This window comes from Cynocephalus volans, chromosome 9 (genome assembly GCF_027409185.1).
Source record: "Cynocephalus volans isolate mCynVol1 chromosome 9, mCynVol1.pri, whole genome shotgun sequence".
Taxonomy (NCBI): Eukaryota; Metazoa; Chordata; class Mammalia; order Dermoptera; family Cynocephalidae; genus Cynocephalus; species Cynocephalus volans.
The window spans coordinates 23049666-23297437 of NC_084468.1; the positions used below are offsets into that span (position 1 = coordinate 23049666).

At 37.0% G+C, this 247772-nt stretch overlaps 1 protein-coding gene across 2 annotated transcripts; it reads left to right on the forward strand.

The window, feature by feature from the left end:
- The first annotated feature begins 3806 nt into the window (after window positions 1–3806).
- TBC1D19 (TBC1 domain family member 19) lies at window positions 3807–157887 on the forward strand. Of its 2 annotated transcripts, XM_063108149.1 has the most exons (21): window positions 3807–3998; window positions 32120–32192; window positions 33152–33197; window positions 38792–38867; window positions 56858–56932; window positions 58092–58155; window positions 59184–59230; window positions 60340–60450; window positions 67622–67694; window positions 79783–79821; window positions 81289–81401; window positions 92736–92810; window positions 97212–97274; window positions 111826–111910; window positions 119647–119691; window positions 140338–140370; window positions 144156–144265; window positions 146577–146668; window positions 151603–151718; window positions 156438–156508; window positions 157515–157887. In XM_063108149.1, the coding sequence occupies exons 1-21, from the start codon at window positions 3900–3902 to the stop codon at window positions 157587–157589; spliced, it is 1581 nt and encodes a 526-aa protein (XP_062964219.1). In that variant the 5' UTR covers window positions 3807–3899; the 3' UTR covers window positions 157590–157887. The 2 variants fall into 2 exon arrangements, with proteins under 2 accessions (XP_062964219.1, XP_062964220.1); XM_063108150.1 differs by lacking the exon at window positions 92736–92810.
- The last annotated feature ends 89885 nt before the right edge of the window (window positions 157888–247772 follow it).

A 247772-nucleotide genomic window follows, 5' to 3' on the forward strand; every position in this document is an offset into this window, starting at 1 on the left:
GGCTTCTCACTGCTCAGAAGAGAAGGGCTTTGAGTAATCCTTTGCAGCTCCGTCACCCAGGGAACGAGGGGTGAAAAATCCATGGGGAGCAAAGCAACAGAGATGCTGAACCAATCTTGGGACTCTCCTCCAGACTTGGTAAAAGTATATATCCTACTATTTAAACTACCGTTAGTTGGATTTTCTCCTGTAAATTTTATATCTTGCATACAGTCAACACAGTTCCTGTGATTACTCTTGAAGTCAATAGCCCAGTCCTCCCTGTTCACATACAATTGTCCAAGGTCAGAGGCATGAAAGATGGGAATGTGGAGGACAGCATGGTCTGATACTCAGCCTGGACTTGGAAACGAGGCATGACCCCTTTGTAAAGACAGGTAGCAAGTAGAATCACAAGGGACTTTTTTTCATGAGGGCCTTTGTGAACCTTGGGATTTAAGGACCTTTGTGGTTTTGCTGCTTTGGTAGCACCAAGGAACAGCACCCTGGACAGTGGCTTTTGGAAATCAGTATCATCAAGGCAGGCAGAGCAGAAGCTTATGAACAGACTTTTTTTCCCCTGAGTACACACTTGCCACTTCCTGAGGACTCCCAGAAGTAAAAAGAAGAGACTTTGAAGAGGGGCCTGAGATCCTGTGCCAGCATATGGGGCAGACAATCCAGTGACAAGTAATTGACATCACTATGATCTCATTTGTTCCCAAAGAAAGTGAGGCTTGTGACATCTGTGATACATACAACACACATAATAATTTTTATTTATTCTAAGTAAATTCCTGGAAACATACAATTCTATTTATTCTGTAGACACAATGTGATAAAAGCCACATCTCCTTCTAAAACAACAGTTGAAAATACTTTTAATTTTAGATGGTAGTAGTTTTACAAGCCACACTCATGAATAAAGTAAGAATATGTTCCAGTGTACACTTGAAGTACACCTCAATTTTGTGTTAGGCTGGCAGAGTGTTTTTGACATGGTCCACATACTTGTCACATGGCACCACTAGTCAGTGATTTTCAAATGCACCACTGTGTCTCCCCAATGAAATTCAACACAGTATTATATGTAAAATAGATCAAAGCAGAGCAGGTCTGAAAAAGGCAGGGTTGAGCCCAGAGCCTTACACATGTTGGCCTAGAAGTACGTGTGTTCTAAATTTAAAAGAACTTTGAGGAGACTTCCCTCTGCATGTATTTTACTTTGGTCTCTGTTTACATTGTTGTAACCACTCAGATGGGATAAGACCCCCTCTCTCTAGTCATCTATAAAGCTGGATCATGTTTCACTCTGAAATGTCAGAAATAGAGGGTTTTCCCCATCTCCACTAACTCTGAATATGGTAAGGATTTCCAAGGCAAAGTTCCCCCTTGTGTGATTGAGATGGGACTTTGTGCCTTCAGTTTCTTGTGGGGAGATGACTTTAGAGTAATAAAATTTCCAGATACACGGGTGGGAGATTAAAGGGTTCTGTGTACCATAATAGCTCTTTGACTGAATCTTCTCTTTGAGACTGAGAACTCCTTGAGAGAAAAAAACATCTTACTCATCTTTGTATTCCTTGCCATTTCTAGCCTAGAGCAGATGTTCTGAAAAGTTTTGCTAAATCGAATTGGAAAAAAGGGGCAAAGGGCATTCTAGAATTAAATTATAACTCCAACACACCTGCTTCAATGTATGTAAGAAACATTTTTTAAAATATTAGGATTAGAAGTATTTTTTGCTTGGACATGCTTTCAGAATCAACTCGAAACTTCTTAATTGTTGCTTTAACTTGTTCTAAAAAATTACTTTAGTCCTCTGTGAAAAGAATTATGCTGGGCACTTTCACCTATGTTGCTATGTTTATTTAGTTACTTTCCATTTTCTTGTCAATAGTACTGGGCATTATATTTACTTAATTATTTAAGCTTTAATATTTAATTTATTAATATTTATTAATATTTTAATGCTAGGTACATTTACTCCTCATAATAGCCCCTCAGGCGGGTGTTTTACCCTTTTGTTACAGATAAGAAAGCTGAAACTCTGATGGGGAAAAAGAGTCATGCAGTTCCTAGGGCTCATACTAGAAGAGGAGCTAGAATGTCTTCTGACTGCATGCACTGTGCTTTTTCTTATGCTCTCCAGCTTCATCTTCTTTCTCTATTCTCTTTGACCCTTCTCAACCTAAGCATCCTTATCTCTTTAGTTACTAATCACCCCACCCCTTTCAATCTTAAAGGAACTGTCATAGTTTTCTTTTTCTTTTTTTTTTTTATTGAGGTGAGGTTTGTGGTAGAGATTCATGGATGGGTGGGATGTTGGAGTGAAGAGACTATAAAGAGTTGAGGAAATCTACTCATCTGCACGTTTGAGAAATTCTGAGTTGTGGAAGAGTGATTTTTAGAGAAACTACATGTTTTGTGGTTGTCATTAGCTGCCTTTAAGTGTTTTGTTTCTTTCCTGCCTGCCTCTTTCCAGATTTGGTTTAATAAACAGACATGACCAACTGGGTTAATTAGAATCTGTATTTATTATCACAGTATTCTGAACGGTGGTGTTATGAATGCCAGGATGTCTAGTCCCTTTGAATTCCTATTGTTTACCTGTTCCAGTCCTTTGCTATTCAGAATGTAGTCTTTACCAAATCACAATCTCCCGGGACTTGTCAGAAATTCAGATTACCAGGTCCCACCAGAGACCTACTGAATCAGAACCTGCATTTGATTTAACAATATCTCTTTTGATTCCTTAGCACGTTAGTATTTAATGTCATTAGTCTATAGTAACTTTTGCAGCAATCTTGGTCTGTTTTCTTGGAATAATACTTTTGCTTTGCTTAAAAACGTATTTGAAATTAATCCTTATTATTTTGGTGAGGTTATTCTAATGTGTTCATTATTCCTCAGGCCCTTTTGTGGTTGCATCGGCCTTTGGGGATGTCATTCAATTAGTTAAATCAGTTACTTCTAGTTCTTCTAAAGATCTTTTATATATTTTCTTGAAGGCAAGAACCATATTTTATTAGGCCTTTGTGCCCACACAATTCCTTGTATGTAAATGCTTGATACCTCGAAAGCTGAATGAATTAATAAATGATTGATTCAATGAATGAATAAATACATGGAAGAGAAGGAATCTAGATGGTAAATTCTTTGGAGACTGGAACAATGTTTTATTCATCCTCTAATTGCCAATGCTTAGTGGAAAACCTAACGATAATACTTCTTGGTTAATTTATAGCTGCTAGATGAGACGAAATTGTCTATTTATTCCCGGCATATGACTCCAAAGAATGGAAACGGAAGAAGATGAAACAAAACGGAGTTCTATGTGCAGTGCTCTGCACCTTCACGATTTTAACCCCGGCTAATCATCCCAACATCCTGTAAACTGGATATTATTTTACGGTGGCGGAAACTTGAGTTCTGAAATTTAAGCACCTCGCCCAAGTTCACACAGCTGGTGTCACGGCCCGACAATTCTTGAGTGTAATTTGCTGTGTCATTGCACCCTATTTCTGCACAGATTGAAAGGTGAAAGAGGAATGACCCTTTGTATGGTAAAATACAAAAATACACAACCTGTGGGTTTCCCTTGTGCATCAGAGGAGCTGTGGCTCTGGAGGAAAGAGCTTCTGTCCTCGCCTTTCAACGACAGACTAGGCAGAAACAATGGAACGTCCCCGCCCAGGTCCTTTTCTGCGGGCGGAACGCAGGTGCTGGGGCCTTCAAGCGCGGAGGGGACCAGAGAGGGACGGACACACGGCCCGGCAGTTGCCTGGTAACGCCCGCTGGAGGAGCCCCAGCGTAATAAGGTCCCAGAGAAGTGTCACTGGCCCTGAGTGGGACCCGGTAGCCTGTTCTCCCCGAACCGGCGGCCTGTCCCCGCGGCTTGGCGGGCTAGGGCAGGGGAAATGTTTCAGGAGGAGTCGGATTTGTCTCTCATTATTGCCCAGATAGTCCAGAAGCTCAAGGGCTCCAATTTGTACGCTCAGCTGGAACGGCAGGCCTGGGTAAGCGAGGCCGGCTGGGAAGGGATGGAGACGGGGGGCCGTGCTGAGGTCGTGTCTCCTTCTCCAGCGCCCGAGCCCAAGCCACAGTTCTCCTCTGGTCTCTCCAGCCCCGCTCTGGTGCAGGCTCCGCTTGCTCAGCCCCAGGCGGGGGGTAATAGATTCTTAAAAAAGGGTGGGGCGTGATGACGCCTTTCTTCCCGCCAGAGAAACGCCGAGGCCACTCACCTATTCCTGTAGTCATTTACAGGTTGTAATTTTTCAAGCTGCTGGACTCTGATGGTAGCTTGGACCACGCTTCTCCTCACTTTTCCCTCTTGTGGGTGGATTTGGGCCTCCAGGTGCTTATTTGCTTTCGTGTCAATGTATCGCTTTGTTGCACTTTACCCTCCCTGCAATCATTCCTGGTCTGTCAATAAATGAGTACTTTCTAACGTGCTAGGCACAGTGGATGCACAGATTGATCAGGAGATCTTTGCCTTTTTTGTGAATGTCATATAAATGGAACCATACAACATGTAAACTTTTGTGCCTGCTTTCTGTCATTTAGCGTAATTGCTTTTGAGAGTCATCCGTGTTGTTGGTATTTTGGTAGTTTCTTTTCCTTTTTATTGCTAAATAATACTTCGTTGTTTGGATGTACCACGGTTTGTTTATCCATTCATTGGTTGATGGGCATTTGGATTGTTTTCCAGTTTTAGAGATTGTGAATAAAGCTGATATATACATTCTGATATAGGTCTTTGCTTGGATATTTGTTTTATTGTTTATTTTTTGGATACATACCTAGGAGTGGAATTTCTGAGTTGTACGGTAAGTGTTTAATTCTATAAGAAACTGCCGAACTTTCTCAAGTGGCTGGAACATTTTGCATTCTCGCCACAATTGGTGAGAGTTCAGGTTGTTCCGCATCCTAGATGGTGCTTGATGTATGTCGTCAGTTTTCTATTTATTAGTTTTTATTAATTAATTACACTCCTCTAGAAGAAGCATAGTAGTATCTCATTGTAGCTTTAATTGCATTTCCTGAATGACTAATGATATTAAGCATTTGCTCATGTGCTCATCTTCTTCGGGTAAGAAGTCTGTTCAATTCCTTTGCCCATTGAAAAAACTTATGTTATCTTTGTATTGTTGAGTAGTAAGGATTTTTAACATATGATATGAGTCCTTTATCAATATGCATCTTGCACATATTTTCTCCCAGTCTGTAGCTTATCTATAATTTCATTTTCTTAACTGGGACTTTCAAAGAACAAAAAATTTTAATTTCGATGATGTAAATTTTGATTAATTTAAAAAATAATTTGTGTTTTTTTTGCCCTGCTTATAAATCTTTGCCCTAACCCAAAGTCTCAAAAAAGATTCTTCGATGTTTGTTTGTTCTAGAAGTTTTATAGTTTTAGCTTTAACATTTAGATCTGTGTTCTATTTTGAGTTAATTTTTGTATTTGCTGCAAGGAGGGGCTTTTGGGTTTTTTCTTGCATATGGATATCCAGTATTTCCGGTACCTATTTGTTGAAAAAATCTATTTTTTCTCCATAAATTTCCTTGGCACCTTTGTTGCAAATCAGTAACACACACACACACACACACACTCCTAGAAGAGTGTGTGTGTGTGTGTGTGTGTGTGTGTGTGTGTGTGTGTGTGTGTGTGTGTAGGTAAATTTGTAGTAAGCCTTGAATAAGCCTCTTTGTTTCTCTTTTTCAAAATTGTTTTGGCTATTCTAGGTCCTTTGCTTTGCCATTTAAATTTTAGAATCAACTTGTAAATTACTACACAACTTGCTGGGACTTGGATTTGGATTATGTTGAATCTATAGATCAATTTGGGGAGAACTGACATCTTAACAATATTTAGTTTTCTGGCCTGTGCTTCTGGCCTGTTACATAGTTTATCTCTTCATTTATTTGTATCATCTTTATTTTCTCTTGTCAGTGTTTTGTAGTTTCAGTATATAAGTCTTGCACACTTTTTGTTAATATTTTTCTCTAAGAATTTCATGTTCTTTGATGTTATTATAAGTGGTAATTTTTTTTCTCATTTAAATTTCCAATTCTTTATAGTTAGTATACAAAAACACAATTGATACTGGTATATTCAACATGTATCTTGACAGCTTGCTAAATGTACTTATTTGTGATAGTACCTTTCTTATAGATTACTTAGGATTTTCCAGGTATATATGTACCAGTCGTGAATAAAGACAGTGTTAAATTTTTCCTTTCCAATCTGTATGCCTTTTACTTCTTTATCTTGCCTTATTGTACTGGATGATGCCTCCAGTGTAGTGTTGTATAGATGCTTTTTTAAAGTCAGGTTAAAGAGAAGAAATTCTCTTCCTGGTTTTCTGAGAGTTTTGCCATGAATGGATGTACAATTTTGTTTAATACTTCCATTTGTGATTTTTTCCTTTTAGTATGTTGATATAGCGAATAACTGATTGGCGTTGAATGTTGCATGTTTTAGTCTGTTTGTGTTGCTTATAGCAGAATACACAGAACTGGGTGATTTATGAAGAAATTGAAATTTATTGCTTACAGTTTCTGAGGCTGAGAAGTCTAAAGTCCATCTGGTAGTGGCGACAGTGACCCAGGGGTCTCACATTGCAAGATGGTGGAAGCAGAGAGAGCAGAAAGAACAGAAAGACAGACTCTCCTCTTCTTTTAAAGCCCTTAGAACCACAGTCCTGACTACCATTTTTAATCCATTCACTACCCCATGGTCCTACAGTCCAATCAGCTCTTAAAGGCTCCACCTTTCAATTACCGTAATAGGATTTCCCATCCTCTTAACAGTCACAGTGGGGGCTAAGTTTCTAGTACATAAAACTTGGGAGACAATTCAAGCTTCAGTAGTTTTGGGTGGAAATAATTCAATCCACTACAGTTGTACCAGTTTGCATTTCTGAGATAAATTTCACTTGGTTATGATCCATTATCCTTCTTATGTATTTCTTGATTTAATTCACTAATATTTTGCTGAAGGTTTTGTGATTATATTTATGAAAGATATCAGTTTGTAGTTTTCTTGTAACAGTTTTGTCTGGTTTTGATATCAAGTTAATGCCAATCTTATTAAAAATGAGCTGGGAAGCATTTCCTCGTCTCCTATTTTCTGGAGGAATTTGTGTAGAATTAATATTATTTCCTCCTTAAATGTACAGTAGAATTCCCACTAAAGTCATTGGGACCTAGAGTTTTCTTTGTGGAAACATTTTAATAAAAAATTCGATTAAAAAATATATGCAGGGCTATTCAGGTTATCTTTTTTTTCTTATGTAAATATTGATATCTTTTATGTTTCAAGATATTGTTTCACCTAATCTACATTATCAAATTTATTGGCATAAAGTTATTTATATTATTCCCTTATTTTTCTTTCAGTGTCTGTAGGATTTGTAGTGATAGTCCCTTTTTTATTCCTAACACTGTAATTTGTGTTTTATCTTTTTTTCTTGATTAGTCTGGCCAGAGTTATCCATTTTACTGATCTTTTCAAAGAACTAACTTTTAGTTTTGTTTTTCTGTGTTCACTCTCTCTGATTTTTTCTCTTTATTATTTTTTTTCTGCTTTCTTTGGATTTAATTTGCATATTTCTAGTTCTTTAAGTGGAAATGTAGTTGATGGATTTGATACCTTTATTCTATTCTAATATAATGCTATAAATTCCCTCTGTATACTACTTTAGCTGGTTCCCATGAATTATGATGTAGTCTATTGTCATTTTCACTCAATACAGAATTTTTACAAAATTTTTCTGTGACTATATCTTTGACCCATGGATGATTTAGAAATGAATTGTTTAGTTTCCAAATTTTGGAGAATTTTACTAATATCTTTCTCTGAGTGATTTCTAGTTTAATTCCATTATGGTCAAGAACATAATGTATATGATTTTAGTTCTTTTAAATGTGCTGGAGTTTCTCTTATGACCCAGAATAAGTTCTCTCTTGTTGAATGTTTCATGTGTGCTTGAAAAGAATGTTCTTTCTGCTGTTGCTGTTCTAAAAATGTCAATTAGGTCAAGTAGATTGATAATTTTGTTCAAGTATTCTATATCCTTATTGAGTGTGGGGGCTTCAGTCAATATAGTCATGGGTAGCCAGGTTTTATTATTGTTGTCATTACTTTCAGTGTACCACAGGTTTCAAATACCTCTAGTGAGTGGTGGCCTGCTGTAACTTTGTGCTTAGAATAGGTCTTGGGGACTTCGGGTCAAGATGGAGGAATAGATGGTCCCCAGTGTCACTCTCTCCCACAAATCAACCAATTTACAACTATTAAAAAGCAAGGATAGTCAAGCTGGGGTTGCTAGAGCTCAGGGGAGAGGAGGAGAGACCTATGGAGTGCATGAAGGCAGGAGAAGCCAGAATGAGAGAAAGAAAGGACTGCTCCCACCATTTCAAATCCCAGCTGCTTCAGGGCTGGAGCTGGTGAGCCCATGGAGCAAGAGTTGGCAAAAGCTGCAGCTGTGCCCTTTGCATGAAGTTGCTTGGAGGTGGAAGGGGAGAAGAGGGCCTTGGTGGCCTGCAGGCCAGCAAGACCACTAACAGGGTCTCCATGGACCCACATAAGAGTGAGGAGCCACAACAATTGAAAAAAGGAGCCACTTAGAGGCCAGTGAGTCATCACAAAGGACCGGCGCAGAGCCCATCTCATGACAGGTGTTTGGAGCACAGGCAGTGGGGGAGGCAGGCCACGGGGGGAACATTGGGCACAGCAAGGACAACTGATCTGACCTCCAGTCAGCACAGGCCCACTCTGTGGAGACTGGTCAGGAATATAGAACTGCAGGGGGTGCAGTTTGCTGAAAAGACTCAGGTCCAGACCAGAGTTTCTACACAACCCAGGTGCACTGGATCTCACGAGACCAGGAAGTACCTATAAAGTCAACCATTAAAACTTGAGCTGCACAAAAAGTCTTCCCAGGGAATCAGCAGCAAAGCAGCAATTTAGCTCAAACACAGGGCTCAAGTGCCGGTCCCCACAGGAAGTTCCCCCATTTTAGAAGTAAGCAAAGGACAACAAACTAGTTCCAATGCAGAGTTTAAGTAGTGGGAACAGTGAATAATCCAACACAGAACTGAAAGGAAAAACAAAATACCCACAGACCAGAGACAAAGTTTGATATTTACTAGTAAAGGTGTCACTTCCCCAAATAACACCTATAAAACCTAGAAGGACCAGAAGCCCCCTGGTCCCCCAAGCCAGGGAGTGGGGAGGGCCGGGGGCCTCAGCCATGCCCCCCACAACATCCACAACCAGTCCAGCAATGACCACCCAGCTGCCACAGGAAACACCCCAGGCTCCAGAGCTGGGGCAGTGGGGGGCTGAGGGCTTCAGCCACACCCCCTGACATCTGGATTCAGCCCAGCAATGACCAAGCCGCCACTGGAAGTCCCCTGGTCTCCCCTGCAGTAATGAGGGGGGTGCCACGGGCCTCAATCACAACCCATTCCTCCTTCTCCCACCCTCTTTCCTTCTCCCTTCCCCTCTCCCCCTCTCCCCAACTGCTCTGCAACAACATATTAGAATGTAAAAACAGATGGAGCCAGGGACTGACCCCTCCTCCCACAACCAGGCAAGGAACATGCCAAAACACCACTTCCATGTGGGTGGCCCACCACAGCCACCACAATAGCCATGGCTTCCACAAAAGCAGCTAGATGCCACAACCACCAGGGCAGATGGCCTATTAGCCACTTAAGTGCATTGATACAGGGAGAGTCACCAGCGGAGACCAAGGAAAAGAAGAGGATGTCTCTCTCCACAACGCCCATTCCAGAGTGATAGAAGAAGCATCTGCTCTATGATAATAGTGGGGGACCCGAACACACCTCTTTCAGCACCAGACAGGTCATCCAGGCAACAGATCACCAAAGTAACCTGTTACTTTTCCAGAAGGAGAGAAAAAATCTAGGGTTATCAGAGGTGGGAGGGGGGAGGGGGAGGGGATCAAGAGAGATTGGATAAGGGGCATAAAGAATTAGTATGATTTGTAATGATATATATGCTAATAATATTGATTTGATCAACATACATCAATGTTGAACCCCCAAAATATGTATAATCAATTATGATTCAGTTAAAAACAAACAAACAAACAAAACCTGACACTGGAATGAAAAAATAAGTAAATTAAATAATAAGTAAATTAAAAGAATAGGTCTTGGGCTACTTGAGAATCAGTGTTTCTACTACATTCTCAGCTTTCATTAGTCTCTGTTAGTGCATCAGAGGGAGATCTCTCTCCATGCTCTTCTCCTCCCTCAATAGCAGTCTGCTGCTTGTCAGTCAGTCCTAGGCTCCTGGTAGGCACAGGGGTTCTCTATTTTCCTGTCTCAGTCCATGTGCCTTGGGGATGGGTCTTTCTCACTTTGGCATGTTTTTTCCCCTTCTCCCTTTGGCAGCCAAACTCTGCCTTGCATCTGTGATGGGCAGATGAGACATATTGGGCAAAAGAGACATACCTGCTTTTCTTCTAGTGCTAGTTTACTTCTTCTTTGTATTGGTGTGGGATCCTAGGCCCAGCAGAGTTTTCTTTCTTTCCTGTAAGGCAGAGGGATTTTGCATCTATCCTGCCCCCTGGAAGCAATGAATTACTGCTTTGTCTAAAATAGGGAGGGTTTCTGAGCCCTCCTCCAGTGGTTTAATGCCTTTGCCTCATGTGAGAGGAGAGTTTGGCCAAGGTAGCATGGTTTTATGCTTGTCCTGCACTGGCAGCCTATCTCTTCTTACACACCTGTGTCACAAAAGGGTGCTCTCTGCAATTTCCTGCTCTGTCCTCAATATTTTGTGTGGGCACCTGGAGGAGACCCATGGAAAGAGCATTCAAGTGAGTATAGATTCCCCTTTTGTTTTGGGCTTCGAGCTATTCCAAACTGATATGCTAGTCCACAGCTAGTCTATAATGGTTAACATTTTAGTTGATTTCTTCTTACTCTCTTGTATGGTAGCCTCCTTTTCCTCTTGTGCTCTGCCAAAGATAAAATAGTTTGGAGTCCCATCTGTCCTTTCAGGAGCTTGTGACTCTTTGGAATTTAGTTCACTCAGTTGTCTTACAGCTTCAGTTATCTGATGGGTTCAAAAGTTATGATTTTGTAGATTATACTGTTGTTGTTTTTTTCCTCAATGTTGGGCTGGGAGTGACATTATCTTGTAGTGGCTTTCTACAGTGGAGTTAGCAGAACTCCCATAATATGTGTTTAGAGATTGCAGCTATGTCATGAGTAAGATTGTATGTAATGTTCTTTTCTTGGTAATGTCTGTCAAGTTTTACATCAAGGTTTTGCTGGCCTCATAAAATGAATAGGGAAGAATTGCCTCCTTTATGTTCTATTTGCTGCAAGAGTGTTATGAGATTTGTTATATTTTAAAGTTTGAAAGAATTCTCCAGTGAAGCCTATGTCGGGGATTTTCTGTTTGGGAAGATTTTAAAAAAATAGATTTTATTTTTTAGAAAAGTCTTGGGTTTACTGAAAAATTGAGCATAAATTACAGAGTTCCCATATATCCCTTTCCCCTTGCTTGCACATAGTTTTCTTCTATTATTCACAACTTGCATTAGTGTGGAACATTTGTTACAGTTGAACTAATATTAGTTGAGCCAATATTGGCACTTTATTATTAACTAAAGTTCATAGTTTATATGAGGGTTCATTCATTCTTTGTTTGTACAGTTTTATGGATTTTGACAAATATATGTCATGATTCACTATTCCAGTATCATACATAATAATGTTTCACTGCCCTAAAAATCCCCTGTTCCCAACCTATTCATCTCTCCCTTCCTCTGAGACCCTGGCAACCACTGATCTTTTTACTGTCTCTATAGTTTTGCCTTTAAGAATGCCATTTGGTTGAAATTATACAGTATGTAGTATTTTCACTGGCTTCTTTCACTTAGCAATATGTATTTAATGTTCCTCTCTGTCTTTTCATGGCTTGATAATTTTTTTTCACAGAATAATATTTAATTGTATTGATGGTCCATAGTTTGTTTATATGTTCACCTATTGAAAGATATCTATCTCAATTGGTTGCTTCTAACTTTTGGCAGTTGTGAATAAAGCTGCTGTAATGTTCATGTGTAGGTTTTTGTGTGGACATAAGTATTTAACTCCTTTGGGTAAATACCAAGGAGCACGATGGCTGGATTATATGGTGAGACTATGGTTAACATTTGTAAGAAACTGACAGCCTGTTTTCCAGTGTGGTTTTACCATTTTGCATTCCCACCAGCAGAGAGTGAGAGTTCCTGTTAGCGTTTGGTGCTAACATCCTTGTCAGCATTTGGTGTTATCAGTGTTTTGGATTTTAGCCATTCTAATGTGTGTCATGATATCTCACTGTTTTAATTTGTGATTCCCTAATGACATATGATATTGAGTATCTTTTCATGTTTATTTGCCAACAGTATGTCTTCTTTGGTGAGATGTCTGTTTAGATCTTTTGCCCATTTTTTAATTAGGTTGTTTTTTTTTCTTGTTGTTGAATTTTAAATATTTGTTGTATGTTTTAGGTACAAGTCCTTTATCAGATATGTGTTTTGTAAATATTTTCTCCTATTCTATTGCTAGTCTTTTCATTCTCTTCAGTATCTTTCTCAGAGCAGAAGTTTTAAATTTTAATGGTGTCCATCTTACCAACTTTTTATTTATGGATTGTGCACTTAGTGTTGTGTCTAAAAAGTAATCGCCAAACCCAAGGTGACCTAGATTTTCTCCTATGTTATCTTCTGTATTGTTTTATGACCCATATGTAGTCAATTTTGCTAAATGTTCTATGTGACTTTATGAAGAATGTGTATACTGTCACTGTTGGGTCAGATTATCTATGTCACTGAGGTCAAGTTGGCAATTATGCTTTTCAGCTCTTCTGTAATCTTATTGAATTATTTTTTTGTTTGTTCCATCAGCTATTGACAGAAATATGTTAAAATCTCTCATTATGATTTCATACTGGTCTATTTTTCCTTTTAATTCTTTCAGATTTTTGCTTATATATTTTAAGGGTATTTTTATTGGTTGCATACAGATTTATACTGTGATGTCTTCCTGTTGGATTAACAACCCTTTATTATTATGAAATATCCCTCTATCTGTAGTAAGGTTTTTTTCCTTAAAGTCTGTTTTGTGTGGTGTTAGTATAGCTACACCAGCTGTCTTTTGGTTAGTAGTTGCATAGTATGGGTTTTTCCATTCTTTTATATTCACCCTCTCTGTGACCATATTTGAGGTATGTCTCTTGAAAGCGCCATATAGTTATAGTTGTTTTTTAAAATCCAGATTGAGAATTATAGTCTTTTAATTGTATTATTTAGTTTATATTTACACTTAATGAATTCACTGATATATTTGGTTTCATCTCTCATCTTAACATTTTTAAAAAAATTTGATCCCTCTTCTTCATATTCTTCATTTTCCCCCTTTTCCCTTTGGCAGCCAAACTCTGCCTTGCATCTGTGATGGGCAGATGAGACATATTGGGCAAAAGAGACATACCTGCTTTTCTTCTAGTTCTAATTCCTAACTTTTGGCAGTTGTGAATAAAGCTGCTGTAATGTTCATGTGTAGGTTTTTGTGTGGACATAAGTATTTAACTCCTTTGGGTAAATACCAAGGAGCACGATGGCTGGATTATATGGTGAGACTATGGTTAACATTTGTAAGAAACTGACAGCCTGTTTTCCAGTGTGGTCCTACCATTTTGCATTCCCACCACCAGTTTTGTCTATTTCTTGCATTCTTTGGGATTATTCAAATATTTTTAAATTGTATTTTCCTTTCCATTAACTTGTTTTATTATTTTTAGGTAGCTGATCCAGAGGTTACAGCATTTATTCTTGATTAATTATAGTCTTTTATAAATTATTACTTTCACTGTTTCCCTGTGATGTAATGCTAAAAATTAAAATAAGTTACTCATTTACGTCTTTTTCCTTTTGTGTTATTTTATCATGCATTTAAAATCTATGCATATTTTAAATCTCATGAGACATTGCTATTATTGTTTTGTAGTGTTACTATTCAGTCGATATTTATTCATTCTTAACCACATTTTTATCCTTTTTGTTCTTCATTATTCCCCTCTGCATTTCCATATTTACCTTGGGATTATTTTTGTTTTACCATGAGGACTCTTTTTAATATTTCTTTTAATTCAGGTTTCCTGGTGACAGATTCCTCAGTTTTTATTTGCCTGATGATGTCTTTATTTTATTTCATTTATTTATTTATTTATTTATTTATTTATTTATTTATTTATTTATTTATTTATTTAAAAGATGACCGGTAAGGGGATCTTGACCCTTGACTTGGTGTTGTCGGCACCACGCTCTCTGAAGTGAGCTAACCGGCCATCCCTATATGGGATCCAAACCCGTGGCCTTGGTATTATCAGCACCACACTCTCCCAAGTGAGCCAAGGGCCGGCCCTATTTCATCTTTATTTTTGAACAATTTTTTTTCTTCAGATAGATTTCTAGGTTGGCAGTAATTTTCTTTCAGCATGTGAGGTGTTATTTCATTGTCTTCTGTACTCTCTGTTTTCTATTGAGAAGTCAGCCATCAGTCTTTTTGTTGTCCACTGAACATATATCTCCCACCCCCACCTGGCTGCTTTTAACATTTCCTTTCTGCCTTTGATTTTTAGCAGACTGGTTAAGATGTGCCTTGGTATGGTGGTGGCGCTATTTGTATTATTATTATTACTATTATTATTTAATTCTGCTTTGGATTTGGGGGGCTTCTTAAATCTGGAGTTGATATCTTTCACCAGTTTTGGAAAATTTGGGGCCTTTGTCTGTCCAAATATGAGCATACTTCAAAAAGTTCTTTGAAAATTTTGTATTATCTTTTTAATTCAGATTTCCACTCAACTTTTTGAAGTACCCTCATATTTATTCTGTTGCATTTTTCTCTCTTCTGTCTTTCTGAAACTCCTATTTGCATGTTAGACCTTTTTACTGAGTCCCATGTATCTCTACTTAATACTCATTTTTCTAAATTTTCCATTATTTTTTCTCTGTGCTTCAGTTTGGATATTTTCTTTTGACCTTCCAAATCACTAATCCTGTTTTATGCTCTTTACATATCTGGTAAATTCATCTAATGAATTATTATTCACATGATGTATTTTTCAGTCCTAAAATTTCCAGATGGTTCTTTTTTATTGATTCCAATTTGCAGGTAAAATTCTTCATTTTTCATCTATTTAAAAAATTTTTTTCTCTACTTGTATTTTCTTATTTTTTAAATTTAATTTTATTTTGTCAATATACAATGTGGTTGATTATTGTGGCCAATTACCGAACCTCCTTCCCTCCACCTTCTCCATCCTCCCTCCCAACAATGTCCTTTCTGTTTGCTTGTCCTATCAATTTCAAGGAATTGTAATTGTTATGTCTTCTTCCCTCCCCCCACCCCTGGTTTTTTGTGTATTTATTTATTTATTTTTAGCTCCCACAAATAAGTGAGAACATGTGATATTTCCCTTTCTGTGCCTGACTTGTTTCACTTAATATAATTCTCTCTAGGTCCATCCATGTCATTACAAATGGCAGTATTTCATTCTTTTTTATAGCAGAGTAGTATTCCATTGTGTAGATGTACCACATTTTCCATATCCACTTATCTGATGATGGACATTTGGGCTGGCTCCAACTCTTAGCTATTGCAAAGAGTGCTGTGATGAACATTGGGAAACAGGTATACCTTCGACTTGATGATTTCCATTCCTCTGGGTATATTCCCAGCAGTGGGATAGCTGGGTCATATAGTAGATTTATCTGCAATTGTTTGAGGAACCTCCATATCATTTTCCATAGAGGCTGCACCATTTTGCAGTCCCACCAACAATGTATAAGAGTTCCTTTTTCTCCGCAACCTCACCAGCATTTATCATTCACAGTCTTTTGGATATTAGCCATCTTAACTGGGGTGAGATGGTATCTCAGTGTGGTTTTGATTTGCATTTCCCGAATGCTGAGTGATGTTGAGCATTTTTTCATATGTCTGTTGGCCATTTGTATATCTTCCTTAGAGAAATGCCTATTTAGCTCTTTTGCCCATTTTTTAATTGGGTTGTTTGTTTTTTTCTTGTAAAGTTGTTTGAGTTCCTTGTACATTCTGGATATTAATCCTTTGTCAGATGTATATTTTGCAAACATTTTCTCCCACTCTGTTGGTTGTCTTTTAACTCTGTTAATTGTTTCTTTTGCTGTGCAGAAGCTTTTTCATTTGATATAATCCCATTTGTTTATTTTTCCTTTGGTTGCCCATCCTTTTGGGGTCATACTCACGAAGTCTGTGTCCAGTCCTACTTCCTGAAGTGTTTCTCCTATGTTTTCTTTAAGAAGTTTTATTGTTTCGGGGTGTATATTTAATTCTTTAATCCATTTTGAGTTGACTTTAGTATATGGTGAAAGGTATGGGTCTAGTTTCATTCTACTGCATATGAATATCCAGTTATCCCAGCACCATTTGCTGAAGAGGCAGTCTCTTCCCCAGTGTATAGGTTTCGTGCCTTTGTCAAAGATCAGATGGCTGTAGGTGTGTGGTGTGTGGGTTGATTTGTGGATTCTCTATTCTATTCCATTGATCAGTGTGTCTGTTTTTATGCCAGTACCATGCTGTTTTGGTTATTATAGCTTTGTAGTATAGTTTAAGGTCAGGTAATGTTATTCCTCCAGCTTTAATTTTTTTTGCTCAGCATTGCTTTGGCTATGCGTGGTCTTTTGTTATTCCATATAAATGTATGGATAGTTCTTTCCATTTCTGATAAAAATGTCATCAAAAAGTTGGTTTTTTTGAAAAGATAAATAAAATTGACAAACCATTAGCATGGCTAACTAAAAAAAGAAGAGACAAGATCCAAATAACACAAATTAGAAATGAAAAAGGTGATATTACAACTGATACATCTGAAATACAAGGAATCATTCGAGACTATTATAAACAACTATATGCCAACAAATTTGAAAATCTGGAGGAAATGGATAAATTTCTGGACACACATAAGCTCCCGAAACTGAGCCAAGAAGACGCAGTAAATCTGAAGAGACCAATAACAATAAAGGAAATTGAAGCTGTTATCTGAAGGCTCCCAACAAGGAAAAGCCCAGGACCAGATGAATTCACAGCAGAATTTTAGCAAACATTCAAAGAGGAATTGACACCAGTTCTTTACAAACTATTCCAAAAGATTGAAACAGAGGCAGTTCTCCCAAACTCATTCTGTGAAGCAAACATCATCCTAATACAAAAATCAGGTAAAGATACAACTAAAAAAGAAAACTACAGGCTGATATCCTTGATGAATATAGATGCAAAAATCCTCAATAAAATATTTGCTAACAGAATACAGCAACACATACATAAAATTATTCACCACAATCAAGTGGGATTCATCCCAGGGATGCAAGGTTGGTTCAACATATGCAAATCAATAAATGTGATACACCATATTAATAAAATCACACACAAGGACCATATGGTCATCTCTATAGATGCTGAAAAAGCATTTGATAAAATTCAACGTTCATTCATGACAAAGACCCTCTATAAGTTAGGTATAGATGGAAATTATCTCAACATAATTAAAGCCATATATGATAAACCCACTGCCAATATCATCCTGAATGGGGAAAAGCTGAAAGCTTTTCCTTTAAGAACAGGAACTAGACAAGGATACCCACTCTCACCACTCCTATTCAACATAGTGTTGGAAGTACTAGCCAGAGCAATCAGAGAAGAGAAGGAAATAAAGGGCATCCAGATTGGAAAAGATGAAGTCAAACTGTCCCTGTTTGCAGATGACATGATCCTATATATCGAACAGTCTAAAGCCTCTACAAAAAACCTCTTGGAGTTGATAAATGATTTCAGCAAAGTAGCAGGATACATCAACACACAAAAATCAATAGCATTTCTATTCTCCAATAGTGAACATGCAGAAAGAGAAGTCAAGAAAGCTTGCCCATTTACAATAGCCACCAAAAAAATAAAATACTTAGGAATTGAGTTAACCAAGGATGTGAAAAATCTCTATAATGAGAACTACAAACCACTGCTGAGAGAAATTAGAGAGGATACAGGAAGATGGAAAGATATCGCATGCTCTTGGGTTGGAAGAATCAACATTGTGAAAATGTCCATACTACCGAAAGTGATATACAAATTTTTTCTCTAGTTTTCAAAATATATAACTCATAATTATTTTAAAGTCCTTGTCAGTTAACACCAATATCTGGATCACCTGTGGATCTCTTTCTATGGTGTTTTTTTCCCTTAGCTTTTGTTTGTGTAATTTTTGTCTGTTCCTGTAAATTTTTATTGAATGCCAGGCAGTGTGTACAAAAAGTAGTAGAGCATCTAGATGATACGTTCCTTTAGAGGATTACCCTCTCCTCCATTGAGAAGGTAGTCTTGTAACTAGTTACCTTAATCCAATTAGGGAATGTGCTGAGTTGAGTCTGGGTTTTAGTCTTTCAGGGTCAATCTTCCCCTGGTTCTTTCCTGACTCTCCGGGGTTTTCAACTAAGAATTTGATGTATTCTGTAGGTCCTTTCCTCCTTGGGTCCCAAACTCTAATCTTCTTGTTAGACTGCCAAAAAACTTTTCACTGGTTTCCTGCTTCCGTTTTTAGCCTTCCACCTCACAGTGTCTCAGTATTAAAAAATTTTCTTGAGGATAAAACTGGCCATGTGATTCAAACGTCTGTGCTGAAGTTTTGCTTATTTCTCTTTCTGCCCTTAGTATCCCTCCACCAGGCTTTGTTCAGAATTTGTCCTATTTTCAGCCTCTTGTCCATGCCCCAAATAGGCTAATAATTCCAGAGAAAACATGGCTACGTAGCCAGTTCACCATTCAAGATTCTCTCCTTTCTGTTACTGTAATTCTTGTTTTTTCAGCAGCTCTCTTCTTCTTTCAAATAGATGATTTTTGTATTGGTGGGGTGAGAAATGGGGTGCTCTACCAGTTGTTCTAGGCGGGGGTGCTGATCAGCCACTCCATCCAACTCGGAAATATACCTCCCATTTTGTAAGGATTGAACAAGATAATATGCCTGGCACATAGTATGTGCTTTGTAAAAAGAAGCTTGGTGTTCTTTGAAAGTCCAAATGAAGTACCAATTCTTTGCTTAAAACTCCCTCAGTACTTTGATTTTAGAAAAATGTCCAAAATCCTTGACCAGGCCTACAAAGCTTGGATGATCTGGCTTCTACCCACTCTCTTTCATGTGGCACTCTGCCCTTCACTCTCTACTCTTCTGCCATAGCTGCACAGGCTATTTCTTCTGCCTGAAACATTGGCTCCTCTTTACCTAACTCAATTCTACCCCTCTCCCCCCATTAAAATCAGAGTCTCCATGACCTCCCAGCTTAGATTGGGTACCTGTTTTTGGTGATGGATAGTACCTGGAACTTTCTTTTTTCTAATATTCATCACACCTGTATTTCAATGTCTGCCTTCCCCTCTAAAGTATGCACCTCCTGAAGACAGGAATAGGCTATGTCTCTCTTGTTCTGCTGCATTTCACACCTAGCATGACTGGCACAGATAGGTGCTCAACGTGTATTTATTACATGGAGTAAATCCCCACTAATGTTCACGCTAACAATGTATTTTGAGTACCTAATGTGTGCCAGATAGTTCACTAAGTGATAGAAGCTTACTAAAAGCATTGTTGCCCTTAAGGAATTCAAAGTCTGGTGTCTGATTCTGCTTTTCTTTGAAAATGTTTTTCCTTTAAGTGTTTCCTTTTATTCAAATTTGGGATCTAAAATTAATAGCTGTTTCCCAATTTATCAGAAAACTTATGGTTCTAGAAAATAAACAGTGATGGTACAACATTTTGTTTTCAAAGTTTTATATTTCACGGTTGCAAATCAGAGATTCAAAACCTGTGTATAATATAACTTCATTTTGTAATTATTGCCTCGAAGAAATATTTTTGTTCCTCTCTATTTTGAACCTACCAATGTTAATTAAATGTGGTTATCAATATAATTATTCAACAAGTATTTATTGAGATTTTACTGTGTGTCAAACACAATTCTAGGCCCAGGGGATACAACAGGGAATAAAATAAAGTTGTGCCTTCATGGAGTACAATAGTATTACGGATAAATACATTCAAGTTCATAATCCTTTTATCCAAAACTGGGGGCCAGATATGTTTAGGAATTCATATTTTTTTCAAATTTTAAAAAGGTAATTCATGGGTTTTCTGTATGTTATTTAATATCCCTATCAGGGTCTGGCAGTACCTTATAATTATATACTTTAATATTTCTGTAGCGAAATGTGTGAATTTTTACACTTAATGTGATAAATAAGGACTATAGGTAGTCTTATGTCAGTTCAGATCAGATCAGATTTTGCCATCAATTAAGTTCAAGTCAGGACAGATTTTGCCACCAATTCAGTTGCGAAAAAACTTGGTTTTCAAATCTTTTCAGGTTTCAGGATTTCTACTGTAAAGGATTATAACATCCTGTACATATAACATCAGGACATTAGTTACCTTGAAATAGCAGGAAGTTGGGCAAGGGAACAGAAAGCAAGATGAAGCAGAATAAGGAGATGACATGAGAAACTAAAAAACATATTTCACTGGTTCTTAAGATAAATAAAATACAAGATCTGTAATACAGATTCATACTTTAAAATAATATAATTATAGATCTTTTAAAAAGTGTAATCTTGGACTTGAAAAAAATATTCGATACCAACTTTGCTTTAGTTTATATCCATTAGCACAGGCATTTAATAGAAATCACATAACTCTTAAAAGGCAACTTTACAATCAGTTTTGATAATGCACTTTTAATAACTGGTTGTTTATTTGTTATCTGCCTTTTACAATTTAACCAGAAAGGCATTTCCCTGCCATCAGCTTTTTCTGTACTGCCTCCATTTTGTCTGTTTGGATACAACACTCAGAAAGTTCCAGAGCAGTGTTGGCCCTACTTAATTAGAAAAATAAAATCACATAGAATATTTCAAAGCCACATATAAGTGATTTTTAGATTTTTCTCCAACACTACTAGTTCTTCTGTGTTAGCACAGATAATTAAACATTGACTGTATTTTAGTGTATCCCTTTTATATATAGAAGTTTAATTATTTAAGAATGTGATGGAATTTTCTGTTCTTTATATACGGTTTATGTTTTTTGTTTTCTTTTTTTTATGCCCCTGATTTATTTCCTTTTTTTAAAAAAATGATTTATTTATTTATTATTATTATTATTTCACATTCTAAGATGTGGTGGAGCAGTTGGGGGGGAGGAGGAGAGAGGGTGGAAAGAGGAGGCAGGAGGAAGGGCTGTTGTGGTTGAGGCCTGTGGCACCCCCATCATTCCAGCAGGGGAGCCCAGGGGGCTTCCAGTGGTGGTTTGGTCATGGCTGGGCTTGGGGTGGGGTGACTGAGGCCTTTCACACAGCCCCCGCCCCTGGGATGTTTTTTGTTTTCTGAGTTTTCCTGAATTACTTTGTTATGAAGTCAACCTGCATCTTGAAATTGAATTTGCTCACTCATCTTCTAGACACCAGGTGATAGCCTAATTCCAAATTTGATGGTTAGCACCAGATCAGCACTGTTATTTTGTGTTATTATGCAGTATTTGTCTTTAAAATGGATGTTGTGTAAAACTCCAAATGTTATTTCCATTCCATTAAGTGTTTAATAAGTCTCATTGCTCAGATTGTCATTATGAATAATAGAATTGGGAAAGGAAAGAATCTGAAAGAAGACAGGCTCTAGAGAGAGAAGGAATAATACAACTAATAGGTTGTTATACGTTTAGAACCCCAGAGCATCTCAATACTAGTGTTCCTTATTAAAAATGTTATAAAATTATATCTACACCTATATTAAGCATATGTTGGTATTGAAAGGCCTGTGCCATGATTATAATTTAATGTCTTCTTTCTTTGATATCTTTTTAGGGTAGGATTTGGTATATACAAGGGAAACTCCAGATTGGATTACCACAGTTCATATATAAATTAATAATTTAGGGACTCTGACAGCATTTAGTGTGAACTAGGGAGTGGTATCATCCTCACCCATATCTACTTTGGCTACGGTCTGTCGTGTCCTTTAATCCTGGAAAATAAGAGAGTGGAGAAATGAATGATGGTGTATAGATGTTCACAAAAAAGAAGTTCTTGTCTCTGTAGAATATATACTTGAGAGATAAGATAAGTATTAAAATGTAGGTTTGCTTTGTGTAAGTGCAACTCTTCATGTTTTGTCTCAGTACTGGGTTGCTTAGAGAAGGTCATGTAGGGTTCTTGAATTAGGCCAGACTAAGTTGAAATGAGAGGGAGAAAATCGATTACTAAATGTCAACTGAAAACTGTTTCAGGCTGAAAGTATATCATGAAAGGAGGCTAGGAAGAATAGATGTGGGGAAGGGAGGAAAAGACAGCCAGTGCTGGCAGAGAAGTGGGTGGGCTTGGGGATGTCAGCAAAAGAAAGCCAGTGAGGGATCCATCCTAAGATGAGAGAAACCAAAGCAGGGCAGGAATTAAGCAACATAGAGTGTAAGGCATGGTCGATGTTCACAGAGCCAAAACTTCCAATCTGAAATTAAAACTTAATCCTGGCGACAATGTGTGTCCACTGGGACTGCTAGGATTACAGAAACAAGTCTGGTCTACAATTTTAGAAAAAACATAGTATTAGGAAGAAGAGGAGATACCTAATTCAACATGTTTTAATTGAGCCTCTCATCTGCGGTGGTGATGGGCTCTAGAGAGAAATTAGACAAAGTCCAATACAATTTAGCTAATAAGGAAAGGATGTCTGGGGATTGACGTGGGTAAGAGCATTATGTCTTCTTTTAATAGCACTTCTCTCTTAGCTTTTTGTTTATATCCTTCAATATACAGTGAGTTCCTCAAAGATGAGGGAAGATACCTTGTTTTTCTTTTTATACCCAGCAGTTGGCACATAGGAAGTGTTCAATTAATAACTGAAAGGAGAATGCAAAAAAAAAAAAAAAATAGGGTATAAGTATACTGAGAGGAAATGGATGGGCATTGGAGACATCTTGGATGGCACTCAAGGTGGGAAGATGGGAGTGAATTCCCAATATAGGGTCGGTGAGAAGGCTAAGCAAAAGGTTCCTGTTGTAGGGCGTTCCTAGAGAGAGAAGATTTTACGGGTTGGATGTGACTAGATTTTTAGAGGGTTGTAAATGCTTGAATGAGTTTGCCTTGATTCTTTAGGCAGTGAAGGGTCATTGAGATATTTTGAGGATGGCGAAGGCATAGAGTTGGTTTTTAGGAACATTAATTAGCACTGGTGATCAAGATAGATAGGAGTAGGAGACAGTGCTTCAACTTCAGCTTCAACTTTTTTTTCTTCCTGCATTCTATTGGTCTTTTTCTATTCCACAAACCGACAGTGCACAAGACCATTCCCATGCTTTTGCTCAGTTTATCCCCTCAGCTTGTATTGCTTTGCTCCCCCTTTCCAGTTTCTTTAATTAGAATTGTTACTTTTTCTATGGATGATTCCTCTGTTATAACGTATTTTCTTTCTTATTGTGGCTTTTTTATATTGGTTATCTTCCTTACTGGACTAAAACTCCCAGAAAATGAGGACAATGTCTTATTCCTCTAGTGCTTCCCATGAGGTCTTGCAGGCTGTAGGTCAGTCTCAGAAATCTTAGTGCATAGAAGAATGGACAAATGCGTTAATTAGAAGGACTTACTATGTGATAGCTCCTGTGCTGTATCTTGCGATACAGAGATGAAAGACACTTTTCCTCAAGAAGCATTATAGTCTAGTGCAGTGGTTCTCATAGTATGGGTTGTGGACCCCTGGTGGCCCCATTACCCTTTCAGGTCAAAATTATTTTATAATAATGCTAAGACTTGCTTTTTTTTTGGCCTTATTAATTGGGCAGACATTTACACTGGTGGTACAAAAGCAATGGTGATGGGTTTAACTGCTGGTTTCTCAGTACAAATCATGGAGCTGATATCAAACTCTACTAGTAGTCCTTGAATTCTTCACCACCACATACTCACAGTGAAAAAGGAAAGGTCAGTTGTATTTGTGTGTCCTTGATGAAACATTAAACAATTATTAACTTTATTAAATTTTATCTCTTGAATACACATCTTTTTAATATTCTGTTCGACAAATGGAAAGTACACATAAATCACTTCTGCTGCATACCAAAATAAGATGGTTATCTAGAAGAAAAGCACTTAGTGATTATTTGAGTTACAAGCTGAACTGCTTTTTTTGTTTGTTTGTTTAATGAAACACTTGAAAGAGTGACTAACCAAAAAAACCCCAAACTATTGTTACTCATACTTGGGTATTTGGCAAGTATTTTCTTTAAAATGAGCTAAGTAAACTCATTACTTCAAGGAGAGCTATTTTGTGTTGCCAATGATCAAATTAGAGCTTTAAATGAAAATTATATTTTGGAAAACTTGTATCTACTTGCACTTGATAGCTTTACAGTACTTAAAGACTTTTCTGATGATATTGGTGGTGATATTAATGAATGTTACTTTTTGATAGTGTTTAATGAAATGTTTCAACTGCATAACTTACTTAACCAATATATTTAAAAGACCAATGCATGATTTTACAAAATCATGTATATGTAAAAGATCAATTCAATGTGCAAGGTAGATCAATGCATTTTTATGTTATAGAGTATGAAAAGTTTATTGATGTTTCAGATTCCACATTGCAACCAATCTTTAGGAAACTACTACTTGTCAAATTTTGGTGTACTATCAAAGGAGAATGTCCCCAATTATCTGAAAAGGATAGTAAAATACTCCTCTCTTTTCCAGTTACATATATATGTGATGCTGGTTTTTTTTTTATGTACATCAAGCAAAATAACACAATGCCACAGATTGGATTCCATGGCAGATTTAAGAATCCAGCTGTCTTCTTTTAAGCCAGACATCAAAGAGATTTGCAAAAATGTAAAATTATGCCTCTTTTCTCACTAATTTTTGTTTCTGAAAATAGTTATTTTAAATAAAAATATTTAGGTTATTATTTAATATATGATTGGTTTATTATTGTTATTTTTAAATGAATTCAACAAATTTTTCATTGTGGTAAAATATGCATAACATAAAATTTACCATTTTAACCATTAAGTGTTCAGTTCATTGGCATTAAGTACATTCACGTTGTTGTGCACCCATCTCCACTACTCATCTCCACAACGTTTTCATCATTTCAAACTGACACTCTACCCATTAAACAACAGCTCCCTATTCTCCCCTCTCCCAGCTCCTGGCAACCACCATGCTACTGTCTCTGAATTTTACTGCTCTAGGTACCGTGTGCAAATGGAATCATACAGTATCGGTCTTTTCATGACTGGTTATTTCACTTAGCATGATGTCTTCAAAGTTCATCCATGTTATAGCATGTGTAGAATTTCCTTCTTTTTTAAAGGCTGAATAATATCCCACTGTATACCACATTTTGTTTGTCCATTCATCTGTCTGGAGACGTTTGGGCTGTTTCCACCTTTGGCCATTGTGAATAAGGCTGCTATGAACACTGGTATACAAATAAGTATTTGTTTGAGTCCCTACTTTCAATTCTTTGGGTGTATACCCAGAACTGAATTGCTGAATCAATTCTATGTTTAATTTTTTGAGGAACCATCATAATAATAAACAAATATTGTTTATCTTTTAATTTCTACTGCTGTAAATATTAATAGATATAATCTACATAAACAAAAGCACTCTAGGTTTCTCAATACTTTTTAAGAGTTTGAGGGTCCTGAGACTAAAATGTTTGAGAGTTAGTGGTCTAGTGGAATAAGTAAAATAGGTCAGTTAGGAAGCTGCAACAGTAGAGGACAAGTTAGACTGGACCTTGCTCAGAAAAGAATGGCCAGGGTGGTAAGAAGACTCTGTTATATGAAGAGAACTTGAAGACTCTGTTATATGAAGAGAACTTGAAGACTCTGTTATATGAAGAGAACTTGAAGGCCACATACATGAGCATGTGGCCTTGAGAAAAGATGCTTCAGGGAAGACACAATAGCTATCTTTGAATATTTAAAGGTCTCTTGCAGAAAAGGGATAAAGTTTATTCTGTGACCCCAGGGTAGGGTTGGGGGAGGGGTGGCAGCAGAAGCTAAGAAGAATTGATTTAGCTCAGAATCAGGAAGAACTTTCTAACAGAATAATTCAAAGATGGAATTAGCTGAGGTAGGGATGTAGACAGTTTCTAATCTAGAAAGCTAGTTTAGAGTTTCAAAGTTAGTTTTCTAAGACAGAAAATCTCTTGAAGAGAGGAGAAATGTATTAAATGGTTAGTTGACATAAAATAAGTATAGTCCCTTCTAACCCTGATATTCTGTGATTCTTCAAGCACAGAATGATGAAGTCCAGGATTAGCATGATGGCACAGTTGAGAAGTGGAGAGGACAGGGCATCTTTAGAGGGAATTAAAGGATCGTTGGAACTTTCTTTGTGGACCTTTCTATGCCCTGGTTTGTACTTGATGGAGTACAGCTTATCTCTCAGCTTCTTTGACTCAGCTGCTACTTCAGCCTCTTTGCTTCTCCAGTTTCCTTTACTCACCAAGATTAGAAATTTAAGATTGCTAGTGGCCATTGCTTTGGGTTAAGACTATTTTTGTAGGAATAGAATGAAACTGGGTTTTGGGGGTTTGGGGGTTGGATGGTGGCCATATGTTTTCGAGAGTACAAAAGGGTGGAGGATGTCAGAATCAACATAAATAAATGGGCGCAGCATGTATGCTGGACCATAACTAGGAATCTACCGTACACCATCTCCCTACATTATATTTGTGAACATATTCTTCACCAGCTTTTATAGTGAGCTAGAAGCACTTTGTTTAAAAGATAAGGCTTAACTTTTGTTGTAGATATTTTAAAAACCTTTACCTCCAGCCCCCACTCCCACCCCTTTCCTGCTAATCTTTTACAAATATTTTAGTGCATTGCCATATGGGCACATTTTATATTTTATAACACAACTTTAATTTATATTGGACTTCACACCTTAAAAATAACTTAAACATTTTTTTTGTTCTAGCCTCACAACAACTTAGTTCAGGTATTATTCGTTTATTTATTTTTTGTCTTGCAATTTTAAATTATTTCTTGAAACATAATTGATAATACGTATTTGTGGGGTACATAGTTGACTATCGGTACTTGTGTACAATATGTGATTATTAAATCAGGATAATTAGCATATTCATCATTATAATATGTAATCAATCTTTGTGTCCATTAATCAATTTCTTGCTGTCTCCCCACCTTCTTTCCTTTTCCCACCTCTAGTAACCACAGTTCTGTTTTGATTCTTCTGAAAGTTCAACGTATTATTGTGATTGTTTCTTTTTAGCTCTCACTTATTATCTATTACATAAAGAAGAAAACTGAGATGCAGAGAGGTTAAATGACTTGGCCAAGCTAGTAAATAAGGCTGAGAGATGATTCCAGATCTTTTGATGCCAAATTCCTACTCTAATTTAGTCCCAAGTGGTTTTTAAACTGCTCTGTTATATCCAAGGATTCTGAAAAGTTCTATTTATTTAAAAATATTTAATTTAAAAATTATATTAAGAAACAACACTTTCAAATGCATTAAATATCAAGGACTTAGCGCATCGTCCACTATTGTGCTTCCAAATTTACTTGTTTCTGGGTAGATCGCAGAAAAAAACCTGCTTCTTTTATCTCTCTTCATTTGTTTGGGACAGCTTACGAATATGTCATTGATGAGAAAGGATGCACCTCTGCACTGGTATATTTAAGTATTCAGGCTTGTGCATGTTTGCTCATGGTATGTTGTACAGGTGAGGATGCTACTGCAGCAGGTATGCTGTGCTTGGTGTTGGCCAAGCAAAGCACAAGTGCATCTGCTCAACGCAAGCCCCTGTCATGGGATGCCGCTAAGATGTTCAATGAATGAGCCAGTAACACATCATGTGGTAGTAAGACCATGTTATGCATAGTTTTAGCAGTTATACGATCAGAAGATCTTTGTCTCATTTTTGTATGTGTGATAAGTAATTTTAGGATTTATCTTCAAAATAAAAATTTCCAATTACTTCTCTTTGATTTCCTTATCAGTTTAATTTGGTAGTGTGCTGAGAGTGCCAGGAAGGCTATTACAATTATAAACACTTACCTCTGGGGATATAAAAATATAATATATAAAAATAATAAATATAAAAATATAAAAATAATTTCATCAAGTTTTATTTATTTATATCTTATTTATTTGGGGAGAAAATTGATTAAAAAGGATAGAACATGGTTTGGTCATTATAATTTTGTCAAGCATCAATTAATGCCAGGGTAGTACTTGGGATGCAATTTATAGTCTAGTCAAAAAAATAAATAGGTGGACCGAAAATTATAAGTGCTATAGCCAAGAAATATAATGCTCTATTTTGCTGAGGGGACTTAGGAAAGGAGGTGATGACTTGGAATCTAGTAGGTGTTTGCCAAGTTGGTGAGGGAGTACAACATCTGGGGAAACAACATGTATAAAAGCCTGGAGCCCTTGGAGGACTTGACAGTTGGGGGATCAGTGAATATAATTCATTATGACTAGAGATTAGGGTATGTGTGGAGAGGAGGTGTGAGAAAAGAAAGGATGTTGTTATCTTGGTGGAGCAGAAGCAGGAGATGGATTTGTAGAGATAAGTTTGGTCTACGTTATGAAGTGCCAAGTATGCCCTGCTGAAAAATTTAAACTTCTTGTGTATGCTGTGGAGAGCACAGCCAGGAGAGACTTATGTTTTAGGAAGAAAATGCTGCAGAATAGACTAGACAAGGGAGAAATTGATTCATTCATGTAATAAACATTTATTGAGCACCTGCTATGTGAAAGTAACTTTCTAAACACTTGGGATACAACAGTAAAAAAGACAAGTATGTCTGCCCTAGTGAGGCTTACCACTTCTAGTGTAATGAGTTAAACACTATGCCAATAAACACAGTGAATAAATTAATCTTACAATATGTTAGGAGGTAACAAATGCTAAGAAAGAAGAAAAAATAGAGTAAGGGGGTTTGGGAATGCCAGGTGGATGGTGGTTGCAATTTAAGTAAGGTGGCAAGATGTGTAGTTCAGAAGGTGTTACAGTAACAGAAATGAGAAATGATGAGGACTTAGACTAAATGTGGGACTTTAAAATGGAGAGAAGGATTAGATTGGGAGACATATTTTTTCTTTTTTGAACCTTTTTATTGTAAAATAAAATATAAACAGAAAATACACAAAACAAATCTATAATGTATTATAAGGGTAACGATTTTATAACAGTCACCCTGCAAAGAAGTGAAACGTTGCCAGCCATACCACACACCCTTTTAGACACCCCTTCATTTGCCCCATCCCAATCACAAACTCTTCCCTCCCTGACAACCGATGTTTATGATAATCATTTTCCTGCATTTTGTGATAGTTTTATTAAGCAAATGTATATCCCTAGACATTATAGCCTAGTCTTGACATTTAAAAATTTTTTTGATATGTCTTTTAAGTCTTTTTTAATCTACAGGTTTTCTCCTCTTCCTTTCTTTTTCTTTACAATCTGTCAGGTGCAGAGTTGGGCTATTTGACATTAGACTTTTCCACAGCCTGGATTTTTCTGATCGCAAACTCATGGTACAGATCAGCATGTTCCTTTGTCATTTGCATGCCTTATAAGTTGACAGCTGGACCTAGAGGCTTCATCAGACTCAGGTGACATCCCTGAGGCATGATAATAGGCAGTAGAGTGTTCTTTCATTGAGAAGCACATAATGTCTGGTTGTCTCTTTTGCTGTGTTAATAGTCGTTCCTGATCAATGCCTAGAGTTAGTAATTTAGTGGGGGTTGCAAAATTGTGATATTCTAATTATATGATATCTATTTTAGCTATTGGCTGGAATAACTTTTATAAAGAATTATTTCCCCTCATTTACTATTTGGTTACCCAGGGGTTCAGTTCCTATAGATTTACCAGTTTTAAACTAAATGAGTTAGTTCCCTATCATCCTCAATTTTGATTACTCTATCAACATTTTCTCCTCAGTGTGACCTTGTCTGGAAAGGGAGCCCTGATTGGTCAGTTTCAAGAATTCATAGGTGCTAAACTGCTTCAGTCTCTTCAGACCTCAACAGCTATACTGGATTAGGCAAAACCCTGCCCAGTTTTAGCTCCTATTCTAAAATTGGCTCATCATGTATTCGAGTGTACATTTGTTGGCTATTTTAGCATTCTCTTGTTTTCACATACATCAGATACCCCACTGCTTTCCTCTGCTTCCTGTAAAGATGCTAATACCATGTAGGTCTTGTGGATGTTGGTTTGTCTTCAACTGCTTGTATGAGGGTACTTCAAAAAGTTCCTGAAAAAATAGAATTGAAAGATAATGCGAATCTTTCCATGAACTTTTTGAAGTACCCTTGTATTTTGGGTTTGTAGGGGATGTCTTGTCACCCAGTTTTGTTGTAAGTATTTTCCATGGGATTTTGGTTTTGCTATCTAGTTGTTTGGTCAGTTTTCAATGTGTAAATCGGGGAGATTAAAAAAAAAATCTTACTGTCACTGCTGCCATCTTCTCAGAAAAGGGTTGAATCATGAAAAGTTAGGGTGGAATTGAGAATAAGTTTGGTATAGCCACAGTGGAAAATAAGTTCCTTAGAGAATTAAAAATAGATCTACCTTATGACCCAGCTATCCACTACTGGGTATATACCCAAAGGAAATGAAAACAATATTTCAAAAAGACAGTCTCACTCCCATGTTCATTGCAATGCTATTCACAATAGCCGAGAGATGGAATCCACCTAAATGCCCATCAATGGATGAATAGGTAAAACAACTGCAGTATATATACACAATGGAAAAAAACGATATCCTATCATTTGCAGCAACATGGATGGAACTGGAAGCCATCATGTTAAGTCAAGCAAGTAAGGCATAGAAAGACAAATATTGCATAATCTCACTCATATGTGGAATCTAAAAAAAAAAAAAAAAAAAGTGGTTCTCATAGAAGTAGAGAGTAGAATAATGGTTACCAGGGGCCAGGAAAGGGGATGGGGGGTCGGAGGGAGGAGAAGTGGTGGACTAACAGGTACAAAGTGTGCTATCTACCCTAAGTAAATCATTGTGTGGTATATGCACATATTGAAACAATACATTGTACCTCACAAAGATGTACAAGTAAATGTCTAAAAGAATTTTTTTTTAAAAAAACCTAACAAGCAAACAAAAAGGAGAATAACTTTGAAGTTTCTGACTTGGAAGTTCTGTGGATGCTAATTTTATTGATGAAGATTTAGAAATAGAACAAAAAGAACAAGGTAGTGAGTGGAAGATAAGACCAATTTTTGGTTTTTTAGGCATGAAATGCTTACGACGTGCCCTAATAGAAGTGCCTTCTCAAGAAATACACTTCTAGAATTTGATAAAAGAGCTAGGTGATGAAACATCAACACTTTGAGAGTAATCAAAGCCATTACAAGCAGGAAAATAATATTTTTGGTCAGAATTGTAGTGTGGAAAACCAGTAGAATAGAAAGCATGCACTTGAAGATGAGACATTAATAAGCATTTATGAACTAGTAGTTTTATGTATTTTCCATAAATATGCACAACAAATACATGCTTACATTGAGCAGCAATCGAAAGAGGAAAATACTATACAAAGATCTATTTGCATGGATGCAACTGGCTTTTTGGTCATTAGTTGTAGGTGCCACATACTCGTATGTTGGGTATAGTATTAAGGGAATAGATTTGTAAAATCTTAGTATTTTTTTCTCCTTGAGACCCTAGATAAAGAAGTTAAGTATTCATAAGCTGCAAGTTTTTATATTTTGAGTAGACTTCAGTGTATTATAACAGATCCTCTAGTTTAAGGGTAGGTGAGAAAGGAAGTCTTTCTTATGAGCTATTCTAGATAAATCTAAGGTGCTGTATCCTCAAAGAGTACTTTTTAAATAGTATACATATTTGGGCACTTCTTTTGTAAAATTTTATTAGTGTTAAATATCAACCCAAATGATTTACTTTTGACCTCTGTCTTTTCCTTTCTTCTTATTTTTCTTCTTTTTAAACAAATTAGGCCAGTCTTCAGAGACCTGAGATTAAACTTGAATCATTAAAAGAAGATATTAAGGAATTCTTTAAAATATCAGGTTTGTAATTTTTTCCCCTAATTCTTTAAGGCAAAATAAGAAAATGCTTTATTTATTCCTAATTCTTTAAGGCAAAATAAGTAATATTTTATCCCTTCCAATTACTGCCTTCCAATTACTCATTCAAAATTGTGAAAAACTGTGGCCGACTAGATTTCTTTTTTGGGAAGAATTGTAACTATTAGACATTTCAGTGGTGCAAAAATTCAAGAACATTGTGGGAATGACTGCTTTGCATTAATCAGTTTTAAATACTATTTGCCTTCATGGCCAAAACACATCCTGAATATATTAAGCAGTTCCTTAGTTAAGTAACTTGTCTTTTTACTTTGCAGTCGTAGCTTTTTTCCTTCTACAATTTTTTCACCTCTTTTCTATGCTTTCAAAGAAAACAAAAACAAAATCTTAATTTTTTATGTTGCAGAAGAGACGTTCCCTATCCTAACCTCTGCACATGGGAAGTGAGATGTAGTTAGTAAGCAGCTGAGCTAATTGGTCTGAGTGGTGGTAACTCACAATAATCTGCTTCTGGTGTCCAGGAGTTTACTGACTAGTTAATTGTAACTAATTATTTGTGATCTATCATTATCAGGTGCCTGGCTGTTTCTTGCCCTTCTCTTGGCACATTCCTCATAGCGTTAGTAGTACAATATCCAAAGATTTTGGCATTCACTGAGCACCTCGATAGTGAAGAAGAAAAGTTCTCCCATCTTGAGAAAATGGTACAATAGTTTTACTTAAAAATAATATCATGTTGATGACTTTGCCACTCAGTGTTAGCCAGGGGATGTGGTAAGTAGGAAATAATTCCTTAATAACACTCACACAGCGATTGGCAGTTGACAAAGTTCTTTCACAAATGAATATGATGCCAAAGTTTGGGTGAGATGAATTTAATTATGATATATGTTTATTTAAAAAAACTAATATGTTCATATATTTTATTCTTTTTTTAACAGGTTGGGAAAAGAAACTTCAAAATGCTGTTTATAGTGAACTGAGTGTGTGAGTTTTTCCCACCTATTTTGAGATACTGTTTTGTTTAGCTATATTTACTTTGCAGTAATAAAATCAGTATTGTTATGGATGAGTGTACTTCAAAAAGTTTGTGGAAAAGTAGAATTGAAAGATAATATGAATCTTTCATGAGCTTTTTGAAGACGTCTCATATATTTACTGTATTATTATTTCTCAGTAGTATTTATGTAGCATTTCAAGTAAGTTAATAAAATTAAAAATTACTACAGTGTTGCCTGAGAATTAATAATAAATAGGTGGGTTTTTTATTGCCAAAGATTTTATATTAACAATCCATTCATCCAGTGTAATTGAGGATTAAGATATTTCTCTTAAATTAATATTTTAGATAATTGAAGCTTACTAACTTTTTTATTGTTGCCATCTTGGATATTACACTTTTTTCGATCTTGATAAACTGACCAATCTAAACATAACTACTTGTTTTTGCAAAATTGGTGTCGTTATAAGAATATCAATGTTTTTGCTTATGTAGATTTACTATCAGGGTCTGTTAAGGTGTATAGAACTATTTGCTTTATAAAAAATGTAGATCCAGAATGTTAGCTTTTGCAGTTTGTTAAACATTCTGTTGTTCATCAATTATTTATTAAGTACCTACCATGTGCCAGTACTATGCTAGGCACTGGGGATATAGTATAGAATGATAAAGAAAATTTCTGCCCTCATGGAGTTCATAGTCAAAGAGAGTTCTTATGTCTGCTATTTTTATTTTTACTTCTGTAACTTTATCTAGGTCTCTAGCACTCCCTAGTTTCTAACACTCCTATTTCCAACTTGCTCCTTCTAATCTGCAGTTAACTGGGAAATGAGGTAACCCAGTTTACCAGAACTGTTTCTAAAATAAAGAGAATTAGAAGAAGGATTATGGATATATGTTTTAGATATACTTTTAAAAAAATTAGTATTTGCTTCTTTGCTTATCACTATCTTCCCAGTTGGCTTTTGAATACTTAAATAACATCAGATGTAAGTCCTCTCTATTAATTGAATTTGATTGTAGTAATGAACGAATTCCATGGGATTCCCCTTCTGGAGGAATTCCTGACCTGTGTGGGTCTGAGTGCTTGCTGCTATAAGATCACCAGTAATACCTGCCAGACACAACTTCAAGGAAAGGCTTTTTACTTCAGAAGACATCAACCAGGAGACAGAGGGTAAAGTCCCAACTGCCTCCCAGATCGACTGAGGGCTGGAGTTTATATAGGTAAATGTATCGGGCGAGACACGATGTCTGCTTTCGAAACAATCTTAGTTTATCATTAAGGGCTAGCTATAGAGGGAAAACAAAGTTCTATAGCGTATACACGAGTTGGAAGCAGGGGGTTCTACATTTACAACTGTGACCGTACCTTCAGTACTAATCACCAAAGGAATAGACGTTTATCATAACAAGGTTTTAAATTCACAATGTGTAGTAGATATGCCTATTGTCTGTAATTCAAAACACTGAATTCTCAATCCAAGGAGATGTTACCAATGATTGTTATTTTTGTGATCTAATGCATTCCTGAAAATTGTTCTGTGTGACAGACTGCCTTCTTATGTGATGGCAGAAACTGTTTTGTTCATGATCATATCTTCAGTGTCCTACACAACAGAACTTTAAATAAATATTCTTTTGAATAACTTGGGATAGTTTAAGGAGTCCAGTAATACTACCTTTCTTCCTCACTTGGAATCTGAACAAGTTGAGAAATAAGATAAAACAGAAAGGCAGATGGGAGCTCAAACTTACATTTTTTACTGATAACAACAGGATAGGAGGACATAGCTTAGTGGGAGAGCAAAATGAGTCCCTTAACTGAACTCCAGAATTAAGTAGTCTTAACCTGCCAATCAAATAGTGTTGGATCAGGGTGAGCATGTTCAGTTTAATCTTCCCAAATTTAAAAGTTGGGTAAGACATTAAAACTCTTCTGTGGTGTAATGAGTAAAGCCCTGGAGAAAGACCAAGAATGTTACAGTAATGGAACTCTTTCACATGGAAGGGAACATCGGGAGTGGGGAAGAAGTGTTTCCTCTAACATAAATTGAAAGAATAGAGTGGACTTAACATATTCTGTTGCATTTTTCATTGGCAGCAACCATTAGATGGATAAGTAAGGGAAGCAAAAAGTAAAGAAAGAATATTCATTAGGTAATATTAAATAATTGGAGCTAAAAAGTACACACACACTCTCTCTTATGCCTAATAGAGGTGTGGAACACATGAGCTATACAAATCATACTTGAAAATAGCTCACTAAATTTTACTTTTTTAAATAAGCATTCCAAAAATTTTATCAGATTCTTATTTAACAAATATAACAGAAAAATTTCTGTATCCTGTTATTTATATGTAATTTGTGACTAGCTCTTCCCACTTTAGATTGCATACTTAAATTATCTTTCCCATTCTTTTTAAACAGTTGCATATTTATTATTGTGTGAATAACTATCCAATATTATATTAATGATAATCTACATTGATTGAATGCTTATTTTGTGCCAGGTACCATGCTAGCACTTTATATTCATTTGCCTATTTGATGTAATCTTTATAACAACTCTGTGAAGTAGAATTTATTATTGTCACCATTTTACAGAAGAGAAAATTGAGGCTTAGACCACTGTCTTCATCTGTTTTGTGCTGCTATAACAGAATACTTGAGACTGGGTAATTTATTGACTGGAAGCTGGGAAGTCCAAGGTCCAGGTGCTGACATCTGATGAGAGCCTTCTTGCTGCATCATCACATGGCAGAAAGTGAGAGGGCAAGAAGGGGCCAAACTCACCATTTTATAAAGGCACCAATCTCACCAATGAGGGTGAAGCCCTCATGGCCTAATCACCTCGCAAAGGCCCCACATCTTAATACAGTTACAAGGCAATTAAATTTCAACATGAGTTTTGAGGAGGACAAACATTCAAACCATAGCAGACCACTTAAGTCATTTGCTGAAGATCGTGTAGCTAGTAAACGGTGGTGCTAGGGCTTGACCTCTAGCTGTCTGATTTCAAAGCCTGTGCGTTTACTACATCTCACATATGTCTATATCTTATCACTGGACTAGATTAAAACTGTTCTGGAATAAGAATTGTGTCTTATGTTTCTTTTAATATCTCTTATAGCATCAAATAAATGATATTGAGTCAACAGTTATTGAGCCACCTACCAATGCTAACATGTTAAATATTTGTTGAATTAAGGAAACTCAGTATAATTATTAATCTTAACCTTACTATAAAGATTTAACTAAGACAATCTCTACATACAAAATGAAAATGCACTGATTTCTTTCTGTGTCTTAGTATTCATTGTACTTTGTACAGAGCAATTTATGAAGACTCAAATGACCTATCTCTTTCTCTAAGGAACATAAATTAAAGAAGTAAATAAACCTTTTAAAAAAAACCTTACTATATATATCCATGTTATAAAAACATATGCCATAGTCTACTGTTATAGAAGGTATATGCAAATGTCTACCATACCACAGAGAGGTATGAGTGTTGAACAGTAAGTGGGCCTAAGGTGGAAGGATTTTAGATAATGGGTACCTTACACTAGAACACAAATTTGGTTAAGTCTTCATAGACATTCATGGCTTTCACTGGAAGAGTGCTCAGATAGTAGTCCTAGGTACTTTCAAAATGTCCTAATCATACAGTCCTTTGCCCTCTTAGTTTTAAGTGCTACTGTACATTTGCTATGTTTTAGGCACTGAGCCAGGTGCTGAGGGTAATGAGCAAGCTAGACAGTTGTTGCTTTCATGGAGCTTACATCCCAGTGGGGCACACACAGATTTTAAAGAGGCAATTACAGTACAGTATAATAAGTGCTATGGTAGGGGAAGTACAAGAAGCCCATAGAGCAGGCATTTAACTCAGATTTGGGGATTCTGTGGTGACTTAACAAAGGAAACAATATTCAGGCTGAGGTAGGAAAGCTGAGCTGAGTTAGGGGAAGGAGTAGAGAAGAAAAGCACTTTAGGCAGAAAGGAATGGGCTCAGAGGTTTAGAGGTGGAAAGGAATGTGGTGCAATGGAGGAATAAAAGTTCATATGGCTGGATGGTAGAGGGTGAAGGGGGTGTATTAGTCCATTTCTGTTGCTTATAACAAAATATTTGGAACTGGGTGATTTATAAAGAATACAAAATTTATTGCTTACAGTTTTGGAGGCTGTGAAGTCCAAAGTCCAGGGAACACATCTGGTGAGGGTCTTGATGGTGGCAACCCTGACCCAGGGGTCTCACATGGCAGAAATGGTGGAGCAGAGAGAGAGAGAGTTCCTCATGCACTCTCCTTTAAAAGCCCTCAGAACCACACCCATGACCAATGTCTTTTAATCCATTCGTTAGGCATGGCCCAGCAATCTAGTTACCTCTTCAAGGCCCCAACTTGCAATTACCATAGTAGGATTTCCTACCCTCTTAACTGTCACATTGGGGATCAAGATACTAATACATAAAACTTGGGGACACAATCCATATCAGTGGGCATGGCAAAGGGTGATGTTAGATATGTAGGCAGGAGTAAGCACCTTACTCAAGGCTTTGTAGACTGGATCCTAAAAGCATTTGGGTGTCACTTTCTAATTTTGAGCAAAGTAGTGACATGATCACATTTGCATTTTATCCAGTCAACATCATATCTAGTATGTGCCAGGCATTATGCTAGACACTGGAAATACAATCACTGGTGAATAAAGAAGACATCACTCCTGGCTAACAGCCAAGCAAGTTGCCAAATAGGTTGAAAATCGTCTGGAAGCACAGGAAACTGCTTAGGAACCTGCTAGATAGGTTCTCATCAAATATTTCTAAATAAATGATACGTATTACTATCTGATATTATTCTATTTATTATTTCTTTTCATAATTATTGACTGCCTTTCTTTACTAGAAAATGGGATATTGTCTACCATATTTTGGTACCTAGAATTGCTCTAATATTTATTGACTAAATGAATCTATATTCTTTATAAAAACAATACATTCTGATATAAAGTGTAGTGTTACTTGGAAAACAGAAGTAATTTATAATATATTAAAATTTTTAAATTTTGCTAAATTTGTGAGTTTGTATATCATGTATTAAAACATGGCTGTTACCAAAAATAGTATTTATATTATCATTTCGATTTTGTAAAAATATATATAATCACGTGAACAGGGAAGTTGGGAGAAATGAAATGAGTTGATATATTGGTAAGTTAATGGATTTTTTTTTACCTTTAATTTCTGTTAATGTTAAAATATTGTATGCCAAAGTTAATGGTTATGACAATTTTCATGTGAGCATTTACAGAGATAGGTAATTTAAGAATTACCTCAGTTTGTGAATACAGGTTATCATGCAATTTAACTTTTAACATGTAGTTAAAATTTTAATATAGAACTTCAATACTAGTAGGATAAAAATTAAAGTTTTATTGCACCTTGTATAAACACATTGAACTACTAACAAACATTCTATTTTATTTATGACATGGATTATAGAGGTAAGTAATTTCTAACCAGGAGAATTAATTATCAAGAGTAATGTATAATATTTAGCTGCCTCTTTTTGCTCCTAGGTTTCCTTTACCTAGTCATCCTGCTGCACCTCCTGAACATCTTAAAGAACCTTTGGTATACATGAGGAAAGCACAGGTTGGCTATTGTTCATTTTCATTTTATTTTTTCATGCTGAGTTATATATTACAGAGTAGAAGATCCTTATTAATGTCAGAAATATATATTATTCATTATATAAAAGACTGGATAAGAACCACTAATATGATGTTAATAGTATTTGCATACTGTTCCTTTTTATTTTCAGTAACAAAGGATTATACCTATTTAACTATAGTAATAATGGAAAAAATTGAGTAGAAGAAGAAAAAAATCACACACCATCCTAGCCTGAAATTTAAAATGTGCTTTAAGTATTACGTGATAATCTATTCCTCAGCCCTGTGATATTAAAGGAATGAAATGTGAATGAACTGACACCCTCTTCCCTATAAGTTTCGACTTTTGAAGCCATTGTTCTTGGTACTGTATATGAAATATATTTGTTCTCACAACAGGTTGTCACATGCTAATTCTGTTGTTACAGAACTCAAATGAATCTGCTATCAAAATGGGCTGGCAACCACTAAGAATCATTTTAAAAGGATAAAATAAAATAATTTAAGGAGAAAAACTATAAAAAGCTTTTAAAATAGAAACTCAATGCATTCTATCACATGCCCCTAACTTTCAACTGTCCTTCACCTCAGCACAGCCTAGATTACCTCCCTTTGGCTCAGTCTTGTTTGTAAGACTTCCTCACAGTGTTGGTAAGACTTCCTCACAGTGTTGGTAGGACTCTGTGACTGTCGCTGCTGAGGCATTTAATTAATATCACAGTGAGAGTTTACCTTCCTTCTCCACCATAGCCTCAGAAATAGATTTTTAAATCCTTTTTATAATGAAAAGTTTCACATACATCCTAAAGAATTCCCATGAACTCATCACTCAACTTCAATGATTAACATCATGGTTCTGCTGCTCTTGAAATTTTTCTGCTGCTTTGAGTTACTTTTTTCCACAGCAGTGGATGTTAAGCAAATTTTTGTTTTTCAACTTTTATTTTTATTTAAAAATCCTCAACATTAGATGGTGAAAGAAGGCAATATAAGCAAAAAACATGGAGATATTTGAGGAAATGTGTAATATATTTCTGTCTGTAGGTGATATTTTTTAGAGCTAGGTATCATAATATTTATTGATTTGTCATCAAGTGTAATAGTTAAATGATACAGGGTGAAAGAATTGTGTGGTCTTTTGTTGTAAAGATTTAAACTCGAGAAAATAAAACTAAGAAGGTTTGGGGTCTAAATTTTTTGGTAAAATTTGAAAATTTCTAAAAGATATAGAGAAAGTATTAGTTTTAGCATATTAGATATAAGAAAGAAAACACAATGGTTGGTTTTCTATCATGACTGCAGAGAAGAGACAGAGAAGAAATAATAAGTTCATTCTTAAAGCCTATTGCTAGTGTTTGAGAATATATGTGAAGGGTAAGGGTATGTATAAAATGTATGGTACTCCTCTCTTTTCTTTCTGGACTTACCCCCTGCATTAGGAATTGGCAAACTACGGCCCATGGGTCAAGTCTGGCCTGCTACCTGTTTTAAAAGGGTTGGCAAGTTAGGAATTTATCTGCACATTTTTAACTGGCTGAAAAATCAAAATAATAATATCTGTGACACCTGAAAATTATAGAAATTAATAAAATATGTTTTGTTGGAAAATAGTATTGCTCATTCATTTATATATTGTCTATGGTTGCTTTTGCAATACAATGACAGAATTACGTAGTTACAAAAGTGAACTTATGGCCTGCAAAGTTTAAAATATTTACTCTCTGCCCTTTTAAAGAAGGTTTGCCAACCCCTGCACTAAATTATTCATTTTTTGAGAGTGGACTGTGCTTTTTATCCTCAGCATCTATCATAATGCCTAGCCAGAGAACACTCTCAGTGAATGATTGTTGAACTAATTGATTCTTTAACCATGGTCATACTAATAACTTCCTCTACCAGTAAGTGTCTATTTCCATATGTTTGTTCTCCTTGAGACATCCAGTTTTTCAGCTCTCTGTTCTCTTGGGCAGTTCTCGTTTTTTTGCATGAAAGATCCTTAGTCTGGATCTTGTGATTGTCATTCCATTATGTTCTCTCTTGTACTTCATAATCTCTTGCCCCTTTAGGCGTCAGGCTTCCATTTTATCTGCCATTCTAGTCCTTTGCTTATTTATTAAGAATATTCAAATTATTTCATTCAAGCTTCCACAGCTTCCCTCTTCTTTGCTGCTGCATCTCTTTTTGTTCCAGTCCTCCATGATCAACTGTCTGATGTACATTTCTTCTGTAAGATCAGACTGTGAGTTTACTGTGTTCTTCCTAAAATGAGCATCTCTTCCTGATATTATTTCTGTTAATGGGTATGCATCATTATTATAGTAATTTAGACTTGAAATATCTTTGGCCTCAGTTTTTCATATCCAGATAGTCACTAAGTTATATCAGTTATTTCTTTTATAGTCTTATAGTCTTTCTTTTCATTACCAAAGCTATAACCATAGTGATCACAACAATGATGATGACAATGCTGATAATGATGACTATCCTTTATTGAGTGTTTACTTTGTTTCAGACATTGTGCTTTAATTCACATCCTTGTTTTAGTCTTACACCTCCCAACTTTCAGTCTCCCTCTCTCCATCTCCTTATGTAGTCTCAATACTATTAACTTTAATTACAAGCAGATGAACTCTTATAATGTATCTCACTGCCTTTTAACAAACCTTCAGTGACTCCCAACTGGCTACCAAATGAAGTTCCTACTTCAAAGCCCAGCATTTAAAAATTTTTACTATCTGTCCCCAGCTTCCCTTTCCGCATTGTAAATCTCTTCTGTCTTATAACTGTCCTATGTGCCTGTCCAAGTGAATCATTTTGCCTTTTCCTTTTGCATCATTAACACTTTTTATATTTTGTTTTTCTAACTTGGGAAGCCCTTTCTACCTGCTTTGCATTATGGAAATCCCATCTGTTTTGTGAGGGTTAGTTTAGATGGCATCTCTTCTTTGATGTTATTGTTGCCCTGTTGAAAGGATGTCTCCTCTCTTGAATTCTTATAGCTCTCTATCATTTTATGGCCCTTATCATGAATTGCATTCCATTTTAGTAATTTCTATATATATATTTCTAACTTTTGTTAAATGCCTCCTGAAAGAATTAACAGTTTAAAAACATTTTTACATACCTGTTGCGTCTAGTTCACTGAACTTTATGTAGCAGGAACTTGGTAAGTTTATGTTGGATTAACAGTAAAAGAGTTTGCTGTCTCTTCTACCAAGTATTACAATGGTGATTTAAAAGATATTTACTGAATGTCCTGAGTAGAAGACACTACGTTGTGGAGATTCAGAAATAAATTAGATACAGATCTGCCTTCAGGTAACTGCATGGCTTAGTAATTGAAATAAGATTTGGACGCAAGTCTCTGTAATACAAGGTAGAAAGTGCTCTGTCATATAAGGGAGGTGGCTAGGAAGTTTTGTAGGAGCACGGTGAAGGAGCAGTGTACAGATGGTTTCTTATTAGGGTAGTCTTTGCTCTTTACAATCAAAAAGAATTTTTAAAAATCCAGTTAGTGTTTTTTCCTCCTTTTTATTCAGTAAAATGTGGGCTAAAAAAATATTTATGATTTGTATCCTGGAGAGATTCCACTTCTTTTTTATTCTATGAAAGTTTTATGAGTTATTTTAACATCATTTAGCTCTTGCTTATGTATTCAGAGTTGGGATGTAAATCAGCTGTCTGCAGTTTTTGGCAAGCTAAATTGGTAGTTAATTTTCTGGGCTGATGGGGTTATAAGGCTTCTTATTCTGCATCAGCATTTTCCAGAGTATTTTCTGCTGAATATTAACCCCGAGAAATGTACCACAAAAAGGGTTCCATGGACAAATAAGTTTGGGAATTGAGGCACACTGCTTTTCTCTTGATAAATCACAATTTATTTTATTATTTTTAATAGATGATTTTTTTAGAAGAGTTTTGAGAAGCTAGTACAAAGAGTTGTCATAGATCCCATATCAGTTTCCCCTGTTATTAACATTTTACATTGGTATGGCACATTTGTTACAATTAATGAATCAATATTGATTGATACATCATTAGTTAAAGTCCATTCTTTATTCACATTTGTTTAGTTTTAACCTGATGTCCTTTTTCTGTTCCAGGATCCCACCTAGGATACCACATTACATTTGGTTGTCATGTCTCCTTTTGCTCCTTTTGGCCATGACAGTTTCTCAGACTTTTCTTGTTTTTGATGGCCTGTCAAGTTCAGGTATATTGTAGAAGATCCTTCTGTTGGAATTTATCTGATGTTTTTCTCATTAATAGACTGGGATTATGGGTTTATTTTTGAGGCAGATCGCAGATGTAAAGTTCCACTTACATTCATCACACCATATCATGGTGCATGCTGTCAACATGATTTCTCACTGTTGCTGTTGACCTTGAGCGCCTGGCTGAGGTAATATTTGTGAGGTTTCTCCACTGTAATGTTACTCTTTTTTTCCATCTTTCCATACTGCACACTTTGGAAAGAAGTCACTGTGTTTAGACCACACTTAAGGAGTGGGGAATTATGTTCCTCCTCCTTAAATATGTCCTTAAGGGAGGAATATCTATATAAATTATTTGGAATTCTTCTGCGTGGAAGAGTTGTCTTTTCTTCCCTACTTATTTATTTATTCAATCATTTATTTATATGAGTATAGACTCATGGATATTTATTTTATACTTTGTGTTTTAATCCAATACGCCTTTATTTTGTTGATCACAATTTATTTTGGCATGTTAAAGGCTCAGAGAAGTTCTGCAGTAAAGAAATCTGGTTTAATTTAATTTAATTTAATTTATTTTAATTTTTTTTAGAATTTTATTTTTTAATTTTTATTTATTTATTTATTTTTAACTTTTATTTTGTCGATATCCATTGTGGTTGATTATTGTTGCCCTTTACCAAAAACCTCCCTCCCTCCTCCCTCTCCTCCCTCCCCCTCAACAGTGTCCTTTCTGTTTGCTTGTCGTATCAACTTCAAGTAATTGTGGTTGTTATATCTTCTTCCCCCACTAGTTTGTTTTTGTGTGTGTGTGTGTGTGTGAATTTATATATTAATTTTTAGCTCCCACCAATAAGTGAGAACATGTGGTATCTCTCTTTCTGTGCCTGACTCGTTTCACTTAATATAATTCTCTCAAGGTCCATCCATGTTGTTGCAAATGGCAGTATTTCATTCATTTTTATAGCAGAGTAGTATTCCATTGTGTAGATGTACCACATTTTCCATATCCACTCATCTGATGATGGACATTTGGGCTGGTTCCAACTCTTAGCTATTGTAAAGAGTGCTGCAATGAACATTGGGGAACAGGTATACCTTTGACTTGATGATTTCCATTCCTCTGGGTGTATTCCCAACAGTGGGATAGCTGGGTCATATGGTAGATCTATCTGCAATTGTTTGAGGAACCTCCATACCATTTTCCATAGAGGCTGCACCATTTTGCAGTCCCACCAACAATGTATGAGAGTTCCTTTTTCTCCGCAACCTCACCAGCATTTATCGTTCAGAGTCTTTTGAATTTTAGCCATTCTAACTGGGGTTAGATGGTATCTCAGTGTGGTTTTGATTTGCATTTCCCGGATGCTGAGTGATGTTGAGCATTTTTTCATATGTCTGTTGGCCATTCGTATATCTTCCTTAGAGAAATGCCTACTTAGCTCTTTTGCCCATTTTTTAATTGGGTTGCTTGTTTTTTTCTTGTAAAGTTGTTTGAGTTCCTTATGTATTCTGGATATTAATCCTTTGTCAGATGTATATTTTGCAAACATTTTCTGCCACTCTGTTGGTTGTCTTTTAACTCTGTTAATTGTTTCTTTTGCTGTGCAGAAGCTTTTTCGTTTGATATAATCCCATTTGTTTATTTTTCCTTTGGTTGCCTGTGTGGTTTAATTGTATTTAGTCCAGTGTTATTCAAACTTACATGATCATGAAATGCTATTTTCATGTAAAGTAGTTTGAGAATTACTTTGCTATAGCTTATAGAGAAAACAATATTTGAAAAAACTGATACCAGTGTAATAAATATAAGTGCAATAATAAATATTGTATAAGTACAATAAATATGGTAATAAATATTGTGAAATAATACTAGTAAGCACACAGAACTGTAATTATGTAATTTAATATTCATGACAACCTTATGGGCTGAGTTACTCTTATGGTCTTAGACATGTCTACCTTTGTAAACTAATAGGTGGTAGAGCTGGGATTTGAACTTGGACAGTCTGGCTCCAGAAACTGTACTACCTGATGATAGTCAGTCTGTTTCTCTAGCCCAGAAATGCTCAAACTCAAGATTGAATTTACTCTGTTCTCTATCAATCCTGTAACCTTTGCAAAAATGAGAATTTTGTTAATTTTTACATTACTTCAGTTCTCACCCCTTCCCTAATTATTCTTTCTGCCTTCTGTGTTGTCACTCTATTTCTTAAAACTTCCAGGACTTTCAGGATAGAGCTGAAATTCCTTACTATGGCTTACTGTTACACCTCTTGCTGTGTAACAGAGATGAAAAAGGATTACTCAAAGCAACATGAATGTGATGTGAGCCCAAAGGGACTGCACCTCAGCAACTGCTCTGTTAGAAGGAGATACTCGGTAGCAGCCCCAAGTCAGTTTTTGCTTCAGTTTTTATTGAGAAAACAAGGAAATTACAGGAAAAGAACAGATGGCTAATCAGTCATAGTAAGAACATACAGAAATTGGCTGTGTAACAATCTTCATCCAAGCATGCATAATTCAAAATAGTTTAAACAATATACCATCAAAAGAGTCATAAATTTAAGCTGGGTGACATGCAAAAGAAACAATAAGACAATCACAAAAGTGCCTGACTTCTTGAGAAACTCACAGAAACAGCTCAAAGCAAAATATGGATCAACCCCCACGTACTAATTAATCTAGCAAAACGTCCTTGGAAATCTTAACTCACATGTTTTCTCATCATTTAAGCTTTGTTGTATTAAAGGTTATTGTCCTCAGGACAATCATTGTTTTGTTTCAGTTCTCTTGTTCACATTAAAGGCTTTAAATCTGTGTGAGTTTCCTTTTCACAAAATCTTTCAATGAACCCATTATATTAACAATCAGTGTATATAATCCCTAACCTTAATAGTGATTAGAATTGATTTGGTGGGCTCTTGCCCTCCTAACTTTAGGCTCTTGCCTCTTATCTGAAGACTTTTGTCTCATGCGTGTATTACTTAAAAACCCTATCTAATAATCAAATAGGAATCAAGATTTCTAACCCTCTACATTTCCCCCCTTTTAATTATTAAAAAAAAAAAATCAGAAGAAATCAAAGAATTGGAGACAACGGTGGAAACAAAGGCGTTTTGATGAAGAAGAGTCAGCATTACTTCAGCTCAATGAGTCTGTTAGAACACGGAACATAAAAGTTTAATCACTATAAAAAAAAACATAGAACACATAAGATACTAATTCCAGCAATAATCCAAATTCTTATGTTTAAATCAGAAAACCAATTGGTCGGGTTAAGTGAATGAGCCAAATCATTTAAATGATCAGTAGTAATTTGTTGAGCTTCTTTTTGAAGTTGTGTTATTTGTTGTTGAAGTTGAATTTTTAAGTTTTGAATATCTCCATGTAATTCAGAATGAAAGGCTCCATGTAACATTTTTTGTACATCTTCCCAAGAGGTGGAGGAATTAAAGGAAAGGGAAATGACACACGTGACGCTCTATCCTGTGTCACAATTAAGTTGATTTCAAGTCCAGAGAGCTTGTTGGTGTTCACCAATCCAAGATACAGCTGCCTCTAAGCCATCTAATCTTTGTAGAATTTCTTGGTCAATTTAAATTTGAGACAAAAGCTCAGAGTTTACATTTTGAAAATAATTATTTATTGTCTGTGCTGTTTGAATAGAATGAGTTAAAGTGACAATGGCAGTTGCTGCTGTGGCTGCAATTATAGAAGCAATGAGAATACCGAAAAACCTCTTAGGGTGAGGTTGTTCAAGAGCAGAAGTGACTTGTTCTAAAGCTGAATTTCCCACACATTGTCATGTAAGGTTAACAGGTAACCAAGCTTTAACTCTTTGTTTTAATATGAAAACATATGATATATTAAGAGTAATAATATTAAAGTGAGTGATGCAAGGAGTGAACCAAGTAAAATTAGCCAGAAGGATAGTATTAAATTCTGAAGTAAAGGAAAAAGAGAAATTTGTAGATAACATAGCAAGTATATAAGGACGAGAAGTACGAATCATAACTGAATTAACATGGTCTTGAGCTATCCAGTGTAGTCTCTAATTGATAATTTGAAATTGTCCTTGTTTTACTATGTGAGGGAAGAATGGGATAGCAAGATGCCAAATTGTCTTTTTAAGAGGGGAATAATAAGAATCATATTTTAATCTTAAAATTGGACCAGCCAAACCTGGATTCCATTTATAAAGGGATCCGGAATAATTAAAAGGAAGAGTGTAATTCCAAGTACTGTTGGAATGAAGTACTAATAAATTTCGAAGTCCCCAATTTTCTAATGTTAAATTATTAATTAATGTTTTTTTCTGTAAAATTGATGGAATGATAAGAAACCCAGTCCAGATCTCCACCATCTTCTGTGGAATTCCAGGGATGGGAACAGATAGGAATATTAGGTTTAGGATGATCTTTACCAGGTCAAAGAATTCCTGGAACTCCGGCAGTGGAAATAAACTACTGATGTTTTAATGCTAAAAGTCAATTTGGATTTTTTTATTATATAATTCACATACCATTGGGGAGAGAAAGGAATGCATAAATTATTATTTGTCCAATTGGGTGTGATACAAATGGGTAACTTGTTGGTGAGGAAATACCAATCATGTGTAAGTTTATGCCACCCTGCATTGTATCCTAATTTATAGCAGGATTGTCCACATTCTTTAAGAGGACTTGAGGGTGGAAGCCAGTTACCTCCCTTATAAGCAGTATCATTAGAAGAAAAAGGAGGCTCATGATCCTCTCAAGTTAATAAATCAAAAACAGGAGGGTTTACTATATGTGTCCAATAAACATGAGTACTTACAGTTGGAGAAAAAAGCATGAGAAACGTTATCAATACTAATGTTACCTCACATCTTGTTGAATTAATAGTTACGTGGAAAAGCATGGCCAGAAACAGGTTTTTTGGCATCTTTGGAGTTTTGGTGGTTTTTAGCCCACGTGGTGCCACATGATATTGGCGAATGGCCTTTGCTGGTATCAAAGGGGGCCTGTAGGAGAAAGAACAGAAGACCCTCTTCCCCATGTTAACAATTTAACAGGCCCTGATCATTTTTGCCTTTGTAGTGGTTGACCATGTAAAACCAATGGTTTAAGTCTTTCTTCAGTGGGAGTTATTAAAACAGAATGATTATTTTTACATAGAACTAATTTTTGTAATTATCTAAACATTTTTTAAAAAGGGGTCCATTCCAATAATGAATTAATGAATCTTGAATTACTTGTGAAGTACCAACTACATAAGCAGAATCAGCCACTGTATTGAGTGGTTGATGAGGAAAATGTTGTAGAGCTGTAATAGCAGCTGTTAGTTCAGCTTGTTGTGTGGAACTATGATGAAGGGTAAGGAAATGTTTCCAAGAACCCTGTTCACGTCAGGTAACAGATCCTTTACCTGACTTTCTAGAGCATCTATAAATATAGTTAAAGCATCAAGAATAGAAATAGGTGATAACTCCTACATTTGGAAGAAATTGGCATATTAACCCAGTAGGGATATGTGGGGTGTTTAGGACAATAGAATGAATAGGTTCCCCTGGAGTAATTAAAATGGCCAAAAAGTTTCTGTAAATCATTAAGGACTAATTGACTTTTAATAAATAAAACCTATTGTGATTTTTTTTATCTTTAAGAGGCCATCGTTTCAATTTGAATGATGGGAGAGTGGCAGTGACCATTAAAATAAATTGGAAGGGCAAGTGTCTATGTAAACATCCCATGTGTTAGTAAATTTTTTACCCATAAAGTAATAGGGAGATCCAGTATGAAAGACACAATAACTGCAATTTTTCTTTTAAGTCCTATACATTTTAAAGAATATTTGTTTTTGTGTGGGGTTCGTGTTCTTCCCAATCCAAATGCAGTCATGAAAGAGGAACAAGTTTTCCGGGAGGGAATCCAGTCTTTGGAAACAATTATAGTAATATCTGCTCCTGAAACAGTTAAACCTGTTATTGTTTGATTTATGGTGAGAGTGAGGGGGGGGGTCATCCATTATTATCTTTGTAACCCAACAAGTTTCAGTACTATCAAAACCATTTTCTTTTTTTAAATTTATATTTCTAGGGTAATAAATAGTATTAATATTAATTGAGCAATATGAATTTTTATGAAAATGACATGATATTCTAAACTAGTAACCATGATTTTAATTTGTTTAGTACAACCTGAATCAATAAGTTCTGGTATTATTTGAATACCTTGACTAGAATAACTAGATTTTCCTAAAATAAGTCTTGCTGAATCATTAGGCAAAGGCCCCCATAATTTTGTAAAAACAATTTTTGTATTTGTCCAGCTTCATCTAAAATTAAATCTTCTGTTATGGATGAATTGAGTCCTTTACCTTTTTTGATTTTTTAAAGCAGTTGATAACAAAAGTCGCAACATTCCAATTGCACCTGCATGACTTAGTGAAAGTTTATTCTCTGGGAACTGGCAAGTGCCCGAAGCATAACCTGTTCACCAAAATAATTGATGAATATGCTTAACTTATCTGGAGACAGCCCATCTTGAGAACTCAAGCCATTCTTCCCTCTAAGTCAAGAATGACATTTCTGGTGGTACCTAACACATCTTCCCTAGGGTGGGCCAGGCCCCAAGGAATTTGTATGTACACCAGTGGTCTAAAAGGTTATTAAGTACTTAATTAGTCATTGCAGGCAATAGGTAAAGAAGATCTCTATGAAGACCTCAACTTAATTTTTTTTATAGGGGACTACTGTAAACAATTTGTCATGATGGTCTTGTGAATGTGTCCAGACAACCCTCCTTTACAGGAAAGGATGTCCTGTGGGGGGGTGGGTAGTGGCTGACAGTATGCAATGGCAAGTTTCCAGCTGAATGTTATCTGCTTGTCTAGAGATAGCATCTTGAAATCTGTTAAAATCTGTGTAAAGTTTAGTAGGCCTTTATCCAATGGTGGCAAAAGAGCCAGTAGGGGTATTTGTTTGTGGAATTTTATTTTATGCTTATACAGCTGTACAGGTTGTTTGATCAAGCACTTGTTGAGGAAGTAAGGCCTGTGCCTGAGGGGACACATAAAGTAACCTTCCCTGAACAACATGTCTATGCCAATTTGAATATTGTTTTGTATATTTACTAAAGTTGTTATATTAATAGTCTCAATATTTTTGTAACTAAACAGTATATTGAACAGTTGTTAAGACAGTTTTTTTGAGTGTTTTCCAATCCCAAGGAGTCATATTGTAACGATTAGCTATAGATTCTAAAAATCCTTTAGTAAAAGTATTGTGGAAACCAATTTTATTATGTTTTTAAAAATTTTTTTTAAATAAGGAAAAGGGAAGATTTTCATACCTAGGATTAGGTCCAGTTCTCATAACAGGAAAAGCATGACAAGTATCGACTCCCATACTATGTCCCTCTTTAAGACATCGTTCCATCAAGGGAGTGAATGAATTGTCCACCTCTAAAAGTGGGGGTAGAAGTGGAAAATCAGGGGCAGGTGGAGGAGGAGGAGGTGGCGGAGATCGTACTTCCTCCTTTCAAGTAAGAAAAATACATTTTTGTTTTTTATTAAGGTCCTGCATAGGTCTTAGAGCAATTTAACATAAATTCCACACTGACAGGTGAGAAGCCTTCACAGGACCTATTGCATTTTTTAACCAATGACCAATTTGTTCCCAATCTCCTAAATCAAGGTTTCCTTCCTTTGGATACTAAGGACATTGTTATCTTGTAATTAATAACAACTTAACAAGCTGTCGTTCTGTTATTTTACAGCCAGCTGCTTTAAGGAGTCACTGGAGTTGTAATTTATGTTGAGTCTCCTCCTTAGTTAAAGAATTTCCCATATTTTAAAAGTGAAAATAAGAGAAAAGAAACCTTCGGGTGAAAGTCTAGCTAGACGCTGCTGCAGGCATGCAATGCTAATTGAAAAGCTGCCTGTGATTCCCTTACGGGAATGAATAAATGTCAGGCGTCCTTCTCCTCTCCAAGGCTTTGGCAGGTCAGTCTCTGATCCGTGGAGTCAAAAAATTCCTCACACGGGGCACCATTTGTTACAGCTTACAAGGCTATAAATGATCGTGCCCCTCTTTACTATTCCAGTCTCGTCTCTTGCCTTCTTACACTGTCCCTTCCCATCCTGCCATCACCATTCCCACTGTCATACACATACACATTTTCTCTTTCTCTCTAATCATACTTGACCTCCTTCACTTGTTCCAGCAGGACTTTTGCTTATGCTGTTGTTTCTTCCTGAAACTGCCTCCACACAATCCCATATATTTCTGGCTAACTTCTGCACATCATTTAGGTTGTCAAGTAAAATGATACTTTCTTTAGGAGGGCATTCTGACCCCCAGATCTCAGGTATTCAGGTATTTTTCCTGTGTCTCCCATTCTTCATATGGGAGGCACTCTGTACTTCCCTACCATAATACTTGGGTTGTCTATATCATCACATAGATCCTGTAGTCTCTGTGAAACAGGACTGGTGTCTTCACTTTTCATCACTGTTTATCTCCAACATCTGGCATAGTGCCTGGCATATGGTAGATGCTCTATAGATATTTTTTAAAATGACGAATGAATTGAATAAACAAAGAAAATGGAGAATGCACCCCTCTAGAAAATATTGAGACCCTTTTACCTAGTAATTCCACTTCTAGAACCTTTTGTAAAGGAAGGAATTAGAAATACAAAAATACATGTTCATGATAATAGTAAAAAATTTAAAATAATCTGAATGAACTAGCAATAGAACTTGCTTAAGTGAAACATGGTATTTCCAAAAGACAATGTTATATAGACATCAAAAATGTCATTTTTGAAGAAATACTCATATGATGAAATAGGAAAATGCATGCAATTTTATATGGAAAAAGCAAAATATAAAAACAATATAATTCTACTTTATATTGTTTGTATATGTAAATATAAAGTATTCTACAATACTTGTTTGTATATGTAAATATATGAGTATATCTCAGTTATACACATATGCATACATAGAAAAAATGAAAGAAGAAAACAAAGTATTAGTTATTTTTAGTTGATGGAATTTATGGATGTCTATCATTTTATTATTTACATAGTGTTCTGCGTTCCAAATTATCTATAATAAACATTATTTTTATAATCAGAGAAGAATTAGTGAAATATTTTTCCACTGGATATCTGGTTTACAATTATTTTGTTTTATCCTGTTTTTTTTTTTTTTGGTCAGGGTGAAGAATATTTTTTAATTTTATAGTTTCATAAGTTCTTTTTACATGCTACATGTTTAATATATGGTTTTTGAAGACAAGTTATTTACTTTCATTGTTATAAAAAAGTAGCAAGGCCATTATACCTATTTAAAAATTTTAATACAGTTGTGATTCTTGTAAAATCTTTTGTCTCTCATGGCTTAGAAATTACTGTGTTTATAAAACTCTTGAAAGCCTTTGAGTCAATATGTAGGTTCCTATTATTATGGAAACTGACTTGAAAGTGACAGTAATTTCATTTAGAGAGGATATGGGTTTGGGTAAAAGGTAAATGTCTTCCTATGTAAGCACTTTAAGTGTAAAAGCCATTTGTTTTCCTTTTAAGTAACATTTTAGGGCTTTGTATTTATTTTGTAAGTCTTTTGGGTAGAAACTATTACTTTATTTATTTATTTATTTTGGTGCTAAGTGTACATTGAAATTTTTATTTAAGTAATAGCACAAGAATAATGATGATTTTTTTCCCTGAGCATTTCTTTTTGAGACTTTGGGTTTATTTATTCACCTCCACAAATAGGACCTGAGAAAAACAAAGTATCTATAGAACTGGAGCTAGAGTGGACCTTCAAGTTTATCCACTTCAAATTCTGGCAAGTATTCACCTCTCATCCATCTCCTTTTGCTCGAGGATTTCTGGAAACAGGGAGCTCTTGATTTCACTGAGTTAAGCCATAGTTTGGTTAAATCTTTCTACTTGTTGGAAAGTTTCTTTTTTGTATTAAGTGGTCATTTGCTCCTTATAACTTTACTCACTGATTTTAGTTTTGTGCTTGGTACATAGAAGACGTTCAATATTTGTTAGTTAGTGTGTCAGTGAGTGAACAAGGGAATGAATGAATACCAACCACTTAATTAATGTTAGAGTTCTTGAGAGAACCTAAAGGATGACCCAGCTTGAAAGTAGCCACTAGCTGCTTCCTCTTGAATTTCCCCTCATTGTCAGGAAATTCTGTTCCTGATTTCTATGGAAGTAACTACTCTGACCATCCAAACCTTCTATAGACATGGCTTCTCTGACCATCTGACTGAGGTTCTTACAAGGGATACCTTGGAAAAGCCCTGTCCACCTTGCAACTGTGTTGTAGATATGGAACAAGGGATGGGGAAGACATGGCCAACCACTGCGGTCTCTTTTCTTTAATTATTTTTAGGTCTTTCAAGGAAGTGGTATGTATTCCATTGATAAGTAGAAGTTTTGCTATATCTAGCTTCCTGTTTCTTTGTTCATTCTTTCATGTTCTTTCTAAGTTTTTTGACATATGGACTGATGCTCTTATAAACTTTGCAACCTGTCACATGTAGTTTGTGTGTCTGTCTTGTCCTCCCACCTTCACTACAAAAGTGATGTGTTTCTTAATACAGGAATGCTGTTTGATTCATCTTTAGTGGTATGTGTTTAATAGGTGCCCCATAAATATCTGTTGAACCAATGTCTTCATTATTTGAAAATTCAGGTATTTAAACCTCATTTCTCTCTGTCCTAGCCATAAAAGTCCCACTTTTTCTGAATTGGACATCTATTTCCTCTTCCTTCGATTTTTAGTTATGTTCTTTCTTCTGTTCTGGATTATTTCTAAGTTCTTGCTTTAGTTGTGGAGCACAGGACAAATGATAATCAAATAAAGATTTAATTAGCATTTCTTTAGTTCTTAATGTTCTTTCTCATTCTGCTTTCATACGTTCTTTTTTAAAAGTTTCCTTATTTGTAAATAAGGGTAATGATACACATCTCATAGGATTAATAAAATAATATATGTAAACACATGTAAGTCGCATAGTTATGTATTTCCTCAACTCCTTCTATTGAAAATACTTTCTTTTGGTCTAATTTCTTTTCTGTGTAAATTTTTCTCTCAACTATTTTCTTTATATATTATATCTGATGTTAAATTTTAAGTTGATAAAATGAAATGCTTCATACAATGGGATATCTATTTAGGAGAGAGTTGATTAATCACTTTATAGACAACATTTGAATGAACTGTTTTTGCCAAAATAATTCTTTAAAGAATAAGTTAACAAATATATTTCAGAGTATCTTGTCAAGGTGTCATTCCAAAAGTCATCTTTCTATTTTGAATGACCTTCATATTTTAGTTTTTACTAGGTTTTATGCTGTATTAAAATTACGTATTACCATCTTAAAAATATGTATAGTATATATTGTGAGCCATGCATTGATTTCATTGTAACTTTAATTCTGTTTTATTGTCTGAGAGCAATTGTCTTTTTATCAATTCTAGAGCCATTTTCATGAGTGACTGAAAGTGTATTTGGAGAGTATTTGGAACCATAATTCAATAACTAGCAATTGGGTTCCTTTTGTAATCAGATAAATAATAAAAATTCAGGGACTGGATTTTTAATACTTATGCAAATTTTATTTTTATAATAATGACTTAATTGGAAGTGAAGTTTTTTGTTGTTTTTTTTTTAAATAAGCTTTTTCTTACCTGATTCCTTTACAATTCAGGATGGAGAAGGTGACAAAAGTCTTGTTAGAGAAAATGATATTTAAGCTGAGACCTGAAAGGTGAATAACATTTACCCACATAAATTGGGGATGAGGATATTAGGGGTGGATGGTAGGTTGTATAATTATAATTAATGTTTGATCATTAATAAGGTACCCATATAAGGGTACTAAGTAAGTCTTGAATCTAAGAGAACTAATTATACTAAACCAAGAGAACTGAAAATAAGAGCAAATGGAGTAAGTTTAAGGGCTACTTCATGCAATGTATTAAGAGTATTCTTTTATTCTTGAAAATCTATTTCTATATATTTAGTAAACTAAACTTTATACATTCACATAGCTGTATATTTCTTCTACAGATGAATTTTTTTCTGCTCACTCATTGCTCAGTCCATTGTATTAAAATTCTTTTAAGTGCTTGCAATAACCACCACACATCCTACACAATTATTGAAAATCAACGTTGTACCCCACATGTATGTATAATAAAAATAAAAATAAAAAAATAAAAATTGGAAAAAAAATTAGAGTAGAAATCTGTTTAATTATTGAACATCTATTATGTGCTAGACAAAATGTAATTTGTTCCATAATAGCTGAAGGACAGGGTGCTGTGAGAGCCTATAAGCAAAGGCACCTAATGCTATCTGGGGTGGGCGGGGCCAGGTGAGAATGATTAATGGAAGAAGATATTTAATGAAAGGTGAATAAGTTTTATTTAGATAAAGTAGGAATAAGGGTGTGGGGGTTGGAGTAGAGCATGGAGAGCATATTCCAGGTAAAGAGTAATGTATTTAAATATGTCTGTTAAAGAAGAAGCTGTGAGTAATGATAGCTATAGTAAAAGCTATCAATTATTCAATGATTATTATTACCATTATTATGCTGCTGTTCAAAGCAGTTAACATGTATTAACATTTTTAATCTTTATTACAAGCACATAAGGGACCTATTATTATTATTCCATTTTCATTGACTGATTATAACTATCCTTTATGGTATATGGTTCTCTCCTTTTCATAGAGTCTGAATTTTGGAACTTTGGTATTATTTTATTTTGGTTTTAGTTAGCCAGAAGTGGTCTCTAGGCATATTTTAGTGGAAATACAAAAAAAAAAAAAAAAAAAAAAATATATATATATATATATATATATATATATATATGTATATATAAAATGGTATTTTAGCTTGGCATTGAAAAGAATAGTATATTAAAATATGGTATATATTAGTAATCAAATCTATAATAATCAAACCTGTGACTGCTAAAATTAACTTCTAATTTCCAGTTTGCAAGAAATAGAGGAGACAGAGGAGATAATAATCAATATTGTGAAAAAATAGTAAGACAAATCCAGATTGTGACATTCTTAAAGATAACTGGCCTGAACTTAAAAAACAAAATGGATCCTGGATTTAAAAAAAAAATATGTAAGATATTTTGGGGACAACTGGAAAATTTTGAATATGAACTGTGTATTAGATGATATGAAATATTATTCATTTTCTTAGGTGTGATAATGGTATTGTGGTATGTAGGAGAAGGTTCTTATTCTAAGAATATGCATACAGATGTATATTTATTTAGGGGTAAAATGTCATGTTTGGAAAAATTGCAGTATAATAATTTTTGTAAAGTTTTTTTATGAGGTCGTTAGTGGGATTTATAAGCATCAAACATTTATAAAATGCTTAAATTTAATTTCTTTTTATTTCCTTCTAATTTTTCTTATATTTATCACCATGTGACTTGTTGACTTATTTTTTAATCCATCCTCATTCCCATCCTCAATAGAGTGTCACTTTGAGAACTGAGACCTTCTGTTATTCACTGCTTACTTCACATCACTAAGGATAGTATCTGGTACATAGTAGGCAGTAATCAATATTTTTTGAGTGAAGTTATGAATAAAGATAACCAATCTCAACTAGCCTTACCATGTCTATGTAACTCAAAATATCTTTAATATTTTTGACTAGTTTCAGTATTATAAACCAGAAACAATAATAGATTGTTCCTTATGTTTCAGGGAAGTTGGGAAAAAAGAATTTTGAAGAGTTTAAATAGTATGTGCACTGAACTGAGTATCCCATTGGCACGAAAGGTACTTTTAATATTTTTCTGTTTAAATATCTTATTGTGAATCAGGTACTAGAAAGTATCAAGAAGTTATATAACTGTTAGGCATGTTTATTCTTTTTTGCTGGTATGTCAGTTTGTTTTGAAACAAAAATTTGTAAGAGGCCAATTATGTTGGGTATATTTTATATAGATTTCTATTTTGTATGCTGTAATGATTATTGTAATAAACCAATATCTTTGAGGATAAATAGAAATATAGAATCTGTAGTATAGATTCTATGTCTATTTGGCTGTAAAGAATATGAGTACACCTTAAAGATTTCAATTACCTTTGGTCTCCTTTTTGGTTGATTCAGCACAATAGTCCTTTTCCTTGAATCAGAGGTGGAGTTCAGGCGTACTATGATCTTGTAATAGGCAATATGGTATCATCTTTCAGTATTAACATAGGGAATGGAAAGAATAATTTCTCATCACTCTGCAGAACAGGATTCCGTTTAGATCTAATACTCAACATTTATTTGTCACTCCGGGCTTTGATGGGAGAGAGATGGGAAAGGAGCGAAAAGACATTTGAGGGATATCCTAGAGTCCTTAAGTCTGAGAGAACAAGTTTCCCTTCATTCTTCCCACCTGCTATTCATTCCCTGCTGTTGGACAGGATATAGTGGATATACATTGAATAGGATCCAAGGACAATTCACTGAAGGCCCCAGAAGAATGGTGTAAAACAAAGGATAAATTTATATGAAAAACTGTCTACATGTGTAGTATTGTGTAATATACTGTCTTTCATGTAGGAAGATGATGCTACTGACTCACAGTCACACTCTCTTGGCCAGTCCCCCTTGTGATGCATTTCTGAGATTGCTGGATGGGGTAAGAGATGTAGTATGTGGCTGAGGAGCAGGTTTTCTTTGTGAAATTTACTGGCCAGTACAGATTATTTACCTTCTTTTCTTGGACTCATTAGCACCGTATTCTCAATGAGCCATTGAGACTAGATGTAATAGTTAAATGATAATAATTTAAGTGTAATTCCATAAAAAGTTCTCCATGTTTAATGAAATTATTTTTTCTTATGTTATCATGACTTACTTAAACAAGTTATTGATTGTTGTTTTTTTAGCTGCATTGCTAAACCTCAAAAAATGAAATAATGTAAAAATTCCCTTTTTTAGAGGCCAGTTGGAGAACAGAAAGAACTTCTCAATAAATGGAATGAAATGGGAACCGATGAGCCAGGTATATGAAGAACTTTTTTCAAAATGTAGTATTGGGAAAAGAATTGCCATCTTTAGTATGGATCCAAAGTGACATAATTAGTAATCCTTTTGGAAGGACAGAAACTTTCCTTTCCCACTAATTTCTTATCATTCGTTTTGTTTGTTTAAACTTCTGTTTACAGTTTATGAATTCCTAGAGTTGGTCTATGTTCTCCATTATTCTGAGGATATTTAAATCATTTACCCTTTATTAAAGCAGCATTTTAAAACATTTTTATAAAGGAGTAAATTAAATTTATTCAGTGGATTCCTGTGACTCTTGTCTTTTAATTAAGGTAAAAATATTTTGCAAATTTAATTACATTGAGATGTTAAAAATAGGTTAAATAGTAAAAAATAAGTTTCAAGACTTTAAAATGTTTTTAAGAATTTATTTTAGTTATTTTAATATTTAAAACCTAGTTGATTTTATAAACATATAATGAATAGCAAGTCTATTTACTATGAAAAATAGATGCCTGTAATTGTATAGATGGACATGTTCATAACCCCTCTCCTCCCCTCCTTTACCACTGCTAAAAAAAAAAAAATGTGGAGGATTACGCAAGCAATAAATGCTGGCATGGGGGAAGCAGTGTGTTATTGGAGTCCAAATGGAGAGCAGTTAAAGACAACTAGAGGAATTCACTAAGAATGCATTGTTTGTATTCTAAGTACTTTGAGAATTCTCATATAGAACCTTAACATTACATTGATTTTGTTTTGTCAATTCAGTTATACATAATTTATTATAATTTATGAATAGGAGACATTTAATTTCTTTTAGAATATGTCATCTAGGCTGTCAAAGGGAGAGCTGTCAAGGCTGTCTTTTCATTTTTGTGTTCCCAATACTTAACACAATGTGTGACAAATAATTGATACTCAGCAAATGTTTGAATTAATCTATGTGCACAGCAACATATGAAAGAATCATTAACATTTGTTATTAATAACACTTCATATAATATATTAACTCAGATTTTGTGTGAATCTATCTTATTGTAGATTTAAGCCATTTCAGACCTGTTTATGCACCTAAGGATTTTCTTGAGGTACGTTCTGTTGGATAAATATACATATATTAGTGAAGGAGTAATGTGAAAGAAATGACTATGCCTTCCTCAGATACAAGAGTGTATCTGTCATCATAATCTTCTCCACTGGATTCTTGATGATTTCTTTCAGAGTTTCAATTAAAATATTTTTTAAAATCATTATTATTTTTTTCAGAAAAATACATGGTAATTGTTACAAAAATAAGAAAAATACATAAGAATAAAATTTTAAACAAAGATTACCCACAATACCATCACACAGCAATAACCACTATTGTTACTATACTTTTTAAACTAATAATATATTGTGAACATTTTCTGTGTCATTATCTATATTAACTGAGGCATATTACATTGTATTTTATTATATGAATTGACCATAATTTATTTAAGTAATTCCCTGTAATAGGATATTTAAGTTGTTTCATATTTTTTCATTATAAACAGTACTTCATTAACATTCTTTCTGCACTACTTTGCAAAAATATTTAATTATTTCCTTAGAATCGTATTCCATGTTCATACATATAGAAGTGAGATTTTTAGATTATTAAGATATTTTTAGCTGCTTATTTTTGAAAATTATATAAATGGTCTTTTTTGTTAGCTCTGCTTCTGAAAAAATTTTTTTCCTTATGGGTTTGGTTTAAAAGAGATACCCTTCAGTGTTACTCAGCCATCTTTCTAAAAATCTTGTCAGTTTCTGTTTTAAAAGTGTTAGAGTTGGTTCTAAAATTTTCCCTAATAAATATTGCAATCAAGCAAATTTTTTTTTTTTCTATTACCTTCCCTGGTAAAATAGTATAATCAAGCAATTTTATTTTTTCTAACCATCAAAAAGTTTTTATTTCAAATTAAATTCTTAACCTTTAGAGTTTTACATATTAGATCATTAGTTGGAATATTAAAACCATTCTAATTAGAAGTATGTTTATGCTATTATATTTTAACATATCATATACTATTTTAGAATTTAATTAAAGTATATTCATAACCCCAAGTAGTTTTAAATTTTGTGGTGATACATCAGGAATATCACTGCCAATTTTCTAACTGTAAACATCCTATAAAGAAACTAACTGATTTTGTTGGATTTGTTTTTAAAGGTATTAATTAATCTTCGCAACCCAAATTATGAAAATGGTGATTCTCTTAGTTTCAGGACTCATTTGGGTTTAATCCAAGTTCCTCTGAGAGTAAAAGACATCCCTGAATTGGTAAGTACAGACATTTAAAAATAAATTAATATATTTTAGAAGACAACCATTAGAAAAATGTTTTAGTGCAGCACGTATCTGAAGCAATAGGGTAATCTACTCATCAAACAAATTAATAAAGCAACATTTCTTTTTTATTGCAAATATGTATATATAGAGAGAAAGCTGCTTTGCTGGTAGGACTAAAAATGAGCTTGTGTTGACCTATAAATGACTTTGCTTATTCTTCATTTTATTAAACAACAGATTTATGAGACAGCTTGTTGGGATTCAGGTGTCTGATGTATGGTTATGAAACTGCTTGAAACAAATTATGGGTTTTATAAAATTATTTTTAAGGAAGTATTTTCTTTAATCAAGCTTTATGGAGCTAGTAACACGGTGAGGCACTGAGGAAGGCAGGGAAGATAAGAATGAATTAGAGACAGTCTTTTTCTGGAGACCATCAGATTTTAGTGAGAAAGCTCATTTTAAATGAAAGGTGGGAGAGATTTCCTGATGGTGGAGTTAAGAAATTATCACTCTTTGTTCTCTTGTTAATCACTCCAAAGCAATGAGAAGCACAGAAATGTAAATACTGTCTTTGGTGGAACTAGGAGACCACTTACAACTCTGAGCTTTAATGTGTTAAGATAGAGAGCTGGTGATAAATACCTCAAACACTGGGGGAAACAGTCAAACCTAAATGCCTCTAGAAGATGGGAGGTATGGATGAAAAGTATGCTGGAAATCAGATTATTATCTTTCAGCCCTGAATTCACCTTTTTTTGCTCTGCTTTACTGTACTAGAACTGGACTCATAAACATTTCTCCTTTGCCAGCTGGCCTGTTAGGCATTGTCTATAGAAAGTTGTGGAGGGACACTACAAGGCCGTAACAGGAGGAGGGGGCTTCATTTCTGTCCTAGGTGCAAGTACCAGCAAATCAGCCTTCAGGGGGCCTGGTAGCTCCAGCCTGCTCCCTTCAGCAAGATTTCCCACCATCCCTGATCTGCATGTTCCTGTGGCAGCCACTCCCTCTACAGAGAGGTCCAAATCTAAGACTTATAGACTAGAAGGACCCTTTTCTGAGTTCTTAGTTCCTTCTTTGTTCACTCTTCTTCAGCCTAGAAGTTGGTTGTTTTCTGCATTTGCTACTTCTATTCTTCCCTCTTGACATTTCTGGCATGGTTTCTATTTCCTGACTAGACACTGATACAAGAGGCAAGATGGTTATCTCCATAGAACCTCGGCAAGTCTCCAGAATTGGAGACAACACATGTCATCAAAGGCTGTAGTGAGCCATAGAGCTGCACATGGAGATTATGTGAAAGTCTGTATCAGGAGGAGTTAGACCCCCAGATTCTCACCACCATGCATAGTCAGATGATTCTTCCTACCTCACAGGAGACCAGAGGTGTATTCACTAGAAATACAGAATTCAAAAGGCTGTGCATTCGGAGCCCTCAGACACAGATCAGGTATGACATATTGAAAACAGAGGGCTTAAGTGAAAGTCTGCTGAATGGTGACACTAATACTCCTGTCCCTACCACCACCACTATGACTTCCCTACTTTCTACCAACTCTAGAATACTGGAGAAATGTCTAACAGGGATTTGGAGAAACCTTACAAAAAAGACAGCTTGCTGGCTATAAAACTGCCCCACAGTGAAGCCCACCACACTCTACACCCAATCCTTGCAGGTGGAGTTTTCAGTCAGTTTTTATTGCTTCATTTCTAAATATGAATGACCAAACTAATATCTCCAGACATTTAAACTCTTCCAATTTGAAAGGCAGAGATAAAACTAAAGCAAAACAAAAACAAACCAAAAAACATAAAACAAGAAGTAGCCTATTTAGGGAATGACCACTAATAGATGTTTCAGGTTTGGATTTACATTCATATTCACAGGATACCATAGACTATGACCTGGCACCAGGTTCACTTAGATTCGTAGAATGATACAGGACAGAAAACATAGCATGTCAGTGCACCAAAATGCCACTATCAGGTAGATCATCACTGGAAGTCCTTACAACCATCCAGATGCTACTTCCTAGCCCCAAAAGGAATGTAGCGATTGGAAGTGACAAGGTTACATGGGCACAATATAGGGAAGTCCTAAACACAATAGGTAGCATTTCTTATAATACATGAACACAGCTTCCAGATCCTCTCAAGGGGCGCCACACAAAGCAAATAAGGCCTGTGTTTTCCGATAGTTTTTTACAGTCCACCTACAGTCCTCCATTTTAGATGTAGTTTACCAGTCAACTGTCAATATTTTTTCAATAAATAACATTGCTTAGTAATATAGTTGGCATTCCTCTTAGTATTTTCTTGTGATCTAGTACATTTTTAGAGCAACAGTGCTGGCCGAAGGTGAACCCAAGATTATCTTACGTGGACATGTTAACCATTTCTTCCCAAAAGAAAACTTTAAAGAAATAGTACAAGGGTACTTCAAAAAAATTCGTGGTAAAATAGAATTGAAAGATGATATGAATCTTTCCATGAACTTTTTGAAGTACCATCATATTCTCAGAGTAAGAGAAGATATTACTCATGAAACAAGAACAGAATTTTATCAAAACAAAACAGTGAATTAAAAAGAGCTTTCGGATCAAGAATATGATATGAAAAGAAAAAAAAAAGATCCGTAGTAGCCTTGAAAATAAAGCTGAGGAAATCTTTATCAGAAGATAGAGAAGAAAGCAAAAAGTGAAGGAAATGAAAAATGGGAGGAAAAAGATATTTTAAGTTAGAAGATTAATCCAGGAAAACTAATATCTAACTAGTAAGAGTTCCAGAAAGAGAAAACAGAGGCAATGTAATTTTAATTTTAATCCAAGACCTGAAAGATACGGATCTCCAGTATGAAAAGACCCACCAAGTACCTAGTTACATGAATGAAAGAGAATTCACATCCAGGCACCTGAAAAAGAGAAGACTGAAAACTTTTTACAGAAGAAAAACAGGGTGTATGCAAAGTGTTAGGAATCAGAGTGGCATCTGACTTCTCAACAGCAATATTGTAAGCCAGAGATTTTGAAGTAATGACTTTAAAAATATGATTTCAAACCTAGAATGTTGTATGTAACCAAGAGTCAGACAGATGTGAAGGTGGAATAGACATTTGCAGATGTATGATGTACATGATCTAAAACATTTACTCTTATTCAGGGAGCTCTTGGTAGAAGTGCTTCAAACAAGGTCATAAACAGCAAAATATGGGACCCAGAATACAGGATTCCAACCAAAGAGAAGGATTCTTTTCAGAAATGAGAGTAAAGTTCCAGGTCAAAGGTTGTGCAACAGAACTGGAGCACAACAATCCGACTCTGGAGCACAAGATTGGAAGGTTTCGGGAGGGATGCTTGCAAGAAAAACACCAAAAGTATAGATGATCTCACAGGCTTGAGCACATGTAAAATTATACAGAAGAGGTTCTTTTCAGAGTTGTTAAAGGGTGTAGGAAGAGGCAAATGATTAGAGAAAACTGTAGAAGTGAAAAAATGGTTTACTTGTGTGAAAAAAAATATAAGAAAGGAAACACTTTTCAATACTACATGGCTCACCAGTGAATAAAATTTACATAGTCATAATAATGCAGACTCTTATAATGCAGATTTCATCAAGAATTGATATATAATTATATTGGAAGAATGGAGGGAGGGAAAGAGACTGTCCATGAGCTAAAATCTTCATTTGCCATATAAAATCAATGTATGATATCTGAAACTGGTAGTTAAAAATAGCACTGTACACTTATTACTTGGAAATAATAATAAATACCAGAAAAAAAAGCTGAAAGTGATTGTCCCTGGGTAGTGGGCCAATTATGATTGTGTGTGTGAGGGTATGCTGGGGAGTAGCATATATAACTTGGTGGTGGTGGTGTAAGTCTTTTAGTTGATCTGACTCCTTACACTATTTGCTGCATGCAGAGGCAGCATCACATGATGGTTAACTGATGACACTCTGAAGCCAACCAACCTGGGTTTAAATTCTGGCTCTGCCACTTATTGGCTGTGTGATGCTGAGCAAGTTATTTGTCATCTTTGAGCCTTAGTTTTCTCATCTGTAAAATAGGGATAATAAAGATATATAAGTGTTGTGCATATCAAATAAGTTACGATATATGGTGTGGGTTGAATTGTGTTTGCCCCAAAAGATATGTTGAAGTCTGAACCTCCAGTACCTGTGAATGTGACCTTATTTAGAAATAGGGTCTTTGCCGCTGCAATTAAGATGAGGGCTTAATGAAGTAGGGAGGGCTCTAAAATCTAGTATGACTGGTGTCCTTATAAGAAGAGGAGAAGAGACACAGAAGAGAGACACACAGGGACACACATATGACAACGGAGGCAGAGATTAGAGTGATGCATCTACAAGCCAAGAAACACCAAGGAATGCTGGCAACACCAGAAGCTAAGAGAAGGGCATGGAACAATATCTCCCCTGGAGACTTCAGGAAGAGCAAGCCCTACTAATGCCTTGATTTTGGACTTCTAGCCTCCAGAACTATGAGAATAAATTTCTATTGTTAAAGCAACTTAGTTTGTGGGTTTTTCTTTATGACAGTCCAAGGAAACTAATACAATATATAAAGCATGTAGGCAGTACTTGGAACACTGAACAGTATCTATTAACCATTACTATTTCAACTCTGATAAATATTAATTTTTAGAAAGTAATTTTTAAAAAATGTTAGATTCTATTGTTAAAGGTTTGTACAAAGTGCTGTGACTGTACTGAAGGGGAAGTGGCAGATTCTTCTGGAGGTGGTAGGAAGTCTTCTCAGAGCTACTTCCATTTGAACTAGGTCTTGAACGAGTTTACTAGGTAAATAGCAAGGAAAGGATAATTTAGGAAAAGCTTGAGCATAGGACTCAAGCCCCTATTAGTCCCTATTGCATGGGACTAATAATCTCTGTTTGAAAGTATCTTAAGCTGGAGTGAATGCATTCTTAGCTATTGGAGTACCAAAAGCCTGTGGCTAATTTTCAAGGAATTGTGGCTGTACACTCTAAGAGTATGGTTAGTCCTTCTTTTCTAGAGTTATTAGGGATAGTTTTCCCTGCCTCCCCTGTATCACGTGACCTGGTGATATATTTATTCTTACTCCAAGATGCATGGTTTATCTGTGACCCTGGTCTATCTGTATGAATACTGAACTTGGTGTGGCTCAGTGAGTCCTGTGATGCTAGAATGAACAGCCCTTAAACCTAGTCACAATGTTATGTAGGCTCATCCATACTAAAGGGAAATTTTTTAAAACTGAGATTTATTAATTCAAGTGAAGTGACTAAATCCTGTTTACTAATTCAGTCATGTTGAGGCAGCAGGTTGGAACTAGAGCTCAGTAGAGTGGTTCAGTATTTATTGAACTCCTCTGCTGTCAGTCTCTATGCTAAGTACTAGGGGGTGCAAATGTGTATGAGAGATAGTTCTTGTCTTGCAAGAGCAGCAGGCTAGTGGAGAGATGGATAGTAAAAAGACATTTTCATTATAATGTGGTTATGTGCTTGGACAGAGGTTGATAAATAATAATATATGTGCTTAGAAAGTTGCTTGTATAAGCCTGGAATACCAAGGTAGGCTTCCTGGAAGGCATGATAACTGGGATGAGTTTTGAAATCAGAGATTAGGGCCCACATTTGCTGATGTTGAGTGAAAAGTAGTCCAGAACAGTGATGTAGAAAATGGATGTTCAGAATTCTATTTATGCTCCTTAATATGTCTAAGCTACGTAAAACTCTCCAGTTTGATTACAGAATCTAATATTGAAGTGGTTATTGGGCCTAAATCCCTTCTTTAGTATGAAAATCAAGGTTATTTTAAAAAATGAAATAACGTCATCATTATCAGTCTGATGATTTCAATGAAGGAAGAGCTTCCTAAAAAAACGGAAAATGGTGATTGAAAATGGAACAATAAAACTAAATTTTTGCCTCTTTAGTCATTAGAAATTTGTAACATAAGTTGTAGTGCTTTTTAAAGTGTAGATAAAATCAAGTTTAGTTAAAAACTGAAATATAATGGTAGTACTTAAAATCAATATGAAAATGAAATGTGTGTATGTGGGTGTAATGGTTGAACTGTCTTGTTAGGGACATTTGTAATTCATTAGCTTAAATAATAACAGATAATTAGGAAGGATTAAAACTAATTCCATTTTTTTTTTTACGGAAAGGAAGTATGGTTTTAGCAATTAGAATAGTAACAAAACACTGAGCCAAATATTAATAGAAATATTTAATTACATATGGAATAAAAATAATGTGAATAATATGAGGTTTTTATATATTTAAAAAACACCAGACAAACATGATTACTTTCCCTAAACATTACTAGATAAGTAGAGGAAGTCTGGAGAGTAAATCCAATTTAACTTTATTTTAGCAGAGTGCATGGTAGTACAATTTTACTTAAAAATCAATTTGTTCTGGATGTTTGCAGTGTTTAGTTGATTAAGAGCTGAGTAAATTATAGTACCATAGAAAGCACAGATACAGGATCATAAATCATATTGGTAATTTTAGACAATTATTTTAGCAGATAAAATTGATAAGTACTATATATACTGTGTATGAGAGAGAGAGAGTGTATTTGTTTCAGGAAAGGTTTGAGTGTTAGTAGTTCTTTACTCAAAAGGATAATTATCATTCCTTACTTTACTGATTAGTCTTATTACCTAAAAAGGCAAAATCAAGAACAATTTTTTAAAAAGTTATTTTTAAACAATGGCAGCACTCATGTTGATCAAAAGCCATTAAAATTAAAGGGAAAACTTAGGTAGGAAAAATTAGAGGGAAGAAAAATATTACTAACACTCTGCATTTGGAGAAAAATTTATTTACTTTCTTTTCCCATTATATATGTAAATTTTTCTTAAATGCTTATATCTTTGCTATTCAGGCTTATTTCACATGAAAATAATAAATATTATATAGTAATATCTGTAGTAAAAAGAATCATGGTTGTTATGCTCCTTAATTTTGGACTAATACATTATTATTTAGTTGTCTAGTAATATGCTTTTCTTTTTTAGATATTTGAACGAAACAAAGATTTATTTTACATTTTGGTTTTTACTTAAGCTGATGTTTAGGTGAAGAAGATCTTTTAATAATGTGCAGCAAAGTCTGAAATGTATGTTAATTCTATGTATGTTATTTTTCAGAAAGAATGCTTTGTAGAACTTGGCTTAAATACAGGACAACTGGGTATAGATGATTCTACACAAGTGCCTCCTGGTTAGTATTTCTCCCGTATGTATATAATTAATAATAAATGATAAATGAGAATAGGTTTAAGGTTTATTGTGCTATTTCCAAGTTAATCTAGTAACTTTTTTATATCTTCAAACTAAGCAAGCTTTTGCCTTTTCTTGGTTACTGTTAATTATTTAAAAGAATCCTGTATGTTGTAATTATCAGTTTGACTAGATTTTGTCTTTTTATTTGGAGATCTTTAAAATAATTTTGAAAGTCATTAGACATATATAAGTTATTTTGTTGTCAGAATCTTCATTGGCAACACTCATGTTTCCCTTTCCTGGCCATCACTATCTGTTTTTATTTTAGTATCACCAAGTTAAGTGAACACTGTCATCTAAATCAAGTAGATTTAGTCTTTAAAAATAGTGTCTTTTAAACCTTGATCATCCAGACAGTTTTCCTAACTTTTCTCTTTTTATGCACAAATTGAATGTACTTTTCATAAAAAGACCAAATTGGTATTTAGCTATAATAAAGAGGAAGTAAAAATTGACTTAGATTATAGGATACCTATGTTGTAGTGGGAAATAATACTAAACAGAGGTTAGGGGACTGTTCTAGTCTTTCCTCTGGCACTGGCTAGCTATATCAGCTGGGCAAGTCACTATATGTTTTTTGGACTTATTTCTTCCTCTATAGAATAATGCTATTTGTTATTACTATTTTAATAGTAACATTATATAATAATTACTATTATTATTACTATATAATAATAAATGGTTATTGAGCACATACTATGTGTTACATGTATATTATCTCATTTTAACCTCTCAGCAACTCTAGAAGGTATGTATTATTACTTTAAAAAACTTTATCACACACACACAAAAACCGGGGGGGGGGGGGGAAGAAGATATAACAACCACAATTATTTGAAGTTGATACGACAAGCAAACAGAAAGGACATTGTTGGGGGGGAGGGGGGAGGGAGAAGGGAGAGAGGTTTTGGTGATGGGGAGCAATAATCAGCTACAATGTATATCGACAAAATAAAATTAAAAAAAAAAAAAACTTTATTAATATGTAATGCATATAGAAATGTACATGTATCAGGAGGACAGCTCAATGAATTTTTACAAATTGAATACAACTATCAAAATACCACCTGAAACAATAGACAGACGCTCCCTTTCTACCCCTTTTTAATCTTTGTCCCCTAATTCAAAGACAACCACTATTCTGATTTCTAGCAGCATAGGTTAGTTTTCTCAATTCTTGAACTTCATACAAATGAAGCATATAGTGTGTCTCTTTGGCATTTGACTTCAGCGTTATTTATGTGAAATTCAGCCATATTGTTCTATATTGTTTTAGATCGTTTTCTTGCTTTACAGTGTTCCACTATGTGCATATATCACACTTTTATCTATCCATTTTACTGTTGATGAGTATTTGGGAAGTTTCACTTTTGGAGCTATTACAAATAAGGTTACTAAGAATATTCTAGTACACGTCTTGGTGAACATACAAAGGGTCTTCAAAAAGTTCATGGAAGGACTCATATTATATTTTAATTCAGTTTTTCTGTGAACTTTTTGAAGTACTGTTGTACCATTGTATGTATACTCTCCTGTTGACTATACACCTGGGAATGCAGTTTCTAGGTCCTAGGGTTATATGTTCAGCTTTAGTAGGTAACTGCCAAAGAGTTCTCAAAAGTTGTAGCACTAGTTTACACTTCCACCAACAATGTATAAGAGTCACAGTTGCTGCATATCCTCTCTAATGCTTGGTGCATTCCATCTTCTTTGTTTTAGTCATTCTGGTGGCATGTAGTTGTATTGCATTATGTTTTAAATTTTCTTATATGATGTGAGGTAGATGTATTACCCCCACTTTAAAGAAGTGGACATGTTAAGTAACTTGTGAAGGTCACAAAGCTAGTAAGTGGTGGAGACAGGATTCAAAACTAAGCAGTCTGCCTTCAAAGTCTGCTACACTATGCTGTCTCCCTCCTGCCACCTTAGATATTTGATAGCCTTTTCTTATTTTATAGGAAGATATCAGATAGCTTATAGAATAAGATACACTTCCATTCATGGACAGTGATAGTCATTTATAAGAAAAGGAATGGAAATACACTACCTTGAATTATATCTGTATTTTTCACTATTGAAATAATCTTTAAGAATTGTTTAAAATTATTCTAAATCTTATAATAGTTGCTTTAGAAAACTTAATATACAGTATTTCTTTATCCTAGAGTATAGATTTTTTTCTTTGATTCATTCATAATGTAACAAATGTGAGTCCAGACTGGTGAAGAAGGACCAGAGACTGGTGAATACATACATATATGACATAATTTCTACTCTTAAGGAAGATACAATGGCAAGTGACAGATTCAGTGTGGTATTTGCTATTATTATATATAAGGGGCAGTTGGAGCCAAGGAAAAAACACCTAAGCATGCCTGGAAGAGAGTGATAATCTCTAGTTGATGCAATTATTTTTGCTCTCTCTACTTTTCAAAGCAGGACTGCTAAAAATTGGGTTAAATTAGTGGTCATCTGATGAGATTGTTTTTAGCAGTATAGTACTTAGATTTTTGCTTGACTTGAGAATAGCTAGGCAACAGTATTACTTGGAAAGAAGAACGGGGTTATATATAACTGCTTTTGCCTAGAATTCACTGTTATTTTTATTTTTAAGTCTTTGTCTATGGCTTTGTTTAAATTGGAAATGTAATACTAAATATTTGAAAACGTTGCTAATCCTATGTTTGGTTACAGGCAAGTTTTATATTTAGGATTAAGTTTAAGTAAAACGTAAAGGAACTGTGTTCTTCTTATTCATCTTTAAAGACTGTTTTACCTATATTTTATCATTAGTGTTCTTCAATTATTATATTGGAAGCACATTCCTCATTTACTAACTTATCAGATTTTATGTAAAAGTCAGGAGAGAAGTCCTTACCATTGTACTATAGAATTCTTATTTAACAATAATAAAAAAGCATTAGGCATATCTATTATTCTTACAAACTCTCATGCATTTATTTTAAATGCACACACATTTATGTCTACTATGGAAACCATTTGTAAGACTGATGTTAACGGGGTGAGCAGGATCAGCATTCTTTCATAAAGTATATGATAAAGGGGGAGACATATGTCTGATGTTATTGTCTGTAGATATATAATAATGAATCTTATTAGATGGGGGTTCTGCTAAATAGACATTTTCTACAGCGTGTTATTTCTAAAACAAAAAAGCATCTTTAGTTGGCACAGCAATTCCTGAAGTATGTTCTATGGAGCACTCATTTTTTTTTTTTTTTTTTTGGGCATTTATTTATTTATTTATTTAATTTTTATTTTTTAATTTAATTTTATTTTGTCAATATACAATGTGGTTGATTATTGTGGTCCATTACCAAAACCTCCCTCCCTCTTCCCCTCTATCCCAACAATGTCCTTTCTGTTTGCTTGTCATATCAATTTCAAGGAATTGTAATTGTTGTGTCTTCTTCCCTCTGCCCCACCCCCCGTTGTTTGTGTATTTATTTTTAGTTCCCACAAATAAGTGAGAACATGTGATATTTCTCTTTCTGTGCCTGACTTGTTTCACTTAATATAATTCTCTCTAGGGCCATCCATGTTGTTGCAAATGGCAGTATTTCATTCTTTTTTATAGCTGAGTAGTATTCCATTGTGTAGATGTACCACATTTTCCGTATCCACTCATCTAATGATGGACATTTGGGCTGGTTCCAACTCTTGGCTATTGTATAGAGTGCTGCGATGAACATTGGGGAACAGGTATACCTTCGACTTGATGATTTCCATTCCTCTGGGTATATTCCCAGCAGTGGGATAGGTGGGTCATGTGGTAGATCTATCTGCAATTGTTTGAGGATCTTCTGTACCGTTTTTCATAGAGGCTGCACCACTTTGCAGTCCCACCAACAATGTATGAGAGTTCCTTTTTCTCCACAACCTCTCCAGCATTTATCATTCACAGTCTTTTGGTTATTAGCCATCCTAACTGGAGTGAGATGGTATTTCAGTGTGGTTTTGATTTGTATTTCCCGAATGCTGAGTGATGTTGAGCATTTTTTCATATGTCTGTTGGCCATTTGTATATCTTCCTTTGAGACATGCCTATTTAGTTCTTTTGCCCATTTTTTAATTGGTTTATTACTTTTTGTTGTTGTTGTAAAGTTGTTTCAGTTCCTTGTACATTCTGGATATTAATCTTTTGTCAGATGTATATTTTGCAAATATTTTCTCCCACTCTGTTGGTTGTCTTCTAACTCTGTTAATTATTTCTTTTGTTGTGCAGAAGCTTTTTCATTTGATATAATCCCATTTATTTTTCCTTTGGTTGCCCATGCTTTTGGGGTTTTATTCATGAAGTCTGTGCCCAGTCCTACTTCCTGAAATGTTTCTCCTGTGTTTTCTGTGAGAAGTTTTATTGTTTCAGGGTGTATATTTAATTCTTTAATACATTTTGAGTTGATTTTAGTACATGGTGAAAGGTATGGGTCTAGTTTCATTCTCCTGCATATTGATATCCAGTTATCCCAGCACCATTTGTTGAAGAGGCAGTCTCTTCCCCAACATGTGAACTTACTGCCTTTGTCAAAGATCAGATGGCTGTAGGTATGTGGGTTGATTTCTGGATTCTCTATTCTATTCCATTGATCAGTGTGTCTGTTTTTATTCCAGAACCATGCTGTATTGGTTATTATAGCTTTGTAGTATAATTTAAAGTCAGGTAGCGTTATGCCTCCAGCTTTATTTTTTTTTTGCTCAGAATTGCTTTGGCTATGCATGGTCTTTTGTTATTCCATATAAATGTCTGGATAGTTTTTTCTATTTCTGAGAAAATGTTATTAGAATTTTGATGGGGATTGCATTGAATTTGTATATCACTTTGGGTAGTATGGACATTTGCACAATGTTGATTCTTCCAACCCAAGAGCATGGGATATCTTTCCATCTTTTTGTGTCCTCTTTAATTTCTTTCAGCAGTAGTTTGTAGTTCTCATTATAGAGATTTTTCACATCCTTGGTTAACTCAATTCCTAAGTATTTTATTTTTTTGGTGGCTATTGTAAATGGGCAAGCTTTCTTGATTTCTCTTTCTGCATGTTCACTATTGGAGAATAGAAATGCTACTGATTTTTATGTTTTGATTTTGTATCCTGCTACTTTGTGAAATCATTTATCAACTCCAAGAGGTTTTTTTATAGAGGCTTTAGGCTGTTCAATATATAGGATCATGTCAACTTCATCTTTTCCAATCTGGATGCCCTTTATTTCCTTCTCTTCTCTGATTGCTCTGGCTAGTACTTCCAACACTATATTGAATAGCATTGGGGAGAGTGGGCATCCTTGTCTAGCTCCTGTTCAAGATGATATTGGCAGTGGGTTTATCATATATGGCTTTAATTATGTTGAGATGCTTTCCATCTATACCTAACTTGCAGAGGGTCTTTGTCATGAATGAATGTTGAATTTTATCAAATGCTTTTTTAGCATCTATAGAGATGATCATATGGTCCTTGTGTTTGATTTTATTGATATGGTGTATCACATTTATTGATTTGCGTATGTTGAACCAACCTTGCATGCCTGGGATGAATCCTACTTGATCATGGTGTATAATTTTACGTATGTGTTGCTGTATTCTGTTAGTATTTTATTGAGGATTTTTACATCTATATTCATCAAGGATATTGGCCTGTAGTTTTCTGTTTTTGTTGTATCTTTACCTGGTTTTGGTATCAGAGTGATGTTTGCTTCATAGAATGAGTTTGGGAGAATTGCCTCTGTTTCAATCTTTTGGAATAGTTTGCAGAGAATTGGTGTCAATTCCTCTTTGAATGTTTGGTAAAATTCTGCTGTGAATCCATCTGGTCCTGGGATTTTCTTTGTTGGGAGCCTCTGATAACAGCTTCAATCTCTTTTATTGTTATTGGTCTGTTCAGATTTTCTACGTCTTCTTGGCTCAGTTTTGGTAGTTTTTGTGTGTCCAGAAATTTATCCATTTCCTCCAGATTTTCAAATTTGTTGGCATATAGTTGTTTATAGTAGTCTCGAGTGATTCCTTGTATTTCAGATATATCAGTTGTAATATCACCATTTTCATTTCTAATTTTTGTTATTTGGATTTTCTCTCTTCTTTTTTTAGCTAGCCACTCTAATGGTTTGTCAATTTTATTTATCTTTTCAAAAAACCAACTTTTTGATCATTGATCTTTTGTATTGTTTTTTGGGTTTCAATATCATTAAGTTCTGCTCTGATCTTAATGATTTCCTTCCATCTGCTAACTTTGGATTTGGATTGTTCATGTTTTTCTAGTTCTTTAAGGTGAAGTGTTAGGTTGTTCACTTGCCATCTTTCCATTCTTCTGAAGTAAGCATGTAATTCGATAAATTTCCCCCTTAGAATTGCTTTTGCAGTGTCCCACAGGTTTTGGTATGATGTATCATTGTTTTCATTAGCTTCAAGAAATTTTTTGATTTCCTGTTTAATTTCTTCTTGGATCCATATGTCATTAAGTAGAATGCTGTTTAATTTCCATGTGTTTGTATAGTTTCCAGAATTTCATTTGTTATTGATTTCTAATTTTAATCCATTGTGGTCTGAAAAAATACATGGGATAATTTCAATTTTTTAAAATTTGTTGAGACTTTTTTTGTGACCTAACATGTGATCTATCCTGGAGAATGATCCATGTGCTGATGAGAAGAATGAATATTCTGAGGTTGTTGGATGGAATGTTCTGTAGATATCTGCCAAGTCCAATTGGTCTAGAGTATTGTTTAGATCTTTTGTTTCTCTGCTGATTCTTTGCCTAGATAATCTATCCAGTATTGACAGTGGGGTGTTCAGGTCCCCTGCTATTATGGTATTAGTGTCTGTTTCCTTCTTTAGTTCTAATAGAGTTTGCTTTATAAATCTGGCTGCTCTAACATTGGGTGCATATATATTTATGATTGTTGTGTCTTCTTGATGGATCAACCCTTTTCTCATTATGTAGTGTCCCTCATTATCTCTTTTTATGGTTTTTAGTTTAAACTCTATTTTATCAGATATAAGGATAGCTACTCCAGCTCGTTTTTCATTTCTGTTTGCATGGTAAATCTTTTTCCATCCTTTCATTCTTAGTCTATGTGAGTCTTTATAGGTGAGGTGGGTCTCTTGAAGGCAGCATATAGTTAGGTCCTGCTTTTTAATCCAGTCAGCCAGTCTGTGTCTTTTGGTTGGGGAATTTAAGCCTTTTCCATTAAGAGTTGTTATTGAAAAGTGTTGATTTACTCCTAGCATTTTATTGATTCTTGTTTGGATGTCTTAAGTGTCTTTAGTTCCTTTCTTTCTGATTTACTATTTGTCTTCTGTATTTGTTGGTTCCTTGGGTTGTCGATAAACTTTTTTTTTTCTCTTCATTGTTGGCATTTTAATTTTACTAGTGGGTTTTGATTTTTCTTGAGTTTTTATGGCAGGGTTAGTTGTTTTTCAGGTACCAAACCCAGTACTCCCTTGAGAATTTCTCATAAGGGTAGTCATGTGGTAGTAAACTCTTGCAGTTTTTGTTTGTCTGAGAAATATACTACTTGCCCTTCATTTTGGAAGGATCGCCTTGCGGGGTAGAGTATTCTTGGCTGTCAATCTCTGTCTTTTAGTATTTTGAATATATCATCCCATTCCTTTCTGGCTTTTAGGGTTTGTGATGAAATGTCTTGGAGAAGATCTTTTTGGGTTGAATATGTTTGGGGATCTTTAAGCTTCCTGAATCTGAAGATCTGTGTCTTTTCCTATACCTGGGAAGTTTTCTGCCACTATTTTGTTGAATATGTTTTCAATGTAATCTCCTTTTTCCTCCCCTTCTGGAATACCCATGACTCGGATATTTGAGTGTTTAAGGTTGTCTGATATCTCTCTTAGATTTTCTTCAATGTTTTTAATTCTTTTTTCTTTTTTTTTTTGTCTGCCTGTGTTATTTCAAACAGCCCATCTTCAAGGTCAGAAGTTCTCTCTTCTGCTTGTTCTAGCTTGGTGGTTAAACTCTCTGTTGTGTTTTTTATTTCATTGAATGAATTCTTCAGCTCGGCAAGCTCTGCTACATTCTTTTTCAGGGCATTGGTTTCCTTGTACATTTCTTCTTTCAGGTCCTGTATACTTTTCCTTGTTTCATCGTATTATCTAGCTGACTTTCCTTGTATCTCATTTAGTTTCCTTAGAATTATCACTTGAAATTCCTTGTCAAACATTTCAAGGGCTTCTTGTTCTATAGGATCTAGAGCTTGAGAGTTGTACTTTCTTGATTTTTCATATTTCTGGTATCTTTCCTTTGATGTTTAGTCATTGTGCCAGGGGATTTCACGGTCCACTGGTTCGACAGTATTGTCTGGCTAGGATGCTGCTGGGGCTGCCAATTTGGTACAGCTGCCTCAGTGTCTGCTCAGTTGCCCACTAGTGCCTCAAGTGTGTGGTTACCTCGGGTCTTGGGCCTCTCTGGGGAGGTGCCTCTCTGGTCAGTGCCCATTCAGCCGGGCTGGGGATGGAGTCAGGCAGTGGTGTCAAGGCCTACCTGCTGGGTTGCATACTGGCATTGCGGGGCACGTGTTCTCTGTAGATCTTGGGCTTCTCTGGCTGGGCACCTCTCTGATCAGCATGCCCTTGGCCAGGCTGGGGATGGAGTTGGGCAGCGGCGGCGAGGCCTACCTGCTGGGTCGCACGCTGGCACTGCAGGGTGCGTGGTCTCCACGGGTCTTGGGCTTCTCCGGGCACCTCTCTGATCGGCACACACTCCCTATGGAGCACTCATAAAGGGCCTTGTGAAAAAGAGGACCTTGTCCGATAAGGTTTGGGTATTACTTAAAGGCTATGAGAAGTCTTAAGTAGACTGTTTTAGCTTAGCATCTCCCAAACCATTTTACCAAAGAACTTTTGTTTCAGGCAAGATCTGTTAATATAGATTCATCTATTAACATTGCGGTCCTCAGAGTACTCTGAGAAACACAAAATCAGAGTATAGACTGGATATTCTGGTTCTAACTTCTTTGGGATTCTTATTCTTAGGCTTGAAAATAGCATTTAGAAAGCAAAATTATTGCTTTTTACATAATTGAATAATTGAATTCTGTAAAGAAGTCTTTTTGAATATTGCTTTTTTTTTTTTTTACTGCTCTGATAATAAAGGATTATCCAATAGTATCATCCAGTTTTATTGGGGAGCAAGAATTGGCTGATGATTTTTGTCTCTTTACTAAGCCTCAGCAGTCATAGCTAATTAAAAGGAACCTGTATTGTTATTTTATATGCAGTCTTTGGAATAAATATATTTGAATACTTTAATGATAAAAAATGGTTGTATATTAGCAGAAATCCCAGACCCTTTTCTTGGTCATTATAAAATCTGACCAACTAATTACTTCAGATACATTAGGAAAAGAATAAACTAAAAGAAAAGGGTACTGTGGTTCAAATATTTTATTTAGTAAAAAACAACTTTATTTTAAATTATTTTTACATCTAAAAAGTTATCAATACTGAAAATATGCCAAATATACATTAATTTTTCTTTGATTAAGAAAATTCTTCTGATTTTGCCTAGTGTTGCAATTTTATATGTCACAATTAGATTTTTAAAGTATTCCAGTTAATAGAAAACTGGCTACTTCTATTATTCATTGTTGAGAATTAAATGATGTAATTTAGTCTGCATTTAGATGTACTTGGATTACTCAAATTCTGTGCTGGTCTATTCATCTCTCTTCATCCTAGCAATCTTCGCCCCTTCCCCACTTCCTAAGAGAGCTGTATACACAAGAAATATTAATGAATGGAAAATAGGAGTACAGTACTGTTTTATATTTAGGTAGGCTGAAGCTGGACATCACAAAACAGACTTTCTAGAAAACTGTGTTAAAATCTTAGCCCAGGACAAGTCTCCCTCTCCTTTTATACCTCACACCAGAAGGCCACTGAGCCATACTTGATAAAAATGCCAAGTGCCTGAGCATGAGCATTCTTGTTAGAAGATAATCAAGTGCTAAGCTTGATAAAAATGCCAAGTGCCTGAGCATGAGCATTCTTGTTAGAAGATAATCAAGTGCTAAGACGCTACCAATTTGCCTGGGGACCTAGTCTCTGCTTACTGACACAGTCATATGTAAGTTCATGACCTTTAAAACTCAGTTAACTCATTCATTAGAAAAGGTTATCTCATTGCTGTTGTGGAATCTGACTAATCCAATTAGCAGCTCCTCCATTCTGAGGAGGTGGGGAGGAGGAAGAAAGGAAGTTGAGCGACAGATTTTCCCTGGGGTGGGGAAAGACCTGAAAGTTGTCCCCCTCATAGTTCATAATCTTTTTTTGTTCTTTTTTCTCTAATTTTTAAGTAACTTTTACAGAAATATACATACTGAAAAGTACACAAATCATAAGTATACAGATGGGTTAATTTTTATAGCATTGACACACTTTTGTAATCCCCAACCATATCAAGAAACAGAATGTTACCAGCATCCAGAAGCCCCTTTAGGCACACTTCCACACTCTGTCACCCCTGAATAGCAGCTCTCCTGATTTCTAACATGATAAGTTAGTTTTACGTATTTTTGTACTTTATAGAAACAGAACCGTACAGTATGTACTTCTTTAGCTTAATGTCATCTGTAAGATTCAAAGTGTTGTGTAGAATTATAAATCATTCGTTCTCATTGCTGTTTTCTAATCCACTATGAATATACCACTATTTTTCTAGTCTACTATTAATGGCCATTTGAGTTGTTTGTACTATTTTGTTATTATCGATAGTGCTGCTGTGAATATTCTTGTGCATGTCTCTTAGTGTGCATATGTACGCATTAAGGTACATACCTGAGAATGAATTACTAAATATCATAGGGTATGTATGTGTTCAGTGTTAGTAGATGTCGGGCTAGATCACAGATCCCTCTGCCCTATCCTGTGCAGGTGGCCTGAGTCAGGTAGTTGAAAAAAGATTCTGGCGGCAGATAACAGGATAGACATGCTTTATTCCGATGCGAACTCTGCTGGCCAGTGGTTCAGAGCTGCTGCCTTTTATACCGAAGCTACACAACAGGGCAGTGAGCAAAGGGGTACATGGGTGCACATGCGCACTAACACTACTCTTACATTACTTGAGGTGAGAGGGCCTGACTAAACTAACTCCGTTGTCCTCACAGTAGATATTGCCATTTTTCCAAAGTGGTTGTACCAGTTTACACTCCCATCAGTTTTGTATGAGAAGTTTATTTACTCCATATCTTTTGCATTTAGAATTCATTTTAGCTATTGTGGTGTGTGTTTCATAATGGTTTTAATTGCATTTCTCTGATGACGAATGTGATTGAGCAAGTTTTCATGTTTATTGATCATTTCTGTCACCTCTTTTGTGAAGAACCTGTTCAAGTCCTTTGCCTATTTGTGCCTGACAATTGTCTGTCTTTTTCTACAAAGAGTTCTTTGTATTTTCTAGATATGAGTCTTTTGCCAGATGTACATTTTGTAAATATATTCTTCTACTTTGTGACTTACCTTTTCAATCTCTTAGTGGTGTTTTTTTGATGAACAGATGTTTTTTATTTTAATATGGTCTAGTTTATAATTATTTTTCTATTATGATTGGTACTTCTTAAAAAAAGTAATCCTCCCCATATATAATCTTTTAAAATGGCATTTATATAGTGAGATTTTACCTATACAGTAGTAAGGCCTTTATTAGATATTGTTTAATGGTAGTCTGGAGTGGCAGTAGTTCTTTGTAAATGAAGCTGTCAACAAGTTTTGTGTTTTTCTTTTGGAAAAAAAGATGAATGGACAGAAACATTTTTGTTTTATGAGATTTTCTGTTTTATTTTAACAAAGAGAAAATTAATTTACATTTTTCTTCAGCTCCCTTTTAATTTCTACACACTTTAAACAAACTTGGAAAAAAGATTTTCTAAATATAAGATATTCTTATTGTTTTCTATAGAGCCATCCAGCTTTAAAAGTATCGATACCAGAAAAAACCTACCTAATGTTCTAAGTGTGGCCGATCATATTTGTGTCTAATAATTTTATTTTCTTTTAACATTCTTAGAGCTTTTTGAAAATGAGCATGTGCGTATTGGGCAAAAAGGTAAGCATTTAATTATAGTTGTTTTAATTTCTGAAAAACGAGACAGTTCTAGGTAAATATCTATCAAATATTGTCAATTGAAATGTAATGTCTGAAAAGCTAAAAACCTAACGAGGAGTAATATTTAACTATGCAGATAATATAATGAGAATCTTTATAAAGAGGGAAAATGCATTATTTTGGCTTTATCAATAAATGTCAGATAAAGAAGTACACAGCTGGTTCACCTAAAAGGAAATGCAGATGCACATTCCTCAGGGATGTTAGCTTAATCCATTCAGCAGGAGAATTTCATTTTAAAATCAAAGAACACGTTCTCTCTTGGATGCATCCACACACCTCTCATTAGAGTTAATGGGAATATGCTCTTGCATGAGGAAAAAACGTAACTGTAACATTTCCCGATGACTAAACAATGGTATGACCTAATAACCGAAGTGGCTCCAAGTATTCTGGGGAATAATTTTACCTCATCTTTTGAAGATTCTTTTCCTTGTTTTTATAAACACTGTTTTGTCTTTGAAATATGAAGTGCAGATTAGTCTTTGTGTCAGAATGAACCTTCTATGACTGTTATATTATCATGTACCAAACTTCCTAGTTTAATTTTTCGAAATCGTATTTATTTAAAAGAATTCATTTGTATAATTTGACACTTTCAATAAACGTAATTGCTTATTAAAGAATATATTTCATCTCTTTTTTATTTCATTGAGACCCTTTGTTTCTTCTGATCATGTCATTTTCATTTAGTATAAGTTTTTTTCTCTTTCCTTTTAAGAAGAAAATGTAAGAAAACTGTACTGTTAGAAAAACATCGCAGTTGTCTAGTATGTCCTTTTTTGGTTTTTTGTTTTGTTTTGTTTTGTTTTCTTCTGCTTTTATTTACAGTCTGTGTGGCAGATATTTTCCTTAAAGAAAATAAAAACAAAAACAAAAAGTTGATATATTAATTTTGTGAACTTGGCTGCTTAAGAATAATTTTGGCCTTCTTAAAAGGTTGCAAGATCTTCTTTGCTTTTCTTTAAAAAATTCCTCCTTTCTGTTGATTTTGACAGATAGCTAAGAGGCCATCTAACAGAATGATTACCTTACATTGTTAAAATTTTTAGCCTTTTTATGTATAAAAATTTTATGTAATTTACTATATACATTAAATTTAATATATTAAATTTATTAGTAGTGCATTTATTAGTAATTAGCTATAGTTAAAGCAAAGTGATTTCAAGGTGCCTATATTTTAAAGCTTTTACCAGGCCGTGTAGGAGGTGGAGGAGCTTAAGGCTTGAAACCTGGAGGGCTGGTAATAGGGCCGTATCCAAATCCAGAGGGTAAAAGAAGATATGATGTAATTATGTTAGATATAAAGATTAAATGTTAGCGTCCCAAAAGATTTATAATTAAAGATTTTAGTGATATTTCTTACATTATGAATTTTCTAATGAGGTTTTAATATATTTTTGACAGTTCTAGCAGAACAAGATAGCGCTGCTGCTCAGCAGTATGTCAGACAAGGAAGTCCCACAGCACTGAGAGCTGAATTGTGGGCTCTCATTTTGAACATTTCCAGTCAGCCTGAGGTAAGAAGAAAAGAGGATAGACCAAATTTGGGCTATTCATATTTATTTTTCAAAGACCAGTTATTCAAAACAGAAAAACTTTTGTTTCTTGGTCTATTATTTACCACCACCTCCCCCCGACCCCTTTTTGGTTTTCAAAAGCCCTGTAGTTCTGGCTCTGAGACAAGATTTAACTATAAGGATTTTTCAGAGTTCATGGAAAGGTTTGTATGATCTTCTAATTCCATTTTGCTATGCACTTTTTGAAGTACCTTTGTATAATTTAATCACTGTGTACTTAACAGAAAGTTTCATTATTAATAATTAATTAAGTAGTGACTTTATACTTACATTAAAACAGTAAGTAAAATTTTTCAGAAGCGTTGGCTGACCATTTAAATCAGCAATGATGTTTGGTAGAATTGGGATGTTAGAAAAGGGAGAAATAAAGAAAGGTAACTCAGTATAAGTAAATGAATTATTTGTCCCTACAGTTACCTTTGAAATATGTACTATTTTTATGGTTCTAAAAATTGACAGATTATGTGTGAATATTATTTTTGCAAATATAAGAACATTTTATTTTAGGAAATGTAAAGAAAATGAAGAGAAATCACCAGCAGACAGGTAATGGGTCCAATAAAGAAAAATTATGTAAGACATTGATTCTTCTTGAAACATTCTTAATGCGGATTTATTTTGTTTGTTTTTCTTAAGCCAGTTAATCACAGAAGTCATCCATTTAACAGTTTTTTTTTTTTTTTTTTTTGTCTTTTTCGTGACCGGCACTCAGCCAGTGAGTGCACCGGCCATTCCCATATAGGATCCGAACCCGCAGCGGGAGCGTTACCGCACTCCCAGCGCCGCACTCTCCCAAGTGCGCCACGGCTCGGCCCCATTTAACAGTTTTGATGAATAGCACACTAGTAGCTCCCTAGCCTAGTGGTTAAAAACATAGGTTTTGGAATCATATAGACCTGGTTTCAATGCGTAGCTCTCCCAACTTACCAGAAATATATCATGGAGCAAGTTACTTAAATTTTTTCAAACCTCTGTTAACCCGTTCTTAAATACAGGTAATAATATTTATATCACAGTATTGTTTTGAGAATTAAAATGAAATAATGTATGTGAGTCTTTCCACAGTGCCTGGCACATAAGTGGTCACTATTAATGGTAGTAGTCATAATAATTACATATAGTTATGTTATAAATTAATTATAATTAATAATAATGCAGTTTTAAAGAAAATCAAATATTGTGTCTGTTATAAAAAGTATACCTCTAACCTTTGCAAATTATGTATGCATGTGTGTATTGTGTAAATCTCCCTCTGAACAGCACTATGAAAAATAACTTGTTTCCTTTTTGAAAGAATAAACTAGTGATTTATTTTAGAACAGTTTTAGATCAAATGATATTGCCAATCTTTTGTGGTGACATTTTAGAAATAACAGTTTACAAAATAGGTTTGAGTGTATGCTGGCCATTTTTTATCAGCTCCCGTAGAATAAAATGTAACTTTTGTCTTGATCTGACTTTGTGAATGACCTGCCAACTTCACTATTCAGGACCTATATTAACAAATCCTGTCTCTTTGCAGAGGAATTACTGCCATTTCAAAGACAAGTTTAGAATGTTCCCAGAGATATTATTCTAACAATCTCAGATAATAATCCCAGATAATGATAAAGTAATAATCCTAGATAAGGAGTGTTTACTACAATTGTTCAAAAGCTGTTTTTACACTCGAATTTTGGAGCTAATAGCTATCTGAGTTTTCTATAATGCAAAGTAACAACTATATTTGATATCTGTAAATTGAAATTAATGTTTTTAGAAAAGCAACCTTGATTTTATTGATTAAAACACCTTTCATCATTTATACTTAATTTCAGCTGTAAAACAGTGACCTCAATGAGCTATAGCAGTTCCAAAACAATTGCTGTAGGTGATACATTGCGGGGGGGGGGGGGGGGGGGGGGCGGGGGACGGATTAGGAAGAATACTTGCTTCTTATCAAGAATACTTGATTTGAACTTTTTGTTTACTTTTTAATTACTTAATATAAGCTGCACATAATTGCAATCATAGTTGAGGAGTTAGAGACATAAATGGAATATTTCACATTTCATATCCATGAAGTTATTCTTTAAAATCTTATTTTAATAGAAAGACTTTGGATATAATACTTCAAGTTTCTAGTAATTCATTTATTTAGTACTTTCAATATTATTTATAATATTATTTCATTGTCTAATTTTGATTTTTTTCTTTTAAGAAAATGTGTGATAAGTTTAAAAGGATTTTCTTTATATATTTTCTTCTACAAATCTGTAGGTATGTAAAAATATGCATATTTAGTAAACATTTATTCATATTCTTAAATTTTTTGCTTAATTTCATTTTGCTAATTAAAGACAGAAAATTTTACTGTTTTGCTCTGAGTAATCACTGATAAACTAGCCAAGACTAGTATTAACATAAAAGATTTTCATTTGTGATTTCTTGATAAGATTCCCTGCAACCTTACCAAGGCCCACAACAGTGCCTGACCTTCCTAGGTTTTTCTGGTCAGCTCACCTAGCCTCCATAGATCCTGTTTCTGACCTTCACCTTCCTCAACCACTTCTCTTCAGAGTCTTAGCAAAAGGCCTCCCCTCCTGATACCTGCAGAAAACAGAAGACAGCATTAGAAACTCATTCAAATTCCTTCCACCAAACTTGTAAACTTAATTGTGTCAGCACCTGTTCTTTCCTCATCTGCTTTTATTTAAGTGGAAGAAATGTCTGCCTCTTACACCTCTTAGCAGTGTTTGACCTCATTGACTACCGCTTTCTTGAAATATCCCTTGGCTTTTGTGACACAGTGCTCTTTCTGGCATTCCTCGTTTGTGGAGGGTCGTCTTTGTCGTCTAAGTTAGGGTTCTTGATGATTGTCTGTCTCTTCTAATTTGTACGTTCCTTGGTAAATCTCAACAACTCCCATAGCTTCAGTTACCAATTACCTCAAATCTGTTTATCTTCTTAGATCTCTCTTTCCTGAGCTTCAGACATAACTGCCTTGTGGACCTAAGCACTTGTATATCTCATAAGCACCTCAAATTCAGGATATCTAAACTTTTCCTGGATTCCTTTTTCAGTATCAGTGTCCGTCAAGGTGCCCCAGTCAGAAACCCAGCGTCGGGGCTGACTGGTTAGCTCAGTTGGTTAGAGCACAGACATAATCCCAAGATCACGGGTTCGGTCCCCCATTCTGGCCAGCCACACACACACACAAAAAAAAAAAAAAAAAAAAGAAAGAATGAAAAGAAAAAAGAAACCTGGTTTCATCCCTAACTTTCTACGTGAATCTCATATTATATTACCCAATAGGTCCCTCTTGATTTAACTCTTAAATATACTTCAAATCCAACTATTTCTCTATAGCCATTCATACTACCACTCCATTTCAGAATACCATCATTTCTTGCTTGAATTAAAACAATTTCCTACCTGGTCTTGTACCTCCAACCTGCCTCCCTCCTACAAGTCCTTTGTCTACCTTGCTTTTTCTAAAACTGAAATCTGATATCTCAGCTCTTCTGCTTAAAAACTTTTAAAGATCCCTTATTTTAATCTCCTTATTTTTTCCCTGGTCTTTGCACATGTTTCATATATATAAAAAATTCCTTTCTTTTGCCTTTCCTTCACCTGACAAGCCCTTATAATTCAAGCCTGTTATGTCACTTTCTCCAGGAGAACTTCCCTGGCACCCATATTTGGGTTAGAACTTTCTTCATATGTATTCCCCTGTCCTCCCCCCATGTTTTTACCTATTATGTAACACATACAATACTGTACTGCAAATGCCCAATTATTTTTTTGTATCCTCAACAGATAAGACTATAATTTCTATAAAGGCAGATAAGTAGTATAACTTAGTACTTAACAGCCATGTGTTTAGCTTCAGATAGACCCGGGTTCAAGTTCTGACTCTGCCCTTTCTTATCTATATGCCAAATTACTTCTCCATTTTAAATTATTCTAAATCTTGGGCTCCTCTTCCATAAAAGGGGGATAAGAAAAGATATGTGTATATCTGCAAGTATACACATACATAAATAACATACACACATGTGTATTTGTGTGGTGTGTGTGTATACACCAACCATAGAATTGCAGTAGGTTGTTAATTCAGTTGTTAATATAAGTATATTAAAAATATTACCTATTCATCACTATATTGTTCTTTTATTCATTTATTCAGTATATATTTATTCAATACCTTCTTTGTGCCATGCCTGTTCTGGGTGCTGGAGCTAGGAGTACCATATCTAGCACATAAAATGTGTTCAGTAAATATTTGTTGAATAATTGAATCCTTATTTTTGAGAAGTCTGATGATATAAGTATTAGCAGATATTAAATAAACCTATTCTTATGGTCAATAAACTATTTCTTAAAGAAAGTCACTCAAGCCAATGAGATGAATAAACACTACCAGGGTAAAGACTTAACAGAGCAACTCTTTTTGTGTGATCGTAATACCTGGAAGAATGTACTTCATGTTTGCTAGCATTCTATTCCAGAAAATGATTTAGTAACTGAACTGATTATTTAAGATTCACAGACCCATGCAGATTACTGCCTCCACAATTTCCATTAACCTTTGGTGGGGACATATGACAATCATTTTTGGTGGACTGGGCAACTCCCTGTCCAGTTCCCCAAAATGATATACCCAACTCTTAGTATTAAATTTCAGACTTTCTACCTCATCCCTCTTCCATTCTTTCCCAACAGATGATCTTGTTTTTTATTTCATAGGGAAAAAAAATGGAATTTATTAATGTCTACCTTAATTTTCTTTCTCTTCAGCGAGAACTTATTTTTATCTTACCCCTGTCAGAGGAAGAAATGTACTTATTTTGTCCAAGACTCTACTTGTGCCTCCTTTTGTCATTTTGATAATTTTTCTTCACTCTCTTCCTGTTTACTTGTTCCTTCCCCTGGTATTATGCATTCTCAGGTCTTTTCTATCTAAGGAATAAAATCAAATCTTAAATCCCATGTCTTCCCTAGCTTTTTCCCTGTCCCTTTCCTTCCTTTCATAGCTACATTTCTGAAACAAAAGTCTGTGCTAGACTTAATTTCATTAATTAATTAATTACATTAATAAGATTAATTGTTTGATTTCATTAATTACTTGGTCTGCCACAGTTTGGCATACATCCCAACTGCATGACTACAGCCGCCCCAGCTAAACTCATCAAGGAACAGTGGACATATTTTAGTCCTTACATCTAATGTTGCCTACTCTGTCCTTGAAATGTTCTTGGTCTTTATTTTAGTTCACCCTGTTTTCTTTTTCCCTTTCCCCCCCTCTCTCTTTTTCCTTTCTTTAGTCCCTATTTGGGTTTCTCTGCTAGACCTTAAGTGCATGTATTTCCTAGAATTCCATTTGTTCTTCTTATCATTCTATTCATTTTCCCTGAACTGCCTCATCCACAAGTCATCTATTCCCTAATGGATTCAACTCTGTTTTCAACCCAAACTTTTGTGTAAGCTTAAAATTTTATTTCCAGTTGCCTAAAGAACTTTATTATATGTTTTAAAAATATATCAGGCTCAGGATATCTAAAAGAAAAGGCAGAACCCTTACCTCAGTGTGCTTGTGCTCCTCCAAGAGATGCTGTACTGTTTCTCTCTGCACTATACTATTATCTCCCTGAAATGCCTTCTCTGCCTTTTGTCTACTCATCTTTCAAGATGCAGCTTATTCCATCATCTTTTTTGAGAAGCCTTTCTAACATTATCCCCTTTACCCTGTCTCCTCCCAGCTCCATCACTGCCACAGTTAGATACTTCATTCTCTTTTCTCTTATCATAACCAGGGCATGAGAAAAAGCCTAAAGAGAGAAAAACATATGCAATACTTCTTACTCTATTTGATTTATTCACTCTACTTGATTTGTTTTTCTTCACCATCTTTAATGTCAGTATCTTGTACAGTGTCTAGAAATGGCAGGCTCATATAAATGTTTAATGAACAATTTACTATAAAATATTAGGAATGTTCTGTAAGTTCTTTTATTTCCTGAGAGTATATTTTCTCTTTTTTTAAGTTAGAAATGGTATAAATCTGCACAAAATACAAAAAAAAAAAAAAAAAAAGAAAGAAAGAAAGAAAAACAGAAACAACAACAACAAAACCCTGAGATTTAAATATTCTCTGATGCTAAAAATTTGGGCTACTTTGTTTTTCAGAGATTGCCTTTTATAATTGTAATTCATTACTCTTACAATATATATTGCCAGAACTTATACCAAATACTCCTTTAAAATATCCTGTTTTCTTATTGGTAATCAACTAATTTTTGTAAATGCTTATGTATTTTATAGTGTAGAATTAAGATATTAATATAAAACTTGTCCCTATCAACTATAACCATATGTTATAATTTTGACTCTCCTATCTATGTTTGTCTCTCATTTTATATGTATAAATTACACCAAAAACTATTGAATCCAAACAGCTTAGACTAGGAATTAGGAGGACTAGTTCAGTCACCAGCTAAGACAGTTAACTTTGCCAGATTTCATTTTTTTAATCTGAAAATAAGGAGAGTAGACTAGATATTTTCAAAGTTCCTGTATTTTTCAGATTCTGATTATTTTCTCTAGAATTAGAAAATAGATTATTCTAGAAAATAGATTTTTGTCAACAGCACTGTTATATGTCTAAAGTCATAGACTAATTTATTAACAGCATTTTGATAATGTCTTATCCTTCAGGAAACCATTCTTAGTAATTGACTTTGTGAGTGGGGCTCCTGCTGTTCTCAGGTAGCAACCAGTTCTATAACTGGTTCAATAAATACTTCTAGATCTTTAGGAACTATAAGTGGGTTGGAAAATGTAGTGTTTCATTTAATTCAACTTAATACTTGCTTTTATTTGTTCAAATACTCATAATTTAAAATCCACATACTTTATTTTAAATGAATGGACTGTGAGTATATGATTCTGTCCATAGATATATTGCACCATGGTTGATCCTAGTAAAGGACGGCTTAATCCAGATTCTGAGAACTCTATCTGAACTTATGCCTAACTCACTTGATAACAGAGGTCTTGATTTAGTCTCAAGTTCGCTGAGGTCAGGTAACTTGTCTGCCTGGTTTACTGCTTGTCCCTATCTTCTAGCCTTTCAATACATTTTATAAATAAAATGTTATACTAAAATTTTACTGTTTATTTAGCTGTATGATGTGGTATATAAGAGAATAATTAAAGGAAAATTGTGAAAAACCTGATTGCATAATTATTTGTTATGTATACATTATCTTTGTTACATGCAAATATCAATAAGTTCTTTTAATTTCCTTTGTATTTTAGTAGACACTAAAATCAATATAAAGGGATGTATTGGGAAAAGTCAATATATTTTAAGTATTTATTAAATTATGTGAAAGTATCAAAACAAATTATAAACTTAAAAGATGGAGTACTTTTCAAATATGATCTGTGATTTTGAAGTTTGTCTTGACAGATGGAGTGGTTGAGGCAACATGACAAAGTCTTCCTTCAATTAATTACTCAGCATTTCATATTTGTTGCTTTGTTACATATTTTAATATGTGTGAATAATACGTCTGAACCAATATGGCACATTAATTTATCAGAATACTGTACAATTATATTTATGGGCTAGTTGACCATTTTAAACAATAGGATCCAATAAAAATATTCTTCTGGATTAAAAAAAGGTATTCACAGCATTTGGAAGATATGTTTCTTTATGGAAGCATCCTATACTAAAATTAGAATTTTAATGACTACTCTTATTAGGATATTTATCAGTTTTCTAGCATTCGTCATGAAGGGCATCTGCTATTAATTTATATTTAAAAAGCATTACAAGTGCAATTACAAATAAATTATTGTTAAGCATAACAATTAAAATAAAATTCTCTGTGGGCATTTATAATTTGTAGGTAATAATGCAGATGTGAATGTGTGTTTGCAGTATGTACCCAAAGAAATATTTCCTTTAATTGATTTTTTACTTTAGTTTTTTATGTCAGTACAAATGTAATACAAAAATTTTAAGAATAATAAATTAAAATAATGATAAAGTAAAATCACTAAAACTGTTCTAAAGCAGTATTTTTTTCAGAGGTCTGCATGACCTACTTTATTTCTCTGTGCTTTTTTATAGGAGATATAAAAGTTCCTTAATAAATGTGAGATAGTTTAAGAAAAATTGGTCAATAATAATTCTCAACTGAAGAGTAGTCCTCTAACAGGGATGGTCATCCTCTTTGAACAAGCATGCAGCCCAGAGAATCACTGAGGGAAAAGGACATTGGCCTGACCAGCAAGTATCAGCTGACTCAACACTGACAGTGCTGGAGGGTGATGGGTGTCACAGCCACATGGCCTTCACATCGCATACATGAGCATATAGAGGAGAAAAAATGCAATTGTGTCAGTAGTTGTCAAATGGCATTGAGAAAACTTGGCAGCCATTTCTAATAAAATCTTTGAAATAAATGGAGCTTCTGAAACGTAAGACTATTTCTTAAAACTAACGGTATATTCAAACTACACAGAAATGCTGAAGCTCTTTTCATTAGAATTAGTAATAAGGCAGTGGTACTATCACCAGTATTATTAATCATAGTTTTTGAGGCCCTAGTAATGGTCTAAGACATAGAAATGAGTTAGTTTATGTTTTGGGAAAGACACACAATCATCTTCTTTTCAGATGATTATGACTGTATACCCAGAAAACCCAAGATATAAAAAAAAAATTACTAGAAGTAATGATGAGATTTTAATAAGACAGGGATATAAAATAAATATACAAAAATCAGTAGCTTTTCTCTGTACTATCAATAATGAATTAGAACTATAAAAGTGAAAAAAATACCTCATTCACAATAGTAAAAACATTTAAATATGTACAGAATAAATTTAGCAGGAAAGGGACAAGACCCATATGAGGAAAATTATAATTCTTTATAAAGGACATAGAGCAATAATGTCTAACCATTATATAGCAATCACACTGTGCCAGGCACTATTCTGAGCGTATTACATGTATTAATTCATTATTCCTTACATCAGGCCTACAAAGAAGGTCCTATTATTACCATCATTTTACTGAGGCCCAGAAAAGTGTTTGCCTAAGGTCACATAAAGATCTCAATCATATTTTTGGGTGGAAAACCTTAATATTGTAAAACTTGACAGTTTTTCCAAACAATATGTAAGAGAATCCCTTTTATTTTTAACTGGATGAAATCATCTTAAAGTTCTTGCAGAGATTAAATATCTAAGAATAGCCAAATAAGTTCTGGGAAGAAAAAAAAAAAAAAAAGAATGGTGAGACTTTAAATAGATTCAGGTCTAGCATTTTATTTCAATTGGAAATGCATGGTTTATTTAATGAATTATGCTGATAATTGTACATCCTTTTGAAGGAAAACAGGCCTTTTGATAATCAGATGCAAGAATAAACTCCAGGTGGATTATAAATAGTTAAGTGAAAGACTTAGCAATTTTAGACTTAGTTACTTTAGGAAGGCAGAATGGAAGGAGAAAAGATGATTGAATTTTTCTTTATTCAGCTTTATATTGTTTCACTTATTTTTTTATTTTTATTTTTATTTTATTTTATTTTATTTTTTTCGTGACCGGCGCTCAGCCAGGGAGTGCACCGGTCATTCCTATATAGGATCTGAACCCGCGGCGGGAGCGGTGCCGCGCTGCTAGCGCAGCACGCTACCGAGTGCGCCACGGGCTCAGCCCTGTTTCACTTATTTTAATGGTCATATATTAGTTTGTAATTTTGAGCTTACTTTATTTTTAAAAAGAGACAAAACTCTAAACTTAGCTTTTGCACTTCACTAACAAATATTAAGCATTGGCAAGAATTGGTATTTGAAGTAGTGCTGTTTCTGCCATTAAGAACCTTGCATTCTAGCCATGGAGATGGATTCAATAGATACAATGGAAGGTAGATAAAATAATAAAATAATATTGCATTAGTTTGAAAATCAAAACTTCATGAATGAAAACTAATTAAAGCTTCTTTATTAAAATTAAAATGACTAAAAATAGCCAGTAAATACCCACAGTATCTTTAGGCAAAAGAGCACTTTGCCTCAAACCAGAGAACTGTGTATTAAACATCTTTCAAGATTAAGAAATCATATTTCAGGAAACATAGAGTCAGTTATTATGTTGCTAAGGCAGCTATGTACAATAAATATTCCTCCTTGTCTCAGACGATCCTGTCCCACAACCCTTACTTTGAGGGAATGTCTTCAGGAAGAGTCAAATAGATTGGTGTGTACTATGGAGATAAGCAGCCTTCAGATAAGGGCAGAGACCAGGGCTAAAGTTTCTGAGAGATGAATGAATGGATTTGGAGGAATCTAGGGGTCAGCTATGCGGTGAGAAAGTATTCCATCTCCCTTTAGCAAAACTACTGCCCAATTGATCCCTACCTTCATCCTTAATACCCTAACCAACCAAGTTAACCTGGTACTTAACTTGATTACAGTCTCAAGTTCCTACTCCCTCTTTCTCTCCCTCCTTCCTTCTCATTTCTTCCTTTCCTTCCTTATTTTCTCCTTTCCATTTTTCCTTCTATTTCACATTCTCTATTAAATTAAACATTAGCCTAATCTCATCATTGTACAGAGTTATTCAATTTTATAGTATTATGGAACTTATTCTAATATTAAAAGCTGTCTTAATTTATATGCTGTGTGACTGCTTTTACTCCCAGGGCTGATTTATTATGCTTAAAGTTTTTATTTTGTAATAATTTAGGTTTTAGAAAGGCATTATAGAGTGGTCCTTCTGGGTTTTTGTATAGGTTCTGGGGCCAGGTTTACTGGGATCAAATCTTACTAGCTTTGTGACCTTGGGTAGCAAGTTACTTTTCTCTCTAGGCCTCAGTTTCCTCAAATGTAGTTGGGAATAATAACCACTGACCCATTTCATTTTGTTGGGATTAAATGAGTTAACTCGTGAAAAGTGGGTAAAACAGTGCCTGGTACCTAGTAAGTACTTAATAAATACTATATTTGCTATTAAAGTTAAATCGTGGTTAATAGATTTAGCAAATATTGGTTGAATACCAACCAGGTGCCAGACATTATCCTAAATGATGGGAGTAGGTATATTTATTGAACAACTGCTATTGATCAAGCATGGGATATATAATAGTGAATAAATGGAGTTTCTACCCTCTTTGTGTTTATAGTACTATTAATGATTATTATTTATTAAAATTTGAGACTGACTTTATAAACGTGATTGATTTTTAATTTTTGTTTGTTTTGCTTTTAAATTTAGGATATCTTGTATTATGAGCAGCTTAAGACCAATGTGATACAACATGACCTTTTGGTGGATAGTCTAATTTATAAAGTAAGTGAAAGTAAGCATAGTTTTTTTTCATTTCATTAATATACTTAAAAATTGAAAGTTTTCAATATGCAGGGCCTGCACAATGTACAATGATACATATTAACCTAGAAAAAATAATTTTGAGTGATCATTATACTCAAAATGATACCATTTTACAGATCATTTAAAGTTCAGGTTGGCCTTTAAAATTTGCAGTCTGCATTCAATGTTATCTTCTTTCCCTTTGAAGCTGTCATCATGATCTTCCCATTTTTTGATTAGCAAAATAAGTATTTCTTAGCACTATAAATACAAGTTTTCAACACATACCAAATAAAAAAGCAACTGAAAAGAAAATCAGACTATAATATTTTTATCCTATTTATCTCATGATTCTTTGAGGCCTAATTGTTCTCTTTGTATTCAAGTCATTTTGAGTTTTTAATTTATTTTAGTTTGTAGACATATGGCTAAGTATATCTCAAGTTTTATGATAGGGATACATTGAGGTTTTGCCTTTAAGCATCTGATAATCAAGTTGAAAGTTGAGTTATAGATGCTTTAAGCATAATATAGGATATGACTAATTCTGGATTAATAATTAGACTGTTTTAAAAACTTGGACTTTAAATTTAGAATTTGAAAGATAGAGGAGAATGTATATTATTATAGGTCTCAGAAATGGGGGAGAGACGCTTACACACTGAGGACCTGAAAATTTGTCTGGGTAGGACATATTGTAATAACTGCTAATATTTATGACTGCTTACTGTGTGCTATAATGTTCTAAACCCTTTACACAGATTATCATTTAATCAGGACAACTACTTTAAGAATAGCAGATACCAACACTTAGGCTATAAATGATAAATACATTTTTTTCCCTGGGAAAAGAAAACTTGAATTCTGCAAAATCACACATTAAAAATAACAGCTCATAGGAAAAATAGGGTTGGGGCAGAGCACTCAAAACTTTTGCAACTTTGTAACCAGAAGACTAACAAAAATAATAATTGATAGCTTGGGAGAAGAATCAAACAGCTCAGGCAGACTGCTCCCACAGGAGCTATTAAAAATATACTAAACTGATAAAATCGAAATGCTAAAATAATGCAGATGGAAGTGATGCTCTGGGCCACGGAGCTGCTGTTAACGTGGGCACAAGAAGAATTACAGCAACTGAGAAATATGCCAGGCTGGGAGTGTGCCTCTCTGGAGAGGGAGCCCCCTTGTCAACGTCTGTCTTTAATTTTCTTAAAATGCAATTATAGAGGCTAACGCCTGTGCAGCAGGTAAGCTGAAGGCTTTTTTCTTTCCTGCTAAAGGTTTAAATTCTACTCTTGCTATTCTAGCTCCCCTTGCTTAAGAAAAATTGCATCTGCACCAACATAATTTCCATGTTATACTGACATCATTCCCTTACCTACCAGCCACATATCAACACATGTGCTAGAGCAAAACAGAAAGTACTATTATTTTACCATTTTACAGATGAGGGAACTGAGGAAAAGGTTAAAGAAATGTTTAAATTCACATTAAGTAGCAAAGCCGAAATTTGAACCTAGCTAATCTGAATACAGAACCATATACTGTACCGTAAGCAGAAATAAGGAAGTTTAGAGTACAAAGTCCTTTGATGAAAAATCTTAAATCTCCAGAGGTTTTTACACTAGATTTGGATTGTAGGTCCTAATATTAACTTTGAGGTCAAATGATTATGCTCAGTGAATTATTTTAGTAACAGCTTAAGAGATCTCTTGGCCTTTAAGACCGTTAACCTCTTTTCTATTCAAATAAGAGGAAACTCACAAGTGAGAAAGCTCAAAAAAAAACCAGTGAGTGCTAGCATGAGAGTTTTTTGTTGCTAACATGAATTTTAGTTTGAGTCAATAAAGAAAATCTGTTTTGAGAAGGAAGTAAACAGTTTGTGCCCGAGGAGTCAAATATAAGTTTTGGTAGCATCAATCCTCATTCTGTGTACAACATGAATGTTTTTAGAGAGGTATCTGTCCCTTGTTGTTTTTGACTTCTGTTAGTTGGGCTCTGCTGATCTCGTTGGAGCAACTTCAAACATTATTAAAGTCAGCTCGTAAGGGAATGAGCATTTAAAGAAATTATTTAAAGTTTCATTACAGGCTCCATGGCACAGACTTGTTTTAAATTGAACTGGAAACTCTTGGCTATTGTAAATAGTGCTGCAATAAACACGGAAATACAGGTATCCCTTCGGCATGATGATTTCCATTCCTCTGGGTATATTCCCAGCAGTGGAAAAGCTGGGTCATATGGTCGATCTATCTGTAATTGTTTGAGAAACCTCTATACAATTTTCCATGAAGACTGCACCATTATATTGAGAAGTTAAAATAAAGTAAAATAAATAAGTAAATTGAACTGAATACAAAGTAGAATTACTGTAGTGGTTAAAGGAATGAAGGGAACAAGGCAATACTAAATACAGAACATCATTAAACCTTCCCTAAGCTAAATTGTTAAATGGTCCTGTCTGAATTGTTTTTTGTACAAATTTGCCTTGTATCTACACCTTCTACAGTTTTTCACCATTTACTATGAACTGACAATTTGTATCAGTGTTTCTTAACCTATCTTCATTATCACACCCCTGAGGAGAAAAATTTTCTCTTGAATAAGAAAAATTAAATACCAGAGAATAAGATTTTGTTGAATAGAGATGAGCTTTGGAGGTCCACATGCCGTGGTGATATGTGACATCTTTTGGCCTCCCGAGAACCAGTTTTTACCCAGTAGGAGGCAATGTCATTCCTGTTGAGAATGCATGACCTCTGTCTTTGCCTGTCTGTCTCCTGACTTAGAAGACTGGGCCCTTTCTTTCCTCTTAATCTGTGTTTTTAAGTTTTTCCAGACTTAGCACATATTCCCTGCCTCTGGAGTTATCCACGAGTTCCGTTCTCCCCTGACTGGTGCTTTCCTCATTAGCTTGGTTGAATTTTGTAGACTTTTTGAGCTGTGTTATCATGGGTTTCTACAATATTTCTTTGTACGTTTTCTCTTATTTTTACTGTGTATGTATTCTTGCCAGTGAGATTAGACTTCTTGAGGATAAATATTGTCTGTTGTTTTTGTTTGTTTGTTTGGGTTTTGATTTTTGTATTCTTCATCCCATTTAATCAGTCAGTACTTACTGAATCGAATATATATCAGTGCCCTTTAGATCTGGACTTTTTTGATACATGTAAGGTTCAAGATCTCTATTTAAATACATGTACTTATAAACAGATGAAGAATACAGTAAATAAAGGGGCTTTTGGTGAATTTTTAAAATAGTGTTCTGGATGCCTACTCTGTATCTGATACTATCCTAGGCATTTACCCTTATTTCCTGAAGTAGGTAGTGGTATCTGCATTTAGAGATATGGGGACCTATGCTTGGAGTTACTGACCAAAGTCATAGAGTTTGAAGTAGTGGAACTGGATTTCAAATCTTGGTCAAATCTGTTGGAATGTCCATGTTCTTTACACTGAAGCATACAAGTAGCAGGTTCCAACTCACTGTACGAAATGTTGAGAAATACTCTGGGGGAAATGCAAATGTTTTGGTTTATTTTTCAGAGCTTTTCTTTATTTATTTGTTATTGTGGAGGAGTACCTTTTAGTGATGCATTGCTTCATAGGAAAGTAAAATTAATTTTTGTTAATAATTTTATATTTTTATTTTCTGTTTATTCATCCAACATGTGTTGGGTACTTATTAGGTGCTAGGCACTGTGCTGGTGCTAAGTATATTAAAAATAGTTAAGACACTGGGCCTCAAAGAGCCTAAGGTCTTATAGGGAGAGCAGAAATGTTTAAACTAGTCTCAGGTGAGGAAGTAAGAATAGAGTTATATTTAAAGGAAGGAACTAATACTCTGTTCGGGGGAAGTCAATGAACTCCCCTTAAAATATGTGTTCACCAGGCAGGAAAATCAATGTTACTAGTCTACCGGTAAAAAGTGGTAACTTCCAACTGAATAATCACCAAAGGAATGGAAGATATTTGGTATTTTGAAGGAATGACAGGAATGTGGACTTGAACAGTGAGACTGAAACAGTAACCTAGGGCCAGCTTGTTATGGTTGCATCTGGATGTTGTGATTGCATCTGCTTTTCTTTTCTACCTTTACGATACCTAAATACTAGATTATAAGGAGATAAAATTGAAATAAATGAAAAAGAACTAATAATGGAACCTAAAAAAGTGTAAGGAATTTCAGGTTAGATAATGCGTCACATATATTAGTTAAGTAAATATATAGCAATGATAAAATCTAATTGAAAAGTTTATAATTGTACATAACATAATAAATCTATTATAATCTTGTTTCTAAGTATTATACATTTGCATTAGTACTATATACAGATTCATTTGGTTTTTTTCAGTACTCTCTACTTTTCATTATAGGATGTGAAGTTGACAGCAAGCAATGATGATTATTATTTTGTATTTGAAGATTATTTATATCAGGTAAGTTTAAAAATTTAAATATATAATGTTCTTGTTTTACTCTGTTATTAACTAAATCTAAAATCCAAGCCATGTTTATCAGATTAAAAGTTCTAAGTTTGGAATCAGGTTAACTTTTGTTCTTATTGTGGGATTAGGTGGGAGAACAAGAATTCCCAAATAAGTTTGGATTATTCTTTTTAGTCATACATGCTACAACCAGGAGGTATTGGCAAGTAAGTTTTCTATCTTTGTTGTCGGCACAGATTCTTAAATTGGAAGCTTCCTAAAATGTTTAGAGGAAGCATTTTGCTGTTATTTTTCTATTAAAGGAATTGAATAAATAATTAAATGTTTTGAAATCAATTTGGAGTGTTAATGATTACTCTTTGATCATTTCATATGTTGATATTGTGGATTCTTGGATCCTTACTTAGGTCTTTTTTACATCTACTAGGCATTTATCATAAATAGAAAATATGTGATATATATAGAATTGCCTAGGTGTTATTCTTTTCTAAAGATTACACATACATATTAATAATTTGATTTTGAGCAAAAGCCAATATAAATGTCATGGAAGAAAGAAACATCTAGATTCTACAAAGCAACTTGTGCTTGATTAAATGTAAATCAATCCCAGCTATGTAGACTAGTAGGTTTTTGTTTCATCATGGTGTTGGTGGTGTATATATGTTTTAGAGAGAAGATAAATAAGAATCTCTCAAGAAGATTTAATTAATTATACATTCTAAGAGCCGAAGTATAAAGACTTTATAAATTTTATTTATAAAATTAAAATTTAAAATAACATTAGAAACAATTTGAAGAGATTTCTGTGATTTCAAATGTGTAATTAAATTTTTTTATTTTAAAAATATTAATTTTAAAATTTCATTCCTTAATATAAAGTTAGTTATTAGTTAAAAGTTGGAAAATATGAAAATCTTCTTCTATAAGTTTATTTGCTTATGTAGCTAATATATGTCTAATTCTTAGTCCTCGGTAAATTTTTGAATATAAAATGCTAGTTTACTGATAACCTCTGTACTTCAGAAAGGTTGATTGGAAGTGATCACTCCTGGAATGATGGCATGTGGAGCTCCACAGAACCATCCCCAGCAGAAAAACCATAACTAGAGAAACCTATTTTTTAAAAAAAGCATTTAAAGTCTCTAGAAATTGGCCTAAGATTATACAACAAGTCAGCAAATGAAGAAACATTTATTCAAGAAAAGCTACTGAATCTTAGAAAAAACAATTTGTAGTATTTGAGTCATGACTCGTTTTTTTTCACCTCCCCCCACCCCCAGATGAGCATGAAAGAAGCTTCAGTTCAACTGAGTGTGACCAAGGAAGCAGGGCTCCCTCTCTCCTCCACCTTGTAGTCAAGGGTTACAAATGTAAAACACATATCAATAGCATGATCTGTCATTATCATCACTTGCTCTCGGATGCATATTCAACTTTCTTGCCCTTCTCTCTCTTTGTAGTAGAAATTGTCTGACAAAACCCTACCACTGATTAAATACAGCTCTCCACCAATTCTGTGGCTGCAGCATGCATTTGAACATGGCTAGACATGTATGTAATCACACTAACTGGCTCTACTTTAAATTCATGACCACTAACCTCAAGAAAATCCTCATTTCTGCATAGTCGAGAGTACTTCTGCTTCATTCATTCATCTTAGTCTTTTCATTCATCTACTCTCTGATATGACTTTTCCCGTTTTCTCTCTTCAGACCTCCATCTCTTTTCTCTCTCTCAGCTGATGACTTAGCTTCCTGTTTCTGAATAAAAAAATAAACAAATAAATAAAGGCCATGAGAAGAGAAGCCCACATATTCTCACCACCACACATACCCCTCCTACCTACGTCTACACTCATTTACTCAGCTTTCCCTGCCTGTTGTTATGGATAAACTTCTCTTGCTTTTATTTTAGATAAGGCCAATCTCTGAATTTGGACACTAAAACTTATCTTTCCTTACTACTCAAAGGCATTGTAGTTGTCAGTTTTCCTACTGCCAATTTTCCCATCTCTATTGGATCATTCCTCGTAGAATACAATATGCTATTATTCCTCCCATCATAAAGACAAAGCAAAATAAAATAAAACAAAAATCTTTATTGATCCCGTATCTCTTCCAGCTGCTGCTCCATTCCTGCTTCCTTATTGAGCAGAACTCCTTTTAAAAAATATGTAGATATTATATCTTTTCACACTCTCTTGAGTCCAATTAATCAGACTTTCTTGCCCAGCTGCTCCACCAAAGATCACTAGTGACTTCAAGTTGCTGAATCCAGCAGTCAATTCTCACCTCTCACCTTACTTTATCTGTTGACTTCTTGGTTTTCTTTCTTCACTTGGCTTCTAACATTATACTTTCTGGGGTTCCTCCTCCCTCTTTGTAGTAGAAATTATCTGACAAAACCCTACCACTGATTAAATACAGCTCTCCACCAATTCTGCAGCATGCATTTGAACATGGCTGGACATATAACCACACTAATTAGTCTTACTAGCTGGCATTCTCATTCACCTCTGCTAGTTTCTTCTTATTTCCCTGTCCTACCCTGGAGTACCCCAAGGATAAATCCTTGGATCTCTTTTTTTCTTATCCTATCCTTGCCCTTGGTGATCTCATCTGTTCTCATGACTTTAAATACTATATCTATACACTAACATCTCCCAATTTTTTTTAGTCTCTTTCTGTATCTCTCCTACTCCAGGCTTAGTTAGCTCTCTGCTCCCAGGGAGCTCTTCTTCTGCCCCAATCTTATTGCCCCAGATTCACTAATTAAAATAGCAAACTTCTTCCAATATACACTCATGCACATACACCTGTATTATCCTCCTTGTCTTGTCATAGCACTTTTCATAGCACTTAAAACCATATATTTTGCTGCTGTTTTTCATGTCTCCCCCCACAAAAACATGAGTACTATGAGGATATGGATTTTGTTTGTTTTGTTCATGGCTATATTCTCCATCTCTAGAACAGTGCCTGCCATATAGTAGGTTTTCAATAAATACTTGAAAGAAATAAAGGGAGGGATGGAGGGAAGCAGGGAGGGAGGGAGGGAGGGAAGGAAGGAAAAGAAGAAGCTACCAAAGGTAGAATCAGGAGGATTTTGGTGACTGGCTAAATAGGCAGGTTGATGCAGAATGGGAGAAAATATTTGCAAACTATTCATATGACAAAGGATTAATATCCAGAATATACAAGGAACTCAAACAATTCAGGTGTTAAAAAAAAAAAAAAAGCATATAACCCAATTGTAAAAATGGGCAAATGAGCTGAATAGACATTTCTCAAAAGAAGACATACAAATGGCCTGCAGGTATATGAAAAAATGTTCAACATCACTTATTATCAGAGAAATGCAAATCAAAACTGCAGTAAGATTCCATCTCACCCCAATTAGAATGGCTGTTATCAAAAAGAAAGTAAGTTCTGGTGAGGTTGCAAAGAAAGGGGAATTCTGTATAAGGATTATACAGCAATATATAATTATTGGTAGGAATGTAAATTACAGCAGCCTTTATGGAAAACAATATGGAGGTTTCTCTAAGAACTACAGATAGAACTACCATACAATCCAGAGATCCCAGTGCTGGGTATTTATCAAAAGGAAAGAAAATTAATATGTCAAAGGTATACCTGCACTTCCATGTTTATTGTAGCCCCATTCACAATAGCCAATATATGGAACTAACCTAAATGTCCATCAATGGACAGTTGGACAAAGAAAATGTATATATGCTCAGTGGAATACTACTCAGCCATAAAAAAGGATGAAATTCTGCCATTTGTAGCAACACGGATGAGCTTAGAGAAAATTATGTTAAGTGAAACAAGCCAGCACAGAAAGAGAAATACCACATGTTCTCACTCATATGTGTTAGCTAAAAAAAATTGATCTCATAGAAGTGGAGAGTAGAATAGTGGTTATTAGAGACTGATAGGGGTACAGAGGAGAGGGAATAGGGAGAGGGTGGTCAATGAATACCAAATTGTAGCTAGATAGGAAGAATAAGATCTAATGTTCTATAGCACTATAGGGAAACTAGTCAACAACAAATTATTGTATAACTTCAGGTTGCTAGTAGAGAGGATTTGGAATGTTTCCAACACAAAGAGGTGACAAATGTTTGAGGTGGTGGATATGCTAATTACCCTGATGTGATTATTGCATACTTGCACATAAATGTGCCCAAGTATCACATTGTACTCCATAGATATATACACTTATCATGGGTCAATTAAGAAAAAAAAAAAGAAAATCTTTAGAGACAGAAGTAGATTAGAGGTTACTAGACATTGAAGGGAAGGAATAATAGGAAATGATTGCTTAATGGGTACCGAGTTTATGCTTAGGATGACCAAAAAGTTTTGGAAATATATAAAGGTGATGGTCACACAGCATTGTGAATGTAATTAATTCCATGGAATTTTATATTTTAAAATGGTCACAATGGCAAATCTTACGTTATATATTTTTTACCACAATAAAAAAAAAAAAAGAAAGAAAAGAAAGGGGATAATAACCATTGAAACAAAAGAAATTTTAAAAAATTTGACAGTACTATATATACCTTTATGCAAATGAAGTTGACAAAATAAAAAATAAATATGCAGGTTGAGAGGGAAGAATCAAGGGTGATTAAGTTTTCAGGCTTTGAGAAATTACAAGCATAGTGACTCTGGGAATTAAGATTAGAAACACAGGAAGGATATACAGTTTGGAAGTTAGAGGACAGGAAAGGGAAAGATTTTAAAAGTTTATTTTTCTCCAGAAGAATGTAATGAGAACTGGGCTGGTTGGTTAGGTCACTGAGGTAGAAGGTTAGAGTGTGGTGCTAATAACACCAAGGTCAAGGGTTCAGATCCCCTCACTGGCCAGACACCAAAAAAATAAAAATTAAAAAGAATGTGATGAGAAGAGGATGAGATCCCCATGCCTAAGAAAGAAACTGGACCAGGGAAAGGTCCTTGTTTTTTATTTTTCTCCCAGTATTTTCTAATCACTGCAAGCAAGATTATCAGCACTATCTTTATCGTTTATTTATTGAGTACTTATGTGCCCCAATCTGCTCTAGAAACTTCTTATACTTATTTTTTTCATTTTTTTTATCGTGGTAAAATACATTTAATGTAAAATTTACCTCCTTAGCCATATTTAAGTGTACAGTTTGCAGGTATTTAAATACATTGATAATGTATGATCATCACCACCATCTATCTGCAGAACTCTTTGCATCTTGCAAAACTGCAAGTTTATACCCATTAGAGAATAACTTTTTGTTCTCCCCTCACCCCCACCACAGACCCTGGCAACCATGATTTACTTTGTGTTTCTGATTGTGACTACTGTAAGTACCGCATACAAGGGGAATCTTGCAGTATTTATCTTTTTGTGACTAGCTTATTTTATTTACCATAATGTCCTCAGGGTTCATCTGTGTTGTAGTATATGTCAGAATTTTCTTCCTTTTTAAGGCTGAAAAGGAAGAAATTCCACTGTGTGGATGTGTGTTTGTTTGTGTGTGTGTATGTGTGTGTATACCACTTTTTGCTTATCCATTCATCTGTCAATGGACACTTGGGTTGCTTTTAGCTATTTTGAATAATGCTGCTATGAACATGGGTGTACAAATGTCTCTTTGAGGCCCTGCTTTCAATTCCAGAGTTAGAATTGCCGAATAGTAAGGTAATTTTATTTTTAACTTTTTGATGAACCATTGCAGTATTTTCCACAGCAGCTGTACCATTTTATGGACTCAACAGCAATGTACAGGGTTCCAATTACTCCACCTCCTCATCAACAAATGTTACTTTCTGTTTTCTTGATGGTAGCCTTCCTACTGGGTGTGAGGTGGTATCTCATTGTAGTTTCAATTTGCCTTTCCCTATTGATTAGTGATGTTGAGCATCTTTTCAGGTGCTTATTAGCCATTTATATATCTTCGTAGGAGAATTATCTATTCAAGTCCTTTGTCCATTTTTGAATCAGGTTTTTTTGTTGTTGTTGTTGTTGACTTTTAAGAGATTTCTGTATATTCTGTATATTAATTCTTACCAGATTTGCAAATATTTTCACTCATTCCGTGCGTTGCCTTTTTACTTTGTTGATAGTGTCTTTTGATATACAAAATGTTTTAATTTTCATGAAATCCAATTCATCCGTTTGTTTTCTCATGTTGTCTGCACCTTTACTGTTATATCCAAGAAATCCTTGCCAAATCCAGTGTTGGGAAGCTTTTGCCCTATGTTTTCTTCTTAGAGTTCTATAGTTTTAGTCTTACTTTTAGGTCTTTGATCCATTTCGAATTAACTTTGAGATATGATGTTAGATAAAGGTTGAACTCCATTATTTTGCATGTGGATAAATAGTTTTCCCAGCATCATTTGTTGGAAGAGTGTCCTTTCTCCCATTAAGTGGTTCTGACACACTTGTAAATCATTTGATCATACAAGTATATGTGAGGTTTTACTTCTGGGCTCTGTTCTATTCCATTGGTCTAAATGTCTGCCTTTATGCCAGTACCTCATTGTTTTAAGTATTGTAGCATCACGGTAAGTTTTTAAATCGGAAGTTGGAGTCTTCCAGAGTTGTCTCTTTTTTTTTTTTCAAGATTGTTTTGGCTATTTGGGATCCCTTGAGATTCCATATAAATTTTAGGATGGGTTTTTCTATTTCTGCAAAAGATGTCATTCGAATTTTGGTAGAGATTGCATTGAATTTGTAGATCACTTTGGGTAGTATTGACATCTTAACAATATTAAGTCTTCAAATCTATGAACATGGTAAATCTTTTTTTATTTATTTCTTTAATTTCTTTTAGCAGTGTTTTATGGTTTTTATTGTACGAATTGTTTTTGATGCTATTGTACATGGATTTTTTTTCTTAATTTCCTTTTCAGATTATTCATTGTTAGTATAAAGAAATGCAACTGATTTTTTGTGTGTTGACTTTCTATCCTTCTACTTTGCTGAATTTATTTATTAGTTTTAACAGTCTTTTTGTGGAATATTTAGGGGATTTTAATATAGAATCATATCACCTGCAAACAGAGATAATTTTTCTTCTTCCTTTCCAATTTGGATTTCTTTTATTTCCTTTTCTTGCCTAATTACTCTGGCTATAACTTCCAATATTATGTTGAATAGAAGTGCTGAAAGCAGGCATCTTTCCCTGGTTCCTGATCTTAGATGAAATGCTTTCAGAATTTCACCATTGAGTATGAAGTTCTCTGTGGAGTTTTCGTGTATGTCTTTTATTATGTTGAGATAGTTTTCTTCTGTTTCTCATTTTTTGAATGTTTTTATCATGTAAGGGTGTTGAATTTTGTCATATGTTCTTTTTACATCAATTGACATGATCATGTGACAGTTTTTCCTTTGTTCTATCAATGTGGTATATTACATTGATGATATTTCTATGTTAAATCATTTTGCACTCCAAGGATAAATTCCACAAAGTCGTGATGTATAATCCTTTCAATATCCTACCAAAATTTTTCTTGGTTATGCATATTCATACCATCACCACCTGTGCCCACAAATTTTGTTTGCTAGTATTTTGTTGATGATTTTTGCATGAATGTTCATAAGAGATAATTGTCTATAGTTTCTTGTAGTGTCTTTGTCTGGCTTTGGTATCAGGGTAATGCTGGCCTTATAGAATGATTTAAGATGTGCTTTCTCTTCAGTTTTGTGGAAAAGTTTGAGAAGGATTGGTGTTAGTTCTTTAATTGTTTGTAGAATTCATCAGTAAAGTCATTAGGTCCAGGACATTTCTTCATTGGGAGATTTTTGATTACCAATTCAATTTCCTTACTAGTTATAGCTCTGTTCAGATTTTCCATTTTTTTTGTGACTTAGTCTTGGTAGGGTTTGTGTTTCTAGTAATTTGTCTACTTCATCTAGGGTATTTAGTTTGTTGGTGTGCATTATTTATAGTACTCTCATAATTCTTTTTATTTCTGTAGAGTCAGTGGCAATGTCCTTAGTTTCATTTATGATTTTAGTAATTTGAGTCTTCTGTCTCTTTTTTAGTTCATCTAGCTAAACATTTGTCATTTTTGTTGATCTTTCTGAAGAACTAACTTTTGGTTCCATTGATTTATCTCTATTGTTTTTCTGTTCTCTAACTCTGCTTTACTCTTTATTATTTCCTTCCTTCTGCTGAGTTTGGGTTAAGTTTCTTTTTCTAGTTCCTGAAGTTGAAAAGTTAGGTTGCTGATTTGAGATCTTTCTTATTTTTTAATGTAAGCATTTATAGCTATAAATATCCCCCTTAGCACTGCTCTTACTGTGTCCCATAAGTTTTGATGTTGTGTTTTTGTTTTTATTGTTCTCTAAGTATTTTCTAAAATCCCTTGTGATTTATTCTTTGGTCCATTGGTTGTTTAAAAATGTGTTGTTTAATGTCTACAAATTTGTGATTTTTTCAGGTGTCCTTCTGATATTGATTTCTAACTTCATCCCATTGTAGTCAGGGAAGATATTTTGCCTAATCTTTGTATGTCTCTTTTTAACATACTGAGACTTAATTTGTGGCCTAATGTATGACCTATTCTGGAAAATGTCCCATGTGCACTTGCAAAGAATGTGTATTATGTGGTTGTTGGGTAGAATGTTCTGTATATATTTATAAAATCTATTTGGTTTAATGTGTTATGTCCTTTGTTTCCTTATCTACCTTTCGTCTGGTTGTTCTATTCATTATTGAGAGTGGGGAACTGGAATCTTCAACTATTATTGTAGAACTGTCTATTTTTTCCTTCAATTCTGTCAGTTTTTGCTTCATATATTTTGAGGGTCTGTTATTAGCTGTGTAAATGTTTATTTTTTTGCTGTATTGAAATTTTTATTAATATATACTGTCCTTCTTTGTTTCTAGTAACCTTTTTGATTTAAAGTCTATTTTATGTGCTATGAGTATGGCTACCCTGCTCTCTTTTGTTACTATTTGCATGGAATATATTTTTTCATCCTTTTACTTTCAACCTATTTATGTCTTTAGATCTAAAATGAGTCTCTTATAGACAGCATATAGTTTGATCATTTTTAATCAGCCATTATTCAAATATTTTCTCTTTTGTTTTCTTTCTCTCTTCTCCTTCCAGGATGCCTACAGTGTATAAATTGGTTAGTTTGATGATGTGCCACATGTTTCTAAGACTCTATTCACTTTTATTCAGTGTTTTTCTTTCTGTTCTACAAACTCAATTATTTTCATTGCCCTGTCTTCAAGTTTGCTGATTCTTCTGCCTGCTTAAATCTGCCTTTGAATCTTTCTAGTGAATTTTTCACTTCAGTTATTGTATTTTCCAGCTCTAGAATTTCTTTTTGGTTTCTTCTCAGGTTTTCTATCTCTTTAACAATTTGTCCATTTTGTTTGTACATCATTTCTTGACTTTCTCTGCATCTTTCTATAATTCTTTGAGCATTTTTAAGACAGTTGTTTTAAAGTCTTTGTCTAGTAGATCCGCCATCAGGTCTTTTTCAGGGATAGTTTCTGTTGATTTGTGAGGGTACTTCAAAAAGTTTATATTGTGTTTCAATTCTATTTTTCCATGAACTTTTTGATTTCACTTGTATTTGTTTCCCTTTGAATGTGCCATACTTTTCAAGTTCTTTGTATTCCTTGTGATTATTTCGTTGAAAACTAGATATTTGAATCTAATAATGTTGTATCTCTAGAAATCAAATTCTACCCCTTCCCTGGTGTTTGCTGTTTTTTGCTGTTATTGTTTTTGTTTCTTTGATTATCATAGATTCTTGCTGTGCCAAGGATCAGCCTGAAGTATAAACTTAAGGGTCTGTTAAGGTGTTTTCTGATCCTGTGTCTTTCCCTGGGCATGCATGGTCACTTTCTAATTTTCTTCATAAATGCAGGGGTTTTTTTGTTTTTTTGTTTTGTTTTTTAATGTTTTAGTCTATTTATTGTCTGGCCCCAAAAGTGAGAAAAGAAGAAAATGAAAAGGAGGGGGGAGTACTGCATATTTAAATTCCTTGAAAGCCATTTCAGCCAGAGGTAGAGGGGTTTGCAACAATGGTGGGATATGCATTAACAGTGGCCCCTCTCTCCCATTCCCATCCTCTGCCTCTTTGTCTGCACCTCTCTGATCAGAAGCTGCAATCAGCAATCAGAGTATAGATAGCCAATGTTTGGAAAACAGGGTGCTTTTTTCCTACCCTGGGTCCTTCAGGCTGCATACATGCTGTTCCTGGAACATGTGCACAGGGGCTTGCACGCGAGGGGGGGGTGGTTAAATGCTACTATGCTAAGAGCTGAAATTGGCCAAAATTAACCATAATTTACCATGCATCCTTCCTCTGAAAGTTGCAGGACTTCAGTAGACTCCAGAGTTTCAAAACAATTACATCAGACAGATTTTGCCAGTACAATTGTTGTCTAGGTGAGAAAACAGATTCCTGGTGCTTTCTACTCCACCATCTTCCCAGAATCCACTGTACAACCAATTCTTACAGCAACTGTCTAAGCTAGCTTTACTCCCCTTTTACAGGTGAAGAAGCAGAGGATCAGAGCCCAAGCTCATAGAGAATCTTAAGCTAGTTCTATCCATTTTCAAAGCCCAATAAGCCATATTACCCTTTAATTTATGAAAATTTAAATCAGGGCAGAGTGTTTTAAAAAGGTGTTCTTGAAAATGTATTATTTGGAATTCTCCAAATTGATTTGGACAAAAATGCAGGAACACCACGAATGAAAATAAATGGATAATATTTGTACATTAAGTGTCCAGTTGATATCTGTCATTTTCTTATGTGCTTTTTATTATACAAATAGCTTATATCTCATAAATACACGTTCTAGGGATAAAAGAAAGCTTTAGGCCCACATAAATCTTTTGCAGGTGTAATTATACCTTAGACATTTTAGGTATAATTCTGCTATATTAAGAAAAGTTCAGACATACACATCCAGTTTCTTATAATTCTTCTAAAGTAGAAAACTACAATGTGTAACCTCACCCCACAAAAGTTTAACTTTTACTTAATTTATAAGTAATAAAAGTTAAATTTTCTAGTTAATTTGATTGAAAATGTCATCTTTATATAATCACAATATTTTCTAACAAATTTACAATTGAACTGTCATTTCCTTACTGATATAGAAATTAGAGTATCAGAAGTTAAAAACAAAAAACTCAAGTTAAAATAGGAATTAGCAGCTCTTGGCTTACATCTCAGGGATCCACACCAGTACGTATTGTATAACATACCTCCTCTGTCATTATCACCTTACAGTCACCAATAATCTCCTTAGAGCAGTCCTAGATATCTGCCTTCTCTAGGGACTCTAGCAGAATATGTTTAAGCACAGAACTTCTTCTAAAATTATTATGCTCCCATCAGTATGCTAAACTAAATGGTAGTTAATACAAACATTTCTTTAGGAATTGCTTTTCCTTTAGGCAATGGTAAAAAGATATTTGTAAATATATTTTCTTTTTGTGTTATTTTACTTTAATTTTACTAGTTATATCAGTTTATTATTGTTAGTTTATTATTGCTGCTGTAAGAAATTACCTCCAATTTAGTGGTTTAAAACAAATATATTCTCTTACAGTTCTGAAGTTTAGAAGTCTGAAATGGGTTTTACTGGGCTAAAATCAAAGTGTTGACAGGGCTATGTTACTTCTGGAGAAGAATCCATTCCCTCAGCTTTTCTAGCTTCTAGAGTGTGCCTGCATTGCTTGGCTTGTGTCCCCCTCCTCCATCTTCAAAGCCAGCAGATAGCATCTTTAGATCTCTCTCTGACTCTGTCTGCTGCCTCTTGCTTTCTTTTTTTTTTTTTTTTTCCTAAAAGATGACTGGTAAGGGGATCTTAACCCTTGACTTGGTGTTGTCAGCACCACGCTCAGCCAGTGAGCTAACCGGCCATCCCTATGTGGGATCCGAACCCGTGGCCTTGGTGTTATCAGCACCGCACTCTCCCGAGTGAGCCACGGGCTGGCCCTGCCTCTTGCTTTCATTTGTTAAGATCCTTGCGATCATATTTGGCCTAGCCAGATAATCCTAGATAATCTCCCCATTCAAAGATCTTTAATTTAATCACATTTGTGAAATCCCTTTTGTCATGTAAGGTAATGAAAACTATTAGAACTAATAAGATATTTCAGTTAAATGTTTGTTTACCAAATAAAATATAAAAATTCTTTACTCTTGAATTTTTTGTATGTGTAGTCCCCTAACAGGTCTCCCTTCTTCTGTCCTTGACTCTCATGGCCATTTCTCTTCACAGTGACTAGAGTGATCCTTATAAAATATGTTTGATCATTTCATCCCTCTGCTCAAAACCCTTCGATGGCTCCCCATTTCACTCCCAGTAAAAGCCAACATCTGGACAATGGCCTGCAATGCCTTGCATAACTTGTCCTCTTTTTATTTCTTTGGCATATTTCTTCCAGCTATCTCATCCTGTTCCAGCCACACTGGCATCCATGCTGTTCCTCCAAAACCCCAGGCATGCTCCTATCTTAGCAACTTTGCAATTGTTGGCTCTTCTGCCTGGAACGATCTTCCCCAGATATCCATATGCTAAGTTTCTTAACTCCTTTCAAGTCTTTTATCATATGTCACCTTCTCAATGAAGCCTACCCTAATCCCCACTTTGAAAATGGCAACCACTCTTTCCCTGTTCCCTTTTACTTTGTTCCAATAGCACTTACCACCTAATATACTATACAATGTAATTATTTATTGTGTTTGCTATTTATTACTCTCCTCCCCACCATAATTAAGGTCCACAAGGGAGGCATTTTTCTGTTTCCTGTGTTGTATCGCAGCCATAAAGTACCTAGACCAGTGCTTGGTGCTTAGTAGGAGCAAAAGAAGAGAATTAGGAAACTGCTTTAAAAAAAAAAAAAAATCTGAGGAAGTCTTCCAGAATGGAGCACAGAAAGATAAAAATAATTGAAAGGCATGGTAGGTTAAATAAGTGTAGGTTAATCTTCTCTCTCATAGGAGTCAGGTAAAAGTAAATAGAGAAAATATGGGAGAGACATTATTCAAAAAGATAATGGTTGAGAATTTCCCAGAAATGGAGATAAATAAAATTTCAAGTTAAAGTAACATGACAGTTGAGCCATATAAATAAAATAACCCCAAATTAAATATATTGGGGGGAGGGGTACAGAATATAGAAGAAAATTAATAGCAATAGTAGTAGTAGTAATTGCAGCTAACATTTTAATAACACCATGTGCTAGGGAAATGTTCCAAGCACTTCATGTATATTAATTAATCCCCACAATACACTTTGATGGAGGTATTATTATTGTATACATTATTACATGTGAGGAAATAGACACCAGGAAGTCTAGTAACTTGCCCGATGTCGCCCAGCTAATAAATAGTGGGGCTGTAATTTAAACTCTAGCACCTAGCTCCAAAATAAATTTCAGAGAGGTTAATGATTTACCACAAAATGAATTTATCAAAATGCTAAATGAAATTTTCTTTTTGTCAAGATGGGCTAGATTATGCTATGATAACATACAAAACCAAAATCTCAGGGGCTTAAAACAACAAAAGGTTTCATTTCTTGCTCATGGTTATATTTCTGATTTTTATCATAAACATGTATTATATCATCTTTTAAAATATAAAAAACAAATCAGCAGCGGTGGTTGGTAACACATTCTGCCATTGAGCCTACTGATACCCAATCTCCATATCTATGCTTTTTCCAAAGCTGAGCCCCTTTTTTGTGTCTTGAACACAAACAGATTCACTTCTCCACACAGTCCAGCCCCGACTCTGTGTCCCTGTTCTGCCTTTTCCTGTCATCTTATATTCTTTTGTTGGTAGCATCCAGGACCCAGATTTCCTGTCACTAATTGTCTTTCTGGGTATTGGAGTCCTTCCCCCAAATTCCAAGCTAGTGTCAGCAATCCAGTTCCTCCTAATAGATATCCTTGATTCTGACTTTCTGCCCTACCTATGTTCATCTCCAGATAGAGCTGCCACATTCTACCTGCTGGTCAGGACAACCAGATTCTGCCCTGTATTGGGCACCCCCACTTGTTCTACTGCTGCTGCCATCCCCTCTAAATGCCATGAGTTGCCTTCCCTCCCACCCTGACGTGTCCTACTGCCTGCTGCATCCCAGTCTAGTTGCAGTTCCCTGCACTTCCCAAATTGCTCTGTACCACTATAGTTACCTAGGGTCTGCACTATACATTTCTCATCTGTTAAGTTTCTCCCCAGTGTTTCTCTTTTCCAGGTAGAAAATACAAGAAAAAATCAACTGGTAGTTAACAACTTAAATTTTCTGCTGTTGTTCAAAGTTTTGGTGGCAAATAGTGAGAAATCTTTGGGAGGAACTTTGGCCATATGCACGTGGTATCCCACTGTAACACCTACCGGCTTACTGTGGGTATGCCAGTAGAGGGCACTCTTCTCATTTCAAGGGACAGTACTGAACTTGAACAATTCCACCGTAATGCCTCCCAAGTAGGACATTGTAATGAATTATCTGGTTTTATTATAGTGTTTAATTGCTTGTTTTTGCCAATGTTATACCCAGGTATTACTTTGTTTTTCCCGGGATACAACTGTGTTGAGTCACTTTGCGTACAACAGTGCTTCACCACCGAAATCATACATAAGAGGTAAAATTTTAGTAATATTAAGGAAGTATTTTTTTAAGACTTACATAATCATGCCAAAATGGTTGTTTATTTTATAGCATATATAGGTACTGACAAATTTTTTACTGTAAATTACTTAAGATTTTTCTCAGATGACTGTAGTAACCATTCTTTCACTCACTTAAATCAGTGCCCAAGCAACTGATCATACAGATCACAGTTAAATGGCTCCCAGAAGCAGCATTTCAGGTTACCCTCTTTGTTTTTCCTATTTGCTCTCTCCTTTATTGCTGTTTTTGTCATATTTGTTGACTTTTATTTTGCTTTCTACTATGAGTTTATCATATGGATTTGCTTTTTCTACTTCTTTTTTTTTTACCTTTTATATTCCTTCTCTCAAAATGTTCCACCATACTTAAAATTTTTATATAATATGAATGCTATTAGTTTTCTAATTTCTGTATTAGTGCTTCCTTATCTTTATCACTAACTGCCTTATATATATATCACTATTTCAATATCCTGCCATCGCCTGAAAACTGAACTAACTTCAGCTGAAAGCCCTTTCCAACTTCTCCTTTCTATTAAGTGGTAAACACCCAACACTAAAAGCTCATAACCCCATTGTGTAGGGTTGTTCGGCTTTTTCTGTAAAGAAATAAACTTTCTTCTGTATCTCTTAAGTCTGACCCATCCGCCTGATTGTGCCAACTCCTGCCCGATAGGACTAGACATGTTACCTTGTGCTAGAGTTGGGCTCCCTCCAATTTGAGGCTTAGTTTTTTCACTGCTTCTAAATTGAACTTACAGAAACCTTTTTTTCTTTTATGTTACCTGCTGAAAAACTAACTGTGGAACTTAATTAATGGACTCCTCTCTAAACTCAGCTAGAATTTTAAGGCCCTCCATCAGTTAATGCTTTCTTCTTTTTAAAAAAATTTTACTTTATCAATATACATTGCAGTTGATTTTCATGGCCCTTTACCAATTCCTCCTTTCCCCTACCTCCCTCCCCGTCAACATCATATCAGTTCACTTGTCTTAACAAGTTCAAGGGATTGTTGTAATTGTTCTGTCTTCTCCCCCCCACCCCTTTTATTTGTTTGTATATTTATTTGTTTGTTTGTTTGTTTTTAGCTGCCACAAATAAATGAGAACATGCAGTATTTCTCTTTCTGTGCCTGCTGTGCCTGGCTTACTTCACTTAATATAATTTTCTCTACATCCATCCATATTGCTGCAAATGGTAGTATTTCTTTTTTTTTTTTTTTATATAGCAGAGTAGTATTCCATTGTGTAGATATACTGCAATTCCCTTATCCACTCATCTGTTGATGGACATTTGGGCTGTTTCCAACTCTTGGCTATTATTGTAAATAGTGCTGCAATAAACATGGCAGTACAGGTATCTCTACAACATGATGATTTCCATTCCTCTGGGTGTATAACCAGCAGTGGAATAGCTGGGTCATATGGTAGATCTATCTGTAATTGTTTAAGGAACCTCCATACCATTTTCCATAAAGGCTGCACCATTTTGCAGTCCCACCAGTAGAGTAGGAGGATTCCTTTTTCTTCGCATCCTCACCAGCATTTGTTATTCTCAATCTTTTGGATATTAGCCATCCTAACTGGAGTGAGATGGTATTGCAAAGTGGTTTTGATTTGTATTTCCCAAATGCTGAGTGATGCTGAGCATTTTTTCGTGTGTCTGTTGGCTATTTGTATATCTTCCTTCCTTTGAGAAATGCCTATTCAGATCCTTTGCCCATTTTTTAATTGGGTTACTGGTTTTTTTTACTATTAAATTATTTGCGTTCCTTGTATATTCTGGATATTAATCCTTTGTCAGATGTTATATTTTGCAAATATTTTCCCCCACTCTATTTCCCCCATGCTATTCATGATCTTTTCTTATTCCCTATGAATGTTAGGGTTGTTTTTTCCATTTCTGAGAAAAATGTCATTGGAATTTTGATGGGGATTGCGTTGAATCTGTAGATCACTTTGGGTAGTATGGACATTTTCACAATGTTAATTCTTCCAATCCAGGATCATGAGATATCTTTACATCTTTTTGTATCTTCTTTAATTTCTCTCTGCAGTGATTTGCAGTTCTCATAGTAGAGATTTTGCACATCCTTGGTTAACTTTATTCCTAGGTATTTTATTTTTTTAGTGACTATTATAAATGAGCTAACTTTCTTGATTTATTTTTCTGCTAGTTCATTGTTGGAGTATAGAAATGCTACTGATTTTTGTGTGTTGATTTTGTATCCTTCAACTTTGCTAAAATCATTTATCAACTCTAAGAGTTTTTTTGTAGAGTCTTTAGGCTGTTCTGTATATAGGATCATATCATCTGCAAACAGGGACGGTTTAACTTTATCTTTTCCAATCTGGATGCCCTTTATTTCCTCTCTTTCCTGATAATAGGAGTGGTGAGAGTGGGCATCCTTGTCTTGTTCCTGTTCTTAAGGGAAAAGCTTTCAACTTTTTCCCATTCAGGATGATATTGGTAGTGGGTTTGTCATATGGTTTTAATTGTGTTGAGATACTTTCCTTCTGTACCCAATATATAGAGAGTCTTTATCATGAACGAATGGTGAATTTTGTCAAATGCTTTTTCAGCATCTATAGAGATGATCATATAGTTTTTGTTTTTGATTTTATTGATGTGGTGTATCACACTTGTTGATTTGTGTATGTTGAACAAACCTGGCATCCCTGGGATGAACTGCACTTGATCATGGTGTATAATTTTATGTATGTGTTGCTGTATTCTATTAGCTAGAATTTTATTGGGATTTTTGCATCTATATTCATCAAGATTATTGGCCTGTAGTTTTCTTTTTTTGTTGTATCTTTGTCTGGTTTTGGTATCAGGGTGATGTTTCCTCATAGAATGAGTTTGGGAGAATGGCTTCTGTTTCCATTTTTTAGGATAGTTTGTAGAAAATTGTTATTAATTCATCTCTGAAGGTGTGGTAGAATTCTGCAGTGAAGCCATCCAATCCTGGGCTTCTCTTTGTTGGGAGACTGCTGATAACAGCTTCAATCTCTTTGATTGTTATTTATCTGTTCAGATTTTCTGTCTTTTTAGCTCAGTCTTGGTAGTTTGTGTGTGTCCAGAAATTTATCCATTTCTCCCAGATTTTCAAATTTGTTGGCATATAGTTGTTTATAGTAGTCTCGAATGATTCCTTGTATTTCTGAGTTATTGGTTGTAATATCACGTTTTTCATTTCTAATTTTTGTGTCTTCTCTCTTCTTTTTCTAGTTAACCTTGCTAATAGTTTGTTAATTTTATTTATCTTTTCAAAAAACCAACGTTTTGTTTCATTGATCTTTTGTATTGTCCTTTGGTTTTCTATTTCATTTAATTCTGCTCTGATCTTAATTATTTCTTTCCATCTACTAACTTTGGGTTTGTGTTAGGTGAAGTGTTAGGTTGTCTACTTGCCATCTTTCCATTCATTTGAAGTAAGCATTTAATGTGCTTTTGCAGTATCTCACAGGTTTTGGTATGGTGTCATTGTTTTCATTAATTTCAATAATTTTTTTCATTTCCTGTTTAATTTCTTCTTGGAACCATATATCATTAAGTAGAATGTTGTTTAATTTCCATGTGTTTGTATAGTTTTCAGAGTTTTCTTTGTTATTGATTTCTAATTTTAATCCATTGTGATCTGAAAAAATACATGGAATAATTCCAATTTTTTGAATTTGTTAAGACTTGATTTGTGACCTAACATGTGGTCTATCCTGGAGAATGTTCCATGTGCCGATGAGAAGAATGCATATTCTGAGGTTGTTGGATGAAATGTTCTGTAAATATCTGCCAAGTCCAGTTGGTCTGTAGTGTTGTTTAGATCTTGTGTTTCTCTGTTTATTTTTTGCCTAAATAGTCTGTCCAATGTTGAGAGTGGGGCGTTCAGGTCCCCCACTATTTGGTATTAGTGTCTATCTCATTCTTTAGGTCTAATAGTGTTTGCTTTATAAATCTTGCTGCTCCAATGTTGGGTGCATATACATTTATGATTGTTATGTCTTTTTGTTGGATAGATCCTTTATCATTATATAGTGGCCTTCTTTATCTCTTTTTATGGTTTTTAATTTAAGGTCTACCTTGTCTGATATAAGAATAGCTACTGCAGCTTGTTTTTTGTTTCTATTTGCATGGTATATCTTTTCCCAACCTTTCACTCTTAGTCTATGTGTGTCTTTACATGTGAGATGAGTCTCTTGAAGGCAGCATATTGTTGGGTCCATCTTTTTAATTTGATCAATCAGTCTGTGTCTTTTGAGTGGAGAATTTAATCCTTTTACATTAAGAGTTATTATTGAAAGGTGTTGATTTACTCCTGGCATTTTATTGATTTTTGTTTGGATGTTTTATATATCTTTTGTTCCTTTCTTTCTGATTTACTGTTAGTCTTATGTGTTTGTTGGTTTCTTCAGATGGTAGATATACTTTTTTTCCTCCTTATTCTTAGCATTTTTATTTTACTGGTGGGATTTGTTCTTTCTTGAGTATTCATGATAGTGATGGTTGTATTTCACGTAACAGACCCAGTTCTCCCTTGAGAATTTCTTGTAAGGCTGGTCATGTGGTAGTGAACTCCCTCAGTTTTTGTTTGTTTGAGAAATATACTATTTGTCCTTCATTTTGGAAGGATAGCCTTGATGGATAAAATATACTTGGCTGGGAATTTTTGTCTTTTAGTATTTTAAATATGGGTCATCCCATTCTCTTCCGGCTTTTAGGGTTTCCAATGGAAAGTCTGATGTTATTCTGCTAGGGGTGATGTTATTCTTATGGGTGACTTGACACTTCTCTCTTGCAGCTTTTAAGATTCTCTTTTTGTCTTTGAGTTTTGCCAATTTGACTATAACATGTCTTGGAGAAGACCTTTTTGGGTTGAGTATGTTTGGGGATCTTTGAGTCTCCTGAATCTGAAGATCTGTGTCTTTCCTATACTGGGGAAGTTTTCTGCTGTTATTTCATTGAATATGTTTTGAGTGCCATTTCCTTTTTCCAACCCTTCTGGAATATACGTGATTCACATATTTGAGCAGTTAAGGTTGTCTGTTATCTCTCTTTGATTTTCTTCAATTTCTTAAATTCTTTTTTTTTTTTTGTCTGCTTGTGTTATTTCAAACAGGCCATCTTCAATGTCAGAGATTCTCTCTTCTGCTTGTTCTAGCCTGGTAGTTAAACTCTCTGTTGTATTTTTTATTTCATTGAATGAATCCTTCAGCTCTACAAGCTCTGCTACATTCTTTTTCAAGGCATTGATTTCTTTGTACATTTCATCTTTCAGGTCCTGTATACTTTTTTCTCATTTCATTGTGTTGTCTAACTGAGTCTTCTTGTATCTTATTTAGTTTCCTTAGAGTTGTTGCTTGAAATTCTTTGTCAGTCATTTCGAGGACTTACTGTCCTATATGATCTAGAACTTGAGAGTTATCATATTTCTTTGGTGGTGTCTTGCTTTCTTGGTTTTTCATATTTCTGGTATCTCTGGTGTTTTGTCATTGCAGCAGAGGGTTTCATGGTCCACTCGTTCCACCCTGGTGTCTGGCCTGGATCCCACAGGGACTGCCAATTTGGCACTGCTGCCTCAGGGCCTGGGGGTCAGCAGGTTGGGCCTCTTGGGGGGCAGGAATTCATGTGGGCTGGGTCCTATGGTGCAGCAGCTGCCCTGATGGTTTGGCACTGCTGCCTTAAGCCCCGGGGGTCAGCAGGTTGGGCCTCTTGCAGAGTGGGGACTCGCCTGGGCTGGGTCCTTTGGTGTGGTGGGCTGTGCTGCTGCCTTGGGTCCTGGGCTTGGTGAGTTGGGCCTCTCAGGGGCCAGGGACTCACCTGGGATGGGTCCCATGGCATGGCAGCTGCCCTACTGGTTCATCGCTGCTGCCTTGGGCCAGTTAATACTTTCTTGTTCTAGCTAACTTTGCTTCCCTGCTTATTCCACATACCCCATATTCATTCTAGCCTCCATATATTTCCTGCATATGAAAGGCTTCCCACTCATCCACCCCCAAATCACCCCAAAAATCCTTGAAGAATCCTATGTCTCACCATGTCTACCAACCTTTGTTTACTTTCCATCCCCTCTGAACCTCTCATCCCTTAAAGCCTGTGCCAGAAAATTTAGCAAACATACTCTAATGTTTCATGGTTTAGTCTGGATTATAAACCACATAATTGAGGGATAGTATCTTACATGTATCCCATTTGCTTCTTAGCACCTAGCCCAGTGATCATTCTATCTGTCTATCTGTCTATCTATCTATCTATCTATCTATCTATCTATCTATCTATCTATCTATCTATCTGTCTGTCTGTCTGTCTGTCTGTCTGTCTGTCTGTCTGTCTGTCTGTCTTTTATTATTCCATTCTCACTCACAATATTAGTCTCTTTTGTCTCCACTACTCACATTTCTTTATTTTTTTTATTGAAACATAATTGATTGAACATATTTGTGAGCTAGAGTTGAATATAAATACCTGTGTATGGTATGTGGTGACCAAATAAAGATAGTTAGCACATTCATCATTAAAAATGTGATCATTCTTTGTGTCCATTAACCGGTTTCTCACTAAACCCCCTCTCACTTCTCCTTTCCCACTTGCAGTAACCACAGTTCTGTTCTCCTTCTGAAAGTTCAACATATTATTGTGATTGTTGTTCCTGCCTTCCTTCCTTACTCTTTCTTTCTTTCTTATTTATGTACTTATTTTTTAGTTCCACCTTATGAGTGAGGTTATGCAGTATTTCTCTTTCTGTGCTTGGCTTATTTCACTTTATTTTCTCCAAGCTCATCCATGCTGCTGTGAATGGCAGAGTTTCATTCTTTTTTATGACTGAGTAATATTCCATGGTGTATATATCCCACATCTTCCTTATCCAGTAATCCATCACTAGACATTTAGGTTGGTTACAATTCTTGGCTATTGTAAATAGAGCTGTGATAAACATGGGAATGCAGGCATTCCTTCAACATGATGATTTCCATTCCTTTGGGTATATACCCAATAGTGGAATTGCTGGATCGTATGGTAGTTCTATCTGTAGTTGTTTGAGAAACCTCCATACTGTTTTCTGTAATGGCTGTACTAATTTACAGTCCCACCAACAATGTATAAGTGTTCCCCTTTCTCTGCATCCTCATGAGCATTAATTAAATTTTTAAAACTACTGTAGTCTGATTTTTTTTTCATTTCATGGTATGGAATTAATTTGAAAATTTGCCAGCCAATGTTTTGATATTAGCAAACCTTTTTGTCTACTAAAATCAATAATATAAACTTAAGTACTAGGGAAGTGATACAAAATAATCAAAAGAACAAATGCTTTCAAGTTCTTTAAGCACTTAAGAAGAAAAGCATCTATTTATAAGCGTTGAATTGTTTTGCTAATTATAAATAATTCTGTTCATTAAAGTAAGTCTTAAGCTTTGCAGTACCCCATTAGTTCACATATTTATGCAGTATGCTGGACAGTTAAAAATTGCAATTTGAGATGGTGGGCATGCTGATAGCATTGATTCGCTCACCACAACTTGGGCACAGGTGCTAATAGTCAGCTCTTGCCCCATGAATATGTATAATCAATCAAAATTTAAAAAACAAAAAAAATTTAAAATAAATAAATAAAATTTCATTAATTATTAGTGCATTCACAGAATAAGTTAATTTTTAAAGATTTATTTTGCTTAATTATATTAAAACCCTGTATGGTTTTCTCTTATAGGAAAGCTAGGACTAGAAGAATATGCCGTCTTTTATCCACCAAATGGTAAGAGCAATGCCTTTGCTTCCTCTAGTGGGAAATAAGAAAATTGCAACTTTTATAATAAGAATATGAGTTTCTTATTCTCTATCTTTAAATGTATAATCATTTATTATCTAAAATAAACCTTGCATAGAACGTATATTTTAGTGAATTTTTCCATATTTTTGGTAGGTTTGTATTAAACTATGCATACCCTCTCTGGTTCTCCTTGGACCAATAGGAGATTTATGAGAAAGCTTAGTAGGCTCAGGTATCTGCACTTAGTTTTCCTCTGCAGGACACTAACTAGTTTAGGATCTTCCTTTTGGCTTTATTGGAGCAGTGTTCTAGTCAGTTGAGTGGATTGTGGTGTGTTGCACTTTATTGTTCTTATAATTTGACCAGTGTGGTATTTATGAAATGAAAAAATTATGAAGTATCACTAAAGTAATCCATTTTGATGATATAAAGTGATAAAATGTGTAATCACTTTATTAGATTTTGAGTATTCTTTTGAGATGATTAGATAGTTTTTAAGATATGCTTCTTGGAAACACATTATATAGCAGTCCTGTTATGATATTATTATTAAGTTGCATCCTGAAGAAGTTCTTTTACTCCAGCAGAGTTAAGAACATGGGCTTTGTAATCCTGCAGACCTGGGTTCAGATCCCAGTTCTGCCAGCTCACCTTATGACCTTGGGTAAGTTACATGACTTCTCTGAACTTCAGATTTGTCATCTATACCATGTAGATAATAGATTAAATGAGATATGATATATAAAATAGCACAGTGCCTGACATGAAGTAGGTGCTCAGAAAATGTAGCTGTTATGAGTGTCTTAACTGTTGACCACTATGTTTGAAACTCATAGTTGGCTTTCAAGGCACTGTTCTCTCCCTGTGCCTCTCAATGTGGTGTCCCACTTTCTTTCACAGACCATCAACCTCTGCCCCTCTTTAAACATCTCACCCTTATTCTGCTGCTCTTCTGCTTGTACACATTTTCCTAAGGGCTTCCATCTGCATTCATGGTTCTACATATTTGTTAATTACTCTAAAATTTTTATCCAGTTCTGACCTCTCCTGTAATTACCTCAAACTTAATATGAGGATACTTCAAAAGGTTAGCGGAAAAGCAGTTAAAAGGTAATACAAATCTTTCCATGAACTTTCTGAAGTACCCCCAGGTGTCCCAACCAGAGCTCACTATTTTATCTTATTATGCCTACCCTCCAAAAGAAAAATACAAAAACTAAACTAAAATTAAGAAACAAAAAATATACCACTTATTGCTCTCTCAGTTAAGTGCATTATCATTTACCAAGAAACTTAAGGCCTGAAACCTGGTAGTCATCCAGGATCCTCTCAGTCTTGTACTCCCCTCATCTAATAAGTCACTAGGGCTTTCCAATTTTATCCTCCAAATACATTTTGGACTCTCTCTTCCTCACCATAACTGCTGCCTTGCCGTCTTTCAGGCCTTACTATCTCTAGCTTATTTATTACAGCAACCACCTAACTGGTTGCCCTTCCTCTAATCTTTTCTGGTTTTGCTCTGTCTTTCACACTGTTGTCTGAGTTATACATCTAAAAGGAAAATCTGAAAATTGCCTTTTTCCTCAAGTTTTCTTGATGGCTCCCCATCTCTTAACAAATATCATCCAAGTTTCTCAGCATGACATAGGAAGACCTCTCAAGTCTGATCTTTATACGTTCTACCTCCTAGGTTCATTTCTCCCATTTCCTATTTCGTTGTTTTTAAATTGCAGCAATATCAAGCTATATGTTTTTCACACACATGTCTACATACTCTCACAAAAGCACTATACTTTTCCCCACTTCATTCTTTCTCCTGCTGCCACACTTAGAATTGCCCATCTGACCTTCACCTGGCTGTCATCAAGGCTCAGTGCAGGCATGATCCTCTTTAGGAAACTTTCCCTGAGTCCCCAGGTTAGGTTAAGGGCTCTTCTTCTAGGCTCCCATAGTACCTGGTGTGAAAATCTTTGGGATCTCTTACTATATTATCTTGACATTGTTTGTTTTATACTTTATCTCTCCTCTCTAAATTGCAAGCTTCTTGAGGTTTAGGATCATATCATTCACTTTTGTTCCCTCAGTATCTAGCATATAGCAGGAGTGTAATGAGTATTTATTTGAACTAAATTAGAGGTTTGTTCATTTTAACGTTTATGTGTAACCGTTGTTACATTTATCATCCCAGAAACTTAATTTTCTGATAACTTTTTATATTTATCTAAGAAACATGAAATAAGAAAAAATAAAATATCTCTGAATAGCCAAAATAGATGTCCATGGACTCAAGTTCCTTCTCTCTATTCATAGGAGAGGTTTTCAACTTAGTTTAAAACATATTGGCTCTTACTTAACACACATGTCTAACAAACTTAGTTTACTGTTTTTTAATGCTCCCTGCAAAAATAGAAGCATGAATAGAAGCTGATACAGATATGAAAAATGACCAACAGTCAGAAATGAAAGTCAGAGACCTCCCAAAGGAAAGTATAAAATTTATAAAACAGCATACAAGAGCACTCTAGCAAATCAGACTGGGACCATTTCACGTAAAAGCCAATAACTCTATACCCTTTAAAATGGAATCACTAGGTTGTAGCATATTATAATTTAAGATCTTTATAATGAGCTAAAGTCCCCACCCCCCAAATTGCTGTAATAATAATTGTAACAGCAGCTAACATTTTCCAAGCTATATATTATATACAAGGCAGTGTATTAAGTACATTACATGCATTAACTCATTTAATCCTTAAAGAACCCTATGAGGCTGGTGCTAATATTATTCTTATTTATTGATTTTAAAAACTGAAGCACAAAATGTTAACCTGGCTACCTGGGGAGTGGCAAAGCCAGGCTTTGAACCCAAGCCGTCTGCCCATGGAAGCAGCGTTCTTGCCGCCATGCCCTATTGACTCAGAAACTGTTACTGAGCTCACTATAGTGTCTTTTGGAAGAAAGGAAAGTGGTTAATATTACTGAAAGAGGAAAAGATAAATATAATAGGTTCTAGAAAGATTCATCCAGAATAAAAATTAAAATAAAAGTCTCATCTTTAATGAGATAAAACCACAGCTATTCATAAATTTAATTCTACAGTATCATTTCTTCTCTCAGATTCTTTCAGAACTTACCAGAGTCAGGGAGAATTCTTCTGTGGAGAATGATTCTGAAGTTGCAGAACCAAAAGAGACCAAGACCAGTCAGTCTACTGTCCCTTTTTTTCTGTACCCAAGGCAATACTAAGCAACATTTTTATATTACCCACCCTGTTTTTTAACCTCTGCCAAAGATAGTATTACTTCAAAGTCTCACGGATACTTTTACCACTACCACCACCAAAACTGGCCTGGCTTTCTTGGTCTCGGGTAGCCATGCAGAGAGGTTTGTCAGCAGCTTATTGACACACTCTTGGTCCCTGACCAGGCTGCTGTTTACAGAGGGGCAGAGATTTTCTCACCCTAGCCCTACACACACATCTGTGATTACCTTCCCTAGGATGGAAATGACAGGTCTTACTGACATCAGGTGTTAATCTCTCACTGCATTTGAGGCATCATCAATGGAAAGATTTTCTTTAGTTGATTAAACAGCTAGCAAGCAAAATTTCTGAGCTGAGGGAGAGTTCTCAGGGGAATTCTGTAAGCTTCTTGTGGTTTTTGGTTGTTCAACATGTGCAAATTATCTTTATTAATTTAATAAATATTTATCCCTGCTCTGGCTCACTGCTCGAGGTGGGTGGTCCACAGTAACCAATACAAATAAAATACCTGCTGCAAGGAGGCTTGCATTCTAGTTAGGGAGACATACTATTAAAAAAAAATAATGAAAATAATTTCAGAAAGTCATGAAGTGAACAATGAAAGGGAACAGAAATTGTAGGGAGTTGGGGAGGGTGTGGCTCTTTTAGATAAGGTAGTTGGGAAAGGTGCCTGTGAGGAGGTGGAATATGAACAGAGACCCAAATATGTGGAGTGAACCATGTAAAGAAGTGAGAGAAGAGCATTCCAGAGGCAGGAACAAGCTGGATAGTTTAAAGAACACCAAGATGGCCATTGTGACTGGTGATAGTGAGCAAAACATTGACTGGTACGAGGTGAGGGAGGAGAGGTAGACAGAGGCTAGGTCAGGTAAGGAGACAGTTGATTTAAAGTCTTGTCTAGTAAGTCCAGTGTTGGGGCTCTCTCAGGGACAGTTCCTATTAATTTCTTTTTTTCCTGTGAATGGTCTATACTTTCTTATTTCTTTGCATTCCTAGTAATTTTTTTCATTGTTAAAATTTGGATATCTTGAATATTATAAGGTGGTAACTCTGGAAGTCAGATTCTCCCCCCATCTCTAGAATTTGTTTGTGTTGTTCATTGTGGGTTGTAGTTGTTTGTTTAATAACTTTTCTAAACTATTTGTATAAAGACTGTATTCTTTGTCTTGGGTTTACACTGAAGTCTGTTCCATTAGCTCAATGATTTAGCTAGTGTATGACAGATATTTCCTTAAACATCTGGAACCGAAAAAATAAAAATAAACACTCTCCCAGTCTTTGCAGATTGTCTCAGTGTTGGAGCATGACTTTAAGGCTTAGCCAGGCCATTTACAGCTCTACCTTAGCCTTCACTTCCTGCTTGCACAGAGCCTAAAAGTCCATCAGAGCTGAAAGCCTAAGGTGTCCTTGGGTCTTTTCTAGATTCCCCTGTACTCACAGGAGTTTTTCAAAGCCCTTATCTGCTCATATAGCCTCTTCTTCAATCTGTCTATTCCTTGCCTCAACTGTTATTCCTTCTCCCAGGTGACTGCAGCTAGAATATGAGGGTACTTCAAAAAGATTGTGCAAAGATTTGTATTATCTTTTAATTCTTTTTTTCCACAAACTTTCTGAAGTAACCTCATATTTGCCTTTAAATGCTTTTGACAAACACCAACAAGGCAGATAAAACAAAGGCAAGCTCCTAAGTCAATCTCACAACTACTAGACAGCTCAAAACACATAACCACATTTTTTTTATACAAGATCTGTACTGCTCCCTCTGACACCAGCAAGCTGTATCAGGAATGTCGACCTTTATCTTCAGGGCTGCTTCCAAACTGAGGATTAGGTGACAGTAGGCAGGTAATTAAAATGCCATTATGCTCTCTTACCAAAATTCTTTCTTCATTAAGCATTCCTCTGGTTGTTGTAAGTTTTTTGTTTAATTCCAGAGTTCAAAAAAGTTGATTCTGATGGTTGTTGTCAGCTTAAGTATTGCTTTAGTGGAGTGATAGAGTTTGAGAGTTCTCTTCTCCAGTCTCCTCAGTGATATCTCTCCTCCAATTTCTGATTAATACTTTTGAAAGATCATCCAGACTACTTCGTATAATAAAAGTGTCACTAAAAATATAAGCTCCAAGAAAACAAGGACCTTAATAGTTTTGATGACCAACATATCTAGCACCTAGAATCATGCATGGCATAAAGTCTGTGCTCAGTAAACATTATTGAATGAGTGAGTGAATGAATGAGGAAATGAATGTAGAATAATACAGAGATGTAAGAATAGAAGCAAGAAAACCAGACTTATAAGAAAAATACAATAGATCTGACTGAGACTTAATTACATGGAATAAACAGCCACCATAATTTGCTAATACCATTTGTTTCCTATATGACAGTAGAAAATAATTAATTGCTAGTGACCACTTGGTAGAGGAGTTTAAGGACTTTAGAACAGTGATTCTTAACCAAGCACAGTTACCCCCAACACACACACTCACACATATCCCATGGAAAATTTGACAATGTCTGAAGACATTTTGGTTGTTGCAATCAGGGGAAGCAATGCTGCTAAACGTCACACAGTGCACAGGACAGCCTCTTACAACAAAGATTAAGAAAGGCTCTTGGAAGAAATGATGAAAGTATATCATCTTAAATCTCCCTGCAAGTGTCAAGTTGATAAATAGCAATGTACTTTGTCATCTATTTTTTTTTAATTTTCTTTTTATTGTAACATAGTTGATTGTACATACCTGTGGGGTACAGAGTTGAATATCAATACCTGTGTGCAATATGTGATGCTCAAAACAGGATAATTAGTGTACTCAACAATATACAATGTAATGGTTTTTTGTGGCCCTTTACCACTTTCTCCCTTACACCCCTTTCTTCCCCTGGCAACCTCAGTTCTGTTCTCTCCTTTTGAAACTTCAACATATTATTCTGATAGTTGTATATTTTTTTCTTTCTTTTAATTTTTATTTGTTTGCTTATTTATTAGCTCCCACTTATCAGTGAAGACATGTGGTACTTCTTTCTGTGTGCCTGGCTTATTTCACTTAACGTGATTTTCTCTAAGTTTGTTCGTGTTGCTGCAAATGACAATATTTCATTCTTTTTTATGGTAGAGGAGTATTCCATTGTGTATATATAACACATTTTCCTTATCTAGTCATCTGACGATGGATATTTAGGTTGGTCCCAACTCTTGGCTATTGTACATAGAGCTGCAGTAAACATGCAGGTGCAGGTATCCCTTCAACATGATGATTTCCATTCTTTGGGTATATACCCAGCAGAGGAATTGCTAGATTGTATGGCTGTTCTATCTGTAGTTGTTTGAGGAACCTCCATACTGTTTTCCATAATAGCTGCACCAATTAACAGTCCCACTAACAGTGCAGGAGGATTCTCCTTTCTCAGTATCCTTTGCAGCATTTGTTATTCTGTCTTTTTGATAATAACCAGTCTAACTGGGGTGAGGTGATATCTCTATGTGGTTTTGATTTGCGTTTCCCTGATGCTGAAAGATGTTGAGCATTTTTTCATGAGTCTGTTAGCCATTTGTATATCTTTCTTTGAGAAGTGCCTATTCAGCTCCTTTGCCCATTTTTTAATTGGGTTATTTGTTCTTGTACTGTTAAGTTGTTTGAGTGTCCTGCATATTCTAGATATTAATCCTTTTTCAGATGCATAGTTTACAAATATATTTTTCCACTCTGTAGGTTGTTTATTCACTCTGTTAATTGTTCCTTTGCTGTGCAGAAGCTTTGTAGTTTGATATAATACCATTTTTAAAAAATTTTCCTTTTGTTTCCTGTGCTTTGGAGGTCATATTCATAAAGTGTTTGTCCACTCCTACTTCCTGAAGTGTTTCCCCTATGTTTTCTTTTAGGAGTTTTATAGTTTCAGGTCTTATATTTTTAAGTCTATAATACATTTTGAGTTGCTTTTGGTACAGGGTGAGAGGTACAGGTCTAGTGTCCAGTTTTCCCAGCACCATTTATTGAAGAGGCAGTCTTTTCCCCAATGTATGTTCTTGGTGTCTTTGTTTAAGATCAGTTGGCTGTAGCTATGTGGGTTGATTTCTGGATTCTCTATTCTGTTCCATTGGTCCAAGTGTCTGTTTTTATGCCATTACCATGCTGTTTTGGTTACTATAGCTTTGTAGTATAGTTTGAAGTCAGGTAGTGTTATGCCTCTGGCTTTATTTATTTATTTTGCTCAGTATTCCTTTGGCTCTTCAGGGTCTTTTGTTGTTCCACATGTACAGTAGGATTTTTTTTGTATTTCTGTGAAAAATGTCATTGGTATTTTGATGAGGATTGCATTGAATCTGTAGATTGTGTTGGGCAGAATGGACATTTTTGCAAAGTGAACTCTTCTAATCCAAGAACCTGGAATGTCTTTCCAACTTTTTGTGTCCTCTTTAATTTTTTTCAGCAATGATTTGTAGTTCCCATCTTGGAGATCTTTTACCTCCTTTGTTAAATTGATTTCTAGGTATTTTATATATTTAGTGACTATTGCAAATGGGCTAACTTTCTTGATTTCTTTTTCTGCTAGCTCATTGTCAGAGTATAAAAATGCTACTGACTTTTGCATGTTGATTTTGTATCCTGAAACTTTACTGAAATCATTTATCAACTCCAAGAGTTTTTTTGTGGAGTCTTTAGGCTTTTCTATATATATAGAATCATGATGCCTGCAAACAGGGACTGTTTGACTTCTTCTTTTCCAATCTGGGTGCTCTTTATTTCTTTCTCTTATCTGATTGCTCTGGCTAGTACTTCCAATACTACATTAAATAGGAGTGGTGAGAATGGGCATCCTTTCCTTGTTCCCATTTTTGAGGGAAAAGCTGAAAGCTTTTCAGGATGATATTGGTGGTGGGTTTATTGTATATGGCTTTGCTGTGTTGAGATACTTTACTTCTATACCTAGTTTGCTGAGAGTCTTTATCATGAAGCGATATTGAATTTTGTCAAATACTGCTTCTGCATCTATCGAGATAATCATATAGTTTTTGTCTTTAATTTTGTTGCTGTGGTGTATCACTTTTATTGACTTGCATATGTTGAACCATCCTTGCATTACTGGGATGAATCCCACTTGATCATGGTGTATAATTTTTTGATGTGTTGCTGTATTCTGATTGCTAATATTTTTGAAGATTTTTGTGTCTATATTCATCAAGGATATTGGCCTGTAGTTTTATTTTTCTGTTGTATCTGATATCAGGGTGATGCTGGCCTCATAGAATGAGTCTGGAAGAATAGCCTCTGTTTCAACTTTTTGGAATAGTTTGAAGAGAATTGGTATTAATTCTCCTTTAAAGATTTGGTAGAATTCAGCAGTAAAGCCATCCAGTCTTAGGCTTTTATTTTTTGGGAGATTGTTGGTTACTGCTTCAAGCATATTGCTTGTTATTGGTCTGTTCAGGTTTTATATTTCTTCTGAGTTCAGTCTTGGTAGTTTGTATGTGTCCAGAAATTTATCCATTTCCTCCAGGTTTTCAAATTTGTTGGCATATAGTTGTTCATAATAGTATCTAAAGATTCTTCGTATGTCTGTGGTATTAATTGTAATATTTACTTTTTCATTTTAAATTTTTGTTATTTGGGTCTTCACTCTTCTTTTTTTAGTTAGCCTAGCTAATGGTTTGTCTATTTTATTTATCTTCTCAAAAAACCAATTGTTTGTTTCATTGATCTTTTGTGTCATTTTGGGGGTCTCTATATTTTTTTCCATCTACTAACTTTGGGATTGGATTGTTCTTGTTTTTTTAGTTCTCTGAGGTGTAGTGTTAGGTTATTTGAAATCTTCTCTTCTTTTGATGGAAGCATTTACAGCAATAAACTTCCCTCTTAGAACTGCTTTTGTAGCATCCCAAAGGTTTTGGTATGATGTGTCTTTATTTTCATTAGTTTCAATAATTTTTTTAAAATTTCTTGTTTAATTTTTTCTTGGACCCATATGTTGTTCAGGAGCATGTTGTTTAATTTTCATGTGTTTGTATAGTTTCCAGAGTTTCACTTGTTATTGATTTCTATTTTAAATCCATTGTGGTCTGAGGAGATACTTGAAATGAATTCAATTTTTTAATGTTTGTTGAGGCTTGATTTGTGTCCTAACATGTTTTCTATCCTGGAGAATGTTTCATGTGCTGATGAGAAGAATGTATGTTCTGCAGTTGTTAGATGAAATGTTCTGTAGATATCTGCCAAGTCCTGTTGTTCCAAAGTGGGGTTTAAATCTTGTGTTTCTCTATTGATTTGTTGCCTAGGTGATCTCTCTGATGTTGAGAGAGGGTGTTCAGGTCCCTGACTATTATCATATTGGGGTCCATCTCTTTCTGTAGCTATAATAGTGTTTGTTTTACATCTGGGTGCTCTGATGTTGGGTGCATATATAATTATGATTTTTATGTCTTCTTGCTCGTTAGATTCTTTTATCATTTTATAGGGGCCTTCTTTGTGTCTTTTTATAGTTTTTGGTTTAAAGTCTATTTTATCTGATATAAGAGTAGGTACTCCTGCTCGTTTTTGATTTCCATTTGTGTGGTGTATCTTTTTCCATCCCTTCACTCTTAATTTGTGTGTCTCTACAGACAAGGTGAGTCTCTTGTAAGCAGCAGATCATTGGGTCTAGCTTTTTAATCCAATCAGTCAAGCCTGTGTCTTTTGAGTGGGGAATTTAATCCATTTATATTTAGGGTTGTTATTTAAAGGTATTGTCTTCTGGCACATTATCAATTTTTATTTGGGTGTTTTAAATATCTTTTGTTTCTTTCACTTTTATTGCTTGTCTTTGGTGGTTTTTGGTTTTTGAAATGGTAAGATACAGTTTTTTTCTCTTTCTCATTTGCATTTTTGTTCTATCACTGGGTTTTGTTCTTTCTTGTGTGTTCATGTATCTGATTATCATTTTTTGAATTACAGATGCAGGACTCCCTTGAGGATTTTTTGTAGGGCTGGTTATGTGGTGATGAACTCTTGTAGTTTTTGTTTGTCTGGGAAATACACAATTTCTCCTGGAGTATATTTCCCAGAGAAATAGTGTATTGCCCAGAAAAACAAATGAGAGTTTGTCTTCAGTATGTTATTCTTGTCTGGCAGTTATAGTATTTTGAATATATCGTCTCATTCTCTTCTGTCCTGTAGAGTTTCTGTTGAGAAGTCTGCTGTTAGTCTGAGGTGTACTACCTTATAGGTGACTTGATGCTTTTCTCCTGCTGTTTTTAGAATTCTCTCTTTGTCTTTTGAGTTTTGCCAGTTTGACTGTAGTGTGCCTTGGATAGGGCCTTTTTGGATTGAATCTGTTCAGGGATCTTTGAGCCTCCTGAATTTGAAGGTCCATGTCTCTCCCTGTACCTGGCAAGTTTTACACTATTATTTCATTGAGTATGTTCTCAATGCCTTTTCCTTTCTCCTCCCCTTCAGGAATACCCATGATTCAGATGTTTGTATGCTTAACATTGTCTGCTATTTCTCTTAGATTTTCTTTATTTTTAAAAATTCTTTTTTTCTTTTTCTCTTCGTCTGCCTGAGTTACTTTGAAGAGACTGTCTTCAAGATCAAAAATTCTTTCTTCTCCTTGCCCTAGCCTGCTGCTTAAGATCTCAGTTGTGTTTTTTATTTTGTTGAATGACTCCTTCAGTTCCATGAATTCTGCTCCCTTCTTTTTTAAAGTATTAATCTCTTTGTAGATTTCTTCTTTTAAATCCTGGATAGCTTTATTCAGCTCATTGTGTCATCTAACTGCATCTTCTTGTATCTTATTGAGTTTCCTTAAGATTTTTACTCAGAATTCTTTTTCAGTCATTTTCAAGGGTTTCCTGCTCTATGGGGCTTTGTCAACTATATTAATTAAATAAATTCAAAACATCTCATGATCCAAAATTCATTTGAACTGTAACTTTGGACATAAATTGAAACTTCTTTAAAATTTCATTTAAAGCATGATTTTTAGATTATTACTTAAATATGGTTATGTTCTGACATCCTGGGAAAGTTTAACTACTGAGATAAAGTAACAAAGTCATAATCTGAAGTTCTTTTTTTTTTTTTTTTAATTTTATTTTGTCAATATACATTGTAGCTGATTATTGCTCCCCATCACCAAAACCTCCCTCCCTTCTCCCTCCCCCCCTCCCCCCCAACAATGTCCTTTCTGTTTGCTTGTTGTATCAACTTCAAATAATTGTGGTTGTTATATCTTCTTCCCCCCCCCCCCGGTTTGTGTGTGTGTGTGTGTATGTGTGTGTGTGAATTTATATATTAATTTTTAGCTCCCTCCAATAAGTGAGAACATGTGGTATTTCTCTTTCTGTGCCTGACTTGTTTCACTTAATATAATTCTCTCAAGGTCCATCCATGTTGTTGCAAATGGCAGTATTTCATTCGTTTTTATAGCTGAGTAGTATTCCATTGTGTAGATGTACCACATTTTCCGTATCCACTCATCTGATGATGGGCATTTGGGCTGGTTCCAACTCTTGGCTATTGTAAAGAGTGCTGCGATGAACATTGGGGAACAGGTATACCTTCGACTTGATGATTTCCATTCCTCTGGGTATATTCCCAGCAGTGGGATGGCTGGGTCGTATGGTAGATCTATTTGCAATTGTTTAAGGAACCTCCATACCATTTTCCATAGAGGCTGCACCATTTTGCAGTCCCACCAACAATGTATGAGAGTTCCTTTTTCTCCGCAGCCTCGCCAGCATTTATCGTTCATAGTCTTTTGGATTTTAGCCATCCTAACTGGGGTTAGATGGTATCTCAATGTGGTTTTGATTTGCATTTCCCGGATGCTGAGTGATGTTGAGCATTTTTTCATATGTCTGTTGGCCATTTGGATATCTTCCTTAGAGAAATGCCTACTTAGCTCTTTTGCCCATTTTTTAATTGGGTTGCTTGTTTTCTTCTTGTAAAGTTGTTTGAGTTCCTTATATATTCTGGATATTAATCATTTGTCAGATGTATATTTTGCAAATATTTTCTCCCACTCTGTTGGTTGTCTTTTAACTCTTTTAATTGTTTCTTTTGCTGTGCAGAAGCTTTTTAGTTTGATATAATCCCATTTGTTTATTTTTCCTTTGGTTGCCCGTGCTTTTGGGGTCGTATTCATGAAGTCTGTGCCCAGTCCTATTTCCTGAAGTGTTTCTCCTATGTTTTCTTTAAGAAGTTTTATTGTCTCAGGGTGTATATTTAAATCCTTAATCTGAAGTTCTAATTCAAAAAGATAATAGAAATAGCTGGAAAACAATTTAACCATTGTCCTAATCTCTATCTCTACTTTTACGGACCTGTAGGCTACATGTGAAATGAGAATAAACAGAGGAAATGATTATTTCAACAAATGAATTAAATAAACTGTACTAAGTAATCCCAAATGAAAGAGTGTAAAAATTTGTTTTCAACTGGATGAAGTTGAAGTGAATCAGATGTGAGAATTATGGTACAACCATAAATGCTAAGTATTAATAGAGATGGTAAGGAAGTGAAGGGAAAATATTTAGTAAGTGCAAAGCATGTTAATATTTGGGGTATTTTCTGAGTCATATTTAATATTTATATCTCATCTAGTTCAAGATTTATTTTTGGTGACAATGTTTACCATTCTGAGCTTTGTCAAAGGCCAATTAAATCATTACTTTATGAAGTTATTTATATTAAATGGAATAGGAAGGTAATATTTTATGCTTTCTTCAGATGGCTAAGGGAAGGCAAGTATCTTAAAATAATTAATCATAGCAGACTTGTGCAAGATGTGTCCCAAGCATCCCAATGCCTGTTGGAAGCACTTTTGTGGATGGTAGCCAGGTGAATGAAACTTGATCCTTGAAAAGCTGAAGTAATGAGAGGCAAAGGAAAGGATTTTGAACAACTGGCCAAGAACATGACAACCTCTAAGATCAAAGAAATGTTCTAGATGGTATGCACCCCAGAGTGTTGGTGGATTTTTCACTGCTTCTTATGCCTCCTGATTTTGTTTTCCAGAATTTGACTTTGTCCTTCTTCAGCGAAGTAGACTGTGTAGCCTTTGACTGGAGCCTTAAGTGCTGGCTAGTCTTGGCTAAGCTGAAATGTACCCTTATCAAATACTAATACAAAAAAAAAAAGATTTTCTTAGGTTTAACTTTATACTTAAACGTGGTACTTTCCCTACTAAGAGCATAAAATAGCTACAGGTTATTGAGCATCTGCTGTGTAATAACCTCTATACTAGTGCATTTTAAATACATTAATTCATTTGTGCTTTAGTGCAACCCAATGAAGTGGGTGTTGTTTATCTCCATTTTCAGAAATGAAAATAAGGATTCAAAGAGTGTTGGTAACTTGCCCAGAGTTCGCTTTTATGTCTGTATGACTTCAGTGGTCATTTATTGTTTTATCATTGAACTATTGAGAGCCTCCTCTCCTATATCTTAATTACTTATTCATAAATAAATTTTATACTTTAATATTTTATTTATAAGCCTTGATTATGTTTATAAATGCTTAAATTTCCATCAGCAACATATACTGAGAATCTCACTTGTAGAAAATACTGTGCTGGATGCTGAAGATAATATACAGTGTGAAATGTGGTCCTTGCCTTAAATAGCTTGTAGCCTAACTGCTTGTAGAGCAGCCATGGATTTCAGAATCTGGGGAAAATGTAGTGAAAGTATGGTTAACCACAAGCCATCTTAATACATGCATTTCTTTTTGCCTCTTGACAGTTCACTAATTCATTCATTGTAAACTTCCTTATTCAAAATGTTTTGTCCTGAGTAGGGTGTTCCTATACTTACCAGATCCCTAATAAATATTTGTATAAGATGACAATAATAATAATAAGATCTTCATTTTTTACTTCCTTAACCTACTTGTTGAAATGTTTCTGCAGTGGCTCAACAGAGGAAGGCAAATGTGTTTTTGATGTAGGAATATAAGGCTTTCGTATAATAGCAATCTGCTTTGAGATTTAGTATTTAGAAAGATATAATATGGATTTATATTTCTGTAAGCCATCAAAATATATCTTCTATGTATTAACTTAGTTTTCTCTCAGTTTTTCTTTCACATGTCAAAATGTTTATTGTAGAAAAGGTGGAAAAGACAAGTTAACTTTTTTATTATTTGTTGAAAGTCTATAATTAGCAAAGGAAATAAAATGAAGGAGCAGAGGGGGGAGGTAGAAAAGATGGGTGTTCACAGGAAGAAAAAGAGATTCAACCAAAGATATGAAGAGAAAGAGACCTGAAGAAAAAAGCTGGTTTTTGAGTTCTACTTCTAAGTGATCCTTTGAACTGGAGCTAGTGGTTTTAGTGTCGTTAGAAATACTGACCTGCAATGTGAATCTAACCTGGTTATTTATTTTTTCAGTTTCTTAAAAGCAAAGGACCTTTAGGTTGGTAAAGAATCTTACTATTGGAAGATCTTTATATATACAGTTTTCTTCACATCTCAGAAATTTTTCTGCATTTACTCTAGACATAGTTGTTAACATCAAGTTTTAGAGTTAGATGATACTTCAGAGACAGTCTTAGTCCCTTTATGTGTGAGGCAGGTTACTGAAGCTCAATAGGTTCAATGACGTTCCTAAGCCAACCCAGCTGATTTGTGTTAAGCTAACAATGCAGTTCTGATCGCCTGACTAGGAGAGTAGAGATCTGACTAGAGACCAATACTTTTCTTGCTGTTTGAAGAAACATTTACTCTATTCATCATTTACTTATCTATTCACCCATTCATTCATATTCAGCAAACATGTATTCATCATCAACTATGTGCATGGTGCCATGAATTGTATACAAAGATGAATAAAACACATTTCTTGTCCTCTGGAACAATCTGTTAAACAGCTAATTGTAACACAAAGTTTAGTGAAATCATAATGTTGGAAATATGAACAAAGTGCCAGGAAAATATAAGGAAGAATGAGCATTTCATTATGATTAAGAGATCAGGAAATGTTTCTCTGAAGTTGTAGCTGGCCTTAGTAAGGTTTGATAGGCTAAGAAGGATACAGAATGATCAAGTTCAAAGCTCCCAAAGTATGAAAGTGCATGATGAGTTCTGGTGGTGACAAATCTAGTGATTATAACACAAAGGGTATGGAGTCAGGATGGTATGACAAAGGGGAGGCAGATGTGTCTCAGACTGCAGGACATAATTGTGAATGTTTAAGGCCCACTGAAAGGTTTTGAATTCCACTCTCTAGACACTTAGCCTTTATTTCAATTGTAGACCAGAATCTGAATTCCATAAATGTCAGGACAATGTCATATTCATTTTGATATCTCCAGTGGCTACGGAGTAGGTTTTTAAATATTGGTTTATTGGATAAGTAGGAGCTTAGCAAATATTTGATGGATGGATGAATGGTCAGTGGAAAACCCTCAATTGACAGAGATCTTTCTCATGGTCTCATCAATATTTTCAGAAGACGACTTGAGCCATTTTGAAAGTTGGTTGGAGAGCTAAGAGTTTGGAGGAAAGGATTCCAATTAGAGGGCTCTTGCACAGCCACAGGTAAGAGTTCATCAAAGCCTGAATTCAGGCCCTGGCAGTAGGGAAGGAAATAAAAGGTTAAAAAATGCTAGTGGTAGATTCTAGGGCTTCATATAACCATTCCACAAACATTTAATGAGTACCTATTACATTCTGCACACTGTGCTTATTTCTGGAGATAAAGATAGATAAGAAATAGTTTCTTTATTCAAAGGATTATTCTACAGGGAGAGAGAAAAATAAAAATGATTATCAGACAGTAAGACAAGGGAAGGAAAGCAACATTGGTTAAGTACTGACTTTGTATCAAATATCCTGCTAGTTATACTACATTCATTATCTTATTTAATCCTCACCACCCCACTGGTATTGTCTCCACTTTATAGACGAAGGCAGGTCTGTTCCTAACTTTTGCAGGGCCCAGAGCAGGAATATAAACTGATAAAGTCTGCTCCATTTTCTTGCCTTGACACATATACTTTCATAAAAATCTGGAAGGCTAGGTTCAAATTCTGAATTCTCAGACTCCTCAGCAGTCCCTAGCTCATGGTGTCCCACTCCCTTTTCATTCATGGCTCTGTCTCACACCTTGGACAGGCTTCATGCACGTGCATGTGGATTCCTTAGCATGCAGGTCCAGCCTCTGATCACACCTTCCACAAATAGCCACCCTTTGGCTACCTCTTTATCTTCAGGTATACAACCATCAAGAGGCTAATTCCACCTAAGAGAACACTCAAGCCCTGGAAGCTGGCTTAGGGAGTTTTGGGCTGGGGGTTTCAGAGTCTTAGATACCTGGGGTGTGGTCTGAAAGGAGAGAAGTAAAATCTGGGTGAGGGGTACAGCCAAAGTAGGGCCAGAGCAGGGCCCTCAGCACAAGCCCCCCACCGTAGAGCAGTTCTGGATGAGGAAACAGGTTAAGTAACTTACCTAAGAGTACACAGGTAGAAAGCAGTGGAGCCAGAATTCCTAATGTTGTCTAGGCAAATAGAGAAGGAGTAATACCTCAATCAGTCAGGGCAAGGCAGCTGATACAAGAGTATTGGTTAATGAATTGCTCAGGGGTGAGGAGAAGAGGGCTGTCAGGGAGCTCTTTCTAGGAGGGGGAGTATTTAAAAATCTTCAAGGGGTGGGGCAGGAGCAGGACTGGAGGTAGAGGAGAGCATTGCCTACAGCCCCTGTCCTGTGCCGAGAGGCTGAAGGGGTGGCAGTCAATTTGGTAGTATTATAGTTGTGCTTGTGTAATAGGGAAGGAAGCTGCTGACATTAGATTGTAGAGTTAAGTACCTGTTATCCTAAAGCAACGGGAAAGGGACATAGGCACATTTAGGTATAAGGGCTGAGAGAAAACTAGAGAGCAGAGATGACAAAAGTTTTCTTCCCTAAATGACTGGGAAGGTGGCGAGTCATTTACAGAAATATGATACTAGGCTTTTAACGTTTGGATTATCAGTTAATGATGACAAGACTGATGGAAGTAAAGAGAAAACAAGTATGATGGGATCTTGGAGTGCAGCTATAGTTAAGGAGTAAGAGAGAACTAGCCAAAACAAAAACAAAAACAAAACATCAGGCAGCAGAAGTTTCTGAGAGACAAGGATCCTGATCTGCACAGTGTCATGGTTGGCTCAAGTTGGAGAAGGAACTTTCAGTTGTTGTGAGGCTGTTAAGTACAACACACAAAAAGAGGAGACTCCTGGATTTAGCAATCAGAAGTGAGGGTATATAAAAAAGAAGTAAAGGGAGTGAATATAGATAGTTTTCAAAAAAATTAAGCTTAGCTTTGAAGGTAAGAGAGAGATTAGAGATTTGTTTGGTAGAAAAGTAGGGTCCAGGAAGAAAATGTACTTATTATTATTACTATTGCTATTGTCATTATTACATGTGAGGATACGTATAATGTCCTTGGCTGAAAGGTTGCAGTGAAATGAGAGACTAAAGTTATGAGTACTTTGATAAGCCCTACCCAGCTCTTGCCTCTACTCCTTTAGTAAGAGGAAAGAGTAGATTCCATCACTATCCACCTTCAGACCAGTGATCCGCAGTAAATTTATCCCAGTTTATGACAATCATCACATGAAGCCCAGGGCTTCTAGGTCACCCCTGATCAGGTGATTCTCACCTCCACAACTTCAATTCTCTTTTTGTCAGTCAGGCCTCCTCCACCCTCCCTTGGCCTTGTCCTCCCTGTCACCCTTCCCTCCACTATTTTTCTTCATAGCACTTATCACTATCCTACATATATTCACTTATTTTATTATGATTTTTCTGTCCCTAATAAAAAGTCTGCTCCAGTTCTTAGAACAGTGCCTGACACATAGTAGAGGCTCAATACGTATTTGTTGAATGATGCTCATAAAGGAGGGAGGAAGGGTAACTGATGGGGTAGGGTGCCCAAGCGGGGGTTGGCAAACTCTTTCTGTAACCAGCCAATGGTAAATATTTTAAGTTTTGCTGGCTGCAAACAGTCCATGATTCTTAGATGTTTTTGCAAATAATCTTTTAAAAAGGTGTAAAAGCCATTCTTAGCTCACAGGCCATGCATAAACAAGCTACGGACCTGATCATAGCTTACCAACTGCTGTGAAACTCAAGGAAACAGGATTAAGAGCACAGGTGAAGATATTAGCTTTGAAAAAGAAAAGGGATACATCATTCTCAGAGATGGAAAGTGAGAAAACATGAAATATAAAGAACAGACAAGTGAGAGTTCACATCGCTGGCACTGGCCTCCCAGTGAGGGAGAGTTGAGGTCCGCAGTCAGGTGTTAAACACTTGCAGGGTGGGAAAGTTTTGAAAGAACTGAGTGGCTAATCAAATAGAGATGAACAAGAAAAATGATAAGCGACACAGAATTCAGCTAAAGTTGGACAACGTGAATCTGTGCTGTATGCTAGAAGACTAGGGAAACATGGGAGAGGGTAGATCCTGAGAGTTATAGCTTGAGTGATGCTGCACAAAATTCTGAAGATGGTTGGCCTGGCATACTAGTTTAGAATAACAATTACATGTTCCTCATAACATTTTTTGGCAAAATTACTTCTAGAAACAACAAAGAAATATGAACTAATTTGTGAATGATAATATCAAAAATGAGCATTTATTACAGGCCTAAGCTATTTATTTATTAATGGCTAAGCTACATTCATTATCTCATTTAATCATGTGATATATCTCTGATTTACAGATGAAGAAACTGAACCTTAGAGAAGTTAAGAAACTTACCCAAAGGCATACAAAGCTCTTAAGTGACAGAGCCAGATGAACCAAGTCTGTTTGATATCCAGTGCATGCTCTTATCATGATAGGGTGCTCATTAATGAATTGATAACAACATGGAAGGAGGTCTCTAGTGAAAACTCCTGTCCTCACTCTGTGTTGTTCAGCATTTTTGTATCGCTTTAGATGAGGACATAGATAGTGTACTTATCAAATTTTCTGGTAATGTAGAATCAGGAAGAATAAGGAATACATTAGATAACAGAGTGAAAATCCAAGACTATCTCCAATTGGAATGGTTCACCAAAGAAGAAATGTAGTAGCAATAAAAATATAATCCTTTACTTAGGTCCAGAAACAACTGCTCAAGTGCATTGTCTTAGCTGGGGGCGTGTACAGAGAGAAAAAAATGCTTAGAGGTTTTAGTCACCTCATTTTAAGGACTGTTATAAACTGCAGCTTGACCCGAGGAAAATAAAATAGGGAGGCTATAAAATAGGGAGGAACAATTTAAAGAAACTTGTAGTTTTAAAGCAAAACTAACCTGATGGTGATGGTCTGGGAATAGAAAGCAATGTCTTCAAGTACTTTGAATGTTTTCATATAGAAGATAAGTTTGACTTGTGAGACCTCTGTGGTCAGAACTAGGAGCAATAAGTAGGGATTACAGGGAGCCAGAGTTTGACTTCAGTATGAGAAATAACTCCTTCAAATTAAGCCTATTCAAAGTAGTAGTGGATTGCATTGGGAATTAATGCATCTGCTAATTCTGGACGTGTTTTAATCTGATACTAAGCTACCATTTATTAGAACTTTTTCTAGGTGACCTCTGAAGTCCCTGCCAACACTTAAGTTTTTGCCTCTGAATATGTCAAATGAATAAAGCATTTCTACAGTATTTTTTCAAAAAATTAAACTTAGCTTTCTTCTGTATTGTGTTTGCAACCTGATTTAGTACAGTGTTACATATATGGTGGTATATATTACAGAACTTCTGTTTTGAATCTAAGCTGTACAAATCTAATTTTTTACTTAGAATGTCACAAGATGTTTAACAAACCAATTTAGGCTTTGAGTATTCCTTTGAAAAGGATGTATACTTTACTTGTGTATCATTCTTGCCAAAGACTATATTGAATTTGTACCATATTCCTGTCAATATTTCTGCCACACCCCATGGTATAATTTTTAGTAAATTTACTAAACACTGATGGTGTTTTCTGTAAAGTGATGTTTTCAAGAAGTGCCTCAAAAAGCTCACTCATCTTTAAACAGATCGGATTTTAACAGACCAAATGAAGTTGTTTAAGAGGGATGTAATCTTTTGACTTTCTGAGACCATTATAAGTAATTCTTAAAGTTAGTTCTGTGATCTGCCTTATGTTTTTGTATACATATATCCAAAGTTTTAATTTTTCAGCATTATTAATAGAAAGTTAACTGAATGTATGTTTGAAAACCTCTAGTTTGCTTTTTTAAAGGTGTTAAAAAAACATTATCTTACTATTGGTTACCATCACTAAGTCTTTCTGACATTCATGAACAAGTTGAAGCAAAAAAGTAGGAAACCTTTTTATTTTCAGTTTTAATCCTTTAAGGTTTACCTAATAACAGTGGGTATTGTACTCATTGAAAAGGAATACTTTTTTTATTTTTTAGGTGTAATCCCTTTTCATGGATTTTCAATGTATGGTAAGTTGGGCTTTAAAATAGTCATTGCTTTTATTACACTTTAGAAAATTAAACATAAAGATCACACTTTATATTACAGCACCCACATTCTTAATAAGTTATTATGAATATTTTTAAACCTTGAGTTTAGTATTTGTTTATATGTCCAATTTTAAAAAATCAAAAATAGAGGGTTATCAATAATTCTTAGGTGATGACTGCTTGACAAATTAGAATTAGAACATACAGTGGAAGTCGTTCTGTGGTTTACCATTTTCTGATCCCATGGAAACTAGAGATATACATTAATATTTAGTTCTAGAAGGTGTTGAAATCAAGTTGCTTAAATTTCTGAGCTAATTCTCATGAGAACTTTTTAAAAAAATAATAGATCAGAAAAAAATCCAAAGGGAGGGACAACACTAAGTTAGAGCTCATAATTTCTCCAGGCTACTGGTATACTCAGCAACAACTCCACTGAGCATTTGGTCATCCTGAGGTACACGTGGAACATGCATGTGCTTGAGAGCTTTGAGTGCCTTTTGGGGGCCTCACATGTCGTTGAATGAGGAACACAAGAAGCTCAAAGAAGATTAGAATGCCCCACACCTTAATGCCACTTAATTTTTAAATTTTCATGTATTACATATAACCTTGTTAAAGACTGCCCTCATTTCTACCTCCTATCTTTAGAATAAACAGAAGGATTTTAATGTCTTGTTATCTGTGTAACAAGAATCAGCAATAAATTAACACTTTTCTTTGTAAAAAGCATCTCAGTGTTCAACATCAGACAGTCATGGTGAATGACATAAGATAAAACTTAAAACTAGCATGCAGGGCCGACCGCGTGGTGCACTCAGTGCGGCGCTGGGAGCGCAGTAGCGCTCCCGCCGCGGGTTCGGATCCTATATAGGGATGGCCGGTGCGCTCACTGGCTGAGCGCAGTGCGGCCGATCACAAAAAGACAAAAAAAAACTAGCATGCAGGGGAAGGATTTATAGTACCCAGGGGCTTTACGTGATGCTGCCTTGATGCTGTGGGTCAAAGGCTGGAATTATATGGTGCGCTACTTTCTAGAGCAACCAAAGATTCATAGCTCAATGCATAATGTTATAGTGACCTTACAGCATATTTCTCTTTTTAAATATGTGAGGAATTAAAAATAAAAAACCTTAAAAAGTAAAAAATATAAACGTTTATAAAAATGTTAGCCCTTTTATCCTTCCATTTTAATAATTCCAACTGTAAGAATTCGTTCAAGTAAAGAGTTTTTAGAAGGGGTACTTGAGTGATTTGGAGGATACTTGATGGCATGAAAATTTAAATCGTCTAGCAGTTCTCAGTATTCAAAATATATCACTGACACAGCCTCTGCCAATTCACATTTATGGTCATTTAAATAGGCTGAAGTTGGGCCGACCACGTGGCTCACTCAGAAGAGTGCGGCGCTGGGAGCGCTGCGGCGCCGCTGGTTCGGATCCTATATAGGGATGGCCGGTGCACACGGTGCCGGTGACACCAAGCCAAGGGTACCGGTCACCAAAAACAATGAATAAATAAAAATAGGCTAAGGTTTATACACCCAAGGGGAAAACATACACTGAGGCAATAGATGATGCAAAATATTTGATACGGAGTTTATCTGTACTGCTTCAGAAAACTATCTTAAGCATCCACAAATACTTTAGCAGCAACCACAATGATTTAGAACCAATATACTAGAGTAATCACAAATCATCCATAAGGAACTCTGGTTAGTACTTTGCCACTTCAGTTCTAGTTACTGTATTTCTTAAAATTATAATTCTTATCTCTTAAAATCAGTTCAGAACTTTTCTCTAATTTAAACTGCCTTCTGCTCTCCCATTTATGCATATTAATGAAGTTCTATTGTAGATGTATTGTATATTATGATTTCATAAATAAATTCCTATAGTACAGATATTTAATTGGTTAAAAAGATGATGAGCTAAATGTATTTTTATGGAAAAACCAAATAAGGAAAGATGCTTAAAATAAAAAATTAAATCATGTAGAAGATTTTTTATGTGTTATATATAATGGACTTAATCTTTTCCATTTCATATCTATATAAGGCAATTTAACATAAACAATTGTGGTATCTTGAATAATAACTAATTTTAAAGATTTTTTGTATAATACATGTTTGTAGAAAAGTGCTTATTTAAAAATTCTCTCTTTATTCCTTCACTGGAAATGATCATTAATAATTACTAAACCCATACAATCTTCAGATTCAGGTTACAGGTTTTTACATATCAATAACTCTAAAAATGAGGAAAAAATATAAATCATCTTTAAAAAGTAAATAAATTCCAAACCTTCTCTTTGAATTTATAATAACGCCAAGTATTCATGCCACACTGCTTTTTCTTAGGTTGATATTGCAATTAGAACATGAGTTATTCCTTTTAAATATGTGGAATACCCTAATTTGGGCTATTGTAATAAGGAGCAATTTATTTTAATCATAAAATAAGTTTTAACAATTAGTTTTGAAATGGGAGGACATGCTGTTTTTAAAATTTTGTATATATAATATACATTATATGCAAGTAGTTATTTTTATGTGTATTTAGACATTTGCTCCCCTGAAAGTGATTTGTTTCTCTTTTGCCCTTCAGAAAAAGTAAAATTTCTCACTTGCAGTGCTGGTTTTTGATAATTTATTTATCAGTAATACTTACACCTCTCTTTATCTCATATTATTGAACTTTTGTGTTTGTAAGCATTTAAAATATTTTACCATTTTTTTCTTTCACTTTATCAAAAAGAAGAGAGCTAAACTGACCTACTGGTTTCCCCGCTTGCTTAATGCCTACTGCCCTCAGGACATTACCGACAGGTTATAGAGCCCCAGAACTTCTCACTTGTCTAATTTCTGTTGTTTAAAATATACCCCATAACTAAGGCATTTTTAATTAAAATTAGTATTCAGATAATGCAGTTTTATGTATCTGCATTATAAATATGTTTATGCTGCCTAAAATTCTTGAGTCTTGAAAAGATGGAAAGCGTGACCATGTTTGTGAGTATAGAATAATCACGTGGTCAGTTCGGTCTCTGAGATTAGGACTTTAAGACGTACAGCTGTGGGATGTCTGGTAGAGTTGACCCACCCATGCTTAACTGCCAAGAACTGGGTACAAAGGAAAACTTAATTCGCCATTTATTAGAAAAATAAATCCTCTGCCTGAGGATTGTTTTAAGTCAGTTAAAACTGTCTTGATACATATGGGGATCTGCCAATATAGACCAATAATGTATAGCTTTTACTCAGAATTTTTATTTTCAAATTGAACTAATTGAAGACCCTGATTCTAAAAGCTAGTCATAAATCTTCTTATATTTACTTACCTGACTTCCAAAATTAAAAATTTTGAGAAGTGGCCTGAATCCTTTGTGGGACAAAGTAAAAACGGGTTGCCTGATTATCACTTTTGTGTTACTTCAGTTAAAAAAGAAAGACTTGACTCTATTTTTAAATGTTTCTTGGAATTTTTAATATCCCTATATAATTACATTATGTCATTCTTATTCTACTGTCGAAATTATAATAGTTTATAATTTACTCCTTTCTTTATAATATTTAATGACTGAACTTTTACAATGTGCAAATATTCCCTTTTCTAAGTGAACAAAACAATGCATGTATAAGTTTAAACTTGTCTGTGAATGAATATGATTACTATAAAATATTGATTTATTCTTTTATATTTCATGAACTTATTTTAAAACTTCTAGCAGTTCTGCAGTATTATCAATTAAAGTTTTCCTTTCAGTTGCACCGCTTTGTTTTCTATACCACGAACCTTCCAAACTGTATCAGATATTTCGTGAGATGTATGTGCGTTTTTTCTTCAGACTCCATTCCATCTCTTCTCATCCTTCTGTAAGTATGTAAATAATCGGATCAAATTAGACTCTAATCTGTTCTTTTTTTCTCTTAAGAAAAAGTCTCCTACTGGAATTATAAAGTGACAGATTTTATGTCAAGCAACATGTTTCTATAGAATAAATGGAAGAGAAAAAGAAATTGATATTTAAATATTTTTGGCAAAAATTAGGAAAAAGTCTGTTGTCAACTACATTTAAATTATCTTTTATAACACAAACGTGTCACGGGTTCTGATTCCCATACCGGCCAGGTGCAAAAAATTTTTAAAAAGTAAAAAAAAATTAAATTACTTTTTGTATACTGAAAGAAAAAAACATAGGACATCTGTATTATTTTCCTTGACAAAGATGCCTATCTTCTTTGCTGAGATCCTCATCTATGAAAAGAGGTTAATAGAATATCATTTGTAGTGCTGTAGGGAAGTCTGTAAAGCACCCAGGGTAGTTAGTACTTGGCTCATAGCAGGTATTCAGTAATTAAATGGCTACTGTTGTTATAATTATCATCATCATCCCTTCTTTGTTAATGAAAATCAAACATTTATTTGTCACTTGTTTCTCAGTTTCGTATGTGGCTAATTGTCAGTTATCATACTAGATATTTTCTTTGTATTTATTCAATACAGTACTTCTTTGGCCTCAATATGAGAGTCAAGGAAAAGCATATTTGGAGTTGAACATTTTTATCTGTTTTTTTTTGGTGGGGGAGGGCTGCTCCTTTGTCATATCTTTTTTTTTTTTTCCTTCCCGTAAGCCTGAGTAAAAGCAGTGATTATTTTATTTCTGTTCTGCTTTCCCCCACCTTTAGGCCTGCTTTGGTCTACTTGTGGGTAACCTGACTGCCTCTCCAGGAGAAATATTCAATTGGAATATATCTCAGGGTGACTAAATTTCCCCAAAGAGGAGATATGTTACTGCTACCAAATTAAAAAGCTGTCTTTTTCCCCTCCAGTTTAAGCTCATTCCTATTTAAGCCTATTCCTATTCCACCTTCCTCTGTCTTCCAGTTTTGCTTTTATACATTGCCAGTAAAGGTTGGCAAATAGCAAAATTCCAAGTTGTTACAGATAAACAAAGCGCCACCAATTATCTTGGGTGTCTTATCTCTAAGAGAATTTGATTTAGTTCTTATCTTACATTAATGTTTAATTTAGAATAATTGCAAATATTAATAATAATTAATATTAATAATTCTCTAGTATCTCGTTCTTAGTATCAGATTTTTTTTTTTTAGTATCAGATTTTTTACTCTCATATCCTATACCATTTTATGATTCACAGTTTTTTAAAAAAACTGGCTGTACTGTACACACCCATGGTGTTCTCCCTGTGCAGAGAGCACTGAAGCCTGACATTGGGCAGCTCTGTATTTTCCTTCTCTGTCTCCATGCTGGCCCTGAGGTGTCCTTTTTCAGCTAATTGATTGGGCTAGTCCTGCCTCTGCCCTTTCTTTATTCAGTGGAATAAAGACTTACAGGCATTCATCTCCTTTTCTGGCTTGCAGCCAGACTGAACTATTTGGAACCATGACAGCCTTTTTTCTTTAGAAACTCAAAAAGAGGATTAAAACTTCCTCACAAAGATCAACCCTGAGGAATGCTGAGCTGCAAGAAAGACTTTATTCAGAGTTGTCAAATAATGAACACACTTGAAAACCATCTGCTTAAATCAATTATTTCTTGTACTTCACAAATAAAGCCCTTTTTAAAAAGTAGATTTCAGTAAAAAAATATATATATATTTTTTTACACTAACTAATCAAAAATTCAAATGCAAATTTCAGGGAGTCAGCAATCAGTCTTTACTTGGGTGTGGATTTCAAAGAAAGAGAGAGGAAAAACAGGAAATATTTTCCCCGATAGGTGAGGCTGCAGGGGAAGGGACATATGGGGGGAGAGAGTAAAAGGTGTGGACATAGCACCAGGGAAATACCTGGAAACTGGAATGCATCCAGAAAAAACTAATTTTGCTGGGCCTAAGTGATAATGGCTTGCAGGTTTCTATAAAATGATGTTTTCCTTGGACTTTCCAAATATTACATACTGGGTTACATGAGGAACCTGTTGTGTTATGAAGGAGGCTCCTTAGCATATCTATAATTGTAAGTATACATAAAGAGAAATAAAATTTATCTCTAAACACAATGTTAGATATCCATTAGTGCATTCCCTGTTTTGTCTCTTAAATAATATAAAGGATATTTATGTTAATGGTCTTTCTCATTTTTCGTTTGAATAATTTGTTGGCATCGTTAATTTTTAAATACCAAAATATCTATTTCTCTTATGATTTATTATTGTATCCAGGGTATTGTATCACTCTGTTTGCTGTTTGAAACTCTTCTTCAAACTTATCTCCCCCAACTCTTTTATCATCTACGAGAAATTGGGGCTCAACCGTGAGTATTTTTCTCTCCTTATTGAATAATACGTAGTTTCACATCAGAAAGCTCTTTTTTCATCATTATAAGAACTTGCAAAGATGCAGTAATTCTTCAGAAAAATTAAGCTAACAATTTTCTCAATAAAACAATAATTATCAAGTAGTAAATTGTAACTATATTGTGCCAAAAATTCTTTGAAGAATTACCAAGATCCTAATAAAATCTTATTTACTAGGATTTTTGTGTCTGGTACAAGAATCACCAGAATGAACTAATTTCTATTCATAATGAAAGGTGTTAGCCAAAACTGAGGCAAACATTTGTGAGAACAAATACTACCTGAGAAATGTGATAATATTAAAATTAAGTCAGTGTAGGTTAAATTCATCTGAGAACCATCTATGAAAGCTATAAAAGGTTAACATTTGCTAAAGGAAACCACATCAGTTACTACCAATAGTTGTACACTGTGATTTCTCCTTCCAAAAGTTTGTATTTTGTTCATTGATTTAAGTATGAATTACAGGTGAATATGTAGTATTCAATATTATTGGACTTCAATATTATTGGTTCTGTCTCTCTCTTTAAATAATGATTGCTAAAGCAACAGAAATTTCCAAATGATTTATCAGTATTTTGTTCCTGTCTTCTCTCTCCTCTTAGCAACCATTTTCCTATATTAAGAAGGGCATGTTTGAAAAGAGCTTTATTTTTTATTTATTTATTTATTTTTTGTCCTTTTCGTGACCGGCACTCAGCCAGTGAGTGCACCGGCCAGTCCTATATAGGATCCGAACCCACAGCGGGAGCGTCGCAGCGCTCCCAGCGCCGCACTCTACCAAGTGCGCCAGAGCTTTAACTCTTTGAGGCCACTAAAGGAGTTAATGGGAAATAGGATAGTGTGCTATGTGTCTTCTTCATCCTTGAATCCACAACAGATGGATGGCTCAGTGGGTAGAAATTTAACCCAGATTCAAATTCCATTTCTATTAAGCTGTGTAATCCTGGTAAAATTGTTGAATTTATCTAACCCTCAATTTCTTTATCTTTAATTCAAGATAATTCAATTTCTTCATCTTAAAAATCAAGAGAGTTTCTACTTTATGGGATTGTTTCAAGACTGAATGATTATAGATATAGATATAGAGATATATATACAATCTCCTCTCTATAAAGTAACACTGAATTTCAGACATCTTAGAAAAGTCATTTATAAAAAACACTTCGTATCATACATTGATATTACTAAACTCATACTTTTTCCTTTGTAGCCATTAAAAAATCGGATTCTATTCATGACTAATCTTATAAAACAAGAATATTGCAGAAATATTTTATATTGAGCACGTCCTTTTTTTTTAAACTTGTAATAAATTGACCTCTTTTTTACTTTTGTGAAATGAACATTGTAATATAACTAGACTTTTCTTTACTAGGATGAAAACATTTAGTTCATTACTAGAAACTAAAATTCTGATATTTTTCTAGCCTATTTATATACTTTAATCATTAAAAGGAACAAATTTATTTCAATGACTAATGATAAACCTTAAAATTCTTATGAAGGAGAAAGTATAAAATTCCAATTGTTAGTTAGAAATCAGTTTTTAAAAGGCTTACATAAATATAACTGATGCTGTTGGAAGGTTTTTAATTTTGAATTTAATTTCTTAAATAGATACAGGATTAGTAAGGTTATCTATTTCTTCTTGAATGAGCTTCAGTAGTTTATGGATTTTATCTAAGTTATATTTATGGACATAAAGTTATTCATAATATTCCCTAATTATTCTTAATTAGCTTTTTAATATCGATAGGATCAGTAGTGACATCACCTCTGTCATTTCTGAGATCAGTTTTTATATTGTCTCTGTCTTTCTCTTGATTATTTGGTTAGAGGCTTATCAATTTTATAAATCTTTGAAAGAAACTCTTTGGTTTGATTGATTTTTTTGTTTGTTTCACCTTCATTGGTTTCGCTCTTATATTTATTGTTTTCTTCATTATGCCTGCTTTATTTTGCTCTTGTCTTTCTATTAGTTTAAAGTGCAATTAGGTCATTGATTTGGGACCTTTGTTCTTTTCTAATATAAGCATTAATGTTATAAATTTCCTTCAAAGTATCACTTTACCTCCACCCAATGAATTTTGATATGTTGTCTTTTCATTTTAATTCAATTCATAATGTTTCTTAATTTCTCTTATGCCTTCCTCTTTGACCATGAGTTATATAGAAGTGTGTTATTTAATTTCCAAATATTTGGAAAGATATGACATCTGTCTGTTATTAGTTTTTGTTTTAATTCTGTTGCAGTTAGACAACATGCTTCATATTGTTTCAATTATTTTAAATTTGTTGAGGTTTGTTTTTTGATCCTATCTTGGTGAATGTTCCATGTGCACTTGAAAAGAATTTGTATTCTGGCAGTGTTGGGCAGAAATGTCCTATAAATTTCCTATAAAATTCAAGCTTGTTGATAGTGTTCAAGCCATCTATACACTTATTAATTTTCTGTCTACATTTTCATTGATTATTGAGAAAGGAATGTTAGAGTTTCTAATTATAATTGTGGATTTTGTTTATTTCTTCCTTCATTGCTCTATTGGTTTTTACTTCATGTATTTTGAAGCTCTGTTTTTAGAAAATTGATCCTTCTTTTATTATGTAATGTCCTTCTTTATTCCTGGTAATAAATCTACTACATCTGATATTAATATAGCCATTCTGGGTTTCTTTTGATTACAATTTGCATGATGTATTCTTTTCTGTTCTTTTACTTTTAACATATTGATTATCAATATCTTTCATTTTCAAGTGAGTTTCAAAAGTATAGTTAGATCTTCCTATGGGGCAGTCTTTCTTTTAATTGGTATATTTTTACCATTTATATTTAATGTAATTGATATTATTGTATTGAAATCTGCTATCTTGCTAGAATTTTCTGTTTGTTCCATGTGCTCTTTATTCTTTTTCTCTCTTTTACTGCCTACCTTTGAATTGAGCATTTTTCTTATTCCCTCTTATCTCTACTATTGGATTATTATTTATACTGTCTTTTTAAACATGTTTTTGATAGGCACCATAGGGTTTACAATATACATCTTTAATCATATTCTAGCCTCAAATAAACTCTAGGCCTGGATGGCTTCACTGGTAAATCTAACAAACATATCAGGAAGAAATAATATCAATCCTTGTTTGTCTGGCTGCTACAAGATCTTTGCTTTTAGATCTTAGCAGTCTGATTATGATGTGCCCAGGCATGAATTTCTTTGGGTTTATCCTATTTGGGGTTTGCTGAGCTTCTTGAATCTGTAGATTTATGTCTTTTGCCAAATTTGGGAAGTTCTCAGCCATTATTTCTTCAAATATTTTGTCTGTCATACTCATTCTCCTTTTCTTCTGGGATTTCAGTGATACAAATATTAAAACTTTGGGGATTGTTCCACAAATCCCTGAAGCTCTATTCATTTTTTCCCCCAACCCTTTTTTCTCTATGGTTCAGATTGGGCATTGTCTCAAATTCACTGGCTGCTTTCTTGGGTCATTTTTATTTTGCTTTGAACCTATCCATTGAGGTGTTTTTTTTGTTTTGTTTTTTGGGGGTTATTGTATTATTTAGTTCTACAATAATTTACATTTGGTTCTTCCTCATACAAAATTCATCAAGCTGTATATTAATAAGGGTAAATTCTATTATGCATAAATTATAGCTCAATAAACTTTATTTTTGAAAAACTGATTGATGCTGTGCTGTCTATTCATGGGTGTAGAGGGAGATGTGTGATGTTATTTTTCTAATAAGACCCTGAGAATTTGAGTAAAATAAAAGTAGTTGAAGTTAGCAATTTATACTTAAAAGCCATTGCATTTTTAAGTCTTAAAATATCCAGCAACCAAAAGTTTCTTCTGCATCTCTAAAGAGATATTCTAAAACCAATCAAAAAGCTTAATTTGTCAATACTACTGCTAAATATACTTTGTTATATTAGAACAATGGTTATCCAGTATTGAGAAATTTCTGAAACTTGGAGATCTTTTTCAGTCTTAAGAGAATTATACAGTGACACCAACCAAGGCAATCTCTGGGTCCCTTTTTCTCTTTTAAAAGGATAACACAGATATTTATCAAAAAACAATTCCAGCAAAAAGTTAGGGTAGCACCTCACGGGCAGTCAGGTGATTTTTTAGATGCTAATAGATAATACAGAAGTGTGAGAGAATAGTTTATCTCTTAAGGCACCAGAGTCAGAGAGTTTATTTCCTGATTTCAGAGTTATTGTAACATATAAGTAGTGAGATCTCATACATTTTAGGGCCTTTTTTTTAGCAAAATGGAATTTAATTGAATTTTCTGGTCAATCTTTAAGAATGCTGATAACCTCCTCACTAAAATGAAAGGTTTGAAATCAGAAATCTATTTATAAGTTCTCTCATAGCTTTAAAACTATTTTTGGCCTTTCAAAACTTCTACCCATTGTTTTATTTTATACGTCCTATTTGAAATGTAGAAATATAATTTATTGTCTTGAAAACATATGAAGCCATTGAACACTCAATTTTGAATAAAAATTCAAATTATCATGGCTTGCCTGGCAGTGTTAAGACTATTAGAAGATCAGCTCATTGATAGTTAGTTACTACACACTCTGAAAAACAGAATGTAGAAATGGGTTTTATAAAGGCTGAACTGTAACATATAGGAGGGCCCAGCCTATATAATTCTTCCTGTTAATACTTTAAGACCACTAATTGAGGAATCGGGGATTCTCACCACTGCACTTCTGTGGCTTTTAAGATAGTACTTGAGTTTTAAATACCCAAGTATTTTTTAAGACTCATGAGGGAATTACCTTAACAATAAAATTAGTTGAGCTCTTCTGATATTGCCTTTTTGTAAGAAAAAATTTCAGTGATAAAATTAATTATCGTTTTTCCTTGCTTATAGACTTCGCATATCATTTAAGTGGATGGTTCGAGCTTTCTCTGGATACTTAGCTACAGATCAACTCTTGCTTTTGTGGGATAGAATCCTTGGATACAACTCTCTTGAAATTCTTGCTGGTAAGAGTAAGTGCTTGTTTGTAAAATACATTCTGTGTGTACAGTAAGGCTCCTCTCTTTTCTAACATTCACCACCTGTAATTGGAGTTCAAGTCTACAGTTATTTGTCATTTCTAATTCAGGAACATTTAATAGATTTATCTGGCTTAAAAAACAAGTACTAAGGCTCTGCGATCTTGATATTCTGTCCTACTGCCCAACACCAGCCTATTCCTAGTCATCTTGATTCCCAGGAAAGCCCATTTTCCCCGCCCCTTCTCTCTCCTCTTTTAGTCCAACCAGGGTTTACTATCTCTTAGCACCTGTGAGGTCTATGAGGTCTATACTTCTGATCTACTGTGGACTCCCCTGGCTGTCTTAGCATTCTGTTCTGTGCCCCTTCTCAGCTACTGCATAAAATCCAAACAGACTGTGACTCCCTGAATAGCTGGAATCTCAGTTCTTCCAGACCTCAATTTATACTGAATTCAAAACCTTTTCCTTTTTCCTAACAGACTCTGACTTCTTCCCTGCTGGCTGAGTTTCTCCTTTAACGTATTCTCCTAGGGCAAAAAATATTTCATCTTTTTTTTTCCAGAAAGCCACAGATGCATCTCTTATTTAATAATTAAGCAGTTCTTACAACAGATATATGCCCAGGGCAATTGTGTGATAACACACAGGGCACATAGTTCTTATTAATTATATTATTTTGCTTGTCTTTTGCACAATAGACTATTATTTTTATCATGGGATTATCAAAGAATTCAAATAATAATTATGAGGTTTTTTTATAACCATAGGTGGAGATTAGAAAAGTTGGCAGAGTGTTCCCTTGCTGTGAGGTCTATAGTAATTGGGTGGCATTTCAAAAGGGAAAATTAGAGTAATACTTGTAATAAAGTACCATGAAGATAAATGTCACCCTTGGCATAATCAGAGATATCACTGATGTTTTTAACAACTCCTGGTACACTTCTCTCTTTATTTTTGTAAGCCCCTACAAGTATGAGTTAGGAAAGAATAGCTTGCCCTCATCTCTTTTGGCTGAATGATATGTATAATTTAGATAAAGGAATCCTAAAGGGCATCAGGTATAACTTCTTTTAAACATTTCTGACAAGCAGTCCTTATGCTCTGAACACTTTAGTGTTGAGTAATCCCTGTCTTATCAGGTGGCCCATTTCAGTTCTGGATAATATTGCTTGTTAAAATGTACTCCTGTTAAACCAAGGTCATTACCATGTTTTTTCTGCACTTGTATCCCTACCTCTCCCCAAAGTCTTCTATTTTCCAGGGTCAGTAGCCTTCTTTTCTGCCACTGTTTCTCAAGTGATAGGATTTTAGACTTTTCACCAAATAACTCTCCTCTGAATATGCCAGAAATTTTGAAGAGTGTTGTATGTAACAATTGGTATTACTTCAAAAAGAATTTAGAGCATATTAAATAAGGGAACTCAGTAAAAGTAAGTACTTTCTAATCATTAGAACTTTCCAAAAGTAGAATGGGCTCTTTAACTGTCACCTGAAGGGTAAAGAGGTTTTATACCTTGAAGAAATGTTGAAATAGAAAACCTTCAAGGCCTCTTCCAATTTAAATTCTCTCATTCTGTGCCTTATCACACCTAAGCAAACTGAAGGAAAAGAGGAATAAATGTATGTTGAATACTGTATATGCTCTAAGTCAGGCACTCTTCTGTGAGCTCATTATATTAATTAAAAAGTTACTGATGAATAGGTAGAAATGTAATCCACACTGTTGCATCCACCTACTTTTCCTGAGTGCTTTTTAAAAATCAGTAGGGAAGAATTGTAGAACATTTAGAAATGAAATTAGACAGATGGGAGCCCCCTACCATGGAATTCAAGTAAAGTGTAAATAATCTCATATAGATGTATGCAAATTAGTCTTGATTATTTCACACATTTTTGGTATGAGTATTTGGGGACCACCTTTTTTGATCAAGTGAGTTATTATATAATCTTTAAAAATATTTTATTAAATATCACTGACTTTAACTGTGACTTAATTAGAGCCTACTGAAGATCTGTTTAAAGCAAAGATGTCTTAATTGTTCCTCATAGAGTCGCTTAGAATTAAAGTAATGAGGATAGTTTAAAAGACCAAAAATAAATATTAGAGTTTCTACATTTCATAACGAAGCATGATTTCAGTTAAAAATATCCCGTAGTATAGATCTTTTCTCCTTGGCAAACAAACCTGTTCTGCGGAAGGGCTGGGCAAACCAAACATGAAGCAGGCAGAAAGGAACTTCTGTGATGTGACACCAAGATAAATAAAGGTTATGAGCACATAAGCATTTTGGATGCTGAGGTCAATTAGTGAACTGCTCTTTTTTTCCCTCCTCTTATCTACCTTTGGAAAAACAGTTTCCCATTATGTAAAACTCTTTCCTGCTACAGCAGAAAATTTGGCTATCGTGTCAAGCTTTCAGCAACTGTTCAATTATACACAAAAAGGAGGTAGTGATTATATTGCTTAGCTTCTAAAATGTCTCCACTGTACAAAATATGATTCCAGGTATTAGGAAGCTGTAAAGACTTGCTGGTTCACAGAAATGATTTTCTTTGATATTCTTGTAAATGTGAAGCTTAGTGACTATAAAGTACTTAAGTTTTCTCCTTTTACTTAAAGAGTAAATTCTTTGTCCCAGATCTCTGCGTCCCATGTTACATATTGAATAATCTCAGCTGACTTGACTTCTTAAATTTTGTTCTAACACCACCACTTTTTTCCTTCAGAATTTTCCTCTCTGACTAGTTCTTATGCTTTTTTGCCAGACTGTCCAAAATCTTTGTGCTACTAGTAAAGTCCCTGTACTTCCCAGTCACTGGTTGCACACTGCCTCCAGCTGGGGAAATTAAGAGGCTTAGCTTCTGACTTCTACTCCTCAGGCACAACCACCTACCCTGCCAGAGCCCAGAACTACCGTAGCATTATCCTTCATGCCATCTCTGGAGAACCATTCTGGGAGACAGCAGAGCAGATGATTCTTAGGAAAGCACACTGATTTTCATATCAGGGATGAGTCATTACTGCTTACCTTCAGTCTTAATAGCATCATCACATAGTGGTTTGATCCACAGGCTCCAGAGCCAGGGTCAAGTATTGGCTCTACTATTTTCTATCCACGTTACTCTGAACATATCATCTAGCTCACTATGCCTCAGTTTCTACATTAGTAAAATGGGGCTGATAGAGCTGGTGTGACAGTCAACCGCTGCTGTTGTTATTATTATTATTCCCATAGTAAAAATATATTTTAAAAACTATATGTTTGCATTAGCTATGCTGTATACCCAGGAACCAGTCTTCCAAATAATTTTGAATATTTCTTACCTTCAGTATTTCTAAACTTCAGTGACTTGTTGGGTGGGGAATGCATTACCATCACTGGTGATGGAAGAAAAAGGGAAGAAGTCAAGGGTTATCTCTAGGCAGTAGCATCTCCTTATCAGGGTTGCCTGCTTTTCACGTAGGTCCTTCTGTTGGTCATGACTCATTCCCTCACATGGGATTTTATGGTAGATTATGTATTAATAAGTATTATATGTTAGCACTAATCTTTTTTCATATGCATATGTTTAATGGAAACAATAATCCAAATATTGTTTTCTACTTGATGTATATTATTGACCTTCAAGTTGTCCTATAATTTTTTTTTCGAAGTCTCAATTTATTTTCCTTGTGGCCAACATTAATATAAATATCAGAGTCAATCCCACAGCAGCCCTTCCCACAGATATATCCATTTCTGGCATTCTAAGAAAGTCAATGCTGAGTACTAAAATATAAATATAACAAAATATTGTCAAAATACTTTTTAAGAAAAGGATTTATTGCCATTTTTCTGTCAGGGCACCTCCTTGGTACATATGAAACATGATCTGACATATTTAAAAATTCAGTCTCCATATAACTTTTCAGAAATCTTTTCATTGCAATAAGAAACACCTGCATCAAGATAGACTTTAATTTATAAGACAGCCATTAGATCTTCATGCCATTTTTAAATTGTTATAATTTAAATTGTAGGTATGAAAGAAACAATTTATAAAATGGCTTTTTGTTTGTTTGTTTGTTTTTTGTTTTTTTTTTTTGTTTTAAGTTTTATTTTGTCGATATACATTGTGGCTGATTATTGCTCCCCATCACCAAAACCTCCCTCCCTTCTCCCTCCCCCCTCCCCCCCAACAATGTCCTTTCTGTTTGCTTGTCGTATCAACTTCAAGTAGTTGTGGTTGTTATATCTTCTTCCCCCCGCCCCCGGTTTGTGTGTGTGTGTGTGTGTGTGTGAATTTATATATTAATTTTTAGCTCCCACCATGAGTGGATACGGAAAATGTGGTACATCTACACAATGGAATACTACTCAGCTATAAAAACGAATGAAATACTGCCATTTGCAACAACATGGATGGACCTTGAGAGAATTATATTAAGTGAAACAAGTCAGGCACAGAAAGATAAAATGGCTTTTTTTAAGACCACTGAATTTTGCTTTTTCCCAAAACTATGAGATTCAGTTTGTCCAGCCATCAGGCACTTTTCTCTAGAGCACACAATTTCCATTCATCCCAAAACCTTAATTTGGAATGTGGGAGTGCAGTCATGGAAAGCATTAGTTCTGAGCTTTCGTAGTGGGTTGTGGGCATAGCAGTAACTTTGCCAAGCTGATGAGTGGGCCAGCAATTGAAATAGTGTGCGTTCTTTTCCAGTCCTGGCAGCTGCCGTGTTTGCTTTCCGAGCAGTGAACCTGATGGAGGTGACATCACTGGCTGCAGCTGAAGTAAGGATAAGTTTCACTTAGATGGGATGGAAATAGTTTCTGAGAGACTGCCAGGCTCGGTCACTTTGTGTCTGATGCATAGAATGCACGTTACCCGTAGCCGAATTTTTTAATTTGGGCAAAACTTGTAAGTTCTGATTTTACCCAAGTAATATGAAATATTCAATTTCTTTAATTACTTGAAAACAATCTTCTTATGAAAGGGTCATAGACAAAATTATTATAGGAAACCATTATAACCATTATGGGAAATCAGACGACTAGTAATTTTAATAGAAACTATTGGGGCTTATGTTGCATTTTCTTATTATTGTTCATGTCCGTGCATTATGGTCATAGAACAAAGAAAAGCTAGTTGAGAGAGTTAAAGAGCATGTGTTTGGATGATAAAGTAAAGATACATCGGCTTTTTTGGTTATTTTTTATTGTGAGTTATTTAAAGCTGATTTCTTTTCCATAGTATAGTTTTTATCTGAAATATGGTTCAATTAAATAGTACTTACCATATTACTCTATTTGTTCTCTCTCACAGAAATATAAATTTTATCCTTAAAATAGCTGCCTACATTCTTTGTCTAAAGGGAAGAGGATGTTTATGTGTCTTGCAACTGAATAAACATTAGGTCTATCTCAAAATGACTTCCTGTAGTCCGTTACTCCTTTCACTAGAATAAAGGGACTAGGATTCATAATGTACGTTTATTTATAGAAGCAACTTGAAATGTTAGACCTCTTATAAACTCCTGCTACCTTGTATATTTGAAGAAGGCTCAAGACTAAAGTCCGGGTTATTTTCTACTTCATGTTTTAGCATATTGAGCATGGACTAACACTAAGATATTCAGAAAAGAGAAGGAAAGTTGTAGCTTTGGTACAGAGATTGAGGGCAAATCTGAAGAATTTAGAGTGTGTTGATGCCAAAATTACATTGTAATGGTGTTTCTGTTTTACCTTATTTCATGAACTTCACTTTGCTATTAATAATACTTTTTGTTTTTTGTTTCAGGCAGTTCTTGCTGACCTTTCTACTTTAAAAGTTATGCCTCTTCTTCAAATTTTTCTGTTTGCTACTGTCACCTGATCTTCTTCAAGGTCACTGACAACACATCTAATTTTCCATTAGAAGCTAATCATGAACTATGCAAACTCTGCATAAAACCAAAATTAAACTTTGCATATACGCCAATAAAGATCATGTTCCCTCCTCAGTTAAACCTAAGTAGTTTTTCACTTTTTGAAACAATAACTTTGCACACCAAATATTGCATTGCATGCTGCTGATTTTCAAGAGAAGGGATTCTGCTAGATTAAGCATAATATATATATATATGTAATTCTGACTTGTAAAAGGCATGAACAATATATGCAATAAGAGCTAAAGAAACTGTAATAAACTTCAAGAAGTAATGTAGCTTCTTGGACGATTCTTTTATGTCAGTTTATAAAGTTCTCTCTAGAAAATGTATTGTTTTGTCTTATAAGTTGCTCTTCATTCAGAGCCGGGGTGGGGTAGGGTATGAGAAAACTTAAAAAGATAGTGCTTAAAAGTAGGAATTCAAATATATTTTGGTGTTTTTAGAACTTTTCACTCTCCAGGGATTTTCTAGATTCCCTCTCTGTTTTATTTCTCCCTTAAATGTCTCTACTGAAGAAGGAATACAATTGTCTTCAGCTGGCAATATTTTATTCTTTGCTCTCTGAAAAGTCCAAAATGTCTGGGGTGATCCCTTCACACTTCTCAATCCTCAATCTCTTGCTTAGAAGACTTGATACTGCTGATGCCTGTTGCCAGGTTTTTCACGTTGGAAGTATACAAGGAGGACACCCGAAGGAATGAAGGGAATGAAGAATCAAAACCACATCCACTTTTGCTGAAGCTTCATTTAACAAGATTTATTTCTAGGGCAGAGTAGCTGAAAGAGACTAGAAGTAGGTAGTATACATTCATTCTAGAACTGTTAATACTATTATTATTATGCAAGTCATCAATCTTATTTTGGTCTTTATTATAAATGAAGGAATTTTAAATGATTAGGGTCAAACGTGTACAGATATGCCTATCTTTGCTTCTTTCTTTAGGAAAATATTCGTAAGCTTTTTTAAAAGGATTAATGTAGTGGTCTAGTACACAAGACTGGGGAATTATTTTATATTACTTCCTAAAGACCTACCATTTCTGTAATATGGAATACCAGTAAGTGGGGAAAAAGTCCAAAAACCATTGTCTTTCATTTTTAACTTCAAATTCAAGATACTGATTACTTCAATAAAACTCTAAGTTAGTAGATTGATACTCTTACTGATTGCCTAGAATTTTATTAGGTTTATCCAAATGTATTTCATGAGTCTTTTATTTTAGCAGTATATATTAGCAAATGTGTGAGGTTTAGCACAAGACTTCAAGTGTGGTGAAGTTTGGTGTAACTAGTTTATTAATTTGAAAATCTGTATTATATGCTTTTATTCATCAGGCACTTGACTTACTGAGGACTAAATAATAATTTATTCTGTGGTTGATTCTAAATAAACTCCATTTTCTGCTTTTGAAGGTGATACAGCTATAATCATATGCTTTGCCATTCTATGTGCCCAAATGCACATTCACCGAGAGAACAGCACATGCACACTTACGACTACCATCTCCCTCCTTCCCTCACTCTGAGAAAATGGCAAAACTATTAACAAGAAAGTGAGTTTTAAGTGATTAGCATCAAATGTGTACAGATATGCCTATCTTTGCTTCTTTCTTTGGCTTTTTTAAAAGGGGTATTATAGTGGTCTAGCACCCAAGACGGGGATTCTAGTTTAGGCTATAAATCCCTAGATAACTTAATCTCTTTTATCAGTAATTGGAGTGTGACAGACAATAGGAAATTATTGTATCTGTTCTGTTTATCTTACAGGATTGTATAGAACCAAATGAGAAAATATGTTTGAAAGTGATTTTTTAAACTGCATAGCACCAAGCAAATTATATGACATTGTTGGCAATTAATTATGTGTATGACATTTTAAGGTCAAGTGGTAGAAGATAATATATGAAGAATGCCCAACTTCATTATCATTTGTATCTTTTTATTTGATAGTTGAGACTTTATCTATAAAAAGTGAATGGACCATGCATGGCATATCTTTTTATTTGGAACAACTTGTCTTAACTGCATAGCACCCGTCACACTCAGCATGTTCTCTGTCCTCCCATTTCACAGGGAAGATAGGGACCATTAGGTTTGAGCTCCCTCAGTCTTCTACTTCAGAACTTAGTTTTATCTCTCCATGTGCCTTCTTGTCTCAAGAAGTGTCTAGTCTATTCCCATAGTTCTCTAAATCCAGATGTGATTGCGTCACTTACAATACTTAAAAAATTCAACAAACCCCATTGCCTAAAGGATAAAGTCCAGCTCTGTAGCATAGCTGGAAAAGTTCTTCACAGCTTGGTCTTTCCATTTCTATGTTCCCACGCTGATCCATCATCCCATACTTCAGCCTCTCCAGATTACATGCTGACCCTCAACCAGCTATGGCTATTCATTTCATCTCTATCAGAAAGATCTTCATTTTTCAAGGCCTCTCAAACAAATCTCCTCCATTGTGAAGATACCCTGGAGCCTATAAATTAGAGTTAATTATTCCCTTTTCTTTGTTGTTCTCATAAAACTGTTAATTTATTCTTGGTGCTTTTTTTTTTTTTTTTTTGGTGGCTGACTGATGCGGGGATCCAAATCCTTGACTTTGTGGTGCTTATAACATCGAGTGATAGTTTTTCTATATATGTATTCTGATTATGTCACTTTATTCTTGAGGCAACTTTCATTGACTTATCCCAGGTATGGAAGATGCAAAAAGAAATTTGTCCATATGTGTTTGTATCCCCTGACTTGTTTCAAAATGGTTGGAATCTGTTTTTCTTAAAACATGATTCGTCCTCCCTATCTAGTCTTCCTTCTTCCACAAAGGCTCTAGGTTTTATTTGGAGATCTTCTCACTGCTCCATGTGCTTCAGGTAAGGCTGACTCCCACCCTCAGGACCTCTGGGTTCTGGCCATGCAGTCATCATGTACCATCCCTCTGCCACAGAGATTGCTTCAAGATCAGTGCGACACCTAAGACCACCGAGGTCCATTAAACTTGATTACAAGGCTTTGGTTTAATCTTTCGGGGAAGCTAGATGTGAAAAAGAAAGGATGTAGGGTCTGGAGCTGCTGCAGCGCAGGAATGGAGACAGTGAAAAGCTGCTCTTTTGTCCTTGTTGATCTCTAGATTGCAATCCACCAGTCTACCCCTGGACCATTTTGTTACATGAGCCAAAACCCCTGGACCATTTTGTTACATGAGCCAAAACCCCTGGACTATTTTGTTACATGAGCCAAAAACTTTTTTTGCAATGAAAAGGTTCCTAACTAATGGTAGTTATTGTCTTTTTAGGTGACCCACTGTAATATGGGTATCATTATTTGGTACAGCACCTTTGTCAACATGCTGCTCAAACTACAGTAGTATTTTTTAACTTCTTTCAATCAAGACACAACCATGACCTTACAATGATGAATTCTGTGTTCCAGACCTACCAAGCTACCTGAAGTACCTAACATAGGTACATTTTTTGCCTTTGGCCCTTGGGTCAAACAGCTCCTTCTGCTTAAAATGCCTTTTCCTCCCTCTTTACCTAACTCTTATCTTGTACCTCAAAACCCAATTCAGGGGTTGCATCATCAGGGAAGACTCCTTCTCTTAAGAATCCTCCTCAAGGCCTAAATAGGCATAATCACATTAGCTTGTCCTTTTCTTCCAATAGACTGTGACTCCTTGAAGGCAAAAATTGTTTCTTTTCAGCTTTATATCTCTAGAACATAGCACAGTGCTTGACCCATAGTAAGTTTTAATAAATGTTTATTGACTGAACGAATGAAATATTCTAATTCACTAATTTTACTGACTGAACGAATGAAATATTCTAATTCACTAATTTTACTGATGAGGGAACTTGTTTTATTCAGAGCAAGTTAGTAATAACTAACATGTCCAATGTCACACAGCTGTTTTACCCACCAACTTGGTTTGTGGAGTTGCCTGTGGAAGTCTCAATTATTCATTTAAGTCAACTTTACTAAAAATTGTACATATATTTTATATGAAATAAAATATTTCAAGGATACAGTTCTCTAAGATTTGATGAATGTATATACCCATGTCACCATCACAATGAAGGCACAGAACATTTCCATCACACAAAAAAGTTATCTCTGTGTCCCATCCCATTCAATCCCCCATACACACATTTACTCCAGGCAACAGTTAATCTGTTTTTGTCCCTAAAGATTAGATCTGTCTTTTCTAGAGTTTCATGTAAATGGAATCATACATATATACTGTTTTGTGTCTGGCTTCTTTTGCTTGGCATAATGTCTGGAGATCCATCCACATTGTTTCATGATTCCTTTTTATTGCTGAGTAGGATTTCCTTGTATGACTATTTCACAGTTTGTTTATTCACCATTGTTAATGGACATCCATGTTGTTTTCAGTTTTGGTGTACAAGCCTTCATGTGGACATATATCTTCATATTTCTAGGATAAATACCTAGAAGTAAAATTTCTAGGTCGTATGTAAGCATCTGTTTATCTTTCTAAGAAGCCCTCTGAAGTGGTTCTACCATTTTACATTCCCAGCAGCAATATATGAGTTCTTGTTGCTCCAAATCCTTACCAACACTTGGTATTATGATGTTAGTAATTCTAATAGGTGGTTTTAATTTGTATTTCCCTAATGATAATGTAATGATACTGAGCATCTTTTTATGCTTATTTGCCATTTATATATATTCTTTTATAAAGTGTTCAAATCTTTTGCCCATTTTAAATAAATTATTTTCTTATCAAGTTGTAGGAATTATTCTGGAGACACTATATGGTTTACAAAATTTTCTCCCAGCCTATGGCTTTTCTCTCAATTTTCTTAACTCTCTTTTAGAAAGCAAAAGCTTTAATTTTGTCGAAGTCTAACTTATCTATTTTTTTTCCTTTATTGTTTATATTTTTTATTGTTTATATTTTTTGTGTCCTATTTAAGAAATCTTTGCATAACTGAAAGTCACAAAGATTTTTTCTTGTGTTTTCTTCTATAAACTTTATAGATTTAGCATATAATTTAGGTCTATGATCAGTTTTTGGGGTTTTTAAAAAAAATTTCTATGTGGTGCAGGTTAAGGGTTGAAGTTCATGTTTTTGCATATGGATATATATACACCATTTGCCATAAAGACTCTCCTCTCCCTTTTACATCTGCACCTTTGTATAAAATCAGTTGATCATATATATGTGGGCTGGTTTCTGGACTCTGTTTTGTTCCATGGATTTATGTCGTTCTTATTCCAATACTACACTGTCTGGATTTTTGTAGCTTTGTAGTAAGTCTTAAAATCAGATAGTGTAGGGCCGAGCCCGTGGCGCACTTGGTAGAGTGCTGCGCTGGGAGCACGGTGGCGCTCCCGCCGTGGGTTCGGATCCCATATAGGAATGGCCAGTGCACTCACTGGCTGAGTGCTGGTCACGAAAAAGACAAAAAAAAAAAAAAAAAAAAACATTAAAATCAGATAGTGTAAGCCATCTATTATGGCTATTCTAGCTTCTTTGCATTACTAAATAACTTTTACAATCAGCTTCTTAATTTGCACCAAAAGAAAAATGAAAAAAAAAATACTGAAATTTTTATTGAGACAGCATTGAATCTATAGATCAGTTTAGGGACAATTGATATCATAACAATATTGAGTCTTCCAATCCATGAACATGGTATGTCTCTCCATTTATTTAGGTCTTCTTTAATTTCACTCAGCAATATTTTGTAATTTTCAGAGTACAGTTCTTACACATACTTTGTTAAATTTATTCCTAATTATTTCACATTTTTTATGTTATTGTAAATGGTGGTTTTAATTTTAATTTCTAATGGTTTGTTGTTAATATATAGAAATACTGTTGATTTTTTTATATTGACCTTGTATCCTAAGACTTTGCTAAACTTACTTCTTCTACTATACTTTTTTGTAGTTTCCCTAGGATTTTCTACATATATAATATGTCATCTATAAATAAAGACAATTTTGCTTCTTTCTTTCAAATACATGTCTTTTTTTCCTTCCCTTATTCACTGACTAGAACCTGCAATAGAATACAGAAGTGTTGCAGCTCACCTAAATGAAATGTACTTGTTTCTTGAATAAGTGTAATAACTTAAAATGTATATGAATGTAATTGGCCAATTTAGGTTTAAAAAAAATAGGAGAAAGTGAGACAGATTCAGGAGGTAGGGATAAATGTTGACATACAGTGAAGCTAGATTGGGTAAGTTTTATGTTGCTAATGATCCAAATGGCTTCTTAAAATCATTCTTTTAAGCAGTTGCCTTCAGATATTATCAGTGCCTTTGTCATGTTAATTAGAAAATTGTGTTTTTATTACTTCTTCAACTATTCTTTATCCTTAAGACTTTTTTCTGAGACGTGTGGTGTGCATATATTTATTCAGCAAATAGTAAATGCTTACTCAGAGCAAGGTTCTGTGCTGGGCATTCAATGTGTATGTGTATTTTTGTGATTGCATTTTCAGTAACAAATGCGATAAGAGACAGTAATTCTTGGAAGTAGAGTAGTACTTCTCTATGGAAATAGAATCCTGGCACCACTTTCTTGAAGTAGTACCATTCTTCCTATTGTAGGAAAAACAATGATCCTCCAACAATGTTCATGTTCTAATCCTTGAAACCTGTGAATGTGTTACCTTACATGATGGCAGAAGGGACTTGCTTATGTTATTAAGGATTTTGAGATGAGGAGATTATACTGGATTATCAGGTGGGCCTAATGTAACAAAAAGCATCCTTATAAGTGAAAGAGAAAGGCAGGAGGGTTTGTGTTGGAGAGGGATTTGAAGGTGCTATGCTGCTGGCTTTGAAAATGGAGGAAGGAGCCACAAGCAAAGGAATGTGGACAGCCTCTAAAAGCTAGAAAAGGCAAGGAAATTGATTCTCCCCTAGAGCCTCCAGAAGGAACTCAGCTCTGCTAAAACCTTGATTTTTGGACTTTTGACCTCTAGAACTATAAGACTAAAAATCTGTGTTGTTTGAAGCCCCTAAGTGTGTGGTGATTTGTTACAGCAAAAAGAAGGAACTAATCCACTTCTCTGCAGACAAACTAACTATAACATATGGGAGTTACAAATTCCATTACTTTAATTCCCTTTCTCAGGACATAGGTGATTCTACCCATCTGATTTCTGTCGTGTGGTTTTTATAATGATCAAATGAGATAAAATATGTAAAAGTATTTTGAAAACTACCTTCTACTGCTCTGGTGCTGATAGGGAAAAGACCAAAAAAGTTGGACAAGTGTGATGGAGGGAGAGGTGTTAGGGGAAATGTATCACCAAGTCCTAATATTTCCTTTCATGTGGAAGGATATCACTGGTGTAGTGCTCCCAGCCTATAGCTGGCCCTCATTCCCTCTTACCCTACAGAGGAGTGAATTGTATTATTGATGAAGTTGGTAAGAGAGTGGGCAGTAAAGCCAACCTCCTCTCATCTTTTGGGATCTAGCTGCCCACAGTGAACATATGTTCTGCACTTCTGCTCTATTTCCTGAGCTTAGGAAAGTCTGGATCCCATGGTATGGGACTGGAGGTGGAGGGAAGGGATAGCTGCAGTTGTTTGGTGCTGCTTATGACTAAGTGTGTAAGTCAGACACTCAATTTAAAAATCTGGTTCTTGCTGTAAAATTAAGTCACATTCCTTGAGATTAACTTTATCAGTAAGAAAGATGACATATCATCTTTATCTGCTTTCATCAGCCTAGATTTTAATTTTCTTTCTCAAGTACTGCAGAGCTCAGACAGGAGGAAGGGTGCTGTTTATTGGACTCCAAATATCATTGAACAGGACAAGGAAGTTGAGGGTTGCAAGAAAGAAACTATAGTGATGGATCATGGAATATAAGATAGAAAAGAAGAGAAATGAAAGGTAAGGAGGAATTGGTAATGGACATGGATAAAGAGGTAGACAGATTTAAGGTCACAACAAAAATTAAAAGCACTTTTGAATAAGGGGTACTTTTGAAGGCAGGTGACTTGGAAGGTTAATAATTGCAGTCAGAATAAGATATTTGCTTTTGAAATTTTGGAGATGATGCCATTTTGGTTGATGCCAAGATGTAAGCCATGATGAATGGCTGATGTAGAGAAGAAAACATCACTGAAAATAAGAGGAAGTCAAAAGCCAAGAGTCTATGACGTTAGATGGAATCATCATCAGCATACATGCTGAAGTCACCAAGAAGGATGACAAGAGTAGGGATAAAGAAGAAAACTTGAAAGCTTAGCTTTCCTGAGAATAAGAAGGAAAGACCCAGAGACTACTAGTAGGTTACAGCAGCATGGAACAGGAAAAGTGGTATAACCAGGTGGCATGAGCCTCAAAGGAGCAGAAGAGGGTTGCAAGAGGCAAGAGGGAATAACACTCTAAAACTGGCATTGAGGAGGAAGCTTGCACTGAAGCACTTTGAATATGAGAGTAAAAAAAGGGCTGCAGGGAAACTGTATCTCCATGATATGGCCTGTTTTTAGCTAAGTAAGAGGGTGAATAGAACCTCCAGAGAAGAGGTTGAAAGATAGAACCTCCAGAGAAGAGTTCATTGATCTCTCACTGGGAATTCCAAGAGGTAGAAGGGAACGGTTTACTAGGGAGAGGAATGGGTGGGGGGAGGATTAGGTCAGATTAAGAGAAAAAAGTGTAGGAATTGATGTTTGGGAGCTTGGAATTCTGATGGGGAGTGAGATAAATGGGTGTGAGGATGGACCTATCCTCTCAGAGGTGACTCGGCAATAAGCCCTACTGCTGTGGTCCAGATCATTCCTGTCTGTGGTGGGGCAGCTGCTCCCTCAGGAAGGCTGTATGGTCTAATTATAGTCGCCTGCTTCTTTAGACAGCAGGAGTTGTGGTGGTCTTTGCTCTAGCACTAGTTTGACGACTCAGCTATTTCTTTTTTCCATCTAGTGAATTTGGTTCTCCTTTCCCTCTTTTGGATTCTGCCTATTCATTGTTTCTCCTTACTCATGGCATGGGGAGGGATTATTTTAATTACTCAGACAAAAGGATCCCTCCTTTATAAATGGAATCATTGCAAAGTTTTTTTGAAATAGAAAGCAACAAATTATCTCTAATATGCAACTCTTTTTGCACCCGTAGCATGCAAGGTATTCCCTCAAAAACTATGGTGATGGACTGACCCATGGAGAGAGAGAATGCATGTGTTTAAGTGAGAAAGAGAGAAAGGCATACTATTTTTTGTGTTGATGGGCTTCCTCCCCTAGTGTAGGAGGAAACTGAGTGAATGAGTATTTCATGTATGAGCATATAAAGAGAATGGAAAGAACTGAATACATCTATTGAAACAAAGAAGATTTGGGTCAGAAGGCAGCTAAAAGGACTCTATCCTGACAGTGGTTTCCAGCTCTGTCAGACATTTAGATAATGCCAGGCTGGTGATCAAATACAGAAATGTTGTCGGGGGCACTGTATTAGGAATAGGAACTCTACTCTCCCGGACTGAAGGCCAACCTAGCACTCAGCCCTAGGACAAAGTCAGTGGCCTCAGCCGGAGAATAGGAACAACACCCTTCTTGACCTTTCAGACTTCTCTTATCAATATAAAAATTCAACCACTGTGTGAGGGCACCTCCCGCAATATCAATAAATTTGGGAAATGTTTCATACTGTGTTTTCCTTGTGGATGTTTACACTCCACATTAGTCCATTATAGACTGAGAATTCCTGCAGTAAAACAACCTGATCATCTCTGCTTAACCCCAAACTTTTTAACATCACATATACACAAACTATTAACATCTTGCAGATCTAGTCCTCCTAAAAATACAATTTGGGGAGATTTCCACATCTGTTCAAGATGGATACTATGGACTGAATGTGTCCCTCCCAAAAGCCATATGTTGAAGCCCTAATCCCCAATGTGATGGTATGTGATGGGCATTGGGAAGTAATTAGGTTTAGAAGAGGCCATGAAAATGGAGCCCCCATCATGGGATTAGTATCTTTATAAAAAGAAGAAGCGACTGAAGCTCTCTCTCCAAAGAAGAGATCATGTGAGCACACGGCAACATGACAGCCACCTACAAGTCAAGAGAAGAGGCCTCAGAATGAATCCTTCTGTGTCAGCACCTTGATCTTGGACTTCTCAGCCTCCAGAACGGTAAAAAAATAAATTTCTGTTAAGTCACACTGTCTATGGTATTTTGTTATAGTTGCTGGAGCAGACTAAGACATGGAGTAACCAGAAACAGATTTACCCTTCACCTGAAGCAACTGAAAATCAGACTACACAAACAACAACAAAAAACAGTTCTCAAGTCATGGGACCTCAAGTACAAAAAACAGTGAAGCCTTATGATTGCCCCAACTTACTGCCTATCGGAAGTTTCCGTGATGGAACTTAGGAAGGAGGAACCCATGAAGAACCCAGGGTGCTTGAGTTGAAGAGATGGGATTGGGAGTCCAAGGGGGCCAAGGAAACAAGAGTCTCATAGGACAGAGTATCAGAAAGGAGAGAGCACAAAGAGGGAAATCTAAGGATCTGCAAAAGATCCTCCTCAACAAGTCAGTTGGGAGCTTTACTTAGAGTATGAACATGAGGAAACTACCCCAGGCCAAAAAAGAACTACTAAAAAGGATTAGAGGGCACAATCCCTTGAGCTCACACAGGGCCAGGAATAGTGCCTGTTCCCACCAGTCAGAATGGAAAACCTCATAATTTATGAGGCATTGGGTAGAATACTCAGAAGGGCTTTGCCTCATTTAGTGGAGAATGCTAATCCTAGATTAGATGCTGTTCTGGGCCCATCTAGCAAAGCTTAAAAGCAAGACTCAAGAGTATTTAATGGTGCTATAGAGTGAGTGTCCCCCCACCCTCCTTGGGGCTTAATCACCACTAACTGCTGTGGGTGGGAAATCCTGTTACGGTAATTGAAAGCGGGGGCCTTGAAGAGATGAGCAGATTGTAGGACCATGCTGTAGTGAATGGATTAAAAATGGGCTGTGGTTCAGAGGGCTTTAAAAGGAGAGTACATGACTAGCTATCTCTCTCACTCTCTCTGCTCCTTCATTTACACAATGTGATACTCTGCCATCACTGTTGCCGCCACCAAGGCTCTCACCAGATGTGTTCCCTGGACTTCGGACTTCCCAGCTTCAGAAACTGTAAGCAATAAATTTCATTTTTTTTATAACTCACCCAGTTCCAAGTATTTTATTATAAGCAACAAAAATAGACTAATGCAAACGGTTTCCAAGTAACTTCATCCCAGAACAGGGCTTAAGACTATTTATAAGAATACAAATATATACAGCATACAACAAGGTAAATTTCACAATATTTGGCATTTAATAAACAATTCTTGCAAAGAAGCAGGAAAATTCAACTCATAATAGGAACAAAATCACTAAATCAAAACTGACTGAAAATGACACATGATAGAATGTATAAACAAAGACATTAAAACAGTTTTTATAACAATGTCTTATATGTTCAAGAAGCTGGAGGAAAAATTGACCGTGTTAAGTACATGGAAGATAAAAAATTTTCCAAATTATTCTAAAGGAAAAAAACAGTGTCTGAGACAAAAAATAACTGGATGTTTTCACAGATTAGACATTTCAGAAGAAAAGTTTATTGAATTATGAAGACATTACAATAGAAACAATCCAAAATAAAACACAGAGAAAGACTAAAAAGAAAATGAAAAGATAATTAATGAGCTGTATGTAAACTTTAAATAACCTAATATACTTGTAATCGAAATCTCCATGTGGTTTCTCTGATTGTATTCAATGGTAGAGTCGTCTGTCAGTGCCTTCATGCCTTAGGCGCTGAGGCACCTGGCAGCTTCTCGCCAGAGTGGGGGACACTGGGCAGGGTTACTGGGGCTACAGGCAGGACCTCAAGCTCCTGGCAGATGTACTGGTGCACTCAGTGCTTCCTTCACTGAAGTGGGTGATCCTGGCTGGGAACATTGGGGTCTCTATAAGGATTTCAGGGTTCTGGGAGCAGTACTATGGCAATCAGCTGTAACTCCACTAAAGTGGGCAGGGTCGCTGGGGTAATGGGCAGGAACATGGACCCCTTAAAGAAGCATGCGGGCACTCTGCAAGATTCTCAGCTGGAATGGTCAACCCTAGGGGGGGAGTGAGGGGTAGGGGTGGCACTGGAACTGCAGTTGGGACCTCAACTCCCAGGAGAGGTTCTGAGACTTTCTGAGGCCCCTCAGTTGTATAGGCAACACTGTGCAGCATCTCTGGGGTTGTGGGTGAGGTCCTGGGCTCCTGGGAGAAGCATTGGGGTGCTCTGCAGCTCCTCACTTAGAGTGAGTGACCCTGGGCAGGATTGCTGGTACCACAGTCAGGACCTTGGAGTTCAAGAGAGACCCTGAGGTACTCAGAAACTCCTCAGTTGAAGTGGGCAACTCTGGGTGGGGTCACTGGGAGTTCAAGCAGGACCCTGCACTCCCAGGAGAGGCACTGGGGTGCTCTGCAGCTCCTTAGCTAGAGTTGACAATACTGGGTGAGGTCGCTGGGGCGACTGCTGGGATCTCTGATTCCAAAGAGAGATGTTGGGGCACTCTGTAGCTCCTCAGCTGAAGTGGGTGACACTGGGCAGGGTTGCTGGGGCCTTGGGTGGGACCTCTGCACCCCCAGGGGAGATGCTGGGGAGCTCTGCAACTCCTTAGCTAGAGTGAGTGACTCTGGGTCAGGTCTCTGGGGCTGGTGGGAAGAACCCTGTGCTCCCAGAAGAAATGCTGGGGTGCTCTGCAACTCCTCAACTGGAGTGGGTGACTCTGGGCAAGGTCTCTGGGGTCATGGGCAGGACTCTGCATACCCAAGATAAATGTTGGGTTACTCTGCAGCTCCTCAGCTGAAGTGGGCCTCTCTGGGCAAGGTTGCCGGGGTTGTGGGCAGGACCCTGTGACCCCAGGAGGAGATGCTGGGGAGCTCCATAGCTCCTGAGCCAGAATGGGCAAATCTGGGTGAGGCTGCAAGGGAAGGGAGGACAGATATCTAAAAAATAAAGGCAAAATTTTTCCAGATTCAATGAAAAATAATAAGCCTCATATCCAAGAAGATCAGCAAACCCCAAGCACAAGAAAAATAAAACTACAAGAAGATACATCATAATAAATTTGGTTAAAACTAGTGGTAAAGTGGAAATTTTAAAAGAAGTCCTATTCTGTAGAGAGGAACAAGGTTAAGAATGACAGCATATTACTTGTCAGAAACATGCAAACTAGAAGACTGTGGAGCAATATCTTAAAGTACTGGAAGAAAAATATTGTCAGTCTAAAATTCTTTACACAGTGAAAATATCTTTGAAAAATGAATATGAAATAAAGATTTTTTTTACACATACACATCACACCACGTCAGCGATCTTAGCTTACATTAAAAAACTGGAAGAATACAAATGGCCTACAGGTATATGAAAAGATGCTCAATATCACTCACCGATCATGAGGGGACTGCACATCAAAACCACATTGAGCGTGTGTGGTGTCACCTCGTACCTGTCTCGATGGCTGGTATCAAAAAAAAAGAAAAAAAAGTGTTGGTGAAGATGTGAAGTTGGAACCCCTTTTACACTGTTGGTAGGAATGAAAAATAGTGCAGCCTCTATGGAAAACATTATGGAGGTTCCTCAAGAAGTTGAAAATAGAACTACTATCTGATACAGCAATCCCCCTTCTGAGTATTTATCCATAAGAACTGAAATCAAGATCTCAAAGACATATTTAAATTCCCATGTTTGTTGCAGCATTATTTACAGTAGCCATGATTTGGCAACAACTTACATGTCCATCAATGGATGAGTGGACATAGAGGAAATCCTGCCATAACATGACAACATGAATGAACCTTGAGGACATTATGCTAAGTGAAATAAGCCAGTCACGGGCAAATACTGCATGATTACACTTACATGAGATATCTAAAATAGTCAAACTCAGAAGCAGAATGGTGATTTTAGGGGCTGAGGGATGTTGAATTGGAGTTGCTATTCAGTGGGTATAACGTTTCAGTTATGCAAGATAAATAAGTTCTAGAGCTCTCCTTACAACATCGTGCTTATAGTTACAAATACTGTATTGTACAATTAAAATTTTAAGAAGGTAGATAGCATGTTAAGTGTTTTTACCACAATTTTTTTAAAAAAATAAAAGAGGAAAAAAAAAAAAGAGAGAGAAACCAAAAGTAAGTAGAAGAGAGGAAATATAAGGGCTGGCCTGTGGCTCACTTGGGAGAGTGTGGTGTTGATAACACCAAGGCCGTGGGTTCGGATCCCTGTGTAGGGATGGCCGGTTAGCTCACTTGGGGGAGCGTGGGGCTGACAACACCAAGTCAAGGGTTAAGATCCCCTTACCAGTCATCTTTTTTTTTAAAAAAAAAAAAAAAAAAAGAAGAAGAAGAAAGGAAATAATAAAGATCAGAGCAGAAATTGACGAAATAGAACACAAAAACAGAGAAAATCAATAAAACAAAAAGCTGATTCTTTGACAAGATCAATATAATTTATAAACCACTATCCAGACTGATCAGGGAGAAAGCATAAAGGAAAAAATTACTCATATCAGAAGAGAGAGATAATATAACTACAGGAGGTATAATGAACTACTTTATGCCTATAAATTTGACATCAGGTAGGTTTAGCCTTCCAACTCTGATTTTTTTAAAAGTTGTGTTGGTTTATTCTCGATTCTCTGCATCTGGCCAAAAACCTGTGTGTGACTTTTCAGGACCAACCATGGGCAATGACAAAGGCTTTACCTGGCAGGTCTCAAGGGAGGAAGCGGGCCTCCCCACCTCAGACTTGGGGCCCAGCCAGTGTGTTGCAGGCTTGGAAGGGAGCTGGAGTCATGGACTCAGGTTCCCTAGCTGGCCATCCTTCTACACACAGAGCACCCTTTATTAGTCACAGTATGTATTTTGCCTTTGTTGTCAGATTATGGGTCATGTACATCTTTTGACAGAGTTTTCCCTAAGTTTCATATTTTTAATGCTATTGTAAATGCTATTGTTTAATTTCGATTTCTGATTATTTGTTGCTATTACATAAAAATATAATTAATTTTTGTACTTTGATCTTGTATCTTAAAATCTTCCTAAACTTCCTTGTTAGTTCTTGAAGCTTTTATGTAGTTTCCCAAATATTTCTACATAAATGATATTGTCTGTGAATAATGACAGTTTTACTTCTTCCTTTCCAACATCAATGCCTTTTATTTCTTTTTCTTATCTTTTTGCATTGGCTAAAACTTAGAATAAAATTTTGAGTAGAAGTTGTGAGAGTGGACATCCCCACCTTTTCCTAATCTAAGGAGGGTAGCATTTACTCTTTTCCATTAAGTATGGTATGAGCAGGAGATTTTGTTAGGTTGGGGAAGTTTCCTTCTCTTCCAAGTTTGTTGAGGGTCTTCATTAGTAATTGATGTTGACATTTGTAAAAATACCTCTTCTGTATCTATTGAGATAATCATATCGTTTCTCTCTTTTAGTGTGTTAATATGGTGAATTTGTAAATTGCATTTGAATAATTTGGTACAGTATTGCTATGGTTTGAATGTTTGTCCTCTCCAAAATTCATATTGAAATTTAATTGCCAATGTAACAGTTTTGGGAGGTGGGGCCTTTAAAAAGTGATTAGGCCATGAGGGCTCTACCCTCACGGATGAGTTTAATGCCTTAATAAAAGGACTTTCAGGCATGGGCTCCCTCTCTTTGCCCTTCTGTTATGGAGATGCAGCAAGAAGGCCCTTGCCAGGTGCCAGTAATATTGGACTTCCCAGCTTCCAAAACTGTGAGCCAAGAAATTTCTGTTTTTCATGAATCATATGATCTCGGGTATTCTATTATAGAATCACAAAACAGGCTAAGACAAGAACATATAGGAAAGCCACAATATATTTGATTCTTTCCCTTTATCATCTATTAAAGCAATAAGTTGGTTACTTATTCTTCAGAGGTGGTCATTTTATTTATTTTGTAATGTCACTGGGAACTCATAAATTTAAACATGGTATTTTATGGATTTCAGTCCCATAAAATATCATTCAGTTTTTAATCCTTATTAAAGTTCAAGTTGTCCCATATTTCATCAGTGACAGCTCTTTCAAGGAGGCTTCTGAGTTCTCTTGATATGACTCTAATCATCATTGAAAGTTTGCTTGCTGTCTGGTATGACAAGTCCATCTTGTACATTTTCCACCCCAAACCTGAAATCAGCCAATTCTCCAAGAAGTCCTGGTATTGTTTAGCAGAAAACAGTATTTCAAGGCCACCATCTGGTTATTAGGGTTATTAATTGCTATTAGGTTGGTCATTGTTACTTGGTCTTCTTAGGCATTCAGAGATAATTTTCAATTCAAATACAGACTGTGTTTTTACTTAACCTCTTCTATAATATATATTGTTTATGTATTAATAATATTACTAAATCTATTAGTTAATACTAATGAGGCTCCACCACTTAAATGTATGAGTAGATGGCCAGCTATACTATTGGCTGTTAATTGTACAGCTAGGGCTATAGGTTGAATAAAAAGACTAAGAGTCTCACTAGTATGGGAATAAGTGGGACTCATGTTCTTTATGGTAGGAAGTAAGACAATGTGCTTTCGTGTGTGTGTGTATGTGTGTATATGTATATCTTTTTCTCCATATTGATAGTCATCGTTCTCAAGGATATAAGAGGTGATGGAATAAAATCTCTCTAGTCATTCGTTTTATCCAACAATTCACATGCCATAGTCTGAAGACAATAAGATTATCACCCCAACACAAGAGTTTTTAACTGTCTTTGTCATATGTGCTCCCCCATTCTTGTACCATTGTTTGTAGTTGTACCATATCTATGTGGTCAAAACATACTATACCCTCTTCTATTTAAACCTTATGCAGTCTTAGTTCTACAGATAACTATATTGACTACTCACCACCAGTACTCATGTGAATATCTTGCAAGTCATTTTGGTTTTGTAAAGCTTGTTTTCTATATTCCTCAAGAAGGGCTCATGGGAGGAACAATAATCCCTAAAGTTTACAGGCTGATAACAGCTTGTATGTACCCTTTTTATTTGAAAGTAAGTTTAGTTGGATATAAAATCCTTGGCTCACATTTGAGCATCTTAAATGTTACTGTCTTTTCTTCTGGAAAAATTAGATGATAATTTAATTTTTCCCTTATGAGTCACTTGATGTTTTTCCCTAGATTTCATAAGGATTTTTTTTTTCTTTTTCCTTAAGCAAAGTAATAAACTAAAATATGTCTTGGTGGTTTTATGTTCACATTCTGAGGTTCATGATGTGCTGTTTTACTATGTAATTTCAAATCCTCTTTTAAGTTTTCTTGAATTATATTTTTTAGAATTTGTTCTATTTCTATGTTTTTGTTTTCTTTTACAGAAAACCTTAGGACAGCTGGTCACCTTAGAGCTTTACATAGCTCTTTTAGGCTTTCTTATCTTCATTTTTAAACTGAGGAAACATCATCAGGAAGATTATGTAATTTGTTCAAGCTTCCACACCTGGTAGGGGGAGACCTAGAACCCAGGTCTGCTCAACTTTGAATCCTGAAGTATTTCTTGACATTACCCTGTCACCTGGTTCCAGGTATCACACAGTTGGATTTTTCCTGTGTTTATTTCACAATTTTTCCTTCAAATGGTCACCCCCATATGCCTTAAAGTCTTGCTTCTTGAAGTCTGGTCCTTGGACCTGCTGCATTGACATCACCTGGGAGTGCATTACAACTGCTGAATCTCAATTGCTCCAGACCTACTAAATGAGATGAGAAACCTGTGCTCATTAAAATTTGAGAATCAGTAGTCTATGAGAAAAATCTGAAGGTACTTTAGCCATGGTTCTCAAACTTTACAGCATATCAGAATCCTTTGGAATCATTTTAAAATCCTGATACCCAGGCCACAACTCCTGCCAATCAAATTGGAGCCCAAGCATCAGCGTATTTTTTAGTTCCCTAGGTGATTCCAAAGTATAGCCAAGTTTAAGAACCATTGCTTCATGTTCTTAGGAATCATATGGGAGCTTCTAAAATTGCAGATGTTGATTCAGTAGATCTAGGGTGGGGCCTGGGATTTTGCATTTCTAACAAGTTCCCAGATGGCAAGGTGCTCCTGGTCCAAGGAGTTTGAGTAAAATGGAACCAACTGGGGCCTCCTTCAACAATACTGATAAGTACAAATAGTACAGAATCAAGGCAAGCCTCTCTAGTCCTGGCCTGTTGACTCTGAGTGAGATAAAATAAGAAACTAAGGGAGAAGGAGAGTGGTGCTACAGGCTCTTGTATGTCCCTACAGGTTACTTCACACCTAGTGCTAGGTTGGGTGGGTGGGCCCACCCGGTGGGCCCACCCCACCCAGCTACGGGAGCCAGTCAAGATCAGGCTGCTGCCCACATCCCCAGGGTAAGAGCTCTTGCAAGCACACACTTCTCTCTCACTGCCTCTGCCTTCACCATCTGCCTACCTTTTCTTTCCTTGGTCTATCCTCTTACTTTTCCCTGGAGTCCTGTGTCCAGGCTTCCCAGCACTCCCTGGGGCATTGCTTGGTCCCCTGGCTTCTTACTTGAGTTTTGGACTAAGTCAAAACTGCAAAGTCTCAGGCTGTAACACTGAGGAACTCAAGCCAGGAGATAAGAAAGGCTGGGGAGATGCATGCCTAAGACACAGCATGACTTAACTTGATTTGTTTTTCATTTAGGCACCATTCATGACATGCAAGATTTGGTCTGTTGACTGTAACTTGGCAGGACTTGGCATGACTGTTCTCACTCCAGCTTATAATTTACATATTTTTCCCCTTGGCAAGACTCAAGCAACTGTCATCAGCAGTGTTGGGAAAATACAGGAAAATGGTCAGGGCCCCTCAGATGTTCAGAATCTTGGCAGGCATTTGATGTAAATATGCATGCGTGCCCAGGTGTTCCTTGGTTATTGTCTAATGTAATTGTGCATGTGCACCCAAGTATCCTGGTTATGGACTTAAGTATAAAGGACAAGCGGCTCTGATCCACGGTGCCCCCCGCCCCCAGGAGGCCACAGGGAGGCTGCTACTGCTGCTGGAGGCTGTTGCTGCAAGCTGTTGCTGCCAGTGCCCGTGCGACCCCCACCGAGAGGCCACTGCTGCTGCTGCTGGAGGCTGCTGTAAACTGCTGCCGCTGCCTCCTGAGCTCGTGTCTGCCATGGCTCCCGGGATCTTTCCCAATTTCCTATTGTGGACCTGTATGTGAGGGGTCTACGACCCAGCCTGGCATGTGAGGGGTTTGTGACCCAGTCTGTACAATGGGTTTGAAGGGTCTGAGCCCTAGCCCTGACAATACAAATGGGAACTTAGTATGAATTGCTTTAACAATACAATTAGCATAGCTATTGCACTAACCCGGCAATTTGTGTAGTTGTGTAGCAATACGAGCAGGTTGTAGGGGATTTGCCACGTTTAACGCAGGTCCTTGCTGGGTTCAGCTGCATCCCAGAGTTTTGACTCAAATTTCTTCACCTGTGGCAAAGCAGGATGCTTGATGATGAAGTAAAGGCTGGTTGAGAGCTTCCCTCTGGATGAGCCAAGGCTGAGGAATCCCCCTGACAGCCTTAACTGGCCATTTCTCAGATGGTAGAACATTTACCCAGAATTCCACTGGGCCAAAAGTTAACCTCTACAGCAAAGCAAACTAATTCACTTTCTCTAGGTTTGACAGGAAAGAACAGGAAGGGAAGGGAAAAACTGAGACCTCAGGATGTCCAACATGAAGGCAACCAAGTAGGGAATTCTTTAAATCTCAGTTTCTACATTGGCATCACCCCATGTCTTTTATTTGGGGCTTGTTCACTGACATTTTTCTAAGCACTGCTACGCATGCCAGATAAAACCGATTATCAGAACATAACCTGTTTACCCTCTGGAATAACACTTTTTACCCAGATTCTTGAGACTCTAATTCCCTGCCAGTTTCTAACCATTTAGTGAAAGCCACTCTGGACCTAAAGGAGTTCATGTAGCTCAGAGACTGAGCAGGTTTTTTCTCTACTGAGAGCATCAGACAATAATTAACCCCCATTGTTCCCCAAAGGAAAGCTGAGAAAAAGCTTCATTTCTCAAATGAGGAGGTTCAACAACCTCCCAAAGACCACTGTCCCAGCTAGCAAGTGGCCAGGTACCCACAGTGCAATGATAGGCCTATGGTCTCCCTTGACTAGTATAAGTAGACTTAGTTCCTCTCTTCACTTTCCCCAGCCTAACAACACCTCCCTTATGGCTACTATTTAAATGTAGGCTTTTGAGGGCTGGAAGAGGGAGGAAATTTCCTGGCTCATAAGTGGTTAATTGGCCTAGTGAAGGAGTAGGTAACTAGCCAAAACAGGACAAGAGAGGAAGCTGAACAACTCTGGAGGCAAGTTCCTGACAAGTCGAGAAACAACCCAGTGTATGGAGATTGGCTATGTATGAGACTGGAAGGTTCTGCGTGCCACACAGGCCCTCTGACAGCCTTAAGCTTCCAATAAATCAGATGAACTCCTGAGGCCTCTGGGATCCAGGCGTTGAATGAAACGTCTGCCTTGAAAAGCCCCAAAGTTAAGGTCCTTGCTCTCACCACTGGCTCTCAGTATGGTTGCTCCCTCGGAAGCAGCATCAGCATCAGCTGGGAACCTGTTAGAAATAATTCTCAGGTCCCATCCCAGATCTGCTGAATCAAAATCTCTGGTGGTGGTATCTAGCAATCTGTTCTAATGGGCTCTCTAGGTGATTCTGGCACAGACTCAAGTTGGAGGACTACTGCTCTAGTGAAATCATCATTTGTTCAGCCTCTCTAAATCAGGCTGAATCAGGGTTCTCCAGAGGTAAAGGGGTTGGGGCATTCAAGTCAGATTACCTGGTTCAAAATATTAGCTCTGCAACCTTCTAGTTATGCAACATTGTACATCAGTTCCCTCAGCTCTAAGATGTGGAAATAAAGCCTCTTCCACAGGGAGGTCATGACTGTCTGGCATATAATAGTTTCTGTCTCTTCCCCACCTTAATCTATCTAGATGGAAATTTACAGAACAGGACCTACTGTCCCTAGGGTAAAAATCTGCAAGACAGGAATGGCCCACACACATACAGGATGCTGATGTTAATACATTTTTAATTAACATTTTTAAATGGTTCTAAATTTGAATGAGTTCAGTTTAGCCTTTAAGTCCTGAGGATAAGGATTTTTTTTAGCAGAAATGTTTTCCCATGCTGACTTTCATACAAATAGTTTCAAAGATTAGATTAAAACTTCTCTAAAAAGTGAAATTTAACTTCATGCGCTATGCCTCCCTTTTTCTCTTTGCAAGTGAAAGAACAGATCATGTGAGCTTGTTTTTTGTTTTTTTTTTAAATTTTAATTCAGGATTAGGTAAATTTAACAAAACTAATCAAAACGATTTGAGCATTTCCTTTTGTTTACTTAGAGCAGAACATTTTAGACTCTATTGCATGCTACATTGCTTTTTGCTTAAATAATATGTATCTTTATAGCAGAACTTTTAGAAAATACAGAGAAACATGAAAACACCCATATCCTGTTACTTGGAGATAATCACAGTTAATGTTTTAGAATTTTTCATTGTGGCTTTTTTTCCTCTGCTCACATGTATAATTACTAATATGTGTATAGACTGAACATTTTTAATAGGATTATAGAGTTCAGCCCCTCTAAATGTCAGTGAACAAGCTCCAGTACTGTCATGACCACCCTGCAGTGATGGACTCCCCCCACCCAAAATTTGGTTCAGATGTCAAAACTGATGCCACACACTCCAAGAGGTTATGGCAAGTTTTATTACTCATATAAGGAAGCTTTCTAGGGAGAGAAGGGCAGGACCCTAAGGAAGTCCAAAAAAGGCTTGAGACGGCAGTGAGAGGAGACTGGCTTAGGGTTTTCAATCACAGTTTACAGGGAGGGGCTGGGGTGAGAGTTCCTGTGCACAGACTGGGCCTTGCATGCTTTCAGCTTCCCACAGGTGCCAAACAGGTATGCACCTGGGCTTTTCTACCAGCTTGTCCAGATGTGAGGCCAAAGGGAAAGGGCAGTGGGAAGCTTGAAGATTGTCAGCAGCCGAACATCCAAACCGAAGTCAGACTCTTAATTACACGTACAGTTTTGCTTCTTTGTTTGAAATTTAGCACTGTACGTTCTATGCTGAAGGGAAAAAGCTTAAACTAAAAGCGTTATTGTGAAACTAAATTTATTTTGACATCGACATCTTGTGGCTATGCCAGTGTCCTTGTAACTGATCGTTTATTTATTCATATTCTGGAAGAAAAGGATGTGTGGATTAAAAACAGCATCAATTCTTCTTATAAAACAAACAAAAAAGATCATGGAAGAATAAAAGAGAGCATATATTCTGAAGCCAATGTATCAGTAAACTTTCCTTGAAAAAGAAATACAGCTTACTCAGAAAAAAAAATACAGATAGTTTTCTTGTTTGTAAGAACATTTGAATTTTTTTATGATCACACATAACTCTCAACTATACTGCAACATATGACTGCAGAATGTGAGTCATGTATCTAATCTACTTTTAAATATTGGTCCCAAAGAACATAAGTACTTATAATTCTATAGTTGGAGTCCACACCTTGTGACAACAAAAGACAACTCAAGTTAGCTTCAAACATGGATCATAACTAACCACAGGGCTATTTTTTCCATCTAATAAAGAATGTTCCAACAACTTTAATGACCGAAGATAATCCTCTGTCGTCATCTTGTGCATCTAGGTTATAAAAATATATACACTGCTTTGAAGAAAGGTTCTGGTCCACTGGTGGCAAGTGAAGGTCAGATTATGGAAAACTGGCATTGTTACAACAAGAAATGAGGCCTGCTTATGCTTTCTCTTGGCATTTTGAATAGAGAATCTCACTACATAGTTTCCAACTTGAAGATTTAATTAGGGACTGGGGAGTGATTGATTCTTGAGGCTGATCACTGACAAAGATTTGCCGTGCCTTAGAGAAACATCTATTGAAATGCATGAGGAAAAACGTGTGGTCTCAACATCTGCTGAAGGTCTGCTGAAAAGCATTTTGAGTAGATCACTAAGATCACAACAGTTTGGAATGTCTTATTCCAAGAAAAAAAAGTACTTTTTTAAAAAGCTATTTGGTAGAAATATTCGTCAATCCTATTTTTCCCCTTATATGCCAAAGAACTTGTCAGCCCTGAGAAATAAAGCAGGTATGCTTTTTTAACTGAAGTGTAAAGGTCGGCAATACAGTGTCAAAATAATAGCTAGATGGGGAAGATATAAGGCAGGAGGATGGGGGTCGGGGTGAAGAAATTGAGTAACTTCACACTCCTTCCTCCCGGGAGCTCTGTGCTAACCTTGACATTTTTAGCCACTCAATGGCTTTGGCTTCAAATTGCCTCTTTGGTTTTCCACTCTCAGTAAGAACTCCATCATCCTTGTCCAGTTATAGAAGCAACCCGAATGAACTGGTTCACACCAAGCTGGTGGTAGGGAGACTAACTCTCTGCCTTTTCTGCCCAGGCTGAGACAAAGGCTGTGGTGACTGACAGCATCAGAGCAAGGGTCACCAAGAATTGCAGGGTTTCCCCTAAGTGGGTTCCCTAGTAAACAATCTTGGAGACTGGGTCTTTGCTACCATCTCAAACCATCTAGCTGGGTTTTTAAAGACCAGTATAGGGAAAGTAGTGAGAGTTTGAAGATTGTGGTCTAAGCCTCTTACCTCCCAGGCCCACAGCCATCTCGTGACTGCACAAGACACTTGGTAGGAGCCCAGGAGCCCAAGCTCAGATCCTGGGCCATGGCTGGCCTTATCATCACCTTGCTTCTCCAGGCTACTGGCAAATGCTAGACTAGGGAACAACTGGGCAAACCCCCAATCACAAACTAAAACACAACAGAACCTTTGTTATGGGCATTCCCAGATCATTTCGTGGTTTGTCTTTTGATATACCCAAGAGACATTTCCAAGGGCTTTCTGTCTACTTCTTTCTTCTACCTGCGGGGCTCCTAAGGCCTCCAGCTGCTGTGGGGCCAGGGCTCTGTGTGATTGTATTACTGGCTCAGGGCAGGAGTTTTTGTGGTCACCCTAATCTAAAATGGGTCCCATGAATCGTCTCAAAACATAAAAGATCTTAACCCTTAGACCACAACAATATGTTTGAGCATCCTTACATCTCTCGGATAGTAAGTTCATGTTCTAATACTAAGCAGTCTCTGAATTTGAGAGGAGAAATAGTTCTCTGACTGGGGGAACATTGGCTGATTACTTTTAGAGAATTAAAACTGCTGTAACATAAATCCAAGCTAAACCCTAGCTTGTATTACTCTCTAATATTACAGGCTGAGTGTTGACCAAGAAGATGATGGTACCAATAGCCACAATTTATTAAACACTCACTCTGTGTCACACTCCGTGCTAGACATTGTGCCTATATCCTCCCTAGTTCTCCCAACGAGAGAAAGGAATTATCACTCCCTCTTCACATGTGTTAGAGCTGAGGCTCAGAGTGACGAGAGGACTTGCTCAAGGTCACATAGCCTATGAGAGGCTTTTTCAAATGCAGGTCTGGCTGCCTTCTACACCCTCTACACGCTCTACATCGCCCTGCCCCCTCTAGCTGTTATTTTGACATGGCATCGGCAATCTTTACAATTAAGTTCAAAAGTTTATTTCTCAGGGATAACAAGTTCTTTTGCAGTAAAGGGGAGTAATAGGATTGTTTAAAATTTCTCCAAATAGCTTTTTAAAAATAAATAAACAAAAGAGCTTTTATAGTAATATAGACCTTGCTGAAATATTCAAAGGACTTCAGAGAATAAAATAGCACCTGAGAACTGTAAGTGCACCAACCTCATAAGATGGTTTTGGCAAGTTAAGTCCAATAATGCACACAGAGCAGATAACAGTTTCTGTCACATAGTTAACACTGAAAAATGTTAACTATCAGCACCATCATGACGATGATGACATAGTTATTGCTCTCAAGAAGTTCACAGTCTAGTGGATGAAGCATTCAAGTAAACAGATGACCATAGAACACAGAGCGGTAAGGGCAGTGCACAATCATGGCCAGGACTAGAGAGAGGAGAATCACCTGGACAGGGGCGTGGGGGAGGGTGGGGACCGCAGCATTGAATCAGCACACAGATGTAGTGTGTGTGTGCACAGATGGCTAAATGTGACTGCTTGTCTGTTCCTCTGTGTACATAGGAACAGCTTGGGTTCACACAGCTGCTGCTTGTATCAATTCCCTTTCTTCGTGCTACATAGCACCAGAGTCTCCAGGAGCTTTTTAAAAATACCACTTTGGACACTGTTGAAGAGTATTGTGGATTTGTATTCCAGGCATCCCATTGTAATATAAAAGGGCAGGCAGGCAGGATGGAAAGAAAAAGAATTATGGTTGCTTAGGAAACTGAACACTACATTTCTTGTGATTACAATCTCAAGGTTAAAGTTCCATGCTCACCACAGAATTTTCTTGACAGCAGTGTATCCCTGTCAAAAAGAGGTGAAAGAGTTTTCAACTAGGGTTCTAGGAGACTGTGGCTCTGGACTCCGGCAAGAGGCCCTTCATCTGTTAAACTTTCTTGAATGGCCTTCCCTGAAGATATTGCCTCCCGGCTCCTTGTCCCTTCGGGACATGGCTGCCCATAGGAGCAGGGTGAGTGTTCAATCATTAACCAGTTGGTGAGCATCCAATATCCCCAAAGTGCTGGGCTAGCTGGGCTTTGTGGGACACCTGATCCCTGTCCTTAGAGCTTCTAGTCTAGTTAAAGAAGCAATGCCTACACTAGGAAAGGAGAAGCCTTGCACTGAGCTGATATGGGAGGGTTGCAGACACTGAGTGCCACAGGATTGAGCTAGCTGCTTGCTACATGCAGGAATCGGGGAGGAGCAAATGTGTGAGTGGTGGTCAGTTGAATGGATGGTGGGGTGAATGGGTGGGAGGAGGCAGGGAGGGGTGTGTATGAGTGCAGCAGCGTAACACAGTGGCTTTGAAGTCAATGACACAAGAGTTGCTGTTGTGTCATTTACTAGCCACCTGACCTCAGGAAGTTAAATGAATCCCTTCAAACACAATTTTCTCACTTATAAAATAGGAATGATAACAACTGCCTTACAAGCTTGAAGAGGGAATCAAATGTGGTAAGGTTTGTGCCTACCTGGCGTGTGCTAGGCGCGCAATAAAGAGGAACTATGCTTATTAATATTAGTATTGGTTTAGAGAAGTTTCCAGGGGGACATGGGAGTAGAGTCAGTCCTGAGGAAAGGAGGAAAGGACTATCTGTGATGGAAGAACAGCACGATGACAGTGTGTGACTGGAAAAGCTGGAGGCACATTTGGCATCACTATGGGGGCTATCTGGAGCCACAGATGAGTTCTTGGGGCTGGAAAGAAAAATTGGGGACTGAGATTAGAGGATTTGAAGTGGCCAGGAGTTTTGTTTTTTCCCTGGAGGTCAGCAGGGATTACCAAAGGTTCAGAAGGAAGTAGGAAGTTTCCTTCTGGGCCCCTTCTCCTCCACAGACTGACCTTGACAACATCTGGACTTCCTTTGAATTTGGAAGCTCCAGTTTTTACGGTATTTATAGTTACCCTTGCCTTTTACAAGTAGCATGGACTTCCTGTGCCCAGGACAGCTGCAGGACTCTGGCAGCCAGCTCTCTCTCCCATCCCCAGGGACCAGCCAGAAGGCTGCTACGTACAAAAACCCTCAGCTGAGAGTTGAGAAACAAATGATTTTTAAAGATTCATTGGTACAAAGGGAAACAAGGTCCCTTAAACCTCCATTGTCAAATACGTGGTACCTGTGAATCAGAAGCGCAATCTGCCGTGACTCACCCTTCACAAGGCTCCACAGCAAAGGCTGGCTGCCAGCTGATCGGGGGGTGCCTTCGAGGTGACTGTAGGTTCCCAGGGGCCCTGAGTTCTGCTGGGGGTGCTGTGCTTTGCAGCCAAGCAGACCACACGGAGGCTGAACCAGGAAGCAAGAGGGTGCCTAGAAGGTTTCCTTCCATAGGAGGCAGCAGAGTCAAGGGCAGTGATTCTTTTCTTTATTGCTTTTGGAAAGGAGGAGCATTAGAGCTAAAAAGTGCCTAGAGTCCACCTGTCCTTTACAGGTAGTTCATGGATACCATTCAGGAAGTCTTTAAACTCCTGCAAAATTAGGCAGGTATGTGCACTTTGTGGAGAGAAGACCCATAGTTTTAATCAAATGCTTTTGGTTCTAAGACCTCCTATATGTCTTTGGACATTGTCTAAACTTTTCATTTTGCCCAAACAGCCTGTGATTCAGTTATTTGTCCAAAGTCACACCACTGGTGGGTAGCAGAGAAGAGAGTGGAAGCAAACTCTTCAGGACCATTTCTGCTGCTGTGGCCCCATGAGAGAGCCTAAATAAGTCACCATCTGTGACATTCTGAACATGTCCCCCTAACAGAAATTAAATGTGTCAAGAAAGACTATTTTGAAAGCTTTTATGCCACCAACCCCTCCCCTCCTTGCAGGTAACCTTTCTCCGCATAGCCCCACCTACCTGTCAGGCTAGCTTCCTGTTAAGAAGCCAACAAGCTCTTGGTGACAGGCATTTGCAATTGGAGGGTTGCTGAGGCAGCTCTCTAATTATCAAGCACATCCAAGGAGGGCGGGAGTTGCTGAGCTCCTGGCCCTCTTGGCTGTAGTACACTCAGGGGAAATAGCAGATGGAGACTGGGCGGGAAAATAGGAGCACTCTGGGGAGTCACTGTTGCTTTTATATATACATATATACTCATTTATTTGGATGATGAGTTGTCACCTCATACTGACCCCAGTGGCTCTTCAACATAGCTATAATGATAAAGAGCCCACTCACTGGAGACTGACAGCTCGGGTTTGAATCCTGGCCTGCCAAACACCTCCACTGAACTATTACTTGAGTAAAAATAAATTTTTATCATGTTAAGATACTGAGAATTTAGTGTGAGTTTTTACAGCAGTTAGCCTGCCTGCCTCTTAAGGTCATTGTAAAATTTAAATGAATTGACATTTGTAAAGCCTCTAGAATAGTGCCTGGAACATATACAAATGAGCTATATACATGATTGCTATCATGACAGATGGATAGATAGATAAATAGACACTGAGAGAGAAAGACAGATAATTATTTTTAAGGGTTGCAAAGGAGGCTTGTTTCTTAGATTATCATCAAGATAATATCAAAAAATATTTTTACTGTACACTTGTAGAGTTTACAATTTTGGGGAAAAAGAAGGCATTATAGAAAAATATATTGACCCATTTTTTAGCACATTCTTATGTTTCTTGAAGAAAAAAGACCACCACTTTCCTCAAAGAGATATAGTCTGGATGAGACAATCTAAACATTTTTTCAACCAAATGTGGTATTTATGCAAAAAATTATATTTTTGCTTTTCTATTCAATCATTCAAATCATTTGCTTACACGGGCAATAATAAATTAATTAAATACAGCTGATTACTGAGCCTGCCTCTGTGATTGCTCCTACTCCAGATGTTGGTATTTCTCTTGCAGTGCTATCTTTCTGTCCCAGTCACAAAAACTTAAGACCCAAAGTCATCTTTAGCTCTTTTCTTGACTACTAAAATGGCCTCCTACTGGCCAACCTGCCTGCAGTTTCCTCCCTATCCTCACTGCACATTCCCAAATCAGTCCTGCATACTTTCCCAGAACAATCACCTCCCAATTCTCCTTTGTCACCACTGTCTCTCCTGCTCCAAACCTTGTGTGGCTTTCTGCTGCTTCCCACAACGAATCTCAAGCTTTTCTAGAGAAGCATCATAACAGTCGAGCAGAATACACTAATGCCATTCATTCTTTAGTCATTGATTCAATTCATTCAAACAACATTTTTTTTAGCACCTTCTGTGAGCCAGGGGATATAGTGGTGAACAAAACAGGCAAAAAGAAAACCCCTCACAGAGTTTACATTAGAGAGAAGGCAGATAGAGAATAAACGAATAAATAAATCATTGGGCATTAAATGGTCATAAATATAAGGAAAAAATAAATCAGGGAAGTTATAGTAGGTACCAGGAGTAGGGGTAGAAGAATGCCATTTTAAATAAGATGATCAGGAAAGGACTCACTGCAATGTGATATTTTAGCCCAGACCTGAGAAGGTGAAGAAGCAGGCATGAGCAGAGCTGGGGAAGGCATTCCAGGAATAGGAAATGTGGGGCAAGAGCAGGCCTGTGTGTCTGAGGGGCAGCAAGGAGTCCAGTGTGGCTAGCGTGGAATGTGCAAGAAGAAGAGTCCAGATCAAGGGATGCCTTGAGGATCATCACGTGGAGTTTGGCTTTTACCCTGATTGAGCTGGGAATCTATTAGAAGGTTCTGTCTTGGATTGAATGTCCCTCCAAAACTTAGTCCCCACTGTGACAGTGTAAAGAGGGTGGGAATTCCTATTATGGTAACTGAAAGTTGGGGCTTTGAAGAAGTGATTAGATTATAGGACCATGCTGTAGTGAATGAATTAAAAATAGTGGTCATGGGCATGGTTTGGAGAGCTTTAAAAAGTGTCACTGAATAAAGACATTACTCTCTGCTTTCTCTGCTCCACCATTTTTGCAGTGTGATACTCTGCCATCACTATCACCACCACCGAGACCCTCCCCAGATGTGCTCCCTGGACTTTGGACTTCCTAGCCTTGGAAACTGTAAGCTTATTAAATTGTATTTTCTTATAAATCACCCAGTTCCAAGTATTTTGTTATAAGCAACAGAAACACCTAATACAGTTTCCAAGCAGAGAAATGGCATGATCTGACTTTGCTATTGAAATAATCACTTTGAGTGCTAGGTGGAGAATGGTCTAAAGTGAGCAAACACAGGGCTGGCCCGTGGCTCACTCGGGAGAGCGTGGTGCTGACAACACCAAGTCAAGGGTTAAGATCCCCTTACCGGTCATCTTTTAAAAAAATAAAAATAAAGTGAGCAAATGCAGAAGCCAGGAGACCATTTAGGAATCCATGACACTAATCTCGGCATGAGATGATGGATGACAGCAACTTGAGCCAGGGTGGTACTAGTGGAAATTCTGGATATATTTGGAACATAGAGTCAAGACAATTTTCTGACTGATTGGATGTGAGGTATAAGAGTGAAAGAGGAATCAATGACTCCGTGGTTTGAAGTCTAAAAATATAAAAGAGTTGCCATTTAATAAGATAGGACAGGAGCAGTTTTATTGAGAGAAGTTGAGGAGTCTCCTTTTTGGGTGTGTGAAGTCTGAGATGCATATTAGACATCCAAGTGGGGATGTCAAGTATGCAGTTGGAATTCGGGGCAAAGGTCCAGGCCAGAAATTGGAAATTGTCAGCATATAGATGGTATTTAAAACTGTGGGACTGGCTGAGATCACAGGTCAGAATACATGGAGAGAGCAGACCTCAAAGCCCCCTGCCCCCTATACTAAGTGGTCTGGGAAATGAGAAGAACCAGCCGAGGAAACTGAAGAGGAATGGCTGCTGTGAGACATGAGACCCTTGCGGAATGTAGGATTCTGGAAGCAAAGTGAGGAGAATGTTTCCAGAGGAGGTTGATAAACTATGTCAGATTCTGCAGCAGTCAAATAAGCCGAGAGCAAATAATTGACCACAGGATTCAGCAACATGGAGGTTACCAGGGACTTGATAAGAGCAAAGTAAGAGCAAAAGGCTGATAGGGATGGGTTCAGGAGAGAATAGGCTGAGGAGGAGTAGAGACAGTAAGTCTAGATATAGCTCTTTGAGTTTTGTTGTAAAGGAAGCTGATTAAACAGGCATAGCTCAAGGGGAAAATGGAGTCAGGAGAGGGTTCGTTAAGGTGGGAAAAATTACATCATGATTGTATGTCAACAGGAAACCTGTGCTGCATTGGCCAAAGCAGCCAGCTGTAAACAGAAAATTTCTTTGAAGACTTAAAGATTTATATGAATTTTCCCTTTTATTCTGAAGAATATCTGTCTTAATTAATAAGTAATCTATTCTCCCCAAATCTTTGAGTAAAACTGATCATCCAGAAAAACATGAGGGGTGCAGCTGGGAAGGCCAGAGAAGTGAGGCCTAAAATATATGGGGTAACATGATCCTCTCTGCCAACAGAAGTGCTTCTCATGGAAAATGGCACCACATGGTCTGTGTCTATCAGAATTTGTCCTGTGATGTGTGACAGAAGCCCAAATCAACCTCACCAAACAAAAATGGGAATTTATTCTCTTGCATAACTAGAATGTTCAAAAGGGATGAATCAGCTCCAGACATATGATGATAAAAGGGTATTACCGATGTCATTAAGAATCCATCCTTTTCTCTCTGTATACCTCTGTGTTGACTTCATTCTCAGACTGGCTTTCTAGCAGCAGCAAAGACAGCCTCTGGCAGCTCCAGATGATCTTACTTTACAGCACCTAAAATCTTGGAAGGACAGAGAGAGCTTCTTTCCCAATAGTTCTAGCAAACTCTGGGAAGAGTTTTGATGACCCATCTTGGGTTATGTGCTCATCCCTGAACCAATCACTGGCCAGACAGATATGGAGATCTGATTAGAAAGGTCTGAGTAAGGAGCTTTGAGCTTGGAGGTAGGATCACATAAACTAAGGATGTGGAAGGAGTCCTCAAAGAGAAATTGGTGTTCTGTTGCCAAAATGAAGAGGGATGCATATTGCAGGAGCAAAAAGTAATATTAATGTCCATTATACACTAATAATCTAATTTACTTTTGAAGGAAAAATTCTTTTTTTAGGTAAGAATCATTATTGCTATGTGTATATTTCAGGCTTATTTTGTTAATTCTTTCAAACTTGAAATTAAATTTTTTAAAACTAAGAAGATAAGTTAAACTAGGAAGATGAAATTAGTAAAGAAAAATTCTAACATTATAGAAACAGAAATCAACAAAATACTAAAAGATAAGTAAATCTAAAATTGAATTATTTGAAAAGACTGAAGGATTACATGAGCTTTATTGAAGATGAAAGAAAGTAAAAATACATAAGTTTGAAAATAAAAGGGGAGGCACAACCACATATACAGAAGAAATTAAAAGTCATACATGGACGGACAATTGAAAACATAAAATATGTCTTTTAAACAACATACAAAATATCAAAATTAATCATAAAAGAACTAGAAAAATGAACATTAATTACCATAGAGAATAAGAAAAAGGTAGCCCAGAAGCAGACAAGCAGCAGAGCATGCCCAGGGGGCCTAGGCAGGAGCTGAGAGCTGTATCCCCTGCCTGGAAGCAGGCAAGGAGCATGCCAAACACACCACTTCCATGTAGGTGGCCCACCACAGCCACAGATGCCACAAAAGTGACTTGATGACATAACAGTAACCACAGCCACCATGCAGGCAACCCAACAGACACCTGACTCCATTGACACAAGTGTCACTAGTGGAGACTGGAAAAAGAAGAGGACATCTCTCTCATCAAAACCTTTTCCAAAGTAACAGAAGAAGCAACTGCTCCACCAGATGACCAGATAGCAACACAGAGATACTACAAATACGAAAATCCAAGAAAAGATGACACTACCAAAAGAATAGAGTAATTCCCAAATACCAGATCCTATAGAGCTGAAAAACCTTGAAGTGACTGAAAAGGAATTCCAAGTAACAATCTTAAGAAAACTCACTGAGATATGAGAAGACTTGGTTAAACAATATAATGAAATGAGAAAAAAAATACAGGAGGAAATTTACAGAGATTAATACCTTAAAAAAGAATGTGGCAGAACTCATGGAACTGAAAGATTCACTCAATGAAATACAAAATACAACTGAGACCTTAAGCAGCAGATAGACCAAGCAGAAGAAAGAATTTCTGATCTTGAAGATGGTCTTCTCAAAATAACCCAGGCAGACCAAAAAAAAAAAAAAAAAAGGAAAAAAGAATTTTAAAAAAAGAAGAAAATCTAAGAGAGCTAGCAGACAATCTTAAGCACAAAAAAACATTTGAATCACAGGTATCCCAGAAGGGGAGGAGACAGGAAAAGGCATGGCAAACCTGTTCAGCAAAATAATAATTCAAATGTTCCCAGGTATAGGCAGAGATACAGACCTTCAGATCCAAGAGGCTCAAAGATTGCCAAACAGATTCAACCCAAAAAGATCCTCTCCAAGACACATTATAGTCAGACTGGCAAAGCTTAAAGACAAAGAATCTTAAAAGAAGCAAGAGAAGTGTCAAGTCATCTATAAGGAAGCCCCCATCAGACTAACAGCAGACTTCTCAGTAGAAACAGGCCAGAAGATATATTCAAAATACCAGAAGAAAAAAACTGCCAGCCAAGAATACTGTAACCAGCTAGGCTATACTTCAGAAATGAAAGAAAAATACTGTATTTTCCAGACAAACAAAAACTGTGGGAGTTCACCACCACACGACCAGCCCTGCAAGAAATCCTCAAGGGAGTCCGGCATCAGGAAACCAAAAAATGGTAGTCATTCATTTTACCAGCTATAGTTCTGTTCAAACTTTCTGGTGTTTTTCATAATTCAGTCTTGGTAGGTGGTGTGTTTCTAGGAATTTATTCATTTCATCTAGGTGATCTAATTTGTTGACCAACAATTATTCATAGTATTCTCTTACAACCCTTTTGATTTATGTAAATTTGGTTGTAATGACCCCTCTTTCATTTCTGATTTTAGTTAGAGTCTTCTCTCTTTTTTTCATAGTCCATCTAGGTAAAGGTTTGTCAACTTTGTGGATCTCATCAGAGTACCAACTTTTGGTTTCATTGACTTTCTCTATTTTTTTTTCTACTTTCTTTTTCTTTTATCTATGCTCTAATTTTTGTTGTTTACTCCCTTTGCTAGGTCTGGGCTTAGTTTGCTCTTCATTTTCTAGTTTTCTCAGGTACAAAGGTGATCTTTCTTTTTTATTAATGTATGCATGTACATTAAATTAACCTTTTAGCAAAAAAAATTATTAAAAATGTTTCTTTCAGTCATTTTTTTGGAGGTGTACCTGGAATTTAAACATACCTAGTTATTTTTTAGGGCAGTTTTTTATCTTGCTTTTTTATTTAATATTACATCTTGAAAACTTGTCTTAAGTACTCCCCAAAATTATGATTTAAATAACTGCATTATATTACATTTTATGGAGGTCCATAATTTATTTAGCCATTCTCATATTGTCAGACATTCAGTTTATTCCCAATTCTTTTATCTTTACATAACTGCCTTCTACATTTAAAAATATTTTTTTTCTTGATTATTTGCTTACAGTTTCAAGAAGTAGAATAATTGGTTGAAAGTGTATGAACATTTTAAAGACTTCTATTTATGAATCCAATCTGTTCTTCAAAATACTTTTAACCAGTTTGTACTTATAGTAGAAGGTTTTGACATTGTTTCTCTCACAGCACCAGTATTATACAACTGGAATTAATAAAATAACTGGATTGGTTCTCTCTTTTGTTAGTAAACACCTAAAAAAGAGAATGTGAAATGTGTTTAATTCACAATAAAGACAAATTTTTTACTAGAAATAAACTTACTAAGAAAGAAAAATAAAATTGTAATGTTTTATTAAAGATTTAAACCAAGATCTTAGCAAATGGAAAAATATTTCAGTCCTGGTTGAGAAGACAATATAACTAAAAATTCCATTTTCCCCAAATTAAGATATAAATGTAATGCAATTACAATTGGAATGCCAGCAGTTTTGGGATGGTGAGAATTGGGTAAAATTGTCTTAAAACTTCTAAGGAAGAATAAATTCCTGAGAACAGCTAAGAGAAGTTTTTGAATGCATAAAATTTAATATAAAAATAAAATTAGGTTGAAAAAAACTTTATAGGGCCAGCCCGTGGCTCACTCGGGAGAGTGCGGCGCTGGTAGCGCTGAGGCTGCAGGTTTGGATCCTATATAGGGATGGCCGGTGTGCTCACTGGTTGAGCGTGGTGCAGACCACACTGAACCAGGGGTAATGATCCCCTTACTGGTCAAAAAAAAAAAAAGAAAGAAAGAAAAAAAGCTATACAGTGACAATCTTTCTCTTATCTTTGTTCCATATCTGTCCAGGCCTATCTTACCTCTTCCCCCACCATAGGTATCCTTCTAGAATTTCTTTATACATATACAAGTAGATATGAATACAGAATCTTGGGGTTTTTTCATATTTTTTACACAAAGGGAAGCATATTTTACATACTGAATCTTGCTTCACTCTAAGATATTTGTAGTATAAAAAGAGCTTTGTCTTTTATTATATACCTGCCTCATGTTTTCATTATATGAATATAGCATAATTTAGTCCACTATTACTGAATGTTGGTGTTGTTTCTAATATTTTGTTACTACAAGCAATTTGCAAAACATATGTGTTTTTTTCTTAATGAAAATATATCTGTAAAATAATTTCCCAAAAGTAGAACTGCTGGGAACATGCATTTGCAATTTTGCCAAATTGCCTTACATGGGGGTTATGCTCTTACTAGCAATGAATCAGCATGTGTTAGCCCAAATCCTCCTCAACACAGAGTGCTATTCAAAATTTGGAGTACTGCCAATAAAGGTAAAAAATGGTATCTTAGCATAGTTTCACTTGTATTTTTTTCCCTTATTAGGAGTGAGGTTAAGCATCTCTGAAGAGCCACTTGTATTTTCTTTTCAAAAACTCTTCATATTCTTTGCTCGTATTTTTATCAGTTGGAGGACAGACAAATAAATCAATGGAACACAGTAGAGAATCCTGAACAGATCTAACTACGTATCTATTGTTTCAAGTAGGAAAAATGATTTTTCATGTCTAGAAAAGGCAAATTTATAGGCGTAGAAAGTAGATCTGTGGTTGCCTAGGCTGGAAGGAAAACAGGCAAGAGAGACTGTTTGGGGGTGATGGAAATGTTCAAAAATTGGATTTCAGGGATGGTTGCAAAACTATTAACAAAAGTCACTTAATGAAGAGTGAATTCTATGGTATATAAATTATGCCTCAATAAAGCTGCCTTATAAAAAATGATTTTCAGAAAAAAAAAAAATGATTTTCAGTCCAATGAGGAAGTGTTCAGTATTAAATAAGAGTGCTAGAACAACTAACTCTCCAGTCAGAAGAAAATAAAAGTGGACCCCTCTTTTACTCCATATGCTAAAATAAATTGTAGGTGAGTTAAAGACCTATGTGTAAAAACTTAAACAACAATGATAATAGAACACACCTGTAAAATCTAAGGTGGGTGAGATCATTTTAATTAAGACTAGAATCTCAGAAGCTATAAAGGGACAGATATACATATTTGACCGGATAAAAAGGAAAAACTTTTGTTTGGGAAAGATACCAGAAACTGAGTGCTATGGTCTGAATATATGTTTCCCCTCCCTGCAAATTTATAGGTTGAAAGCTAACTCCCAAGGTGACAGTATTAAGAGGTGGGGCCTTTGGGAGGTGGTCTGGTTATAACTGGGATTAGCGCCTTTATAAAAGAGGCCTGAGGGAGGTTGTTCAGCCCTTCTACCATGTGAGGACACAGAAGGTGCCATCTACGAGGAACAGGTCCTCACTGGACACTGAATCTCCTGGTGCCTTGATTTTGGACTTCCCAGCTTCCAGAACTATGAGCAATAAATTTCTGTTTATAAATTACCCAGTCTAAGGTATTTTGTTATAGTAGCCTGAACAGACTAAGTCAACCGATAAATACTAGATTGGGGAGGAAGGAAAGACTGTTAACCTAGAGATCAGACAGAGAGTGAATAGCTATAATATACAAAGCACTTTTATAAAACAAATAAACAAGACAGAGTTAAACACTACAACAGAAAATTGAGCCAAGGATATGACTAAGCAATTCACAGAAAAGCAATTCCACATGGCCAACACTCGCATATGAAAAGAGGCTCAAACTCATGTGCAAAGAGAGCTATCAAATAAAATTTAAAAGAGACATCAATTTACTCTGATCAGATGGAAAAATTAAAGAGACTGGCAATTCTCATTGCTAAAGGGGATGTGAAGACTTTAGTACATTCTGGTTGGACATATGTGTTAATGCAGTCTTTTTGGAAAGCCATGTGGCCACGTCAAAGATGTATGTATCATTTAAATTATATACATCTTTGACCCAGAAATCACACCCCTAATGACCTAGTCCATTGGAATAAAAGCTTCCAAAAGCTAACGACATATTTATACTGAACTGTATACATTGTAAACAGTGGTGCAAAACAAAACAAAGAAACCAAAACCAGAAACAAAGTGAATGTCATCTATAAAGAAATGGTTGAATAAATTATAGTATGGCTATACCATAGATTTATATGTAGCCATTAAAAAGAATAAATTGGAGCTAAAACAAGTGAATCAAGAGTGATTCCAAGAGCTGGCCAGTTAGCTCACTTGGGAGAGTGTGGTGCTGATAACGCCAAGTTCAAGTGTTCAGATCTCTGTACGGGCCAGTCCCCCTCACCCGCCCCCAAAAAAGTATATAAAAAAGAATGATTCCATTGAGTGTTGGAGAAAAAAAGCAAGATACAGAAAAAAATATATGTAATAAAACAACAGCAAACACCTTATACTCGTATATGTCATCCGTGCAAATATACATTGATGTCTATAGATGATTTTATGAACATGGAGAAAAAATTGTGGAAGGATAATGTTTTAGGCAAACTGCTATAACAAAATACCACAGACTGAGAGACTTAACAACAGATATACATTTCCAACTGTTCTGGAGACTAGAAGTCCAAGATTAAGGTGCCAGCAGATTTGGTTCTGGTGAGGGCATCTTCCTGGCTTGCAGGTGGCTGCCTTCTCACTGTATATTCACATGGCAGAGAGAGGAAGCCCTGGTATCCCTTCCTCTTCCTGTAAGGACACCAATCCCACTTATGAGGGCTTTAGCCTCATGATTTAATCACCTCCCAAAGGCCCGACCTCCTGATGCGATCACCTTGGGGATTAGGACTTCAAAATATGAATTTTGGAGGGACACACACATTCAATCCATCACAGATGATGTTTTCTATATAGGTTCCCTGGGTGTCAGGGATGCATTGGGGGTATGACAGAACAACTGGAAAGGAAAAGGGAGAAAAGAAGCAAACGGTACTTTTATGAGCAGATTTTGGTGCACCTGACAAATAGCTGTTGCATGGAAATGGAGAAATGCAGGCTCAGAGAGGATTATTTTCCAAGCCAGGGCCCACAGCAAGACAATTACTGAACCATAAATACCACCACATCTCCTGACTTTCCCATGGCTTGAATCAGAACCATTCCCAGATAAGTATAACCAAATCATTGGCGTAAAATCGACGTGTGCAAACGTATAAGTGACAAAGGCTTGGCTCCACAGACTGGGAGTTTGAAAGTGGCCCCGTGACTGAGGCGTTCTCAAGTGTCACTTCGTGGGGTAGAATGAAAGTGACTGCCTCTCTGCTTTTCAGAAAGAAACAGAACAAATGAGTGGCTGGAGCCACATGAAGCAGCCCTGAAGTCTCGCTCCCAGTTGTCTCATGGCCATTTGTGACAAACGGTGCATTTGGAGGGATGAACAGGGAGGAGGAGGGGTGAACAGATGCAGCAGATTAAAGAGGAAATCTGTTCCTGGGTGGCTCTTGGCAGGCTGGTGGGGTTCCTGGCAGAACAGGGAGGAGAGAGGACCGTGGGGGAAGGAGGGGAGAGAAATGTCTCTTCTTCAAGTTTGATTTTGCAGGGCCTTCGAATAAGAATCTTTACTGCTGGCATGTCCTGGTAAACTGCAGCTAAATTATAATTAAAGGGAAGGGAAAAGGGGGAATTGAGGTAGGAAAGGTGAAATTTCCTGGAAACCAAATGGAATTCAATGGGCAGGCAGACTTAGCAGTCTCATTCAATATGCTTGTCTTTGAGGGTCCGGGAGTCTAACTCAGAAAGCAGGTAAGCAGCTACATTTTTTTGTTATTAAAAAGTTTACAATTTGTAATATCTGACAGTGATCTTGAGTAGATTTCTGGAAGTCTACCTGGGACATGACTCGCTCTGGATCCTCTCACCTGGAGGCAGCCAGGAGGACCTCAGCTAAATGAAAATGTGAAAGAGCTGGAAAGCATCCTTGTTTCAGTAAAAGAGGCCGTCCCCTGAGTGGCCAGAACAACCAGGTGCAGCCCAGCACAGCAGAGCCCAGGCCTGGCTTGGCCCGAGCCGCTGTGGAAGACGCCAGCCTGGGTTTGTGGGGCCTTCCCTTCTCCTTTCTTGACCACAGCCATTAGTGATTTGCCAGTGATCCACTTCACCAGCACTCTGTTTGATAAATGCAGCTCTCAAATAAACGGGAAGCAGCAGACACAGTCCAGAAGGCAAGATTTATTTCTATTTTAAAAGGTTGAAGAGGAAAAATTTTAATCTGATTTAAATATTTATTCAAAGAGGAGGTTGACAGACAGCTGAAACATTCTAACCTAGACTCAGGACAAGAAGAGGATGATTGCTTTCCTGGAGTAAGCCATCAGCAATGAAATAATCCTCTGGTTGGAAGACAGAAAGGGGACCTGAAGATTCAAAGAGTCATGGAATCACCTTGGGGTTTGAGATCACGTGGCCCAACTCCTTGTCCCACAGATTCTGGGACTTGCCATGAGACTTTGGGCAAATTACTTAGCTGCTCTAAGCCTTAGTGTTTTCATTTGTCACATGGAGGGGAGAATGGACCTGCTGGCCTACAGGAAGGGCTTAGTAAGTAAGCTATTACTACTTAACTCTACACTAGGCCTGTTACAACTGCATGTTCCTGGACTCTCTTGTATTAAGACTCAGGGGTCTGAGATAGGCCAGGAATTTGTATTTTGAACTTGCTCTACAAGGCTTTCTACTGGGTAACCAGATTTGGGAACAAGTTCCTGCAGCCCCATGTAGAAGTGACCCCAGCCCATGCCATGGATACCAGCAGGCTTCTCAACCTAGGCGTCCTCATTCAGACTCGGTCCTGTGGCTTTGAGGACAGTGGATGCCTAACAAGCCTAGGGCACTTAGCCACCACTCCTGCCCACCCCTCTTCCCATCTCCCTTTGGCTTCCTCACCCAGCCAGTCACTCAGGCTGAAAATGAGTTGAGTCCTCTTTCCCTCTGACCCTTCACTCCATCAGCAACACCCAAACCCAGCCTGCCCCCCACCTCCACCCTTACCCACTCTTGTCCCTTCTCCATTCATAAACAGAGAACTTTATAAAGAATAAATTAGACCAGAGTGCTCCCCTGCTTACAAGGTATGAGAGTTTAAAACCCGCATTCCTCTCCAGAGCCCTCCCTCTCTAACCTCACCTTGCTCTGTGCCTCCTGGCACTGGGCTTCAGCCCCAGCTGCCTCTTTCTCTCCCTTGCATGTGCTGAGCGTTCACCGACTCAGGGTCTTGGCACTGGCTTTTGCCTCTGCCTGGAACACCCGTCTTCACCCTGTCTGCCCTCCTGCCTTCCCGTAGTTGCTGCTTTCCCCTGATCCAAGGATCTGCTCGAATGCAACCTCCTCAGAGAGGCATGCCCTGACTTCCAAAGCCAGAGGAACTAGTTCTGTGACCTTTGGTAGGTCACTCATCCTGTCGGGAACTCAGACCCCTCATCTGTAAAATGAGGATAATAATAGTAGCTGCCTCTTAAAGTTGCTATGAGAATTGTGTGAGTTTAAATATACATGCTTAAAATATGCCAGACACTTAGTAAATGCTTAATACATGTAAGGAATTATCTCATATTTTTCTCATGGAATTCTGATGATTTACTTACGTATCTACCTCTTCAGTAGACTGTGAGATTGTGGGGGGTCTTCCTCATCTTTATGTCCAGGACAACTGGCAGGTTGCCTGTCATAACGAAGTCACCTGTTGTGGGGTAGGGGTGAATAGTGTTCCTCCACCCAATTTATGTCTATGCAGAACCTCAGAATGTGACTTTATTTCAAAATAGAATCTTTGCAGATGCATTTAGTTAAGGTGAGATCACACTAAATTAGGGCAGGCCCTAAAACCCGTGACTGATGTCCTTATGAGAAGGCCACTTAAAGACGCATACAGACACAGACACAGACACAGGGGGAAGCAGGCCATGTGATGACAGAGGCAGAGAATGGAGCTGTGAAGCTGCAAGCCGAGAACGCTGAGGATCGCCAGCAGACGCCAGAGCTAGGAGAGGCGAGGAAGGGTCGTCCGCCGGAGCCTTCGGAGAAAGCTCGGCCCTGCTGACAGCTGGCCTTTGGACTCCTGTCTTCAAGAACTGTGAGAGAATAAACTTCTGTTGTTTTAAGCTACCTGGCTTGTGGTATTTTGTTATGGCAGCCCCAGGAAACTAATATAACACCCAATAACGAGTGAGTGAGTGAATTGGATGCTTCCTTCCCACGGCGCTCTGACTCCTATGAAAAGCCGAGGGCTTCCTTCTGCTTTCCCTGTGACATTACCAGCGAGTGTATTAGGGATGTTGGCAGGGTTCCCTTGAACACACAGCAAGGATCCGGAATTCTCCCATCCTCAACCTCACAGTGAGGAGACGGGTAACCACCCTGCCTCAGCCATGGTCAGCTTGACATCACCAAAGATTCCAGACTTACCACCTGCCATCAAGATGGTGTCATCTGTCCAAGGAGGAAAGAAGGTCTTTATAACAAAAGTTGTGTAAACCAATCAGTTGGTTGGGCAGCACTGACCACCATGTGCCATGTGCCAGGCCAATACTGAGCTCCCAGAGCCCCTGCCATGCCCTGCCCTCTCTAGGGAAACCTCTCACTTCCTTTCTCAAATCTTGGCTATTTATATATATCAAGCAGCATCATTTTCCCAAGGGGGTCATTTGGCAAAGACAAAAATGGCTCAGAGAAACCACAGGCCAAAATATGTTTCCGACGAGAACCACCCACCTTCAATGTGCCACTTGCTTAGCGAGTTCATCCTGTCCAATCTATGTGTGACATTATCAGTTCAACCAGGACACAGAAGCACCCAGCCCCTGTTGCTCTCTCTCTCTGGGTCCTGGATTCTTAGCCTTTTAAAGTCAACTCCTACATTGTCTGGGCCAGGCCATGGCTTGAAGACATATTTATTTACAGGATATATCAGGTTGATAGAACAATGCAGACTAATAAAAGCAATTACAGCTGATCTTACCGAGTGCTAATTCTGTGCCAGGCACCATTAACTTCATTCAGCGCTCATTACAACCCTAAGAGTAAGGACTACTATTAACTCTAACTTGGTGATGGGGAAACTGAGGTGCAGGGGACTGAATAACTTATCCAAGGTTACACAGCAAATAAAGGAAAAATGACAAGCCAGAGAGGCTGGTGCCAGGTGGTCTGGCTCCAGAGCCCAAGCTCTGAGCCACTGCTGACAGCAGAGCTGAAGGGCACATTTTTGCAAGAGGCATCATCATGCCGTCATTGAGGGCCCCAAAATGATTCCTCTGAGAGTGCTTATCCTTGTTTGTTGTGTTTCTAAAAATAACTAGCATGGATTTTCTTAGCAATAATCCATTAGAAACCTTTATTAAAGCAGAAGAATATGGAATTTGGAGTCCCTAAGACATAGATTGCATTCCTGGCTCTGCTCTTACCAGCTGTGTAACCTTGAGCAGGTCACTCATCCTCTCTGGGCCCTGATTTCTCCATCTGTAAAGTGATGACATACGCAAGTTGCCTGGCACATGGCAGGCATGCAGCAATTTTAGTTCTGTTAGCTTCCCTCTGCCTAAGCAGATTTTACGTGAAATTGCACACTTAATGATACGATATTTCCACCTTAGGTCACATCTAAGGTTATGCATTAAGGCAGATCATCATTAAAGTAGGAAATTGGAATTAACAAGGACCTACAGAAATTGAGTTTAGTTACTGACTCCAAGAGCCAACTAAGCTATTCCAAAGATGTTATGGTAAATATGAATATTTTATTTCTTGGGAAGAAATGATGTACTGAAGTGAACATTGGATTTTGAATCCAAAGATAAGATTTGGACTTCTGGCTAATAGAGAATGAATACCAGCACCTGCTCTGCCCAGCTGATTCAGCTGTTTTGAAGCAAAAGGAGGACTGAGTCAATGAAAAGTGATTGTGAATGGTAAGGAGCCCAACAACACAAGGCTTGTTAGGTAAAGTCGTGCTTTGTAGTGAGATGAGTTTTCTGTCTGAATGGGGTGGGTTAAAAGCTACACCCTGGTGTGAAAGACGTGTGCTCGGTCTCTGTACGCCGCTTCCAGTGCACTCTCCACATTTCTCCCTGCTGTGTGCTCTGGCAGATGCTTCTCTCAGGACTGACCATGTCACTGGGGCTTCCTTGACCTCTGGTTTTCAGTTCCTGTGGCTGGGGGACTGGACAGAAGTGGGGACGCAGTGTTTCTGCCTTCAGCTTCCTGCCAAGTGAGCTGTAATTTGGGAGGGCTGTGATTTTCTACCTAAGACCACACTGTTCTTGGGCAACCTCCTTCCTTTGGCTCCAGCTCTTACCTTATTCCACCACGTAGGTTCATGGGGAGGTGATCCCAAGGACTGTTTAGGGGAGTGAAGAAGTGTGGGTCAGGAAAAGGAAGGGGCCAGTACAGGTGCATGGCTGAGCAGCTCAGCTGAGACCTCCGGAAAACCGTGTGGACCATGCCTCACGTTGCCCCACCCGAGCGGGGAGGAGGCTGGGTTCCCTCCGCTTCAGATCTAGAAGTGCTAACTGGCTTCTCCCCGATGCCAGCTCCTGCTGCTTCTCCGCCCTCGTGGCCCCTCACCCTGCCCTCTCCTCTGCGAACCATCCCTTCCTCAAGCTGTCTTCAGCTACCCCTGGAAGTGTGCCATATCTCTCCTGCCCTCTATCATGAGAAGAGTGAAGGACCAAACAAAGCCTGCTATGTTTTCCCAATGTTGAGGCCCAGAAAATGATACCCCAAAGTGAAGGCCTCAGAAGCAGCCTCAAAAGCAAAGTTTTCCTCTGACCTTCTCCTGCCCTCCTGTCTCTCAGCCTCATTCTCCCCCTGAGGCAAATGATAGAATCTGGAATCTCTTCCCCAAGGTGGGTCACAGATCCACTCTAATCTCTATCCCTGCCTTTCTGTCTTGGAGCTGTCCATAAAGAAATTCTCTAGCTTACCTTATCTGATTGTAGGTCATAAGACCCCACTCCAGAGAGGGTGCTGCCCCATACTCTGGAGGAAGGAATGCCACACCGAGAGGCCAAGAAGAATCTGAACGAACAGGCCTTGCTGGGCTTCCCCACTCAGTCTCTTAGCATTAGGTCATATCCTTCTTGTCCAATCACATTTCTCCTCGGCTGTGCCTGCTTCATAGAACCTAGGCATAAACATGGACAATTTTCCCTGTATCTTTGGGTCTGCATTCTGAAGGCTCTCATGTCATGTAAAACTATGAAATAATAAAAGTTGTTATGCCTTTTCTTCATATTAATCTGTGTTTATCAGTTGATTTTTCAGAGAAACTTCAGGAGTTGAAGGGGATGTCTTCCCTTGGCCCCCACACCAAATTATTCTGAACATCCTGACATGGCATATGCGTGTGTCCCACCACATTCTTTACACACAGCCAAGGCTGCTTCAAGCATCTACCGCTCTCTGCCTACATGTTTTCTCCAGCTGAAGGCTCCTGCTTGCTCTTACACAGGGCAGGCCATCATGGTGGGGAGTTAACGCCCCTGAGAGCAGCCCTCCAGCAGTGGCCAAGGGGAGCTGGTGGATAGTACCCCAGCCTCCTCACCCCTTTGGTAGGAGGACTCTGCTATGAGTCAAATGTGGCCCCCAAAAGTTCATATATTGGAAACTTGATCGCCATTGTAACAGTGTTAAGAGGGTGGGAAATCCTATTATGGTAATTGAAAGGTGTGCATTTAAGATGGGATTAGATTGAGTAGATTGTGAGGACCCTGCTCTAGTGAATCCATTCATGGAGTAATGGGTTGATGGTTTAATGGGTGGTCATGGATGTGGTTCTGATGACTTTATAAGGAGAGCAAGTGAGCAGGTTACCTTTCTCTTGCTCAGCCTTCGCCATGTGATACCCTGTGTTGCTGTGGAGAGTCACCACCAAGAAAAGGGTCCTCACCAGATGTGTTCCCTAGACTTTGGACTTCCCAGCCTACAAAACTAGAATAAAAAAAATTGCATTTATTTACAGATTTCCCAGCTTCAGCTATTCTGTTAAAAGCACACAAAACAGACTAGTACAGACTCTGAAGTATGTTCTCCAGTTTTGTAGACAGCTGAGCCACGCTGCTCACAGCAACAACCTGCTCATCAGTGCACCTTGGATCGGCTGCCTTCTCTTTCCTGACCCACTCTCTGACCTAGTCCCCTAACAGCCCTTCCTAGGATCATCTCACAATAAGCCTACTTGCAATTAAATCTTTGTCTCAGAATCTGCTTCTGTGGGAACTCAACCTATGATACCAACTAAACATATCTTGACCTGTGACATAATTGAGTGCCTCATATATATAGGTCACTTATGAGGCACCATGGACTGAACTATCTAAACTCCTTAGCAAGGTTGATAAGATCCTTCGTGATCAGGCCTTTGCTCAATGCCCAGCTTCACCCTCCCCAGTCCTTTCTCCACTACATTCTCTTGCTTGACATCTTTATACCAGCCATGCTCAATTATATGCAGTTCTTGGAACACATTCTGACCTTCACGCTCCTGGCTCCATGCCACACTATTCTCTCTGCCAGGAACATCCTTTGCCCACCATTCATTAGTCTGCCTCCCACTTGTCATTGAGGTTCCAGCCTTCCCTGACCACCCTCCATAAGCACACACCAAAGCCGGGCAGCATGTCCTCTTATGTGCTCCCAAACCACCCTGTTCTGATACTGCCTATTTTCGCCCACTAGACCACAAGCTTCAGGATGCAGAAACTCTCTTATTTATCTTCAAATTCCCAAGCCTAGCACTGTACTACACAGAGCAGGTTTTTAAAATAAAAGCTTGATGAATTAATGAGGAAAAGAGTAGTCATGAAAAAACTTCTAATTTTAGAAAGGGAATAAGACAATTTCTCTAGTACAAGGTAGAATCTGGCGAATATCATGAAAAAAGTCTAAACCACTTTGCAGGCTACCAGAGTGGAGAGAGGATAGCAATTACTTTCTTGTAAAATAGGTGAGTGTTGACTTCCAAGGTCATAGTTGAGCAGTGGCATTGGAGGTGACGAGGAGTAGGGAGTGGAAGTGTTCCAGATATGGGAACCCTGTGTGCAAATGTCCCGAGGCAGGACATTTCTGAGTCAGCCTGGGAAATGAGGAGGTGAGGAGGGATCCAGGCCAGCAGGAGCGCGGGTACCCCCAGCACAGCGGGAGGCAGCGAGGCAGGCGTAGGTGGGGGTGCTTCCTCTAGCCACGGAGACGCAGTCCCAAGGCGTGTGACTGCTTATTGTTTAATACCCTGACCCTCCCCCAGCACTGCCATCTTCCCTTCCTTCCTCAGCTTCCTCTGTTCATGGGTGAGGCTTCCTGTTAAGTCGTTCTGAGAACTGCAGTTTTCAGAGGTTTGGAGACCAGGAATGCCTGCCAGCAGAATTACTACTAAAGATCCCCACTGAATTCCAAGAAACCTGGGCATTCCAGAGGGTACCAGCCTTTCAGGGGGATGGAGACTAGGAGATGTCCTCTTCACTTGCAGGGGCCCACCCTTTACATTGCACTCAGTGCCACTCAGGAAAAGTAATGCATAGCTCCACAAAGCCAAACTGTAACTAGCAGGATGTTTGCTGTTTAAAGGAATCCCGCTATGAATCACACCCAACACAAAGACTCTTTTTGCAAAGTGAATTGCCATCCTCTTTTATCTTTTGAGTTTTTAAAACTATATAAGGTTAATTCCCATTTTTCTAGCATCTAGGGAAAAAAATATATAAATCACTTCATAGTAAAAGAAAGACTGTACACGGACAACCATAACAATGACAATAAAATGCCACAAAATCCTAGAATGCCTTCTGAAAATTGAACTATTGGTCAATAATCCTTTACCCACAACTCCACAATTCTAAAGTCTCTGAAATCTGATTTTCTTTAGTAAGTTTAGCACCAAAATTCATTTGGTAGCAAACACTGGCCTAAATTAATGAGAATTATTTATAGCCATTATTTATCTCACTTAGTAAATATTTTTACATTTGGCTGCAGAAATATGAATGTGTTTTATTACAGGGTGCTGCCCTCAGGCCCTACAGGGGGGCATTACATAATATGTGGTTCATGCACACTATTATCTTTCTAGAATATAAGATATTCTAAATTCCAGAAATAGAATAGGCCAAAGAGATTCAGATAAGGGATTATATGCTCAGTCTATATAAATTATATTCAACTTAATTTTAGTGTAAGACATTTTTTAGGATATTCCCTTTTTATCACCCCCCTTCCTTCCCTATCTCCTCCTGGATCTGTACCCCACTGTCCAGCTCTCTGCCCAGGGAGGCAGCCCCAGTGGACAGTCTCACTCTGGCTGGATCCCTTGATGGCTAGTTGCAGGCACTGGCTGAAGAGCTGCAGGCGAGGAGAGAGGGAGTATTTCTTCCCAACCTCCTCCCCACTTCAGTGCCCATCACTAGCACTGCCTGCCTCTCCTCCCATGTCAGCTCCTGCCAGGCAGCCCGACCTTCACAGCCCCAACACTCAGTGAGCTGGGTGTGGGGGGCAGGGCACTCTATCCTCCCCTTCTGCCTTCGACTCTTAGGGGTAGCAACCACTTCCCACTTCTGCAGCCCTCTGGGTGCCCCAACCTCCGTGTGTATTCCCTGTACCTGCCCATACCTCATAACAGCCCCTTCCTTAGAGTCTCTCTATGTGAACCACCTGGGGCAAACAAAGTTTCCTGCTGCACATCAACTAAGGAGTTGACAATTCAGAGAGTCCCTGTCATGCCTTGTAAAATGCATCGATCTGAAATCCAGAGGCCCACAGTTGAAGACTGGCTAACTTTGGGTGAGTCACTTTGCTTTTCTGGTTCTTGGTTTTCCTATCTGTAAAGAAGGACTCATAGTGCTTATTTAGAGTGTGCTGTGATAATAAACCAAATCCATGTATGTGAAAATGTCTAGGAAATTCTAAAAGAATGCAAGGAATTCAAGAACTCTTAAGACAGTAGAATATTCAATTATTCCAAATATCCTGTCCCCTAACTCTTCAAAAATAGTGTTTGCTTTGTTTACAGCAAAGTGTGCTAATGCCCTGTGCTGAGACCAGAGGTGGCTGCCGGTGGTTACAAGAGGAGAGTCTGCCCTCTCTCCCTCTGAGACGTCCGATCCAGGACACAGCCGTCCTTTGCTGCCTGTGCTGAATTTCTGTCATCTATTTTCTGTGAGTGGCTGGAGCAGAAGCTTCCATGCTTTAGTCTTACGCCACACGATCTGCTTTTCTTTTTCCATCTTCTGCCATTTTGCAATCATTTGAGGCTTTGTCTTTGTGTTCTTCCAAATCTTCCAAATTCTGTCCACTGTTCTGGGTGCTTTAAAGTCACATGCTTCCCTGGAGCATGGCATAAAATAATTGTCAGCAGGAGCTCTATCACTCACTAAAATCCTCTTTACTTCCTCATCCCAACAATGTCTCAAGCAGGAATCTACTATGGATGGTTTTTACTGATAAGAAATGGTTGCTTTGGCTTTAGAAAAATCCAGGTAGACTTTTTGTGACCAAAATTCACCATAAAGATATTTAACTTTTTTCCTTAATTATATAGGTTTGGCCTAAAAGTCTGATCTTTTCCTGGAGCTGGTCATTCCAGCACCACATGGGTGTTCCCCAGAGAAGGGAACAATCAACAAGATTAAGTTACTCTGAGTTCTTAATTGCTTTTCCAGAACTTCCTCTTCCTATCACAAAACACAGCTTTCTGAGCAACACGTTTGATTTAGCCTAATCCTGCTGGGAACTTTAGTGAACAAGATACATTCTGGAAATAAAAATTATTGCACATGTAAATGATTAATTGATACTTTTAGCCTCTCAATAACCTTTATGATTTACCTTTACCAAACCTGGTGCCAGAACAAATCCTGTCTTTATGTTACACACTTTGAGAGTTGTTCAAATTCTCCTGATCCCTGGGGTTTTGTTGTACTAAATATTCGCCAGGAATAAAGAAGACATTCCTATAGGACTTGGCAATATTTGATATGCAAAGATTTTAGTTGGGCAAGTTATGGTAATTGTATTTAATTGCTGTGACTTGGTATTATTTTCTTTTTTCTTGATAATTTATAGTTATACCTAAACAAAGCAAAACATAGTAAATATCTTTTAAGTAAGAGATGGCATGACACCTCTATAGTGTGTGTGGTAACCTAAATGGGGAAGCCCTACATATTACCAGGTTCTAGTTCAGGAACACGTGTGACTTTGTGTACCCCTGAGGGCCTACAGAGGGATGAATGCTCCCTCTGTGTGAATTAAACAGACTTGAAGTTCAGTTCAGCAGAGCTCGCTCCATAGGCCTTTCATCAAGGCCCAGCAAACATTTTTGCAAGGGCTGGGCTTTGTGGATCATATGGCCTTGATTGCAACTTCTCAACTGCCATTTTAGTGTAAAAGCAGTCATAGATGCTAGGTAAATGGGTAAATGGGCATGACTGCACTCCAGTAAAACTTTATTTACAAAAATAGATGTTGGGCTAGATTTGACCCAGGGGCTGTAGCTTGCCAGCCCCTGCTTTACTTTTTTACAGAGCAATTGCAACATTGTACTGTAACTCGCCTGTTTCCTCCATAAACCTATGCATTTCTTCTAATGAAGATTCTCCACTGTTAAATATTTTCAAAAAGAAACTCCAACCATTGAGCAACCCACCACAAAAATAACTGATTTAGGCAAGAATTATCAATGTATACTAAAACAAGTGGTAGAGTTTAATGAGAAACAGGATATTTATCTAATCTCCAAATATCTCCTCACAACATACTTATTAATTGCAAAGGGGAAAATAGCAACTTTACAGTGGAGAAACCTGGCAGAAACTCCCTCAATCAAGTGATCAAAGTTAATGTACCTGATAATGTGATAAATCAATACCATGTACCTCACTTCTGTGGTATTCCTGCCAAAAATAAATAACCTGAATCCAGTCACGAGAAAACATCAAATGAACCCAGATTGAGGGACATTTCACATAATATGTGGCCTATACTCCTAATAAATGTCAATGTCATGAAAGACAAAGACTGAGGAACTGGTCTAGATTAAAGAATAGAAAAGAAACATAACAAGTGAATGGGATGCATGATCTGGGATTTTGCTTTCACAAAGGACATTATTGGGAAGATTGGCAAAACCTGAAAAAATACACATAGATTGAACAATATTTTGTATCAAAGTTAATTTCCAGATTTTGAAAATTATACAGTGGTTATGTCCTTGTTTTTAGTACATACACACTGAAGCACTTGCAGGTCAGTGGGCGTATTGGCCACAACTAAGGTAACCGATTGTTTTGGTCTGCCTGGGTCGGATGGGGTTCCCAGATGCAGAACTTTCAGTGTTGAAATCAGGAAAGTCCCGGGCAAACTGGGAACAGGTGTTCGTCCTAGCTGCAACTGACTCTGAAAAGGTTCAGGACAAAAATGTGTGTGTGTGTGTGTGTGTGTGTGTGTGTGTGTGTGTGTGTGTGTGTGTGTGTGTGTGTGTGTGTGTGTGTGTGTGTGTGTGTGTGTAAAACAAATGTGGTAAATGTTAACATTTGAGGGATATGATTGAACAATCTATACTATTCTTGCAAATTTCTGAAGTCTGAAATTATATTAAAATTAAAAATTGAAAGAAGAAAGTTTAACACATTTTGAAAAAAACGACCCCCAAAGCAGATTCAAACTTGTATTTCATGTCATGGCAACAAGTACAGTGACCCAGAGTAGGAACCACAGTGACGTGAGTCCCCCTTACTGCGAGCCACACCCCTGCGGTATCCCAGCTGGAACACAGGAGTCCCTTCTTAGGCTACCACATGTTTAGTCCCCAATGTATGAGGCTAGTCAGAAAATGACTGAAAGTCAACTATGATTTAATCACCGAGTCTAGGTTGGGCAGTGTTGATTACTGTCCCTTGGGTAAATGCTTTCAATCCCTACAACAACCTTGGGAGAGACTCATTTTACGAGTGAAGGAAAAAAGTGAGTTATAAACAAATAATGCAAAGTAACTTCACCAAGGATGCTACAAACTGTCCACGGTGGGATCCAAAACCAGCCCCAAATAAGCAAAGACCACACAAATGCCTATCAATGCTGGTAGGTTAAGTTGGTTAAGTTGGTTAACATTCCATCCCCACTGTGGAATGTTAAGTAGGTCTTTAAAAATATGAGATATTGCTGCATATGCTGACAGGGAAGGTTTTCAATGATATATTGTTGAGTCAAAATAGCTAAGCTGCATTCAGTTTGGGTCATATGAATCTCTGTGTGTATATGGGTATGTGTTTAATTTCTACAAGTGTAGAAAAAAACTATATGCATACATTAGACATTTCGTGTTCATAGAAAAGTTGAGAAAGAGGTCTCTCAAACTTTAGAGTGCATAGAATCATCATTTATAGAAATGCATATCAATACAACACTCTGCTCCTAGAAAAGAAGTAGCTTGGGAGAGAGGACCCTGAGCACCTAGAATTGGTAAGGCCATAATTCAAGCTATTTCTGGTGGTTTCACCTTAGAGAGTAGGAGTTTTTACTTTTAACTTTTAAAAAGTGTCATATTGTGTGAATATTTCTGAGCAGGCACGTACCACTTTTATACTGTTAAAGTGTATTTTTAACCTCTACCCTGACACCAGTCCTGTTCCCACAGGCCTGCAGATGCCTGGGAGCCATGGGCCCTGCTGTGGATCGAATGTCCCCCATCAAACTCATTGAAACTTGAATTGTGTCCCCCAAGTTCTGTGTATTAGAAACTTGGCCCCCACTGTAACTGTTGAGAGGGTGGGAAATCCCATTATGGTAACTGAAGGGTGGGCCTTGAGGAGGTGATTAGATTGTAGGAACATGATGCAGGGAATGGATTAACAATGGTGATCAGGGGCGTGGTTCTGAGGGCTTTAAAAGACAAGCACATGAGAAGTTCTCTCTCTCTGTTCTGCCATATTCTGGGTCATGGTTGCCACCACCAAGGCCTTCACCAAATGTGTTCCCTGGACTTTGGACTTCCCAGCCTCCAAAACAGTATGCGATAAATTTCACTTTCTTACAAATTACTCAGTTCCAGGTATTTTGTTATAAGCAACAGAAACAGACTAACACAGGCCCAGTGGAAGCAGAGCATTGTAAGGCCATCCTGAAAAAGCACACAACCTTCCTGATGTCATGTGCAAGGTAAACCCAGGGCTTACTCACATGTACAAAAATCACCTGTGCTTCTGGAAACAATGGCTGTGGAATCCCCAAACAAATAGATGCCAGGGAGATCGGCACTCTACAGACAAAGTCAGGTCGTAACCTCCTGGGACAGCCACCAGAAGTAAGGACAAAAGAAATCCCTAGTGACTAACTGGTTCCTAAAACAAAAGAGTAGCTGGGTTTTTTCTCCTTAGCGTTTCTGAGTAGCTTGCTTTAATCTCAGGCGTCTGTTTCTTCTCCCAGGACAGCAGCCCCTGGAGGTTCTGGGCACAAGAGATGGTGCGTGGGAGGTCAAGGCAGCCAGGGGGGATGTCCACTGGTGGGATAGACTGGGAAGCTACTGGTGCTTCTGGGCTCCTGAAGCGCTGGTCCAGCTCTGGGGTGGAGAGAGGAGGGAAGCATCCACACAGAAACAAGTAAGAATCGATAGTCTAAATGGACACAGTATCTGGTCATTTCTCATCATCTTCACCACACACACCCTGGTCCAAGCTGTCATTGTCTCTTGCCTGGATGATTGCAATAGCCACTGTCACAGTCGTAACAAAAGCTATGAGTATGGCTTCCCTGCTTCTGCTCTTGTCATCTTCAGTCTGTGCTCACAACTGCAGCCACAATAACCTTGTTAACCTAGAAATCAGGTCATGTCACACTTTTGCCTCCAATGACTTCCCATCTCACTCAGAATGAAGTCCAAACTCATTGTAATGGCTCATGAGGCCCTGTCCAGTTTGGCTCCATGACAACTCTCTGATGTTATCAAATATTCGTCCCAGCCTTGATCACTGCTCTACAGCTGCCCTGGCCTCTTGCTGTTCCTCAGACTACCCACATATTTCCTGACTCGGAGCCACTGTACTTTCCCTTCCCTCAGGCTGGAATGCCTTTCCCTCAGACAGCTGCATGACTCTCTTCCTCACCAACTTCAGTTCTTTGCTCAAAGAACCCCTTCTCAATGAGGCCTTCCCTGGCTACTGTGTCTAAAATCGCAGCCTTCAACGTTGCAAAGTCTCTTTGCTTTACTTTTCACCTTAGCTCTTACTCCATCTAAAATACTACATGCTTAGCTTATGTGGTGATAGTCGTTGCCCCCATTAGACTGTAAGCTCAGTATGGGGATCTATTTGATTTCACAGCTGTATTCTCAGTGTCCAGAACATTACCTGGAATATATAGTAGGCACATAAATATCTGTTGGCTGGCTACTCAGTGAACAGGAATCACTGTGCTCAGGTTTCTGTGTGCCCCCAGCCCCTGTGCTGCATTTGACACAGGGATGCATGGGTTCCCATGTGATGTGTGCAAGGCAGTACCTTCACAATTGGGAGAGCTTGTGAATAAACAATCAGCGGTTCCAGAATGTTTGAAAGGCCTTCGTGTCCTCACCACCCTTTCTTCTGAAGGTCCCACTCACATCTTAGCAAAGATATTAAAATGCACCTACCTTTCACACAAGACATAATTTTGGCTGAAGTTTTATCAAGGACTATTATAATTTCAAAGGACTACTATAATTTTAGAGGAAATTATTTGGCAATGAGTTACTCATTTAATTTACAATTGGCTCTGATTCTCAGCAGTCGTCATACAGACTTGGAAATTCTTCTGAAGTAAAATAAAATCTAACCTTAAAATTGTTTTCAAATGTGATGAATTGTTATAATAATCAATAGTTAATGAAATTGGTATAATTCCGTGCTTTGTGGGCATTTATTTAAGCCCTTATTAATTTGGGTTTTGTAGTGCTTCTTCAGGTTGGAGCTGATAATAGTTTTCTTTGGGTACTCAACCACATGTCTGCACCCCTGGAATCTCACAGGGCCTAGGTAGGTCTTGGACCTAGAAAATCCAACAGATAAAATAGTTCTGGCAAGAACCAGAGATTATCAAAATGAAGTCTCTCTTTACTGGCTGTTAATGCAGGTGCTTTATCAGTGGTCGAATTGCAGCGATAATCTGTGAGTGTGGTGGGGAGCCAGAAAGTCATGGCAGGGCTCACCATGGCTGTGCTGGAAGTCCCTGTCCCAGTCTGCTCATCCTGCTCAGGCCAGCTGGGTGCCCATTCTTTATGTGTGGCAGACCTGTGGTGGCCAGGTGGCCCACTTCCCTCTGTGGTCCTCTCTCCACTTTTACATCCACTTCTCCTGAGCCCTGGTGGCAGAAATGTTTTAACTGACATTTTATGACACTTTTGCAGAATTCTGTTGACTCATATGAGACAAATGGGGAATTTTTCTGCAGCAGTTACCACATAGGAAAACAGATCATTTAGTCACATCGTATGCCGAGTCCCACTGTTGTCTGTGCAGAGCATTTTTAATCATGTAACCTTCAAAGCTGTCCCTCATTTGCAATGACATTATCCTTGGTGATTTTTTCCCCCTCTTAAGCTGTCAGTTGCTGCGGTTTCCTTCTTGCTGTCTCTGGCAGAGACACATTTATTGATTGCAGAAGAGGCTGGCTCTGCAAGGATTCCTGCAAACTTCCTTCTGGAGATGAAAAGAAAACATCTCATTCCTAGCCTGTGCCATCTACTAAAAATCTTTTAAAACCAAAAGCTAGTGACTGTCCTAGTGGACAGATGTCACCCAGAGCAGGCATGGATCATTTTGTTTGTTTTTCTTGCTCACCCAGCACGACTTTGAACCCACTCTGTAAATAAAAGAGGCAGGAGCACAAAACTCTGGACACTTCCTGCTTTCCTCCCAGTGTGCTGACATTTCAATGCCCCATATGTTTCCCTAAACAAAGTTTATGTATATACATTTTAAAAAATGTTTTAGGTTATTACAGTCCGAGAGAAGAGAGGCTGCCTATGGGTCCATCACATGATGTTCTAATAGTCTCTACCCTTTTGATAACAGCAGGCCCATCTGAAAGGTTTAAAATTGAGATGTGGTTCACATCCCCACACTGGCCATCTGCAAAATAAACAAATAAAATAAAATTGAGATGTGGTTCCAGACCTGTCATAGGTCATGGAGGTTAGCTCCATTTAGTCATGTAAGTTAGCAATAATCTGCAACATCAGGGACACACTAAGCCACAAACAAGAAATAGTTCTAATAAATATTTCCCATTCAAAAATGAACTAGATAGAGTTTAAAACATATCAGACTCCTAAAAGGTTGAGAGAGACATTTGCCAGTTGGCTTTTTAAACTGGATTCCTCCCTCCCCGACTGTAGTGGATGAGTTAGGTCTCCCCAAAATTCACTGGAGTTTGAATTGTGTCCCTCAAGTTTTATGTATTAGAAACTTAGCCCCCACTGTGATTGTTAAGAGGGTGGGAAATCCTATTCTGGTAATTGAAAGGTGGGGCCTAGAAGAGGTGATTGGATTATAGGACCATGCTGTAGTGAATGGATTAAAAATGGTGGTCAGGGCCATGGTTCTGAGGGCTTTAAAAGGAGAGGAGAGTCTGTCTCTCGCTTGCTCTCTCTGCTTCCACCATCTTGTAATGTGAGACCCCAGGGTCACTGTCTCCACCACCAGGTGAACTTTGGACTTCCCAGCCTCAGAAACTGTAAGCAATGAATTTTGTTTTTAGATGGGATTGACCCAACCCAGGAAGAACTCTACTTGACTCAAGCTAATTAACAGAGCTTATTCCTCAGGCCATGTGGATTGGTCAGAAATGGGTTTGTGATCCAATTTGGGCTAATGAGAGAGATGACAATCACAGGATTTGTGCAGAAAATCCTGGAAGAGATGATCTGTCCCTGGATCACACCTGATGTGCTGTGAAGGTGTAAGGTATAGAACTGCCAGTGTGATTTGCTACCATGGGGAGAGAGCCCAGAGTTGCCAGGAGACTTTGTGTACATTCTGGAGGTGAAGTTGTCACTACTGGAGAGCTGGTAGGAACCATATCCTGGGTGGTTTAGACTCACTCTAAGCCTTGCCTCTGGACTTTTCAGTTATGTGAGCCAGTAAATTTTCTTTGTTGTTTAAGCCAGTTCTAATTAGGTTTTTTGTCACAAGCAACCACAAGAGATCGAAATGATTCAAAGCTGCTAATGCTCTCCCATTCACAGGGCTCTTTGAGTGGATTAGAGATGGGTACGTGGTTCCAAGATGGCCAATGAGAATAAGATCCAGGACTTCTACTTTCACTCTTTTTGAAAAGGCTGGGCTTGCTGAGGGAGGAGATTATAAATGTCTTCATCAACATGTTTGCCACCACATGGGGGGAACATTCCTGAAAATGCAATATTAGAGAGGAAAGGAAGACAAGAGAAGAACCAAATCCCAACAACATGGTGTGAGGCCTGGATCTAGCCATGCCTGAAGCGTGCAAAGCAATAGCTTCCTTCTTATTTTTAAGACAGTTTGAGCTGGGTTTTCTGTCACTTGCAGTTTAGAATCTTGAGTAATACGAGTATAAAAATCTTACACTAATATAAATTTTTCTTTCTATTTATTATAATCTTATTTTTCCCTAGTACAAAACTAACGAATGCTCAATGCAGAAAATCTGGAAAACAGAAAAACATATACACACGCAAAAGCAAAATTCACTTTTAATCCTACAACTCTGAGATTACGACTGCTAACCTCTTATTGTATGTCCTCTCAGTCTTTCTCACATGCATATTTATAGACTTCTACCACATAATTTCCATATTATATAACTGCATTAAAATTTTCATAACTGGGGCCTGCCCCGTGGCGCACTCGGGAGAGTGCTGCGCTGGGAGCGCAGCGCCGCTCCCACCACAGGTTCGGATCCTATATAGGACTGGCCAGTGCGCTCACTGGCTGAGCGTGGTGCGGGCAACACCACACCAAGGGTTGCCATCCCCTTACCAGTTACGAAAAAAGACAAAAATAAATAAATAAATAAAAATTTCATAACTAATCCCTTCTTTTTAACAGTTGGGGTCATTTTCTTTCCTTTTTAATTTATTTTTTTGTTATTTGCTACTTACTATTATGAACATTTGTGTTGATAGATGTTTGCACACATCCGTGGTCATTCCTTAAGGTAAATTCACGTGACTATATACATAATAAATTCCTCTTTAGGTTTTTCCAATGTTTTATTATAAATACTGTTTAAGTGAGCATGTTTATGCATCCCTTGCTATAGAATAAACTCCTAGAGTGGAATTGCTGGGTAGAGGGCATGCCTGTTTAAAGCTTTGAATATACATCCAAATTGCCCTGCAGAAGGCTATTCGAATTTGTACCTTAACAGCTCTTCCATACACACTGCATATTCCCCAATTACTAATCAAGATGAACATTTCCTTCATCTGTTTGTTGGCTATTTGTATTGTTATTTTCTTGATTTCCCTCTTCATATCCAAAGATTTGGGATTCTTTTACTTCTCTTCCAAGAGTAACTGGGTAGATAAAGGCTTGTCTCATTATTTAGTCATTACTGTTATTTTTTCCAGTGATGTTTTCTGTATAGTAGAAACTTTTAGCCACAGGAGAACATTCCAAGACCCCCCACCGATGCCTCAAGCCACAGACAGTACCAAACCCTCGATGCAATACAGATTGTTTGCATCTTTTTTTTTATTTGAAAACTACGCTTGTGTAATAAAAGGAAACTGTAATTCCCACTGCATGTAGAACTTCGTGTTCTGCCTGTCCATCATTTACATCTAGTATTAATTAGAGCATTCTTACCCAGCTACCTAATACATCTTTAATAATGGCAATAATCATGAAAATATTGAAAATAATTTAAAGTTTGTACATATTAGTGCCCTTACTGTCTACGTATAGTAGGTGAACATTATTTAAGAAAAAAAAAAAAATGAATGGCATTACTACTAACCATGTTTTTAATTCTAAACAAAGAGGCTATCCTTAGATCTTAGAGCAGTCACAATCATAATCTAATCTGCTAATCTCTCTTTAATATAGCTTTCAAACTTCTCACTTTAAAAACATCATTATAGTTGATGTCCACATGTTCTTTGTTAGATCGGGTTCAGATAGATGTTTAACAACCCGAACAACAAAATCCAGTGAAGTTTGGCATAATGACATTTCAAGGGTTATAACTCTGCTGGCAGGCAGAAAAGATGACTGTTTTCACATCATGAAGGTTAGTGCCCCGGTGTTGGGTAGATGTTTATAATGGTTCTGGGTGTGGGTGATGACGTCGATTGAGAGGATAGAGGAGAGTAAAGTGCTATTAGCAATAAAAGATAAACCCTTCCAGAGAAATAATAATAGTTATGAAACAGGAAGGAACCTCCCAGCCATTCAGTCCGACCCCCTGCTGAGCTGTGGGCCAGGCAAGTCTCTCCCCTAAACTGGTTACATAACAGTTTTTCCCCCTCAGGAAGTTTCACAACCTCTTTTATAAACTGTTAATGTGTTTATTCAATCGTATCATGGGAAAAGGTAACTAATTTTTAACTTTTAATCGTGACAACTTGGCCCTCTTGAGACCCCTCTAAGGAACTCAGGTAGACTGCTGCTTTCTTTCACCCCCCATCACAGTTCAATCACGGTGAATGACAAAGGCTCATGAAGATTGAAAACATTTCATTTTCACTTTCACTTAATTAAATTACTCATCTTTAAATGTACCACTATTTCAGTGATCTCTCCTCTTCGTCACCAAATCCATCATTTGGGTCAAGAACACCAGGCTGGCACCCACCTACCCAGCCCTAAATTCGAGCAAATGTTTTTGAGGGTGGAACCATTTTATTAGGCTTTGAGATTAACAGAGGCCACCCAACAAATCAATACCTGAATTTCCTGAAAAGAAATAACTTTGAAATGGTTCCTCCAGGACCTCATTTGGCAGATGCTTCGACAGCAATGGGGATAAAGGGTGGGGCAGAAACAGCGGAATGGTGCAAGTCAGAATTCCCCAGTCCCGGCTCTGGCTTTCATTAGGCTTGTGGTCCCCAGGAGAGTCATCAAGTGCTTTGAGCCTCAGTTTCCTCTTCTATAAAATGGGCCTGGTAGAGGAACAACAGGCTATGTGAGTGAGACAGGGGATGCCCATTGTGATCACTGCTCCTGAGTAGACTTATTGTATGTCAACTGGGGAATTAATTCCAGCCTCCTAGGCTCTAGCCTCAGCTGCCTTAAATGAAGGCCACCTGACCTGTGAACTCTAGCTTGGCTTAAAGTAGCCTCTTCTGGCAGCTTGTTCAGAAATCCATTAAGGGAGCAGAGATTAAAACAAAAGTACTGACACAACTTTAGCTGTTTTATATAATCTTGAAATTTTACTATAATCTGGTAGTTTTGTGCTGAAAGTTTATCAAGCAGAAACCCTTTTGCCATTTCCAAATCATTTCTGGACTAGACTATGCTCGATGAAATGATGAAATGACTTCCACTATAAGACATTGCTCCCCAAATCTGCGTATGTCTAAGTATAATGAAGTACAGTAAAGTGGTGAACAGTGTGGACAATGGAACCCCACCACCTTTGAACCCCGCTTTTGCCACTTAGCTTTGTGACCTTGGACAAGTTACTTAGCCTCTCCGTGCTTCAGTTTTCTCATTGGTTAATAGGGATAATAAAAGTGCCTATCTTATAGGATTCCAAGGATATCTGACAAATTAACAAATGTGAAGGACTTAGAACAGTGCCTGGAATAAATGCTATGTTTAGCATTAGCCATTAGAACATTGCATGGCAATTGGTAGGCCCCGAGTAAATGTTAACTTTTACGTGACTGTTTTAGATGGTGGGGCTGTGATGCAAGAGGGTGGGAAGAACTCAGGAAGGGAGATTAAGACAAATCCATTTAATTTATACCCATTAGTCTTTGTATCCACAACCTTGACCAAACGAATTATCTTTCTCGAGAACTATAGACTTTCCCTGGGCATCCACAGATGCTGAGAATTCAAGATTGGAAGGAAACATGAAGCTCAAATAACAAGTAATTAGAAGGAGCTTACTTTGAAAAATTTTAAATGGAGCTTTAAATGAGCTCATGGGAAGTTTATTGTAAAATGCTTGCCTGCACCAAACGCCTTACTGAGAAGAGCCTTATCGCACTTCAGTTGTTTAAACAATACATAGGCCATATCCCTCCTGGGTCTCTGTTCCTGCAGTGGGAGTCAAAGATTCTTTGAATGTCCCAAGGTGTTCCAAAACAATCCCAAAATCACATTTTCGAGTTGAGAGGGAATTTAGAAATTATCTTGTCCTAAGCTCTTTTTCTACAGCTGAAGAAACAAGCCCAAAGGGGTTAAATAATTTGCCCAAGGCCACTTAACAACCGGCTGAGTTCAAATCAACACTCACACTTTTGAACTCCTAGCCCAGTGCCCTCTCCACTAACTCATCTCCAGTCTTACTGAGAGAGGGTGGGGGAGAGGGATGAGGTAGCTGCTGCATGCAGATGTGGAATTTCCCAATTTTTTCCCCTCTCTCTCACAGATAAAAGGATAAACTGATCACATACCTATAGAAACCATTATGATTTAGTAGAGAAAGTATCTAGGCTAAGTAATGAATCACCAATTGCTCAAGGTAAAAGTTTGTTAGAGGCAGGTAAGTAATAGATCTGCAACATAACCAGCGCCCCTTTAGACAAGCCCAAGTACGAAATGGCGCCGCCCACCTCCTACCCACTTTGCTTTAAGAGAAGCCTCCTGACTTAAACAGAAACCCCTTTTGCTTCAGTAAGGACGCAGCTCTCCACCCCAATCCACATTAGCATAATGACCCTCCGTGATGGTATCAGCCAGCCCTTGGTGCACTATATAAGCTCCACCACCCCCACACCTGGTGCTGTCCCCCATCTTCAGGGCAGCCCTGGGCCCTGTGCCACTCTGAGCACAGCCCGGCAGATTTCTTTCTTTAATAAAGCGTGAACGGTACCCGGCATCCCGGCTCACTTTCTTTCAGTAAGATTTTTTGTTAGTTTGACTTCATCAGGACTAAAACCTGTTGCTATGTTGGGTCCTGGCAGCATTTTGTGATGCATATGGACAAAGAGCTTGGCTGACTATCCAGTAGGTGGGTTTTGCACTGCTGGAATTTCTTTAGTAAGCAACGTAACCTGATCCAGGTGTCAGCCCAGCGTGTTCCTGTGTAACAGGGCTCTCTGGTGGTTACAGCTGGTCCCTGGCAATGGCTTCTGCACCTCCTCCACACCTATAAACAGTACAGGAACCATCCAGGAATTAATTCAAGGGATAGGGCCTCAGGGATTTGGCCATTCTATCCACTTCGGCTTCTTGACCTACAGTGGCCATGGTCCACAAAAGAGATTTCTGGTTGAGACTACCAGGACAGCCCTCAATCTCACATTTGAATTTGAAGGGGGAAGATTACACAACTGTTTATTCAACGTGACAGGCACTTGCAAATCACCCCCTCTGTTGTGTCTTTGAATAAACAATGCTTGTTGGTAGATGATAAACATCCTTGTTTGACCTGGACTCCCGAGCACTGTGGGCCAGCATTCCAGTGGAGACTTCACAAGAGCGTTCCCGGCTCTTATCTTTAACATGGCTGGTTTATCTTTTTGTTACTTTGGTTATTTTAAGTGTATGTGACATCCTACGTCTGCAGACTAAATGTGCCTGCAAAACTGTCTTCCTCTCTATACTAATGGGGAGAAATACTGAAAGGGATAAGAGATAGGCAAGACCTTCTAACGAGGTTTGGGATGCTCACAGAACTCTGAGTTGTGGAATTTGCATATTTCTGGGATATTTATCATCTCTGATCTCTGCAGGTGTCTTCTCTTGCTAGAGATCCCCTAACCACCAAACTGCAGTTTCTGCAATTCAGAGGCTTTCAAAAGTTTTTGTTTGCACTTAAGATCACACAGAACCAGAGCCCAAACTCTGGTATCTTCAGCCTAAAAACCCGTTAAGACTTCAGGTTTTATAAAACAAAGTGGCCTATTAGGTGTGATTTCATGTATACTGGAACTGCCCTGACATACCCACACGTCCTCCTCCTCAAACTGGTTTGTGCCTGGAGTTCTGCTTGTAGGGAGTCATCCTTCAGTAAAGGAGAAATTTACCTGGACTGAACACCTTAGCCTTAGACCTCTGCGAACTCTTGAAATTTACACGAAGTTTGAATGTACATGCATATGCCCATTTTTAGCCCTGAAGGAAGGATCTCCAGTCTTTGCAGGTGCCTCAAAGGGTCTATAACCCACCCAAAATTTAAGGATCATTGCTTTTTCCAATAAGTTATTTTATTTACTATTTAGGGTGAATGAAGACACACAGATAGATAGACACAAATTTCATATATCACAGAGGGCCAACTAGAAACTGCCTAAGGTTTTCTAGGAAAAAAATAAAATGAATAATTTTATTCCTATTTTTATTCAAAAAATTTCTGTACTAGGAGAGACATCATATCACAGATGCTATCTTTCCATTCTTAAAAGTAAGAAGGCCTAAGCACAGGATTGATGGGGATTCTGAAACTGACTCTGGAAAATGTAATCTCTTAGAGGAGGGATCATCAAACTTTTTCTCAAAAGGGTTAGATAATAAATATTTTCAGCTGTGGGTGGCATGGTCTCTGTTGCAACTATACAACTCTATATGATGTAGTGAAAAAGCAACAATAGACAATATGTAAATAAATGGCATGGGGATTTTTACAAAAACAAGTGGTGGGACAGATTTGGCCCATGGCAGCAGTTTGCTGCTCTGTCTTAAAGGTTTAAAGGTGCTATTGAATGAAAACAACAAGGCTCACATATGTATCAGCCAGGTTTATGATGTATACCAACCTCGAGCTACTTTGCAAAAATAAAATGCCCAATTATATTATTTTGTTGGTCATTGTGTTGAAATGAAAGTAATTTCATGAAGTATTTCTTCATGTTGGGCAAGCTATGAGAGATGTTAAACACCTACCAGTTAAAATCAAGAACTCTACCTGCCAAATCTTTCCAGGGCATAAGACAAAAATAAAACTGGGTTCTTTAAACCATGATTTGTCTTTCTGTGCAACTCAAGCAATCAGAGTTTTGGCAAATGACTACAGTAAAACAATCTTTTTATCCTAAGGCGTCACTCTGGGTGGGAAATCCCTCCCTGATCCTCCACAGGTAGACTTCTGTTTTTTCTAGAAACCTGATAGCTTTTACAATCACAGGCTCTGGCCTTGCAAACACAAGCAGGCCAAGCCTGCCAGGCTTCAGGCTGCTGTTTGTTCAACTGGAGAGAAAAAGAAATTATGATGCTCCAGCATGATTCCTTTCCTTTCCAAGGCAAATGGTAGAAACTCTGATTTTCTTTTTACTTTACACATTTGAAATAATTAGACATTTTATCTTCCTGTTTAATATTTAATATTGCAGGCTGTCTCGTTAGAACCTTTCATATCTGCACGGTAACAGATAGTGAGGGTTTTAGCAAATGACTTTAGAGGAAAAGAAGAAGAGGCTGCGCTGGATACCAGGTGAACCAAAGGCTGACAGAAAATCAATAAGAACTGAAATCACTCTTCTGGATTAAAACATACCCCCTCAAATTAGTGAGTGCTGAGTCACCGAAGGAAAAACAATCAGAATGGAAGTAAGCTCTGCCCACTGTCATCAAGGAGCTTAAATCATAGTTGCAGACACACAGAGACAAGTGCAGAAAGACTTCACATTGCCGGGTAACAAATATTTAAGTTGACATAAATAATCAGACGTCGCAAGTGACAAGGTAGAAATCAGGGGTGTGGCACATACGCAAGAGTCAGCAGGAAGGAAAGGGGTGATTTTTCTTTTTTTTTTAGTCAGATTTATTGAGGTATAATTTACAAGTAGTAAAATCACACTTTTTAGTGTATAGTTCTATGAGTTTTGACAGATATTCGTGTAGTCATAAAATCTTATTTCCATCACCACAAAAAATTCCCTTGTGCCCCTTTGTACTCAACTACTTTGGCCACTCCTAGCCCTTGGCAACCACTGTCCCTAGAGTTTTGCCTTTCCCAGAATGTCAGATAAATGGAATCATATAGTCAGTAGCAGTAAAGGTGAGATTTTAATCTCAAGCAAGGAGGAGATTTTTAGAGATGAAATTTCACTAAAGCATCTTAAAGCAGATAAGGCAGTCGATAAAGGAAGCTTGTGCTATTAAAAGCTGCCGTGGGTAATAGAACTTGTTCCCATTTGTTATTTCCACACAAAATGTCACCAAACATTCCATGTTAGTGGCCAGGCAGGAACTCCCAAAGCCCCAGCCAGTAGGTGTGTCTGCAGAAATTTACAGAATGCCTGCAGTGAGCTAGGAACTCTACTAGGTAGGATCTGAGCTGTGATGGTGCAGCAGGGGACGTCTTTTGGGACTGTCTGTTCAGTCTACGCTCTCATTCTCTGTGAAATCCTCTCCATCTCGATGTGGGTCTCCCAGAGCCATGTTTGTGCCCTGTGATGATGCTCTGGTTAGACGACAGGTGAACCTTTGATTTGGGTATTCATTCATTCAACAAATATTAATTGAGTGCCTACTATGTGTAAGGGACAGTCCTGGAGGTTGGATCAATGCCTAGACTTAAGCTGTGGGCATCAGACTTTCCCTTCTGGAATTTTAAATTGGAAAGAAGAGACAACCATCAGTCTGGGCTGTTGGCTAGGGAATGCACACACTAACATGCTGAGGGCTCAGTTTAAAGGAAGGCATGCCAAAAAGTGGAGATGGATGACTCTGGGGTCTTGAAGAGAGAACAAAACTGCTCCCACTCCTAGTGTCCTTCCTGCCTCTTTGGCAGCTGATTTTCAGTCCTTTACAGGATCTTCTCTGCTCACCATTGAAAGATATGTTTTTCAAGGTCTTGATCCCTCTTCTCTTTTTACTCTAAATAATTTTCCAGGGTGACCCCATTCACTTCTGTGTTTTCAATTATCACCTATCTTTTGATGATTCTTGGATTTTAGATGATCAGGGAAACTCTGTTGCCAAGGTTCAGAATGCTTTCTACTCCGCATTTCCATTTAGACGTGCCACATTCACCAAGCTCCACGTGTGCACAGTTGAACTCATATTTGTGCCCTCACACCCTGTGGGAGGCAGGATAATGGCCCCCAAAGGCATCCACATTCTAATCTCTGAACACTTTGAATATGTTATCTTACATGGCTAAAGGGACTTTATCTTACATGGCTAAAGGGACTTTGCAGATGTGATTGAGTTAAGGATCTTGAGATGGGAAAGATGATCCTGGATTATCTGGGTGAGCCCAATGTAATCCCAAGGGTCCTTATTAGGGGGAGGCTGGAGTGTCAGAGTCAAAGAGACAGATTTGCAGGTGCTACCTTGGTGGCTTTGAAGACAGAGAAAGGGGCCATGAGCCAAAGAATGCAGGTGGCCTGTGGAAACTGGAGAAGACAAAGAAATGGATTCTACTTCAGATGCTCCAGAAGGAATGCTGCCCTGATGACACCTTGGTTTTAGCCCAGTGAGACCCTTATAGACTTCTGACTTCAGACCTGTAAGATAATAAATTGGTGTTGCTCTAAGTCACTAAGTTTGTGATAATTTGTGTATACTCCCACAGTATCACTTCCTTTTATTTTCTCCATCTCAGCATGCCATTTCTATCCATGCAGGTTTTCAAGGCAAGGTAGAATTGTAGGAGCCATCCTGACTCCCCACCTCCCAGGTGCTCATATCAACTCTACTTTCTAAATACCTCTTGAATCCACCCATTTCCTTCCAATGCCAAAACCCAACATCAGCCAGCATTCTTGATTTCTCTAAGTTTCCTAGCGAGTTCCCCTGTCTCTCGTTACTCTGTTTTCTGTCCTGAAGTCCACAAGAACTTCCTAAAATAACTACCCAATCATGTCACATCCCTACTATAAACCTTCAATGGCTTCCCATTGTTCTTAGGATGAAGTCCAAACTCTTTAATGTGGCTTGCCAAGCTTTGCATTCTATGACACCTGTTGTCCCCTCTAGCCCTGTCCTTCCCCATTCTCCTCTTTCGCATGGTCTCCTTCAAAATGATATGCTGTGCTCTCTCAAAATGTATGTGATGCCAGAAATGTATATGACGTGCTCTCTCTCTCACCTCTGAGCCTTTGTACATGATTTTCTTTCCATCAAGAGCATTTTCCCTGGCTCCTAACTCTTTGGCTTCAGGCTTTGGCTTCCTCTTGAAGCCCTTGCTGACCCTTGCTGTTTGGTTTAAACACCATTCCTGCATGCTCCAACACTTGTGCTTCCCTTATCTTAGTGCTTATCAAATAGCATTGTAATTGCATGTTTAATTGCATGTCTCCCCAACTAGACCTCAAACTCCATGAGCTCTAGAGGAATGGAAGCCAAGTCTGTCTCACTCATAGTTGTATTTTCAGTCCCTAGTGCGCTGCCTGGCACAGAGTGGTTCCTCAACGTATATATTTTAAATTGAGTTAAACAGACCTGTGGACAAAATTCAGAAGAGGGAGAGGTTTCCTTTAGCTGGGGATGTTGGAGAGGCAGAAAAAGGTGAGGGTCAAGAAACATTCAGGAATTATGTGGTATTTGAATTGGGTTCTTGCCAGTTATTCACCTGTTATCTTGCAGCCACACCTACCCTTCTATATTCTGCTCTATATACAGGGTTAGGCATCTGAAAGCTATATTTCTTGGGCTTTGTTGACAGCTTGGCCCAGAGGAAAAGCCAAAGGTAACAGAAAGAGTCCTAAAAATAAATAAATAAATAAATTTAAAAAAATAAATTTAAAAAATGTAAAGGGCTGGTGTAGTGGATTGAATTATGTCACCCCCAAACTCTCTGAAGCTTGAATTGTATCTCCCTAAGTTTTATGTATTAGAAACTTGGCCCTCACTATGGCTGTTAAAAGGGTGGGAAATCTTGTTATGGTAATTAAAAGGTGGGGCCTTGAAGAGGTGATTAGATTGTAGGACTGTGCGGTAGTGAATGGATTAAAAATGGTGGTCAGGTGTGTGGTTCTGAGGGCTTTAAAAGAACAGAGTCTGTCTGTCTCTCTCTTGCTCTCTCTGCTCCACCCTCTCACAATGTGATACTCTGCCATCACTGTCACCACCACCAAGACCCTCACCAGATGTGTTTCCTGGACTTTGGACTTCCCAGCCTCTGAAACTGTAAGCAATAAATTTCATTTTCTTGTAAATCACCCAGTTCTGAGAATTTTGTTATAAGCAACAGAAATGGACAGCTAACAGCTGGCCAGTTAGCTCAGTTGGTTAGAGTGTGGTGCTGATAACACCAAGGTCCAGGGTTCCATTCCTGTACTTGCCAGTTGCCAAAAATAAATAAATGAATAAATGAATAAAAGAGAGAGAGAAAGAAGTTCTGGCTTTGACAGTGAGGGTTGCTGGTAGTTGCTAGAGCAGCAGCAGGGATGGGGGCATTCCAGACTGCAGCAGCCCAGGCAGAGGGAGCTCCTTTTCAGCATCTATCCTTTGGCACATCCAGAACTGAAAAGCAGCACAGTAGTAAGTTCAAATTTAGGGGCTTCAGCTCAAGGGTGCTTAGATGTGGCTTATTTGCTTGGTCCTTCAGCCCCTTCCTCCTCCCTTTTGCTCCTCCCACTCTCCCAGCACCTTAAAAAACAATTCCTTGTATCAAATTCGCTGGGTTTGAAACACCTAGAGTGGACTCTGTTCTTCTGCCTGGATCCAGACCAACACTGCCTTGAAGGCAGGATGGGGAAGAAGACAGAAAAGCATTCCATAGAAGAGATTGCCATGAGCAAATGTCCAAAGGTGGGAGAGTTTGGGGGGATAGTGGGGGTTGGAGAGTGGAAAATCATTAAATTTGGCTGGGACATAGGGATTGAATAGGAGAGTGTCAAACAAAAAAACACAGAGGCATATAAGGTCGATGTTGTGGAGGAACTCAAATGCTGGGTGGGAAAGTTGGTACTGATATTAGTTACAAATGGAGAGTCACTGAAGCCTTGAGCCAAGTGCTGTAATTGAGCTGTGTGAGAAGACTGTTCTGCTTAGTGGTGAATGTGATGACTTTTGGAAAAAAGGAAAGGATGCAAAAGACTGTCAGAAATGTATTTAGAGGCTGTGGCGCTTGGTTGGATGAGATGAATGAGAGAGGGAAAATCAAAGATGGCAGCACGATCTGCCCACCCCCACCCCAATTTAAATGGAAGGTGGGATCATTAGGGGATGTCAGGAAGACAGAATGAAAGTGGCATGCAAGCTATAGAAGGCAGAAAACAAAAATTGGCATCTGTATAGCACTTTGCATTTTTATGTGTGATCTCATTTGATTTCAACTCCAATTTCCTAGCTCTTTCCAGTACACTACTCGTTGATATTGGTCTATAACTTAGGAAAGAGGTTGGATCTGTATAATATGGCTTGGTAGTCATCTGCGTAGATGAGAGAATCAAAAACATGATACTGGATGAGATCACTAATTGTGAGAGCGGAGAAGTCAGACCTACAAGGATGCCTGAGGGGTGGGGGATCTTGTGGGATGTGAGAGAAAGGTTGGTTAGAAAGGGGGTAGAGAAGTAGCAGGAAAGTAAACAGCAGGAGGGCCAATACAGCCCTGTGCCCCATAAGCCAAGGGAGAAGATTGCATGGAAAATGGGACCTGCCTAGACTGTCACACACTGCAATGTGTTAAGGAGAATAAAGGTTGAAGAAAAATCCACTGGATTTGCAGATGTTAGTTTCAATGATTTAGCGAAGACAGAATTTATATTCCTCATGGCTAAAGAGTGGTTGAATAATGAGGAAGTAAGACAGTGAGAATGGCCTGTTTTACCACACTCTTGGGCCCCTTTCCCATCCATTTCCTCTGCCACTACGAAGTCCTTTTCCCTGCACACTGTCAGTGTACTCACCCATTCGACTCCTGACACCACCTGCAGCCAAATCTAGAATGGGCCAGTAGTTGGGCGTATGTATACAGAGCTAGCTCCCTGACTGGCAAGTTTGGAGTTCATGTAAACACAGTCTGTGTGTAACCAGTATCAGTTTATTGTGGAGGCTGAAGTTATTGATTAGTGTCAAAGATTGGTATTTACAGTTATGAATAGTAGCTCAGAGTTTTTTTAAGGGCTTCTTGCAACTTATTAAATAAATGATAGCTGACTTCTATAACTTCATGACAAATAAGAATAAGAGAATTATACAATTTTCTCCTTTTTTTTTTTTAGTAAGTGTAGCTTGTCTCATGTACTTGGCATCCACTCAAAGTCACAAAATCACACCAACACATAACATTAAGTGTTGAAAGCGGCATATCTCGCAAGACCCTGGTGAACTCTGCAGACCATGTTATAAACAGTCAGTGAGAATAGGCCACAGACAAGGGAGCAGGCTTCCTGTACTTTGACATACTAGCGGAAGCCAGAGTCAAAATCTGATTACTTTGCAAGGATTCCAAAACCTGACCTAAATCACCTCTCAGAATCTGTTTAACAAATCAAAGAGCATTTCCAGTAGCACCAAGAAGAGGCATTAAGCCTTCACAATTCTGGTAAGTTCCACTTCTGGGATAGGGTATACTTGTCCAAGTTAGACCCTTTATAAAATGCAAAGCCTGCTAAATCCAAATCTAAATATGTTCATAAAATATAAACCTTCCAAATTACATTCTGTATGAACAAACAAGCCTGTCAAACATTCAAACAATGGTGCAGTAGGTGGAAACAGATGTCATCATTTATTTTAAGACTAGTTTATTCAACAACTCAAAGGGAGAACGTTGCTTATTCTACACAACGTCTTAGGGTTTGAGAAGTTTACCTTGTTATTTAAAAATAATAGGGCTGTCAAACGATTTTCTGAGTTTTAAGAGTAGCTCCTAAACTGTGTGACTCTGCTTTATTTCCACAATATAAACAAAACGTGTTTTTCCTAAAACTTGCCATAAAAAACTATGCGGTCATATGATAAAAATTTTTAAGTAGCTTAAAAAAAAAACAAAAAACCTGTGAGTTAGTTTCAAACAGCCTAAATTTATTTTTTCTAACCACTAATACCAGCTGCAATACTCATGATTGATATCTTTGAGTATGACACTTTAATACAGAACAGTGAAATCCCAGTTAATTTCCATTCTGGTCTTGAATTGATTTTTTTTTCTAACGTGTAAAATTTCAAACAGAGCTCTTGCTTCATTTCATGTTGCTTTACTTCTTTATTTAGTTATAGAGGGTATGTGGGAAGGAGGATGAGGGAGGAATAGGGCTAGCTGGGTGGGTTCAATCTACTTTTCCAGCACCCCCTTTATGACAAAAAATGCTTGAAAAATTAGCCTCACTCTTGCTGTCTCCACTTTATCACCTCCCATTCACTTCTCAACCCACTGCCATCTGGCTTCCATCCCAAATCTCCATTCAGACTGTTCTCATTAAGATTGCCCATGTTTTCTTACTTGCCAGATCCAATGACCTATTTTTAGGCCCCCTCCTGGTTGACCGATCTGCCGCATTGGACAAATGGTGCAGACCCGAGGTTTGGTGCCCATGGGTCAGCAGCTCTCCACGGGTGAAGCTGGGTCCAGTGAGATGCACAGGCAGATGCCCAGTGGGTCATAGGAGGCTCTTCAAATGGATGGGCATGTGTCCCTTCATAGGGAGCAGCTGCTGCCCGTCTATGGTTGGTTTGGGCCTTAGAGAATGTGGACACAGCATTGTTAAATCTTTTGGTTTTGTTTATAAAGATGGGCTTGGTTTTTATGAGAATGTTTCCAGCTTCTAAATATTGGCTGAAATTTTTTAAATGCTTGTGGGATGAGTAAACATATCTATAGACCTCCGAGGAGAGGCCTCTGCTGTAGAGGACTCCGCTTCTCTTGGCTTCTGGGCCTAGTTCTCTGTCCATTCTGCTTATTCATTCTGCATTTTAGTGCTCCCCCTCACCACCTCTTACCCCAGTTTGGGCTCCCCAGCATTCCTCCTTGGTCCCATTCTTTTTTCTCATCTTCTTGGGCAATGACACAGACCTAGAGGTGGCTTCATGGGTTTGCAACTAGCACAGTTGCAAGGGCTCCGCACTCAGAGGCCTCCGCGCTTGGAGATTAATGTTCTGCAGCTGCTGTCTTGAAATTCTTATGATATCATCTCTGAATCTGTGTTTTGTGAGTGAGGTCCAATGGGTTGGCATTTCAGTTTCAGTGTGGTCTCTTTTCTTGCTGCCTCCCTGGGAAGGGTTCTTGGCCACTAACTCCTCCAATGTTCCTACCCTGGTTCCTGCCTGCACTCTTCTCAAGACTGCTGCTGCCCTCTGCCCTGTGAGGGATCTGAGTGCAGGTGCGAGGAGGGTAGGGGTCCTCACACCTGCACTCAGATTCTATCTCCAGGCAAGGCCGGGCAGCGTTGGCTGTTCCCCACACAGGCCAATAGCACCACAGCTCATTAGTGGGTGATTTGGCAGGGCCAGCCTCTTACCATCCCCAATCCAAATACCTAGCACATCCTGGTGCAGAGGTTGCGATACCCTCAGGGGTCATCCATATGCCCTGGGTTAAGAAAGCTGACCTGTGGAAAGGGGAGATGCCTGACTCGACTTTCCCTTCCCTTACTGAAGTATGGAGCATGGGTCTGGGGGCTGGTGGGAGGGGGAACATGATAATCATCAGACTCAAGGGCACACGAACCGTCCAAGTCCCAGAGCAGGACTCCAGGCACTGCGAGAATCTGAACTTGCCCTGCAAGTATCTTTGGATCCGTTGGGCCACACCGTGCCTGGGGGGACCCTTTTCTCTTCCTAACTTCTGAGTCTGGCTTGTGTTTATTTCTTCTGCCCAACTTGAGGTGCTCTCTAGGGTCAAGCCACCCAATATGAATTGTGTGACTGCAGTGATTTTGCATAGGAGTTAGATGTTCTGATACTTAGAGCTGACTTTTTGCACTATAAAGATGAACGGTAAAATTCATGCCAATAATTTAAAATTTTATGTTGTTTATAACAATGTTACATAGCAAATAAAGAAACAACATGACATGTTGAGAGAGAGATTGTGGAAGAAAATAAATGCTTTATATTTTATATATCTTTAGATACTTTGATGGCATTTTTTTCCCTGTTTTCTGAACACCAGGCCCCACAAATCTTGGATCTGGTCCTGCCCAGGCCTTCATGTGCTGATGGTTTCCCTGCATCTTCAGCCTGGGCCCAGCTTCTCCTCTTCAGACTTGCATTTCTGAGGGCATTCTAGGCCAGCATACCTGAAGGGTTTGCAGATGACTCAACATGTTCTCATCTGATCTCATCCAATCTGTTTCTACACTTAGATTTCCCTTTTCTCTTAATGAAATATCATCTAGGCACTCTCTTGTAACAGAGTAGTTGCTAAATTGTTGAATGAATGAATGAAATCTTAGAAATATTTTCAGTTCTCTCCTTTCTGTCCATTTCTCATATCTAATTGGTCACCAGGTTTTATCAGTTCTACCCAACACTCCATGACCTCTTGTATGCCATGCTCAGAGTGAATCTCTAGTCACCCAAATATAGGACCTGCCTTTGACTTGTTCACAGTCTATTCAGGGAGACAGACATAAGTAATTAGAATATGGCATAATCAATGTTGTAATAGCAGGCTATAGAATCACAGAGAAAGGAGTGACTAATTCTGTCTGGGCAATTATGAAAGGCTTCTTGGAAAAGTTAATATGCGAACTGAGTTTTGAGAAGGAACAGGTATTGCAAGCAGCATATATAGTATGTTTCTAGAAACATCTGGATGGCTAGAGGTTTGTTATGAGCTGTCATGGAGAAGAAAAAGAGGAAGGGGAAAAAGCAAGAAAAAATTTTTTCTTCACTGGCAGAAACATAATATAATGGAAGTTAATGAGTTGTGAAATAATTCCTGTATTAAAATTTTTTTGGAAAGTGTTTAAAGCTTCATGCTTATTTGGTTAAGGTCCACTCAGGAAGAAAAAATAACAATGCCATGTCCAAATAAATCCATGTCACCCCAAACTTTTCAGTCATGCAATGTATTTGATTAAAACTCCTCTATATTCACTTAATGCTTTTCCCACTGTTTTGCAAAAAACTCACCCTCCATCTAAGTATCAGATGTTGTAATTAAACATGATAAGGAGTTGGAAAAAGATGGTGCCAAAGCGCCATACTAAAAACACTGATAAATATACTGACACAGAAGTTCATCAACAGTATATACCATATTACATTTTTATCAACATTAAATATGAAATCTGAAACCCAAACTTTATTTATGCTTTAAAGTTAAAAGCAGAATCAAATAATTCTGGTAAAGTCAGCACAGGCATGATCTTCAACTACCTTAAAAATACAGCAGCTTATTTTAGGCAGGTTGGTACTTTTCTTTAAGCTAAGGGTGAGGCTATCTACCTCTTCTTATGTGGGGTAGCAAGCATCAATATGTTCTGAGCTGGAGGCTAGGGTAAAGCAGGGAACTCTCTAGCAATTCTTAAGTCTTTAAAGCTCTATTTTACTGTTTCAGAACATTTGGACAAAATCATCTGGGGTTAAAATCATCTGTTAAAAATGCTGATACTTAAGTTCCCCCCAGACAGACTAAATTAGAATCTTTGGAGGAAGAGCTGATAGAAGTACATTTTAAATAAGTCCTCTGCCCCATCCCAGGTGATCCACTAGACACTCTAGATCCTAGGGAAACCCAGTTTCCAACATAAATACAAAAATTTTAGATTGTCAAGTAAAATAGCTTTTCATTTCTCTTCAACAATATTGGGAAAATGAGGAGTTCCAACTAAGTGAATTTTCCAGAAGAAATTTAATTTCAGTTTACCTGCATAAGTCCTAAAACTTTTAAATATTTTAAACATTTTGATGAAAATCTTTCCGAACTCTATTACATAATGCATCATCTTCTCAAACAGAATATATTGCATAAACTGGACATTTTTATTGGTGACTCAGGATCATTATTACAAATATCCATTACTGTAAGAATAGCTTAAAAAGTTATTCAAGACTGTAAAACTGTCTGATACTGCACTAAATGGCTTCAACCAGCTGTGTTTTATGGCGCTACAATTGCCTTTTTGTGTTTTATTTAAATAATTTTCCTGTTTTTTTTTCCCCCTTGCTCTCAAGTAACTCCTATTAATGGTGCCACTATTTTTCTACTTTCTGCTTTTCTCTTTAATAAGCTCTGGGATGGCATGAGGAACTCTTTATGAGTAAAGTTCTTGTGTGGGTGGAAGGCTCAGTTGGGATGCTTTCAGGTATAATAAGCCACAACTCAGATTGGCTTAAACAATAAGGGGATTCATTATTTCACATAACAAGAAGCCTTGTTTTGCACAGTTGAATCAAACTGTTATGTACAAGTTTTATCCTGTTTTTTTCTTCACTTATTATATCAAACCACTTTCCTATGTCATTAAAATCCTTTATAAATATTCTTATACCTAGCATTTCACCATATTAATTAATTCAACAATTGAGTGTCTCCTGTGTGCCAAACACAAGAAGGCGGAACAGATGAAATGGAGAGCAAGAACAGACAAGGTCCCTGTGTCCTGGAGCTGCCAGCTTAGTGGGTGTGCCATCATTTATTTCACCATTATTTTGTTTCCAAGAGTTGTTTTGCAATTATAAATAACATTCTGATAAACATCTTTGCTTCAACTTTGGTTTATCTCCACAAGGAGTAATCTCTAAAAATGGAATTACTGGGTCATTTTAAAAACTCATATTTTTTGAGATTTTCTTTATTGTAGGAAAATACACATCATATAAAATTGACCATTTTGAGTATTTTTAAGTCTACAATTCAGTGGCATTGGATACATTCACAATGTTGTACAACCCTTCCTGCTATCCATCTCCACAACTTTTTCATCATCTGAAACTGAAATTCTATCCATTAACAATAACTTCCCATTTCCTCATCCCCAGAACCAGACAACCATCATTGTACTCTCTATCTCTACAAACTTGACTATTCTAAGGTACCTCATATAAGCAAAATCCTAAGTGGAATCTAGGTGTCTCACATTAAGTGGAAAGATGTTTGTCCTTCTGTGTCTGGCTTATTTCACTTAGCATCATGTCCTTAAGGTTCATCCATGTTGTAGCGTTTGTTAGAATTTCATCTCTTTTTAAGGATGAACAATATTTGATTGTATGTATGTACCACATTTTGTTTATTCATTCATCTGTTGATGGACATTTGGGTGGTTTTCAGGTTTGGCTATTGTGAATATCTTATTATTTTTTAATTGCTTTCTAAAAGGGATTGTACTTGTTTAGGTCTACTGATAGTACATGAGTAATTTCACAATTCATTTGCCATAATTATATTTTTATATAAGGGATTGTACTTGTTTAGGTCTACTGATAGTACATGAGTAGTTTCACAATTCAGTTGCCATAATTATATTTTTATATAATTATATTCTTAGACTTTAATTAATATGAGGAAAAATCTTATCATTGTTTTAATTGGCATGTCTTCATTTATTGGTAAGTAGGTCATTTTTCAACTGTTTATATTCCCACTTTTATGAAATGTCTGTGCATATTTTTCACCCTTTTATGGATTAGAATTTTAAGATGTTTCTTATTGTAAGAGTTTTTTTAATATAAAATTTTCCTCATTGTCAAACTTATTGTATCTGAATTTTTCCTGTTTACTTTAGTATTTTCATTTTGGTTGAGTTTCTTCTTGATATAGAGAATAGTTCTTATTTTGATGGAGTCAAATTTACCAGTTACTACACTTGTAAATTATATATTACTTTAAGCTTAGAAAATTCTTTCCCATCAAGAGGATATTTTTTCAGTGATTTTTTTTTATATTCAACACTTTGTCCATCTGGAGTTGGATATATGGTATAAGATAATCTACATTTATACACTTACTTTTTTCCAAACGACTAAGCAACTATGGACACCTTTTAGTGCTATCCTTCACCTTTCTGCTAACCACTCCTTTTGGTTGCTCACTCTCTCCTTGTTTTCCTTCTATGCTCTTATTATTGATTTTCAGGCTTCTTCATTGTACCTCTTTCTTTGCTTGCTGCTAAGGTTCATCTCAACCCATTATTTCTCTCCTTGAGCATTCTCTTTCGGTAATCTGCCCCTTGATCACAATTCCAATTTCTACCCATATGTGAACAACACCTTTTTTTCCCTCTTTGGCAGAAACTCCTACTTGGGTTCCAGATCTATGTGTTCAGTCATTGACTGGTTTAATATCCACCAAATATTAATTGAACACCTACTCTACCAGGAACACTTCTAGGCTCCCTGGATAAAATGCCTACCCTCATGGAACTTAACATTCTTCTGGGTAAGACTGACAATACTGTAAGTACATGCAATCCATAATATTTTAAGTAGTTTTAAGGACTATAGAGAAAACAAATGCAGGCAAGAAAGTTAAAAAGTGTCTGTGGGTGGATGTGAGGGTTACAATTTTAAATTGAGTTGTCAGAGAAGGCCCCACTGAAAAGGGGACGTGTGCAAACAGCTGAAGGAAAAAGATGAGGGAGCAACTATCGTGGATATCTGTTGGAAGAATATTCTAAGCAGAAGAAAAAGCAAAGGCAAAAGCCCTGAGGCAAGGTTGTGCTTGATTTGTTCCAGGAGCGGTGATGAAACTGAACGGCTCCAGCAGGTTAAGCAAGAAGAAGAGCAGTAGAAAATGAGGTCAGAGAGGTAATTGGGACCAGATCATGGAGGGCCTGTTGGCCATTTTTGCTTTTACTACAGCTGTTTGAGAATTGTAATAAGAGAAATAACATGACCTCTGGCAGATGTGTCATGAATAGACATTGGAGCACATGGGCAAAACAGGAAAACCAATTAAGAGAAAATTTCAATAACCCGGGCAAGAGTTGATGGTTGCATGTACCAGAGTGATAGCTGGTAGGTGGTAAGAATAGGTCATATTACTTTTCTGTTTCAAATGCAGAGTCATCAGGATTTGGTGAATGTGAGAAAGAATGGAGTGGTCATTGACTGAGATGAGACTGTGAAAGAAGTGGGTTTTGGGGAGAATATCAGGAGTATGGTTTTTGAACATGTGAATTTTAGGTGCTAATTAGACATCCAAGTGGAGATATCAATGTGAGTCTGGGTTCATAGGATAGCTCTGAGCTGGAGAAACGAATTTAGGAGTCATTAAGATATGGTGGTGTAATGGTTAATTTTATGTGTCAACTTGACTAGGCCACAGGATGCCTAGATATTTGGTTAAACATAATTTCTAGGTGTGTCTGTGAGGGTGTTTTGGATGAGTTTAGCATTTGAATTGGTAGACTGAGTAAAGCAGATTGTTTTCCCCAATGTGGGTGGGCATCATCCAATTCATTGAGGGCCTGAACAGAACAGAAGGGTGAAGAAAGGGAAAAATTTGCATACTTTCCGCATGACTACTTGAGCTCAAACATTGGTCTTCTCTTGCCCTCAGACTGGAACAATACCACTGTCTCTCCTGAGTCTCCAGCTTGCCAACTACAGATCATAGGTCTTCTTATTCCCCATAATCACATGAGCCAATTCCTTACACTAAATTTCCCTCTATGTATGAGGGTGCTTCAAAAAGTTCATGGGAAGGGCAAGCCCATGGCTCACTTGGGAGAGTGTGGTGCTGATGACACCAAGGCTGTGGGTTTGGATCCCTATATAGGGATGGCCAGTTAGTTCACTTGGTGGAGCGTGGTGCTGACAACACCAAGTCAAGGGTTAAGATCCCCTTACCGGTCATCTTTAAAAAAAAAAAAAGTTCATGGAAAAGTTCATATTATCTTTTAGGTCTATTTTTCCACAAACTTTTTGAAGTAAACTTGTACGTATTTATGTATGTATATATAATTATATATTCTATTGATTATTGGAGTGATATACGTATGTATCTCTCCTATTGGTTTTGTTTTTCTGGAGAACCCTGAGTAAAACAGATGGCATTTAAAGCCATGAGATTGGATGAAATTACCAAGGAATGAGTATAGCTAGAGAAGAGGTCTATGTCCTGAGTTCTGGGCACTTCATAATATACTTAAACTTCTACCGTACTTTTGCATCTGCATGTACCAAAAGCATGTCAAATGAAACGTATCTTAAATTCAATTATCTCTCCTTTTTAATTCTCCACCTGTATGTATAGAGCCACCATTTTGATAAAACAGAGGAATAAAAACTGAGAGAAAAGAGTAAACTTATATAGGTTTAAGTTGCTATATTGTTATTAAAATTTCACAGCAAATTTAGCTTTGGGTCCCCTGGCAGCCAAAAAATAAATGCCCCTTGAATTCCCAGAAGCCTCGTGCCATTGTTACTTCTTTCTTGAACTTTACAATAATAAGCCACTAGCTTTTCAAAGATTCTCTCCCACCCATTTCTGCTCCTGTGGATATGTATTAATGTGGATTTCTTCCATCTGTCTAATGACATTGCTTATTAGGAAGAAATAGGCTTCTAGGTTTCGATCTTTCAATTTATAATACGGTGTACTAAGTATTTTCCAAGTGGGTTAATATTAAAATACAAACACACACACACAACTACACAGGCCTCATGATGCCAAGATCTATTATTCAATTATTGACATGCTAATGTTGTACAAACTATGCTTGTTTTCCAAAGATCGCATGTTTACTTTTCTATAAGGAAGTTTTTACTTTACATATTTTAGAAAGTTTAGATATTATGTCTGATTAGAATGTCTTCCCTTTCTTTCTGTCTAGTTAACCTTTAATCAGCTAATTATTTCTTGTCCTTCAAAGCCATCTCAACTGTTACCTCCTCTAAAAAAGTCTTCCTGGTGTCCTATCTGGACTGTGGTTATGTAGCGTTCTATTTTTACCCTAATTATCACATTGTTACTTTAAACACTTGTTAATCAATCTCCATCACTAGATGAAAAGTTTCTTGGGAGCGGGCAATCTGTTTCTTTAACCTCTGATGCCCAGCTAGTAGCACGGTGACTGGCATTAGTAACCTATTGATAAATACCAGGGTACTTTGAGAAATTCATGGAAAAATTCATATTACCTTTTAATTCTGTTTTCCATGAAATTTTTGATGTACCCTTATAGATGGCAAATGAAAGAGCTTTAATTAACACACAGATAAATTCAGGTTCTCTTGTTGTTGGGTGAACCTCTAAATCCATATTACATCAACTTTAAATTCTAAATCATTTTCCAGGCTTTAGGGTCACTCAAATGCATCAACATCTGTAACATTTTGTTTGCTCTAAGGGAGAGTAACATTTTTATTATTTTTATAGCCAGCTTATGTTAGTGCAAGGTTTCTTAGGGATGGTATTTAGATTACTATTGTTTGTCAAACCATTTTCTCTGTCACTCTACAATTTGATTCTCTACTATATACCAGGTACTGTGTCAGATACAGTATCTATTTAAGCCTCAAGATAGTCTTGAAATTTAGGTTTGCTATTTTTACATAAATATTATTATGTGTTGAATTGTGCCTCCCTCTCACTCCATTTATATGTTGAAGTCCTAACCCCCCATACCTGAGAATCTTCCCTTATTTAGAGATAGGTTATTTATAGAGATAATCAAGTTAAAGTGAGGACATTAGGGTGGACACTAATCCAGTATGACTGGTGTCCTTATAAAAAGGGGAAATTTGGAGACAGACATGCATAGAAATGTGAAGAAATGTAGAGAGATGTTCAACCACAAGCCAAGGAGGGAGGCCTGGAAGAGATCCTTCTCTCACAGCCTTTGGAAGGAACCAACCCCACTGTCACCTTCATTTTGGACTTTTAGCCTCCAGAACTGTGAAACCATAAATTTTTGTTGTTTAAGCTGCCCAGCCTGTAGTACTTTTACGGCTGCCTGTGATGATTAATGTTAGGTGTGAACTTGACTAGATTAAGAAATACTTAGATAGCTGATAAAGCATTATTTCATGGTGTTTCTGGAGAAGACGGGAGTATGAGTGGGAGGACTGAGTGGAGAAGATCTGCCTTCAGTGTTGGGGGGCATCATCCAGTGGGTGTGGGACCCAGAAAGAACAAAAGGCAGAGGAAAGGCAAATCTACTCTATCCCTTCTGGCACCATGACACCCTTCTTCTCCATCCCTGAGACATCACAAGTCCAGGTTCTCCAGCCCTTGGACTCGGGGACTTGCATCAGTGGCTCCCTGGGTTTTCAGGCCTTCAGTCTGGGACTGAGAGTCAAACCATCAGCTTTCCTGGTTCTGAGGCCTTCAGACTTGGACTGAGCCACACTAGCGGCTTCCCTGGGTTTCCCGCTTGCAGATGGCCTGTCATGGAATTTCTCAGTATCCATAATCACATGGGCCAATTCCCCTCACCAATCCCCTTATCTATCTATCTGTCTGTCCGTCTATCCTATTGTCTGTCTCTCTGGGGAACCCTAATACACAGCTCTAACAAACTAACACGGGCATGTAATTTATTTTTTCAATGGCAGACAGAGTGGACTGATCCCAGAGTTGATTGGTACTAAAGACATTTCCTTTTACTGTGACACGTTCTCCTTAAGATCTCAAATTTGAGTGAAAGCTACTGAATTTCCCTTAATAAACTTCCTTTGAATTGTTTGGCTGTTAATTTAACCAAGCCCTCTTTGCTTATTAAATAAATATTTAAATATTTATTTTGTACTACTTCAATGAGTAGTGAAGTCTATAAATTTGTTCCTTGCTGTGACAAGTACTGTTTCTTTTACTTGCACCTGTTTAGTGCATGGAGAATGAGACAGGAAGAGTATGTTTGGGGAAAGTGTGAATAATCTCATGGCTTTAAATACAATCTATACGCTGATGACTTTGAAATTTAAATCTCCAGCCTGGGCTTTTCCTCTGAACTCCAGGCCTATATATACAATGGCTCACTGATGTTTACAACTGCATGCCTATTAGGCATCTCAAATTGAACATATCTAAAACTGAGTTTCTAATGTCTTTCTGCCCCCATCCTGCTCCTCTCACACTCTTCCCTATCTTGGTTGATGGCAAGTCCATCCACCTAGTTGCTTAAGGCAAAAATTTCAGTGTTATCCTTGATTTTTCTCTCGCACATTGTATTCGGTTGGTCTACAAGTCCTGTTGATTCTACATCCAAAATTTACCAAGAATCCCACTACTTTTTACCATCACTTCTGCCACTATTCTGGTTCAAACTGCCATAATTTCTTATCTGGATTGTGTAGCAGCCTCTCAACTGGCATCCCTGCTCCTGTCATGAAGCAACTAGAGTTGATCCTATAAATACGTATGTCAGATCACATAACTCTACTTAAAACCTTCCAGTGGTTTCTAAACTCACTGTAAAGCTCAAGTTTTTACTAAGATTTGTACGCCCCTGCACGTTCTGACCCCTATCACTTCTCCTACATTATCTACTGTTCTCTCCCTTGGATGCTCTAGCTATACTTATCCCCATGCTCTTCCTGAATAAGCCACACACACCCTTTCCCCCGAACCTTTTTGCTTGCTGTAATTCTCTCTCCCCAGATATCTGTACAATTATCTCATTTTGTTCAGGTCTTTACTCAAGAGTCACCTCCTTCCTTTCTCCTTGCTTCCCCCACTCCCTCCTTTAGCATATATCACTCTCTAATATACAACAGATGTTACTTATTTAATCTCACATATTTTCAGCTTCTCCAACTAGAATGTAAATTCCAAGAGAGCAGTTATTTTCTTTTCCTTTTTTATTTCCATATAGTAAAGGGCCCAGTGAATTTTGGCTAAATAGCACTACTTTCTCCCAATTAGAGAAACAACTTTAAAATCTCATCTTCTTCCTTCCGAATCTGCAGTAATGCTTTGAGAATGTGCTCCTCCATAATTTGAATATCCACATTTCCAGGCTTCCTGTTTTCCTGCCTTTTCATGTCAGAAGGCTTGTTCCTAAACTTTCTTTGATTATTCCACTCCTTCATTGAAAACACATTCTGGAACACTTTTGGGTAAATATTAAAACATTCAGACAGATGCCTAATTTTAACAGTTCCTGGCAGCTGCATTATGTGAAGTATGAGATCATTCATAAACTCACTTGATATTAATTGAGGCAAGAATATCTTGAACCACTTCTCTTGGAATGATTTAACCATGCCATAGATTGTAGAACTAGCATTTAATGATGACAGATATTATTATTAAACAATTAACAAAGCATGAATAAATGAATGAACTAAATCTCTATTGCTACTGTGTGACTGTGAGCTCTGGATAGGGATTATTTTATTCATCTTTGATCTAAGCACCTAATAAAGTACCTGACCCCTAAAATATATTCAATATTTGATGCATGAATCACATAGGGCTTCTCTTAGTTCACAACATCTTTTACACCTTGGTTTTCCTATGTCTTTGCCATTGCCTATGTAAAATCCAGGTTATCGGCCTCCCTAGATTTGCTTGGCCATAGTTTTCTGTTTGATGCTGCTATTACTTTCTAGGAACATTACAATGTAACAGCATTCTTACAGGGTGCAGAAGGGATGTTTCAATCTTCACTGGAGCCAGGCTTGTTGAGCTCTGTGGCTGCCATGGTGGTAGTGGTCAAGATGTTGTGATGCTTCCCTTGCTCCAGGTCTCTCATTGTTGCTGTTGGGCATGACTTAATATGCTTTGCATAATCCCTTGAATCCCCAGCCTTCTTTCCTGGGGCTTCCCTGTTGTTACGGAGCTGGTAGACTCTGCAGGGAAGCTGCAGGCTGCAGGTGGACAGTTGGGGAGTGCTATTGGCTCCCACTCACTTGCTGGCTCAGCTCAAGCATGAATAATGCCTCTGCTGTTCAGGGATCTGGCTTCCCTGGTAGCTGCCTGGAGAGGCAGGTGGTATGATTGAAAAGTGGGGGGGAGTTCATGTCTCTTGCAGGAACCTTTGACTGACGGTAGCCAAAAGCTCTGTTTTTCTCCCTTCCTCTCCTACTGTTCCACAACACAGTGGTCTTCCAAATCCTCTATGGAGACATCACGTGAGCCTGAGAAAGCAGCAGTTTTTGTTGCAAAGCTGTGGCCAGCTCAGTAGTGCATCTCCTTGATTTTTTTCTCCCTCCTTCCCTGTCTCATGTCTCCTCTCCCCTCACGTTTACTTCTCTGGGGTTGTACTCTCTAAGGAATTGTTGTTATATGAGTCTCTGCATCTTCTGCTGTTTTCTAGGGAACCTGGATGAAAATATGCCCTTTGATTGTTCCTTTAGGCATATGACCCTTTAATGATTTTTTTTTTTTTTTTGTAGTTAGCTGGTACCCTGTGAAGATTTTTATACACTTATCTTTGTTGTATGTGCTCATATATTTTTCTTGTGTTCTTTCTGCTTTCCTTTTTTTGCACAGTCTAACTGAAAACAAGTTCTTGTCCTTAATACGCTTAAAGCCTTAAATAGCTAACTATGGACCAGGCTCATTTACAATCATTTTCAGGTTACAACAACCCTATGCCTAGGTACTATTATTATCACCTTTTTACTGAAAGGGAAACGAGGCTAATGTGTTTAATAAATTGACCAAAGTCACACAGTTAGTAAAGGGCTGTGTGAACTCCAGAATTTATATTCATAAGGACATCGTACCTCAAATAAGCCCCGAGCAAGGACCTGGCTTTCCTGGAATCAAACTACAGGAGCTCCTCTCCTTACAAAAAAATTAGGTTCCATTTTTACTTATATCCATTTTTTATACATTCAAACTTAACAAGAGGGGGTTTAAATTTGCAGTCCCTGGATGGACTTTCAAAAGAAGAGGAAGGTGGGCAATCCTTTGAAACTTTAAAACAGGCACACTCTTCTCCTTTCTGATGTATGTTCTATGACATCTTTTTCGTAAAATAGTTGTTTTGTATACTTTGAGATTGACAGTAGGTAATTCCCTTTTAGATAATCTCTTCAACTGCCGTAGGGAACCCCTTAGCAGTTTCTTCCTGCATAACTGACAGATGTTATAAACATTTTAAAATTATTATTTTATTTTTAATTGACAATAATTACTGTATTTATGGGGTACAATGTATTCTGATCTAATGTATTCATTGTAGAAAAATTAACATATCTATCACTCATCAAATTATTTTTTTTGTGGTGACAATGTTAAAAATCTGTTCACCAGTTTTGAAATATACATTATTATTAACTGTAGTCACCATGCAGTGAATAGATCACTAAAACTTATTCCTCCCATATAACTGACATTTGTACCCTTTGACCAACATCTTTCTTTTTCTCATCTCTGTCCCCCCCACATCCCCCAAGCTTCTGGTAACCCCCATTCTACTGTTTCTTTGCGATCAACTTTTTTTTAGATTCCACATAGGTAAGATCATACAGTATTTGTCTTTCTGTGCCCGGCTTATTTTACTTAGCATAATGTTCTCCAGTTCACTACATGTTATTGCAAATGACAGAATTTCTTTCTTTTTTAAGGCTGTATTCTATTGTGCATATATGCCACATTTTCTTTATTCATTCATCTGTTGATGGGCACTTAGGTTGCTTCCATTTCATGGCTATTGTGACTAATGCTGAAATGAACATGGGCATGCTGATACCCTTTCTACAAACCGATTTCCTTTGGATGTATACCCAGAAGTGAGATTGCTAAATCATATGGTAATTCTGTTTTAATTTTTGAGGAACCTCCATGCTATTTTCCGTAATGGCTGTACTAATTTACATTCCTACCAACAGTATACAGGGGTTCCCTTTTGTCCACATCCTCACTAACACTTGTTATCATTTGTCTTTGATAATAGCCATTCTAACTGCAAGGTGATAACTCACTGTGGCTTTAATTTGCATTTCCTTGATGACTAGAGATGTTCAGAATTTTTTTTTTATATCTGTTGGCTGCTCATATCTCTTGTTTTGAAAAATTTCTGTTCAGATCCTTTGCCTAATTTTTAATCAGGTTATTCATTTTCTTGCTACTGAGTTGTTTGAGTACCTTATATATTTTGGATATTAGGCCCTTATCAGATTTACGGTTTGCAAATATTTTCTCCCAATCCACAGGTTGTCTCTTCACTCAATTGTTTCCTTTGCTGTGCAGAAGCTTTTTAGTTCAATGCAATTCCATTTGTCTATTTTTGCTTTTGTTGCCTGTGGTTTTGGAGTTCTGTCCAAAAGAAATCATTGCCTCGCCCAATGTCATGGAGATTTCTTCCTATGTTTTCTTCTAGTAGCTTTACAGTTTCAGGTCTTACATTTAAGTTCTTTACTCATTTTGAGTTGATTTTGTATATGGTGTGAGATAAAGGTTCAGTTTCGTTCTTCTGCCTGTAGATAATTATAATAGCTTTATAATATATTTTGAAATCAGGGAGTGTTAATACCTCCTTTGTTCTTTTTCCTTAAGATTGCTTTGGCTATTCAAGGTCTTTTCTGGTTCCATACATATTTGAGAACTTTTTGCTATTTCTGTGAAAAATGACATTGGAATTTTAATAGAAATTACACTGAATTTGTAGATCACTTTGGTAGTATGAACATTTTAACAATATTAATTCTTCCAATCCACGAACATGAAATATCTTTCAATTAATTTGTCTTCCTCAATTTCTTTCATAAACGTTTTACGGTTTTCATTGTACAGATCTTTCACTGCTTTCTTTAAATTTACTCCGAAGTAATTTAATTTTTTGGATGCTATTGCAAATGGGATAGGTTTCTTAATTTTTTGGGGGGGATATTTTGTTGTTAGTGTATAGAAACACTACTGATTTTTGTATGTTTGTTTTGTAACCTGCAACTTTACTGAATTTGTATATCAGTTCTAGCAGGTTTTGGGTGTGTGATGAATATTTTAGTGGTGCCTTGAACCCACAGGACCATACTTTGCCTGAAGTATGTATTTTACCATCCTAAGCTTTAGCTCTAGAACACTTAATCTCATGTGAATTAAGATTAATTAGGTTAGCAAGCATCTGATTTAGCAGCTTAGTCTCTCGCATCATACTCAGAAGTTTTTTCATTTCATCAGTCTCTCGCATCACACTCAGAAGTTTTTTCATCAATCACTTTTACAGTGTCTTGGTGTCAAGTGCATAAGCACATCATGTTTTACCTGCTTCATACTTTGCCTTCCATCTTCAGAACTGCATTACTATCCAAGAACTCATCTGTGTGCAAATCAAACAGTTCTCGTAGTTTTTAAATTGTGATTGTCTTTATTACTTTTATCTCCATCACAATTCTACTTCTCTTCTTATAGGAACTGTCAATACTCCTACTACTTCAGTGCTTATCGGATATTATATAATCAATATTTATTAGTACCTCAAATTAAGCAGTAACAGAGTAAACATCCTGTTTAATAATAGAAATGATCCTACAAACCCACTGACTCCCTTGGCCTTGGCTGGCAAAGCTGACTTGCTTTTGCTCCTTTCAGTGGCTTTTTAAAAACTATGTTAACAATTCTTAAGTTTTTGATTTCCTACCCTGGATGCAGGACACTTTTTAAGACTTCCTTCTTCCACTCCAGGAGAAAGATGGAATGAGGTTTTCCACTGTCATTAAAATAGGTGAGGAATATCCCATGACTTATTGGATTTAGGGAGTAAGAGTATTGCTGAGTTACTTCCACTCTGTCATTGCTTTTTCTTATTGCTTTAATTTATCCAACAATTTGGGGACCATATTTATATACTGACGCTTCACTGTTAGAAATCTGGAACCATTATATTGGCTCTATCACTTTGGAGATGTTTCCCAAGTTCTCAGGACCTCAGTGCCCTTGCAAGTTCGTGTGGGGACTTAGTGGGGAAACATCAAGTGTCTGTACACAACAGGGTTTCCACCAAAGGCAGCTCTTTGTGTTTGAGGGGTTTGCCCACGAAGAGCAAGCGAAGCAGCCTCGTGGATGGTGCTCGGTCAGCCCCCCGATATTCCAGCAGCACGCACTCGAAGCCAAGAAAACTTACTTGCAACCCGACCTCTAGGTCAAAGGCAAGAGGCAGAAGCTCCGTGGGCGGGCGGAACGCGGGAGGAAGCCCCTCCCGGTCAACCTCGGGCCGGAATTCCCCGCTTCTCTACCTCCCTCCCAGCTACCGCCCCCACGCCCACCGCGCTCCCCAGAGACAGCCCGCCGCGCCCAAGCACGCAGTGACGTCATCGCGCGGCGGCCGGGCGCCCGGTCGCACCGCCCACGGAGTGGGAGCCGGAAGCCGCGGGCATCCCGGAACCGAGCTGAGAGCTCGCGCACCTGGGGAAGAGCCGGCGAGAGACAGTGCGCATGCGCGAGGCTGCCGGGCGGCGCAGGCGCCCTGCCTCGCCCGCCGAGATCCGGTTCTCCGAGTTGGAGTTGGCCCCTCGTCGTGGGCTGTCCTGGCTGCGGAGGAGGGGGGTGGTGGAGGAGATGGAGAGGGAGCCCGGCTCTTGGGAAGGGTGTTTGCCTCTGGGATGAGGAGGGGCCTGGTGCACGGATCCTGCTGTGCGTCTGTGCTGGGCGCGCCCCAGGAGTTTGGGATTTATTTATTTGCAGGAAGATGAAATCAAATAACATCGGCAGACAAAGTGCGATGCGTTTATCCTAAGCCAAGAACACGCTTAGAATACACGCCCAGAGATTGGGGCCAGTTATCCCCGAGGTAGGACCACGTACTTGTGTGTCCGGCACCGCGCAAACGCTTCCTCTGTCCTTTACTCTTTCGTCGCCACCAACAGTCTTGTGGGGCGTGCTTTATCGTGTCCACAATTTACAGATGGAGAATCTGAGAACGGGTTAACCTGCCCGTAGGTCACACAGCTGGAAAGTGGTGGAGTAGCCGTTTCTACCAGATTTGTCTGATTTCAAAGCTCAGTGTTGCCCCTGAGACGCTTAAAGTCAGGACGATGAAAATGAGACAGTAAAGAAGTTCTGTAAATAACTGGCAAATGGTGAGGTTTGGACGTTAAGAAGTATGGGCTGGGCAGTAGGAGTTGGGTAGGTGTTAAGGAAAAGGGTTTCTAGGTAGATTTTGAATGGGACTTGGCAAGAGGAAAGGAGGGAAGAAGCTTTTGGGTGGTGAGGGAAAGGAAAGGGAAAGCGAAGGCCTGGAGTTGGGACAGGAAACCTGAGAAGAAAGGCAAGTGGTTGACTCAACTGGAGCCTTGTGTTTATGTGTGGCTTGCGGAAAACAAGCATCTAATTCTAGGGATGGGCTTTTCTTCCAAAGCAGTGGACTTTCTCTTTTCTGTATTTAGGTGTATTTTGTGATGCACAGTGACGCTGTATGCCTATTCAGCAAGAAGGTGCATTCCAGCCACTTATTTAAGCCAGAAACTTTGGTACATGTGACAAAGACAAGACATGAGATGGAGGATTTATTTCTGGTCTCGTCAGTGCTTGCCAGTTCCCTATCTCCTTTGTGGCTATAACCCCAAATTCAGTACTTTCTCATTGCCAGCGCCCTCCCTATCTTTAAAAGAAGAAGAAGAAGAAAAAAAAAAAATACTCTTGTCATCTTGTTTAAAGAAGTTTGGTCCCGGTGATTTGCTAATTTGTTCATGGTTTTATCCTGTTGTTATTGCTGTAACAGAGTTTGCACTACCCAATTTAGCAACTGATGACTATTTTGTATTAGCCTCTAATTGTTTAATGGGTGCAAATTTTATCTCTTAAGCAAGATCATAAGATTCTCCAGGTAGGGTCTGGGCTGTCTGTGTTATGTCCCTGAGTTCTGACTTAACTGACTTTTTCAAGTGTCTCATTTTCTTCTGAATCCCCACCGCTCGGTATCCTGCCTGGCACGTGGTGAGCACTCAGTAAATATTGAGTGAATGAAACGAAGCCTCCTAAAGAGCAGGAAACAAGCCTGTTATTTTCTTTATATTTTCCCGGTACCCTGGCATCATTTCCTTGCGGTGGGCATTTGGCAAATATGTGACTCTATTGTTGCACTTTTCAGCAGGGGAAATATAATCTATCTGTTGCTCTATAAGGAATTGCCACCTGAACACCATGCCCCCAAGAAGTCTGTCAATAATTGTTGATGGATTCATTAGCCTCGAAGACACTCTTGATTCTTTTGTGAAGTGTGCATCTCCCCTTCCACAACGAACAGTATTCATGGTTATCTTGGCCAGGCTGCCTAAGAAATTCTTTAGGAGATTGTGTAATTCGAGTATCTTTTTGACTTAAGAAAGCAAACGAATAAAAAAATCAAAACTCCAAATCAAGAACAAAACCTGATAGCAAATTGTGCTTAAGAATCGTTATCTGCAAATATTAAACAACTTTGTGACCCTGGGAGAGAGAGTGCCCGTGTGTGTGTTTGTGTGTGTGAATTCTCAGGGCTTTAAATTTACAGGGCTTTACATTTATAGTGACACTGTTGAGCACTTCATTTTATATTTGAAGGGAGGTAGCCTGAAAATGTGTTGGCAGAGCAAGACTCTGGTTCTTTTTTCTACAACCAATTAAGCCGGGTCTGAGCAGAATCTGCAACAGAAAGCAGTTTTTGGGTGCATAGAAACTTTGCTTCATTCCAGGTAGGTGAAGCTAAGTCAAGTGTACGCCATCATTGTTCTATCAACCTGTTCAGCTGACGTCAAAGATTCTACGAGATGGGGTGAGGGTAGAAAGAGATGTCTGAACGTAGGACAGTCAGTGTGAGAGCAAACCCTCTTCAATCTTTCCATTCAGTGGCTGCTAAATCTGGCCAATCTCCCACTTATTAACTGTGGGACCTTGGGAACAAGTTACTTCATGTTTCTGGGCCCTAGTTTCCTCATTTGTAAAATGGGGATAACAATAATACTTTGAGTTACAGTGTATAAATTTGCAAAGCTCTTAGAGAAACGCCTGGCACACTGTCACATAGCAAGCGCTTTGTTAAATGTTTGACAAGTAAATACAACGCTAGGCTCTGCTAACCTCCACTTCTACACGGCCAGCCATTGTAAGCCCCACCTATATTGAAATTATGGGGACGCCGTTGTTTCCGATAACAAGGTTTTCCTGACCCATGCAATTATTTTTGCTGCCCTCCACACGGGTATATCACGCCCTAAAAATTTGGGATGTCGG

What these genes read in the sequence shown, in the direction of transcription:
- TBC1D19 (XM_063108149.1), top strand. Translation starts at nt 3,900, where the DNA reads ATGTTTCAGGAGGAGTCGGATTTGTCTCTCATTATTGCCCAGATAGTC. An exon ending in TGGATAGTCTAATTTATAAA is followed by an intron (nt 92,811 to 97,211) that starts GTAAGTGAAAGT and finishes TTTTCATTATAG; the next exon opens with GATGTGAAGTTGACAGCAAG. An exon ending in CTCTCTTGAAATTCTTGCTG is followed by an intron (nt 151,719 to 156,437) that starts GTAAGAGTAAGT and finishes GTTCTTTTCCAG; the next exon opens with TCCTGGCAGCTGCCGTGTTT.